General features: G+C 38.7%; 3 protein-coding genes across 5 annotated transcripts; 1 reads left to right on the forward strand and 2 right to left on the reverse strand.

Annotated features, from left to right (window-relative positions):
* Positions 1-240: 240 nt before the first annotated feature.
* LOC309389251 (uncharacterized protein C1orf21) lies at positions 241-145027 on the forward strand. The gene is made up of 6 exons (XM_081947394.1): positions 241-955; positions 48961-49181; positions 68341-68435; positions 114877-114953; positions 123880-123940; positions 143977-145027. The coding sequence occupies exons 2-6, from the start codon at positions 49088-49090 to the stop codon at positions 144013-144015; spliced, it is 366 nt and encodes a 121-aa protein (XP_081803520.1). The 5' UTR covers positions 241-955; positions 48961-49087; the 3' UTR covers positions 144016-145027.
* Positions 145028-160073: 15046 nt separating this feature from the next.
* On the reverse strand, positions 160074-202796 carry EDEM3 (ER degradation enhancing alpha-mannosidase like protein 3). 3 transcript variants are annotated; one of them, XM_081946291.1, is made up of 22 exons: positions 202425-202563; positions 202030-202200; positions 199190-199235; positions 195295-195395; positions 194469-194508; positions 193792-193904; positions 193254-193407; positions 192546-192680; positions 190363-190468; positions 189998-190095; positions 181314-181439; positions 180398-180481; positions 178405-178488; positions 177442-177566; positions 176723-176888; positions 176292-176446; positions 174686-174839; positions 173918-174112; positions 169906-170071; positions 168370-168555; positions 164638-164685; positions 160074-163796 (listed from the first exon to the last, which is right to left on the reverse strand). In XM_081946291.1, the coding sequence occupies exons 3-22, from the start codon at positions 199217-199219 to the stop codon at positions 163420-163422; spliced, it is 2643 nt and encodes an 880-aa protein (XP_081802417.1). In that variant the 5' UTR covers positions 199220-199235; positions 202030-202200; positions 202425-202563; the 3' UTR covers positions 160074-163419. The 3 variants fall into 3 exon arrangements, with proteins under 3 accessions (XP_081802417.1, XP_081802415.1, XP_081802416.1); XM_081946289.1 differs by lacking the exon at positions 202030-202200 and having other exon boundaries at positions 202425-202796; XM_081946290.1 differs by lacking the exons at positions 164638-164685; positions 202030-202200 and having other exon boundaries at positions 202425-202795.
* Positions 202797-209977: 7181 nt separating this feature from the next.
* Positions 209978-265609, reverse strand: NIBAN1 (niban apoptosis regulator 1). Its single transcript, XM_081946850.1, has 14 exons — positions 265413-265609; positions 243116-243246; positions 241402-241533; positions 239950-240064; positions 239150-239317; positions 222764-222879; positions 222472-222576; positions 221210-221372; positions 217398-217585; positions 216540-216701; positions 215866-215976; positions 215100-215207; positions 213856-213967; positions 209978-213460 (listed from the first exon to the last, which is right to left on the reverse strand). The coding sequence occupies exons 1-14, from the start codon at positions 265465-265467 to the stop codon at positions 211968-211970; spliced, it is 3159 nt and encodes a 1052-aa protein (XP_081802976.1). The 5' UTR covers positions 265468-265609; the 3' UTR covers positions 209978-211967.
* Between the last annotated feature and the right edge of the window lie 2835 nt (positions 265610-268444).

Here is a 268444-nt window from a genome sequence, read left to right on the forward strand (position 1 = left end):
TCTACTCTGGCAATTGCTTTGTTTTGACACAGGAGACCCAAAGGGATTTTTTTTCCCACAGCGAAAAAAATAACGCAGCGATAGAAAACGTTCGGCGTCGTTCTTTCTTTTGCAGTAACTTTTTCTAAGACAAAAGCACGATATTCCCACCCCTCCCCCGCGTTGGCCATCCGAAGTGGCACAGTCCAGCCAAACACCTCGGGATTCTACCGCTTCGTTTTGACGCCTCTGTCGGTGCAGCGCCGCTATTGAAGGTGGGGCGAGGTCTCTCCTCCTGCGGGCTTCTTGAGCGGAGCCAGGTGTGCTTACCAGCTGTTTCCCACTCCCCATACTCCCCCTTCCCGCTGCAATTCTGTCAAGCGGCTGGGAGGAGGAAGGGGAAAAAAGGATGCTTTTTGCGTGGGCACCCTGGGCCGGAGGGAGGAGTTTCGCTCCGGAAGGCTGGCAGGCTCAAGTAGGACATGCGTAAAGGAAGAGCGGGTTGCAACGAGCCGCACCGCTCCCACGTCGTTCTCGTTTTTTCCATTTATTTCTTCCCGGGCCGAGTTCCTCTTTCTCCTGCTCTCCAGAGCCGTTGCTGCGCGTCCCGCCCCTTCCTCGCTTCGGTCCCGCCTCCGACTCCCCGGAGAGGCCGCCCAGCGCCCGCCTGTTTGCCTAGGCTGCTGCCGCCACCGCCGCCGCCGCCGCCTGCCAGCTCGCTCGCTCCCTCGGTCTCTTTCCCCAGCCTCGCGCTTGCTCTCCCCCTGCTGCTGCCTCGGCGGTCGCGCGGACGGACTGCAACTCGCGACCTTCTCCTGCCCCCCAATCTACCGTGCAGCAGCCGGAGCAGCCCCGCAAACTAGCAAGCCCCGCCGTCAAACCGGGACCCGAAGCCCAAGAAGGCACTTCTTGAAAGCCCGGCCGTCGGGGCTGAGAGGGGAGACGGCCAAGGCCGTTCGGCAGCGGAGCTCCTAAGGTGAGAGCGATACACAGCCAGCCTCGCAATCGCTCGGGGGTCGCCCCACTCGCGTGCATGTCAACGCGCGCCCGTCAAAGAGGAACCCCCCCCCCTCTCCCCGGGAGAGAATTAAGGATCTGCTGCTGGCGCTGGAAGGAAAGCGATGCTGCTGCTGCTGCTGCTTCTGCCTTTTCCAGATCCTGGGAGGCCTGGTTTATTCGCACTTTGGACGTTTGGCGTTAAGCTGCGACCCAGAGCTTGGCGCTGAGCAAAAGGCACCCAAGCATCCTCCCCTTCGACTAAGTTGCTGAGGGCGAGCGTCTTTCCTCATACGGGGCTTGGTTTAGATGGGTTGGCAGGTGATTTAGGCCCTCCAGGATTTGATTGACCGTCTTTCATCTTTGATTGACCGTCTTTCATCTCTCTCTCTCTTTCTTTCTCTCTCATTTAATGTTGACCTTTTTTTGTTTTGGTGCTTTTGGGTTGCTCTGCTTCCCAATACGGTATCTGAATGCCTTCTGCTAGGTGACAAGCCATGCCTTGGGTTGATGAGGGAAAAATAATCTGATTTCTCATCTCCTTCAGTTCCAGTTATTCTGGAGAAGAACCCCCCCCCCCCAAAAAAAAGATGAATGTCTCTGTTGTTTATTTTTGTATGCATGTTGTTTCCCCATAGAGGAATTCAGACATAAATACTTCTCAGTGCTATACTGGGAGCCAGACTTAATCGGAATATTCCAGTCATGTAGCTGCTGACAGTTGTTTGAAGGAGTAGCTGAAATGCACCTATTGTTTTTGTGTTTCATTTGTAAAAGTTAACTAATAATAATTGCCGCAAGTTCCTTTTGGGAATTTCTTCTTTCTTTAAAAAAAAGAAAAGGAAAAACAACCAAACGACTTAGGTCTTAAAATCCTGCTGTTATCCTCTCCAGTTAAAAGAAAATACATTTCAATGTGCAATGTCTATAAGAAAGCCAGCATTTACATTATTGCTGACTTAACTGTAGGTGTCAGACTCTGCTTTCCCTGGCATGATGATACATACATACATACATACATACATACTCATACACACACATTTATATAAATTTATATATGTTTGCGGTTTTATACTTCCTCCCAAAGAGGCCAGTGGAGGGCTTCCTGTTTATTTTCAAGCTGCATTTAGCAGTGTGAGTAGTAGTAATAAAGGCGCCTCCCTATAATATCTCCAATTAGTGCATAAAAGCTTCATTTCTTTAGGGAGTGTCAGTACTTTTGGAGGTGTTACTGTATTGCAAACTTGGAAGAGTTATTTGTTTGTTTGTTTATTTGCCATTCATTGGCTCTTATATGTATCAGTTGTATTTTTGGAAATAACTGCATTAGAGAGCCATTTTTGCACAAGGTTTTCTTTGTGTGATTTATACTGCTATGAGTTTTTCCTGTTTGTGATAGAAAGCTGCTGTTTGCTGCTTATGTATGCTAGTGAAGAATAATTCTGGAATGGTGGGATGAGTTTGCCCATTGCATGCTAAGTATTCAAAGACGTATGCATTGAAATGGCTAGGGAATTCTGGGAATTGAAGTCCACACAGTGGTCAAGGTTGGAAAGCTCTGCCCTACAGCTTCAAGATTGCAATCAGACAGTTCTCATTTATCTGACAGATGATTTCAAATGCACTGCTGTTCAGTAGAATCAAATTTCATGTTCTATTCATTTGGTGCTGTGAAGAGTTTCTATTTGCAAGAAACTACTTAGAATTCAAAAGGAATTAGTTAACCTACTGTAGCCCCTTCTCGGTTCTGAAGCTGAGATACTATGACGAAATTTTCCCAACACATGTTGATTTATCTTTTTTTTAAATCCTCTCCAGAAGGGAGGAGATTTTACAACTTAGACAGCTTATCCTAATGCTGAGAAGTTTTAACAGTTGGCATTTTCTCTAAATCTTATTTCCTTATAATATATATCATATTAACTTTTTGGATGAGCAGATTTACTTATATATTAACTTCATTGATCTCTATTTAAATATTTTGATTAAATCATGCATACCTCTCATAAAATTCTGAGTTGGTAAAAAAAAAAATGATGTCAGATTATTTAGTGATGCTGCCTTGCCTGATTGTCTAGGGAATGATTCTTGGTCATATAAGCAAGTCGGTATGAAATTTGTTTTCAGTATTCTGAACATATACAATCATATTTTAATATAAGAAAAACGACACTAGTTTTATTAACACTGAAACATTGTAGGTAAGTTACTAGATGCTAAAGTGTAACAAGGGAGCCCTAATCCTTAATTGAACCATATGAATATACCAAATGTAATAGCATGATGTAGAAAAGGGATTCAGACTAGCAATTTACTATAGTTGCACATAATTTTTACATTCTTCTTACTGGCTGTTATGTCTGAGTGTATAGGTGACTCTATTTTGATATCTTAAAAACATTTAACGGCCTCATAATTTTAATTATAACAGAAAGTTGATATATATTTTAGGCTCTGCGTTTTGTCACTGTGTGCCTCAGGAAGTTTTGCTAATTATGATTAATTTATTTGTAAAGTTTAAAGACAAGGATGGATTGTCAGAAATTTTGTGTGGTAGGGGGAAAGATTTAAGCACTGGGATTGTTCAAAGTTCTGGTTTGCAGCTATGTTGATAATACCTGTATTATATATCTTCAGAATGACAAGTCCCAAGTATTATGACTTATCTTTTCTCAATTCAGTAACGTATGCTGAAACTCCATGTCATATTCCTTTTTTGATAGCTTATGTTATAGCAGCAGCAGAACACAGCAGGGTGTGTGTTTTGTTGTGCAATAATATTGGCGGCTGAAAGCCATTTTTCACTTTCTGTCTTGCAACAGGCTTTGGGACTGGGTGTTAGTAGACAACATCTGTGCAAAGTTCCCTCTTACAACATTCAATATTCTTAAAGATTGATAGACAGAAGGTGGATGCTTTTGTCAAACAGAAATCTTTTTTTTAAAGTGAACTTTAGTCTTTCACAACACTGCAATTTTTATTTTTTTCTTCTCTCAGACTTCCATATGTGGCCTTACAACTTTTTAGGCATTTATTTCTTATCTTGTTTGACCGATATAGGATTGTATGTGGGTTTATGTATGCATGCATTTGGAAAAGTCAAAGAATGGAACATGATGTGAAAATTGTCATTTTTTGTCATTTATTCATGATTGGTTTCAGGATAGTTTTCGGGGTAAGTGAGAAAATATTTCATCAATTAAAAAGTGCCTTATATTATAATAATTGTTTTTGACTAACATTTTTGTGATGGTTTGAAAGGGAGTGATATCTGCATATTTTACTCTACAGTTCTAAGATTTGATGCAAGAGGCTTCTATTGTGATAAAATGTTTGCCATACAGTGACACTTGCTAGAGTTTAGGGTCATAGAATTGATCCCAGAGTCAGTAAGCATCATAGAAGTGAAGTAATACCTTGCTACTGAGTTTAGAAAATGGACTTTTTAAGTATGGGAGTGGAGGTCTGGAGTAAAAATAACACTGTGGTGGGCCTGTCTGTTGCTATGCCAACAGTGCTCTGTGAGCTGTTACACTGTTCCTTTGCAGGTTGCTTTATACAGCATTGGCTTGCCAAAAAGATAACAACAACCTATGTTTCCTGCTATGGCTGTTCTGTATGATACAGTTTGAGGGGGGGGGGGGTGTATAGTTGGCCAAGAGTAGATGTGCCATTTAAGGAAATTTCCTTCTTTCAGTTGTGACCGAGGAACATCCCTTTTTGCGGCTAGTGGCTTTATGGTTTGCATACTGAATGGCTCTTGTTAGACTGAGCTGAGCTATCCCTGTGAATATCCTTAATTTTGTCATATTTATATTGTGCTTTTACTTTAGGGGTTATAGTTGCCCTCACAGCAAGCAACATGAATAGATAAAGAGTGACTTCTTACACAATGGCAGACCAAGAGGATCTTGGGTTCCTGCTGTATGGGTGTATCTTCCTAACTGCTTCTTTTGGGTCAATTATGTCTGAGACAATGAATTGGACTATGTCTCTTTCTATAGCATATGCATCTGACAGTATTTTATATGCATTTGTTTTCTAGCCCTGTGAACTATGGGCAGAAAATGTGAAAGGATGGAAAAGAAAGGGGGAGGGAGTGCTTTTTAAAATTAAACTTTTCTACCTTTGCTTCGGGTAAATAGTATAATTTATATCAAAAGATATAGGGTTTTGGTTTTGATTTTTGTATATTTCAATAATGTTCGGATAAGGTGGACACACAAACAAGTACTCTTTACCGGAGATGCTTTTTTTTCCATTGAAAAAGGAGAATCAGACTAAACTATATGTGACTATATTTTATTGTCCTATACAACTGAAATGTTGGACTACATTCTGGAAATAGTAGAAAGTTGCTTATGCTGTTGAAGAATCTTATTCTTCAACAGCATAAGCAACTTTCTACTATTTCTACTATCACTTCTTGGCTGGAGGTGTGTACTTTTAAGAGAATCAGTGTGATACAATAATTAAAATGTTGAACTGGGTCTAAGAAGAAGCCCAATTGAAACCCTGCTTTGATGACTTGGCCAAACATTATTTTTCATCCTAAAAAGAGAGGATGAAAATTTTACCTTGATGAGATAAAATGAGGGAAGGTTTCCATTAGGGCTGCCTTTTGTTTTAGTGGAAAGACAGGATATACCTAAAATATGTACAATAATAAGAATAACAAAATAAATACACTTATAAGAGGACTGATGAACAACTTCCATAATTATTATACCTAGAATATGTAGGTGCAGGGTTATATGAAAGATGCGGTTTGAGAAAAACCTAGTCTTCCTCTTAAGAAAAATAAGTATGACTTGTTCTACTTCTTAGCATACCATCAACCTTTTAAACTTCTTATTAGTTCCTTTCAAATCTACCTGCTGGGGTGGTTATGACAATATTCTGTTCATTCTTTAAATGCAAGTAGATAATATATACCAATAGCACAATAGCAATACAGGTATTCTTTGACTTACAGCAAATTGTTTAGTGGAAGTTCAAAATTATAACAGTACTTTAAAAAATGAGTTAGGATTGTTTTTCACACTTACGACCTTTTGCAATGTCTCCATGGTCACATGATCAAAATTTGGGTGCTTGGCAACTGGCATGTATTTATGACAGTTGCAGCACCCTGAGATCATCTGCAGAAGGAAGCATGAAGTGCTCCAAAATCGTCTGGTAGACGGCTGCGTTGACCCTGTTCTTAATGAAACACAGTGGTCCAAAGTCCTCTTTTCTGATGAGAGCAACTTTTGCATCTCATTTGGAAACCAAGGACCCAGAATATGGAGGAAGAATTGAGAGGCCAATCAAGCACAGTAATCCCACAGTCATTGAACCAGTTTTTGGTGCTTTTGGCAAAAGTTGCTCTCATTGGAAAAGAGGACTTTGGACCAAGGAGCAACAGGACTTTGGACCACTGTGCTTCATTAAGACCAGGGTCAACGCAGCTGTCTACGAGGGGATTTTGAAGCACTTCATGCTTCCTTCCGCAGACGAGCTTTATGGAGATGCTGACCTCATTTTCCAGCTGCCCACACTGCCAAAAGCACCAAAACCTGGTTCAATGACTGTGGGATTACTGTGCTTGATTGGCCAGCAAACTCGCCTGACCTGAACCCCTTAGAGAATCTATGGGGCATTGCCAAGAGAAAGATGGGAGACATGAGACCGAACAATGCAGAAGAACTGAAGGCCGCTATTGAAGCATCCTGGTCTTCCACAACACCTCAGCAGTGCCACAGGCTGATAGCTTCCATGCCACGCTGTATTGAGGCAATAATTGCTGCAAAAGGGGCCCAAAACAAGTACTGAGTACATATGCATGCTTATACTGAGTACATATGCATGCTTATACACCGCCCCGAGTCCCTTGTTGGGAGAGGGGGCGGTCTAAAAATCTAAGAAATAAAAAAAAAATACTTTTCAGAGGTCCGATATTGTTCTATGTACAATCCTTGTTTTATTGATTGCATGTAATATTCTAATTTTCTGAGATGGTGGATTTGGGGTTTTCATGAGCTGTACGCCATAATCATAACAATTATGACAAATCACGGCTTGAACTGTCTTGTTTTGCATGTAATGAGTCTTATCTCATATATTAGTTTCACCTTTTAAGTTGCATTACTGAAATAAATGAACTTTTGCACAATATTCTAATTTTTTGAGTTTCACCTGTAATCTAATGTGTTGCCTGTAGCTAATCATAATCATAACTGAAGCTCTAGAAGCTGGACCCCCAAGTGAACAAATAGAACCAGGATTTTATGTTGAATATCTGCATATTTCAGCCAGACATACCCCTGGAACTACTTTCTTATTATCAGTCAGAATCATAAAGAGAAGGAAGAAAATGAAAAATAAATGGAATTTGTATTCAACACTGCAACAAAAATTATTCACTATTTTATGAATTTATGTTTGCCGTATGTTTGTAGATAGCTATGCAGATCTCAACAGTGCCTGGATGAGAGGTCATTTAGAATCTCAAGTAAATTCCTTTATGCTTAATGACAAGAAATTAAAAGAAATACTGCCATATTGTCTTCTAATCTGAGTTGAACATAGGGTTGGACAGGGATTCCTAATTCTTAGCCATAATCCAAAGCATTTTTGAAGTAATAAACACAATATATTTCTTTAAGTTTCTTGATACTATTGTATTTTCAAAAGCCGATTTCTTGATAGTTAGAAAGAATGCCTGAAGAGTCAATAAGTAACCCTTACACAAATTATTATAATGGGAGTTAAAACTTCTGCATTCACTTACTTCTCAAGTGCAGTTTAATAAAATTCATTTTGTAGAAAATACGTTCGGAATGAGCATCTAAAATTTTTTAACCAGTAGCCAAAGTGGTTAGGAATTTGGGGTGTCATGGTATCAAAATCATAGGAAACTCTAGGATAAAATGTATATGTTGCATCCAGCACAAACTGGTAAAAACAAGCGTTATGATAGTGTTAAACTAATGAACATATTGGGTATGTTCCCTATTGCTTTGTGTATTCAGAAATTCTGTTGCAAATCATTCTATTGGTAAATAAATAAAGGTAGTAAGATTGTATACATGCAGTTGAATGTAACTTTAAAACTTGCAGTAAAATATCATTAAAAGTGGCATTTTCATAAAACTATAGTGCTCGAAGCTGTTCTTTATAATCTGGAGATCCTTCAAAAGCTCATCAGAGTATCTTCAAATCAAAAATACATAGTCCTGGACCACAATTGAGCCCAAATTTTATGTTGTTAAGTAAAACATTTGTTAAGTGGGTTTTGCCTCATTTACAACTTTTCTTGCCACAGTTGTTAAGTGAATCATTGCAGTTGTTAAGTTAGTAACACGGTTGTTAAGTGAATCTGGCTTCCCTATTGATTTTGCTTGTCAGAAGGTTGCAAAAGGTGATCATATGACCATTTCTTAATAAGGTAAAATTCTATGAAAGGACCTGAAAAGGTATAGCTCATTCTTAATAAGTTAATAAGTTGGTTCAACTAGGCAGGCAGATGCATCTATTATGATGTGGTGCTGTGTGAAAACCAGACCATTGTGGATAGGACCAAAGTCAGTAAAACATAATTATTGTGGCAGTTTCCAAAAATGAAGGTTAGCAGACTTTCAGTTAGTGAAAAGACTTCTTGTCTGCGCAAACATTGCTCAGTAGCAGTAAAGACATGGATAAATGAAGTTTCATGAGTGCCTTTGTCACATTGGCCAGGAATGTTAACTGAGAGAGATCCTGATTCTAATCTATCCTTTGGCACAACCTTTTAATCTTAACTGTGGGTGGGTTTTTTTTGTATTTGCAGGCACATGTATTATATTTCATTTTTCCCTTGCTACAAGGCCTTCAGGAACACTAGTTTGTCCTGACACACACTTTGGGGATTATTGCCATTCGCTCATAGTTTATGTGATCCCTGCAGCAGTGGTTTATATTACTAAGCTATTAATGGAACAGTTACAGAACCCTTTAAAAAAAGCAGGAGCATTTGGGAGCAGAGCAGGCTAACGTGTTCATTGGCCAGATTAATTTCTGATCAAAGAGGGGACTTCTGGGGGGGGGGGGAATTCGTGGCAAAGTGGTTGTCTCTGAAGGAGAGCATTGAGGTGGAGATTGGAGGTCAAATGGTAACTTATGGCCAGCAAGGTTTCTCTGGAAAAAGGAGAGATCATGAGATCACCCACCTGTACTCTGGAGAGTTGCTCCTCATGAGTAGACTGAAGGAATTGAGGTTTTTACATTTGGCTGGTGAGTTGAGTGATTCCAACCAAGTAAACTAAAAAATGATCAAAGGTGCTAAATGATATGTTTGTTTGAAATGCCTTCAGTTCTATAAAAGGATCACAACTGGTAAATGATGTTGAATATTCATATGCAGTGGATAGGTATAAGTTGTTCCATTATGATTTTTCAAACATAAAATGAGCTCTCCAATTTGGAAATGACACATTTTTTGTAGGTTGGAAAAAACAGCATCACATTTGGTATTGCATTATTTAAGTAGCTAATCTCTTCATCAAATTGTAACTGATCATTAAAATGTTGGCTTAGCCCTATGGATTACTTTAAAGAGGTTCTTGCAACAAACCCTGTTTAGTATAAATAATGCTGTCATTTTAAACACTTATGAAACAGAAGAATGTAAAATTAAAAAAAATGATAACCCAACGTCATTAGTAAGATTGATCATTGTTTCTGACCTTATTCTAGAAAATAAAAATAAAAATAACAACATGAAAAGATAAAGGGTGTTAGGAAGACAAAGAATATTTCGCTGTCCATTTCCAAAATATGGCTGATAATTCTGTGCTGCTTTAAGTATGCCCACAGATGTGGAATACTTTTGACTATGAATAGTATTGAATTTCTACAATGAAAGACAGCTGATATAAAAACAAAAACAAATTTATATCTATTGTTCATTTTCCTATGCTGAGATTTGGTTCAACCATTACATCCCAGGTGTAAACAGACATACACGAGCTTTGCCCATGAGAGAGATGGTTCCAAATTCCAACACAGCAATGGCCTTTGGGAGTTCTGTGTATGAATATATCCTCCTTCCTTGGTTCATCTATAAACTTAGTACATCTACCATAATTCTTGTTCATATTAATGAACTTTCATATTAGCTTACAATTTCTCTATTATTTTGCTTTGTTTTTAATTTCCACCCTACCAAATACTTTTATAAAGTATGCTTAGTATGCATGCAAATTGTTTAAATTTAGATTGCTTAAACCAGGACACAAAATTGCAGATTGCATTGTTTTCTTTCTCCCTTTTTCTTTTCTAGTACTGCATGGTATTACAGGTTTCCACATTTGTACTAAGGCAGTGTTTGAATAGTTTTTAGTGATCTGGTTCACGGATAACGCCAAGCTGTACACTATTTAAAACAATATCCCCCAAAGACTGCCCTCTACAGTGCAAACATTTTCATGGATGTGAGCTTGATTTACATATTTAACAAGTGCTGATTAAGCAATTGCTGGAATGTTCTTTTTATCCCCAAGGAAGTTGTTGCTCATTATTAGTCAGTATTGGGAGTTTCCTCAGGTCGTATGCCCACAGTATTCCTGGTGATGGGCTGGTAGATATAATAAAATCCAGTAATCATCATGCAAATAATCTATTGCCTGTTTAATATGATATCTCTGCCATTAAATTAACAGCTTTCTTGCCACTTTTTAAAATCCCAAATTATTGATCATTGGAAGTTTTGTTTTTCTCTATCCCAGTGATCGGACCAGAGGCGGGTTGCTGCCAGTTCAGCCCACATCGGCCGAACCGGTAGTAGTGGCACGCGCAGAAGTGTTGTGTGCACACACAAGCGCACCCAAACCAGTAGTAAAAAGATTAGCAACCCACCTCTGTGCCAGATTACTATTTGATGATCTGACACAGAATAGTTGGTCAGGTTTGCTTCCTTGGTCTATAATGTTTCTCTCAGATAAATTTTAATTGCCTATGAATATACAAATTCACTTCAGGGTAGTTTTCCATTTTATTGCTGATGTATCACCCTTGAGCTAGTATTCTTTTTATATAACTTTTTAAAAATAAATCTCTTTGCTTGAATTGCTTGATTATTAAGAGGAATTGCCTGTGTGACTGAAACCATTTGAATGGCTTAAGTTAAATCTGTTTTTCTTAACCTACCATGTGTTCTGTTCTCTGGCATTGCTTCATAGCAAAATAAATAAATAAATCTTGGAATGTTTGCAGCTTGTTATCATTACACCATATATATCAGGTAGAGTCACCTTTTGAATCACTGGCAAGGCATCAAAGTACAGTGTACAACTTGTCTTACCTGCACTGTGTTAATGTGAAGAGACTATAGTCAGATGTACTAGATCTATTACCTAAGCCTTTACAGATTTCATTTTGGAGATGCTTGCTTATATAGTTTGTGCATGAGATGTGTGTAATTGTGTTAGTAAAGTTTTCAATATATCAGTCTTCATTTATGAATATATATGACTGCGTGTGTATAAAGTGAAAGACAATTTAACACATTATTATGAAATACATTTGTCACTGTAAAGTGCTAAGCATGCGAATTTTTGTGAAAAGAAACTACACATTAAATTAAGTGCAATACTGTATTTAAAAAAATACAAATCTTGTGTTCTCATAGCATATTATGCTCACATAAACCATATAATGGCATAAAGTGAGGATCTGGTTCACCCAGGCTGCTATGAGAATGGCTGAGTTTCACACAACAATTTAAGTCTGATCTACTCCAGTGTAGCCATATACTCAACTTATTTCAAAGAAGAGGTATAAAATAAAACAGACTTTATTTTCAAAGAGGAAAATTGCATATAACAAGAATAATAAATTTCTGTTTAGAATTCTTCCCTCGCAATATGTATTACTAATTTTCTGAATAGCAGATATTCGTAATTAAGGACAGCTCACTGATTCAGGAATAGAATTTTCTGACGTATTCCACAGTGATCCATCCTGTCACTGGATTGGCCATATTCAAAAATAAATGCTCCATATGGGAAGCAGCTTGTGGTATCCTGGTCAGTACAGTTTATCACTGAACTGTCCCGGAATGGCATAGGACATCTGAACCAATCTGGATTTTTTTTCTTTTTCCCAAACAGTACATTCCTTTTGAATCTTGAGTTTCAGAGAATATCCAGAATTCTTCCCAAAGAAGACAGTCTGTGAAACACAATTTGTGTATGTTTGATAGGAAGGGATTTCACAAAGTAGAATTAGGTCTTAATTATAAGAATCTGAAATCAAAAACAAATTCTTGTTTTTCAGTTGTGTGGTATTCTCAATTTCTCATTAAAGTAATCTAACCAGCAAATTGGTGAATTTCTTAGTGGTTCACCCCCTTGTTAAAGAAGCTAAATTTATTTATAAGAAAAACCAGATTATTTCAAGTAGATATTATTATGATAGATTTAGAGACAAAGATAATGATGCATGTAAGCTCAGATTTTTCAATGTAGTTCTAAACAAGATGTTTCAAGAAGTATTGTTAAGTTATATCCAAATATATGAAACATCTGATTATGTTTTATTGCAGTTATCAAGGTAATTAATTAGATAATAAACCAAGACTGCATTAAAGTCCAACGTTTTCCTTATGCTTATAACGTCATTTTGAAAACAGATTGTTCAAATGTTGCTGTAGCTGCATAAATGCGTCTCCTGTTTTGCTAACTAAGCCTGCAGATTCTTGTTTTATATTATGAACTGAAGGAGAATTTTGCACAGAAACATGTTTGTAATTAAAATTTGAGCAAAGTTTAAAAACAGTAAATTATAATTTCAGACAATGTTCATATTAGTGAGATTATTCAATTTTTGATATGAGAGATTATCTACAGCAATGGCTAACCTCTAAAGTATGTTTACTGAGATAATTTCACTAATTCCTTGAATAGCTGATTTAGCTCTATCAGCATCTATAAGAGGAAATGTAGCTGTGTATGTAGGGTAATCTCTGTGAGATGGGGATATGAATGAGCCTGCTTCAGGGCAAGTAAGTACTTTTAAAATACTTCTAAATGCACATCAATTTTCTGAAAGACATTAAGAACAAGATGATCACAATGTAGACTAAACAGGTCTGCGTAGTCCGGTGTTGTCAATAACACACCAATAACCAATGTAGTTTTCTGAGAGCTAGTTTTTAAGAAACCAAAATGGTACTCTGACAATAGAGTAGGACAGTATTAACCACCTCGCTGAAGAATAAGAGGCAGATTACAAAAGAACCAGTAATGACTCCTTGCAGAGATTATTAAATTAATTTGTTTGATTAGAGAAAAGACAATATCTACAATTTATGGCTGATAACTTTGTCATCATACTTGTATTTATTGCAAAGGAAATCAGAAGCTTCCCTCTGTCCCTTCTCTTTATTCTGCATTAACTTCTGTTAGTTATTATGTTATCTTTAATTTTTAAAAAAATACAAATTATATGCTAGAAGAACCTGTGAAGACTGAATAAGATAAGGGACTTCAGGATAGTGACTAATAGTTGAAAGAAAGAAATACATATCAAGTAGCAAGAGGACTGAAATGAGGCAGGGACCCATAATCATAATGAATGGAATGGACCCATTTAAAATATTGAGAGTATATTATGTTTCTTATATAGTAATATGGAAGATGGAGACTTCCTCATTAACAGAATGGCTCCTATCACAACATGGCCTGTTAGCATCAAGGTAAACGGGAATCTCCTAGCAATACATTTGCTTATAGACCATTTCAAAACCCACCCAATTATATTGGTAAAATAAGACATGATTTATCCCAATATGTTAACCCAGTGTAGATATGATTGTCTTGTTTAGTCAGATGTATTCCAATGAAATAACATGTTTGATGAGAAGATTTTAAATTTCTTGTCAATCATATTTAAGATATCTTTTGTGCATAATCTGAAATTCACTGATTTTGACTGATGCTTTTTATTTTTCTGGAATTTTTGGTAATTTTGCTGCATTTTTTGTTTGTTTGTTTCTTTCAAGAGAATATATTGTAGGTAGTACCCTATACGGCATCTGTTGATTGCTTTGCTGGCTTGAGACAATGAAAACTGTAGTGTAAAAAAAAAGATGTAATTTTAAGTGTATACATAATATGATGAGTTTTAGTTCATATTTTAGGATATTTTTCCTTTTGCAAGAAAGGGAAAAAACTATTTAGATTCTTTATTTTAATATATTCTATTATTCCAAAAAGAATTAAGAATGAAAACTTAATACTACGTTTTAGAATATAATTCTTACAAATTATGAATTTTTATATAAATCACAAAATTTGTCTGAAAATCTATTCTTTTCCAGTAGAGTGGAGGGAGGGGTCACTGAAGGGTTATTACAGCCTGATTGGTCCATTTGACTGAGAGAAAACTTCTTAGCCTTCGGCTTCTCCCGTTGGCTCCCAGTTTCCTCTCAGTCAGAAGGTCCATCAGACTATAGTTTGGTTCCCAGTGATTGTGAGTACTATCTTAGACAGTTTTTCAGACATTGGATATTTCAAATTTAAAGAAAACGTAGAGTAGAAGGAGCTGTGCCCAGTGGGACATCTTCCTCTGTCCCAATTAAGCAGGGAGAGCCGAGTAAGACTTTCTCCTCGCATTCTTAAATTGCAGTCTGGGCTTTTTCTTCCCCCCGGCTGATTCCTGGAGTCTCGGGCGTGCCGGGGGATTTACAGCTCCCAACTCCTCCCCCGACGACCCGTTAATCAGCCGCAGCGCCGGCGGCCCCTTTTTGCCGCGCGTGAAGACCGGCAAGCCCCAAATTCGGCCGCGTCGCCTCTCCCGAGTCGGCGGTGCTCTCGGCGGCGGCGCGAGCACAGACCGGAGCGCCAGCGGCCTTTGCCGGGCGTGAAGACCGGCGACAAGAGAATTAGAGCTACACAACGCTTGTGGGGTCGCTTGGCCATCTGAACGGCCGGGGAGGCAAGCGGCGGCGCGCGCGCCATTTTAGCGGCCGCCTGAAGAGAAAAAACGGCCGCAACTCAAGCCGGCGGCCATTTTGAGCACGTGGCAGGCCCTGACACAATAGCTTTAACGAAGGGGCATCGCAGGCCCAAGCTGAGCTGTTTCAACCCAGCACCGGGCTCAGAGACTACAAGGACTTTGCCTGCTTATCAGTCATTTCATCGTGCACGTGAGTGGGGCGATGGCAGCGCGTTCTGAAGTCGCTCAATCCGCAACCGCCCAGGCCCCAGAAGGGGAGTCAGGCCCCACAGTCTCAGCTAGGCCTCGAGCTTCTCGGCCTACCACTGAGGATAGACCTTCCAGGGCTAGACAAAGGGACGAGCTTAGGCGTTCCAGAGCCCTTGAAAGGGCCATTGAGAGGGCAGAAAAGAGGCAGGCTAGGGATCCCAGACCTAGATCTAGATCCCCCAGGTCGGAAGCCCCTTGCCATTCCCCCTCTGTCAACAGGGGATTCAGCCCTTCTTCTCCATCTTCCTCCTCAGCCAGATCAGTTAGGAGTGAAGCCCGAGGGGCTTCCCCCCATTCCCCAACTCCCCCTGGGACAGGGGGCTTGGATGGAGATGACCCTTTGGAGGGCCCCTCTGCATGTTCCTCGCGGGGTAGGAGGTCCCACAGGGGCCATAGTTCCCAGGATTATGATTCTGACTGGGACGAGGAGGATCTAGAACACCTCCCTGAGAATCTTAAAAGATTAGTCTCTGCAGCCATTGCCAAGGGAATAGCTCAAAGGGACAGGCCTTCCCGGCATGGCAAGATTACTCCTTTCAGTAGGAACAGGTCCAGAACTTCTTCTCCTTCCCTCATGAGCGAGGTCTCCTCCAGAGAAGAGGCCCGGCGTCAGGACGACTGGGGTTTCTCTGAGGAGGAGGATGCAGCCACTGACCAGCCCACCTCCTCCAATTTATTCATCCAGGCCATGTTTAAGCCCCTACTGAAGAAGGCCAGGAGGACCACTAAGGTAGGCACAGGGGACCCCACAGTGCCCCCGCCCAGGGATCCGGATATGGTGATGTTCTCTAACACGGCCACTAATAAAGAGGAGATCCCTGCCCCTCCGTTGTTCCTGGAAGTAGCCACTAGTCAGTGGGCTAGGCCTTCAAATTTTCCCCCCCCTGGCAGCAATGACAGGCGGGCTTATAACATGGAAAAGGCCTTCCTTCAGGCCATCCAGCTTCCGGCCATAGATCAACCTATAGCTGCCCTGGTCTCGTCTTCCCCAGTGGTCTCGGGGGATGCCGCTGATAAGCTTAAGCCGGAGGATAAAAGGGCGGAGCTCACCCTGCGGAAAAATTACAAGGCCTCCGCATGGGCAATGCGGGCGGCGGCTGCCGCCTCGTATTTCAATCGCACGACCGTTATGTGGCTCCGCCAACTCCAGGATCGTATCCCGATCCAGGATGACCGCATCCATCAGGATTTAACTAAAATCATGGCGGCCTGCCAGTACTCGGCCGACGCAACCCTGGATGCGATGCGATTCGGCTCCAGCGCCTTGGCCACCTCCGTGGCCGCTCGCCGACTCCTTTGGCTTAGAAATTGGCAGATCGATAATAAAGCCAAATGGGATTTAATAGCTGCCCCTTTCGCGGGCCCCAATCTGTTTGGGTCTGCCCTAGACCCAATCTTGGTGGAGAATAAGGATAAGAAGAAGGTGATGCCCACCTCCACCAAGAAGGCCGAAACTCGTAGTCACCCGTATCGCAGGCCTTCCTTCAGGGCTTATGACAGGGAGCAGGAGCCCCGTTTTCAGCAGTACAGACAGGATAGGCCATACAACAGACAAAGTTTTCAGGACCGCTCCAGATACCAGTCCCAGTCCAAGCGGCCCTTTCGCGGGGGGGGCGGCCGTCCCTTCCGCAGAGGGAAATGACTCAAATCCGAGTCATCCCATAGGCGGCCGCCTCGCGTTATACGCGGACAAGTGGGACCAGATCACAACAGACGGTTGGGTCCGGGCGACCATTCGCCACGGCCTAAGGTTGGAATTCCTCTCCTATCCCCCGAAGCGCTTCAAAGTTTTCTCCCCATCCCGGGATCCGGAACGCCGTCATCTCATGGACCTCGCCGTTTCACACCTTCTGGAAATCAGAGCGGTGGAGGTCGTTCCGGAACCGGAGAGGGGGCGGGGCTACTATTCAAATCTTTTTGTAGTCCCGAAGACCTCGGGGGGTTGGAGGGCGATTCTCGACCTGAAGCGTCTGAATCAGTTTCTAGTTTACAGGCGCTTCAAGATGGCCTCCCTCAAATCAATCTTGCAGGGCATTCGAAAGGGGGATTATATGGCCTCGGTAGACCTGACGGAGGCCTACCTTCACATCCCCATCCTTCGGTCTCACCGTCAATTTCTGAGATTTTCCCACAAGGGCAGACACTATCAGTACCGGGCCCTGCCATTCGGCCTGGCCTCGGCCCCTCGGACGTTCACCAAGGTCCTGGCGGCTCTGGCCGCTTACCTGAGATCCATTCCAGTCAGGCTCCAGTGTTACCTGGACGACGTCTTAGTGCAAGCAGGGTCTCTTCCCAGAGCCAGGGCAGACCTCCAGCTGACCATCCAGTGGCTCCAGACGCTAGGTTTCTCAGTGAACTTTCCCAAGAGCCATCTATCCCCATCCAGACAGATTCTGCATTTAGGGACAGTGATAGATTCCCAGTCGGGTCGGGTCCGCCTGTCCCCAGACCGCTTAAACAGTCTGACGCAGTTGATCAGGTCAATCAGGGCAAAAAGGTCCGTTTCCACCCTGACTCTATCACAACTCCTGGGGAAGATGGTATCCTGCATAGGGATAGTTCCCTGGGCCCGCCTGCATCTGCGCCCCCTTCAGTGGGCCTTAATACCGGCCCAAAGGAGAATGTTGAGCAACTCTCTACGACCGCTTCGCTTAACGTCGGAAGTGAGACGCTCGCTCAAGTGGTGGATGTCCCCAGCATTGCGACAGGGGGCCTCTATTTGGGAGCCGGAGAGAGTACAAGTCACGACGGATGCGAGCCTTTACGGCTGGGGGGCCGTGATGGGGTCCGACATGGCCCAGGGACGTTGGACTGCCTCGGACCTCAGACACAATATAAATTGGCTCGAACTCAAGGCCGCGAGACTGGCCCTCCGGACTTTCAACCGACAGCTACAGGGGCGACATGTCCTACTACTTACGGACAATGTAGCGACGAAAGCTCATGTAAACCGGCAAGGCGGGACTCATTCCCGAGCCCTCTGGCGGGAGGCACAGACATTAGGCCTATGGGCGGAGAGACACTTGGCCTCCATTGCGGCAGAACATATTGCGGGGACGTCCAATCACCAGGCAGACTGGTTGAGCCGGGCGACTCTGGACAACGGCGAGTGGCAGCTAGATCCAGAGTTGTTTCGAAAGATCTGCCTCAGGTTCGGCAACCCCCTTGTGGACCTGTTTGCCTCCCCCAGCAACACGCAGCTGCCGAGATTTTTCACCAGATTCAAGACCCCAGCTGCAGAAGGAGCGGATGCTCTCAGGACCCGGTGGCCTCCGGGTCTCCTCTACGCCTTCCCTCCCCTTCCCCTCATTCCCAGAACCATTCGGAAGGTAGTCACAGAGAGGGCATCCGTCATTCTGTTAGCCCCATATTGGCCGAGGAGACCATGGTTTGCGGACCTGGTCCAGCTCTCGGTCGTAGATCCCTGGAGAATCCCACCGGAAGAGGTAGTCTTGTATCAGGGGGTCTTAGTTCACCCAGAGCCGCAGTGGCTGCATCTGACCGCGTGGCTCTTGAGAGGGGATTGCTGAAACGGAGGAAGCTGTCATCGGGGGTCATAGCCACCTTAGAGGCAGCTAGGAAACCGTCCACAGTGAGAATCTATAACGCCACCTGGTCGGCCTTCGCGAAGTGGTGTAGCCCCAGGGGGGTGGATCCAGCCAGGGCCACGGTTCCAGACGTTCTAGAATTTCTTCAAAAAGGATTAGAGGATGGGTTGTCCCATAATACTCTCAAGCGACAGGTAGCGGCCTTATCCACTATATTAGGAGGGGAGGGTCCCTCTACCCTCTCTCGCTCTCCGTTGGTGAAGAGGTTCCTTAAAGGGGCGGCCAACATCCGTCCGCCTCCGGTCCATAGATTCCCTACATGGGACCTTACCATCGTCCTGAAGGCACTGACGGGGTCTCCCTTTGAACCGCTCAGGTCGGTCCACATGCGCCTCCTATCACTGAAGGTAGTGTTTTTAGTGGCCATTACATCGGCCAGGCGTATCTCTGAGTTGGGGGCCCTTTCTGTTAGAAGCGACCTTTGCATGATCCACCAGGACAGGGTGGTATTGCGTTTAGACCCTTCGTTCATTCCGAAGGTCAATACCCTGTTTCATAGGGCCCAGGAAATTGTCCTACCTAATTTTTGCCCAAATCCAACAAGGGAGAGAGAACAGGCGTGGCATCGATTGGATGTACGCAGGGCCCTCCGTATTTATCTGAAACGGACGGAGGGCATTCGTAAATCCGAGGCGTTGTTTGTCTCGTTTCACCCAGGTTCCCTAGGCAAGAAGGTCTCGTCTTCCACTATTGGGAGGTGGATCAGGTTGGCCATCGTTGAGGCCTATGGAGCCTCAGGTAAATCTCCCCCGTCTGGGATTACGGCCCACTCTACTCGCAGTGCGGCCTCCTCAGCGGCCTGGGCCACAAGGGCGCCCTTTGAGGACATCTGTCGCGCGGCCACCTGGGCCTCCCCTACTCCTTTTATAAAACACTATCGCCTGGACTCTTATGCCTCGGCTGAGGCATCCTTTGGGCGGAGGGTTCTCCAGCGGGTGGTGGCCGATCCTCCCCCTGAGACCCAGTCTCCCCTCCCTGGGACGTAGCGTGGGTATGTCCCTTCAGTGACCCCTCCCTCCACTCTACTGGAAAAAGAACGTTGGTCTTACCTGAACGTCTTTTTCGGGAGAGTGGAGGGAGGGGTCACTCTCCCACCCTAGTTAGATAGACAGGGTCTGGGAGGGGTAGGATCGGGTGGCCCGGGGCGGCTTTCCCTTGTCTTCTTACATCATGCAGACGCTGACCTGACATCGCGGAAACTGGGAGCCAACGGGAGAAGCCGAAGGCTAAGAAGTTTTCTCTCAGTCAAATGGACCAATCAGGCTGTAATAACCCTTCAGTGACCCCTCCCTCCACTCTCCCGAAAAAGACGTTCAGGTAAGACCAACGTTCTTTCTATGTGAACAAATATCAACTCCCTCAGTCTCTAATTTCTACAGCCACGTGCCTTAATGGTTAGGTTGCACAAAGAGAAATTGCTTTTCTATTACTTGAGGCTATATTTTGCTAAATTTTCCTAGAATCATTTTTCTATATAGAAATGATCCCTTTTCAGAGCTCTGTAGGATGAGCTGCCATTTCGATGATTGTAAAGAACATTTTGACCCTGTTGCAGCTATGCCATCAAAGACTAATAGCAGTATTGTATCCTGCTTGTTGGAAGTACTTATTTTTACACTTTTCTTTTGATATTGTCCCATACCACCATTTTTTCTCCACGATAGCTCTGTAGGATCATTTGTGTTGAAAGACAGTGACTGGTCTTAAATCATGTGCTTGTAGCGGGAGTTGAATCTGATTCTGCTCAGTGTACATTAGTAATGTTTGATGTAATTGGCGATTAGGTTAGCTCAAACTTTACTACAGTAACAGTCAACTTTAGAGCCATTTTCTTAATTTATTCTTCTGGTTTTGAAAGTATATTAATATAGGAAATGGGTGTTTTAAAAATATGTCCCGCAGTTCAGTAGTTCGAGTCTCACCAGCTCAAGGTTGACTCGCCTCCTTTCGAAGTCGTTAAAATAAGGACCCAGATTATTGGAGGCAATATGCTGACTCTGTAAACTGCTTAGAGATGGGTGTAACACACTGTGAAGCGGTATATAAGTCTTAAGTGCTATTGCTATTGTTATTCAGGCATTTTGAAGTTCAAGTTAGGTATTAATGAAAATAGTGCTTAGGGAAGTAATAGCTTGTAGTATTCCTTTTTATGAATCCAGGTGACAATATTGTTTGCAGTACAATAGGAGTGCTTAACTTCATTTCATTCATTGCCATTTGAATTAGTAAGGAATCAGAAAATGTAACTTAGTCATTAGGATCAGAGTTAACAACAACTCTACATACATTATTTAGTTTTTATCTTTGTTATGTTTATTAATAGGGTATAAACCTTTTCTGTCTGATTATTAACCTGGTTCCAGCCAGATTCCCTGCTGCATATCTTTTAAGGGAGAAGCTAGCATGCAGAGGACCAAATTCTTGAGTAATTTTTATTTTGAAAATTTCCCTGTTTGGTTGTCAGCTTTCACTTCTTTTTCACCATGAAGCATATGTTTAAAAATCCTTGATGTCAATTAATATATAATTTGGGGGCTTTAATGGAAATGGTTAGTTACTGAATTCTTTAGAAACAGAAACTCTGGTATTTCTGTTTCTTCAAATGTTTCAACCCATCTCTAAGCAAAGCAGAAATAAAATACAGTATGTTGATTTGTATTTTATGTAACATAATTAATTTTACTGTTCATAATTTGTGAACTACACAATGTATCTTTCATGCAACAGTCAAGAATGTCTCTCTGTTAACTTACATTTATTCAATTTCTCTTTAATTAGGAGATTTTGTGTTCATTGTGGAACATTTTATATGATAAAAATTTCTAAGTTACTCAAAATCTATTTCATTCTACATGAAGATTTTCAATGTTTCTGCCTTTTTAAAATATTGTGTAAGACTATATAACAGTGATGGCTAACCCTTTTGCCATTACATCCAAAAGCGGGGGAGCGCGGGGGGAGTGCGGTGGGGTATGTGCATGTGTGCCCACATCCATAATTCTGTGTGCCCCATGCATCTGTGCATGTCCTCCCGCCCTCCCCCCATTTTTGGCACATGATGGCATGGTGGACCCATTTTTTACCCTCTCCAGGCTCCAGAGGCTTTCTAGGAAAGCCATTTTTCTCCCTCTGGGCCTCTGGAGGACGAAACACAGTCCAAAGCACAAACCGGAAGTCTATTCCCAAACTTTCGGTTTGCACGTTGGGAGGTTTTTCGCCTTCCGGAGGCTTCAGGAAGCTTCCCTGAAGCCTAATATAATTAAAAAAAATATTAAGGCTCTAATGATTAGGTTATTTTTTTCAGATATATCACGGATAGGAGATAGAAGAAATATACTTTTTTTTTTACTTAGATGGCTATCGACTGTGAATAATCTGAATTCTGTAATACTTTAAGGGATATTCTCAATCCCTTAGTTATATATCAAAATATTTGCAGTTTTGTATTACAGTTAAGCAGTTCCACTGATTATTAATTATAGTTTATTTTTTATGTTTCCTGACCAAAGAATAATGAAGTATATTCCAAGTTAATGTGATTTAATTTTGCATCTCTCTCATTCATTATTATTAATTTCTCATGTTTATACAATACATTTACCAGTGGTTAATTGAACCATGGTTTAATGAATTAATTCAATTGCCCGGGTCCATAGAAAATGGAAGTATAAATTAATCATAATTACTGGATTCAGGCAATGCAAAACAATGAATGATTCCTGCAGTCACCTGCGGTGCTTAAGTAGGGATGTTGTTTTAAAGATGGTCATGGTGGATGTGATTGGACCTATGCCATGCACCTGAACAAGATCAAAGTTTCTTCTCTCTAGGTTTTGGGTTGAAATCAACTTTTTTCTTTAATGTTAAGCTTATTTTAGGAGTAAAACTGCAATGTCATGCATTTCCCATATGGATACCATGATTTGCAGCAGCTACTATGGAGGTTTTTTTTAGATCTTTTGAATGTTCTAAATCATTATTTGCTAGTTAGTTTCCCAAATACATAGTTTCCTTCCTGTGAATTACATTATGGAATTTTCTTTAAAATGTGGGATCTTTATATGTTTACATATTAGAGATAGTTGATCTTGTGGGATGAGTAGATACATTTGGATTTTTTAGAGCCATTAGAAACCATCATGAGGGTCGCATCTTATTCACAAAATAGCTGCCATGAGGGATGCAGCTACTTATAAAATTGTTTATTAGCAGTCAAGCTGTCTCTCAGTACTTTTTTTTCTGGAGAACTATTCAATATTTTTAAAAAAATGTCAGTGTGGCAATGTAGGAAGTAGAAGAATGCTTATAAATAAAATGATGTTTAAAGCTGGTACTCTGATATGCAGACGGTCAAGTTCCCTTGTTTAATTAAAAGAATTTGATAGAAAATTAAGGTCAGGAATAGCAGATATCCCAATAGCTACCAAGAGAGGTATTTGTGAACAACCCAGAGTTGGCTTTCTGCATACTCCTTAACGTGCATGTTTGAGCCAAAGTAGCTCAGAAAGACACTTCAAAATTCAGAATTCTTTTTTTAAATTAAATATTTTGATGTCATTATATATAAAATAGTTCTCACTGGTGTATTCAGAGGTATTGGTTCTACAGTATTATTATTCATTATTTTAATAAGTTAACCCAGAGGTTTAAGAATGATCTAGCTAGCTGGAATACAGGAGTTGTTAAAAGAAGAACAAAATCTTTTATGCATTTTTACGAGATCAGATTTTAAACTATGGCACCTTGTAGCTTTTGAGCTTCAGTTAAATTTATAATTAGCTTAAAACAACTTTCTCCATCTAAACATGCTAGTTTACAATTCCCATCATTGTCTCTGCTTGGTGCCCAGAAATCTAATGGTTTATAATGCTAATTTAAATAGTATCTGATTGCAGAATATTGAATTTATGGATTCCACTATTACAAGATTATTATGATAGTCACTGTCTAAATTCATAAATGATGGTGCTGTTTTTTTTAAAATGGCTTATGTAGAGTCTCCTAGATATATAAAATTATCTCTGAAAATTATACAGTAAGAAAAGTAATAATTTGGTGAAGCCTAACATTTTTATATCTGTAAGCTCCAGAAGCATATGGTCACTAGATGATAAATATCGGAGTAGATGGACTAACCTCAAGGCGATTCTTATTTTATGCTTATTTTATGCTTATTTTATGTATCCATGTGTTTATATTTTGAACTTTGAAAATATGGTAGTACAATGTGAGAAATAGTCCAAATAAAAGGTTCAGATATCATGTTTCAAAAAAGCATTGTGTTATTTTGAACACTGGGAACAGTAATTCATGTTTGAATTGGAAGTGTTTATCAATAGAAACTCACCCTCAATCTCATTGATGGCCCTTGAGTTGAGAGTTATAGTATTCCACACCATTTCCTGGAAGTTGAAGTTTTTCATAATTACCTATGAATTGGGGAGCAGGGTGTTTACAGTGAGTAGAATGAGTGTGTGTGTGTCTTTGAAAGTTCCATTTAGCTATTGCTAGCTGCCTCTGGAGTTACAGAGCTCATCAGGAGCCATGGTGGCCCAGTGGTTAGAATGCAGTATTGTGGTAAAATGAGGACCCAGATTGTTGGGGACAATATGCTAACTCTGCAAACTGCTTAGAGAGGTCTGTAAAAGCATTATGAAGTGGTATATAAATACTATTGCTATTATCTCTGTAATTTACCTGACTATATTTTTATTCCCCCCATCTTTAAAATAATGCTTAAATTGGATTATGTTCCCCCCCCCCCCCCTATCCCTATCCAGTATCCTCTTCTGTTGCTCACCACCATCCAGTTTCCTTCCGTCTTTCTTCATGCAACTACTCTATCTCCTGAAAGCATCACCATCTGGTCTATTTCTTCTTTTTTTGTTGCTTCTCCTGGAAGAAGAAAGGCATGTGTGAGTGTGTTTTGGTGTTTGCGTCTGTAATGGTGGTTTGCATGTATGTGAAAGAAAGGTTGATATATATTGGTGATCTATACTATACATTGAATGCCTTATTTTACAATTAATTTTAATGAATAAGTTAATTTTGGCTCTTCTTTAGAAGATCCTTATAGCAAATGTAAATGTTTATGTATGTGTGCCTCTATCATGCACGCATGCATTTGTTGAAAGGGGATATTTCCAGGATTGGTTTCAATTGTAGTTGGCAATCCTCTGGTTGACAAGGTAGAGAAGTGGGACAGGACATTTAATGTAGGCTGTGTGGTTTTATGTATATCTGTTTTTATGGGTCCATTGGAATTGGACAGCTGCAACACATTGGAAGGAAGAGAAGGAAGGAAGGAAGGAAGGAAGGAAGGAAGGAAGGAAGGAAGGAAGGAAGGAAGGAAGGAAGGAAGGAAGGAAGGAAGGAAGGAAGGAAGGCACACTTACACATATATACTGTATATACACATGTATACATTCATATATTAAAATAAATACATTTCAATATGTACAGAAAAATTATAGGCTAATTCACATGACTCCAGGCTATTCATAAAGTATTTGGAATTACATTATAAAGCTAATTTGTGATTAGTGTGCTCAACATAGAACTAAACAGTCTTTTCATATAGAGCTTATTCAACAGTTATCTATTTAATGTTGAGATTAAGGAAGTGTTAATCGGGATCACAAGAAATACTCAATTATGTCCTATTGTTTTTAACTAATATATATGAATATACTAGTTGCAATGATGAAACAAATGCAACTGAAACCAGAAGAGAAACATACTTGAATCCTTGGATGGCAGAGATTCCACCTGGCTCAAAAAGCACGAGCAATCCTGGTGAACATTGGTCCACTATTTCCTAATCTCCCAAGGTCTTTCCTACATTACACTTATTTCATGTTAGCTGTTTTTAATCATCTCCTAATTATAGCTGCTGATTTGGCCAATATATTCTGTATATTAGGTTTTCAAATTCTTTGAAAAATATACTTTGAAACAAAGTGGTTGTGTGTTCATACACATGTGGAGGCAGCTGAAAGAACCTTTTGAAATATCCATATGAACTAGGGAAACTATATGGCTGCTTTTGGGAGTAAAAAGAGGGGTCTTCACGTATGCATTCCCATGTGCTTCAAAGTAGTTATGTTAAAAGAGTTGCCCAATTGTACTCTGTAATATAATCAAACTCTATTTAATGAATTTGGGGAGAACAAACTCTCTGCCCGCACATACTTCTTATATAATGGGTAACTCTGTTGCATCTGAAATAGTTTGGGGCATATAAATTTATGTTGCTTTATATTTGTCACATTCGTCTCTTGTGACACTGGCTTGTATTTTATAGGATTGACAGTTGCTTCCAGACAGTGAATAGACACACAGTATTCTGCATCTCAAGTAGAGTAACATAGGTTTTGGCAAGAACACAATAAATAGATGTCATCAAATCTTTTTTTTCCCTGTTAATTAGGAAAATCAAGTTAATAGGAAACTAGCATTTAACATTTCTCCCCAGCCTCAGATTGAAATTGGGGTATAGTAAAAGCGGGATTTTCCAGGTAATAAACTGACACTAGGTAATGTCAATTCTAAGAGTCATCAATTTTTTAAAGGAATGGGAAAGTTAGTTTAGAGTTTAACTAACTTTAGTTGAGCCGCAGTGGCACAGTGATTAGAATGCAGTACTGCAGGCTACTTCTGGCTGCCTGCAATTTGGCAGTTCAAATCCCAACAGGCTCAAGGTTGACTCAGCCTTTCATCCTTCCAAGGTCGGTAAAATGACCCAGATTGTTGGGGGCAAAAATGCTGATACTGTAAAGCACTTAGAGAGGGCTGTAAAGCACTGTGAAACAGTATATAAGTCTGAGTGCGATTGCTATTATGCTAATTTTCCCCCTGTGTTATTTAAGTTTTATTGCCTCACCTCAGTCACTGTACCTTTTTGTGCAACTTAGAACTTTTTATCTCAAGAATAGCCTCTAATTAGGAGTGAACTGGCATTATCTTGTGATCTATCAAAACACGAAATCATAAAAATCAAATAAATATATAAATACATCCGGGGTCATTAAGCAAGGCCATTGTTTGCTATGAGATGTTTTTAGTAGAAACAGAAAGTAAATGCCAGGTTTTGGCAAAATAGCAATAGCATTATAAGTTAAAATAGCAACAGCAATATAAGTCTTTCACTTCACAGTACTTTACAGCCCTCTCTAAGTGGTTTACAAAATCAGCATATTGCCCCCAACAATCGGGGTCCTCATTTTATCAACCTCGGATGGATGGAAAGCTGAGTCAACTTTGAGCCAGTCAGGATCAAATCCCTGATAGAGTTAGCCTGCAATACGGATTCTAACCACTGCGCCACCACAGCTCAAAAATGCCATAAATCATGCTCATGTGATTATGGGACAAGGTCCAGAACTTCACAACCAGGTTGTACATACCTTTTTGGGATGTGTCTGTTATAACTTTGAATGGTCACTAAATGAGCATAACTTGAGGACTACCTCCATGTTTTTCTTCTGGAGGTTCTTTCAGGATTTTATGATTTTTAACAACTTTGCATTTTATCTCTTCCATCAATGAATGTTTTGCATGTAACTTGTTCACGTTAAAAAGAAATACCTTCCTTTTCTCTTCTCCCTAAAATATAAAAAATTTGATTTATTTTTAACACCAAGTGAGGTTGATCTACCTCCTAAAAGAAGGAGAGGATGATTTCTCTGGTCACCTGCTTCTATGCTACAAAGCCAGGAGGCAGTGCTATATAAATTTTATCCCTTTTTTCTCCTTTTGTTTGCTACAAAGATCAAGGTATACATAGCTTGCAGGCAACTATCCACTTTGACAGAGATCAGCTTAGGCAAGGTGAATGGTTTAAATACCTCCATTCAGCTGTCAAATAATAGAAAATATCTGCCACTGCCTTTGGCAAGAAACAGCACGAGTGTTGCTTCTAAAATGTGCATATATCAATCATTACTGATGTTTCTGTATGATTGAGAATCTTTGACCCTGCTTGAATGATTTGAAAAGCTTGAGGCTTTCCAAACACGTTGCCCATCAGGTAATCCTTGACTTATGACCACAATTGAGCCCAGCATTTCCATTGCTAAGCAAGGCAATTGTTAAATGGGTTTTGCCCTATTTTACCACTTTTCTTGCCACTGTTGGTAAGTGAATCATGCAGTTATTACATTGGTAACACAGTTGTTAAGTGAATCTGAGTTTTCCATTGATTTTCTTTCTCAGAAAGTCAACAGAGGTTACCCACATGATCCTGGGACATTGCAACCATCATAAATACATGCCAGTTGCCACGCGTCTGCATTTTGATCACATAACCATGGAGATGCTGCAATGGTCATCACTGTAGTGTAAGAAGCAGTCATATTGGTGCTGTTGTAACTTCAAATGATTACAAAACAAATGGCTGAAAGTTCAGGACTACCTGACTGAAGATTGGTGATTTCATGCTGGTACAAAATGCAAAATGAAACAATTAAAGAATGATGCTGAAAACTATCTATGGTAGCAATTAAATACAGAAGTATCAAATGCAGTGATTTAGACCCCACTGTTGAATGGCTCCCACCAACTTCCTTATCAGTTGATCTGGAAATCATGTCTTATAGTTGGAAAAGTATCAAAGTGATCAGCTCCAGAGAAAATATTTAGAAACTTAGGTTCCTCCTGATGGAAATAAAACACATATCTTACGACAAACAAAACTAGAGGAATGTGCTACAGTCTCATCTCTGTAGATCATTATCAGATATGAGCTAAGGATTTTAAATTCAAGTTTGCTTACAACTTGAGTGGAAAGATAAAGCATTCTGTGAGCCTCAATGTATAGTCATGCTGGCCATATGACCACAGAAATGTCTTGGGACAGGGGATGGACTAGAAGACGTTCAAGGTCCCTTCCAACTCTGTTATTCTATTCTAGTAATTTCATTGAGGCTGCATCAGGGCTGTCTTTGACCTCGGGGGCCAGGGTGGGCATGGCCAGCTCAACATCACTCATATCAGGGGTGCCTGTGGTGTCTCAAGCGCTCTGCCAGAGAAAACGGGCTCCTGAGCTCCGTTTTCAGCTGCGACGGCCTCCTACAACCTTCTGCCACTGAAAACAGAGCTTGAGAGGGGCTGCATGCAGCCCACCCAACCTCCGTTTTTGCTGGAAAAGGCACCGCAGGCCAGTCCTTCTCTATTTCAAGGGTGACCCTGTGGGCCAGATCTAAGCACCCTATGCGCCAGATCTGATTCCCGGGCCTTGAGTTTGACACACCTGGGTTAGGCTGTTGAATTTAGTCACAGACTGACTTTGTCCAATAATCTGCTTTAAAGGATTTTTGTGAGGAGGAGAAACTTGGTATGACATGCTGAACTCGTTGGAAGGTATTTTTCTAAAGTACAGTTCAATTTTTAAAAATTGTGTTTTTTCTAGTCTTTGTTTCCAGAGAAAAGTGAGGGAAAGTGTGTGGGCAATGAATTATGTCTCAAAAGCCAGCAGGATGGTTAAAATAAGAATTCTAGTGATCTGTTCTCAAGATTCTCACAGAAGTAGCATAAATTATGCAAAATAAAGAATAGAAGTGACAACAGAATTCAGAAAATTATGTACCATTTATTTTGCATAGGTTTTAAATGACAAGTGCCAGCTTTTTGCCGGTGGAGTATAACAACTAAATAACTACATGCATTGTCATAGAAAAAGAAAAGGGGAAAAAAGTCATAGAAAGTGTAATGAAGGAAGAAAAAACATGTATAATGTATCATTTTAGTTATAAATAGTTAGAATTCTGTATATAGTTTTCTATATTTATAATATGTTTATATAATCATATTTTAACCTGTGTTTTGTATGAATGAGTCTTATATTTCATATATGTCCAGGCAAAGTGTGCATCTGTAGGCAATCCACTCATAGGTACCAAATGTAACCAGGTTTTTATTGAGTAAAAGGGGGGTTACAATTAACTTTCCCATGCTGCATTTTTTTTGGCCATGGTAAAGGCATGGAGAATCCATTTAGAGTAGAACCTCTGGTCATGACCATAATTCATTCCATAACTTTGGTCGCAAACCGATTTGGTCAGGACCCGAACCTAATTTTGGAAATTTGGTGCTTACAAAAAAAATGGTGCGGAAGGGGAAACCGGCCGCGAAAACAAAATTGTGAACTTTTTGGTCGGAACCCGATTTGGTTGTGCTCAGAAGTGTCCGTGACCTGAGGTTCTACTCTATTGTCTGGTTGTCAGGTAGTCCTTGAATTACAACAGCTCATCTAGTGACCATTCAAAGTTACAACGGCAATGAAAAAAGTGAGCTATGACTATTTTTCACACTTAAGACAGTAACAGCATCCCCAAGGTCACGTGATTTACATTCAAATGCATAATAATAATAATAATAAACTTTAATTTATAAACCGCACACTTTCCTAAACAGGACTCGGGGCGGTGGCAACTGACTCACATTTATGACAGTTGCAGTGTCCCAGGTCATGTAATCCCTTTTTGTGACCTTCTGACAAGCAAAGTCAATGGGCAAACCATATTCACTTAACAACCATGTTATTAATTTATCAACTGCAGCGATTCACTTAATAATTGTCGTAAAATGGGGAAAACTCAACAAATTTCCCACTTAACAACATACATTTTGGGCTCAATTGTGGTTATAAGTTGAGGACTACCCATACTAGGGATGTAGTTCAAAAGAAGGTTATTGTCTGAAAATTTTAGCTTTTGTCATAGAGGTATATTTATAGTATCCAATATTTTCTGCAAAACCTTGTGTAAGACATGTTTTGCAGAAGCATTATCCTTATTATATCTCCAACAAAGCCCTCTATATAACAGAATCTAATATAATCTAAGTATTATTTTTTGTTGCATACGTTGTAATTTGAGGTCCATTGGCACTCTTGCTATAAAAGTTAAAACTGTCTCCTACTGTCGAGGTAATATAGGCAATATATAATTCTTTATTCCATTAATTTCTTAATATTGCCATATCAAATTGATTTACTGATCACAAATCTCTATAGAAACTAATAAGAGGTTATTCAGTTTTTAAAGGATTTGACAAGTTATTCTGTATCTCAGATGTAAATGAAAGTCATATTCGGGCAGATGCACCATTCCTATTAATGATTCTTCTAATGTTACAGTTGTGGATTCCTATACTGAGCCTCCCAATATGCAAGAGTTGCTTTAAATCAGGGGTGTAAAACTCAAGGCCTGGGGGTCTGGGGGGGGGGTGCTTAGATCTGGCCCTCAGGAATGCCCTAGAAACAGGAAAGGACTGGCCCACGGTGCCTCTGTCAGTGAAAATGGAGCTTGTGAGGGCCGTGGGTGGACCTCTCAAGCTCTGTTTTCACTGGCAGAGGGTTGTAAGAAGCTGAAAACTGAGCTCGGGAGCCCATGTTTGCTAGCAGAGCTCTTGGGCCACCACAGGCTCCCCGGACATGAGTGATGTCAAGCTGGCCACAACCACCCTGGTCATGCCCCCCAGGGCCAAACACAACCCTGATGAGGCCCTCAATGAATTTGAGTTTGATACCCCAGCTTTAAATTGTGTTCTCTATTTATTCAAGTACCTTGTGGATCCCATTTGTTTTAGGTACACCTAAAATGAATTTAAGAAGCCTTTTCACTCTGCACAGAAGGATGTCATTATTTTCTTTTTATTGATGTGGTAGAAACCATATGCTGTGTGCTGTTTAAAGCCAAGTCCAAGTTCAGAGGGAATTGAACAGATAATGTATTAGCCTTATTTATATCAATATTTATAATTGTATCTAGAAATGTATTTTCTAGTATCCTAATAGAAATGGAAGTATGATATTCCGCTTGGCTGTTGACATTTTTGAGATGAGTTGAAAGATTATGGTTAGGATTTCTAACCAGTAAAATAAAAAACACGTTTTTTAAATCTTTTGCTGCACAATTTAAAATATCACAATCTTTTCTTTTGTTTTAAGCATTTTTAAAAAATCTTTGTATTGGCATAGTGTATCCCTTCATTTTTTATGTATGTCCCACCATCACTGGGTTAGGAATGAATTATTGAATAATATAAGCAAAGACAGATTTAGTTGTCAAAAAACAATAAAAGGAAGAAATTACTTGATATAATTTCAGATACATGATAGGTTTTAACAGCTGAGGTAAGATTGAAATAATAATTAAACACAATTTTTGGAACAAGTTTTGAGTTTTCAATAGAACGTACACAATTAAAGTCTCTTGGCGTCATTCTGTTTCAGGAGCAAATAATGGAATTAGATGAATGGCTTCCAGATGGTCTGATAATCACATCCAACAACAAAACAAAGACAAGTATTTGACTACATCTTGCTTTAGTGAGAGATTTGCTGTGTTGCCACTTTTTACAGATTTACGGTCTATAATAATAATAATCTATCTTTCAGCTTTATTTTACCTCCCACCCCCCAAAATAGTACTCTACAATACTTAGAGATCAGCAATGGAAGTGCTGACAGAGACAATTTTCCAGGTCCCTTTCACACCTAATTTGGACTGTTTGTGCTTATGATAGCCTTGCAAACTGTAGACCCTAAAGCTGATGTCTTTTTTTCTGCTTGCATATTTATTTTCAGAGAATTCATATTCAGCTACTCAAACTCACATATTAGCTCTGTGTAAACATTTTCAGAATCTCTGCAGAGATAGAAGCCTGTCATTTTCAATTGTTGTTGTAAGACAGTATGTTTGACAAACTACAGTATGACTTTACATTTGTAGAAAAGGAATGCAATTACCTGAGCCCATGTCACTTTCTCTCAGCCCTTATCGCCAATAGGATATCTAAACATATGTATTCTTTGTTATCCTATGATTTCTTCTAGAATCTACCTTTCTCTTTAATTTTCCTTATCTAATGGACTTAATAGATATTATCAATAGATCTATTTATTATCTATAGATATAATCAATAGACCAATTTTTTCCAAATTTATAGAATGTAAGCAGTTTTGTTGGATTAGTAGAATTTGGCAGTGATTTACCACTGGACCAGTTGGTTTTGTAAGTCTTTAATAGTTAGGAATGTAAGTACATAAGTGACATTCATTTGATATTTATCTTTTTTTCAATGAACCCGTCTTGGAAATAACATGTATAAGGCCTAGGAATTTGGTTTGAGCTGATCTTAAAATTATCCCTCCGAAGAAAAGACAAAGAGCACATATTGTACAAGGTGAAAAATGTACGAGAGAATTTGCTGCATTTGGTCTGCATGCATCCCTGCCCAGCTGAGGTATTCATTAATCAGTGCTACTCTTTCAAATGTTGTGTCTCTTTGACTGATTATCAATATGAGCCATGATCAGATTTCATAGCTTCAAACCCTTCCTGCCCCTCCCTGCCAAATTATGTCTTATTTAGTCATTCGCACAATATTTGGAATGGAAGTCTGGTTATCGGTTTCTGTCGACTAGTAATATATGTGCATCATCTTAGATTAAATGGATCTATGTCACTCAGTTTTATACATTAAGATTCTACCCAGCTTGCCTTGAAAGTCTTTTGAGGGGGGTGGGCAGTCTGTCTAGACTGTTTTCAATAAAGCTCTGGGTTAAATGATGCCACTAACAACGGAATTCACTTGGCACAGCTAATGCATACAGGATTATGTATGATAATGCCTTCTTGGATCAATCTGATGCCCACTGAATCCATCTAGTACAATGCTCTTCCTCAACAGCCATCCACCAAATGAAATGCCTCTGGGAATTTATAAATTGGGTATAAAGACCCTTGTTTGGGTCCAGTATGTGATACACAGATGTTTACTGCCTCTGAAAAGAGATTGTAATCAGTTGTCATGGACTTTAATCATTCATTTACAGATCTTTGAAATGAGGAGGCACATCTGGGTGAATGGAATGGGATAATCTGAGGCCTTTCAAGGCCAGTGCCTGAACTTAGTGTTTTGATGAAAATGTATTTTGTTCTGCTCAAATGTGAGTAAAAAGCTAATTACACCCTCCATATAAGAAATGCAGCTATAAAACTAGGGGAATGGAAAGAAAGAAAAACAAGAAATGACATTAACAAATATACTGTATAATGCCTTCCAAGAAAAAAGACATTGGTAGCCTTTGGGTTAGCTGAAGGGGTATTCTGTAATGAAACTTAAGTTTTGCAAGTGTATCTCTTTAAAGAGAAACAGTTTATATCATCTACAGTGGTGCTTAAAAGTTTCTACATAAGTTCTAAAACTAGATAAAGAGAACCCAAATAAACAAACGAGTCAAAAAACATTGTTCATTGATGTATTGATAAATTATTCAAAGCTACATGTGTGTGGCAAAAATATGTAAACTTTTGCTTTCAATAACTTGGACAGCAGTAATTGCAGCTAAACATCTGTGACAGCTGTTGATCAATCATGCATATTGGCTTGGAGAAAATTGAACCGTTCCTCCTTGCAGAACAGGAGGTTGTTGGTGGGCTTCATCCCATGATCAGCCTACTTTATATCCTTAAACTATATTTATCCAGGATTAAAAATCAGGACTTTTAACATGGCCATTCCAAAACATTAACTTTCTTCTGCTTTAATCATTGATTTGTGTGTTTTGTGTTTAGATTTATAGAAGGGATAAGGCTCTTATTCTGGAATGCAGTGTCTTTTGCCAAACACAACCCTTTTCATTCAAGACCCCAAATTGCATTTTACTTTCATCCATTCATAGAATATTTTCCCCATAGCCTTCTGGTTTATCTCATGGTCTTCTGCAAATTGTAGAAAGACAGCAAGAGAGAGTAGTGTCTTATTTTCCTGCAACCCTGCCATGCATACTATTGTTGTTCAATGTTCTCCTGAAGGTGGTCCCATAAGATAAAATAAGATTGCTTTTATTGTCATTTTTTTTTACTGTGAGCACACTGGCCCACATTAAAAATGAAATTCTGTTGCCTGCTCTCAAGAGAACTTGTATATCTATCCAAACATGTACATAACACAATATGCATATGCTATAATACTTAAATAAATATATATGTACCTGCACCATATATATGTGAAGAGGATGTGTAGTGTCCCAGACAATCCTGTGGACTCTGCTCAATTATTGCTTATATGCTATGTCCTGGATAGAAGGAAGTGAACTACCAAACTGTCTGAAGCAATAATGCTTCCAAACACTGACATTTGCCAATGCAAGAGAGATCTTTAGTTCCTTATGCATTACCTTGGGTGGCTTTGAGACTTCTCTCAGTATTACGTGCTTTGCTATGGGGAGGGTACTCCTGGGGAAGGTACTAATGATGTTGAATTTCAGCTATTTATACATATTCTTCTTGACAGTGGAATGATGGAGTCTGGACTTCTTGGAAAGAATTTTGTGAACTTTTTCAGCCTGGTGAGCACCAAGGATTTTTTTTTTTTTTTAAAGAATCCTCCGAAATCTTCGTTATTCAAACCATGACACTCTTTCACATACCTCTGTTGTGAAGATCAGACTTTGATAGTGACTAGCCAGGATTCTGTTAAAATAAAGTTATTTATGCAGAAAATTTGAAAATTCCAAAGAATTCACAAACTTTTAAGCAGCACTTGATTCATATAATTATATTGATAAAGATTTTGCTCTATACCCAAGTAAAAAGAGGCAAAAATATCGAGAGTTTGGTATGATTATTACTTTACAATGGTAGCTGCAAGATCTTAACATGTATTATTCTAAATACTAAGTATGATTGGAACACATTATTTTACATCTATCTCTGGTTTCAATTCAGACACTATTACTGTCACTTATCAGGGATTGAGAAATGGAGTCTTCTTGCTTCTGTGGCTATTCTTGGCCAGCTGGATCACTTTGTCCCTGTGGCACGATATGCTAATATATTTTGGGGGAGGGGCAATGGAAAGGTATGCAGATTTTCCTCCTGTTGCCATCTCAGCAGTAGGGAGAGATGTGAGGCCCTGAAGTAAATTCACATTGCCAGCAAGAGAGAAAAAATGAGTCAGACTAGAAGCTGCTTTTACTCAGTCCAGATGATTTTCACTTGTTTGCATACCTGGTTTTCCCAGGAGAAGAAAAAAGAAACTAACGTTCTTAACTTTTTTCTTGTGTCGAGTTCACTACCTAAAGAATATAGATAGATCAGGGGTGTTTTAAACTCGATTTCATTGAGGGCCGCATCAGGGTTGTGTTTGGCTCGGGGGGGGGGGATGGGGGTGTGGCCAGAGTGGGTGTCATGTCAGGAATACTTCTGGTGGCCTGAGCGCTCTGCCAGCGAAAATAAGCTTCTGAGCTCTGTTTTCAGCTGCAACGGCCTCCTGCAACCCTCTGCCAGCAAAAATTGAGCTTTCGAGGACCTCATGCAGCCCTCCCGAGCTTCGTTTTCCCTGGCAGAGGGATTGCGGGCCAGTCTTTCGCTGTTTCCAGGGTGTCCCCACCGGCCATATCTAACTAAGCACACTATGGGCCGGATCTGGTTCCCTGGCCTTGAGTTTGACATTACTGAGATAAATTACAAACCTCTGGATGAGTGCAGAACTGGTTGATTCTTCAGATTATTTACAGACGCTACATTGTTGGAGTCTTATGAAAATGGCAACCAAAAGAAGGTCCTGATTCAGTTCTTTTCCCCTATATATGGCAGTATGAGTGAAATTTTTAATTAGATTAAAGGGTTTTTTATATACTAGTAATAAGAGGAGAAAAAGCAAAAAATATTGTATGATTTTGTGTAAAATCAGTGTTAATGCAGTGGTTATTTAAGTACAAACCAGGTTGCTTTAAACACATTTATATGTAGCTTGACAACTTATTTTGTGCCCCCCCCTTCCAATACATAAAATGTGAAAGGTGAATCTTTTGAGGTGGAAGAAGATTCATCAGTGTGACCCATTTTCACTCTTTGTGATTGTACTCCTTGGATGAAATGGAGGACCAGTTGATGAATACGAGTAACAGAAAACTGGGTTCCTTTTTTCACATTTTAAAAAACTTTTTACAAGGTTAAAATGAAGGAGGGAAAATGAGCAGCTGTGTCAATTGAAGAAGAGCTCCAGACAGGGTGGAGAAGCTGAAAAGCCCTTTTAAAGTAGAGACAATTGTAATTTGAAGTGTTTGTTTATCGTTTTTGCCTAGCTAGGCTATTTTCGGGTATTTCTTGATGAAATGTTAGTATCTTTGCTTTCTACAAGCTGGAGCTTGTTTTATGATGAATTATTGAGGAATGCTTTATAAAAACAAACTGAAGTTTTATTAGAAAACTGTTTACATAGTATGTGGTATTTCACTATTGCAGAATATTCCTTGTGTAATGAATGTATATCCAGGGTTTAATAAATTTAATTATCTCTAATATCTTTAGGGACATTTTAACTTCATCACAAATACCATTTGTTCTTAGAGCAGGCAAGAATAAACAACTTTTTCAGATACTGGCATCAATTCTTTAAGAAAAATCATGTGGGTGAATGAGTTTTGTCTAAAAATTTCCATGAACTTTGATGGGGAAGATATTGTTGATACATTTAATGCTGCTATATAACGATGCACCTATTGTTCCTTCCCTGTATAGTGGGAAAGAGAATAGCAATATAATATTGGACAATGGGATATGTGCACCCATATACTCTCACCTCTAAAACCAGTCTTACGATTTGGAAATTACAGTGGTCTTTCATAAAATATTAATAAATAATATTTATGTTTAGCCCTGAATAATTTATATATTTAGTGACTTTGCTTTGTTTGAGTACCTATTGACCAAATATCAAATAATGTCTTATGTAAACAAGCCCTGATTTCAATAAACTTTAGTTTAATGAATTCAACTGCATTAGAAGTGCAGGTAACAAATTATTTGTTTGCCAAGAGTATGTTTACCTGCCAGCAAATAAATAATGCACAGTTGTCCTCTGGAGCATACTGTTATTATTTATTTAATATTTATTTCACTTTTCTGCCAAACATCGACTTCTATCAAGCCCCAACCAACATCACATAGGATTATGTTGGCAGGGTCATGATCCAGATTGCAGTCCAATATATTTGGAGGAAACCAAATTGGGGAAAGATAAATTAGCAAGTATTTCTGTAGTTGTGCCATCATTTTACTGAGCCCTTGAAGTTAAAAGATAACATGAACACTGTAAATGTAATAGCATTGGAACATGTTCCTATATGAAGTTCTTAACTGAACCTGTCCCTGACCTTTCCCATGACTTGAAGAAATGTGGTAGGATGGAAATATTTGAAAAAATGTGCTGTTCGATTCAAGCCAAATGATTTCTTGAACCACTACACTAGACTTGAAGGAATTGCTTTAATAGCATATTCCAAGAAAGAGCTCCAGAAGCAGATTTCAGCTAGCAAGACCAGTTCATTTTCTACAAATTTGTAATAGCAGCTGGAAAGTAGGTATTAATTCAGTGAAGTTCAAAGTTGAAAAACGTCCAAGCAAGCTCTGTTGATCCGTCAATTAGTTCTTTAACATAGGAAGTTTTAAAAGCCGGTTTTTATCAGAAGTGTCGACAATGTTTTAAAAAATGAGTAGCATAAAGTGGTAGATTTTAAACTGTTTTAAAGGCTGCCTTTGCTACCTATTGGGGATTGTTGTTGTTGTAAAACACAATTAATGCATAAAATTATTTTGCTACAGTGGTATCTGTGGTGTTGACTAAATATTATTAACACTAATTTTTAAATAACTTAGATAACTGAATATTAAAAAGACAAGTATTATATCAGTATTAACTATGATTTAAAATGTCAGTATGCATAAGACTGTTTAGTTTTTTGGTTCAAAATTGAATGTAACATTATAAAACCTCTGCAGATTACATCAAAATATTTGTTGTATAATAAGGGTTTCTATCTAAGCTCACTGCTTAAATATTACAGTCTCTGCTGTATTGTTATTTATTATTTGTGCATATTGAAAAAAAGATTAAGAAAATGTTATTATTTTAGTACAGAAGACTCTAATGATTTCAGCATTTCTGGAAGCCATGGGTCATGCTTTCAGTTCAAGTAAGATAAAGGGGAGGGGAAAAAAATCAATGTCTGTTACTTTACAATTATGCTTTGTAAACATAGACAATGCGCAAGAGATACAAGACCGTTATCTAGAGTTTTTTACGAAAATTAACATTGAAAACAATTCTGAACTCAGGAAGTTTGAAAGCCCTATTATAAAATATACTACCTAGATTTTATCATAGGTAGTAGGGATGAGTTTATTGTCATCTTTAATTTATTTCCTGTATGATAATTTAAAATAAAAGGTGGGGTTTATGCATATACCATCACAATTTATAATTGTATATGTAGCTTTGTGTCATCTTTGGTATTTGTAAGTAAGATTTCTGTGTGAGCATCAGAAACATCACCTGTTAAGGTAGAAGCTATTTAACCCTCCTCCCTCAAGTAATCATAAGTGATTGCATCAGCAGAATAAGATGATCTGGGGGGCATATAGGTTTTACTCAGTATTTCTTTTACTGTTTTCCCTATTGAGAATTTTATGGGGCACATTGAATTGGAGGAAGTTAGAATCAGGCACTGAGCAAGAATGGAACAGAGGTAGCACAGCACTGGCTGCCTGATCACTGGTGCTGTTTGTTGACATTTTAATTCAGAATAAGACAAATAACTGAACATGTTGACTTTTTCATAGAATTCACAACCAGATAGCAGTACCCACGCAGCCTAAGGGGCAGCTTCTTGCTGATCTTGACGGATCTCATTAAATTAATCAGGATCAGCCTAATTAAGATTTGGGAGGATTGGTTGTTTTAAATCAAGTCAGTCATTTTACTAATGGACATTTATGTTTGCCAATTTATCTCTGTTAAGTGGGGTTGGTTTAAATAGACATTTTGAAATAAAACTACTTTGGAGATATTTAAGTATGAAGTAGTAATTTCAATAAAAACTTACTCCTGGATCTATATGTTTTATTTGAAGTATAAAAACTACTAATAGTCCTGAGAAGCTGTGCTGTGTAAATTACAGATTGTTGCCTTCTTAAAGTTCCATTGGATTATCTGGATTTGATATAGCAAACAAATTTCACAATCTCTTCTAGAGTTCCCTTTTTACTGCTAGCTTGGAAATATAGTGACATTGTCTGTTCTCTACTACCTTTACTGTAGATCAGGGCTGTCAAACTCCGGCCTGTGGCCAAATGCGTCACACACTGGCCACGTCCACACCCGGTTTAGCAAAGGAGGAAAAAGTCCCGATATGTCACATGATGCTGCCATGATGATGGGAGTTTGACACCCCTGCTGTAGTTGTTTCATCATTGGTAGCACCTTGCTTTTCTACAGATAGTCCTCATTTAGCAACTACCTTGTATAACAACTGTTCACAGCTATGATGATGATGAAAAAGTAACTGCATGACTGACCAATCCTAACATTTATGACCTTTGCAGATCTGAAAAACAAAGAAAATGTGACAAAAAATAATAAGCACAGTTGTGGTTTTACTTAATATAGAGTTGCCCTTTGCAGTTGTTACTAAAAGAGGACTACTACTACATGGATTAAAAGCAGATTTTTACAAAGATAAGAGTATAATGATGCAGCAAATCAGAACACATAAGGAAAGCATAGCTCCACTGATATCCTTCTTTTCAATTGTGACATCAACACATCCATCTGTTAGCACTTGAACATCTTACAATTTTAAAAATGTTGTTTGTTTTATTCCCTTAATTTCTAACTCTACTTTTTCATTCCTTAAATGAATAATTGGTAGTTAGGACAGTTTGTAATCTTTGCAAGCTAAATGCCCTAGGATTGTCTAGTATCTGTGGCAAAATGCCATCACTTTTTATGAGAGAGTGGGAGACAATATGACCCCATTTTTATCTAATTTACTCAAGGATACAGGCAGATAATCATGTCTTTCAGGCGGGAGCAGCAATATTCACTAAGAAAGATTTATGCATAGCTTCTCTCAGAGACTACTCAGACTTCTCATATCTACTCAAGTGTGGTGTCCTGTATCACCCTTCATTGCCTTTTTTGGCTCTGCTCTCCTAGACTGACATTGGAGGCCATATCAAGAATACAAGTATCAATGTCACCCTGCATGAGGCTCAAAAGCTGTGCACAATAGTGTGCCAATGAGGACTACAGGAACCTACTTTTTTTCTTTATAGCAACCAGTTGCCCCTTTCTACTTCCATTCCCAACTTCTGCATCTGAACTTTTAAAGTGTTTGAACTGAATCCTGCACCCAAAGACTCCCATTGTTGCTGACACTGCCTCTTTAAATATTTTCTTTTCTGTCAGTTTCTCTAGAGTTCTTCTGAAGATTAGTAGGAATTGTCTCAACTACATCCTCATAACACAATTGGAGCCTTAGTAGATTTGAATTGTTCCTCTAATATATGGATGTCAAACTCACCGCCTCATGTTGCCATCATGTTGATGTTTCACAATGGTTTTCACATTTGTGTAGCTGGGGTGGGCGTGGCCTGCATGTGACACATCTGGCCCATGGGCCGCCAGTTTGACACCCCTGCCAGTCTAATATGTCTTCCTCTCAGAAAATATATTTGACTTCCAAACACTTGCCCTTCATCAGTTATGGAGAGGTAGATTCAGACCTAGATTCATGTATTGCTTGGAAGACTGGGTGCTGCTGCTACAAAGCAGAAGCAGTTGACTTAGCTACCCAGAAGCCATCCACTAGGGCAGTGATGGCGAACTTTTTTTGCCTCGGGTGCCAAAAGCATGTGCACTTGCTATCATGCGTACTCATGTGCCCAACCCCTTAATTTAATGCCCCCCACCATGCCCCCGGCGCATGCACACGTGACCCTCCCACCGCTGCCCCACACATGTGCACACCGCTTTCTTGGAGCTGAGGAGGGCAAAAACAGCCCCCCGGCCCCCCAGGAGGCCCTCTGGAGGCCAGGAACAGCCCATATTCCAACTTCCATTGGGTAGGTCCGTTTTTCACCCTCCACAGGCTCCAGAGGCTTTCTAGGAGCCTGGGGTGGGTGAAAAACAGCCCAACACACAAACCGGAAGTCCAGGTTGCCCATTGGACCATTTCTCTCCCTCCAGAAGCTTCAGGAGGCTTCCCTGAAGTCTTCGGAGGGCGAAAAACATCCCAACGCGCAAACTGGAAGTCCTTTTCCGAACTTCTGGTTTGCACGTTGGGTGGTTTTTCCCCTTCTGGGGGTTTCAGGAAAGGCTCCAGAGGGCGAAAAGTGGCCAAAAATCAAGCCCAAAAATCAGCTGGCCAGCGCAGACACGCGCACTGGAGCTGACAGAGCAACACCTCACGTGCACTCAGAAATGGCTCCGTGTGCCATAGGTTCGCCATTATGGCACTAGGGTTCTTGCACAATCAAATGGAAATTATGCTGGCTGGAGAATACTGCAAGGTAAGATCCACATGTTTTAAAATTGGTAACACTGCACTAGGGTGTCTTATGGAGCCAAGTGGAAATCCCTTGAAGAGTTTGCTCAGAAGGAAGATGTAAACCCTTGCAGAATAGTATCCACTGTATCTTTCTGTTGTATCTGAAACATGGCTTGGAGCTCCCTTTGCAATCTTCTCTGTCTTATCTTAAGCAATACTTACTTTTTTCCTAAAACATTGGTAAAGCTTTACTGTTGATCCTTAGTATGGATTTTGTCTTAAACACAGCTGTCTACAAATTGTTTTTCCTGGATGATTAGGATCAGCATCCTAGATGCTTCTGCAAACTTAGCCAGCTCATGTTTACTTCTTAATTAAGATACTTTATGATCAAGTTAAAAAGCAGCGATCATAACCTAGATCCTTGAGAGAGTGTACTTTTTACTGTATTCCTTTGAGAAAAATGCCTGTTTGCTTTATGTTTTTTAATTTATTAGTAATCCTTAAAAGGATAACCATTCTTATTCTGTGACTCCTGATTTACTTTGATGAGGAACTTTGTGAAAGGCATTTTGAAACTCCCACTGTACGGTATGACCTTCATTCACTCCCTCAAAAACTTTAGAAGTTTAGTGAAGCAGGACTTTGCAGAATTTTCTGTGCTTTGATTATAGTTTCTACCTCTTTTTCCTGGATACATGTTAAGTATACTGACGTATAATTTCCTGGATTGCCTTTTTTATTTTCTAAAAGTATTGCACTAGTTATTAGTTATGCTGGATCCCCAGTCTGACGGGGGAATTCTGGAAGATGAACTCCACACATTTTTAAGTTGGCAAGGTTGAGAAATACCAGCCCATATCGTGGGATAAAAGTAAAAGGTTGTATCCTTGCAACTTCCTGGAATATCTCCAACAAAGCACTTTGATAAAAGTAGGCTGCTAGTGCTGCCATCATAGATGGTAAAATGAGCCCAGATCCCAAGATCTGTATTGTATCTCTTAGCAGAGTTTAGAGCTTAGTGATTGCTGTTATCTATTTACCTAAATAATAGAGCAGGGGGAGGGCAAATTAAATTAATTAAATTAATCAAAAATGAATATTAACCCTTTCCAAAAGATACTGTATGGTCCAAATAGAAAGGAAGTACTCCTTAGACCAGGGGTGTCCAAACTTGGGAACTTTAAGACTTGTGGACTTCAACTTCCAGAATTCTTAAAGTTCCCAAGTTTGGACACCCCTGCCTTAGACACTCTAAGATTGGAGTTGTATTTCTGCTAGTTGTTAAGAATTTGCCAAAAAGAAAAAGGCAATGTAATAACTACGTAGTTAAGGTGTTTAAAATTGTGCTTTGCATGGTGAGATATGGACAAGACAGAGTCCCCGCCCCCCCCGATTTCTCAAAGCACCATAGTAGGATTATAAAAATAGTTGCTCAGAAGAAGATCTAGAACAACCAAAAGAAAGTAGTCTTTCACATAGCAAAACATTTACGATATAATTCATTATAAGACATGTTGGTGGCTATTAACTTGAATGTTTTTGAGGGAGGACTAAATGTACTCACTGGGGTTAGGTCTATGAAGGGCTATTATAGTACAATAACTTGGGAGGGGGACATGTCTCCATCTCCAGCCTGCAAGAGGCCATTGTAAGGAACAAAATCCTTGTTTGACATAGACCTTGTGCTAATCGAGCAAGGATATTCTTATATTCTTCTTAACCAATTAAATTAATTGTGATGATCTCCTCCCAGCCATTTTCTAAGAGTTAAAGCATGCTCTGTTTTGGTGTAGGATTCAGGGAAAAGAGAAATTTAATGAAAAATAGAATTATATTTTCTATGAATTCTAATTTCTATTACTTTTTTATTCATTCAGCAAATTAATAAACATTGTAATAAATACAAAAATCAATAAAATACTAATAAATGCATTCCATCATGTAAGTCAGTATTGTAGCACATCTTGTTTTATTTTATGGTGGTTGGTAACTCCTTGCCTTTAAATCCATAATTACTTAAATATGTATTTGCATTATTAAATGCAGGTTTAAAACTTCCTACTTTCTATGTATGTGTTTTTTTTTATTTGACAATGCATGCATTTCTGTTTTTTTCATTTCTCTGTCATTATTTTAAAAGCAGTAAAAATGAATTTAAAAAGATAAAAATGTCAGTGTTCCAAGTATCATGCAGAATTAAATCAGAGTCCAAGGCAAACCTTTCCTTAAAGTTCCAATTTAATAAGTCAGACATGTCGGTACATCTGTGGAAATCCCAATTCTGGAAGTTACCTACGATTCCCACCCAGTTGAAAGTTCATGATCTTGTCCCCACACCCACTAATCCATCATATGCTCCAATCTTCTTCTTCTTCCACACTGTCATCTCCACCCCGCTGGTTCCGGTCAGTTGCCAAAGTGCGGAGACAAAGAATAACCTTGAGCTTCTAGAAAGGAATTTTTTATTTTGAAAACAACACATTTCTACCCATTGCTATCCCCCCCCCCCCCAATGAATATGCATACTAAAGATGAATCTAGAAGAGATAGTGTGGCAGGCCAAAGATTCTTAAAGGAACTGCTGCAGGTCTGACAAAGACTTCACTCTATTTATAGGCTAAAAGGGGTAAATTGGATATCAGATAACAGCTGAGAGGTAAGCAATGATTTGGAAAGGAGAGTTGATTACTGCAATAATGACCTAGTTACCAAATACATTGCTTATGTTTCTGCACTATTAAAAAAATGTGTCACTACTCTCCAGAATGCCTGTCTTGCATAGTGTGTTTCTGTTACTACAGAATATCCACCCTCAAGGATTTCTTTCTCTCAAGTCTTCCAAGCACTATTGTGCTTCCCCTGCCACCAGATGTTCTGCAGTACTTATTAATTAGGGAACGTAATTTCCATATGGATGTTTTCCAGAAAAATATTGCACCCATGCCATAGAGACCCGTGCAATATACTTGATAATGGTCTGCTGGATATACACTGTATACCACTTTGTGTAAACCAGCATCAAGTCACACATATTAATTGTGTAATGCTGAGTTAATTCTGCTGTTTATCTAGCCTTATTAAAAAATAAATAAACACTGTTATATGGATTTGAGTGCTTAAATCTTTCTTTCTTGGGAACTTGGTTTTGAATGGATGCAAATGGATGTTTAACTCTCTCCAAACTGACTTGAAGCAGCTTGAAGAGATGATGGATTAAACCACTCAAAACAATGTATGGTGTTTCTGATCTGAATGCGGGACTCTCCACATTGCAACCCTGCACATTGAAGAATTTTGTGGCAAATCACTAGATGAGACATCAAGAAAAGATGATGTGCTCTTAATGAGCGGCTGGAATGCAAAAATTGTATATCCAGAGGTACAGTACATAGAATTAGAAAGATGAAGATTGGGTATGTGACTGATAGGCTAATAGACTTTTGCAGAGAGATTTCTTTGTGTACTTCCAGCATTTGTTCAAGCCATATAAACAGACTCTAGATATAGACATCACCATATGGACAATACTGAAATTAAATAGACTAAATAATGAGAAACAGACGCTGGAGAAATATAATCTAGTCAGACAGGACAGGCTAGGTACAGATTGTGGAGCAAACTATAAATTATTGGTGTCAGATATACAGATTAAATTTAGAGCATTAAGTGAGTAGGTGTGCCAGCAAGCTTTCACTTGAAGGTCAGTCAGAATATAAGATCAATGTAAGGGACAGATTCAGTGTAATAACTCACTCAATAGCAAACTAGGAACTGTGAGAAGAGCTACGAGAGATCATGAAAGTTGAAGTGGAAAAAGTATTCTCAGAGTATCAAAGAAGAAAGGAGCCAAGTGCTTTCAGAATAAGCAACAAAGCCATACAATGACTGAACTAACTTTCACTAGAAGAGTGAAAGGACAAGAAAAGATGTAGCAGTGAAAAATGTTGAGAGATAAAGGAAACGAACAAGAACATTTACTAAAAAATATTTATGCATTCAAAATCAAAAGGATTGCAAGAAAATTTAGGCCTAAGGGGAATACCTAAAAATATTATTAAAGAGATTTGATGTGGTTAAAGGGAGATTAAAAGACCATGCTGACAACTTTTACAAATAAAGTGAAGCATTTACAGGGCAAAAATACATTTTAGAATTAGTCGTGTAGAAAAGGAGGAATAGAGGCAGTGGACCAGCAGTCAGGTCGGACCGTGCCAGGCACAGAACTCCCTGAGCTATTTCAAACTGGAGAATAGGAACTTAAAATACTAACATTTTATTGGTGGCTGGGGGTGGTTATTGTTTATTTTCATTTTTTCTATAATACGTTTTTATTGCTTGTAAGCCACCTAGAGTCACTGTGAGCGAGTAGATTGCTATATAAATTTTCTAAATAAATAAAACATGTCAACAAATATGGAACGAGAGAGTGAGATAGATTGATGTATATACCTATACTGAAGAAGAAGGAATCAAAAGAAGCTATAAATTACACAATGTTTCTTCACATAAGCAGAATTTTGCTTAAGATCATGCTTGCAGAGACAAATGCTGCTATAAAAGAAGATTTTTGACAAGGCAGAGACAAATGAGGTCAAATAACCAGCAGACGATGAATATGGAGAAAGCAAAAACATTTTGAGAAGTTGATCTTTGCTTCCTTGACTACAGTTAGACCTTTAACTGTGTATATTGGGTCAGAAGGTTGAACACTCCAAGATTAATGGGAGTACTTGAATACATGATTATAGATAGATGCCTATCATTCCCATATCTCTTTTCTTCCATGAATATAAGAGTGGCTGATTGAAAGAAGTACTGGTGGCCCTACTTTGCTGAATGAAGGCAAAAAGATGCAGAAAACTCATTGAAATCACAGTTAAATGGCAACCAAAATGTTATGGGAACTGTGCTATCTGAGGGACCACCTCTCCCTAGTTAAATTGGCTTGCTCTGTTAAATCTGATAGAGAAGACATGCTGAAAGGTGCTATCAACTAGGGATCTACATCTGTTGAGTCCCAAGAGATGTACTTTTGCTTCCAAAGTGCCTGCCTTGAAATTAGATTAGCTCATCCAACTTTCACTTCCACCAAATGTTGCAGGGAATTGTCTGCACAACTCTGTCCTTGGAGGTAAACACCCATCCTGGCATTTGAATATTTTTTAAGGTCTATCACAGTGATGGCAAACCAAGTGCCCAAACCAGAACGTGATGGCCAGCTGGTCTTCCGGTTTCTGGCAGGTGCAGGCATGCTGTCCAGCTGGAAACTCGAAGACCAGTTGGCTGGCATGCATGCGCCCACCGGAAACCAGAAGACCAGCTGGTGATGGCCCGCATACCCACAGAGAGGGCTCTGTGCAGCAATTCTGGCACGTGTGCCATACGTTCGCCATCAGGGGTCTATCAGTTCTGCCAAGTGATAGTCGATAGCATATTTCTTGTGTCTACAATTCATCCTAAATGGCAAAAGCTATCCACCACTTCATTATTTTCATTGTCAGTTCTAAGGCTGGTTGCTGTGCCTTTTGTTAAGTTTGGTCGTCTTTATATTTAAACTTAGTCCCATATTAGTGTTATGTAAATAAGCATGATAAGCAATAAATATAATTAGTGCCTCATGGTTTCATCTATATGTTATATATTATAATATAGTGTAATATTTAGTCACAGCAGTCTATGGGATTGGTGTCACCCATCTTATCCAAGCATAACTGTAAGGAGGAGATTAGAAGTTACAGTCTTTCATCAAATCCAAACAGCTTGGTTAATTTTAAACATTTTGGTAATGAACCAGTGTCAGACCTTGCTTTATGAGGCTTCATGTTTTTACAAGGGTGTTTAAGTAAAACTGAACACTTGATTTGTGTGTGTGTGGCTATTTTACACAAGGGAAGCTTGTTCTTTAATGATATATAACATTGTTTATTGTATTCCAACATAACCAATATTGATTATAATGGCAAGGAATTTTATAGAAATATACCTAGCTTTTCTCTTCGGACTTTTATAGAACCAGATATAGGAATAACAAACCAAGTAAACTCTGAAGAATTTGTTATATATGTTCAAGAATTGCAAAAAACTCTCAAGCGTAGAGCAGGAGACCTGGAATAATAATAATAATAGTATCCACAGGTCTATGGACTATTTTACATTATGCATAGGTATTCTCTTGAAGGAGCATATCTCATAAATTTACATCTAAGGGATTCTTTAAAATACTCATGCAATTTAAAATAATATCCATATACTGGCTATGATTAGCTGAAGTTCAGTCCATTATGTGGATTGATTCAGCAAGTTAGTGATAGAGTAGAAATTTGATGCTGAGGTCTGATTTATTGAGGTATATGGGGAAATTGAACTTATTCAATTATTCATGAACCTTCTGAACAACTATTTACTCAACAATCTTTATCAATAATTGACCCGTTTCCTAAAGTTGACATACATGATAGCTGTGTGTTAGAAATGGAACTACTTTGTCACTAAATCATCATTTGTATGAAAATTCTACAGATTTATCTCCTTGAAACACACATTGTACATGATGAAGGAATTGTTTAAGTGAAATGACTCCTTTATTTTGTGTGTTGTGATGAAGTTTGCTGATGAAAAGAAAGCTTTAGCCATTAAAACAAAAATATAAAGTACTTTTTCTATAGTTAAGAATTTATGTAATAAGGAAAAGGACCATTAAGGAACATCCTTCTTTTAAAATATTTTAGTGTGGAACACATTAGTAATAGCCATTTAGCTCGTACACCCATTGATTTTTTTCTTATTCCTCTTTTTTTTATATCACAGATTTTTAAAGTGTCTGGACTACAAAGCTGGAAGGTGGATTATTTTTCCAAAAAACACAAAGACCATGGGCGCTTACCTGTAGAAATGGTTTGCGGCTTAGTCAAGCTGGAGTTGACTAAATGAAACTATGGGCTGTGCATCAGCCAAGCATGTTTCTGCTGTACAAAATGAAGAGGAAGCTCAGAAGGGGAAAAACTACCAGAATGGAGATGTATTTGGTGGTGAGTTTTATTTATGTGGATCTATATTTGTCTTCATCCTTCTTACTTTCCTGTCTATCTATTTGTTCAGTGTTTCTCAACATTCAATTTCAAAGGATTTATTTTTGGAATGCAAGTGGTAGTACTGATGAAAGAGGTAATCTCCCTGAAAATCTCTGCTGCTTTCTAGGTCCAGCTTCTCATTACAAAGTTTGTAAAAGTGTGTTCAAACTATATGAACGGTATCTGCTGATACCTATTATAGCAACCTTTTTTTCTCTTTTGAGATATTTCTAGTTATTTGGGTTGGGACTTTTACTGCTTCTTTTGTTCCCATAAGCCCTTTGTCTTCTTGAGAAGTAGAATAATAATACAAAAATAAGAATATTCTTGTAAGTTTTCATATAATATTCTAGATAGTACTTTTTTCCCTTTTAAAATGTATGTTATATTGGCCCAAAAGTTTGTGTGTGTGTGTTGTTTTGTGATGCACAGTATAGAACATATACATTCCTGGTGATCTTGTTGAAGTGCAAATATTTAAGATATATTTTCAATGAAATTGTTGAAGTTGATAATCTTTCTCAAAGTTACATGAAAAAGGGATAAATATTACAAATAGGGATTAATGATTATTCTATATTAATAAACACATATTTTCAAAGTTTCAGTATATATTCTTGTTTAGAGATACTTGACAGGATTCCTGTCATCCACTGAAGGGAAGATGGTGATTGATACATTACTATATGGATTGAAATATTACTGTAACTGCTACTAAAAGTGACTATTACTAAGAGTAATTTCAATAAATACATAGCATAAGGGATATTAAACTAAAATTGGTCACAAATAGCAGTATCAAAAGCCTGGGAAATATGAAGCAATGAGGGGAAATTCTGATCCAGGAACATACATATGTGATACTTCTTTTTATAACCATTTACTTAGAAATAAATAAACACTTCTGCTGATGTCCATTACATTTCTACTGGCTTTAAGGTTATTAAGAGCTAGAGCTGCAATTCAGCTTCAAATGTATCTCTCCAGATATTGCAGAACATATTAGATACTCAATAATGATGGGTTATAACCAGGAAAAATTACTTTTTCAATATTATCTGTCCAGTGTATTGTACAGCTTTTGCTTTAACCGACTTTAATGCTCTCTGTGATATTGGATGAAAGGTATAAAAGTATTTATTTTGCAGAGCAAAAAGTGTCCTGGAGAAATGTAAGATACTAGCAGTACATATTCCTTCAGTGTCCTTTCTACAACAAACTGAGTCTTAATTTTATAACCTCACTTTCTGACAGAAGTTCAGTCTGTTTGAGAATAATCTCATTTGCTTTTTATTTTTAGATGGGGACCTTACCATCTCTAGGATAAATGCAAAAAATTGTTTCAGCTGTCATTGCTTTATGCAGAAAATTGGCCTCCTATTTTAGACCTCATAAATATGTATTTTAACACATTCTATGCTGTTTTATGTTTTCCGCTGTGTCTCATTTGTTCCTGGTCACAAAACGATGCACACTTTTAACAGTTTTGTCTTTAATGTGTTACAATTTCAACACTTTAATCATAAAGTAGTTTTTAAATTTAGTTTTAAATATTTAGATTTTTTTGTATTCTATTTTTGTCTACAGCGTTTAGAAAACCACTGTATTTATTTCTGTTGATCTAGAATTTTTTTATCTTAACTTGAGCTTTGTAACTTCTTATATAAAAATCATATAAATACTTATTAGTCACACTAATAAGGTGCTATCACACTCCTGATGCTTTAATTTTAAAACCTAATAAACAGTGGGAACAAATTTGTGAATCGCTGAAAAGTAAACAAAGAAGCAACACCATGTACAATAAATACTCTATCTCTCCTTGACTTATGAAAATGCCAGTGTTCCTGGAAGAACACTTTGTAGCAGGATAGGAAAATGGGAAAAACAGAGTTTGCTTTCATTTATTTTCTCCATGTTCTTCCCATCTTTCTTTAATACCAATGTTTTCCTGTACAGATAATTCTTAATTTATGACTGCAATCAGACTGGAATTTTGGTTCTCGGTCTTCCTGATCATAAGTTGAAGCACCCATATTACCAGACCCAATTTTATTATCCTTTATGGAGATTGTTAAGTGAATGATGTGGTCATAAATGCAAACCCATTCTCTCAAATAGATTTTTTTTCCCCAGAAACAAACCAACCAACAACAAACAATGACAGAAAGTTATTTTAAAAACCATTGTAAACGGATCATTTTGTTGTGGGATGCTGCAACCAGTCATAAATGTGAGCTTCCTGAAATATGGCCATGTGATCCCAGGGGAGGATATGGCAGCAGACATTTTACGATGTCCAGAAGTGTTTTATGGGCCATATAGCACTCTTCCTGTGGCTGTTGTAACTTGAAACAGTTATTAAATTACTGGTCATAAATTGACGACTTCTTGTATAGATATCACTATATGGCATCAAATATTGAGGGTACCTTATAAATCAGTACTTAGAAAGTTCACACTTACAGGATTTTAATGACCAAAAGTCTTACGAGTTCATCAAATATTGCACAATGTTGGTAATTTCTACTCACCTATTCAGTATTCTATATTTGGACAAAGGTGGAAAAAAATAGAAATATGACAAATAAACCTGCTGAATCTATCATCTATTGATTTAGGACAACACTCCTTTAGCTTCCCCTAAACTTTAATAATGAGATTATTTCTCTGAAGCCATGAAGAGTTGAGAGAAAAATATACTCACCTTTGTCTGTTGCTAGCTTTTATTTATGTTGAACAATAATGTAATAAGTGGCTTTCTCCTCCAGGGCATTAGTATATTGCCAGATAAGCACCACTTAGTGTTATTCCCTCCATAAACCAGGAACATCTTACTGAGTGTGTGTATATAACTCAATACCTAATGTTTCAATGTGTATACTTATTGACTGGATCAAGTTCACTGGCAGAGCAATTCTAGTAGTGAGGTTGTAAGATCCAAAGTTAGAGAGTCTCTTATTCAAACCCTTGCTGGCAGGAAAGATAAAAGGGTGGATTTCTATGGAGATTTTCAGTCATCCAGGTCATGGTTGTCCCAAAGATGCTTTTTCAAAAGAAAACTGCACTATTTTTTGTTTTTCCTTGAAAACGTTTCGCTTCTCATTCAAGAAGCTTCTTCAGAAGCAATGCCTTTTGAAAAAGCATCTTTGAGACATAAAAGGATGAAGTGATGTGTTATTCTCTTTCTTTTAAAATTATTGTCTTTGGTGGCATTAAAGCCATTTTTCACCTATTACCTATTAATACAAATAGGAGAAAATAATCTCTTTCAGTCTGTAAGGCTAATATAGTTCTCCATCTTCTGACTCCAAGACTCTGTTGTTACATCCTCAAACCCCTATAACATTAACCTTAAACTGTCTACTGTTGACCTCACCCCATTCCTAAGAGGTCAGTAGGGGCGTGCATAAGTGCACCAGTCCTTGTCCTACTGTCCCCATTTATTTGAACCCATTTCCTGTGTTCTTATTCATGTTTATTCTTATTCCTGTTATCTTGTACATGAGTGACTAAATAAATAAATAAATAAATAATAAGAAAGAAAGAAAGAAAGAAAGAAAGAAAGAAAGAAAGAAAGAAAGAAAGAAAGAAAGAAGGAAAAACTCTGAAACAATATATGCTGTCAGACCACTTCCTTTTGGTGATCTCTGTTGAAATTATAATACTGGAAAAGCATTGGATGCAGAACTTTCCATTGCATCATGGAAAGAACTTGAAAAGAAAGAGATCTGAAATATCCTATCACACTTAGAGTGCCTTCCAAGGACCAAAGAACAGAATACTTGCTGTTAAAAATATAAGGGTAGTATTAGTTGTACAGGTGAAACTCGAAAAATTAGAATATCGTGCAAAAGTTCATTTATCTCAGTAATGCAACTTAAAAGGTAAAACTAATACTGTATATGAGATAGACTCATTACGTGCAAAGCAAGATAGTTCAAGCCGTGATTTGTCGTAATTGTGATGATTATGGCTTACAGCTCATGAAAACCCTAAATCCACAATCTCAGAAAATTAAAATATTACATGCAATCAATAAAACAAGGATTGTACACAGTACAATATTGGACCTCTGAAAAGTATAAGCATATGTACTCAGTATTTGGTTTGGGCCCCTTTTGCAGCAATTACTGCCTCAATGCGGAGTGGCATGGAAGCTATCAGCCTGTGGCACTGCTGAGGTGTTATGGAAGACCAGGATGCTTCAATAGCGGCCTTCAGCTCTTCTACATTGTTCGGTCTCATGTCTCTCATCTTTCTCTTGGCAATGCCCCATAGATTCTCTATGGGGTTCAGGTCAGGCGAGTTTGGCCAATCAAGCACAGTAATCCCACGGTCATTGAACCAGGTTTTGGTGCTTTTGGCAGTGTGGGCAGGTGCCAGGTCCTGCTGGAAAATGAAGTCAGCATCCCCATACAGCTCGTCTGTGGAAGGAAGCATGAAGTGCTCCAAAATCTTCTGGTAGATGGCTGTGTTGAGCCTGGACTTAATGAAGCACAGTGGACCAACACCAGCAGATAACATGGCTCCTCAAATCAACACAGACTGTGGAAACTTCACACTGGACTTCAAGCATCTTGCAGTGTGTGCCTCTCCATTCTTCCTCCATACTCTGGGTCCATGCAAAAGCTCTCATCAGAAAAGAGGACTTTGGACCACTGAGCAACAGACCAGGTCTGTTTTTCTTTAGCCCAGGTAAGACACTTCTGACGTTGTTTGTTGTTCAGGAGCGGCTTGACAAGAGGAATGCAACATTTGAAGCCCATGTCCAGGATCCCGTCTGTGTATGGTGGCTCTTGATGCACTGACTCCAGCCTCAGTCCACTACTTGTGAAAGTCCCCAACACTTTTGAATGGCCTTTTCCTGACAATCCTCTCCAGGCTGCGGTCATCTCTGCTGCTTGTGCACCTTTTTCTTCCACACTTTTCCCCTTCCACATAATGTTCTATTGATGTGCTTTGATACAGCACTTTGGGAACATCTGACTTCTTTTGCAATTACCTTTTGAGGCTTTCCCTCCTTATGGAGGGTGTCAATGATGGTTTTCTGCACAACTGTCAGATCAGCAGTCTTTCCCATGATTATGATTCCTACTGAATCAGACTGAGAGATCATTTAAAGGCTCAGGAACCTCTTGCAGATGTTATGGCTTAATTAGCTGATTAGAGTGGGACACTTTGAGCCTAGAATATTGCACCATTTCACAATATTCTAATTTTCTGAGATTGTGGATTTGGGGTTTTCATGAGCTGTAAGCCATAATCATCACAATTATGACAAATCACAGTTTGAACTATCTTGCTTTGCATGTAATGAGTCTATCTCATATATTAGTTTCACCTTTTAAGTTGCATTATTGAAATAAATGAACTTTTGCACATTCTAATTTTTCGAGTTTCACCTGTATGTAAATGTGGGTAGCTTTCTGAAAGGTGAAACCTGTATAAAGTTTTGTTTTTAAGCATAAGAAATCTTTGAAATCAGTTTGCAATTTTCCATGAAAGATAGAGTTTTAAAATCTACAAAGAATTCTATATTACTCTATAAGGTTTTTGATGAACAAATAAAATAGAAAACAGACTGCGAATACTTTTGGTGGTAATTGGGGGTGGTGAGGTAGAAACATCTTTTATTTTTATGCAAGGAAATGGATAAAGTTCAGTTTCTCTCAAGTAGAATTTTAAAATACTAAGTATTTCATCTATTTAAAACCATTCATTCTTGGGCATTATAAATATACTGGAAAAATCATTTAAAAATGTGAATATATTTCCATAAAGATAATGTTAATGCATAAACTAATTTTTTCTCTGAAGTAGCACTTATAGCAGTTGAGTTTGAAGAGTGCTACTTATATATTTCAGTTGAATAAATAATTGATTCTATTTCTCATATAATAATTCATTAATTGTGATTAAGAGATGTTGTATAACCTTGACCTAGAAGGGCATAGTCATTTTTATAATTCCAGAGAGCTAATCTTATATTTTCCAAACTATTGAACTTTCCCTCTGAAATTCCCAGTTTGTACTGCCTCTCATTCTAATTGACATCTCTGGCCAGAAGCACTTTGGGCAAGGCCACAGAATATTTTTAGTTCCTTGGCATGCATGTCTCTCTTATTTTTCCAATCATCTATTTAATTGTTTGGTATTAATATTTAACTCTATTTAAATGAGCAATAATTATATTTAACACCTTTCCAACTCTTGTTAACAAACTTTTTGGTACCCTGCTGGAGTATCATGGTTGATATCTGATTCATAAACATTCTAAGATGTTTGGAATAATCAGATAGGAATCAAGCAAAAGCAGGCATAGGCATATTTCTTGAAAGAAAACATACTCATTCTGAAAAATTGAGAATATTGTTTGAAATGTATTGCATTTCACATTCTATTAAAGTCACATTCTGACTTTAATTAAAATACAATTTTTTTATTAGTTTGGGGAACATTGGACAAAACATAATTATTGCTTTATTAACATCATCTATCTTCTAACAAAGGCAGTTTACCCTTGGGAAAAATATTTGGGTACAACTTAATGCAACAACAGACTTTTGTATGTTTGAAATTAAGTAAGAGATTTCTGTCTCTGAAAATGTTCAGATTCTCTTTGTATAGCAATCAATTTTATTTAACCATGGAATCATTTCAGTTAAAACCATATTGTCCCATTAAAACAGATCCAAACAATGCAAGACATGAACATGGAAGAATGTTGTCAGTGGAAAGCAAATACATTAAATGTCTCATTCCTGTTCCTTTAAAAAATTAGTGAAATTCTTTTTTTCCCTAAAGATGTTCTAAGACAGTGATGACTAACCTTTTTGTTGTTGTGTGCTGAAAGCATGCAGGTGCATGTGTGACAGTGCCCCCCCGCACCCATAATGCAATGCATGCGTGACCAGCCCCTTGGTCCCCCCCTGCACATGCATGTGTGACCTCCCTGGCCACCCTGTACATGCGCACATGATCTCCCTGCACTCCCCCATCCCCCCACATGCATGTGACCCCCCCACCCCAATTTGGGCCTAGTAGGCCTCCCTGCAGCCTCTTGGGACCAACAACGGGTTGCGGGGTGGGGATGCCATATCCTCCCGCACCCCATTTTAGGCCTAGTAAGCATCCCTGCAGCTTCCTGGGACCGAAAACAGGCCACAGGGGGGTGCTCCACACTCCCTCCACCCCCTTGCATGGGAGCGTGACCCACTGCCCTCTTGCACATGAGTGCATATCTCCCACATGTGTGGCAGAGACTCGAAAGTCATCTGGCCGGTAGGAGGCACGTGCACATGAATGGTGGAGCTGAGCTGGGGCAACGGCTTACATGCCAGGCAACATGGCTCTGTGTGGCACTTCAGGCACGCATGCCATAGGTTCGCCATCACAGCTCTAAGGCATTATTTGATGTAATCCAGGGAAAAGAAATTTGTTGTGACTATACAAAGGAAAACATAATTGTCTGTAGGACAGAGAAACTTTATGAATAGAGGTCTGGAAAATAGAAACCACTTTTACAACATTCCTACATTGATTTGTTTTCATCAAAGCACTTTTCCTGGGTCCAGACATAGCTCTCAAAATGAGATGTAGAAAAGACGGTATTAGGACAATTATGTAAGATCCCAACTGTTACTTAGCTTACATCTGGCCTAGAACACCAGAATACTAAGTAACGATAGCTGTCATTCTTCTCTTAGGTTTGTTACAATTTAACCTTGGAAAACTATCCTGTCACAATAAAAATTAGAATGGCAATTGTGTAAAGCTCCCCAAAAGAAAGTATTATAAACATAGGGGTCTTTATGTTTGTCTGATTCACAGCATGAAGAGAGGAAATCTATTCTCGTTCAGAGATAATACTACCCAAACCATGCTGATTTAGGATTTTCAGGCAATTATATTCAGGCAATCTGAACCATCTGGTTGATCTCAGAAAATTATTGATTTAAAATGGAAAGCCTATTTGTTTGTTTCGTTTTGTTTTGATCTTGGTTGGCTAGATTAAAAAAGTGCCAGATGTCTGTAATATTTTTGGAAAAATTGAGATTTAATTAATTTATAACAAGCTCTTTAACCATTAAAATTTCTGTTCTACATATCCCAATGGTTTTATACAACTTCCCTTTGAAAAAAAGTATCTAGCTGATGTAAGCTATTACGTATTTGAAGATAATAACTACTTCTCTGACAATATCATTTTAATTTTTCAAATTTCTAATCCCTACAATTCCAAAACAATGCTTTGAGTGTTTCATGATATTAAATGAAGAAATGAAACATCATTTCTTAAAAGAGTTTAAGAAAAGAGGATAGTCATCCTGAGGAAACAAAGTAAAAAAAAACCAAAACCCTATATCAGGGGTGTCCGAACTTGGGAACTTTAAGACTTGTGGACTTCAACTCTCAGAATTCCCCAGCCAGCATGCTGGCTGGGGAATTCTGGGAGTTGAAGTCCACAAGTCTTAAAGTTCCCAAGTTTGGGCACCCCTGCCCTATATCATACCCAGCTTAATCCAAGACATGGAGAAAGGGCCAAGATTTTAGGGCTCAGTTGAAAGTGGGTAAGATAGAGGCCAACACAAACCTCTTTTTTCCATTGCACCTTTAAGCTCTGTTCTTTTTCAGATATGTGGCTTTAGTGCAGTTCAGCTTACTCCAGAAGCCAACACCATGAATTAAACAGGCATTTTGTCATTATTCTAAATCATGGAACAATGATGTTTCTATTTACCTACATAAATAATAACAGTATTATTTATGTTATGGCTTGTTTCACATTAGACTTAGATTTGTACTGGCATTAAAAAGAGGAAGCGTGAAATGGTAAACTCCTAAATATAGGATGCTCAATATTTAGGGGCATTGTTTGCCAAAGGCTGCTATAATTGTGTAGTGCAGCTTCTTTGCTTTTGGTAAAGTTTGTAAAATGCTTGGCTAAATATAGACAGCAAAGCTAATGTTGTATCACATCTTTCATTATTTTGTACATGACTAATATGTCAATGCGTGCAACAATGTGTGCTGCTTTCCATAAATAAGAATTAATGAAGTAACACTAAAGTTGCATTTATTTGGCACTAATAAAAACAGTGCAAGTGGCTACACGAAGCATGTATTTCAATTTTAAATATCAAGCAAAATATCCCCATATGTTATTTCCAGTTTCGCAACATAAGTTGTTTGCTCGCTTGCTTGCTTTATGTAGAAGGGGAATTATTGATGCTTTAAAACCAAAGAAAGAAATTGTCATTAAAGATGCCAGTGGATCACAGAACCTCAGTGTATTTACTATCAGTGGATCAGCAAAGTATTATTAGTAAAACTAATGGATCTTGTCTCTCAAATATTGTATTCCACAATGTTAAACAATAAGATGTATGATTAACAACTCACCTTTCAAATTAGATTCATTTGATAACAAAGAACTCATTTTCCTGTCTTGTTAGTATTAGGATTTTACATAAGGAGATACAATACCATTTATTTAAGGTCATGCATTCGTGTCATGTATCCATAGGTGGGTTCCTAGCAGTTCGGCCCAGTTCAGCCGAGTAGGTAGTAACTCGGCCCGCCACGCCCCTGAACTGGTTCTCTCGCTGGTGCCATAAGCGCCGCCATTTTGTTTTTTTCTTCTGCGCATGCAGAAAAAACCCACCCCTGCCTGTATCATTGAATTAATTTTCACAAGTCTCAGATTTTATTTTATTTTTGTATGCTATTTTCTGGCCAGACCATAAGGAGATCAGATTAATTTGCTTTCATTTCAACTGGCCACCACTGCATTTAGTATTTGTCAATCTCCAGATGGTTAACTTCAGATAAAGCTGGGTATATTTAGTTTTTCTGTGCAGTGAAAGTCTACTAATCCATATATTTTAAAGACACAGTTTCCATATATAATCTATATGTAGATTGATAAGGATATCTCTGAATGAGGCAAAACATAATATTTATGTTTTAAGCCAGCGGTCACCACCCTTTGTGGCACCAGGGACCAGTTTTGTGGAAGACAATTTTTTTCATGGACCTGGGAGGAAGGACAGCACACAACCTAGATCTTTGCATATGCGGTTACTGTAGGATTTGCGCTCCTACGAGAATCTAATGCCTGATGATCTGAGGTGTGGTGATGCTAGCATTGGGGAGAGAATGCAAATACAGATGAAGCTTTGCTCACCCGCTGCTCACCTCCAGCTGTATGCCTTGGTTCCTAAGAGGCCAGAACTGGCCTGGGGTTGTGGACCCCTGTTTTAAACTGATTTTAAAAGATTTTTCTGTTGTGTAGTTCACAGGATCCCCACATTGTGAAACATCTATGAAAGTTTGTCTGTATACATCTGGACTAGAAATATCTGATTGTTAAAAGTCTGAATTTGTGAAAACTATGTTTCATTCAGATGCATTTGATCTTATTTGTGAGGTGTGGTTTTCATTTTGTTGGACACATCTCATAGAATACCTCTTTGTGTTGGGGCTGCATTTCATATTGCTTAATTTATCAGGTTTTTCTGTACTTTGTAATTGATTCAGTAGTACTTGGTGATGTACTCATTTATCACTAAGACTGATATTAATGGATGTCATGCTACTTCATTATGTTGCTATGGTAGCATTGTATGGTGAATTTTTTTTTGTCTCCACATGGAATTCTTTAGTTATTTGTGTATAAATAATTTTATTATGGGTAAATGTGGTTATTTCTCTAAACACTCATTGTTACTTTACATTTATTTTATCTTTGTGTCATGTTGTGTTTCAATTTTAATTTTAAAAAATTGTTTCATTAAAAAAGTGAAGATGGCTTTGAATTGAATATGCAGGTGGCAGTATTGCAGACGTAATTTGCCATAACCTCTTTTCCAGATTGCTATTCCAAGCACTCAGTTTAGCTAAAAGCCCTTAAATTCCCAGTTGATCTCCTACATAAGAATTAACTGTGACAGACCCTGGTAAGCATTTAATCAGGCAAATTCTGCATTTTTGTTTACTTTCTTTTGCAGATTTAGAGAAATATATGTATGCCAATCTTTCTCAGATTGCAGTTCTTTAAATATGTTCTATATATATGTTAAATATGTTGGTACTGTAATTCTCATCCATAGAGCATTCAGATGTTTGTGGTTCTCACACTTCTGGGCAAAGCTGGTCTACACATGCAATTGTACTAAGTCTAGCTTTTTCCTACAATTTTGTATAGTAAATCTGTCCTTTTATCTCTTCTGTATCTTCACAATTCACTGAATAGTGGCAGATTCGTTAGATAAATAGGTTGCTATTTCTGTTTCATCTGTTGTCAAAATATATTCCATAGAAAATCCAAAGGTGTTTTTAGTGTCCTGTTTTTATATTTCTATTAAAACATTTTAAATAATCATCTCCTTCTCCAATAAGTTGGATTTAAGTAGATCAGAAAATAGCTTCTTATATTGATTTTCTCATTACAGTAACATGCTTTTTTGGCTTATTTATTCATTTAAAAAAATAGCTGTCCATCTTAAAGTCAAACCCTGAGTGGTTTAAAACCAACAAGTAAAAAAATGTAGTCAGAAACAAAAGAAATGGTAAAACAAAATACCAAAAAATACCAAATACCCAAAAACCAGATGCCACAACCACACTTTCCTGATGCAGTTCCAACATTCTCATCCCACTTTAATCTCATTATATCCCAATACTGGGAGGTGGGGAAGTCAATGCTCTCTGGAAGGTTAAGAGAGTGGGGGTGGGGTCTATCATATCTCAAGGGAGGATATTCTATTCCGTAGGTATTGCATTGGACAAGTCATACACACAAAATGGCAATGTGGAGTGTGCCTACCTTGTCTACTCTGTTGGGATGGATAGATACCCTCAGAGAAAGGTGGTCCTGCAACATGTAAGGCTTTGAAGGTGATGACTAGCACCTTGAAATGTAGAGATAGTTCTTGACTTATGACCACTATTGAGCCCCAAAATTATGTTGCTAAGCGAGATGGTTGTTAAGTAACTTTTGCCCCAATTTACCACCTTTCTTGCCCCAGTGGTTAAGTTCGTAACACAGTTGTTAGTCAGTAAATTACACAAGGGGATCACCTGATTCTGAAACACTCCAATAGTGATAAATGTTACCCAGTTGACAAGCATCTGGAGTTTAATCACGTGACCATGGATAAGCTGTAATGGTCATAAGTGGTGAAAAATTATTATAAATCACTTTTTTCAGTGCTGTTGTAACTTTGGTCACTAAATGAAAGGTTGTAAGAAAGGTTGTAAGCCAGTGTAGCTTATGCAATAGGTGGGAGAATAATATGAGAGAATCTAGGGGTTTTTGTATAAAGGTTGCCATAAGCAGAATGAGATGTTCTGGGTAACAGGCGCAAGTAACCAGGAACAGGAGCTAAGTTTTAAAGCAGTAAAACTTTTGTTACATGCTACTTATATGCAAGAATCTGATCTACTAACAGTCAAGTCAAATTGGCACTAGATAAGAGTCAAGGGAATTCATAGGGGGCTTGATTTTGGTCTCTTGTAACCTGATGCTGTATTTGATCCCAATTTTGGCTTCTGCCTGGTCATCTCCTATATCAGGATTCCCATTTTTAAAAACACATTACATAGCTTGACATAATCAAAATAAAGTTTATTGTTGTGGGAAAACTAAATAACCAAAGCATTTGGAAATAGATGAGATGAGGCTGTGTAGTTGCATCCTAATTGGTCGTCACGTTTATTCATACCTCCCGCCTACCAGACATCTGGAAACCAGCCCTAGTCAACAAACGAACCCACCCACCACCCAGGTCGTTACAACACAAAAGAACAACGGACACACTGCCAGCACCTCAGCCACACAGGATGATACGAAACAACCGACCAATCTACAAACATCAACTCCACCAATCAGAATGCAACTACACAGCCAATCATCCCACCTACAGCAACAAAGCCAGTACTCCACCCCCCCCCCAAGATTTATAGAAAGACAACAGCTCCAACCATGCCTTACTTGCACAAGCATGAAGCCGAAAACACCAGCCTGAAGATGGCGAGTGGGACCTCGCCGAAACGTTGCCAAGACAATCTCAACCTTACATGGGAAAAGACCCGAATACAACAAGACCAAAAAGAACACGGAATAATCCAAAGCCCGCATGGTTACTGATTGTATCCCTTCTGAAATTACATACGGGACATACAGAAGCAGAATAAATTATAGCTTCATCGAAAGAAGGCAGAATCTGATAATAACATGAGTTAGCCTCATTATGGGTTGGCCTCTACATTCTGTTCTTATAATGAGGCTCCAAGTCCACCCATTCTATTGAGATTGCACCTTCTAACATAAATAATGTCCTTTATTGTACCAATGTATCAACTTCCTTCACACCACAGAAAAAAGCAACAACCTGATTATTGTTATCAGTTCTTTCCTTTCAGGATCATTAAGCAATTTCAGTTTTATGGCTCTGTCTACCATGCACTTTAGAATCATGTATGAAAGGATAAAATATTATTTGTACTCCACACTTTCTATAATCAGTGAAGCATATACTGATTTATTTTTGATATTCTTTGGCTTTCTCACTTACCCAACATGCATCAGCAATACGATTGATTGCTTCCAGAGGGCCAAAGGAGGCCACTTTCGCCCTCCCCAGGCTTCAAGAAAGCCTCCGGAGCTTGGGGAGGGCAAAAAGCAGGCCCAACCGGACCCATTGGGCCTGTTTTTCACCCTGCCCAAGCTCCGGAGGCTTTCCTGAAACCTGGGGAGGGTGAAAACTCCCTCCTGTGCGGGATACGGGAGGGTCGTGTGCATATGTGCAAATGGGTGGGCATGTATGCGCATGCGATAGCGCACACTCACCCAATTTTGGCACCTTTAGAAAAAGATTATCACTGTTCTATCAGATCTCTGAAATACTTTGTTGAAAATTCTTTCCTGACATTTTTGGAGTTGGCTTCTGTTTGCTTTCTTTTGCTTCTTTTTCTTTGGCAGACTCTACACATTGGTCTTTAATTTATCTTTAAGTTCATTCCAGAGTTCCTCTGGGTTCTTTATCAATAAGGTTCAAGAGTTCAGGGTGATTCCCAATGTACTCATTGAAAATGGTGGGTCAAGATCATATCTGCTAAACTGTTTTTTTTAAACTTCATTTCCTTAATTTGGAAGTTGTACATAAATAGTTATGAACTGTTCTGCAGTCAGCATCAGGCCATGTATTTGATGCTCTACTTCCTTTTACCAATAATAAAATGGGAATTGTTTTGTTTGTTTGAAGACAGTATTAGTAATAAGAAATCATTGGAGTACAAAAAATTAATAGGTCATTCTCCTATTCCAAAGTCAAATAGTCTCACTATGTTTTCATCTTTAATGTTTCCAACTTTGGCATTCTAGTAACCAACACAAGGACCATATCTTTCTGGCATCTTCTATTCACCAGTCTCCTCTTTCTCTTTATGATTGGAGCATAAACTCAAGATAATCATATTAAGGATTGTCCATCAAATCTGACTGATATTATTCAAGAACTGGGTCGGTCACCAGGAGGAGAGATTTAGTCTTCCGAGCTTTAGAATTCAAAAAACTAAACCTCTTCTGGGTCCTGTATACTTTCCTTTATTTGTGATATTATTCAGTCATTATTGTATTGTAGCTAAGCACTGTTTTTGTATATGCTCTCTAACTATAAAATAGCACCATTCCTTCTTTGTTTTTAAAGTCCTGAGAAATAAAATATGGAAATATAAGGGAATTTCCTTTTGTATAATTGGGGAAGAGAGATATGAAAAAACAGAAATGCAAGTTATTGAGCAAAGGTGTATCAATGTTAAAAATGGATATTAAAAAAGTCATAGTGATAATCAGTGAAAAGCCACAGTGAGAGTTATGACTTTAAACGATGTTTCTTAACCTTAGCAATTTTAAGATGTATGGACTTCAACTCCCAGAATCCCCCAGCCAGCATATTAAAGTTGCTAAATTTGAAAAACATGGCTTTAAAGTAACAACACCAATTAAAGTTGCCATTATGTTTTTTTCTCTGCTCCTATGGGTCAGTTGACCAAATGTTTTCAAAAAGGTACAAATTATTTGAAACCACTAGTAAAATTATGGTAACTTTGGATTTGTAGAATTATTATAAAGTCTGTTCCTAAATCCCTAGATAATCAAATTTCAAATCATCTTTAAAATATTGTAAAACAAAATCAGTTAAATGTAGAACAAGATGTCTACATGATTGTGATTAAAATATGGAGAATTCCAGGCCCCTGAGTAAATATGCATGTGTATCTAGATTCCTATAATACTGCATGAAAATGCAGCCTTCCTACGTTCCTTAGAATCTATTCTAAGGTTCATGCAATTTATAGGATGCTCCCTCTGCAAGGTTGTTCTTGGCCAGGGGTGTCCAAACTTGGGAACTTTAAGACTTGTGGACTTCAACTCCCAGAATTCCCCAGCCAGCATGGCTGGCTGGGGAATTCTGGGAGTTGAAGTCCACAAATCTTAAAATTCCCAAGTTTGGACAGCCCTGTTCTTGGCTCTGCAGAACATTAGATAGTAACCAATGGTGGGTTGCCAATTTTTTTACTACTGGTTCGGGTGCGCTCATGTGATGCTTCTGCGCATGCGCAGAAGCGTCTGGGTGGATGGGCGGAGCCTTCCACTGCCGCTACTACCAGTTCCCCTGATCCAGGCCGAACCGGGAGCAACCCACCTCTGATAGTAACCCTATGGTTTCAATGACAAGCTGTATGATGATTTTGCTTAACCTTGTTTGCCTGTATCCCGGCTGTCATTCTGGTAACAATTCCTAGTTTGTGTTATCAGAATTGCTTCCAAATGCTTGGGAGAAATAAATGTAGTGTCTTCTCGTATATTCCTATAGGGATTCTATTTTCATTAGTACCAACGTCACGGGGAAATATTTGTGAAATTGAATAATTGCAACAGTTACCAGTTGTGAATGTTGACATTTGAATTAAAATAATACTTTTCAGACTCACGGAAATCCAGTTCTTGAATTCAAAGTGCATTGGGTCAATTCCAGGACAGATATATTTATACTTGCTGTGATTCATATTATACTGCTGTAGGTCATAATTAGTCATATTTCTCTTTAACGTTGACAGTTAAGTTACCTAGGAGACACTTCTGTTTTCTCAGCAAGGAACTAAGACTTTTTAAATTACCTCTGGTGGTAATTCTTCATTTTGACAACATACATTTTAATTGTACTTTTCTTAGTGGGGTAGAAACAAATCTTTCTAAAATAACAGAGATCTCTTGAACTTGTAAAATGCCATTTTTCAAAAAATATTCTGAAATGAAAGAAGACAACACTAATGTTTGTTGGTATGCTGACCACGAATTCTAGGACTGTGGTGTTCTCTGAGTTTGCTTGTATTCTTGCAGATGTTTCATTACCTTAACTAGGTAACATCATCAGGGCTAGTGATGACTAATCATGCTAGCACTGATGATGTTACCCAGTCAGGTAATGAAATGTCTGCAAGAAAACAAGCAAGCTCAGAGAGCACCAAGGACCCCACATTTCAACCCTGAACTAAAAACATTCTCCTTCATTCTAGAACTAGATATATCACCAAATTTGGAGGGCACTAGATTGAGGAAGGCTGTTTTACAGAGGTACAACAATCTATGATGAGGAAATAAAAATTGGCAATCTTTAGTAACTATTTAAGAGCCCATAAAATGCAGCCTACTAAGACTGAACAGTTTGACTCTTGTGCATTTTAATTTGGAATTTCTTGATTATGTAATGTGAATTTAATAGATGGACTAAGGCTATGTTTTGTTTTAGGTGTACTTCAAATTTGCACTTGTTCCCATAATGGCAACATTAGTATTATAAGTGGATATAGTAATACTTCAATCTCAAAAACTTCTGAAAGGCCCAGGTTGGGGAAGTGTATAGAACACAAGCTGTAGTCAAGAAACTTTTTATTCTAGCACCATCAACCTGTAATGGTTAGGATGCTGTACAACAACAGGGGAGTTCGATTACTGTTATATCCTCTGTTGAAACTCACTTGGTAGGTTTTGGGGAGGCCAGTAACTTTCAGTCAGAACTATCTCACAGGGTTGTTGCTATGGAAATTGAAGGAAGGAAAATCTCCAAGTAAGCTATCTCTAATTCCTGGAAAAAAAGGGATATTGAATTAATGATATGAATGAAGTAAGTAAGTAAAGTAAATATACTATTTCCACAGTCCCCAACTCAATATTTGTGAAAACCCAATGACAGAATATGAGCACCTGAGAATTATTCCATTATTGCTGTTATCCAGCAAGTTTCCTTTGGCAGTGGTAAGGATTTTTGATAGAAAAAAATGGCAAAAGAAAGGGTGGGGGGAGATTTGGAGAAAAATAGGGGTGTTACAAAAAAATAAAGAAGCCAATTAAGTGACTGTGAGCAGGGAAGAACTGAGATATGTAACAATCAGATACAGGTAGTTCTTGACTTATATGACTATAATTGAGCCAGAATTATGATTGTAGGTTTTGCTGATCATTAAACAGGTCTTCATATGACTGACCCATTTGTATGACTTTTTTAACAGCAGCTGTAAAGCAAACTCATTCTCTGCAGCGGCATTTATTTTTGCTGGAAACTGGAAGTAAACACCACTTTTTATCAAAAGATATCATAAATGAATGCTTCCTGAATGCTCAAGATGTGATCACATGACCTTTGGAAGCAGCTGCTATAATTTTGAATCTGGGTCATAAGTGTCTTTTTGGGGATCCATCATACTTTCATGCAGTCACTAAGCAACTAATGATAAGTTGAGAACTACCTGTACTGGAATCAGTCACAAGATGGCAAGGTCAGGGGCTCTGGAGAATCACTTCAGCTTCTTTCATTGTTCCATCAGTAGCACCACAGAGGGCATCATGAAAGTTTAGTCAATGTGTGAAGTATTTCCTTTTATGAATTATGCATCTCTTCATGGACAGCTTCATTAATAACACTGAGATTTAGTTTTGTGAGAAAAATGGTCAGTGGTCAGTCATTGCTATCTCCGACTACTGATATTACTATCTTGGTTTAAAATAAATTGCGTTTGATATTTCTCTTCCATCCCTTTTGGTTGGAGACGGCCTTTTTTCAGACTGCATTTTCTTCTTGATTATGTATCATTATTAATAAACTTACAAATGTATTGCTTACTTTTTACTTTGGCTTCAGATTATTTGAAAGTAAAGTTTAAAAGCATCATTCTTAATATTTGAGACGGGCACTATTTCCTATTCTTCCTTTCTGATGACTATTCATGAACCTCTATTCTGTTTCCTTTTCTTTTAACTCATTACCACTCCTTGTACCCCAGCATACAACATCAGGGAGGTGCACGTTGCTCAATTCTCTGGTGTGCTTTTCAATTGCATATGCTAGGTATGTATGCTCAGAATGATATTAAAGGCACACATTTGACCATTCAATTATATTTTGAATGCTCATTGGGGTCATTGATCAAAATACTCTTAACATATTGATATAATTCAAGTTTTTTTTTAAATGTTCATTCTATTTTCTTACATATCTAGAAATTGCTATTTCTAATACTCAAGGATAGTACTGTACAGTACTATTGTTAAGCTGCTAAATGACATTATGAAAAATACATAGCTTGTTCTCTGTAAACCATTATATATGGTTTACAGACAAATGTATGGTTATACTATGACAGAAGTTTACACCCCTGGCTTATAGCAAATGAAACGAATATATATATATATATATATATATATGTATGTATGTATGTATGTATGTATGTATGTATGTATATATATATATATATATATATATATTTCATTTGCTATACACACACACACACACACACACACACACACACACACAGCGACTTTTCCCGCTTCGCTAAAACGGGGATGGGTGTGTGTGTGTGTGTGTGTGTGCATATATGTGTGTGTGTGTGTATACACACACACACACACATCTCCGTTTTAGTGAAGGGGAAAAAGTCGTGACACGTCACATGACGACGAGACACCACGAGTTTGACACCCCTGCTGTAAGCCCTATAGTTTCTATTACTACTTTTGTGTGTGACTTTTTCTTCTTCTTTAAATTTCCAGATGAGTATAGGATCAAACCTGTGGAGGAAGTCAAATACATGAAAAATGGGGGAGAAGATGATCAGAAAGTAGCTGCCAGAAACCAAGAAAACTTGGTATGTGTTGAATATTATTATTTAACAAGTTGGATGCTATTCTATGTCTGCAATGAAAGGTGAAGTATGTAGAACACTTAAAGCTCTGAAGAAGAACTTTCTTGAAAATGCCATCACTATTTATAGCTTAGAGGCAAAGTGTGAAATGCTACCTTCACTGCTTGTCTTTATGAATTATCCCATTTTTAATACTGTGAAGTGTGCTCCAATACAGCAGGCATTTATATTCAATCCTTTGCAAGAGGCAATACTGCTTGGCTCATGATAAATGTGTTTTGCATGCAAAGGAGCTGTTACCAACACAGAATTTACTGCCTGTTGAAGAAGGAAGCTACCTGTTCTTAAGATGATGTCTATCATTATTTACTCTGTGGGATCCCATCCTGAATTTTAAAGAGTTGGACATATAAATATACATAATATGATCATAACAGAATTTGCAAGAATATTTTTAGTAATATGTTATAATGTATACTCTTGTTTCTAGCTTTATACTTTTGTAATATTCTTGTTTTATCCTGAGTTGCATATTGCCAGGGTCTGTGTGCTTTGCAGTTCTGTGGGTAAGGAGGAATTAAACTTCGTAGTAAAGTAAAATTTAAAACACTATTCTTTATAGCAGGGTTGTCAAACTCAAGGCCCGGGGGCTGAATCTGGCCCACCGAGTGCTTAGATCTGGCCCACGGGCCCACCCTGGAAACAGCGAAGAACCAGCCCAGGGTGCCTCTGCCAGTGAAAACAGAGCTCAGGAAGGCTGCACAAGACCCACCTGGGCTCTGGTTTTGGCTGCAATGGCCTCCTGCAGCCTTCTGCCAGTGAAAATGGAGGCCCGGGGAGGCCATGTGCTCTGTTTTTGCTGGCAGAGGGCTGCAGGAGGCCATCACGGTCAACAACAGAGCCTCAACAAGTGACATCGAGTTGGCCATACCCACCTTGGCCACGCCCTAACCACCACCACCAAGCCCCTGAGATCAAACATAATCCTGAGGCAGCCCTCAATGAAATCGAGTTTGACATCCCTGCTTTATAGCCTCAGAAATTTGATTGAAATTAATAATTGAAATTGATTGGTTGGCAAATGACTAGAATATGCTGGGAGAATTTACATTTTTAGATTGGACTTCTGAACTCCCAATATTTGAAAAACTCTTGAATCCTATCTATATATACCAGACGAAACAATATGAAGTCCTCACCATCTTACTTTTGATCTGTTAAATTTCATATACTCTGTTTTTGGGGGAATCCGTTTCTATCAACTTTAACCTGCCAGAGAAACACTGCAAGGTGTAGAGGAGTTTAAGATACGTTTTCAGTTATGCTTTCAGCTTTATCATCATCTCCATTCCTGGAAGAATTGCTGACTATTTTTAAGGGAAAGGGATTGGGGAGCAGAGGCTGTTTGCGATCAAAAGAAAAGAAAAGAAAGAAAGAAAAAAAGAAAAATGAGTATTCTAGCTTGTCATCTGCAAATCCTAATTCATTTTTCATTTCCAGGTAAAAAGTACAAGATAAGATAATTTTTTGTTTGGCAAATATTATGGCTATTTGTATTAACAAGTATAAGAAAAGTTGGGCATTATTAAAAATGTTTTTGCTTTCATTTTTAATTCTGATGATGAAATCAATCAGTGGCTTTCAAGTTGAAGCAAATATAACAACTTCTTGGAAGATTTCAGATACCAGTAGAAGTTTGATGTTTTTATTTCTATGCGAATAGTGAATACATATATTAAAACTCAGCTTATTTATTTTCCTGACTAAATCAGTTTTTTTAATACAGACTATTTAATAATGAACAAAATGTTTATCAATGAGAATCTTTTTTTCTTTTTAATCAGAAGGAAATAGTAAGCACTTTTCTGCCAACATGCTGGATAAAATTTTCTAGGTTTACTTAAAGATCGCTATCAGGGAGGAGCAAATAAAGATAGAATACATTGAATTCATTGTGTTTACAATATCAACATTCTCTGGGATCTTACCTTATAATTCCCATTCATTTTTAAATGTAAAAACTAGATTACTGATTAATCAGTTTACAAGTGTAATTATGTTTAATTTGGAGTACATCTTCTCTGTCAAATTAGGATCTGACAGCATTATGTTGTGCTATATATAAATCAGATATTCATAGTCTGAATATCCTCCAGATTTATTGACTTCAATTCCCAGATTTCTCAGTAATTGCCATGCTAAGGAATATTTGGTTTTGAGATTTTTAAAACTTACTTTAAAGGTGGTTCAGATTGGTCTTGCCCAAGTATTTAAAAAATTTCTCTGTAGGTAGTCCTCAACTTTAGACCATAATTGAGCCCAAAATTTATGTTGCTAAGCGAGACAAGTGAATTTTGACCCATTTTATGACCTTTCTTGTCACAGTTGTTAAGTGAATCACTTTTCACAGTTGTTAAGTTAGTAACCCTGTTCTTAATCAAATCTGGCTTCCTCATTGACTTTATTTGTCAGAGGGTTCACATGACCCCAGGACACTACACTGGTCATAAATATGAGTCAGTTGTTAAACATCTGAATTTTGATCAAATGACCATGTGAATGCTGCAAAAGTTGTAAGTATGAAAAATGGTCATAGGCTTCAGTGCTGTTGTAACTTTGGTCACTAAATGAATTGTTGTAAGTTACCTGTATAAGAATTGCAACTATATTGTTTGAAATCTGCGTCCTAGCTTGGGAAGGAAGTAACATTAATGCAAACTGTATCAAGAGAAAATAAAACAATATGTCCAAAATTTAGAAAGATCTGAATCTGGCGGATATTATTTATACTTATTTTAAGGCCAGTAGAAAAGTTGTTTCAGTGGCCCTTTAGTTTGGAATGGGGTGAGGTAGAAAGCACTAGTTTTGAAAACGAAATTGTTTCTATACAGTATTTGATCTACTTTTCTGTTACATTAAAGGATTGTGCTCACTGTTGTAAAATACTTTTTATTTTGTTTGGAGCAAAGATAGAGGGAAATTTCTACTGTTCTTTCTGAAGAAACCTAAAAATTATTTTTGATTTGAAGCCTTGAGGGTACTTGGAAGTTGTAACTATTCATATTATTAGTACATATTCTTTATTTATAGATTCCATTTTTTTTATCAGAGGATCAGAGTTGACAAAATAAAGCAACAGAGCTGATTACCAAACATTAAAAGCAATGCTTACATTCAAAACAGCAGGAACAAGCACATTAAGAGGATTCAAAAGCCTACGGCAAGAGATGTATCTTAAGCAGTCAGCTAAATTGAACTAATGGTAATTGCAAATACATTGCCAAGGGTAGGAAATTCCATAATGAGGGTTCCTTAATGAAGATTATGCTTTTAGAAGCATCTGGGGGCTTAAGACAATGGAAAGGTTTTACCCTTTTCATTAAAGGAGACCAGACCCTTCTACAGTTTTGTTGGGTCAATCTTAATCTAATGCAGATAGACTTCCTCTGAAAAAAGATGCAGGATTATCTGGAAAATGTGGTTTTAGTTGGTTAACAAGGATGTTTTGACGACTTCTGGTATTAGCAGTTTTTCTCATCCTGGCCCTTCCAGATGTTCTGGATTTCATCTTTCAGAATTTCCATCTAACTGAAAACCATGTGATTTGGGAGTTCTGAATTTTAAAATGTAAAATGTTTTGATGGATAGAAAAATAGGGAAAATTGTATTATAATATTTTTATTACAGATGAAAAAGATAAAAAAACATTCCAGTTATAGAGTTAAGTAACTATAAAGAAAATTATTGCTGAAGAATGAAAAAAAATCTTTTTATAAATATTTAGGTATGAGATCTGTGTAAATAAGGTGATGGTCCAGTTAAAGAGATATGTTTATCTTTACTCTTGAAAGTACTCAGTGCTTTATCTGAACAGCAGCACATCCAGTTCATAAAAAAGCCATAACAACATCTCAGTTTAACATTCAAAATAATATTGGCATAATTGCACTACTGATGATATTTCTGTGTAAAATATTACCTCTAAGGAAGGTAAAATGAGATTGATAGTGTATTCCTTTCATTCAGCATTAGTCTCATTGAGGCACAAATTGTTAGTCACATGCTCTTTGTATTTTCGTACAGATTTTAAAAATGTAATTAGGCTTTGTTTGAAAGTTGATCAACTGATCAGAACAACATGCAACATAAATCTGTAATTTGGATTTTAAAAAATATAAAATAATCAGAAGTTAAACCCAAGAACATACATGGTAAGCCTCCTTATGGTTGCCAGGAATCAAACATTCCAAAAACTCAGTTAAAATTAAGTACTTATCCAAAGGGACAAAAATTTATTTCATAAATAGTTTGTAGTTTGACAGTGTAGAAAAGTAATGTCACCCCCAGTTCAGTCTGTTCAGTTTAATGAAAAAGGTAACTGGGGTCAGTGGGGTGAGTGGTTAGCTAAACAGTTAACTCTGTCTTATATAAAGCTTACAAACTATGACTGCCTTCAGCACAGCGAAGTGCTCAAAACAGCATAAGACATGTTCCACTCAAAGTAATTTTTAAAGGTCTATAAAAAGTTATTAATGCCTGTTAGTCTAGTTTCCAAGTCTCTAAGCTGCACCATCCACAGTTACAGTCACAGTCTCTTGCAATAGAAAAGACTTTGGACAGTAGTAAATCTCCCCAACTGCAGTTGACCTATCAAAAGAACTCCAATCAGTCTGGGAAGTCACAAATAAGAACAATATATAATGAACTATGAGTTTGTCTCACCTTTAAGTATTCTTAACCCCACTATCAAAAAAAGAACTGGGTAAAAATCGAATTCATAGAAGAGTATCAAGGCAGATTCTATTGCTGATTGAGAAAAATAACTATGCTAGTCTCAAGTTTACAAAAAAAGAATAGTATCCTGAACATGCAGCTGCCAAAAAAGCCAACACAGTTCTAGGCTGCATCAACAGAGGGATAGAATCAAGATCATGTGAAGTGTTAATACCACTTTATAGTGCCTTGGTAAGGCCACATTTGGAATACTGCATTCAGTTTTGGTCACCACGATGTAGAAAAGATGTGGAGACTCTAGAAAGAGTGCAGAGAAGAGCAACAAAGATGCTTAGGGGACTGGAGACTAAAACATATGAAGAACGGTTGCAGGAACTGGGTATGTCTAGCTTAAGAGAAAGAAGGACTAGTGGAGACATGATAGCAGTGTTCCAATATCTCAAGGGTTGCCATAAAGAAGAGGGAGTCAAACTATTCTTTAAGGCACCTGAGGGTAGAACAAGAAGCAATGGGTGGAAACTAATCAAGGAGAGAAGCAATTTAGAACTGAGGAGAAATTTCCTGACAGTTAGAACAATTAATCAGTGGAACAGCTTGCCTCCAGAAGTTGTGAATGCCCCAACACTGGAAGTCTTTAAGAAGATGTTGGATAGCCATTTGTCCGGAACAGTATAGGGTTTCCTGCTTAGGCAGGGGGTTGGACTAGAAGACCTCCAAGGTCCCTTCCAACTCTGCTATTGTATTGTATTGTATTATTGTATTTTCTGAGGAAATTTTATATATTTTCTTGCTGCTGCAGAAGAGATTTTTAGTGAATGGATATTTGCAATTTATGTCTAGGCATGATTTATGAATCTCTGTTATTTATAAGCATCATTTATAATCCTGTGGCAAGCTGAAGTTCTTACTTGATAATGTTCATTTTACATATGTTTGTATCTGTTCCTGTTTGCTGTGTAGACATATAATACAGATGAGGTTAGAGAAAGTTATATCAGAATAATTTGCTGTGTAATAGCTCGACTATTTAATTTTTACTGTTTAGCAAAGCATTTTGCTTCTTCCATTGTTGGAAATGTAGTGAGAAGACAAAAAAAATCTGTTCCAGGATTAAAAGGCTGTTAGGTATTAATTATGAATGAAAAGATACTAATGGTAATAAGTAAACATCACATATCATAGATAAAAACTGTATTGAATTAACAAATGTTGACAGAAATTGTCAGAATCATTTCCTCCACTGTTTGTTCTTGGACAATATTTTATAGTGCAATGTGTAGCCTTTTGATAATGTATGTTTGTTATGATGTTGGGTTGAATTAGTTTCTTCTCTAAATTGTAATTATTGTTCTATTTTCATTGCATTTGCTTAACTGTAGGGTTTTCAAATGAAATATAAAGTAAAGGCCTTTAATAATAATCAGTAATGTCAAAAGGTGGTTTTATGAAAACAATACTTTAAAGTTCCTGACCATTGATTTTTTTTTTATTGATGCAAGCAAGCTACATTTGCAAGTATTATAAACATATTTTATACTTCCATACATCATCATTAGTTTCCCAAACAGGCCTCACAGTGGAAAAACCGCTGTGCTAGAAAATTGTAGATGTTCAAATTTAACAAAGAATCATTTGTGCTATGAAGTGGGGGGGGGGGGGGGTCCAATAAGGGAAATTTATTTAGGTTCATTATACAAAAAGGTTTATTTTAAGGTAAATATTTTAATATGTTCAGCTGATTTAAGTGAAATCAGTGAACAGGTATTTCTTTTGACTGAACAAATTTGAACAGTAGCTGATGAAATATTTAATTTTTAATCTGAATTTCAAAATCATTTGTTATTAGAGGAGATATGATTTTACAAATTAGATTCTGATGTCAGACTTTGCATCCTTGTTTAATTATGGCATTATGTATGTACCCAGCCTTTGAGGATTTCCAATATTTAATTTTTACCATTGTGTATGTGTGAAGCAGGTGGCCCCTCTCATTTGTCCATCAAATAATATATCACTTGTTCACAAAATCCTACTTTCTGTACACATTCTCTGAATTACCACATTGATTCACATTTGGCCAAATTTCCTAGGTCTGGAAAGTGGACTGCATTATAAGAATGAAAAGTTATTCAAAAGCTTCATGAGATGAAGTTATTTTCATTTTTCCCTATATTAAAGCTGAAATAACAGCTATGAAATCATTATAAAAGGGAGACAAATTATAAACCACTTTATATATTCCTTTTCTTAACCTTTTCTTGTCTTTGGAATGAATTTCACTTTCTTTTCTTAACCATGGTTAACTATCGGTATGTAGTCCTTCCCCAGTATTAACAATTAAAAATAATCATAGTACAGCTTCTGTTTAATTAGAATATGAAAATTTGGCTGAAAGTTGATTTCAAATCCTGTTAAAAGAGGAATTTCAATCAGCCTTAATAATTATTTATTTGATTATTTGTTTCTTTCATATTTTTGTATATAGTCAACAATCGCAGGACTCTGGTGTATAATTGTGACACAATAACACAAAGACCGTACTATAAAACAATCTTTAAACTAAGGTAAAGATAAAAGTTTCCCCTGTCCAGTTGCGCCTGACTCTAAGGGGCAGTGATCATCTCTGTTTCCTAGCCGAGGGACCCAGCATTGTCCAAAGATGCTTCCATGGTTCTGTGGCTGGCATGACTGTATGATGGGATGCATGGAACGCTGTTACCTTCCCACTACGAAAGTGGTGCCTATTTAACTACTTGCATTTTCAAGCTTTCAAACTACTAGGTTGACAAGAGCTGGGGCAAAAATGGGAGCTCACCCATCACATGATACTGCTAAGCCACTGCATATTCTTAACCTAATCTTTAAAATAATAGACAGTAATTGTCAAATAGTCATACTGTAGGCCAAATGAAGTTCCTAAATGAAAGAGCAAGCGATGCTGGCTGTACTTTTGGAAACACTATTTCTAGACTATGTTTACTGCTATTCCTGAAAAAAGCATCTCATTCCAATTGCATGGAACTTTCAATAGGGAGCTGGGCTCATAATATGCCCTCTCTTGATGACCAGCTTGAGTAGTCAGAATCCTACTTATTAAGATGGTATATATATATATCCTGATATCCTGGTGCCACACAATAAAGGGTTTTCTAGGCCGTGGCCAGCATTTTGAACTGGGCCTAGAACTCAACTGGTAATCAGCACAGTAACCTTATGGCAAGTATTATTCTGAAATAGTTGGTTTCCCCAACTAGCAGCTGCATTGTTATGCCTGGGGGAAAGTGGTAGCTTTTGAATCATCGTCAAGAATGTATTGGAATAGTCCAGTCAGTACTAATCAGAGCATAAGCTGCTGTCATCAGTGTCCTGGTCCAAATAGGACGATGCAGTAATTGGGACACCAGCTGCAGCAAGGTAAAGTTCTCCTGGGCATAACTTCCATCTGCTGCTCCAGCAGGAACTATGAATCCAGGGTAATGCAAGTCATGGATTAGCTACTTCAAAGGAGGATCTCTAACCCTAACCAACCCTTAGCTGACAATTCTAGATAATATTGCAACTACTATGTATTGCAAATACTATTTCTAAAGCAACTTTAGGAACCTCAATACATTCATGTAAGCATTGTATAAAAGTCTTGATATTTATAACCTGTTTCATTATTCTTGACCATATAGAAAATAAATATCAAAAGTTCCATTTTAGTACTAAAAGCTTAAGAATTGATTGAACTAATGTGACCATGAAATAGCAGTAGGATCCTTTAGGATCAGGCAGGAACACCTATGAAGTTATTTAATATTTATTTGATTTAGCTGATTATTTTGGATGCCCGTTGCAGATTGCCTGCTGTCAGATTTCTCTGGTTGCTAGTGTCTTTGAGACAAAGCCATGGCAGGCAATCTACTGTAGTCTTAGGCATCGCCAGGTTTTATCAAATAGCAAAATGGCAGGTGTGTGTTTGTGTGTGTGTGTGTGTGTGACACACCAAATATCTCATCTGCTGATGGACATTATGTGGTGCTGCCCACTTATTTGTCACTGCCCATTTAATGCTGTCCTCCACTTCAGTGTGTGATTCCTAGCTTCCAAAAAAACTAGCTGTGCTCTCCTGCAGAATGGGAAATAGGTAGAAATTTATCTTGGAATGGATTTTTAGGTAAAAATGTAATATGGCTAAAATAAAGATCCTGCCTTTAGAGACATGCAGTCATGGAAATGCAGTTCAGGAAATGGCACCTGCTAGACAACCTTGTCTGGACTTGAAAATTAAGCAAAGTCAGGACTAGTTAGGCTAGACCTGAAAGCCAAAAAAAGGGGGCACTTAAGTATTGCTGCCAAGTAAATTGCATGGCAGAGTCTAAACCAAGACTTGAGTTTAGCTTACGTCTGCCTCTATCTTTTCATCATACATGTAGCCAAGTCTTGCACAACCTATTAATTTGAGATTTCGTTACTCTCAAAAGCAGCAACCTTGTATCATGTTTCTTTTCCTATCCTCCTACAATGCCATTAAGCTTATGTGACATCTAATTCATGACATAATGTTAAAATTTCTATTTCCGTAACTATTCATTATAGAAAGTAAAGTGGAAATGTTTCAAAGGGTTGCAGTTTTAGATGCCAACAGGCAGCCTATTTTTGAAAAAAATATATTTTTAAGACATGTTTATTAAAGTCAGAAATCTGTGTAGGCGTGAGTTCTGTTATGAATGCCCGTCTATTAAAAGAGAGCTTGTCTATCAACAGTATGGAAATACATTCTTTATCTTACTAATTTCATGCCTACATCTGTTTGCTGTATATTTCCTGCTTTAAGGAAGTATTTAAAAATAAGCAAAACATTGATTTGAAACATTTTAACTCCTTCATGTAAGATTTTAATGAAGTTGTTCTGGGAACTTGCCAGCAGTGAATAGACCAATCCAAAATGAAGTTGATAAACTAAATGTTAAAAAGTGCCTCGCTTATGGCAAGCATATGCTAGAAAATAATTATGTATTTTATAAAGTATTTATATTGTGTGTCTCATTCTGTTCGATTATATGATACCCAAAGTGTACCAAAGGGCTCCAACAAACCAATTGTAAAATATATCACAACGAAATCCACACAGTTCATTTACAATAATAGTGCTAATGAAACCACTACCCTCTAAAGTTTCCTAATTAAACCGATGCAGCCATCCAAAGCAAAATAAAACCTGTAGAAAAAGCTTTTTTTGGACAAGTCGAGTTTTTTTGAAATCTACCTGGGAAAAAGCCCCAAACTGTACAGATTTGCAAAGAACATTCCCCAGCCAGATTAATATTATGAGGAAATTTATCTCTGCAAACTAGTCTTTCTGTCCAGATTTCAGTACTTCCAGAGATGAGTCCTCAATTAAATCTTTATAATGTTAAGAAAGCCGTTGATCCTCAGCTACTTGAAGCATACTATAAGGTTAAAGAGCACCACTCAACATCTGTCAAACAAAGATAAATTTTGAAAAACTTTAGCAGAAACCACAGATACTAAATATGCAATAAATCAGGATTTCCATAAACCCAACATTCACTGGGAGATTTTAAGACTTTTTTTCTTTAGCTCTAATCTGATTTTCTTTTTTAAAAGAGAGAGAGGGGGGGGGGAATGCATTTGTATTATTTGATCTCCCCTTTGTTTTCCTGATGATTAAATACAGAATTTGTTCAGAAATTTAATTTGAAGCATAGTGTTTTATCTTGTGATAAAAGAGATATGACATATTATTGAGATATGTTTTTTGGCAAGCTGGTGTATAGTGATACATAGATAAATTGTCTTTAGTGATAGCAGCAAGTCATGTTTTGCTTCTAATAATGGAGATGTAACACTGATCCTTCTCATTCTGAGTAGTGAAATATAGTACATGGTCTTATATAGCCAAGAAATTAAAAGACACTTGCTCCTGGGGAGGAAAGCTATGGCAAATCTAGACAGGATACTAAAAAGCAGAAACATCACCCTGCTTACAAAAGTGTGTATAGTCAAAGCTATGGTTTTCCTAGTTGCAATATATGGTTGTGAAAGTTGGACCATAAGAAAGGCTGAGTGCCAAAGAATTGAGGCCTTTGAACTATGGTGCTGGAGAAGACTCCTATGAGTCCCTTGGACTGCAAGGTGATCAAACCAGTCAGTCCTAGAGGAGATCAAGCCTGACTCCTCTTTAGAAGGCCAGATCCTCAAGATGAAACTCAAATAATTTGGCCATGAGAAGGACTCACTGGAGAAGAGCCTAATGTTGGGAAAGATTGAGAGCAAAAGAAAAAGGGAACGACAAAGAATGAGGTGGCTGGATGGAGTCATCGAAGCAGTAGGAGTGAACTTAAATGGACTCCAGAGGATGGTAGTGGACAGGAAGGGGGAATGTTGTCCATGGGTCGGACATGACTTCGCAACTAACAACAATAACATGGTCTTTCTTCCTCCCATGCTATAAACAGTGCAGTCCACTAATTGCTTGATACATCTCATGTGAGGCTAGAAGAGTATGATCTAGTCTATGACTTTGACTGCCTTTCTTATGCTGTGTTAAATTTACATTTACCAACAAAGATATAAAGGGTAAATAGAAATTTAACACAAAAATAGTTTGTTGTGAAAGCAACTGCCTGCGAAGGTTCCTGGATTGGGGCTGAAAGGTGAAAGCGGAAGCAGTATGCTCTGTCCCATATTTGGGTAGACCAGGTTGCCCTGATAAAAAAACACTTTTTCTTTTGCAGTGCTGCCACAGAGGCCAGAAAATACTTGTGTGTTAAATGTAAATGTTGCATAAAATCCATGCGTGGATTGAATGCCCAGCGGTCCATTCTGTATTCTCGTTCTCAGTTCTGTGTAGGATAATTACTATGCATTTGAGCTTACGTATATCTAGCTATGTGTGCCTAACTCATATGCAAATGTTGACACTGTGTGCATTGTGTGGGTGGCTGCAGTCCTGCGCCTTCTGTATGCCTAGGCATCTGTAGACTTGGAAGTATTCCAAATTGGTCCTCAAGATTGTTTCATGGGCTTTAACAGTACTGGTGTGTTGGGATAAGTTAAATGCCCCCTGAATGAAACTTTCCCATTTCCAGTGACTCTTAAGACAGTACCATATGTGTCTTTGTATCCTTATAATTTTATCTGTAATGCCTTGCCATCTGGTGTCTCTCAGGCCTCATTACTGCCAGCTTTCCAGGAAGCTCTGAAGATTTATTTGTTTACCTGGACTTTTCCTTGAATAAGTCCTACAGTATTGCTCTGCACGGGGCTGCAACTGAGGTTGGTTTCACTTCTCTTAATGTTACTGTAACATTTGTACCACATCGGCTTGAATTTCTTAAAGACATTTTACAAATAATGTAATCATTATAATTATTACAATTGTATTGTAATTTGTAAAGGAACGTGGTGGCTCAGTGGCTAAGACGCTGAGCTTGTCAATCAGAAAGGTCGGCATTTCAGCGGTTCAAATCCCTAGCGTTGCGTAATGGAGTGAGCTCCATTACTTGTCCCAGCTTCTGCCAATCTAGCAGTTGGAAAGCATGTAAAAATGCAAGTAGAAAAATAGGAACCATCTTTGGTGGGAAAATAACAGCGTTCCATGCACCTTTGGTGTTTAGTCATGCCGGCCACATGATACAGAGACGTCTTTGGACAGTGCTGGCTCTTCGGCTTTGAAATGGAGATGAGCACTGCCCCCTAGAGTCGGGAACGACTAGGACATATGTGCGAGGGGAACCTTTACTTTTATCTTACTGTGATTTAATGTATTATCTGTAGTCCTGGCATAATAGGCAAAAAGAACGATAAAAACAGTGAATACAAATATAAAAACCATAGTAATAAATATTGTAAAAAACCACATAAGTAACAGCTGATCATAACTTTGGTTTCAAATTTATAAAAACGATGCAAGATCTTTCTTTAAACCTCAGTGCAAAATGAAACGTATTAGCAACAAAAGACTTTTAATACTTTGGGAAAGCAAAGTATTCCCAATTATCCCTTTTCATAAGATGAAAATCAACTAGCCATTTCCTAGGCAGCGTTACAGAAGTGGCTTGCCAATGCCTTGTTCAAGGGTGTTAAAAAAAAAAAAATTTCCAAGTGAGTATATGGATCTATACATTCCACAAACAGCCAAAGTTGGCTAGGTGCTGCCACCTGCTGACATCTATAGGATGTACAGTTTCCTTTGGAGGAAACTGGAGATTCTTAGTCTTCAGTAGTAGTAGTAGGCATGAGTTTAAATGGACTAGAAGCAGTAGGCGTGAGCTTAAATGGACTCCAGAGGATGTAGAGGACATGGAGCCCTGGAGGAACCCTGTCCATGGGGTCGCAATGGGTCAGACACAACTTCGCAACCAACAACAACATGGAGATTCTTAGTCTTCTGGGTCACGGTTGTCCCAAAAGGGCCTTTTCAAAAGGCAACAGGTCTTTCTTTGTTTTTCCTTGAAGACACTTCACTTCTCATCCTAGAAGTTTCTTCACTTCTGATTGAATGATGGAGAATGGAAGGATTTTATCTAACAAATTACTTTGTTGCTGTTCTTTTCCTCTTGGGAACAGCTGCTTCAGATATTATCTTACTTCTGTTAGCTTGAAAGTTCATTACAAAGCAATACATATTGTGCATCATTTGTTTAAAATAAATGTGGGGCAGATAAATGTCATACTTTGCAATTCAACATTTTCATGTCATTTAAAATTCACATGGAAAGGTTCTGTGGCATAACCTTGACTGGTTTTAGGCTTATCAGATCCATATAAAGAATGTGTGGGTTTTAAAAGTCAGAATTTGTGTATTGCCCAGTTCAGTGAAACAGGCACATTCTATATATTTTTCTTTGTGTTTCTTAGATTGCTGTTTACAGCTGTAATTGTTGCTACAGAAAGCCTCTTTAGTATCTTTCTAGCCTTAAGTGCCAGGTTAAGTGATCAAGGGCTTTCTTCAGAAGTATAAACAGTATGCATGTTATTCTATCATTCATGTTTCATCCTTCAGAAATCTTGGACATAGAAAAGGAAAAGCAAGCAGTTCTTCTCATTTTCCTGTAGTAAGCAGCTCATGGCCTGCTCTTCTTAGATGCTCATTAGATCACTGTTACCCACTAGGATATGAAGGAATAAGCCCATTTTTTTTGCTGGCCTGCTGTGAGGTCAAAGCAATCCACAACTGGATAAGAGTTAAGTGGGCTCCTTGTAACACAACATGTCACAATTGTTTTTGCAGGCTGAAGATTACATGGTTATCCATCATACACTTTGCATAAACTGTTCAGAAAGCAATGGCCCAGGAAGCAGTGCTGAAAACACAGGATTACTTTTAGGTATATAGCAACCATACTGTAAAATAAGGCAGAACCTAAATCCCATTTATGAAAATTGAATGAGGGCTCTACAGAGTTAGCGGTTCCCTCCTCCCTTTAGTATTGTGTAGCATAGAAAGGAAAATTGAAAAGGGAATAGAATCAGTAGCTTTTATTTTCCTCAAGGGTAGAAGCTTTGTTTTAGTAAGTTCACTCAGCTGAGCTAATCACCATAAACTAGAGACACCTAATAGTCCTGGAGAAAGTTTGAAGATCAGCTGTTCTGAAAAATAATTTTTTAAAACCCTATATTATTTGCAAGTTGGCTAACTACAATCATATGAAGACTTATGCTGAACAAAAAAGATGAGAGAGAGACCAATTCCTGATCATTGATACTTGGCCTTTTTATCATATATCTATATTTATTTTAAGAAAAACAAGGCACACCAAGCCTGAAGAAGAATGGTTTTAAAATGAACTTTGCTATGAATTAAGTGGATAATTTGTATCCTCAGAAATCCAATTGTTGCTTTGTAATTATGGACAGTTTGACAGTCTGTACTAGCAAATGAGAAGCCATAAATTCTTAATTATCAACCTCTAATCTTGTCAGCCTAACAATGGAATGATGATCTAGAGATCATTTAGCAAGAGTGTCTTTTCATGATTGTTTAAAATGAATCTTTCACTCTTCTGCGGGATTTAATGTAATAAAAAGTAGTAATTGTAATTTTGAGAGAGCATCCCACAATTTTTCAGTGATCTGGTAGCTTAAAAATGCAAAGAACTATACAATAATTATCCTAGCTGGAGTGTGCTGCAAATGGGGTAAATAGGCTATGGTTTCCAAGAATAGAAATGGGAAATTATGAAAGATTTATAATGGATATTATTTCCATCCCAACCTAAATTTACAACTTTTTGTGAATTGTGTGGTATGACTAATTAATTGGAATGCATAATATATTACCATGCTAACAGCAGTGTTTAGTTAACTTTGGCTGATCTTGAAAAAGTTAAGTAATGTTGGTACTTGTATAAGACACTACAAGGAAATCCCAAAGCTGTAGGCTAAACTGGAAAGTTTAGAAAATTATTCCAGAATAAGGCATTGGCAAACCCATTAGATACTATTGCCAAGAAAACTAAAATCTAAAAGCTTGACCTCAAGAAGCTTATTTACTGTATATATTTGTATATATAAGCCAAAAATGCTAGGTGGCAAAAAAACACCACCAAAATTGCATTCAACATATTTGTGAGTCTGTATAGATCTATGCATTAATGTATGAATTCTTATTTAAAGTACCCAAATATCCCATATACACTCATCCACATATAAGGAAACTCAAATTTTAAATCAAAATACCGCCTTGAAAAATGCATTAGTCTCATATAAGCCAATTTTGAAAATTAAAACATAAGAAAATTTCAAACATCTATTTATTAGTAGATAGACTTATGATACAAGAATATATGGTACTTTCTGCAATGGCTTGTGTGTTATTCAGTTCCTACAGTTGGAAGAGGTTTATATCAGGCAACAAGAACATTAAAATAGAATCACAATAATCAAAACTATATTACTTAATTGCATTGATCAACAGTCCTAGAACAGTCCTTGTTGTCTCCTCTTGTGGTCCTGAACAGCTGTCTCTTCAATGCTTCTCAGAAGCCCAACAAGGAGAGGATGGTCCTCAAAACAATAGATAAATTTATGTCTACATCATAGCTTTGAATTTATAGCGAATAGTCCCTGAATTGTGCTTTCATTTGTGCAGCTGAAAACTGAATTTGAAAGAAAGTGAGCTCACTCAATATGTTTCTGGACTGTAAACATTTATTTCATTCTAGATACATATAAAACTGGTCTTTACTCAAATATTTGTAAATGAATTGTCTGAAATTCAGTAGTTTTGCCTATAGGAAAGGAGATAAGAGGTGAGCTATGAGTTTTGCTTCTAGAGAAATATATGTGGCTTTAGGAAAACATATAGATTGTACTTCATGGTTTATTGATCACAACAGTACAATATACATACATACATACCTACATACACACACGTAGTAAATTTATTTTACTGCTTTGCACAACTCATTGTACTTAATTGTACTTCGTTAAAATACTAAAATTAAAGAATCAACAATACAGTTTTATTTTTACATTGATTTGATTATTGAATCTCTTGGAGGTGTCAAAAGATCTCCAATCCAAATCCTACTGTAAAGGTGAACCTGGTATCTGATTATTTCACTAAGCCTTGTTAACGTTAAACCCAATTTGTAGGTAAAAATAGAAGCCAGTTCCTTCATAGTGAGTCCACTATAGTTAATTCATCCACATCACTATACATATAATTCTTTACCAAGAATTTGCTCCATGTATGAAAGAGAGAAAGAAGTTGTCAATGACAGAAAAGTCTGAGTGTGACTAAAATATTCTAGATAACTTAAAGGATATTGCATATATTTTTTCCTAGCTTATACAGTATGCATGGACTTTCTTGGTGCATAATTTCATAAAGCACCTAATCTTAGTTATCAGAAGACCACTGCATGTTGTCAACCCAAGGTAGCATCAATGGATTTCAGCCCTTTGCTAAAGTGAAGGAAAGGTAATGAATCCCTGACTGAGCTGAGATTGAAATTGCCCAGATTCTAGAAGCACCATCTTCTCAATTCCACCCTGTGTGGAACTTGCAATTTTTCATAATTCTCACTGCAGTGTCACAACTATTTTACTCAACTTTCTTTTCTTAGTAAAAAGCTTGAACCATTTTTAATGGCAACTTCTGCAGTCTTTCTTTATTCACATAGCTTTGATGGTTAGCAATGCTGCACAGTATGTGGCAAGTACAGGCACTTATTTTCCATGGGAGAAAACACTTTATTCCTGGAAGACAGGAACATGAACAGGCAAGAACTAGAGGATCAGAACAGATGCCCTCTGCTGACCTTAGCCATGCTTGTTATAGTTTGGTTCTTTTATACTAGACACAGAACCCAATATTTAAGGGTGTGCCTTGAATGGGAAAACTGCACACCAGTCAGAATACATATTAGTCAGAAACAACTGGTATTTTCATATATTTATAAGGGTAGGTTCAACTTTGCTGATTATTGGGGGATACATACTGGCTGGTGAATTCTAGGAGTTGAAGTTCACACCTGCATGTATTGAATGGAATTCTGAACCAGGGATACATTTTTAGGATGTTTCCCCCCTACCCTAGCGAATGGTTTCAAGCTAAGGTTTCTCTTGGGTTCAAATCCTTTTCCATCTCTCACATTTTACTTCCATCACAAGTCTACCTGGGCTTCAAATTGGATATGTAAAACCTCTTTAAAAAGTTGTGGTAATAATAGAAAAAATATTTCCCCCATTTTTCTAGGAAATAAATTCAAAATATAAATTTTGGGGAGACTAGAAATGTGTGCAAAACATATTTATAAATATGTGTGTGTGCAACTACGTACATTCTTTTTTGTTTTACAGCTTATATGCTTATAAAAGCATGTTTAAGGTATAAAATAGACATGTATAACTTATTCAGAGTATAATAAATGCCTTGTCTGAATTTATTTTAAATTATTATTTTAATTATAGGGCCACACTTGGAATACTGCATTCAGTTCTGGTCGCCACGATGTAAAAAAGATGTGGAGACTCTAGAAAGAGTGCAGAGAAGAGCAACAAAGATGATTAGGGGACTGGAGACTAAAACATATGAAGAACGGTTGCAGGAACTGGGTATGTTTAGTTTAAGAGAAAGAAGGACTAGGCGAGACATGATAGCAGTGTTCCAATATCTCAGAGGTTGCCACAAAGAAGAGGGAGTCAAACTATTCTCCAAGGCACCTGAGGGTCGAACAAGAAGCAATGGGTGGAAACTAATCAAGGAGAGAAGCAACTTAGAACTGAGGAGAAAATTCCTGACAGTGAGAACAATTAATCAGTGGAACAGCTTGCCTCCAGAAGTTGTGAATGCCCCAACACTGGAAGTCTTTAAGAAGATGTTGGATAGCTATTTGTCTGAAACGGTATAGGGTTTCCTGCCTAGGCAGGGGGTTGGACTAGAAGACCTCCAAGGTCCCTTCCAACTCTACTATTGTATTGTATTGTAATTATAAATGGACCCACAAGCTGATGAAATCTAGACTGTAGGGTCTCTTCATTTTTGCCTATTTAGAAAAAAGCAGAGTAACAAAGTTAACTGTGAAAACAGAACAATCCACACTTCATTAGAAGAAAAGAAATTATGTATTTGTCCATATCACTATGGGGGGGGGGACACCAAATCTACGAGTTTTTTCCTATGTGTATTTTATTACATTATCCCATCTCATCAATCTCATGAAATAATATTACTTTCAACAATTCTGTTTCTTTTAATTTCTTTTTATAATATTTCCATAGAAATCTGGAAACCAAGGTTCTATGTATGCTGAGAAAAAATTCTATTTAGATTTTAATGTATTTTATGTATGTTAAAATACAGTAAATTGGTTGGAACACACAGAAGGAGAGCATCATAAATTAAATATTTATGTATACTATTTTAGCAGTTTTTTATTTTATTTTTAAAATATTTTTATATAATAGTGGACATCTTTAGCATCAGAAATGTACAGTAATTTTTCATATCATAAATACAAGTAAATGTACTTTAATTTCTCTCTAATGTTATACTGAGTATCAATTTTCTAACTTCAGTATTTTTTCTTGTCCACTTTTTTGAAGCTATGTCCTTATGAATAAACAAATAAATACCAGAAAAGCATATTTCTTGGTTTGGTGTGGGTATTTTTTGAGACCATTTTCTTCAATACCTTAACTATTACATGTATTGTTAAAGAAACAATTAGATAATACTTCATAATCTATATGTTACTAATATACTGCTAATATCTTATGTGTGTTTGATTGTTTGTAACCTTAAATTAGCTTAAACATTGTACACATTTTAAATTACCTCAAAATATGTGCCCAAAATCCAGGACCTGTAACTCTTGTGGGATTGAAATCTGACAAAGTTGTAGCTACTTCATTGCTGAAGCTCTGAACACTGCTGCCGTCAGTTACGGTCACATGATTGTCATTTCCAATGTGCCTTGCCAATTTCCTGCAAGGAAAGTCAGTGGGGAACCAGCAGGAAGTTGGAAGTTACTCCCGCTCACTCTACTTTTTTGCCCTTCCTTGGCCATTCTGTTTCTCTGTTTAGGCAAAAAAATATCTGTGAAATGATAACCCAATGAGTCACAGGTTGTCATGTGAAGGGTGTGTGTCTGTGTGTGTACGTGCTGATATTTTGAATAGTCTTTGAAAAAGATGAAAAAATAAAAACCTTCATGTATTTATATCATATCCTAAAATGTGCTTTTAAAAATGGCATTGGAATATTGGATGTCTCTTCCTCTATAGATAAGCTATGATATACAGGTTTTTTTTCTTTGTTTTAGATGTTCACATATCTTTACCAAATACCTAATTGCATGCTTGTGATATATATATATATATATATATATATATATATATATATATATATATATATATATATATATATATATATATATATATATATATATATATATATATATATGCTGGTTTTGTTGTATTCGGGTCTTTTCCCGTGTAAGGTTGAGATTGTCTTTGCAACGTTTCGGCAGGATCACACCTGCCATCTTCAAGCTGTGGGCTTAAAAGCTTGAAGATGGCAGGTGTGATCCTGCCGAAACGTTGCAAAGACAATCTCAACCTTACACGGGAAAAGACCCGAATACAACAAAACCAGCATACCTACACCCGTGAAAATCTACAAAAACAAATATATATATATATATATATATATATATATATATATATATATATATATTTACATTGCACACAGTCACTTTCTATATAAATATACAGAAGTCTGAACATAAGTCACCACGTGTTAATGTGAGCATGGTTTTAAACAGTCATTTTCTAAATGCATTCATTTTATCAAACTGTAGCATGATCAGGAACTAATACAGAAATATACAGTATTGGGATATCAAAGTTGCTGCTAGTCCTGTTGTCAGTGACTTTCACTGAATTAAATTGAAGTAAGAAAGTTCAACCTGGTTATAACCATAAAGAGGGCATAAACTTGTCCCACACATTCTCCTGAACATTAGTGTCAAGATTCCTGTAATGCATAGGTCCTTCGTTTTCTAAACCCATTAGCTAGTAATAGCAGTATTTGCACTTGAGGGGAGAAATCATCCATCTCTGTAAGCTGTGTCATTTCTATAATCTCAGTGGTATTACCTTTGGTTGATGGATGAAATGGAATAGAATTTAGATATCTGAAGCCGAATATGAATTTAAAGACTAATGTAGACTAATCTAGATCAGGCTTCCGAAAGCTGAAATCTCTATAACAAGACTATGACAAAGATAATGTTGGATGTTGCCTTGAAATTCTTGGGATGGTAGACTGACATAACTAGCGGCCACCAAAGTAGGAAAAAATGAATCTAAAGTAAAACTGTTCCTAAAAAGTCACTGTGGTATTTGATAAATATTTCTCCATTTTTGGTACTAGTTGGAAAAAATGAGTGAAGAGGAAATGACCATTAGGGAATTACATTCTACATGTTGGGGAAAAAAAACAGTCCTCATGAACAAAATATTTTAGAACCATGAGGACATTTTTGAGATAATTCTCAGCTGCAGAACAGCATGTCCTATTTGGAGCTTTCTCACAACATTGTGTTAGGGTCAATGATTTTTAGGTCACTAGCATTTAACAGCTCAAACCTTTTTGGAGCCTAACTGAATTTATGCTCATGCATAAACCATGGTCAGCTTCTTCAGACTCTCCCTTTTATGGTTGTTTATGTTTATCTCAAGCAAAACTCATCATAGCAACTGTGTTTTGATCTATACTTGGTATAGATATTCAAACAGATATTTTAAATCCATGTGCTTCATTTCTATGTAGTTGCCTTTTCTCTGGGCATCCTTCAGGTCGGAAGTTACTCACAGGGATTGGGACCTCAGAAACTAGGAAACTCAACAACCAGAACAGGAGGATAGATTCGTTTTTGTAATTTTTTTTAATGAATATCTTGCAATGTCCCAAAGCATCCTCCGGGCAAAAAGTAATTGCTTTGTTTAAATTAGCAGTTCCCATTTCAAAAGAGAGGCAAGATATCCCTCTAGGATTGCTTGGCATCATATGGGAAGGGGATCAAAACAAAGGCATAAATACTTCAATTGAGTTAGAATGAGGTGGAATTGTGATTTCCATTTGTTCAACACAGAATCTCTGTTGGTGGTGCTAGTTTGTAGTTAGTTATTTTTAGTATTGTAACTCTGCCTCTTTAATAATGATAGCTTTCTGCTAAAAAATCAGTCTTTCAGCAATGAGCCCCCATGGTCTTTAGATCTGTTTTTCTCTAGCAGTATTGTCTCATCTTGCTCCAAGACAGAACCTAGGCAAAGATATTAAAGAAAAATAGGGTGCAAAATAAGTAGGCATACTTATCTTGAAAAGAAAAGAGATACCTTTTTCTACATTGGACTTAATTTATCAGTAGCCTTACTTAAAATATTGACATTTCCTTATGTTTCTTTCCACTATTTTTACAGTCTATATTGGTCCATATCTGAGTCTTTAAAAGGATTTCCTTGATTATTCTTAGAGTGGGAGGTGGATTTATTAAGATACAAAGTAAAATGAAGCAGTTGAAATATGCTTAAATGCAACAGTGCTCACATCATGGTTTTTCATTGTAACATATCTAAAGGAACTGCTATTGCCTGTGTAATACTGATTTTTATTTTGAGATTTAGTCAAGAGCTAAGAATGTTTTGCTGGTTTAAAAAAGAGATCAATTCTAGCAGCGAAGTTAAATATGATCATTATTGTTGTATACAGAAAGAGAAATGAACTAGTGTGGTAGAAATAAAACACGAAGTACATTGTTATTATATCTCTAAGGGCTTTGCAGATCTCATAGAATTTGCTCCAGGAATCTTCTAGGATTGAGTTTCAGATTCAAACCAGGAAAAGTGCTTCTTGAGTGCTGAGGTACTCCCAAACATTTGTAAATCCTTAAAGCAGCTGGATCTTTTCCTAGGAAAGTGTGACTGCCCTCTGGAACAGTGAATGCAGCCTTTGCAAATGTAAATATGTACATCATCTACTAGACAAATAATGTAAGTGTCTTGACATTCATAGGTAATATACAAACCATAATATTGAATAATACAATTCAAATAATAAAATAAATATCAAATTTTCATTTCTGTATTTAGATTTAGATGTTAGATATTTATATAAATTATAAATTAAATTCTTTTATTCAAGAAATATTCATTATGCCATGTATTTGTAAATTCCTTTTTACTGCCTTCTGCTACAGCTTGTTCTGAATTCCATTTATTTAAACTATTTGTAAACTATTTTTGCAATGTTTAACGTATTTTAGGCTATCCAAACTATTTTTCATATTATTATGAGTCTTACATCTTCTAACATGTCTTTTTATAATTGCAGAAGTCATCTAAGGCATAATTTAGAAGCTCATAAATATGCTGTTGGTTTAAAATTGCACTCTACTAGTTTCCTCTATTCACTTTGAATCAGGAAATTTGAATTAGGATAGTGTTCAAACCAGAGCTGGCAAATGGCCTGTCAAAAATTTTCCACCAAATTTGGGGTGTAGACATTGTATGACTAAATTTTCTGAACTTTCCAGAAGAAATTTTCCAGGTAGTGCCTGCATGGTCCTTGGTGTGAAACTGTGTGGGACTCATATCTGATTATACTCAATTGTGAAATGTTAATAGGTATAAAGGCTGTCCTACTAACGAAAAAAATTCAAAGCTTTGTCTCAACAATTTGCATGTGATTTCTTGGGATGGCAACTTATTATGATTTGTAAATAAAAAACAAAACTTATTAAATATGAACTGCAGTTCTGAAAGGAAACAAAAGGCTTGCTGTGTCACATAATGATATATACAGACAGGTATATCCACATGGCAAGATTTGAAATTCATTGCCAAATGCAGATACACAATAGAACATTTATTGGAGTTCTCTCCATTTTTCCTGTTGTATTATTTAGAATAAGTCTCTATTTGTCTTTCTATCATACCTACCTGTCTTCCTCAAGAAGTTAACAAATTCCAACTGCCTTTTTAGTTTGGGGCAGAGCCATAGAAAAAAGGAGTAATTGTCTGTTAATCTTCTACTCAGGATATAAAAGAGGTAATACTTGTTTTGCATTTTTGGGAGTATGAAAACAAGATTTGCAAGGATCCACAGCCACTCCAGCTATCAATATGGTTTATTTAGTTTTGATTTTGCGCAATGTGAGAACAAGGCCATTGACTTTGTAAAACCCAATTTATGACTTAATATTAAACATGAATTGGACAATTATAGTTTCAGCATGGCTTAGTTTTACTAGCTACAGTGTTCATGAGACACAAATTGGTTATGCTCACAGATGCACATTATACAGCACCACACATTATAAAACTTTAAAAAAAAAATAACCCAAGAGATCTTGTTCCAATAAATCCATATCAAAGATAATCTAAGTTGGATATTGTTTAGTATTTTATTTATTTCTTGTACTAAATATCACAAATTGCTAGAAGATAATTCTTACGGTTTAGAACTTCAATTAGTATTTACTCTCATTGATGAATAATTAGAACTTAAATCTTCTTCCAATTTAAAAACTCAATTTGTTACTGTTTGAAAGTTCCTCTGAGACTATTAAAAGAAAATGTGCTAATGAAATGTACCGCATAAATGTTGTGGAACACAAGCAGTTCATGTCTCGTTCAAGGGAATGCCCTGTGGAGCATCATTATATTTGGATTTTTTTTTCTAGCTGAAGAAAAAGTGGTCCAGAAAAACAAATGATTTGACTCCCCTGATCCAAGAATACAAATAACTTGGCCTTCCATCTATTATTTATCAAAAGTTTCTAATAAATCTTAAGTGGCTTTAAAAAGCTATATGGAAGATACAAGTTTTAAATAAAGTGTTGCAGACTGCAAATAATAGCAAAGGTAACCCTTTTAAAAGCAGAGGGGGAAAATGATATTCTAGAGTTTTTCTGAATTTTAATTTTAATTCAGACACATTCTATTTTTGCAGTGGTTTCCCTTTCAGGCATTCTGATACTTTAGGTGCGTAAAAGAGGCACACGACTTCAGTCTCACAAAGATTACCAATCTGTTTCCTGTTTTTGAAACCTATAAGCAGTTCTTTGTTTGGCTTGTAATAGAACCCTTAGTCTGGTGCAAAAGGAAGGGAGCTGGACAATTGTTTGTTCTCCAAAGTATAAAGTGGTTGCATAAAGGATATTTTAAAGTGCTTTTTGTGTTGCTGAACAGAGCTGCTCCTGGCAATAGCTGTACAAAACCTACTACTGAAAAATGAAGAGGCTTTATTTTTGCCTGAAGTGCATCAGTTATGGGGTATCCTTTTTTCTTTAAACAAAAACTCACTGTAACAGCAAATTGTGAAGCGTATTTTCTAAGAGCCCAGGGCAAAATGCACATCAATGTTGGAACTGTGCCAAGGTCTATCAACTCATGTCATGGTTGTGTATACAGGCGTCGACATGACGCCAATCATACTATAAAATAACTAGAATGATTGCATAGAAAACTAATAATGATATTTTTTCTAGAATGCTGTGCTTTTTCAGTGGCTTTGTTGACAAAAGGACATTAGTCTTGGCTCTGCTTGTGGTCCTGGGCATCTCTGTGCTGGACCTGCCAATTCGGGAAATTATGTGCAATTCTGGCACTAAGCACCATGTGATAACCTGAATGTATTCTCATAAGTCTCTAAACACCGCTTTGTTGTAAGTTTATAATGTAATCAATACTCTCCAGTTGTTTTGAGCTGCCTGTGATTGTAGGAAATGAAGGATATGGCCCTGTATAACAATATATAATATTGTTCTGGCAGACTGACACCTTAATTACTAGAACAAAATAATTGTTCATGTAAACACCAAGAGAAGGAAGTAGGAAAGGAATCTAACAGGAGCACAGATTTATATTTAGATCATCCTGTTATCACTGGTTTTTATGTAAGAACAAAATTGCAAAGAAAAAGACTATAAAACTGGCATTTGTCTGTGAATAATTTTTCTATTCCATGTGAATGAAAGAGTTCAACAAAGTAATATGAGCTTTACGGGCAGGAGATACCAACTTAGTCTCCATACTTTAGAGGGAACAATCCTTTCTTGAGCCTTGAGAGTCCTGACTTAGCATTGCATACCTTTGCAACTAACCAATAGCTCACCTTTGTAAATAAAATGTAAACAGAATTATATGTATGTTGTCTCTGTGGCTAAGCATCCTCTAGTGCCGTGATGGCGAACCTATGGCACGCGTGCCAAAAGTGGCACGCAGAGCCATTTCCGCGTGAGGCGAGCGCTGCCAGGGAGAGATCAGGGGGAGAGGTGGGGAGAAGGCATTCCTAGCAGAAGTTTGTGTTCTTCTCCCCCTCCTCCTGAAAGCCTCCGGAGACTGGAGAGGACAAAAAACAGCCCCAAAGGATCTGTTTCTGGCTTCCAGAGGGCATCTAGGAGGGTGGGGGAAGCCATTTTTGCCCTCCCCAGGCTTTAGGAAAGCCTCCGGAGCATGGGGGAGGGGTTGCATGCAGTGTGTGTGTGTGTGTGTGTGTGTGACGTGCGCAGTTGGGTGGGGAATTGAGTGGGCACGCGGAGGGGGTACAGTAGTGAGCGTGCGCGCAATTCTGGCACGCCGTAAAAAAATGGTTCGCCATCACTGCCCTAGTGTAATGCTCGTTTGAAGAATCCTCCCATTGCTTATGCACAAGTTATTAGCAATAATTGTATAACTTGAAATATTTATAAAAGATATTTGACAGATCACTCTTTTGAGAAGACTAGTAAGAATACAACTAAGACTGATGTATTGGGTTAAATATTGGCATTGTTATCCAAACTGTCTGCGATCTAAAATGTATCTAGTATTGTACAATTGTCGGGTTATAAGGAAAAGATCTGTAGGAAGTGAGCAGCATTTTCTTTAGATTTTCCTAGTATTAGTTTTGGGTACAATAAAGAAAACCTAGGAATGCATTGCACATGAATTTCTCATGTATAATGTCAGATGGTTTTCACAATATAAAAAATTGTCTCACTTTGGTCCCTTCCATGTGGATTATTCTTCAAACTTCTGTAACTCCTCAGGTAGCATACAAAGGCTGGAAAGATACATCATATAGTTGGAGTCTCCTATAGTATCATTTAAAATTTGACAATTTAAGGAAGAGCTTTCTCTAATATTAAGGAAACTTTTAATGTTGTAGAAAACTAGGGAAGTGGATATGGTTCATTCAGATAATGTTATTAAGAATGAATGGGTCCATTGTGTAAAATTAGAGCAGAGAAAATTCCAAGGTGGTTCTAGAGAAAGAATTATTCAGAGTGAGATGATACATATTTTTAAAAAGTAAAATGATTAGGAAGCATTTAATCATAGTGATGTTTCTCTGCTAATAGCATTTGCTATCCAGTTACTATTATTTTCTAATATTCTTGCATATGATAAAGATACACAAATGCAGCAAAAGACATCTAGTAAGTAGTTTCTTTGATCATTGTTACAGCCTACAGAGGAACAAATAAATAATACTGGCATGTGTGTTTTTCTGTGTGGTAAAATATTTAACAATTCTAAAAGAAAAAAATGTTCAATCAATAGCAAGTGGCATTTGATCTTCCCTTAATCATCATTCCATCTGAATTTACCTACATTATTTTGAAACTGCATTGAAAGATATTTAAAGCAGATATCAGAAATATTTGCTTTAAAGAATCTTGCATTAGTTGTTGGAAGTTGTCAGAGAGATCAGATGAAACAGTCAGTTTATGAAATTCAGTACCATGGTTTATTATGGAACTTTTATTTCATCTAGTGCGACAAAACCCTAACACCTCTCTTTCGTGAATATTCCCAGCAGCATTAAAAGTCAGTTTAGCAATTTATCAGTGCCTATCTTACAACTGCTCTCTTCTGCAGGAGGCATTCCTCTCAGTCCAAACATTTCATTTAGTTTCAGCGCTGTTGGAATGTAGCTAAATCTGGTTGAATGTATGTTATCTTACAACAGTGTTCCCACTAAGTGGTTGCTGTTTGAGGATGTGGTTAGTGAAGTGATATCCTAGAAGAGATGGGCACTATCTAGCTCAGCTATGGCGAACCTTTTTTGGCTCGTGTGCCATAAGTGGGGGGACCGCAGGGCGGTCATGTGCGGGCATGCTGTACTCATAATGCAATGTGCGACCCCCCAGTGCGCATGCACGCACTACAGGCGTGACTCCCCATTTTTACATGCTTTTTTCGCCCTCCCCAGGCTCCAGAGGCTTTATAGGAGCCTGGGAGGGTGAAAACAGCCTCCCCCACCCCCCCAGATGTCCTCCGGAGGCGTCAGGAAAGCCTTTGGACGGTCCCTGAAGCCTTCGGAGCGCTCAAAACGACCCTCCGAGCAAACCGGAAGTCAAATTCAATAAAGTTGAATTACAGGCCTTCTTAGGCCTCCTCAACTTTTACTCCTCTTTCATTCCCCATAAGGCTTCTCTTGCAGAGCCTCTCCACCGGTTGCTGGACAGCTCCACTCCGTGGACCTGGACAAGCCGCAAAGCGCATGCGCTCACGGCTGTCAAGCGCTCCTTAACTGCCCCCCCCGTATTGGCTCAATATGATGAACGATTTCCTCTTGTCCTTGCCTGTGACACTTCCCCCTTCGGCGTCGGGGCCGTCCTTAGCCACTCCTACCCTGACGGTTCTGAGGCCCCTATTGCGTTTTACTCTCGCACCTTATCCAAACCTAAGCGCAACTACAGCCAGTTGGATAAGGAGGCTCTGGCCGCCGTTGCAGGAGTGAAACGCTTCCATCACTATTTGTACGGCCGCCCTTTCTCTCTAGTCACTGATCACAAGCCCCTCCTGGGTATCCTTGCCGGGGACCGTCCTATCCCACCATCCTCTCCCCCAGGATGTCCCGCTGGGCAGAGTTCCTCGCTTCTTACACTTACTCCCTGATCTATAAACCGGGTGGCCATATAGGCCATGCTGATGCCTTGAGCCGCTGCCCTCTGCCCATTGACGCTTCCGATCCTGCCCCCACTAACTCTCTCTGCCTCATTGATGACCTCCACCTTCCCATGTCCACATCGGACATAGCCCACTCCTCTCTTACTGACCCCATCCTTTCCTATGTCATCAACGCTATCCACAGGGGCTGGCCCTCCACCTCCAGAGAGGCCCAATTTCTTCCCTACTTCCGCCTCCGCACTGAGCTGTCTGTCCTTCAGGGCTGCCTTCTGTGGGGTACTTGTGTCGTAATTCCTACCTCCAAATAAACCAAACCAAACCTTTGCCATGCTGTTCTGACCCGCCTCCATGAAGGGCACCCGGGCATTGTTCGGATGAAAAGTCTAGGCCGTGGCTATGTCTGGTGGCCCTCCATGGATGCTGACATCACTGCCTGGTTGCAGCGCTGTATGCCATGCCAACACGTAAGGCCGGCACCTCCCACCGCGCCTTCCAGGGACTGGGAACGGCCCATGGCGCCTTGGAGTCACCTTCACGTCGACTTCATGGGACCTATGGCCGGTCTCACCTTCTTCATTGTAGTCAACGCCTGGTCTAAATGGGTCGAGCTCTTCCACATGAAAAGCACTACCTCAGGGGCCACCATTCAAGTGCTAGACTCCCTGTTCACAACCCACGGTATTCCTGACATGCTTGTCTCTGACAACGGCCCACAGTTTACCTCTGCAGAGTTCCAACGCTACCTGGCAGACTTGGGCATTCGCCATGCCCCAGTTGCTCCTTTCCACCCGGCGGGGAACGGTTTGGCTGAACGCGCTGTCCGCTCAGCCAAAGAGGCCCTCAGCCGTATGGCTCCTCTTCCCTGGCCTACCAGACTCTCTACCTACCTGAGATCGCAACACACCACACCTTACCCTCTTACAGGAAAGAGCTGAATTACTAATGGGCACCACCTTAGACCGTCTTCACTCGCTCTACACCTCGACCTCTTTCCACAATCCTCTTCCCCCTAGGACCTTTCTAGTGGGGGAGGGGGTTTTCACCCGTAATTTGCGGGCGACCCAAAGAGGTTACCCAGTCACGTTGCAGAGATAACAGGGCCCTGTTCCTACAGGGTCCTCCTCGACGATGGAAGACATTGGCGGCGGCATGTAGATCAGCTGCGTCAGCGACCCACGGAGAAGTCTGCAGACAGACCAACTGCTCCAGAACAAACAGGCCCTACCAACGCCACCTTCCGGCCAGACACACACAAAAACACTAGCTCTGAGTCCGCGATACCCGTTACGTTCTCGCCGGCCGCCTTACCTTTGAAAGCTGGCACCATGCTCGGGGCTGGGCCTTCAGTGTGTTCCTCACTGCCAATTCACAGGTTGAAATGAGGATTCCTTGATGCTCTCTGAGCTTGCTTGTTTTCCTGTACACCGCTTGGAGAGTCCAAGCAATGGGTTAATTCAGTCTGCTTGCCCTTAGGACTGAGGAACTATTTTTCCTTTAGCCACACCTCCTCCTGGTGTGATCAATCCCCCAGAATTCTTCCTCAGTCAGCCCGTTTGGACGTAATTAGCTAGAGCTCTGAGCTGAATTAATCCTTTTTTGGCTTGGACTCTCTATTTGCGTTTTATTTCTCTTTCCTAACAATTCCCCAACCTTGTGAGACGTTTTTCTTCTCATCGCTGTGTTTTTCTCCAGCAGAATCTACATTTGAAGGCCAGGAGGTAAGCTGGAAGGTGGTGGGGGGTGCCCCTCAGCCGATCCTTATGGGATGGCTTCGGAGGCCTGCCGCTTGTCGTTTAAAACGGCGCGGCTGCAGCGGTGAGGTTCCTACGTTCCCAGGCCCCTCGTTTGTTGTTTTAGACGAAGTTTTTTTCGTTCCCCGGCCTGCTAGAGGACCTCTGCCGCAGGGAGGAGTGAGCGATCGTCGCCATTCGAGGCGCGTTCGCTCCTCGCTCTCCCTTAGCCCCACGCTGTTGCGGCGGCCATTTTAGGCGCGAAAAAAAGCGCGCCCAGCCATGGCCGCCATTTTGCATCAGCCTCGTTATCAGGAGACCGCTGGAGGTGGCAGGGCCTAGCAAGGGTTTCTCAGGCTGGGATCACCACCTTCGTCCTTTTGCCTATTTTTGCGAGCAGTGCTGGTTCCTGGGCCATACCAACGGTCATTATACCGGCTCAGGGAGGAGGCCTAAGTAAGCGCAGGCCAAAGCATTTTTCTAGTCATTCTCCTCCCTGCTTCTCCTGCGGAGCCTTGCGCCTCGGTGCAGGCCCCAATCCTACCCCTGGGCCTCTGACTGGTATTAAGCATGGGACATTTTCATACGTATTTACTAAATTACTGTGCATATAGCAATTTGACAAATCTTTTTGTTTTGTTCCCCTTGCAGCAACCAGTCTCTCTCTCTAACTTCTGCCTTGTCATAGCCTTGCTCCATCTTGTGTGGTCATTGACTATGGACCTGCCTAGTCCCCCCGATTCCCAAGATACTAGGCCGAGCCTCTCTCAGGCCCCTAGCAAGGGTTCCTCCTCATCGGGGAGTGGGGGTGCGGGCAAGAGTGGTGGGGGTAGTTCTGGGAAACAGCGTTCCAGAACCCCTTCTGTGGCTGAGGCCAAGGATGCTGAAAGGCCCCAGCGGGCCCTTGACAAGCAGTTTGAGAAGGCCAGACGCCAGGCAGACAGGGAGCAGTCCCACTCAGGAATCCCTCCCTCCCGGGAGGATCTCCAAATGGTACTTGCCGAGGAGGTGGAGTCCCAGGACCTATCCCCAAATAGGTCATTTGCAGAGCCGGCTTCCCCGGCACCCTCTTGGGCCTGTGAGCAGGCTCCTCCCCCTGGAGATGCTAGCATAGATGATATGCAGGGTGAGGCCTCACCCCCCCCTAGAGGAGGGTTTGGATTCTGATTCTGACTCAGAGGAATTATCTCCCCGCATGCAGGAACTGATGGCCCGTGCCATTGCCAAGGGCATCACGGAGGCCATGAAATTTAAGAATCCCACTGCAGTGGCCCCAAAGGGTCCCAAACCTGCTCAGGCTGCTCCCCCTCCAAGCAAGCGTGCTCGCCATCCTTCCCTGGAATCCTCGGTGGTCAGCGAGGCCTCTGCCATTGAGGACCCTGACCCGGAGGTGCTAGGTCTCTCGGACGACGAGAACCTTCCCCCTGAAGCGCCCGCCTTTGCGGGTCTGTTCATGCCCAGCCTTTTCAAATCTGTCCTTCACAAGGTCAAGGCTGCCACCAGGGTGGGGATCAAGCCCAAACCGGCCGCGCCGGCGGCAGATGCCACTCCGGCTAATCCCAATGCGGTCATGTTTGATGCCCCAGCACCCCAACAAGAGCTGGTTCCGGTCCCGGGGCTGTTTCTCGACCTAATCCAGCGCCAGTGGGCTCAACCAGCCACGCAGTCCTCTCCCAGTGGGGTAGATAGGAAGCTTTATACTATGGAGCCAGTGCTGGAGGACCTTCTGGCCCTTCCCACTGTCGACCCGCACATCGCTGCACTCATTTCTAACTCCTCCCTACCGGCCGACCTTCTGGAAGGCCTTAAGGCGGAGGACAAGAAGGCGGAAAAGGCGTGCCACAAGACCCACCTGGCAGCTGCCTGGGCCATTAGGGCCTCTTCATCCGCCTCCTTTTTCAATAGGGCTTCTGTGATCTGGCTGCGCGAGCTCCTAACCAAGCTCCCGGCGGGAGACGTCCGCCTCCACCAGGACGTGTCTAAAATAATCGCGGCTTCCCAATATGCCGCTGACGCTTCACTTAACGCCACTAAATTCGCCTCCAGGGCACTCGGCTCTAATATCACTTCTCGCCGGCTGATCTGGCTCCGCCATTGGCAAGCGGACCAGAAAAACAAGTGGAAACTGGCTTCCGCCCCCTTTAAGGGGTCCAAATTATTTGGCGAGTCCCTGGATCCTCTCCTCATCGAGTCCAAGGACAAGAGGAAGATCCTCCCTTCTCTAAACAAGAAGCAGGAACGTAAGACCGCTCCCTACTCTAGGAGGCAGTCCTTTCGTGCCTCCGAGCCTTCCACCTCTGCCTCTTCCTTCTCTCCCTCCAATAGGTCCTTCGGTCAGCAGGGCGACAGGTCCCAGGACAGGGCGCCCTTTCGGGACAGAGGCAGGTAGCAGTTCGGCTTCCGCAAGTATAACCGCGGTGGGGCCTCCAACAGGCCGTTCCGTAAGTCAAAGTGACTGCCCGGGCTCGGCGCCCATCGGGGGTCGCCTCTAGCTGTTTGCCTCCCATTGGGCCCAGACAACCGAGGTTGCTTGGGTTCTGCAGATAGTCAGGGAAGGCCTCTCCCTGGAGTTCCTGTCCCTCCCCCCCCCCGGACCTTCATCCAGTGCCCAGTCCCGTCCTGCCCTCAAAAGAGGGAGCGTATGGACCAGGAAGTCAGACATCTCCTAGACATCAGGGCCGTGGAACCAGTTCCCCAGGGCGAAGAGGGGAGGGGGTTTTACTCCATCCTCTTCCTGGTGCCAAAGAACTCGGGGGGGGGGGTGGAGAGCCATCTTGGACTTCAAAAACCTCAACAGGCACATCGCCTACCGGAGGTTCAAGATGCAGTCACTGCAGACCATCCTGGCGGGGATTCGACAGGGAGATCTACTCACATCTATAGATCTCAAAGAGGCATACCTCCACATTCCCATCCGTCCTCAGCACAGGAAGTTCCTGCGCTTCTATTATGCAGGTCGCCACTTCCAGTACAAAGCTCTCCCATTCGGCCTTTCGTCCGCTCCTCGGACGTTTACCAAAGTTCTGGCAGTAGTGGCGGCCCAGCTAAGACGCAGGCCCATAAGGCTCCAGTGCTACCTGGATGACATCCTTATCCAGTCGTCGTCCAGGCAGCAGGCATTGTGGGATCTCCAAACCACTATGAGATCCCTCAGAAATCACGGCTTCACTCTAAACATAGAGAAGAGCCATCTCACTCCATCAAACAGACTTGTACACCTGGGGGCGGTGATAGATACCAACTTGTGCAGGGTTTTCCTCTCCCAAGACAGGTTGGACGGTCTAAGGTCCATGACCCACAAGGTGATGAGCTTGAGGCAGGCTCCAGTGGTCCTTCTGTCGCAGCTGCTGGGAAAAATGATCTCCTGCATTTCCATCGTGCCGTGGGCCCGCCTGCATTCCAGAGCGCTTCAGTGGCTGCTGCTGCCGCACCAGAGGGCATCCAGGAGCAACTCTCCCAGGCCAATTCGAGTTCCGCCGGAAGTGAAGAGGTCTCTCCGCTGGTGGGTGTCTCCGGCCGTCCTCAAGGGCCACCTATTCAAGGAGCCCGAGAGGTTGATCATCACCACAGACGCCAGCCTCTCCGGCTGGGGAGCCCACATGGGTTCCCTGGTTGTCCAGGGCAAGTGGTCCCAAGTGGAAACCAGTTACAGCATCAACCTACTGGAACTGAGAGCTGCTCGCCTGGCCCTGCGCCATTTCAACCGGTCCATCCATCGTCAACATGTGCTTCTGATGACGGACAATGTGGCCACCAAGGCCCACATCAACCGCCAGGGCGGCACCAGGTCCAGAGCACTGATGAGAGAGGCGGAGTCCCTGGGCCGTTGGGCGGAGCGCCATCTGGAATCCCTCCGCTCCGACCACATCTCCGGAGTGGACAACACACAGGCAGACTGGTTGAGCAGGACAACCATAGATCCTGCGGAGTGGAAACTGGACCCTCGCCTGTTCCACCAGATGTCCAACAGGTTCGGAAATCCGACCGTAGACCTGTTTGCGTCCAGGGACAACAAGCAGATCGACCGCTTCTACTCCCGGTTCTTCACCCCGGGGGTGGAGGGGACAGATGCACTGCGTTGCAAGTGGCCCCGCGAGCTACTGTATGCCTTCCCTCCACTGCCTATCCTTCCTCAATTCATCTCCAAAGTCATCGCAGAGGGAGCGGAAGTTCTCCTCGTGGCCCCACACTGGCCCCGCAGGTCGTGGTTCGCCGACCTTGTTCACCTGTCGGTGTCTCCTCCGTGGCGCATCCCTCCGGACCAGATCTCCCTCAGCCAGGGGGCCGTGGTTCATCCAGAGCCCCAGTGGCTCCAGTTGGCCGTCTGGCACTTGAGGGGGACCAACTAAAAGGCCAAGGCCTGTCGGAGGAGGTAGTGAACACCATTCAGGCGGCAAGACGCCCTTCAACCACCAGAATTTATGATGCGTCTTGGGCCGCCTTCGCAAAGTGGTGTGAGGAGCTGCTCATCGAGCCGACGACCGCGCCTGTTCCCAGAGTCCTTGACTTCCTTCAAGCGGGACTCAACAAGGGCCTGGCCCCGAACACCCTTCGACGCCAAGTGGCGGCCTTGTCCACCGTCTGGTCGGGCGACCATCTTTTGCCTCTCAGCAAAATCCCGTAAGTGCGCCTCTTCCTCAAGGGCGCCTCCAACCTTCGCCCTCCCACCGTTCATCGCTACCCCACTTGGCAGCTGTCCGTGGTCCTATGGGCCCTCTCCGGCCCTCCATTCGAGCCTCTACGCACTACTTCTCTTCGATTCCTGACGCTGAAGACGGCCTTCTTGATTGCCATCACATCCGCTCGCCGGATTTCGGAGCTGGCGGCTCTGTCTGTTCGTCAGGACCTGTGCGTCATACATCCTGACAGGGTCATTTTGAGGCTGGACCCGACCTTTACACCCAAAGTAAACTCATGGTTCCATAGAGCGCAAGACATTGTGTTGCCAAATTTTTGTCCTCATCCGTCGCATCCCAGAGAGCGTTCCTGGCATAATCTAGATGTCAGGAGGGCCCTGAAGATTTACATCGCTCGTACTGCGGAGTTCAGGAAGTCAGAGGCTCTCTTCCTCTCCTTCCAGCCTGGTTCTCTAGGGAAGAAGGTCTCTTCCTCCACGATTGGCAGGTGGCTTCGTGCCTGCATTGCGACAGCCTATGAAAGCCAATCCAAAGCCGTTCCGTGCGGCATCACCGCACACTCCACACGAAATGCTGCTACCTCGGCGGCCTGGGCCACCCAGGCCTCGATCCTGGACATCTGCAGGGCCGCTACGTGGTCCTCTCCTTCTCCTTTTGTGCGACACTATAAATTGGACATTTTCACCTCGGCTGAGGCGTACTTCGGCAGGCGTGTGCTCCAGGCGGTTGTGTCAGAGTCCGAATCCCGGGAGCCTTCTTCTGCCCACCCAGATGGACAATAACTTGGGTATGTCCCATTGCTTGGACTCTCCAAGCGGTGTACAGGAAAATGACCATTGGCTTACCTGAAGGGTCCTTTTCTGTACACCGCGGGAGAGTCCAACCCACCCTGGCTCACAAGGCCGGGATTCGGGTTCTTCGTGTCAACAGTACATCATCTTGGACGCTTCGCTCCGTCCGCACGAACTGACTCCTTCTAAGTATTCTGGGGGATTGATCACACCAGGAGGAGGTGTGGCTAAAGGAAAAATAGTTCCTCAGTCCTAAGGGCAAGCAGACTGAATTAACCCATTGCTTGGACTCTCCCGCGGTGTACAGAAAAGGACCCTTCAGGTAAGCCAATGGTCATTTTCTTGAAGATGTTTCATTACTCTAACTAGGTAAGATCATCAGTGCTAGTCTAGTACTGATGGTGTTACCTAGTTAGGATAATAAAACATCTGCAAGAAAGCTCAGAGAGCATCAAGGACCTCTCATTGTGATATGTCTTTGTTGTAGACAATTGTTGCTTTTTAAAAACAGTACAGAACAATATGGTATTATTGCTGCTTCTCCCTGGATAAACTTGATGATTAGCTGTACCCATTTACTTCTGTCAACCCCCCAACCTTCTCTGATCTACTTAAAAAGACAAATTGGTATCAATTCCTAGTCTTTAAGGTACATTAGGATGAGAAATTGCAACTTGCTTAATGCCGTCTAATAATCTTTATCTGGAATAAGATTTTATCTTCGGCCCCTTGTGTCCAATACTAATATATTGCACAATTTATTGCACCCAGCACAGTTAGTTATTTAGGGCTGTTGTCAGCACATAATACATATAGTAGTAGTGTGTGCCAAACTGAAAAAATAGCTAGGGATATTTGCAAAGCACATATACTTGCTCTAAATTTTAGACACTTTAATGTTGGGAGTTATCATCAACAAGGTTTATTCTTTTTAAAAATCATGTTAGTAGGGTTGCGGGAATTGGATATGTCTAGTGTAACGAAGAAAAGGACTAGGGTTGACATGATAGCAGTCTTCCAATATTTGAGGGGCTGTCACAGGGAAGAAGTGATCAACCTATTTTGCGGAGCGAGGATGTAGATAATCTGCCAAGAGGGCTGCAAAATCTCATCAAAAGAGCAATTACTTCTGGAATTGCGCATGGATTGCAGCAACAGACTGCTCGGTCCCTAGCACCAGATCAAGGTGGAACTCCTAGGGCCAGCTCATCCCAGGCTCGGCCCCCATCTGATCCCATGAGCCGCCCTGCCTCCCCTTCCCTGATTAGTGAAGGCTCAATAGCAGGGAACAGACCCCAGAGAGATCCTGACCTATCTGAGGATGAGGAGGATGACAAGCCGGAGCCTCCGGCATTTACTGCACTATTCCCCCCAAATTTATTCCGGTCTCTTCTATGCAAAGCGCCTGCTACTGCACAGGTAGAAGAGGGGGGGGATAGATGGAGCTAGGGAGGCGGCTAAGGAGGACGCTTCAGATGGGCCTGCAGATAAAAAGCCTCAGGGCCCAGTTTTTTCTGAACCCATGGTAGTGAAGGAGGAGACTCCTGCCCCTCACCTCTTCCTGGAAGTCGTGAAGAAACAATGGGAAAAGCCCACTGCCTTCCCAAACCCTTGCAGTAATGACAGACATTTTTATAATATTGAGCCAGATTTCTCCCAAGCATTGCAGCTACCTGCCGTGGACCCATCTGTGGTGGCCCTGACGTCTCCTGCATCTCTGGTGGCCAAAGACGTAGCAGACAGCCTTAAGGCAGATGACAGGAAGGCGGAGATGACCCTGAGGAAGACATTCCAGCCTGCGGCCTAGGCCATCAAGGCAGCAGTATCAGCCTCATTCTTCAAACGCACGGCTATCCTGTGGATGGAGAAAATCCAGGAACACATTCCCCCAGAAGATGTGCGACTGCATCAGGATTTAAACAAGTTAGTGGCAGTAGTGCAGTTTTCGGCTGATGCCACACTAAACACGATGAAGTTTGCCTCCAGGGCTATGGCGTCATCTGTGATCTCCCGTCACCTCCTCTAGCTCAGGGGGGTGGCAGGCAGACAGCAAGTCCAAATGGCAGCTGGCGTCGGCCAACTACACGGTGGGCTCCCTCTTCAGCGCAGCCCTGGAACCGGTCCTCATGGAGGACAAAAATAAGAAAAAAATCTTATCCACCTCAGTGAAGAAGGCGGAGCAAAGGTCAACCCCATTTTACCGCAAGCCCTTATACCGACCCCCCGGAACAGGAGGCTCAGCAGAGCAGATACTTTTTTCCCAGGTCAGAGAGGCCATCTGACCGCAACTTCAGTAGGGACAAATCCCGCTTCCAGTCTCAGAGTAAGCAGCCCTTTTAAGCGGGAGGTGGGTGCCCCGACCGCTGGGGCAAATAGGTTGAACCCAACCCCACCCATTAGCAGTCGCCTGGCTCTCTTTTCTGAGGCCTGGGCGAGGATTTCCCCTGACGCCTGGGTAATCAGCACTGTCTCACATGGGCTTTGACTAGAGTTCCTCTCCATTCCTCTGAACTACTTTCGAAGGAGCTCCGACACAACATCAACTGGCTGGAACTCCGGGCAATCCATCTCAAGCTTCGACATTTCTGGACCGCCGTCGAGGGTCATCACGTCCTGGTCCTCACCGACAACATGGCGGCCAAGGCCCACATCAATCGGCAGGGCACTGCACATCAAAGCAATGTCACTGGGCAGAGAGACAACTGTGGTCGATCCGTGCAGAGCACAACATGGGGATCGACAAACATCAGGCCAACTGGCTCAGTCGAGAGACAGTGGACAACAGAGAGTGGAGCCTGTCCCAGGAGCTGTTCCAGAACATCTGCCGGAGGTTCAGATGGCCAGTAGTGGACCTCTTCACCACTCCGGCCAATGCCCAGCTTCCCTGATTCTTCTCTCGGTTCCCAGGTCGTGGAACAGAAGGGGTCAATGCCCTTCGCACAAAGTGGCCAAGGGGGCTACTGTACGTTTTTCCTCCCCTCCCCCTCATTCCCGGGGTAGTTCAGAAGCTAGTCATGGAGCAGGCAGAGCTGATCCTGGTGGCTCCTCACTGGCCGAGGAGACCCTGATTCGTGGACCTCAAGATCCTATCAGTCCAGCCTCCATGGCGGATTCTGGAGGGGGGGAAAAGCTGCACCAAAGGAAGCTAATGCACCCGGAGCCACACTGGCTGCAACTAGCCATGTGGAGATTGAGCGGGAGCTCCTAAAAGGAGCTCAATTTTCTCTGTGGGTGATTAGAACCATAGAGGCCTCATGCAGAAATTCTACCTCAAGGTCCTTCGTTTCCTGGTGTCAGGCAAAATGGGTTGAGCCCACTAGGGCCTCAGTCCCGCAAGTCCTGGAATTCATCCAAGATGCTTTAGACAAGGGACTTGCCGGGGTACTGTGCGCAGGCAACTAGCTGCCCTTGCCACGATCCTCCCAGGCGAGGGCCCGGTCCCTCTCACTACCCATTGTGAAGAGGTTTCTTCAGGGGGTCTCCAACCTGCACCCCCCAGTTGTGCATAGATTCCCCACGTAGAATCTTCCCACCGTGCTGTTATGGACTCTCATGGAGGAGCCCTTTGAGCAGTTGAGAACAGTTAGCTTGAAGTAACTAACCCTTAAGGTGGTATTCCTAGTCGCTATCACGTCGGATAGAAGGGTGTCAGACTAGGAGCACTTTCCTCCAGGGAGGACTTGTGCATGTTTCACAACAGCAGGGTAGCGTTGAGGTTAGACCCAGCCTTCCTTTCTAAGGTGAATTCCATCTTCCACCGTTCCCAGGAACTTGTTCTCCCAGATTTCTGCCCAAATCCGGCTAGGCAACGGGAAGAGCAGTGTAACCGGTTGGACGATGGGCCCTGCGTATTTACTTGAAGTGGACGGGCTCCTTCTGGAGGTTAGAGGCACTCTTCCTATCCTTTCAACCTTCGTCTCTGGGTAAGAGGGTAACACCTTCCACCATTAGCCGGTGGATTTGCTTAGCCATCTCCCTAGCATACGAATCCCAGAGGTTGCTGGTGCCAGCCGGCATCACGGCACACTTGACAAGGAGTGCTGCCACCTCAGCGGCTTGGGCCTCCCAGGCCCCGATAGACGACATTTGCAGAGTGGCTACATGGGCATCCCCATCGCCGTTTATCCGACATTACAGGTTGGACGCGTTCGCATCGGCTGATGCTGCGTTTGGGCGCAGGGTGCTACAGCAGGTTATTGCAGAGCATGAGTTCCCCGCCCATGGGACTTAGCTTTGGTAGGTCCCATCCACTGGAGCCTCCTGACCCTCGCTCCGGAAAATGGCAGTTGGTCTTACCTGAACTGCTATTTTCAGGCAGTTCCCGCCCTAGGTAGTAGGATAGCTGGGGTGGTGGGAGTTCTCCTTTGTGCCTTGTTTTCAGGTCTGGGGGGAGCTCACTTCGATGAACTGGAGAAGAAAGAGTGGAGCACAGAGGCGTGTCTTCAGCTTCATCCCAGTCTTGTGGCCAAATGGGCATGTCAATACCATCCACTGGAGCCTCCTGTCCAAGCCCCAAAAATAGCAGTTCTGATAACACCAACTGCCATTCTCCAAAGCACCTAAGGCAACAATAAGAAGTAACAGATGGAAGCTTACCAAAGAGAGGTCCAGTTTAGAATTAAGAGAAATTTCCTGTCAATAGAATGGTTAAACAGTGGGCTGGCTTGCCTCCAGAAATTATGGATGCTCCATCACTGGAGGTTTTTAAGAAGAGGTTATCCAGAATGGTCTAGGGCTGTGATGGCAAACCTACGGCACGCATGCCAAAGGAGGCACACAGAGCCCTCTCTGCGGGCATGCCATCCGTCACCCCAGCCCAGCTCCACTGTGCATGCGTGCACGCCTCCCGCCTGCCAGCTGGTCTTTGGGTCTCTGCTGTGCATGCAAGAGGGCAGGGTGCATGCGGGGGATGTGGCATGCATGCATGGGGGATGGGGGCATGTGAGGAGCATGCACAGGGGATCTTGCATTGCATTTTGGGACCTCCATGAGGCCCCATGACCCTTTTTGGCTTCCAGGTTGGTGCAGGAGGCCTTCCAGGCCCAAAACGGGGCCCGGGAGGGCGCATTGGCACTACACAAGGCCCCTGTGTCCCGTTTTGGGCCTGGAAAGCCGCCTGCACCAAGCTGAAAGCCAAATATGGGTATGGGGCTTGTGTGTGCATGCACGGGGTCATGTGCACATGCGCAGGGAGTTGCATTCGCGGGATACGGGTGTGCACAGGGACATTATGGGTGTGGGTGCGCGCATGTGAAAACAAAAAGGTTAGTCATCACTGGTATAGAGTTAGGGTAGGACATTGGACTAGAAGACCCCCAACTCTGGTATTCTGTATTCTAAAAAATATTCTAAAAAAGCCTATGTTACTCAATAGCAGTAACATTCCCTATAATATTCAAAACTTTAAAAAGCATTTTGCCACAAAGAGGGAGTCAAGGGTAGGACAAGAAGCAATGGGTGGGAACTAATCAAGGAGAGAAGCAACTTAGAACTATAGAAATTTCCTGACATTTAGAACAATTAATCAGTAGAACAACATGTGTTCAGAAGTTGTGAACACTCCAACACTGGAAGTTTTTAAGAAGATGTTGGATAACCATTTGTCTGAAGTGGTGTAGGGTTTCCTACCTAAGCAGAGCTTGGACTAGAAGAGCTCCAAGGTCCCTTCCAACTCTGTTATTCTATATTCTAAAATTGCTTGCCTCCACTAGATGTATGTGAGCATTAATTCTGATGCCTCAGTTTTTCCCAACTTTTGTTTCATTAATTATATACAGTGGGCTTAATGAACAGGAATTTTGTACAATATCTATGGCAGCCTGTGTGAAAGCAGAAAGGGAACTTCTCCAAAGTAAATGTACCTTCTTTCTTAATTCTTCTATACATTTATTCCTTCATTCACTATGGCATAATCAGGCTGAAGAACTGGCTCTCCAACATGATATGAAGGGAAGCCACTCTTCTCACACTCCTGCTTTTTTCTTACTTTTTTTATTGTTTCATTTTTTTAAAAAAAATTAAAGGAAAGCACTGGCCTTCTGCATTATCTTTACAACTAAGACTGCCTTTGGGACCCACATGAGGCTCATAATTGTTTCTCAGAAAATAAAAATAATTGGTAACTACAGCATGTTGCTTTGTTTGGAAAAATGCCTACCTGTACAGAAAAAGATCAAAGGTAAGGAGAGGCTGGGGAACTAGGAAAGATGATAGAAAGCATTCTGTAAAATCGCAGCTTTATAAATAGTTGTGTCCTTCACGGCTGCCCTTAGTGAATGAGAAAACCACCCAGCGGTCATTATGAAGAAGGGTCGACAACATCTGCCCGCAAGCACAAAGGAATGGGGAAACTGCTTAATGCAGGGGTGTCCAAACTTGGGAACTTTAAGACTTGTGGACTTCAACTCCCAGCATGGCTGGCTGGGGAATTCTGGGAGTTGAAGTCCACAAGTCTTAAAGTTCCCAAGTTTGGACACCCCTGGCTTAATGAATCTCACTTTATGGTATTGTAATTAAAGAGAAAATGACTATTTTAGAGTAACTCAGAGATTATATTGTGTAGACGAAATGTAATATACTCTGCAGCAGCATGTTTATCCTCCCTACATGGCATAAAATCCAATGCCATCTTAACCAGGGGACAAAAATGCCTTTCCGTGCTGCCTGGTGAAGATGAGAGGGTAGGCAGATTGCCCAATGCTTTGGTTCTTAAAGAAAAGCAAAGGTTAGCTATGCTGGTTCTAAGCAAAGCCCGAAGGCAGATCTGTTCAAAGAGTCATTTGTTTCAAACCATTTCAGGGGGATTTCAAAATAGATTATAGAATATACTGCACATTACTTGACCTCTGGGCAAGTTCCAGGCAGTCTGTGTACTTTACCAAAGTATCAAGAAAATACTTTTACTAGGAAGAAAGGAAAAAGCACTTGCTTGAAAACTCTCAAGTTCCATGATTTTATTTCCAGAAAATATTGGCCAGAGATTATGTTATTCCTGTGATAGTGTAGAACAATAGATAGTTGGCAAAATCCCAGTGAGTCTGCAAAGAAAGAATTTACAAATATCAAATCAGGAAAGGATATGTCACTATATAGCTTGAGAGAAGAACAGTGTATTGTCAATCTCTGTTAGTTCACTAAATCTTTTCAGAAAGGAAAAGCCCTCAGTACTGAGAGGAGTAGACTTAATGTATACATGCCTAGCATACCCAATATTTCAAATGATGGTTTAGAGATGTCACAAAAATTAAACTGATCAGGTCAAGTAAGGCCAGTGGGGCTCATGTTTGTTACAATGCCAGGTCTGAACCTCTCTGGCCTGTCCTGATGCAAAAACTTTGTTACAGACTTAGCACTGACATTCTCTTCTATCTCTTTTGTAAAGGTACAATAAATATTTTAAGCCTTTCCTAACCTATCAGATTCAGATCCTTTCGTTTTGTGGCTCCTGGGGTTTCCTTGTTGTATTCGGGTCTTTTCCCGTGTAAGATTGAGATTGTCTTGGCAACGTTTCAGCGAGGTCTCACTCGCCATCTTCAGGCTGGGTTTTGGGCTTAAAGTGTGATCGTAGTTGCCGTCTTTCTATAAATCTTGGTGGGGGTGTGTGGAGTGCTAGCTTTGTTTCAGGAAGTGGAATGATTGGTTGTTTGGTTGTATCATGATTGGTAGATTAGTGCTGATTGGTGATGGCTGTGTGTCCATTGTTGTTTCATATTGTAACAGCCTGGGTGGTGGGTGGGGCTTGTTTGTTGACTAGGGTTGGTTTCCAGATGTCTGGTAGGCGGAGGTATCGTCACGTTTATTCATGTTGTGGGGGTGTTTCTCTATTTCAATAGCTTCCATAATTATTCTCTTGTTGAAGTGTTCAGTTTTGGAGATTAACCTGGTTCCTTCAAAATTAATTTCATGTCCTGTAGCTTTAAGGTGCTGGAAAAGGGAGGAAGTTTTTTCTTTTTTTCTTACTGTGTTCTTGTGTTCTGCGATGCATGCATTTATTCTTCTGTTCGTTTGTCCTATGTATGTTGCAGGGCAGATTTTGCATGGTATTTCGTAGAGTCCTTGGTTTTCTAGCTGGATTTTGTCTTTGGGGTTTCTTAAGATGTTGATGAAGATAGTGAGTGAGACCTCGCTGAAACGTTGCCAAGACAATCTCAATCTTACACGGGAAAAGACTCAAATACAACAAGACCAGCATACCTACACCTGTGAAAATCTACGAGATATATGTGTGTGGGTGTGTGTGTGTGTGGGGGGGTGTTTTGTATTTGTGCTGATAAATAAATAAAGGGAGACTAGTATAGATCTATTTCAAGCTATTTAGCTCTCATCAGCTAGCCATACCCTTACTGGGATTCGAACCTGATGTGGCTAGCTGATGAGAGCTAAATAGCTTGAAATAGATCTATACTAGTCTCCCTTTATTTATTTATCAGCACAAATACAACACAAATATTAAAAGGCAACATTAAAAATATGGTTTTCTGCCTGGATGGTTTTCTGCAGTGAGCCGATAGACAGAAAGGTGGAGTTCCCTCCCATATTTGGGCATACTAGGGGTTGTAACACACATACACACACACACACACACACACACACACACACACTTTTTGTAAATCCAACATACAGTAGAAGAATTATCCAGATCACTCCTCGGGTTAGCTATTCCAATATTTCGTTTAATTATTAAGACATCAGCTGGTTTCATTTGTTTATCCAGCTAACTTATTTTTTAAGAATTCCATATAACAGCATGTTTCAACTGGAAATATTCTTATAATCATTTTTTTTTCAGATCCATCTGGACACTTAGCCCGTTTGTAACTTTCCAAAATCAACCTTCTAGACACCCTCTTGCTGTTTACTCCCCAATGCCATGTTTTTCTCTCTTTAAATGTAAAATGTATTTTGCTAAGAGCTGGAGGAAGCTCACTATTCTGAAGATTCCTAAGTGTAGTTAACAAGCAGTTTTCAACGGTGATTTAAAAAAGGAGGTATACAAACCTTGTGTCCATAAAGGAACTGAACCGTGAGTTGGACTACTATGGCATTCCCTCATGTGATGAGTTCTAAATCTACTGGGGGTTGCTAGTTTGTGGTCTCCTCATGAGGAGCAACTATCCAGACCACTTGTAGGCAATCCAATTCCTTGTTCGGAGAGGACCAGTCCTGATGAAAGGACTGACTCTTCCCAATTCCTCTCTGAAAGAGGAATTGGGAAGAGTCAGTCCTTTCATCAGCTCTTCATAATGCCTGGTCCATTCTGCTCCACTCTCAGCAGAGTTGTCTCCAGTTTACTATTTTTTCACTGGAATCCATAACTCCTGGGATTTGCAATTGATCTGGGGAGCACCCAATGTGGTCTCATTTTATTCATGCTGCCAAAGATCTTTCCTGACATATATTAATCATACTGAACTCAAGATAGAAAATAAAGACTTGGATCTTTACTGCTAAATCCACAGTTTAAATTTACTGACCTGCTTTTGTTAAGTCTGTCTGTTGAATCCTCTTGAACAAGGGACTGCAAATGACAGTTATAAGCATGAAGGTTTAATTTAAGTATCACACTAGACCATACTAGTCATAGTTTAGCATGAAAACCACAGATTTCTGTCTCAGAAATAAAAAGAGAATATAAATTATATGTCAATTCAGACATTGCATTAAATAATAGAACCCATGCATTGTGATATTAGATCTAGCCAGTTTTTCTGTTTAACTCAGGATTTGAAATGATGATCTAATTTTAAAGCAGTGAATTCTGATGAGGGGACTGATGTTCTCCGCCCTGAGTTCATTAGTATCAATCTAGCAGTGCTATCCCAGTTATGGAATCATCCCAATACAGTCATAGTCAAATTGATATGTGTTTGTTCCATTTTGTTCATATTTTCTGTCAGCTATAACTCCACATGAGGATGGCAGTACGAAATGGTATGGATCATATGAGATAATGAATCACAAACAAGCATTATCGGCTTGTGGAACTAGATGCTGATTTTAAAACCCCAGTTTTGCAAACTCATGTCATAGTGCCCCTTGTTCAATTTCATTAGCACTCACTCCCCACCTCTGTTGACTTGAGATTTCTGTCTGCCTCTCATGTTTGTAAGCAAAAGAAAGCCTGCCCAGGAATGACAATCCCAAGTGCCCTGGGATCAAAATAACATAAAAGAGGGGTTGCATTTGGCATCTTTTATTCTGAGGCTTTACATTGTGCTGCTGAAGAATTCAGTGGAAAGGTCTGGCAAGACAGATAAGCTTTGAATGAAAATCCATTCATGTATCGTTGCTTATCTCTCCGTCAGTCTCTTCTTTGCAGTATATGATTCTGCAACCCTAAGAAATATCAGGTATTAACAGAGAGCTTACCCATAGAATTATCTCACCAGCTACAAAATAATTTATTAATGGCTTCCCTATTCAGCTTCTATCTCCTGGTAGTCAAGATGCTTTGGGGCTTGAAAAATCTGTGGGATGAAAAGTAGTAACAATGGATGACAGATCCATCTGGTGCTTACTGAGTGGTTAATCAGTATGCTAGTATGAGATTCATTGATTGGATGCAACAGCAGAAAGTATATATGTGTTTTGATATTTTAAAAAAATAGATTATGGAAATAAGAGTTTATGGCTCCCAGATACTCTAGGTCTGTTTTATTAAATATTGTGCTTTTGTTTTCACGAGGAATCACTGCATTATTCAAGCTTCTGTGTCGTTTTGGATAATTTGGATAATTCAAATTGTTTAGATTCTATGAAAAAGGAATTGGCTTAACACAATACTTTGAATTGGGTGTTCATATAGGACAGGGGTGTCCAAACTTGGGAACTTTAAGACTTGTGGACTTCAACTCCCAGAATTCCCCAGCCAGCATGCTGGCTGGGGAATTCTGGGAGTTGAAGTCCACAAGTCTTAAAGTTCCCAAGTTTGGACACCCCTGATATAGGAGGTTGATCTATGACTGGTTTGTCATAGATTATCATTGTAAAACTTGACTGCCTTTTCATTCTTAAACTCTCATATTTATACATGAATTCTTCATTGGTCAGTTGACTGTGATGGCAAATATTCCCTAATATCAAAAAAAAAACTCTCATCAACTTGTGAATATGTGTCTGTGTTTTTTTTTTCCAGGAAAAAAGTGCCAGTTCACATGTAAAACTTAAGGCTAATAAAGAGCTGCCAGGATTAGTACATCAACCTAGAGCAAAGTAAGTCCTATTCCATTTTGTTGCACTTAATTTCCATTCCTTGCCCCTTTCCCCAAACTAAGATATTTTTCATATTCTTCATTATTGACTTGAATAATGGAATATTGTACCTGCTAATCAATTTATTTTATATTACTGGCTTTTTGCTGCTTCAAAACGACTATTTTGTTTTATTGTCAAGCTATAATTTATAGTGGCCACCTTTATAAAAAGATAAATACAAAAATAAAGCAAAAATATTTGAAATCCATAATTGTCAAACTGAACCTATGCTGCAAAATAGATATAAATTGTGGTTTTTGGTCTCTGTGGATTGGGAACACTGTACTTACCCAAAGAGAAGATTATTCTGAATGTAATAGAATCAAGATCATGAGAAGTGTTACTACCACTTTATAATCCCTTGGCAAGACCACACTTGGAATACTGCATCCAATTTTGGTCACCACAATATAAAAAGATGTTGAGACTCTGGAAAGAATGCAGAGAAGAGTGGCAAAGATGATTGGGGGAGGGGGGGCTGAAGTCTAAACATATGAAGAATAGTTGCAGGAATTGGGTCTGTCTAGTCTAAAGAAGAATTAGGGGTGACATGATATTAGCATTACAATATTTGAGGTGCTGCCATAAAAAATAGGGGGTCCACCTATTCTCCAAAGTGCCAGAAGGCAAGACACGAAGCAATGGATAGAAACTGAACAAAGAGAAAAGCAACCTAGAACTAAGAGAAATTTTCTGACAGTAAAAACAATCCATCAGTGGAACAATTTGCCTTGAGAAATTCTGGCTACTCTACCACTGGAGGCTTTTAAGAAGGGACTGGAGAACCATTTGACTAAAATGGTATAGGGTCTCCTGTGTGAGCAGGGGTTTGGGCTAAAAGATCTCCAAGACCCCTTCCAATTCTGTTATTCTGTAAGAAGATGACCCTTATAAAAAAGAGGGTGAATACACACATACATAACCAAACATCTTATGTAATATTCAGCTTCCTTGCCATATGAATCTAGGATTCCCAATTTCCAGTTAAAACTAATCCTGAAAATTCCCCTCCCCAAAATCAAATCTGTGAAGGTGACATACTTGTAAATTTGTATGCATTAGTATGTAAATATATAAATCTGCAGAAGCCATACCTCAAAATGGGATAGGCCATTGCAAAAAATAAATGTATGTGAATTGAAATATCTACCTAAGTTTTAAATGGGTGCAAAATAGGGTGCCCTATTTATAAAATTATCCCAATTACCTTTACCATTCTCTTTCGCACACAATACACTCTTTGAAAACATAGAAAAATGCAGGTACACATGTGCTCCATCAAAAAGAGCAAAGATGATGAAGAAAAATACTAAATAAGATGGAGGAAAGAGGAATATGTTGCTATACCAGAAAGATAAGGGAAAGGTGGAAAATGAATCTGGACAGAGAAGGTGGGTTGTACTTAATAAGGGATGCTTATATTGATTCAGCTTTAGAAGATACTATAACTAGAGAGTGAAGTGCCAAGGAGGTGGAAAACAAGATGAAATCAGCTCCAAATCCAGACTTACATTAGAAAGTTTAGACTATGGTTGTATTCTAAACTATGATTCATATTAGTGCATAGTAAATGCTGTGACTGAATTAAACCATAGTGTTCAGACTTAAAGTTTGCTTGAAAGGGTGATTTTTCAAATTCCCAGTATTAAATATATATCATGGACAGAAGCTTGATTAATCAAATACATTGTCATAACTTCTAAAAAGTTCAAAAGACATTCCAGTGTATTTAGAATGACTAGAAAGATATTCTACCTGTTCAGTTTCAACAAATCCTACTGCTGTGCTTAGATATAGATTTACATATTCATTAAAAAAAACCTAGGTTTTAGTAATGATGTTCCCTAGACTATCATCAACACAAGAATCTTAACTATAATCCCTATTGATGTATTGAACTTCTATGTCTAGTCTACATGACCAAAGCCTGGGAATTATGGGAATCCAAATTTAAGACATTTGGAAAATACTAATTTGGAGAAAAGTTTGTCCATGGCTCAAGTCAGACCATCTTTAATTAATGTTTCAAAAATCCTCTGCATCAATCAGGTATTTATATCTGCTTTGTATTAGAATAGAAGTAAAAGGTTTTAGAGGAAGCAACACTTAGTACTGAAACAGTAACTGGAAAGTTGGTGTTACTTTCTAAGAAACTTATTTTCCCTTTAGATTTTCTCAGATTTTCTGTGTGCAAAGCATATTGTTACAATTCACTGATTTTAAATTTTGGAAAGATTATTTTAGGTTATCCCAGTCCTAAAGAAGAATAGAGTAAACTGAAAAAATCAGCCTTTATTTTTTTCTCATTTTCAGGCTTTGTTCTTGAAAGAAAAGAATAGAATAGCATAACAAAGCTGGATAGAAGTATATATAAATACAGACAGAACTATATTCATCACTAGATATATCTATTTTACTTTAGGAGATACCAAAGGTTTGCACTAATACATGATGTTTGCATTGTGCTTTCATACATAATCTCTAACATGCTTCAATTTAGATAACAATTTATATATTAGCTTGTTGCTAAAAAGTCTAGGCCACTCTACTCCCGATGATTCAGAGCTGCATATACAGGAAAAAGTTATTGCACAATCAGTAATCTCCACATAATTGCTTGGGGCATGGGTGTCTTGTGCAGTTTTTATGCTTACACATAGTTGTCAGTGCACCTGACTGAGAGAAAGCTAATTTGGATCAATTAGTTGTTCAGTTTAACAGGATGGTAAAATGTATGTTTTAAAAACTCACAAAACCACCCAAATTGACTAATTCATTGACTTTTTGTTCTTCATTTTAAGAAGTATGGGGTTACTTGAGAATATCACCAAACCCTTTAAAAATTCCACCTCATGAAAAGTCAAATCAAGAGAGAGAAAAAAGACCAATATTCTCAGTTTGTAGAGGAATTTAAGGCAAAATGGGTATCTTAAGCCCCTGCAGGGTTTATATATAAAGGGGTCCAGAAATGACTCCCTATCCTGAAATCCCAATGTGATTAGTTTTATGGGGCAGGAAGTTATTTGAAGTCCCTAGACCAAAAAAGCTTCCTTACTTTTTAAAAAAGTGTTTGTATCATATAGAATTCTTGTTTGGTTCCATCACTTTAAAAAAGTGTTTTCGAATTCTGCTGCCTAATCATGTCTTGGAAGCATGGCAGAAAATGTTTGCAAGCATTGTTTTCTTGTCCTCGGGGTTAATTCTTTCTCTAAGAAGTTTATTTAAGGCAAATGTCACATTCAAGTTACAACCTGCTATAATCATCATCCCCACTCGGTTTACATTCAGGATTTTCCTACTTCTATGAGCCATAGGAGCTGCTCCGTCATTTTGTTGGAGCTTGTAATAATTACTCTAAACCTGATTATTATACCCCTGATGCTTCCTCAGTTTGACATGACCACCTGGGTACTAATCCATGTACCAAATCTCTCCTTTGGAAGACATCCACGCCTTCAATGAACAGATTTATTGGATGGCCAAGAGTCCTACTGTGGAGAGAATTTCCAGGCAGTAGAGGACTAAAGATATCAATTCATTCAAAATACTACTGATACACAAGTTCTTATTGAAATGTTTAAGACAGCAAGTTCTCCTGAGCCAGCCTTCAACTTCCTACCACAATGAGAATATTTATAAGATAAAACAAGAAGGGTTCCATTTCTTATTCCAACATCCTCCTCTGGCATCACAGTCAGACTCCCATGACCAACAATATTCTGTACCCATAGATCAGGCAGAAAATTGGATTGTTATGGGCACAAGGTATACTCTGTGAAGATACTCCTTCCATACTAGCAACTGTCAAGCTTGCATGGCAATGTGTCATTTCTTGCTGCCAAAGATAACACATTCCTGTCTCACTTGCCAGAAGACCAGAGGTAAATACTTCCATTTTTTTTTCAGAAGTAGCACAATTTGTAAAACAGCCATTAAACATTTGGCAGTTTATGTCGTCATCCAGTATTCCCCTACCTGGCTCATCTCCACTGAACTGACACTGGAGGCTGTTTAAAATTGTGGGTCTTCCCTTCAATAAAAATAGAACATTCAGTAACAAGATTTACTGAATGCAATTCCTAAGTTTGTTAAAATACACCACAGATGCAGGCAGCATCAATTCTACTTCTACCCCATTACATTACTGATCTTGATTCAACCAAAGAGCAGCATCTTTAGTACTTCTTTTCTTTAGTACTCTAATGTACCTAAAGAGGGTGAACAGGCTTAGACTTTTGCTCTTTCATGTTGTTGTTTTTAAGGCAATGCATATTTTTCCTCTCTTGCAGAAGGAAAGCAGATGCACATATTTTCATGTATCCATAGTTTCCCATGATCTCTCCTTTCATTCAATAGCAGATGGAACCATTTGTCAATACTACATGTTGCCATTCTGCCTCTCTACAAATCCCAAAAGGGTTTCCCCCACTTAAATTGATAATACTTCTTGTTGTATTCTTCTGCCTTCCATGTACCATTTCTGCCTTCCAAGTACACTTTACTCAGACAACTGACTCCATGTATTTGTGTTCTGGGTGATCTTACTGCATAGCTCGTTAAGTCGTTTTGTTCAGTGAAGTCACTTTGATACCCTTGCAATGGCGCTATGTGCTTTGGGGTGTTGTATGCAAACTTTTCTTCATAGCAAAACTCAAATACAGTTGTTTGTTGGAGGAGCAACACTAACAGGATGGTGCTTCTTTCCCTTATGACCTCCTCTTATATAGTTCTACCCTATATTAAAGAATTCACCCTTTGGGAACTGATTTCAGTCAAACGTATTGGAAGTTTTCCCTTTATGAGTCCTTTCCCAATGCATGTACATGTCCTTAATACTAGTTCTTCTGTGACTAGAAAGGAAGTTCAGTTCCAATTCCTTTTCATTCAAGATGCCTGATCTAGTATGAAGCCTCATGAAGCATTCATGAACTCTTCACAATTTGGAAGGTACTCACAGGCTACCATGGCAGTTTCCATGGCTTATCTAGCTTATATTGGGCAGTTGTACAGTAGTCTAGTTCATGATAAAGGTGATATGAAACCTGTCCCACTTTGATACTATTTCAGTCTGTAAGGGGTGAGATTTTGTTTCTATATAGCCTTTGTTGTTTTAGGAATATATGTATTTTAATGCTTTTATTTATTTATTTCCCTTCACATTGTTGCAAAATAGAATAATGGTGGAAATAGTAGCAGCACTGAGTAAATATTTAGCATCATAAATTTATTGCTTAATTTTTTCAGACACATAACCCTTGTTAGTGATTACATAAATAATCTTCCTAAATCAAAGCCTTTGCTTTGTATAGAAATCTTAATTGGGATTGACATCTAGAGAGCTCAACAGCAGTTCTGAATTTCAAATGCTAGGTTGATGTTGCCTCAAATAACAATGGAGGATGAGCAAGCTGTCTCATCAGCATTCTGGCTGCATCTCTCATACTTGGTATGTCAAACAGGGCATCAGCTGCTATTGAAATTGCCACATCACCATTTATAAATGGCATAGTATAATCATTTCTCCATTACTTTGTATGTGGCTTCATCAGACATACAAGGGGAGATGCTGGGCATACATCTGCATGACTGAATTGGTTACCTAAGTTATTATGTTCCTAAAAGATGATCTCGGAACTAATTTAAAATACTACTAATAATAATAATAATAATTTAAATTTATTAGCCGCTCCCTTTCCGAATAGGACTCGGGGCGGCGTACAATGGAGTAAAAAACATATAACATTTACATAAATCCATGACATACATAAGTACATAGACACACATGTTCGGAGGAGGTTAACAGATACAATACATAGACAATTAAAAACCATTAAAATACCCTAATTATAAAACCCCATGTACAATCCAAATTCAAAATGTTAAAAACAGACAGTCAGGAGGGATACGAGAAAATTACGGTTGAGCCAGGCCAGATAGTTGGAAGTAGTACTGCCGAACTTTTCTGCAATGATCTCTCTTGAAGAAAACTGGAAAGCAAATGGCAGAGATACTGTAAAGATGACAGAGAAAAGCTGCTGGATGTCAGCCTCATTCACAATTCTTCATTGTGATCTCTCTACTCAAAATATTCAGAATTTTTTTTTAGCTGAGATTTTTGGTGAGAGAGGTCCACTTAATCCTTATGGATGTTTAAAGCAGCATTTAGAATTTAGCAGCCTTTTTGATCATTGTTGCGGATGCCTCTTCCTCAGTCTTTCATATTTCTTCACTTTCCTGTTCCCCATGACCATTTCTGTATTGCACGCATAGGGTTATTGGCTCATGGGCTCCTTTTCACTAACTATTCTCTACAGAGATGATGACTGATGCACATTAAATTTTGAGAAGGAAGCTGAAGTTGGTTTACCTTCTATAATCAACCATCTTTCTTCCTGGATAATCTTGAAAATGAAGTCTTATCTTTTGTTTTTGAAATGTGTTCTACCATACCACTGGATAAAATTCTGAAATCTGCAGTTATTACTTTTGAGAACTTTTGATAAAAAAAAGAATAACTAAAATAGGCAAGCAAATTTGGCCTTGGCATCACATGTAGGGTTTTTCTCCCTATGTTTTTAAAAGCATTTATCCTTTTCTACATAGTTGTTTATCTTGTTTTTTTATACGTAATTCCCTTTAAAAAAAGAAGAAGCTCTATTTCCAGTGTATTTGACATGTTGTTGCCTGGCTTTAAAAATCTTGGTTTCTCCATTTTCTGTTTCACAGAATACAATCTCACTCTGAATGCTTATACATCAACAGAAGATGCCTTTAGGAAAAGGACTATATACATCAGGGTTATTTAACTTTAACTTTATTCAATTTCTAGACCGCCCCTCTCTCAGAAGGGACTCGGGGCGGTGTACAGTCATATTAAAACAATAAAACAATAAATATACATAGTATACATAGAGTATACATAAACAATAAATATACATACATACATAGAGTCCCTTTCGGGAGAAGGGGCGGTCTATAAATATGAATAATAAATAAATAAATAAATAAATAAATAAATAAATAAATAAATAAATAATAAAGTATAGACATAAAATAAATATGGGCTGGAGGAGGTAGCAATAATTCACTGTACAAATTTAGTTTAAGTTAGAATAAAATTTTAAAAGTTTAAAATACATTAACCCTAAAAACTATCCCAGATAAAAATATCCGCCAGGAGGTAAGAATGGAACTATAGATGGGCCAGGCCGGCTAATTGGAACAGGTGAGTCTTAAGTTTTTGTCGGAAGGAGCGGAAGTCGGTAGTAGTTCTAATATCGGGGGGGAGGTCATTCCAGAGGGTTGGGCCCATCACAGAGAAGGCTCTACTCCTAGGCGCCGCCCGTTGGCATTGCTTGGTGGACGGCACCCAGAGGAGCCCCTCCCTGTGAGAGCGGATTTGTTAATCACTCCCATATTATATATGGGAATTGGGTTCTGGATATCATGAATTGTCGAGACCAAATTTACCATAATTTTATTCTGTATTGCTACTAGTATTTCCATTAGAAATCTCGATTCACGTCTGCCAATAGAATTGTAGTAAAAATGGAAGCCACTGAGTCATAAGAAATAATACAAGCAAAAAAACAAACAAAACACAAGCAATACAATACAATACAATACAATACAATACAATAGTAGAGTTGGAAGGGACCTTAGAGGTCTTCTAGTCCAACCCCCTGCCTAGGCAGGAAACCCTATACCGTTTCAGACAAATAGCTATCCAACATCTTCTTAAAGACTTCCAGTGTTGGGGCATTCACAACTTCTGGAGGCAAGCTGTTCCACTGATTAATTGTTCTAACTGTCAGGAAACCTCAAGTAGGTCACTTCTACTTTCTGAGTGGTCCTCTGGAATCTATATCTGAATATTTTGATCTGAGTTCATTTTTCCCAGAACCAAAAATGCCAGACTCTGTTTTACAAAAATACATCTTAAAATTCAGCAGTGAATGTAGTAATGCAATGTTCAAAACATAGCCTTTGAATCCTCTGTGTATCCCGGCTTTGTACAGTGAAATTATCTGACCTTATTCTGTATATTTTTATGATGTCTTGGGTCCTGAACTTTTCAAATGCACTGCCACACTTTAATAGTACAGTTCTATTACAGCTCTGTACTATAGTATTATCAATACTATATTTCCAGCCCTTCCTACTTCTGAGAACTGAAGTCTGCCCAATTTGGCAGCACTGGATTGTTACTGGAAGTAGATTATTTGACTTTGTGGGTGGTGGTAAAAAAAAATCTTGTTCAGGAAATGTCAGTATATGTTAGAGTATACAGTAAATTAGAGGCTTCTGTTGAATTCAATGTAAAGAATTATTGTGCTATGTTTAACTCTATAAAAGGACTTGTGAGGGTAAAACTAAATTGTGCCAACTTTGCTCTCCCAAGCATGCAGTTGGTTCTGTGTCTTTGAGAAATCTTTGTTTTCAACACAGACTTTTTTAATAACTAAATTATTCTGAATTGGGAGAGGCTATCCTAAATTAAATTCATAGTTCCAGCTCTTGTTTCATTGAAATTATGACTCTCCTGACTGTTTTCTAAAAAGCAGGTCAAGGTAGTAAACTTCTTCTAATCTCCTGTAATTCAAATATTGGAAACTTTTCCATTGGGAATCATTCCCTCTGTTGTCATATATGTGAGATACATAATCTGTTTCCATAATCTGATTAGACCTTGTTGCATGTGCTGAAATATGCAAAGGCATCCCCACTAAAACAAATTTCCTTCTTCTGAGTCTTTTGCTCAATCAGGGTTGATGACTTCTCTTCTTCTGAAAGTGGCAGTTTAGAGACTGCCGTAAAATGACTAACTGTCCCAGTAAACAACATCACTTGAAAATCCCTTTGAAATGATTCTTTCTGTTTTCAGCATGCACATTTCTGAAAGCCAACAAGAATTCTTCCGAATGCTGGATGAGAAAATTGAAAAGGTAAGAGGAACAAAGAAAATGATTTATACATTATTGTACTTGAGTTGTAATATAGTTGCTTGTGTATCATCCTGAAATGCAAAGAGACACAGAAATATCTAAAATGTACAACTATGACTATGGAATCATTTAAAAGGTGAGAATCAATTTGGGACTTATCATTGACTAAGCAAGTTTCCATTTTATAACAAGTTCCTAATGCTAACCTATTATACTTTCATTCACTGATTGATTTTATTGGAATGTAAAACTTAAACCCTAAAAAAAAAACCTTCCTTTGGGGACAGTGTCCATTTTCACTAGAGGCAACTCCCAAGGCCAAGACAATACAGAGAGTCTGTAGCAGTGGTGGGTTCCTGCCGGATCGCACCGGATCGCGCGCTCCCTTTCGGCGCTGAACCTGGAAGTACGTTCTTGCCGACGGGACGATGCTTGCCTGCGCTCCACCAGCTCAGCTGGGACCGGAGACGTTTCTCTGCTCAGCAATGTCTTCAGTGGAGCGGTGGCAGCCTGGCAGGCTGAGCCTGCGTCCCTTTCAGGCGCTCTGCTCCGCTGAGGAAACGTCTCCGGTCCCAGCCGAGCTGGTGGAGCGCAGGCAAGCGTCGTCCCGTCGCCAGGGGCGGGGCAAGAACGTACTTCCGGGTTCAGCGCCGAAAGGGAGCGCGCGATCCGGTGCGATCCGGCAGGAACCCACCACTGGTCTGTAGGTAGGTATGGATACATTTCTTAGGGGCCATGAATGGTTTTTTTTTTCAGACTAGGGTGAAGAAGGATTTAAATGAGTTCCTCAGGACTGAGGGGAAAGAAAACTCTTTGCAACCTTTTCAACCAAGGATCAATTCTAAATTGATGCTAAATAAGACTCAACAGAATTCAAGAGGGGTTGGAAATTAGATCATTTGTAGGAACATAATGATTCTAAGCTTATGACTTGTTTAACTCAGCCCCACCCCAGCACTGCTTGCTCTTCTTCTAAAAGGGCTTCTTAAATGACATTTAGAACTTTCACCCTCTAGATCAGGTATTACAGATTTTTTTAAAGCAGATTTGGCACTCTGAAAAAGTTTGAAAAACCATGAAATCTCTAGAATAGTAAGCTAGTCTGATCCATGAGCTTTTACGGGAATATAAGAATTATTGTTTATCATGCCCTGACATAACAGCATATAGAAGGTTGTGGCGTTTTTTCATAGCTCTGATATTTCATCTTATACCTGATAATGGTTCAACAACTGCAATTTTCCCTTCTTCTTTTCTTTTGATGATTTTTTTGGTCTTTAACTAAAATGAAGATTTTAAAAAAATCAGAGAACATTTTATCTTCATCCTTGATAGAGGTGTTACCTTAGGTACCAAAACTACTGTTCTCCATAAGAAAAACTGAAAATTATTCTCTGACATCAGCAAGTACAAATTACCATAATTTTTGCTCCATAAGACACACACACACCCGCCCCCATAAGTGGGTGGAAATGTCTGTTCATCTTATGGAGCAAATATTGCGTCACAGACCATGAAGTGAATTATCTCAGGGGTCCCCAGCAGTGAACCGGTGCCGGTCCTTTGGTGAATAGCACCTGGGCTGTGGTGGCGGGGTCCTTTTACAGTGCTGAACCTACTTCTTCTGTCTTTGTCATTGCCCGTCTCTTCTGTCTCTTTTCCGCATTACAGAAGTCAATAGGCAGAGCTGGCATATGAGAGGACACCTATCTGTGGTCCTCCTAGGCTCATCCTGATTTTTTTTTCCTCCTCTAAACCTAGGTCAGGTGTGAAAAATATGTTAACTTCTACCCTCAAAACTGAAATGTTGGTTAAATGCACTAGGGGGAGGTGGAAAATTTGGTCATTCATTTGATCACCATAGTTCAACTGTTTGAATGTAAATGTAGGTTTCTGCATGATCCTTCCTCCAACACAACTGCAGGTGTTTGGAACAGGAATCTCTTTTCTGATTAAGCATATTTTAGTATATAGTTTGACTTTTCAATTGAAATTTATCCAGGCTGAAGTTAATGAAGACAAATCTCAGGATTTTTTCCCCTCCCGGCTTTAGAATAAATAGCAGCAAAATTAAATGTCTTCTAATGCAGGAATAAAATGCGTGCAGTTAAACACAGTTACTATAGGTTTATGTCAATACTGAATAACTAGCCACGGATTTCAGTAGATGCTTCTATTAATCCAAACAACTTCATTGCAGATTCCTGTACTATTCATCAACGCATTGGTTACATGAAACACCTGGATACACTGCTTTTATTTCATGTGTATTGTAACAATGAAATGTGAAAATACATGAAAGGTTTGTGTAATAATAAGTGATTCCCCAATCAGCAATTACTTAACTTGTCTAGACAACACAAAAATAATAAACGATGGAAAGAATTTGGCTGCCACTGGACGGACTGCATTAGTTCTACATAGCCTGCCCTGGGGAAAGAGGAATATGAGGGCTTGAGAAAGATACAGGAAAATTGATGTGGGAAAATGAAAGGTTTTCATCTGGCCCAGAAATGAAGGACCCTGGAAATGCACACTTAAAAAAAAAGCTGGCGGCCTTTTTGTTCTAGACTTGTATTTATGGCAAATCTGCAAATGTGCTCCTTTAGTGGAGAGGATGGCATGCAAATGGACTAAGCAAGCATTTTCAAGTTAATATCTGATACCACATATTTTAAAAGATATTGGCTACATGGGAACAGAATATCAGTCTTTGTGTCTGGTCTCTGATTTCAGTAGTCTTAAATGACCTAATACTGTCGGATTGGCATTATTATGTTTAAATAATTATAGCTGCTGCCCTTATGTATATTCTCAAAAGCTATAATGTAAATGACCAAAAAAAGGAAGGCAATCAATTCCTGTTTTCCAGTATGTTAAGAAGGAATGAGTTATTAATATTAAATTAATAACCACTAATAAAAAAAATCCCCATATAAATTAGAGTTGCTCCCACTTGAGCAATAACATGTTTGTGCCATTGGAATTTTTAGACTTTGCTTTGAGTCTCTACATTGGTGTGTAAAGTACCTATTGGGAGCAGGGAGTGACTTTTTCTTGGCACAATATATAAATCATCCTTTACGTTCACAAAGTAAATGAGAGTGCTATCCATTTCCTAGAATTGTTTCAAAGAAAAGGTTTATTAGCAGAGGAATCATAAAAGGAGCCCAATCTTTTGTTTTCACTTCTTGGCCAAATATAATCATGTTGACCATTTCTAGTGCATTTAAGATTATTTCCTCCCCAGGGTTAAGAACTCACTGATCAAGGCATTATTTTTCCATTTAATCTGCCACAAGCCAGGATACCTGTCTCCTAGATTTCAAGTTGTCATGACCCAAAGAGATTAATAGAGGATAACTTGCAAGTGATTCTATTCTTTGTTTGTTTTCTTAGAAAAGCTCCAGACCCCTCAATTTTAGTTCAAAGGTAATGGTTGTTTTTGTCCATAATTCTTTCATTTTCCTAAAACTTGTCAACAGAAAAGAATACTTGGAGTTCCCTAAGAATTTGAAATAACAATAATGTGTGTAGGATAGAGCCACAAAACTGGTCTTCTTTCATGAACTTAGCTTGAAGGGCAGATTCACAATTGGAACGGTAAGACAGGAGTGATAAAATATTAGCTTAATATTGGTTATTGCTAGTGCTTTTGCAGAACTACATAATGAGGTTTTGCAATGAGAAGGGTCATGCTGGTGTCAGCAAACACTACTTAAACAGCCTATTTAGCCAACATAGTTGGATTTTTTTTCCAGAAGGCTTCTGTAACTCCTATTAAATGTTTCTTCAGTAAAATGTTGAAGGGATTGTTTCGATCCTGCTCCTGATGAAGTCAAAGCATTCAAAATATTTGAACCACTTAATTCACAAATAAGCCACAGAAGATGCTGTGGGTTTCTTCCACTATAAATCAATGTTATCTTGTGATGCAAATGAAATGTTGTAACAATTCAACTTTTGTCTCATATGCTATAAGAATAAAGACACTGCTGGAACTATGTGTTTCATATGCTGAGCCCAAATGGCACTGAACTAACTTCCATAAAAGTATGATCAAACTTCTTTAGTCCTACACTTAAACAGAATTGCCCATCTAAATTCCAAATTAAATGCCTAGTTCACATGCCTGCTTGTTAACATCCTTATAAGTAATGTGACTTATTGAGTTTGAAAACAAAGTACCGGTATATGTGTTTGGAGAGAGAGACACAGACTTATGAGATTCGGTGCTTGTAGGTGAGAACTGTCTAACCAGGATATGTTGAAGCAAGTCAGTGTGGTAGCATGCGTTTTACAAACCCCAGGTTCATGTAGTCTGTCCTTTCATTTCATTTCAATTCATTTTCATTTTTTATTGTAGTTCGCTACTGTCACATGTAGATAATTCTTCAGATTGCTTTACTTTTCTCTTTTCTGTAGCAAAGAAATTTAGATACAGTATTATGGCTAAATAGTTGGGATAATCATCTATAACGATAATCAAGGAAATTAGTAAGGTATTAGGGAACATTTTCACACACACGCAGAGCTTAAAGATTTATTTTTTTATTTAAAAAATGTATTTTTAGACATACAAAGACATAGACTTTCACTTACATTTCACATTTTTTAGCCTTCTTATTTCATTATCTTTTATCTATTTAATATTTTGGCTGTTTACCTCTGGTAAGTTTTGTTCCTCTTAAGTATATATCACATTTATTCTTAGCTTGTGATTTTTATCATTTTATCGTTCTTATCATTAATCTTTGTTTCTTTCCTCCAACCACCTATACCAGTGATGGCAAACCTTTTTTGGCTGCCGTGCCAAAAGCGGGGGAAGCACAGGGCGGTCGTGCACCGGTGTGCCACACCCATAATGCTATGCACGCGTGCGCCCCCAACACATGCACATGCGCACAATCAACGATACCCACCCACCCCTGCTTTTGCTGCAGTTTTTTCGCCTTTCCCAGGCTCCAGAGGCTTTCTAGGAGCCTGGGGAGGACAAAAACAGCCCCCTCGGACAGCCTCCGGATGCCTCAGGAGCTTCCCTGAAGGTTCCGGAGGGCGAAAAACGGACCTACAGACAAACCAGAAGTCACCATTCCTGAACTTCTGGGTTCCCTACAGGGTCAATTTTTGACCTCCGGAGCCTTCAGGGGCCTTTAGGAGGCTTCCATGAAGGCTCCAGAGGGCAAAAAAACAGCCCTACGAGCAAACCGGAAGTCTGTTCCCTTCAGGGAAGCCTCTGAAGGGCAAAAAACAGCCTCAAGGCTGAAGTCAGCTGGCCAGCATGCACATGTGCCCTGGCCAGCTGACGGCAACGCCTAGCATGCCCTGACAAATGGCTCAGTGTGCCACCTGTGGCACGCATGCCATAGGTTCACCATCACGGTCCTATACCATTGTTCCCATATCAGATAATATTCTGTCTCTTCCTTTCCCTGAATTTTTTTGTTAGCTTGTCCATCTCTGCACAGTCCAGAAACTTTCTTATTATTTCGTCTTCATTTGATTTGCAAGTAGGTTAGCCAGTCTAGTTTCATGCCTTGTTCTGCCGGTTCCTGCATTGTTTTCAGATTTCGCTGCCCATTTATTAAATCTTTGTATCTTATCAATTTGTTTATATCTGTAAAATTGGGATGTGTCGTCATTTCTGTCGGGTTAGCCAGTTTGGAATTTTCGTGTAATGATTTTTTCTAATTTTGTGCCAATTTTGGAGTAACGCATTTCTAATTAAATGCTTTTGAAAGTATTTATGAGTTTTGGTTTTACCATCCCATAGAAATGAATGCCATCCTACTTGCAAATCATGGCCGTCTAAAGTCAAGATTCTTTTGTTTTTTAACTCCATCCAATCTCTCAGCCATGTTAGTGTTGTCGCTTGTGAGTATAGCTCCCAATCCAGTAGTGCTAGGCCTCCCCTCTCCTTGCTGTCTTGCATTAACTTTAGTTTGTGCTCACTTTTCTCCCTTGCCATATGAACCTGGATGTTAATTTGTTTAATTCTTGGAAGAATGTTTTGCCAGGGTTAATTGGCGCGGCTTGTAACAGAAATAAGATTCTTGGAAGAATATTCATTTTTACTGTGGCAATACGTCCCATTAGTGATAGCTGTATATTCTTCCAGCTTTCTAGATCTTTCTTTATTTGCATCATTAATTTATTGTAGTTGTCCTCTTTGATTGTAGAGCACTTTGCCGACACCCAGATCTCCAAATATTTCTTTATTATTTGCATTTTGGTCACTGATTCTAATTCTTCCTCTTATTTTTTCATCACACTTTTAGTTATCATTTTTGTTTTGCTTTTGTTAATTTTTAATCCTGCCACCTCCCCGAATTCTTCTAATTTTTGAATTAGTTTGGGGCCAGATTTCAGTGGATCTTCCAGTATAAATACTAGGTCATCAGCGTAGGCTTGGGTCTTGTATTCTTCATTTTCGATTCTTAATCCTTTTATTTCCTGGTCTTTTCTGATTTCATTTAACAGTATTTCCAAAGTCAATATAAACAACAAGGGTGAGAGGGGCATCCCTGTCTAACTTCCTTCTTTATTTCAATCTTATCCATTAGGTTTCCGTTCATAAGAACTTTGGCTATTTGAGTATTGCATAATTTTCCTATCATTTTTGTAAATTTCTCTCCAAATTTCATCATCTCTAATTGTAATATTATAAATTTCCAAACTAAATTATCAAATGCTTTCTGTGCATCAAGGAAAACCAGTACAGATTGCTTTTCCGGATGTACCTCATAATATTCAAGTGTGTCCAGAATGATTCTCGTATTGTTTTTGATGTATCTGTGGGGTAAAAAGCTGTTCTTCTCTGGATGAATTCGTGCATTTAGCACTTGTTTGATTCTTTCCACCATAATTGCTGCAAATAATTTATAATCAGAATTTAATAGTGAGATTGGTCTGTAGTTTTGAATTTCTTGTGTGTTATCTTCTTTAGGGATGAGCAATATTACTGCTTCCGTCCATGAATCAGGAACCTTGGCTTCTCCTAGAACTTCATTAAACATTTCTAGTCCCAGTTCCTCCAGTATTATTTGGTTATATTTATATAGCTCTACCGGAATTCAATCTTATCCTGGAGGTTTATTGTTCTTCTGCTTCTTCATAACTGATTCTACTTCCACTGTCGTTATTGACCTATTTCACCTCCCTCTGTTCTTTCGAGATTGGATTCACCTTTCCTGGGTTTAGGTATTATTTTATCTTAGTTTCCGCCATGGCATCCTACGAGTATAATTTTGTGAAGTATCTTTGTATAATTTGCTTCTTTTCTTCCGATCTATGTTGAATAATTCCTTCTTCATCCTTTAGTTGGTATATCATTCTTTTTCTCTTTTGTTTTTTAGTAATGGCGAACCTATGGCACGTGTGCCACAGGTGGCACACCGAGCCATTTGTCAGGGCACGCAAGGCACTGCCCTGGTAGCTGGCCAGCGTGCATGCGCGCGCTGGCCAGCTGATTTCACCCTTTTTTAAAGCCATTTTTTGCCCTCCCCAGGCTCCAGAGGCTTTATAGGCCCTCCGGAGGCTTCAGGGACCGTCCCTGAATGGTATATCATTCTTTTTTCTCTTTTGTTTTTTAGTGATGGCGAACCTATGGCACACGTGCCACAGGTGGCACGCCAAGCCATTTCTCAGGGCACGCAAGGAACTGTGACTTCCGGTTTGCTCGGAGGGTCGTTTTAAGCGCTCCGAAGGCTTTAGGGAAGCCTCCGGACGGTCCCTGAAGCCTCCGGAGGGCCTATAAAGCCTCTGGAGCCTGGGGAGGGCAAAAAAAGCATGTAAAAATGGGGGGTCGCGCCTGTTGTGCACGCATGCACACTGGGGGGTCACACATTGCATTATGGGTGTGGCACACCCGCACATGACCCCCCCTGCGCTCCCCCTACTTGTGGCATGCGAGCCAAAAAAGGTTCACCATCGCTGGCCTATATGCTAGCCACCATCTGGGTTTGTTGGCATATTCAAAATAATTCTGTTTGGCCACTTTAATTTTCTGCGCTAATTCATATTTGGGTTATTAAATTGATCTTATGTTTTATCATCTCTTTTTTCTTTTTTGGATTTATTCTTTGGGTCTTAATGTAATTCTGCCTCCACTTCACTGAGCTCTCTTTGCATACATTCTTGTTGGTTTTGTTGTTTTCTATTTTTCTTGCTATATAAGCAATTGTGAGTCCTCTTATGTATGCTTTCGTGGTGTCCCAAAGATTTTGCAGAGAAATGTGTTCTTTTTTATTCACCCTAAGGAATAGTTTTAATTCTTTCTCTAACATTTGGGTGTATTCTGTCTCCTTTACCAAATTTTGGTTCATCATCCATCTTTTTTTTTTTTTGCCTTTCCATTTTAATTTTATCAGATTATGATCCGCCCATTCATTGGTTTCTATTTCAGTTTCTTCTAGCTGGTTTCATAAACCCGATGATGTCTAAGCCATTTTTATTCTTGACCAGGACTGGTGGGAGTTCAAATAAAAAGTATATTGTTTTCATGATTTGTGCATCTCTCTCCATATATCATGGAGTTTATATTCCATTGCCACATCAAAAAAGGACTTAGGTAGTTTGTTTTTCTTAGTCTTTTTTTTATTTTCGTAATCCATCTTTTTATCCGCTATTGTGTTGTAGTCCCCAATTAGACAGATACTTTTATAGTCCAATTTATTTATTTTATTATGTAGTTTCCTTCAAAAATCCTCTTGATTCTGGTTTGGGGCATATATTACTATTAATAAAATCGGTTTTTGTGTTGTTTCTAAATTAATCATTAAAATCCTGCCCTCTTTGTTGGCAAAGACTAATTTGCAGTTTATTTTTTCTTTAATATACATTGCTATTCATCTTTTTTTCTTGTCTGCCAATGAAATATATAATTTTCCTAATTTTGCATTTTCAAGTAAGTTAATATGTTCCTTTTTAATGTGTACTTTCTGCAAACATGTTATGTCTGCCGTCAGTTTCCGGAGTTTGGTGAAAATCTGTGCTCTTTTTTTTTTTTTTTTTGATGCATTCAGACCGTTAATATTTATCGAAATGATTGTTGTTTCCTGTTCCATAATTAATTGGGATGTTTTTTGTTACTTCTAGTTTGTATCTGACTTTTCCCTCTCGCGCCTTCCGTTTCTGCTCTCGTTCTCTCTTGCTTCTGTTCCTCTTCCCTGTTTCTTTCCTTTTCCTTGGTTGATTCTTCTTCTTGACTTCTACTTTCTAGCTCTTCTCTGTTTCCTTGTTCTTCTTCCATTGTAAAATATTTTTTTAAAAATTCTTGGGCTTTTTCTATGCTGTCAATTTTGTAGTTTTTTTCTTGCCATGAAACAAGTATCCCTCCCGTACCAACCATCTGTACATTACTCTACTTTTGTTTAATTGATTACTTAGTAATTGGTACTGCCTTCATTGTTCTCTGACTCTTCGTGGTATGTTTAACTGTGATTAACATTTTTTCCTTGTATGTTATTGTCCCCTCTCTGGTTTTCCTATACATTTTGTCCCTGGTTGTTCTTTTTGCAAATCTTATGTGAACTTCCTTCGGCAGTCTATGTCCTCTTGTGTAATTGGTGTGCACCCGGTACACCTCATCGATATCTCCTCTTATCTCTTGCTTATTTCTCTGTACGGTTTCTGCAAAAAAATTCATCATTTTTCCTTTCAGGTCCTCCTCCATTTCTTCAATTATGTTTTGAAATTTTAAATAATATGATGCTCTTTCCATCTCCAGGAAGATTATTGATTCTTCTAATTCTTTATTTGCTTATGCATATTTCAGGTCTATTTTTTCCATCTTCTGATCCATATGTTATATCTTTGTTTCAATGGTCTGTATTTTCTGTTCATTAACTGTTATAGCATTCTGTATTTTTCCAATTTTATTGTCCATATTTTTAATGTCCCCTTTCAATTCTCCCATTTCATTTTTAATTTCCTCATGGTGCCTTCTCATCTCTTCATGGTTGGTAGCTATTGCTTCCTGGGTTTACGTCATTGCCTCTGGACCATCAGGAGCATTGCTTGCATATTTTGTATCGTTTGAGCCGATCCCAATGTTCCTGCCATTGTTCCACCTTTCTCCAACCCCAGTGCACTCTCAATTGTTCTTTGATTTTATGGTGAGGATGATGCTGATGTAGGGTTTGATGTTGTCTCTTCTTAGTTAAGATGGTAAAAGTTCCATCTTTATCCCTCTATTAATACTCACCCACAAATTTGCATACAAATTCATAGTTTCACCGGGATAAAATACCCTGTAAAATACACTTCAGCTGCTCCCTGTTTCAGATTTTATCTCCAAAACTCCCTAATTTCCAGACTCTCCTTCCCAATATAGTCTTCTCAATAATTCTATTTTACAGTAGATAAATATCAGTAGATAGATAAATCAATAAATATCAATAGTTAACAATAGTTAATTATGACCAGAGAATATTCAAAATGTCCTATAAATTACTATATTTTTGAATTTTAAATATTATATATCACAGTATATATAAGTAAGTGTATGTATGTATGTATGTATGTATGTGTATACACACACACACATACATACATACATACATACATATATGTAAGTACCTATAATCAATTATACAAATATACAGTTCTAATAGCCTAACTCTATATAATTTTCCCCTAAATAGCTAGCTAACATCCACTTTCCTGTTTCTAAAGCCTCATTCCTTCCCCTCTTTCAATTTATTCTGATTTTTATTATTACTTATCAGTCCTATATTTTATTATTTTATTTTTTCCTTTATATTATTCTTCTATAATCCTATGTATAAAAATATATACTTTCAGTGATAACAATAGTTCCCCTTTCATTTAGTATTCAATTGTTTGTTTGTTTTGTTTGTTTGTTTGTTTGTTTTATTGGATCTATATGCCGCCCTTCTCCCAAAGGACTCAGGGCGGCGTACAACATTAAAAAAACACATATCACAAAAGTTAAAAGGAAATTAGATACATATCCAAAAAAAACAAACCCAATTAATAGGACAATAACATTTTAAAAATTAGATAAAATTAACAGGCCAATTAACGGTCTTTATCAGTCGTGATTCTACTTCTATTTCCCCCAAAGCTTTTTTTCCCCTTTATGTCACTGTCACTTGTTCTTGCATCAGCCTTTACAGTTCAAAATTATAATCCACTAGATGGCACCTTTGTCTTAATGTCACTATCCATATGTTCAGCAAAAGAAACAAGAAAATTCTCCGGTTACTCCAAAAACGCTGTTCCAGCTGTCCCCCAGCCAATTCCAACTCCCAATAATGTTTATAGTTATAGTCCCAAGAGTTAAATTCTTCGTTATCTGTATTTGTTGCTTGTGATTGTTACACTGTTCAATATCCGCCTGCTCTCCGAGGAACACTGTATCCAGTTCTGGTTCGATCCTCTGTGTGGTCCAGCTGTTCCTGTCTACAGCCAATATCTCCCAATCTAGTCTCTTTCTACTTTCTCTTCAATCTCCTGTCGGGTTTCTCTCCATGTTCACTCCTCTTACCCTTATTTGCGTTATCACTTTCCACTCTTGAGTGGAAGATACTTGCAAACAAAGAGAAAAAATATTGAGGGAATATTTTTGGAGAATCATCATAGGCAAAAGTTTTCTAAAATGAATGAATTAGATCCAAAAGAAGCAAACAATAGCCTGCTGGTTGGTACAGAAGACAGGCTACTCCACTGTGTGGAAAAGCCAGATAATACAAATTGAGTGCTTTTCAGAAGAATGGAATAAGGAGTAAACCTGACTCTCATGAATCTTACTTCCAGTTTACATTAATAAACTTTCAGATTGGTTGTCCTCCATGTTAATCAGAGAGATTGTATATGGATTTTCTACCTCCATATTCCATTGAAATATTTCAGATGTAAATGGATGTAAATTGAATAGTGAGAATGTTTGAAATTCAATTTTCTCTTGGGACAGTCACAATTTAGATTTAACAGAAGGGTTAAATTGACCCCTGTATAACCCCAGAGCTGAGTGTCAGATTAAAACCTTGGTATTTTCCCTTGTATGAATAGTGGAAGAGGGTTTGCCAGAGATGTTCCTTGAACCCAGTTGTCTTCAAGTGTCACCTGGCTGCGTGAGAACTACAATTCCCGGGCTTCCCGAGAGCTAACATGTCAGGGCAACAATGATCTGTTGAAGCACATAATGAAGAAGGTGTTAATCTTGACTCAAAATGTTTGTGTAACTAGATGTGATAGTGGTACAACCCTCTTTGGATTCTACTGATCGTTCTACTGATTCTACTGATCAATGACACTTGGGAGATTAAAGCAGGAGTCGTGATAGCACAGTGATTAGAATCCAGTATTGCAGGCTAACTCTGCCCGTAGCCTGGAGTTCAATCCTGACTAGCTCAAGATTGTCTCAGCTTTCCATCCTTCTGAGATAGATAAAATGAGGACCCAGATTGTTGGGGGCAAGATGCTGACATTTAAACCACACATTGATTGCTGTAAAGCACTATGGGGAGTTATACAAGCCTAAGTGCTATTGCTAAAACAGCATGTTTTGGAGATAGAAGCTTGATTTTTTTTTTCCTCTTTCCCCATGACTTTCTTTGTGATTTCAGAGCTTAGTTCTGGTAGGCTGCAAAGCCGTTTTCACTCATGTGGGTGGACTCTTCATGGCTCTGTTTGTTTCTTTTCAAGAAACGAAAAATTATGCTCTGAATATGTGCTTGCATGTGCATTCATTGACATTCTTCTAAAGAGCATCATGAAAACAGAAGACCAACTGAAGCTTAGAGTTTCTGTGTTGGGAACCACTTTAATCCCTTGGAGAACCATTCATCAGAAAAGCTGCAGTGTCTTTGCAGTTCCCTTTACTATCGTTAAAGCAAAAATATTTGACACAATTATTTTCACCATACCATACCAGGCCACCCAGCCTCTTCCATTGCTTCCTTTGAATGGCAATTAGAAAAAGGAGTTAAAGGCTGGAGCAGTAGAAGGCACTGTGCTTTTCTGGTTTCTGAACCTCATACTGTGGAACTATAATAGAGCTACACAAGAGAATAATTTATCTTACTGATTTTCTATATTCCTGTGGCTTCAGTTTGTTTATGAATGCATCATTTTAAAACAATAAAGCAGCTAATAAAAGGATATGGTGCAGAACAGGTAGAATGTTGCCAGAATATGAGCATGATTATCATTGATTGTTAAAAAATGAGAAAGAGGAGAAGAAGCAAAAACAAGAACATGCTGCATTAAAAACTCAAATTCATCCTTATCTGTATTTGTGTTGTGGGGCTATATTTGCTGTAATCGTGCTTCTGTTTACATGCACGTAACCTTTGCTTATTTTTATTTTAAAAGGCATAATTTAGAATTAGTTAAAGGTAACAGGACTCAGAATATCCGTGTCAGAAATTGCCTGGATTTTGTGTTTTTTTAAAAAAAATAAAAATAAATTTTAAAATAAGTATCTGGTGCCTCAAGCACAGAGACAGAAGCTTTAGGACCTTCAAAGTTTAATGGTTTAGAACAGCATGTCCCAAAGGTGCTTTTTCAAGAGGCAATTGGACTCCTTGTTTTTCTTTGAAGATGTTTCGCTTCTCATCCAAGTGGCCTCAACGACTCTTTAAACAGTGGTTCTCAACCTGTGGGTCGGGACCCTTTTGGGAGTCGAACGACCCTTCCACAGGGGTCGCCTAAGACCATCGGAAAACACATATTTTCGATGGTCTTAGGAACCGAGACACCAATTTTATGGTTGGGGGTCACCACAACATGGGGAACTGTATTAAAGGGTCGCGGCATTGGGAAGGTTGAGAACCACTGCTTTAAAAGAATGCAAATGACCAGCTGTCTGCAAGGAATATAAATCTTTCCATTCCCCACCATCCAGTCAGAGCTGAAGAAGCTTCTTGGATGAGAAGCGAAACGTCTTCAGAGAAACAGTCCAGTGCCACTTGAAAAAGAACCTTTAAGACAACCATGACCTGGATGAGCAACATGTTTGGAACAGCAGTTCTCAAATATTTTGGTCTCCAGACTATTTTAAATTTTTAAAAAATGATTGATATTTACTAAATTAGAAGTTAAAACTGGGAAATCTAAAAAAAAAAAAAAGATTTTGCAGACTCCTTGAAAAGGTCTTGATGACCTGAAAACCCCATTTTGAGAACCAATGGTTTTAGACAAATTTGAACTGACTTGGTTAATTTGTTTCTATTTTATACCCATCTTTTATAGAGTTCGGATTGCAGATACATAGTATTCTCTTCCATTTTATTTTCATATCAACATTATTAGGTTGAGAAAATGTGAATGGTCTACAGTCACTTAGTGAATCGATGGATGAATGGGATTTGAATTTAAATTTACATGAAGATAACCCAATACCCTTAACTGTACAACATAACATTGGATACAAATGTGTGTTTGTGGTAGAAATGATGAAGATGCAGGATAGAATCAAGTATTTAAAAGTAGAACTAATGTTGAAATATTAAATGCAAGATGGTATTTATTTATTCACTGTTCTCAGAAGAGTTTAAATATATAGAAATTAATACCGCAGTAATCTCAAAGATACCTGATAGCTATCTGAGTTCCATCACATCAGTCATGCCATTTAGAAACTACACAATGATTTGCATGTAGCTAAAAAGCTTAATCTTATTTGCATTTCAACCTAAAACAATTGACAGAATGTGCACATCCCTTTCCATGGGCCTGGCCAGAATTTAGAAATATTTCATGACTCATCTATAATTTATTCTACAATGTTCCTATCTTTATGTGATTCTCTTCAATGACAAATAGGCCCAATTCTTAGTCTTTATTCCAAAAGAGAGAGAGAAAGAAGCCTGAAATGAATTGCTTTTGGCCACATACCACATTGTTTTCTTGTTTTTAAATAACAATAATCTCCACTTCTTATGTCACCATCATTTCATTCTCTTGTGTTGATTACAACTTTTCCTCTTTCAATTGTATTTAGGGTTATAATGCTAAGGAATATAATGCTACCCTGCCAAAATAAAATCATCAAGTTGATTAAAACACACAGCATGAACTTAACTGAATTTCAAAACTAAAACAAGTATTGAGTTTTAGCAGGGATGATTACTTGTGTGGCATACAACAATATCAGCCTTGTTTCCCTATTCATGCCTTTTAAGAATATAGACCTTTTTGCCTAGACATAGATAGATTTTCTCACAAAAACTTCCTTCTCTCCCACTCTATTTCCATCTCCTGATTTCAGCCCTTTCCAAAGGAAGATTTTACTCACTTAATTTGCTCTCCCGATTTTTTTTAATCTTCTCCCAGTCTGGTAATTTGGTTAAAATATTTTTTTTCTCTTGCTTATATTGTGAACTAAAGTTGAAGACTGAATCCAAATTGCAACACAGAAAAGGCATCACTTAAGCAAACTAATATTAACGCTATATGGCAGTGACCTATATTCAAGTACAGATTTTTAAATTGAATTAATAAGTTCAGCCATGATCTCTTTTTTCCATGGCAATTACCCTGAGAAAGGAGCTATGCCGAAGAGCTGCATGCCATTCTTCAGGAAGACGTGGGTTGTATCCCTGATTTTTTAACCAATGTTTGCATGTTCTCTTCCATTCCTTTCCCTTTTTCAAGTCTGTTGCTGCCTACATAGAGTCATCATGAAGCTGATAAGATGCTTAAAAGTAAAGCAAGAGGTTGAGCTGAATTTCAAGTTAATAATTATAATTATCTTAGGTGCAAAACCTTTTAATGACAGACTGAAGAAGGAAAGATTCTCATCCTCCCTCACTGGAGCTGCAGGCTCACTGGATGGATGCATGGATGCATGGAGCAAACACATATGGCCACCTGACTTAATCAAATTGTTCTGGGCAGCTAACTACGCACACACACATACACACACACACACATAACTCCAATTGTAATAACAACAACACAGGGAAAAGCACACAGTCTGGGTCTGATTGACATACTGGCCCCAAAGCCTGTGAGATCTGGATATTGCTACTTTTTCTTCAAATTTCCATTCCAAATGATGCTCTCTAGATGACAGCCCGTGGTTGCTTTCTTGGTTAAGAATAATGGAATGTATAGTCCTTTGGGAAACACAAGTTTGATAATATTTATTTGTCAAATCCTTAAAGGAAATAAGTATATGGTGCTTCTTAACCATATATGCATCAGTAATTTCAGTCTGGGATTGACACCAAAATTGCTTTGGTGCCTTAAAGGATGAACTGTGCTGAGAATAGGCAAGAAGGCCCTTTGAGCCATGACCACTGTCCTTAAGATCTTTCTGGATTAATTGACTTTTGATAGGAAAGGAATTCAATGAATGTTTCCCGCATCATGGGACTATTCCACTAAGTCTTATATTGTGCTCTGCAATAGAGCTGTATCATCCCCACTGCAGTGATGGGTTCTAATTTTTTTTACTACTGGTTCTGTGTGCTTGGCTAGGTGGGGTGGCATGTGACTGAGTGAGCGTGGTCAACTTGACATCACTCTCACAAACTCAGTCACATGATCCCCCCACCAAGCCACAGCCATGGAAACGGTGAAAGTTTTTGGGACTCCGACAGAGGGAAGAGGTGGAGCAGCTCGGCTTCATCAAATTCCTGCAATGAGTAAGTTGAGTGGTGGCAACAGGAGGCACCCAGGCAAGCTGCGGAGCGCAGAGCCAGGATGCTGCGCAGGCCCGTTTCCCTTCACCCAAAGGCACTAAAACGGAACACAAAAGGAGAAACCCAGGGTGGGGTGGGGGCGCCATGCATGACTGCAGGGCACAAGCACACATGTGCAATCTGGGCTCTGTGATTTCCCATGGCCCCCACCACATCTGGGGTTGTTTTTGGGGGTGGCAGCTGGTTCCTCCTCCTCCCCCCCTTGTCCCGTGCCAGGATCAGGTGAAAGTGAACTTTCCTCCCTCTCTCCCACCCTGCTTGCACAGTCCAGTGCCTCTGCCTGCATTTTTTCCTATCTCCCACCCTTTCCTTCCCAATGTTCTCTTCCCTCCCCACTCAGCCGCCGGATTTATAAACACAGGCATGGCCTCCAGGCTGCAAAGTTGAATGCTTTGATTCCTTCCAGGAAACTTATGGCTTTTCCTGGCTCTGCACTCCACAGCCCACCCAGGCCCTGCTTGGCTGGGCGCCTCCCGTCACCACCGCTCAACTTACCCATTGCAGGAATTTGATGAAGCCAAGCGGATCCTTGGTAGGCCCCAGATCCAAACTAAAGGAGCTCCCAGTGGAGAGCGAGCGGAGCACAAGGGAGGCATCTCTTTTGGTTTCTTGTTCTGGGACTTGGGATGCCACCCTCTCCTCCCGCAGCCACTGCCCTCTCCTGCCGCTGTCCTCTCCTCCTGCCCCCACTGCCCTCTCCTCCCACCACCTTCTCCTGCCGTTGCCCTCTCCTCCCGCCACCACTGTCCTCTCCTCCCGCTACCCTCTCCAGAATGCTGCCCCATTCCCATCGTGTCTGCAACGGTGACGGCTTCGGGAGATGCTTGCCAGTAGGAAGGGGGGCTAGGCTAGTGCAAATGCTTACCTGTGTGTAGGCAGGAGGAGGGAGTTGTGTGGATGCACTTTGCGAAGGTGAGGCAGGGCAAGCATTGGAACAGGCCAGTGTGGGGGCGTGGCCAGCCAGCCATCACTACCAGTTTGGCGACTCAGGCCCAATTACCACTACTGGTTTGCCCGAACCGGGAGCAACTCACCTCTGCCCTACTGCCTTTCCTTTTAAATGCAGACAGACAACCAAGCAAAGTCATTCCAAATTGTTAAAAATATGGAATGAGTCATCCGTAAGTTGATAACCTTGACCTCATTTTCTGCTTTTAAAGTGAGTCTGATGAAACCAGAAATGGTTGGCTCAAGCATATAAACTGCATTTTAATCTGAAAAAGTAAACTTTGTTGATGATGGTTATTGTATCTGATTTAGAAGGTAATGTTAAGAGTTTTCTGGATAGAATAGATCACGTTCTCAGCTTATGGAGTGTTCTTATATCTTAATTTCTCTGTGGAGTTTTAAATTACTTCCACAACAGATTGCAATTTTCCATATTCATGGGGGTCTCGTGTCAAAACTTTGAAAATGTGAAATTCAGTGAAAATGTATACTCTTGCCCAGTTACCCCCAGATGTTGTCCATGCATGCATAAACATATAGGCCTAAAGTCAAGCTGGAGTAGCTTAATGCAGATACACAAATCACACCAAGATCACAACATAAATCTTGTGAATATGGAGACTCAACTGTTTACCTTCTACTGGTTTAAATGATGGTCCTGCTATGACCCTTCTTTAACATGAGATTGCCATGCCATGGTTAATTATACTCAAATTTTTATAATACTGCAAATGGAATTGCTTTGGAAGATTACTCAAACTCTTATATTGTCACCATATAATCAATGTGGGCTGGGCTTGTGAGATAACAATTATGTAAACTCTGTAATTATACACTCCTAGCCTTTAAGTTGCAGGAGTTCTCATGTAGATTTGCAATAATTTTTAGACCATCAAGTTCATGAAGTTGAGATTGGATTAAGTAGGAAATAAGAGCTTCCAAATAAGTTTACGGAAACATATAGATTCCATTCTGATGTGCAGCAATCTGGCTTATGAAAGGCATGCATATGTAATATATGGTATCTGAGTTTAGCAAATATCCACTTTTATAGATTGGCATTAGGAGACCTAAATTGATAGCTGAAAACATGAATGTAAAGAGCAAAAATCCAAAAATCAAACCAACCATTTATCAGTCTTATTTGTTTACAATCTACCATATTTTTCAGAGTATAAGACACACTAGAGTGTAAGATTCAGCAAGATTTTGAAGAGAAAAATTAAAAAAAAAGTTTTTGCACTCTGCAAACCTCCCCAAAACAGCCCATTTTTTTGTGAAAATAGGCCTGTTTTTTTTTCTCCAAAAAAAAAAGGCATGAATAGCCTTAGGAGGCTTGTAGAGTGATCCAGGGGAAGGGGGGGGGGGATCAAAAAAGTTTTTTTGTCAAAAAAAAGGGCATGGATAGCCTTTAGGAAGTTTATAGAGTGCTGATGGGGGCTGGGGGGGGCAAAGAACGGGCTGTATTTTGCTGATTTCTGCCCTCCCCGGCCCCGAGGAGCTCTCTGAAAGCCTTCTAAAAGCTATGCACGGACATTTTTGTGAAGGGGGCAGAGTTTTGGGAGGAAAAAAATGCTGTATTCAGTGTATAAGACCCACCCAGATTTTCAGCCTCTTTTTTTAAGGGAAAAAGATGAGACATACTCCAAAAATGCGATATATTATCTATATATAGATATGTACATACATATAAAATACTAGAATATTATGTCTGGATCTGCACACGCACACACAGTCAAAAACGTTTATTCCAGGATGCTGTATTTTCCCAAAGCTTCATTTTTAATTTTAAAGAGCTGAGATCTAGATAAGGGATGTATAAAGACCTCCCTGCAACTTCTAACCTGTTCTGTGATACTAAGCTTTTTCTTTATTTGAGAATCGGTGCACATCAGCAATATAATGTACTATAAGTTATTGAAAGACACACTAATATAGCCTTTAAGCCCTTGATGATTACTGGCAGTACAAAGAAAAGAAGTATGTTGAAGTATATACTGTTGCAGTTCTTAATTGCTGCAGGTAGAAGTTACACGCAGCATTTTAAAATTGTTGCCTCATTAAGGGAGTGCAGCCTCAACGTGGTAACTGGTACCTGACCATTCCGTTTTCTTGAACAACAGGAGATTATTGCCAATTACTGAAAGACTGTAGAGGGGTTTACAGTTCTCAGACATACCCAGTTCACAAAGTTATTGTAGAACAAACAGAATGGGAACTAGCTAATGTAATTTTCCTCTGTTGAGTTTTGTGGAATAGAAATATTCAAAAAACAACAACCCGTATATATGACTCAGATATCTATACATCAAAATGATGATAGGGCTGTTGACCTATGTCTTTGATGTGCTATATTTTTGTATAGTTTTAGTGTAATTATTTTTTTAAAAAAAATCTCTTTATTTTCTTCTAAAGGGTCGTGATTATTGTTCAGAAGAAGAGGATATCACATAGTGCCAGTTCTGCTGATCAAAACAGGAGTGCTCCTGTGTAAATAGATTACGGTTCAATCCAGATCTTTTGGAGGAGTCTTCTCAAGTGAACAGCACTACATAACAAACAGTTATTTCCACATTGTATGCTCCATTCAGTTACAGTGTTTTCTTAATGACCATACAATGAGCATGGCTCAAAGGAAGAAGAACAGCTACTATGGAACTGCCTTTGCTGCTGCTAATTGAGACCAGTTGCCAGTTTTCATTTCCTCGTGCCCAGGAACACCACAGAAGTTTGACTTTAAACATCTAAAAGACACTGTAGCTTTCACTTGGGCTGTTGGCCTGTTTTCTATTGGCTGAGGTGGCGTTGTACAAAATCTTCCATAACCAAGCAGCTGAATCTTCCAGTTCACCCTACTCATCAGCCCAGGGGCATGGAGTTCTTGTTATACTGACAGTTCAGAGCTTTGGAAAATGGGATGCTTTGCCATGATGAACTTCGTTTTCTGCTAGGAAGAAGTTAGCAATTAAAAAGCATGTTGTCATACAGATACTGAATATGATGATGCAGGAGCAGAAAATCTGTATTTTTTTTTAAAGCCACCCATTTCTTTTATTAACTATTTCAATCAAGGAATATACTTGCAGTATTGGCTTTGCTGACCGCAGATGGAAATTATGATCACAATCAGTTTGAATCCCTCTCTCCCTTTCTCTCTCTCTCTCTCACACACACACTTTTTTTAAAGAAATAAACATTTTACTGTTTTTAGGTATTCTTGTCTTATACCCATTCATACATCCCAGTGTGTTAAGAATAATTGGGAAAAGGGAGGTGATAAAGGAGACCTTTAGAAAGATGATTTGAAAGGATATTATTTTCAAATGCTGTGTGCCAATTTGAGATGTCTGTAGAGTTTATTTTTCCATAATATAAAAAGTTGATACTCTCTCTTCTCAAAGGCAGATGTAATATTTTTAACAAATATTGTCATGAGTAAAAATGATCCTAAGGTTAAAAAAAAAAACTTTTGCATTTATTTTTTTAAAACACGTTATAACTTAAATATTTTATATTCTGTCCTGTGACTTTGAGGAACATGATCATAAAGGAAAATGCAGCTTGCAGCAATGGAGCTGCATTTGCCCAATTAGGATCTCATGATGTCAATCCATCAATAAAGAAATCACATTGTCAATGGGATTTGTAAAATAATTAACATTTTATCCCATGGGAATGTACAAATGTCCAACTAATTGAAGGAGCTTACTAAAGGGGCTTTCGTATTTTCTCTTAAAATATAAGTGGTTCTCTATTTGCCATTAACTCAGTTACAGCAAATGAAGAATATCAAGATTTTGACCTAACAGCTGATTATTCACAGGTATGTAGAATTTGACTCATCCAACTTCAAGTAAACACAACAATGAAACATTGACTCTCAAAGATTGAGGATAATAACTTCTTGGGTATTAATCTGTTGAATGATTCTGCAAGTATTTGGTGAGAGAAGGCAACAACATTGTCTGTTTCAAATCATTTATCTCTGCTATAAAAACAGATACTTATGGTAAAATTGGTTCATTCCTTATCTTCTTGCTTCCTCTTTTCCCTTTATAATTTTCAGTTTTCTTGATTTAATTGGCTATTCTTTGTAGTGTGTATGAATATACTGTTTGGAAAGGATGGTTTGGATTTTTATAGTCCACCCTCCACTCCCGTAAGCTTTCCTTAGCTGAACTGGAATTACTAAAAGCCCTTCCCACTCCCACTTACATAGTTTCAGCTCATTGTTTCTCGGTTCCTCTTCTAACTGATATACACAGCACGTATAGCAATGGTGGGTTCCGGATCCCGTTCCAGTGGACACGTGCGGCATATGCATGGAAGCGCGGAAGCCTTAAAAGACAGGTAAGGAGCTCGGGTGGGCGCTCCGGAGTACCATACCAGAATGGTATCTGGTGTTCTGGGCAGGCTCCAGTATGCCCATACCAGGGCGTACCGCCTGCAACCCACCACTGATGTATAGTGTGTTTTTTCATAACCCACTTGAAGGGCTTCTCTTAGGGTTTTTGCTACAAGTCCTCATCAATTTCCTGAGCCCATAGTCACTGAATTATGGATTTTTTTCTGAAATTGATCCAGTGGTGGGATCCCAAAATCCCTTCCCCAAGACATCCCAAATGTGTCTTTTGCTCAGGCGAAGGTCGTTGAATGGGCTCGGGTGTCAATTGTCAAAACTTTGTACAATAGTTGCATTAGAACTGATTGGGTTTGACTTCAAAATTCTCTCACTCCATCTGATATCATTGTGCTTCACAAAACACTTGATGTCCAGATTTCACAGATTGAGGTAGGAGCAGTATCAGTTACAGTTATAGGTAGGCACTTTCACTGCAATACCAGTGCCTAAAGAAAATAAATCAGAAGTGTTCCTAAAACAAGACAGTTTGGAACATTGTCACCTTACAGGAAGATAGGCAGCATAAACAATAAATAATTCTGGGAAGAAACTACCTAAACAACATTCAGCTTCATAATGAATGCTGCCATAGAGGCTGACCAGATGGTATGTATGACCAGGATTGACGTAGTTAGACTGGTGACTTCATGTCTGATGCATAATTTATTGCAAATTATTGTAATATTTTTACTTGCATTTCTCTCAATGCAATGTTATGCAAAAGTCTTAGCTTCACATGATTCTAGCCTTCCAACCACTGATTAGTAGTGTATATGGGAATGTCACTCTCCTCAATACTTTTGTTCTTGCTGCCTGCCAAATTGAAGATGATATAGGTATAATTGACTACTTTAAACTCAATAGTATCACTATGAGTACAATCCAGCCTGAACATACTTCACTTATTTACTTAAAAATGAAAGTACTTGGAAGAACTATTTTGTAATTTAGGTTAGCACAATATTTATGCTATTCCTTAAAACAAAACAAAAAGGTTTCCAGAAAAAGACTTACCTGCTTTAATGAATTGACTCAGTAAAATAAGTAGATTGTTAAAGGAACAATGGCTTCAAGTTGGTGAGGAATGACTGCTTTAATGAGTAGCAGAGAAGGGCTGTGTTTATGCAAGTTTTTGTAAAACATTTCTGAAGCATTTTCAAACTCTGCACAAACTAATTCTTGGGGCAAATTTTGGCACTGGTTCATGTCCTATGATTTTTATAATATCTTCACCACATAGTTCCTACTCTTAGTTAAGCAACACTGATTCATACTTGCTAGCAAGCTGCGTATACATAAATGTTCGTTTGTCAACTACCTGGGGAACTGTCACTTTAGCTTCCAGCAAAGGTCCTGGATTTAAAGGACTATGTTTCTGATTATGAAATACATACATTTTCTCTTATTATATCTAACCATCAGGTATCCTCCTTTGTTTCTGAGAATTAACAGTTTCATCCACAACCCCATGTGACTAAGATTCCTGGTTTCACTGTGAAGCAACATGGACTCAAATTTTGAATCTAAATCTGATCCTAAGGAAGCTGTTCCAATTGAGTCTGGAATGTCAGTCTGAAAGGACAAAGCCAGGAATCCTATGGGGTTGATCAAACACAAGTACCATCTGAACGGCTGCAAAAGTCAGGTGAAGATGACATAAGGCTGCCCAGTCCCTACACCAGATAAGTAGAGAAGAGAGCAGAACATTGAAGATCTAATTGACTCCTTTCCAAGCCAAGAAGTAAACCTGATTATTGACAACTGGCTGCAACCTTATTTAAGAAACACCTCTGAGTTGACGCTCTTGCTGGAAATAATATCTGACCTCAGCTCATGTATGATATTTGTGTGGATTCTACTTTTGAACCTCTGACCTTTGGACTGGCAATAACAGGACAATAAATTGCCCTGGCTCTCTAAAACCTGGACGGACTTCAGACAAGTCTTCTATACATTCAAAATAAATTCTTCAGGCAAGCAAAGGGTAGAGACATTTTTTTCCAGGCATTTTCTGTGTTCATGATAAATTTTCATATTTCATAGGATATTGTCTTATTTGTTCCCTTCTCAAAACAGGTCAGTGAGTTGGTGTCTTTTATGTGCTACCATCTAGTCTTTACTATTATTTTACAACTTATGAATAAGGACCACGACAAATTAATGATAATAGTTAATACTGTGGAATTGGGAGAGAGGAAGATTCCACCTTTCAAGAGAACACAAAATAATAATTTTCAGTTTAGATATAGCAATGGAATTTGGCCAAGAGAAATGTGCTGCAGTAGAAACAAATCATGGTAAAATTACAAACAAATGGAATTGAAATGCCAAATGACCAAACAATCAGGAGCCATTTGGGTGATGCCTACAAGTAAATGGGCATTTTATAGTTGAATAACATCAAACATGGGTGGATTAAAAATGTGATTAGTAAGGAATGAATCCAAAGAGTGAAAAAAGGGCTAAAGACAAAATTGAATGGGAGAAACATCCAAACCATCAATACCTATGCCATACCTGTGACATGATTTTAGGGTGTATCAAATTTTTCAACTTTCAATTTCCAAACATTAGGGGTGCTCAAAAGTTCTGACATGCCTTTGTGATTGTAAAAAATACTTTTGTTACTTTAATATAATTTATATATGCTTGGTAAGTAACTATATAAATAGAACTTTTTAACATTTTGTTTCATTTGATACATTGCTGAAATTATTAACTGGACACAGGCTGAATTAAACAGTTTGGACTGAAAAATAAGGAAGTTAATGACTTCACTATGCATTATAGTGGAATGGAGATAGAAGTTTACTTCAGGTCAAACAAACTGTCAAAGAAGAAAAACATGCATTGGCTGATTATGTGAAAGACAGCCAAAACAAGCATTTATGAAAGTTAAAAATTGGAACTTACTGATTATGTAGAAAACAAAACATGGGTATCAATATAGTGTAATAAAACAACAGAATGCTGGCAAGAAAAATTACAAGGTCAATTTCTACAAAAGATTGAGTGGGAAGTGTTTAAAAATAAAACCTAAGAATGGTTTACAACTAGAACATTAAAAAAGAAAAACTGAAGGCATGATTTGGGCTGCTCAAGAAAAGGCTATTAGAACTAATGCAATCCAGGCTACAACTGAAAAATCTTCAAATGATTCAAGTGCTGATTGTACAAAAGGCAGAAGAAATAGTAGATCATATACTCCGCTTTTGCAAGAAGATCACACAAATTGATTGCAGGATAGAAAACAAAAAATCGGCGATCACAAAGATCTGGAAACAAAAGGCTACAATGCTTTGATCTCCATATTTACATCGAAGGTTCTTGAGAAGAACTTGAGGCATATGAAGGCCAACAACAGCTAAAGAACTGGCAGTTGTAATTTCACTTTGTTGAGTACATAATGACCACTAATCCGGCAGACCAACTATAATAATACCTTTATTGTTACTAAACAGCATCTACCTATTCCAAGTCCAGGGGTTAGGGTTAGAGTTAGAGTTAGGTGGACAAAAGTGCCAATCCCATTTAAATATCTGGCTGACAGTGTGATCGATCATAATATATTAAATTTAATGCTTCCCAACCCTCAGTCATGTTGGGCTGCTTGCAACAATAAAAGAAAAAGCACAGATGACCACTGAAATTATCAATTGCAAATAAGCATCAAGCGGTCTCATCTTTGCATGTTGGCTCTAAAAATCCAAAGCTTATTTAAATATGAATGTCACCTGAATTGTCAGTAATTGAACAGAAAAAGGAAGCGATAAAAGAATATAACTGAATAAAGCACGTGCATTTGTTTGCTTTTTTTAAAAAAATGACAAAAATAAAACTGCCAATATAGAAATGCCATCCTATAAATCTATGACCGAACCGCACTTGGAATGCTAGGCTGTATCAAAAAGTGTATTGCAGGTTTAAAAAAGGTGTGGAAAGAGGGCAGTGAAAATGAAAAGCGACCATTGCAGCTTCTCTACAGGGAACAACTGCAATAGTGGGAAGATCGGTATATATAAAATAAACTCACACATGATAGAGGTATATAAAAGTAGGCATAGTAAACAATGAGGATCGAAAAAATTTTCCCACAACATTAGAAATCTAGACCACCTAATGATAATACAGAAAACTTAGGGTGAATGAAAGGATTTTTTTTAAAAAAATGTTTAACTAAACTTCAGTTTGCTGCCATTACTATAATAATTATAGTATAGTATAGTATAGTATAGTATAGTATAGTATAGTATAGTATAATCATCAGATTAGAAAGTTTTCAAAGATTAGACATATCCAGGGGTGGGCTTAGAAATGATAAAGTTGGTTTTTAAAAAATGTGGACTGATTTAGCACCCTGGGGAATATCGTGTCAGATGAATAAATTCTCTGAACCCCAGAGGGCTGTAGGCTTGATGCCAGAAATCATTTTTTGCATGAGCTTACATTCTCAGTAAAATGCACTGGGGAAAAAAAACACCCAAGGATTTGTCATAAATAAAGGCAGCTTCTTTACTCCCATAGAGGAATGTAGAACACAGAATCAGGGGTGAAAGAGATCTTGGAGGTCTTCTGATCCAACCCTCTGCTCAAGGCAGGAGACCTTGTACCATCCTGGTTCAATGATTAGTCAGTCTAATTTTTAAAAGCCTCCAGGTATGGAGCACCCACAATTCCAGGAAGCAAGCTATTCATTCCATTGATTAATTGCTCTCACTGTCAGAAAATTTCTCCTTAATCTATCTAGATCTGTCTAACAATCCATTAGCAGCAGGGGATAGAAATCTTGCAGAGTTTTAGAGGGCTTGGGGAAGGAGAAGATTTTTCAGAAAGCAGAGGAACAAAAAGAACTTTCCTCTTATATTATTCTGAAAATTATCCCTTTCTATATTAAAAATACCAGACATAGCTTTGGGACTGATGGACAAACTTTAACCGAATTACTAACATGACCTTTTTTAGAATGCTGGTAGAAATGTTTTTTTTCTAACTTCTTATCTAAATCCTTTTATATTTCAAGATCATATTAAAGTTCCTACTGTGTTTCATTCCTCAGCCCTTACAAACTTTTTTTAAAGATTTTTTTTAAATTTTTGAATAAACACAAACAGACAAAACACACACACACAAAATCACAAAACCATCTTCCATTACAAATTGTAGAAAGTGTGTCAATTGGTTACAAAAACTTCCATGCATCCCTTTGTGGAAAGTCATAAAAATTAACTCTCCCTGATCTGACCAATTTTAATCTTTTGTCAAGAACATGTGCATTCCACTCATTGTGTGTAATTAAAAAAAAAACTAAATAGCCTGGATTGCACACTAGCTAAACTCAATTTGGCCTCACTAAAATAAGAGTTAGGGCAGTTTCAAGAACCATCCCTTGGAAATGGGCAGCCTGTAGTTTTTTAAAAGACAAAACCATAGCTGCGAAGAATTTGGGGGTTTCTGCTTGCTTGAAACCTGTCTGAAAGCTCACAGAAAGTGATATCTGATACTAATTGGCATGGAAAATTGGATACTGTAAATTTCTTTCCAGAAATTGTGCCCTGGCTGCTAGACCGTCATGGCTGAAAGCTCTCTGGGAGCCACTGAAGGGATCCCTCTGCTGTCTCTCTCAATGCCTTTCCATCAGAAAAATTAAGTCTCCCTGATCTGACCAATTTTAATCTTTTGTCAAGAGCATGTTCGTTCCACTCACATGTTTTCAAAAAAAAGGAGGGATTGTGGAAAGTTATCACCCAGCCCTCTCCCAGAAAAATGAAATATCCTAGGAAATATTGAAAAGGCAGAATATTATATTTCCCTGCATGTGAAAAGGAAGACTTGAGAATAGCTCCCTGTAGCTTCCTGCCTCCACCCACTTTGTCAATGGGCCATTAAGAAGGCCAAGCCAGTCCCTTTACATAATAAAGAGTTCTCCCCTTCAGCTCCAGGGGGATGGGATTAAGGCAGGATAATATTGCCTTTTACTCAACTGACCACACGGCATCTGAGAATTCAACCAAACCTGGACTCAGCCTAGAGAGTTGCCCCTGCATGGGCCCATGTGAGTCTGACAACCAATCAGAATACAAGCTCAAAATCAAAGGCCAGACAGGGCATAAAAACTAGGGACTCAGCATCTCAGCCCTTCCTTCTCTTCTTCTCCCCAACATTGAAGCATGTGATCACCTTTTCTGTTCAGGACTCAAGCCATGTAGTCCTGTCCACCAATAAACCATCTTTCCAAGCAGCTTCCATGTCTCCAGTGTCTTTTTCCCCACTTGGAGCCGAACCCAGAAGGACACCTTCCACAGTCATCATCTACAATTCATATCAAATCATATATCTTAAATCATATATATATAGATAGATGATAGATAGATAGATAGATAGATAGATAGATAGATAGATAGATAGATAGATAGATAGATAGATAGATGATAGATAGATAGATAGATAGATAGATAGATAGATAGATAGATATAGATAGATAGATAGATAGATAGATAGATAGATAGATAGATATAGATAGATGATAGATAGATAGATGATAGAGATAGAGATAGAGATATATAGGTATATAGATATTACTATCATCATACCTCAACCTTCATTTGACTATAATTGTTTTTACGTCCTTTTATATAAAATATTCCAGATTTAATCCATAGGTATAAAAAAAGTATATAAAAAGTAGAAGAAAAATTAATCGCTTCAAATTAAAGAATAGGAAACATTTGCAAATGTTTGTATAGACACTCCTAAATTTACCTGTCCAGATCTCAGAACTTTTTGAAAATCCATTTGGCAAAATCTGACTGTGGCATGTCTCTAATTTCTAAATAACCTTAAGGTGAACATTAGGATGGAGGATGTGTATTTTTCTACAAATAATGATTTTGCTAGGAAGAAATTTAAGGAAGAATCATCCAAACATTTAGGCCAATTTTCTCAACTTTGGCAAATTTAAGATGTGTGGACTGCAGCCCCCAGAATTCGATAGCCAGCATGAGGTTGAGAAACACTTTAGATAACTATTAGACCCCAGTTAAAATGGTCAGAATACCACGCTCTGCACAATGGAAATTGATGCTTCAGGATAGGCCAGATTTCAAATAGTGGGGGAGGGAAGAAGCTTTTTCAAAGAACCTGGACAAAAGATCATTCAAACGCATAAAATAAGGACATGTACTACTGGAGAAAAATTCCACTCACTCCATGCTTGCTATTATAGTTAACAGCTAAAGTCACTCTTACAAAACTGAAAAACATAAGAATATTAAACAAATATTTGTGACATATTCCCCTGGGTTGCCTGTCTCGGTTCTGCATTTTTAATAGGCTTCTTCCAAGGTGGACGAGATAACAAATTTGCACAGTAAATGGAGGAAATGTAACAACTCAGCGAAGCAAAGGTGCGAAAGTAACTTGAATCACTTATGATCTATTTATAATCAAGGATTCAGATGTTCATTGGTCAGATAGGTTTCCACAATAGATTTTTATTTTACAAGGAAAATCATCGGTCCAAACCTATAATCAGCAACTCCAGGTTGTTGACAGATGCTGTTGTCCAGACTGCTTCTTCACCATCCACATCTTCTATCTAATAATGTGTTGTGTTCAGCATTGTTATAAATAACACTTTCTGCTTGGTTCTTTTTTCGCTCCCAATTTTCTCTAGATTTTTTTTTTGGGCCAGGGACAGGAGGAGACAATCTTGCTTCCAAGATTGCTTGCTTCAGTCTTCCAAGATTTAACCTTTCTACAAAGGGAGTCATCATCCTGACGTGAAATATGCTCATCTGGCAGGACTCATAGAATTTATATATAAATAAAAAATTGTATTAAGGACATTTCTGTTTTCTTTGGTCCTGAGCAAGCAGAGATGCATGTTCTGACTTTATGAGGCAAATGGGACAATAAACAAAATAAACGTTTTGCAGCTATAAAACAGGCAGAGATTTAGGTGTACAAACATGAAAATGATGCATTCAATCAGGCAATAGATAAATTACTAACTTCTTTTTAAAAAAGCAATATGCACGTTCCACTAAAGTCCACTAAAAACGATTCTGCTACTTTTCATTATACTTCATTATTTACTTAACTAAAATTCAGAAGGTCTTCAAACAGCCTTCACTTTATTACAATTATTTGTAGAAATAGAAGATTGTAGTCCTACAAGTCCTATAATACCCAGCCAGCATAATCAAAAGGATATGGTCATTATAAACATTTATGGGACAAAACCTAGCTATAAACATCTGTAAACAGGAAGAGACTAAGAGCCAAATGTCTCCCAAGAGTTCCAGCATAAAGCAAAGCCAGGAGCAGTTTCCATATCCTAATCTGATTCTTGCAAAGGCATATAATCTATACACTAAAGTGAAAAAAGTTTTCTAAACTCGGATTTTCTACATGAGGGAAAGAAGAGGGCTTCTTTGGACTCCTGTCTGTGGACTTTTTAGATACATCTGGCAGGTCACTGTGTGACGACTGCTGACCAGATGTGCCTAGACTTGACACAGCATGGCTGTTCCCATATTCTACCAACTCAAAGCAATTCCTTTTTGCCTAAAGTGTTCATTCTAGAATGCAATGAAAGTTTCAATGATTTCCTAGAGCTTGAATAGAAAGGAGAAATCATATGAGTTATTTTTCTTTTTTCAATACCCTAATATGCATTATTCTACATGGACTGAGGAACAGAATATGTGTGTTTCATTAATCTACTGCTAAAATATCTCCTCTTGAAACTCATCACACATAAACATATGTTTTATGTTACCCTTTTAAAGCTTTCATATTTCTGCATAAATATATGAGATTTTTCCACACAAGTTAAAGATAAAGAAAACCAAATTCAATCAAGTCAAGTCAAAAAATTGTACTTGCTCACTTATTCTTTGAAGGAAATGATCCAAAGCTAAAATACTTTTAATTTCATAGAAGGGGAAAAAATTTGTCCAGGATCCAAACAAGTTTTTCTTTGATGATTAATGCAAGCAATTATGTAACAGCCACCTCCTGATCTTACAGGAAATAAGCTACAATTCTTAAAACTACCCAAATATCCAACATAATTTAGCCTCTGTAGCATGAATCTAAGGATAACTGATCAAAGAATACTTCAAAATCTTAAATCTATTGAAGAAAGGAGGAACAAATATCCTGTTTACTACCTTTTCATGAACTTCCATAAATAATTAGGTGGAAATTCTAGACTAGGGGAATTGGGTCTTATCCAAGTCTAAATATGAATCAAATTCCTGCTTTTGGTCTTAATCTTTAGTGCCATCTATTGCTACTTTGTAGAAACTTCATCAACCAGAAAAGTCATTGATTAAAATGTTTTGCTTGCCTAACTCATAGCTGCTATGGTAGTTTGTTAAAATGTACCTGATCTTCAGCTTATTAAAACAAGCTCCAAAAGCCAAGAAATACATTGAATGGCACAAAAAAAGGCTGCATAACTGTCTAGTTAAAGACCAGACAGTTTTATTGGAACTGTTTTTATAATACAGACTAATTTATAGTCTAGACCAGTGATTCCCAAAGTTTGCGCCGCGGCTCCCTGGGGAGCCGCGCTATCGTCATAAGGGCGCCACGAAATATTCAATTAATACCTGCGCCCGCTGGGTCTAATGCTGACGTCCCTCTCGGGCTTTGGAGGGAAGCTTCTGCAAAAGCCCGGGCATGACAAGTCTCCCAGGCTGAAATTTGCCGAGCTGTATGCGCGCGCCTGTTTTCCACGGTGTGGAGCAGTGGCGAGATTCTGGGCGGCGAGCGATGATTCCGGGGGGCATCAGTGGGGGGGGGGCAGGGTCCCCTCGCATTCATCTTCCCGGATGGCCCCGCAGAATCTCGCCGCTGCTCCACGCCGTGGAAAACAGGCGCATGCGCACAGCTCGGCAAATTAAAGCCTGGGAGACTTGTTGCCACTCGCCTTTGCAGAAGCTTCCCTCCGAAGCATTCCGAGGGAGGGCTGTAAACTTCCCTCCGAAGTCTTGGGAAGTTCTGAGGAGCCCCCCAAGGCAAAACGCCACTGCCAGGTAGCTAAAAGTACGTCTCTGATTCGTCTCTGTCAGTCTCTCTCTGATTCCCTCTCTCACTCCCTCTCTCTGTTCCTCTCTCTGTCTGTCTGTCTCACTCACACACACACACACTGTGGTGACCACAGTGTGTTTATTTTATTTTATTTATTTATTTATTTTATTATTCATGCTTCTAGACCGCCCCCTCTCCCAAAAAGGGACTCGGGGCGGTGTACAGTCCATGCCAAATATATCAAAATACAATAAAATTGAATATGTACAGTTAGAATGGAGGAGGTTAAAAATGGAATTAAAAGAACTGTACAAAGCAATATATATAAATATAGGATTTTGAACCCCTAAAACACACACAATAAGTTAAAAACAATACCCCTAAAATAACCAGTTAATACATTTGCCAGGAGGGACAGTTGTAATTATGCCAGGCCTGCTAATCAGAACAGGTGAGTCTTCAATTTTTGCCGGAAGGAGCGGAGGTCAGTAGTGGTTCTAATGTCGGGGGGGAGGTCATTCCAGAGGGTTGGGCCCATCACAGAGAAGGCCCTACTCCTTGGTGTCGCCCGTTGGCATTGCCTAGTGGACGGCACCAGGAGAAGTCCCTCTCTGTGTGAGCGAATTGGCCGCAGGGATGTATGTGGGAGGATGCGATCCCGCAAGTAACTAGGTCCCGTGCCATGGAGCGCTTTAAAGATGGTAATCAGCACCTTGAAACGCACCCGAAAAACCACAGGCAGCCAGTGCAGCTCGCGCAGGAGAGGTGTTACGTGGGAGTACCTCGTACTCCCCATCACAGCCCGCGCGGCTGCGTTCTGAATGTGTGTGTGTGTGTGAGTGAGACAGACAGACAGAGAGAGGAACAGAGAGAGGGAGTGAGGGAGGGAATCAGAGAGAGACTGACAGACAGACACACACACACACACACACAGAGGGGGAGGGAGGGAGAGAAAGATAGACAGACAGAGAGAGAGACACACACAGAGTGAGTGATTAAGTGAATGAGTGAGAGACAGACACACCCACATACACAGAGTGACAGAGAGAGAGGAAGGGAGGGGAGAGAGACAGAGGGAGAGACAGACACACACACACACACACAGAGTGACAGAGATGGGGGAAGGAGGAGAGAGAGACAGAGATACAGAGAGAGAGAGAGACAGATAGACACCCAGAGAAAATGACAGAGGGAGACAGAGAGGGAGGGAGGGAGAGAGAGACAAAGAGCCAGAGAGAGAGAGAGAAAGAAAAAGAAAAAAAGAAAGAAAGTGGGAGAGAGAGATGAAAGAAAGAAAGAAAAACAACATATGACCACAATTGAGCCCAAAATTTTGGTTGCTAAGCAAGAGCGGCTCTCCAAATAAATTTCAATCGTGGTTTTGGCGAGATTTGGCTCAGTTGAAAAAAAAGGTTGCCCACCACTGGGCTAGTGTGGTGGTTAAGTTACTTTTCAAAAGCTATTTTTCTGATCCAAGATTTGAGAAGTTGTGCAGCGAACAACAAGCCCATCCATCCCATTAATAATTTTAAATCATTAAACGATGTTCAATAAATTGTGAATTTAAAGCTCGTGTTTAATTTATTTTTCAATTAACCTAACCTTAACGAACTAAAAAGTAGATTTCCAAATCCTTAAAAAGTCAAAAATTAAAAAAAAAATCGGATGTACCTATTAAGGGAGCCGCGGAAAAAATCCGAAGTGTTATGGGAGCCGCAAACCAAAAAAGATTGGGAACCTCTGGTCTAGACCATGGATGGTGGAGATTTAGACTCCTATTCACAGAAATATTTTTCCTGTAGAAGGGGTAGTTTTCTTTGAAAAGGTAGTGTTTAGTGTAAATGCATTCTACCTCAAATTTGCAAATTCCTGAAGGACTTAGTAGTTGCTTTTCCTGGGAAAGAGATTATTATCATTATTATTTTAAAGATTCATAGTGGATATACAGTAGAGGAGGTATCAGAAGGTATTCAGGTCCAACCACCCAACAAAATATACTGTTACCAAGGTAGCAGACTATAGATATGACACCAGAACTAGACAATAAAATTACAAAAATCAGAGTACTGTTGTTTTTAATGAGGGCAAGAAGCCAAGTTTGTTGTATGTTTCCTGTTGCCAGAATTCATTGGCTCCTGCTAATTTTTATGAAGATAGTGATTCATAGCACTTTTAGGAGAAAATATCAAGTGTGTTATGTAGGTTGATGGATTGGATGCCTTTCATTGGGGGCTCTCTTCGCTGCGGGAGTTCCCTCATCCAACTAAAGTAGCTTGAGCTGCTGCAGGACTTCAGTTGTTCATTGGTATCACTTTCATTGTTCTATTCCACCAGGATATTAAAAGCCAGGTGTCAGCCTCTGTTTTGCTTGCTATGCTTGCTTGCTATCCGCTGCCATAGGAACGGGGGTGGGTGGGGGTGCATAATAATGGGGAAGAGAATTATATTGTACTGGAGAGTCTTGTTCTCACCATCTTCTGTGCATGCTGGTGTCTGATGTTTGGACTTGGTCAAGGCCAACCGTTTCGCATACCAACTTGATGAGGCTGCTTGAAGATGCACCCCACCTTAGGGAGTTGCAGATTGGACACTGGGATGGGGGAATTAGGGGGAGGGTGCTAGGTAAATGTTTGATATGTATTTGTTCCCGCCTTTCTGGCTCAGATCTTGCTTTCCTTTTGCTGTTTTCACTTCATATCTAGTAAAAGTACTTTATCTCTATTAAAATGGAGTTGAGGTTTTCCTTTCTTGGATATTGAAGGAGGCATGCTTGACATGAAACAAGATCTCATTTTGCACCCATCCCGGAGCTAAAAGCTTCCATGGGGGGAGCACCCAAATGTCAAACCCCTGCAACCAGCAGAAGACAATGGCAAGGGTCACAACCAGCCGAAAACCAGAGGATGACTGGCAGGCAGCTGAGAGGATCTCATGATGACCCATGCTTTACACCTTTTTCAGGAGGCTTGGGAACGACGGCGCATCCGTGTAAGTGTCACTGAAAGGGAGAGTGTATTAGCCGAGCAGGCGGAGGGGGGAGCAGGAGACCTGATTAGTCCTGAAATGACCCTGGGAACAGCTGCCGGAGCTGAGCAAGAGGGAGAGCCCCCAGCCACAGCAGCAACAGTATGAGCTCCCCAGAGGAGGGGGGGAAACCCCCAAAGGCACCAAATGCCTCAGATTCCTCCACTTGGAGTGATTTACGGAGGAGATCCCAAACAACTGGTTTTTTTTTTTACTACAAGTTTGGGATTACATGCAAGAGTATGGGGAAGTTTTCTCATCGGAAGTTGCCAAAGTGAGAAGTGTTGCTGTGGCTTCGGGAGGCAAAGCAGCTGCCTAGATGATAGCCTTGCGTAAAGAAGGAGATATTGAAGGAGGCATGCTTGACACCAGGCCAAAGGAAAATGGCTTTCTCTTTCTGCTGATATAAAGAACACCTTTAGGTCCAGTGTTTGGTAATCAATCTGGGCGACCCTAAATTTGTTACCAGATTACATCTTCCAAAGAGAGAAATTAGATCCCAAAACATCTACTGCACCTTTAAAGAATGAAGGGTTTATTAGTTCAAGTAAAACAAGGATTCAAAACAGGAAATTATAGCAGAGAAGTGCTGGACTGGGCCACAAGATGTTGATAGTTCCTCTAAGAAAATTAGCTTTGAAGGAAGCCTTGAGCACCTGCAAAAATAAAATCTTAATTGTGTTTATTTCATCCTAGATTCCAATTGGAATACCTGATGCTTATGTTGATTCAATACAGGGAGCCCATAGTTATGCATAGATGGGGACATACTTGCACTGGAGAATATATGACTTAATTCCTTCAGTAGGAAGCTTCTACAGACCTTAGTGCATTCCGTGATTGCTAGGAATCCTTCCAAAGTATTGTCAATCTGGTCTTAGCATATTGCTCTTCACTCCTCTCAGAGATATGTCTTTTAAAATAAGCATGTGCATGTGTAATTTGGATTAATGTGTATGCACTTAATGGAATATACATGTACTTATGAAGAGCAGAGATTATTTTGAGGAGCATCAACTTTGTTTAAATCATTAAGTCTCAATGAACAATTCATTTCAGCACTTTGACCAGGTATATATTTACATGTTTTATTAAATCTTTACAATCAGCAATTATAATCAAGTAGACAATTTTATATACAAAGATTATGTACACTTTGAGCTCAGACTTTTACATCACAGTACACGTTTGCCCTTAGGGATATTGTATACGCTTAAAATCGCCAGACTGAAAAATCCAACAGTAGTGTTAACAAGCACCCCTTTAGACTTTTTCATAAATTACATCATAAGAAAATATATGGCTGTAAATTGGGCTGGTAAAAAGTCTTACAAAAATGTGGATGTATGGTATGCATTCATAGAATGTTCTCTCTTTATTGTACTGACGGGTGGGTATAATATCATCCCTTGGATCTCTTTGTACCTGCACTAAGTAACCACATGGGAAAAAAGATGGGAGACAAAACAAGCAGGTTAAGGAAGAGCCCAATGAGAGATGAACTAGTATTATGCCAACTTCTGCAAGACTTCCCTTTAGATTAGATGCATGCAAGTGGCTGACCTTCGTGCGTCTCATAAAACGTGCCAGAATAATAGTCTAAAAGGGCTAATATGAAGATCTTAAATTAGGTAACTTCTCTCCAAAAAGCCGTTAATATAATTAATATGTAAACCTTTTTACTGTTGAGCAGGCTTATGGCTGTGATGAAGAACTAGATATATAAAAAGGACAAGCTATATCTGAGGTAGACTACCACCTTTCAGATGCTCCTTTATAATGGCAAGCAAATATCTCAATAATCCCTGAATCAATGAGGAAAACTCAAAGCATTTGCAGATATTTAATGGCAGGCATAATCTAACATTCATGGTATGACCTAGGCATTGGAAACAGCAGGTGTGCAAACTCTTAATAAAGAGCTGCATTAATTAAAAGTTAATGTAAGAGGTGGTAAAAATTTAGTGGTTGTTGTGCAAAAAGAATCTGTCCAAAATGCTTTGTGAAGACACGACTAAATGATCTTATCAGAAATAAAATGAGCAAGTCCTGCTACAGGATTAAAGAAAATAGCAGCTTGGTAAATTTTTCTAAATCAGAAGAAATATTTTAAAAGCCTTTTACTAAAGGTGTTCCTATTCTGGACCTGCAATACATTCCAGGTGTTTTTAATGTATTTTGTCAGCTCAAAACTCGTTCTCTACCAAAGGGCTCTAAACTATCAAAGGGCACATTAAAGAAACCGGTACTGACGTTCTCTGAAGGAATATCTTAGTGGGTAAAAACCAAATTTCACATCTAAACACAATTTGGGGTTCATTATATGCAAATAAATTTTTTTAAAAAGTTAAAGGACACTTGTTTTATTAATTCACTAAAACTCATGACAATTTGCATCCAATTCACCTAGGTATCACATTCCTAAAAACATTCTGATCTGTACATTTAAAAGGCTGCTTTACACACTGTAATATTTTTTGCAGAAGAACCTTTCAGCAGTCTGCCCTACCCACCTACTGTACATACATAACTGCAATGTGGTTTTAATCGTTTAGTGTGTATCAATCTTTTGTGACCAAGAAATAACTCCGACATACGAGAGCAAAAGAATAATTCATTCCATCTTCAGTTCCCAATTCAATTGGAATATAACAGAGCTAGTTTAACTCTCATGCCTTTGCAGTTGACCTTTTCCTGATACAGAAACCCACTCTTATCACTCAGTTCTATGGGGAAATAAAATGCTGTGTTAGAGGGAAGCCATTGGTTCCTCCAGAAATCTGCTATCCAATGCAATATTGGATAGTCAGGTTTCAGTAATAAAGGAGCCTGCAGGGAGATGCAATGTAAGCGTCTTTGCAATATGATAAGCCTTCCCATACTACGTATTGCATTTGATCGTATGATCTTTGTCAATTTTTGCAACAAAACAGCTATACACGAAAAGGCCAAGTATAGGGCGCAGTGCAATATGGCTGTGTCAAATAATTTGACTTTTTGCTTCCTAAAAGTAAAAAAAAATGAAAACAAAGAACCTATGTTAGACAGTATTATTTGCTTTGTTTGCTACACTGTTTTTTTAAGGAAACTAAATATAAACTTAAGACATCTGTGAAACATGATTGCTGTGAAATATTTCTGCTACAATTGAAAAAAAAATCTATACTAGTGACATGGCAAATGTTCTGAATTCAAAACATGCTGAATTCAAACTGCTCTGTTCCAAGTTTGAACAGGTCTTTTCCAGAAGTGCAACGCACAAAATACCTACCTGCCTGATCAGGAAGGCATCTGTGCCAATAAGCACAGTTCCACCCAATTTGAAGTCGAAAGATTTCAAATTCAACATATTTTGCATACCTCTCAATTATACATGATACTAGTTTTTGCTTGGCTTTCTATTATGCTAAGGATGCATTATTTCTTGTTGAGATACTGACCACTTTTTATAGAAGGAAAACACACAGATTTTAAGATACACACAGAATAGGATGGTTTTGATGTAAGGCCCACTTAATTATAAAAAATGCAGAATAAAATAAATTAAATCTAATACAAGTTGATTTCGTACCTTTTCCGGAGATTGGGAAGGATACTAAGTTTGGCTCATTTTGAACTTGCCATTTAATGCACAACATTCAAAACCAAAGTGATGGGAGTGTAGAGAGCTTTTGTCCCATTATCCATAAACCACTTTAAGAATTATCCAGTTTTTCTTCTTCATTTTTTGTTAACAGAACACATTGCCTTTGGTTTATAAACTATCTTGTCTTGAATTAAGAACAAAGAATAACATCCAAGTGAATCGGTCATTCTCCAAAGTGATAAAATGGAAAAAGTGATAAGGAGGTACAGCACACTTACTACATTAAGTGGCACAAAACAATCACAGCTACCCACTGCTTCGCCTTCATCATAAAGGCACAACAAACTATTTTCCACCAAGTCTCCAAAAAGACTTTGAGATACAATATTTACTCTCAAAAACAGCATTGTCACACCTGCCATTCGTGGCCTTTATGGGCCAAGATGTAAAGCTACAGCTGGCCATTCAGGCTCACTGGTGCATTAATCCCACTGCAGTCATTTCTTTGCCTCCCAAAGATTATGCTAAACTAACCCACAACAATCTGGAACACAGGAAGAATTCATATCATTCCCTGAATGAACCTTCTGTATTACGGCACCATGCAAAGGAACTCTGCAAATGGGTCGATTGCACATTCCCATTTTTAAAAACAAGGTAAACAAAAAAAAAAAGTTCAAATTATAACACATGCTGGCTTTTGCCAATAAAAACCTGGCTACTTGTCGCAATACTGAACAATTCTTTTTGAATTTCAGATATCAGGGCCATTATCTCCTTGGTAAGTTCACAGGCAAAGTATTTGAAGTTATAGTTCATCTTTTTCCATCATTTCAAATGCTTCTATGTCTTCATTCCAATCAGCTAATATTGATTCCATAGATTGGTCTTTATTACTCCAGTTATTACTGGGACTGGAATCTGTCTCAATCTTTGACTGTTCCTCAGGATGATTATCCTGTTCTGCTGCTTGACTGCTACTGCTAGTTTGCTGGAATTCAGGGGTACAAGAATCTTGGTTTGTCTGAGAAAAACTATTGCTGTCTGACTCTGCAAATGAGCTCATCTCAACTTCTCCTTCAGATTCTTGAGAGACCAAGTTCAAATCTGCTGAAATCTCTTCCGTTTTCTGATTGTGAGAATCATTATCAGCTGACATCTGATCCACGGTTTCCATTTCCAAATCTTCGAAGTAAAGAGGGGGGAAAAAACAATTCTTTAAAACATTTCTAGTTTACTTCCAGCTAGAAGAACCCTATGACCACAAGCAATATCAATTGGCTTTTTCTTAACTATGATTAATAGTGTCAAAGTTAAACTCCCACTGACACACCTTTGAGGTTCTTCAGATTTACATCTGTTAGATAAGTATTATAAAGAAATCGGTATAAATTACTTACTTGATTGCTAAAACAAGGATAATGTTCTCCTCAAGAAACTGATCAACCTAGGTTTCCATGGGACCAAATTTTTCCCCTTATCCCAAGCAACTGTTTTTATCATATAAGCATTAAAATAAACAGCCTAGCAGAATATGCCTAAAACCATGTTTATCTATTTTGAATCTAAATTTTCAAAGCATTCTAATATTAGGATGTACTTAGAATCCTAATCTCCAGCATTATTTGAAAAGAAATCTTTCATCACTACACTAGATTCCTAAAGTTGGAATTAATAAACTAGTCACTGCCTCTCATAATTTATGTGCATCTAAAATATTCATCAAATTTTCGAGCTGTGGTGATTTTTTGACAAAGCAGTGAGGATACCGTAGAAAATACCTCAACTTTCTTAATGAGAGCACCCAACATAGTAGCCGTATTTCTACAACTAGATTTTGTACATTTCTTGTTGGATCAACATGTCAGCAGCATCCCAATAACTTCTAGACATAAACTAATTAAGGTCTAGGTCTTGCTGACTAATTTACATTTTACTTAGTTGTAGTATAAGGAAACATCTCAAAATATCTTTTATCTCTCGCTCTCTCTTGGTAAAGTATGTACAGATATTTTTTAATACTTACTGCTATCAATAATGTAGTTTGGAATCGTTTTATCTTTAAATATAGTTGCTGACATTCCAAAGGTAGCACAAGGAGAAGAGAAAAAGTACATGTGCATAAATCCACAAACCCACCAACTTTCAATTAAGTTCATTTATTTACTTAGCAGCTGCTTTAGAAAAAAACCTCTCTAAATAAGATCTCAACAGGATTCAAACAACTATTTATATGGATGTCTTTATTTGTGAGATTTATAAAGCCATCCAACTCAAATAGTGTGATTCTGAGAAGCAAAAAGCATGAAAACAAACAACATCCTCTTCCATCATGTAACATAAAAAAATACAGTATATAAATATAAAATACAAAATATAGAAATGGCAATGAACCATAACGGAAAAACCAAAAGGGGACTCCGCTCAACTGGCCTCTAATGACAGGGGGAGGTGAGGGAGCCAGTTCTTAATGGCTTTCCTAAAAACTAGAGTTGGGCCAGTTGTATATGGGTGGGATGAGGAATAACAATGTTCCAAAGAGGAGCAACCACAGAAAAGACATGCTTCAGACATCCCATGACAAGATTTAAAAGAAAGGGCTTGGGGCGTATCCTCCCTGTGGGAACATGTGGGGTGGGGAGATGTTCTTTGGTAGTCCCTCAAGTAACCTAAGTCTAAGCCATACTGGGTTTTTAAACTGACAACCATCACTTTGAATCATATCCAGAAGCCAATGAAAGCCAGTCCAGTTCGCACAGTAGCAGTATTACATAGCATAATGAGATGCACTCATAACTACCCACATGCTGCATTCTGGACTAACTGAAGCTTCTGGATGGTCTCCATACACTCTAACTGAAGCTCCTGTAGTAGTCCACTTGGAAGGTGTCTAAGGAGTGATTGATCGTGAGCAGAGCATCTCAGTCCAGGAATAGGTGCAACTAGCACACAAAATGCTTTGGGCAAAGGCCTCACTTGCCAAAGCTGCCACCTGTTGAGTAGGAGCTATGAATTCAGGAGAATCCCCAGATTGTGCACTTAGTCTGAATAGGATAGTGCACTCTATTCAAAATTATGGAAACCCTCCAACTTCCGAATGAATGGGTCCCCAAGCCATAACTATTCCATTTTGGCAGAATTGAGGGCAACTTGTTCTTCTGTATCCAGGCCCTCACAAACTCCATACATGGGAAAGAAGCTCAACAGCTTCACTTGGTCAGCCAGGGTCAGAGATGTATCACTGGATATCATCTGCATATTGATGACACCTCATTCCAAATCACAAATGACCTTTCCGAGTGGCCTCATGTAGACTTATACAAGGAGGGTGGAGATTATAGAGTACCGAGGCACTCCACAAGTAGCAGACTAGGGCTCAACTACTCCCTTCCACCAACACTGACTTGAACTGGCTGTGGAGCAAGAAAAACCACTTCAAAATACTGTCACACACTTCTTATACTCTAATCCTGAAATGGAGGTGACAATCTGATAGCAAACATATTCCCCATAGAATACAGGGAAAGTTAGGATCATACTTAACATTTACACACACAGAGAGAATTCAAAGTAACTGAATTTAGTTTGTCAGAATTTATTTTATTCTTAACAATTAACTATGACACTTCCTACTGTCTTCGCTTAAATAGGAATTCGGGTGAAGTTTCTTCCGAGTCTGTTTTATTGTTACTTCTGATTAAATGCCTGTTATATACCCACATAATCAAAACGCATAGCCCCAATTGTCAGAAATGTTCATTGCTCTTGTGATATTGTGATAACCACTCTTCTATGTGATCAATACTCAGAACCTTAAATGTTGCAAAATTTATATTGAGAATTATGGTTTTAGAAAGTGGTGCTTTTTTCCACATTATTATTTTTCCTATATTCACTATATTTGCTATACTTTGCTTTTATGACTTCTCTCTGATTGTAAATAATTTTTTTCAGGCAAAAAGGGCTTTTTGACGGTAAAAGTAACTTGGATGAGATTAAACCATGGCAACTGGACCAAAGTTTGTTAAACTGAGACATTTGGTCCAGCTGCCATTGTTTATTCTTTTTAGATACTTGGTCTGACAGAAATTACGATTTGAAATAGCAGTCATTTCCAGGAAACAGGATGAATGCCTAATAGAGACAACTCTTGGTAGTTTATACAAACAAAACATAAGGTGAAATTTGGAGTTTGACCTATAAATTTGCTATAATCTCCAAAACCCCATTTTCTATTATACATAGTTCAGAATTTTCTCTAAAAACCAAAGGTAGACCAAAGTCTTTCAATAAAAATGGTTGGGTTAAACTTGTATTTATTTAATAATTAAAAATAATTCAACCCAAATCTCCAGACAGGGGAAAAAAAACAATGAAATTATGCTGTTTCTGGATACTTCCACACTAACCTAAAAGTTCGGCATTGCAATACTTTGCATAAAATGTTCTTTAAAAAAATAACAAAACGTTTAGGTTGAAAAAGAAAAACAGTCTTCACGAACTTGCAGTTGGTTAATTCAGACTTCAAAATCCACAGGAGTTTTGATGAGAATTTGCTACAAGACAAACTGTTTGGTCCTAAAGCACTGAAAATTTTAGTCTGTTACATGATATCAGCAAAGGTACATTTGCAGCAACAGAGCTTGTTTGCATTACAAGTTATGATCATCTGATCTTTCTAGTATGCTTAAAAATGTATAGATTTATTTTGCTGTGTAGGACAGTGGCACACTACATGAATTAATCTTTACTATTTAACATTGTTTTAAAAGTGCTATTTTCAAGATTATGGAATGAACATTCACTGATAAACTTTACAAGGTTCACATTCATATCAAGACACAGCAATACATTTTTCTTCTCTAAATCTGTATTATGGGCTTGAACTGGCAAGCAGAAAAGTTGATTGCTGTATTTCAAGTATTATCATGGAGGACCATAAAATCAGAAGACAGTTCATTTTATCCTTACATATACAGCTTAGGAATTACTGATTTAATATCCCTGGAGTTGCAAAGGTAAACCTACAACATTTCCTTAATAAACTACTACGAGTCCCTTTCGGGAGAGGGGGCGGTCTATAAATATGAATAATAATAATAAATATGAATAATACAATGGTAAGGCACTGCGCCTCACACATTTTTTTTTCTAAAATGTTTTGTTTAAAAAATACATTTATTTTGTTGTGCAAAGTAAGGATTCATTTAAAGAAATTCAGTCGGAGTATTTAATAAATAATGCTATTTCAGAAAATTCTGGAATAGATTCTCATTTATTAACTTTAATAGCTTAACTTTCAATCTGATTACATTTTCCTTCTCATTTTCTCTTTCTATATTCTCCACAATTGTAACTACAGACTACAGGTAGTCCTCAATTAATGATGGGGACTGGAATTGCCATTGCTAAGCGATGTAGACATAAATCGTGTCATGTGACTATGCTGATTAACAATGGCAACATTGAGGACTGCACAGGTTGTTAAGTAAGGATCTCCCGTTACTACAACTCTGACTTTCTGCCAGTTTTCCCATTGACTTTGCTTGTGAAAAGCCACCAGGAAAATCACATGACCAATAGCGGGAACTCCGAGGCCCAGTTGTAACTACCACTCATTCACATAACTGTAAATGTGAACAGCCACTGATCATTAAGTTAAGTACTACTGTATGGCTCATTGGGACTGCTTTTAATCTTAACAAAGATGTACTCTTACCTCCCTTTCTTTATCAGAAAGCAGCAATTTTGTCCTTACCTCTGTCTTTTGCTTTATCGGAAAGCAGCACTTCTACACCTTCATACGACTGAATGGCATCAAGAATAATATTTCCTTCCTTGTTGAAGAGAAACAGCATGGGGATAGTGATATCATCTGTATTCTTGCCATCACCCGCCATTTGAAAAAGGGGAGCTGTATCACTGCTACTTCCTTCATTATCATCTAGATACAGCAAACATAATTTTTTCCATTAAAATTTTCAATGAAAATTTCCATCATTTCTACCACACCCACATTTTTATTGAGCATTTTATATGTGCAGATTGACCCAAGTGATGTATTTCTTTTTGTGGCAGCAATAATTTTTGGAAAATTACTTTAACAGAAATAGGGACAGCGTATCTTGTGTAATCTATGAAATAAAAATACTCATAAGGTTTTTAAAGGCATTTTAAATATATCTTTCAAGATGTTATGGATAGGTGCTGATTTTATATAATGGGTAATATCAACTGCTTAATACAGCAAGCTGTCATGAAGAGAATCCAAATCCCGGATGCACAATTAAAAATTACAGTGAGCGTGATAAAGAACTTCTATTGATATACTTTGAGCACACATACTGTATGTGTATATCTGCGTGCATCTCTAAGCAACAAGATCTAAAATAATGTAGGTGTTTTATCTCTGTTTCTCTAGTCTACAGCTTCTGTCCCACTACCCAAATCATACTACATGCTTAGAAAGGGAATACAATGACGTATTGAAATATCCCACTCTAAAAAAGAAAAGCCAAGATCACTAAGCTAGCACAAGTCACCAGAAAGAACCTACTAGGCAACTGTTTGGACTGTCTTTCTTACATCTACTTATTGCCACTTGTCCTTTGGCTTTGTCAACAGATAGTGAGCAAAATAAATTTGTGGCTGGCCAATCTATTTCTCTAGTCCGCTTGGCGTACAGTTCAGATATCAATACAGGCAGTCCTCGACTTACAACAGTTCATTTAAGGACCAATCAAAGTTATAACAGCACTGAAAAAAGTGACTTCTGACCATTTTTCAGAGTTACAAACTTTGCAGTATCCCCCCATGATCATGTGATCAAAATTCAGATGCTTAGCAAGTGGTTCATAGTTATGACCCTTGCTGTGTCTCAAGGTCACGTGATCACTTATTGCAACCTCTTGACAAGCAAAATCAATGGGGAAGCCAGTCACTTAACAGATGTATTACTAATTTAACAACTGCAATTATTTACTTAACAACTGTGGCGAGAAAAGTCTAAAATGGGGGCAAAATTCACTTAACAAATATCTCACTTAACAGCAGAAATTCTGGACTCCATCGTGGTCATAAGTCGAAGACTACCTGTACAAGCTTAAGACACTGAAGTCTTAAGACAGCAAGTGCTGAAGCTGTTCAAGGAATTCTATTTGTTTTGCTGTTATACATGGGTCATTATATAACCCATTCAGATAATATCCTAGATTGCAAGTTTCATACCTGCCTGTGACAATTCAGAAAATCTACACTGAATTATAGTACATTTGCATAATTTTGAATAATTTACCAATAACGATGCCGCCTATAGCCCCAGCTTTTTGGATGTTCCGGGCCTTTTCAGCAAACATGCACTGCCCTCTTTGCATCAGAGCAATTTTTTCCTTCAGTGCTTCCGGATTGGTAATCTCAGAGCATCCATTATATGGTTTACTGACTGCAACAAATCCTCTTGTCTGTGGAAGAGATTAAAAGCTTTAGTATACAATATTCAAGTCTGTAGAACATTTGCATTCCACCAGCAAAACATAAGAATAGCTTCCTAGCAAATAAATCTATCAAGTCTAATACAAAATTCAATATGTATAAATCCACTGAAATTAATTCACTTAAACGGCACTGGAACACAGTCAGTAATTTTAAAACTCAGACATTTAATACAAAATGTTTTTCTTCATTTATATTTGTTATGCTAAATAACAATAAGATTCTTAGGCTAAATAAGAATAATGATATCAACCTTAGGAACATTTTGAAGCTGCTTTATTAATTTATCATATGACAAAAGGGGGTATTAAATATTTTTAATATATTAAATTGAGCATCTGATATGGGATTGCATAACCTTGCAGGGCTGGTCCAAAATGGTACATTTTTAAATTTCTTTTAGTTCCTACATGAATTTTAAATAAAAAAAATCTGCTTCTCATGATAGATTAACACTTGTCTAGTTCATTATGGAACTGAGATAATCATATTCAGCATAAGATGTCTTCTAAGAAATGGAAGGCACGATTATAATCATTTGCTGAATATCTCCATTGTGTTTTGTATAAAATATGAATAGACTGTAGCCCCCATATGTTGGATTTTCAGCCAATATGGGCAGTGGTGGAAGATATTGAGATTTGTAGCTTAACAGCAAGGTGACCATCTCTGCTAAATACAGTTGAACATGATATTCTTCTGGAAAAGAACACTCTTGCATTGAAATAAGCTTCCAACGTATTTTACATATTAGCTAACAACACATAACTGAGAAAGTGCAACATAAATGCAATGTACATCTTTATATAAAAATATGTACACAGCCAAAAGGTAAGGACCATATTGATCAAATTTGGTCCGAAGTCTTTTGTAGCATCTGGTAATTTAGAATGCAAAGGTTTGAATCAGATGACACCAAAATTAACCCATAATTTTCATTAACGCAAGTCTTAATAGGAAAGCATGTAAGACAAGCCCACAGTTAAACTATTCCAACCCAAAAAGTTGCATGCTAAGTTTTAAATTGTATGCATATTCAAGTTGTATATCTTGCTATAGTTGATCGGGTATTTTAATTTTGTGATTTTATTTAGGGGATTTTAAACTGTGATTTTAATTGTTTCCATCTGTCTGTCTACCTCCTCCACGTATATGTCTATTTTGTGTATGTATTGTCCATATTTGTATTTTATATGTTTTTATTGTACGCCGCCCCGAGTCCTTCGGGAGAGGGTGCGGCTAACAAATAAAATTTTATTATTATTATTATTATCACTGAACCACTTGTTGAAGTTGAAAACATTTTTAAAATATTTATATTGTAAATCAGATTGAATTTTCTATGTGCATCAGCGCTACAATGAGGGTTTTCTTAGTCCAATCTGATCTCTGGAGTTGCAAAGCCAAACATAAGACAGAATTGTTGCCAAGCAATTATTCAACTGGGACTGGTAAGCTATTCTATTCCTCGAATTCGATACTATAAAATCACGCTACGATTCAAAGGTTATAATCAAATTAATTAAGTTATAATCAAATTAATTCAAAAAGGCAAATAGTAAATATTTGGAGCATTTATTATATTGCATATCAACCAAATGCGCTTGATCAACAACATAACTGTGGGAATTGTTTCAAGCTTAAAGTGTGTTGTTCTGGCTTCACAGGAGGTGTTCTAAACTGAAAACAAAGGAATTTCAATACCCCATTGCAAGCTAGAAATATTTTGCAAACTTCTAACAGCAAATGAGATTCCAAAGAGTATCTCTAAGAAATTGCCAGCAGAGAAGAGGGAGAACAATAACAAAAAAAAGGTGTTCTTGCATTTAACAGAGGCAAGGATTTCAAGTAGCTTGGACAAACCTTTTTTTATGATACTATTTTCCAAACTTTTGGATTCCTTATAGATGTGCCATATTTTGGTTATACTAATTCAAATCATCTTGTTTAATACTTGTATAATATGAAAAGAAGAATCTTAGGGAGGGGATTCCATTATCTCACTAATTTGGGGGGTGGGGATGTCATACCCCATACATCCCTGCGACCAATCCGCTCGCACAGAGAGGGCCTCCTCCAGGTGCCGTCCACTAGACAGTGTCGGGGGGCGGCGCCTAGGAGTAGAGCCTTCTCTGTGGCGGGCCCAGCCCTGTGGAATGACCTCCCTCTGGATATTAGGAATACCTCTGACCTCCGCTCCTTTCGTATTAAGCTTAAGACCCACCTATTCCAAGTAGCTGGCCTGGCTCAACTTTGATCTAACCATATCGCTCCTGACGGGTTTTTAATTGGGTATTTTAATTATATTTAATTATTTAGGGGTTTTTTAATCACTGTATTCTAATTGTTTTTTATTCATCAGCCGACCTCCTCCTTGTGTATGTCTCGGTATATGTCTCTGTTATATGTTTGTTTTGTCCACATATTTATTTCATATGTTTCATTGTACGCCGCCCCGAGTCCTTCGGGAGAGGGTGCGGCTAAGAAATAAATATTTATTTATTTATTTATACTACAAGCATGTGTCATCTCTGCTTCATGAGCTGTACTGGTTGCACTTTGCTTCCAATTACAATTCAGGGTGTTGATTATGACATACAATATTAATGGGGCAAACCCGCCATCCTGGGCCCAACGTTTGGGAAGCCAGGCTCTGCCTGTCACAAGCCAGGACAAAGGATGAATGATTGAGGAGTAACACCTCCTTAAAAAACCTTGGTCCAGCTGGCCCGGCTGGTAGCACCTCGTAAGGGCCCCTTTCCAGGGTTACAGGAGAAGACGATCAACGGTTTTGAAGGTGAAGAGGGCTCTATGCCCCAACAGCAGATAAAGCAGCAGAACCATCTTCTAGGAGAAGGGAAACCCTGATTACAAACCTCCACTGCCTTGTAGCTATATCCACTACCGGAAAAGGCTTCAGGAGTCAACCTCGAGGCAAAATCCGGAGCCAGAGTCCTGGAAGCAGTTCGTGACTGTGTACAACCATGTTCTGGTAACTCCTGTGATGCAGCTGGAACCAATCGTATCGACTCAGACGTTCCATTGGACTATTTCAGTGACATGGAGAGGGGGAAATCTGCTGCTTGGGTAACAGTCTATCCTCCATATTAATCTACCCAGGCCTCGTGCTTTGGAGAGGACATTCTAGCTTTACCTCTTTCCAGAGCACGATACCATAATCTTTTGAGACTGATGGATGCCAATGCAATTAATGGGGCCCAGTTATCCAAGAGACTGTCTATCTTCAATAGTTTCCGCCTGCCTGGCAAGATTAAGCAGAATGGTCATCAATGAAAGAATGTGATATATTGATGCCTGCCTAGTGTGCCTCCTCTATCATGGTACTTGCCCCTGGAACAGCATCTCTCTGTAGTTTCATGAGTCTCACCTTAAAGCTGTTTCTAAATTGTCAAAAATCCAGATGAGGTTTGATTAGATACCAAGTCTTTTGTTAGTTTTTTAACTGGTTTCAGGCCAATTTGGTCATTCAACTTTTCTGGAGATACTTTTTTATTCTTTAGGTTTTTTTGTGTGAATTGTAAGCTTCTCAGAGCCTTTTTGAAGTCGGGTGATCTCCAAATCAAATAAATAAATAAGAGGTCCTTTTTTCATTAACTGATTATTTGCTAGCTACTAAAAATGGAATATCATTTAGGCTCTTTTTATGCAAGTTAATAAGCCTCTTTCCTAAATAAAACATTTCATAGCAAACTTTAAGATATTCTGAATACATGTCAATAACTTCACATTCTGCATTTACACATACCACAAAATATAAGATGTAGGTTAAGTAAAATTTCAAAGACAACACATACCCCAGATTGGTGCTTAGACAGATCCATTCCAAACTGTGCAGGCCCTGCTGTCAAAACTACCCGGCCAAAGTATGGATGGGAAATAATTTGAACTGCACGTGGAGGTAGCTGCTGCTCTTTTTGTTGTTGGCTGGATAACTCAATCATTTCTTGCATGAACCTTAAGCCATCTTCAGCATCTAATGAACTTGCTGCCTAACAAAAGTAAAAAAGTCAATATTTTAATTAGCATTTTCCAAAGCCTTCTACTAAATCCAAAATAACGAAGAGATATTTGGAGAGAGATCTTTATAACTGAATCGGTCTAATTGTTGGTTCAAAGAGTTTTAGAACAATTATCCTTTAAGAAGGAATTCCAAAGTCATTGGTGCCACCATAAAGATCAGGGGTGTCCAAACTTGGGAACTTTAAGACTTGTGGACTTCAACTCCCAGAATTCCCTAGCCAGCTGGTTGGGGAATTCTGGGAGTTGAAGTCCACAAGTCTTAAAGTTCCCAAGTTTGGACACCCCTGATAAAGATGATTCAGGTCCTGGACTTTTATAGATACATATCTATAATTTTCCTATGATTTTAACCTGTCTCTCATGAAACTATCAGCACCATGATAGCCAAGCATGAATAAGTAATTATACCTATTATCTCTAGGATAAATAGCATGAAGAAATATGTATTGTCCAAATAGTTCAGAGAGGTTAGAGCAAGCATTTCAAAAAAGTATTTTATTGTACATAAATGAAAAGAAGGTTAAGACAAAGTGAGACCTTACTTGGATAGCATGCTGCACCAATTGTACTCGTCCATCTTTGAGATGAATCAAGCTGACTCCCATCTTTTTCAGTATCTCTAAATGTTCAGGATTACTAGCCATGAAATCCCTGGCTCTCAGCGGAGGCTTTGGTCCACTGCCTAAGCCCTCTTCCCTGAAAAAAAGGCAAGCAAAGCAGCATTATCAACGTTTTAAGATACGAATGGATTGGGTCCCAATATAAAGCAGACATGCATGCCTTGAGAGTGTTATGGATTTCTGTTAATGAGTATGAGTAGTAAAGTACTTAAAAGTTTCCTGAGTGGGTGATTTTGGCTTAGTCATGCCTCTAGCTTAGAAAGAAGGCAAAAAAATAACTACCAAAAATGTTTATAAGATTGTGTCAATCTTAACTTAAAAGCACGCAACACCCACCCCCCCCGAAAAAACACCACAGCTTCGCGGAAGCTGAAAGGTTAAAAAAGCACTTGAGAAATTGTCAGCGTCTTCCAGACAGCTTTAAAATCTCATTACTTACTTTGATGCTATTATATAAACAAGGTTTTTTTTCAGTCTGTTTTGTCCTACCATTCCTTGTTCTGGGGCTGGCTCCTTCCCCAAAAGAATGGAAGGGAAACTTTTTCCAAGCCTGCAGAGGGTGTGACATGCCTGCTAATGTCCATATGCATGGACTTCACTCCCTATAATCCTATCCTTATGCCACTGCAAATACATTGGAAAAGACATGCCAAGGAAGACCTGAGCACACTTGCTAATCACACGGCAAATGGCCAGTAAATTGTCAAAAGCCCAACTGCACAGGAGATGTCCAAAGTCATTTTTTGTCTCATTCCCTAAATAACAGCAGCATCAGCAGGCAGGAAGGGAGGGAGAAGCAGCATGCACAACTATTGTAAGTTGTTCCACTATTATTTCTTTTTTGCCCTTTTTATTTTCTGGTTTCTTTCCACTTCTCACTCTGTTGAATAGTTAATTTGTGCATATATTTCAAGGTTATGTACTGAAAAAGATTATAAGGATTTGGCAAAACATTTCAATAAAAATTCTGCTTGTGAAAATTAGATCTTAAGGAAGCAACCTCCACAAGATAATTATATTTACATAATTGCGTTTATACAATTTGTTAGCCTAGCAACATTTTTATTAATAAAATATTAATAGCAGGACTTAATTTAGCAAAACCAACATGTGGATTAACATAATCATTTTTCTGTTTATCTTCCTTTAAAACTCCAATGGAAAATAGAAACAACTCTTAAGAGAAATTTATATCATGATTTATATATGTTCAATTAACTTAGAAGATGGGATTAATGGGCTATTGCTACTCTAAGAGAAACTTATATTATGACTGTTGGGAGGTGAGGGGGTACAATATCTGAATGAGTAATTTACCTTAAGACGGGGGGAGGGGAGGGGGGTACAGTATTTGGTACAATATTTGAATGAGAATTTTTTTTTAAGTTGGGGGGAGGGGAGGGGGTATAGTATTTGTATGGGATTTACATTATATGGTGGGGGGGTAAAAAGGGGGGAAAATGTGTTTGTATAAAAAATTTTCAATAAAAAAGAAAAAGAAAAAAAAGAAAATAGAAACAACTCTTACATTCTTGAAATACTCCTCGGGCAGCTCTTATCCACCACGTTTTTCAGGGGCTCCCTTATACTCTGAGCATACATTGGGTCATTGGGAAACAGAATTTGGGTGTTAGGACAAGTCCAATCAAAATTACTATCATCCAGCTCCATGTATTCTGTAGTCTGTAGGAAAAAAAGGACATACACACCCCGCTAGGTTTAGAGCTACATTTTAATGCCTATAAATCATCATATTATTTTACGAAATAGACCAATCGAGTGCATAAAAATGATATGTGGACAGAGGCAGACTCTTCTTCCAACCGATCAAGATTTTATGTCCAATTTTCATAATCATATTCTGCGTACTCTCTGCACACAGAGAATACGAACAGAATGAATACTTAAGAAAAAGTGATTAATTTAATTAGATTGAAAGATTTGCAATGCAGAACTCACAATATTTTTTATCAGGGTTGTTTGGTTTGCAGTAGATAGCCAAAGAGGTAGCAAATGAGCCTCTGTAGTAAAAATGTAGTCTTCAATATCAAAGGGTAGGTCTTCTTTATCAGCAAACAGCAGGTATAAATATTTGAACATTTCAGCTAGGAAGAAAGAATCCATCCTACAAAAAGAAGAAAGAGAACATGCATTTGCGTATATATTACTTCTTTTTTGATGCTTTCATTTTCCTATACTTCTAACAAATCTTTCTTTAATAAAGTAGCTAAAGAACAATTACTAATCACAGCTTTAGCATCTAGATTGTGTTAGCCACAATTTCAAAATTGTACATACGGTTATATTTAATTGAGCAATGCAATAGTTAAACAAAGTATATAGTGCAAAAAACTGTCGAGCCTGCAAAATGTTTACAGAATTGCACATGCATTTCCTCTCTGGGTGTTATGGACCCTAGCTATGGAGTTATTTTTCCAGTTACTATTATAAAGTCTTAATTATGTTTATTTTAAAATTTTAATTAGCTGCCTTGGAGGTTCCTCTATGCAAAAATTTTCCCAAGATATTAATTGAATGTTATTTTACAAAAGCTTAAATAACAAAATAGTAACATTAAAAAGAAAAAAAATCCTACTAGTATCAAATGTTCTTTGACAGGCAAATGAGCATCAACATTTTTAAATTGAATTGTACAGACTTTTGAAAAATTCAGTTACCTGTCCTCATGGCTTCCAGTGCGAACATCCTTCATAGCAGCAAATCCACAAGGTACTCGTGCATATTTATTTAAGTTTTCAATGAGAGTTTTCCCTACTTCTAGATAATAGGGGTCACCGGTAGCCTATTTTCAGGGAAATAATTTGGATTAATATATTACATTTATTTAAACCCTGACTGTATTACTCTGATATTTGATCTCTGATGCATTTTAAGATTTTGATCTGAAGTCATAATGTCTAAAACATACTAGGAATTTTAGCCTGTTAATAACCATAGTTAGAGGCTGCTTCTGTATCTTTAAAGAAAATTCTCAAGTATTTTTGTTGTGGAAGTATCACAAAATCTCAACAGAACTGCATGCTAATTATCATAATTCCAATATGCTTTAAAATATAGTCTTCCAATAAAAACAAAGTACACTCCAGAATTATTTTCTGCATTCAGTTAAATCAAATCAAATCAATTTAAATTTTATTTTAATAGCAGGTTGATTACAAATGTCTCGACTTTCTCAGACTCAAATCATAATCTGCCACCTATAGGCTAAAATTAAAGATTCCAGAAATCCAGGACTTCCATCAAAACAGTCACCCCAGTGCTTAAGTTATGCTGAAATAAAGATAACCACCCCTCCTGCTGTCCTAGCATCTGCTAAAATTAGGGAAGGTTTTGTTTTCCAATGTAGCAATTACACTTAACTAGCACACCTCCTAATAACCAAATAAGCTGTTTTTCCCCCAACCATCTAGCTACTGCCATCTCTCAGCATAACCAATTTCACAGAAATATTTTTCATCAGTCAGACTTGAACAATCAAGCATATCTAGCTTTCCTAGATAAGAAGAGGCAAAATGAGTTCTGCAAAGAGAAGATACTCCATATATTTCACTTCATTTTTAATGTGATTCCTGCTATTTTCTAGAATGTAGCACATCTTGAATTTGAAGAACCTTACTTACTTTATACAAGAAGTATGTGCTTTCTGCAAATTCTGGCCGTAAAGGATGCTGAGCCCAATGAACCCGGAAGTCTGTTGTAAATGCCTGAACAAGACAAGTGGAAAGGTAAAAATACTGAATTATTCTTCTTTGAAGGAATAACTTCTAGCATACTGGGATTCCTGCAAAAAATTAATTAAAAATTAAAAATGTCCCAAAATTTATATATTGTCCTGTAAAGAAAAAGAAATCTTCTGAAACTTAGCTTATCTTTTAAACCTCTAATCACTAAATATCTAAATATCAAACAGATGCCATCAAGTAATACAGATGTTACAATGATGACGCCTTAAGTCTGCTTCTACCGGACCAACTCTCAAATGAATGAAACAGAATGCACAGACATTTTTGGCACAACACATTAAAAGAGGCTCCAAAGACATTTGCAACATGTACAGCAAAATTCAGAATGGACAATTTACTAATGGACAGAATAACAAGTTCACATTTTCATTCAAAAATCTCTTCCAATTTAAATGTAATAAATACACAATAATCCGCAAACATTAAGAAAAGCAATGATTTTAATCATTGAATAAGTTTACTTTTATCATTCATGATAATTCATTGCTTGAAGGTTTTTTAAATATATCTATGGTAAGCCATCCAAATATTCTATTATCAACTTCAAAATAAGACAATCAATGGTAAAAATCTTATAGAAATAGACAAAGCAACCAAAATAACCAAATACCATATTAAATATTATATATATAAATATAATTTATTCACATACATCCATGCATGTTTTAAGGGTTTATTTTTAGTCAAAATTAGAAGCTTCTTTTTTTTTTTAGGAGAGTCAGTATATAATTGACCGTTTGAAAAGTGACAGGGTTGCTAATACAAAATCTCAAAAAGTAAAAATTGAAGAATACATATGGAAAGGAAGAATTGGGAAAATATATAGAATATTAACTGAATTAGAAGAGCAGGCATAAGGTTTAAAATTAATCTGGGAATCAGATTTGGAAGAAATAAATGATAATGATTGGAAAAATATTTGGAATAGAAGAGTATATAAGAATATGTCAATTAGAGTTAAGGAAAGTGGATATAAAGTGATATGGAGGTGGTACCTAACACCACATAAATTAAATCAAATAGATGGTAAATATACAAATATTTGTTGGAGGTGCAAGAAAGAGGTTGGAACATATAAACATATGTGGTGGGATTGTGGTAGTGCAGAAAAATATGGGACATGGCGTTTAGAGAAATTAGAGCACTGTTGAATGTAAATTTGGATATGTCACCGAGGATTGCATTACTGTTGCTGGGGGGAAAATGGGATATAAATGAAACAAAAAAGAATTGATTTTAAATTTGATAATGGCAGCTAGATTAGTGATGGCTAAATATTGGGGACAAAATTGGGATATTCAAAGAAATGAGTGGTATAATGAAATCTGGAGTATGGCAACAAATGATAAATTAACAACAGAAATTAAATTTAAAAAAAGGATGATTAAAGCAAATAATTATCATGAAATATGGGGAGATTTTATAAAATCAGTGTTGGTGGAAGGCAAAAGGACTGAACCTACTCAAGAATATATGTTGTTTTGGAGAAGATAAGGGCACAATTGGAATATATTGTATATCTTTTAGTTGTTATAGATGAAGAAATATAAGTGGTGGTGGTGGGGAAGGTCTCCAGGGGATGGGAGTACACTGTAATATGTTTTTACCTTTTTCTTTCTTTTTTTTGGATTCAGATGTATATGTACTGTTTGTCTCATTTATGTTTAAAAATAATATTTTTTTTTTAAAAAAAGTAAAAATTGACTAAACAAACTAGGTGGATACAGTTAAATATGCCTAACACTCATGGACTCACTATTAGGCTAAATTCTCCATGTCTGAAATATTATTTTCTCCAAATACCTGAAATTTATACTCGATATTTACACTCCCTGAATATTGAATTTTTAAGACATGATCATTGCCTTACCTCAGGAAGGAAATTATGCTTTTTTATGACCTGATATAGCATTTCATGAGTTTCTATAGCAGGTCGAATATCACCTTTCAGTACCTAGAATTCAAGGGAAAAAGGTACATCCCATTATATTTAAATAAAAGAGTATATTATTTTCCAATCCATAGCACAGGGCATTACAGTAAGACTGCAAGTTAACAATAATATAATGAAAACAATTTTACATTTTAAAATGGTAAGTTGTTCATTAAAAGCAATGGACTTGATAACACCACTATTTATGTCCTCTAACTAAAAACATACATTTGCTTTGAGAATGTAGTGGTTAGTGATACATGGAGAGTATCAAATGTGAACTATTTTAAATTTAGAATAGTCTGTAGCAAGTTTGAAATATTGTTCTGGGTTTGCCACAGTTTTTTTTTTAATTTGATTTAGGCTGTTTTGAACATTTTGGAAGTATTTCAGGTTTGAAAAAGTGAAAATGGGACATTTCGAATTTGCTTGTCCTTTGTGGCAATCTTTTAACAGAATATAAAATAGCCTGTCTATAAAATTATTCTTTATGATAAATTCAGATTATTAAATGATGCTGAAGTACATTAGTTGAAATTGCTTAAGAAATACAATGTTAACAAGTACATGTGGAATATCTAATAATTTAACACACATTCTTAATGACTAACACATTTATAATTTAGGAAGAAAGATGACCCTCTGCGTAGATAAAGAATCCTGTGAAAATTAATTATATTGTTTGCGGCCTAAAATTAATTGAGGGGATGTGGTTAGAGATTATGTTGTCTCCTGAATATTGGTTGTTTTTTGTATATTGTTGCCCTTCTACCTTGTGAAGCCACCTAGAATTGCTTTGGAATTGAGTACCTTTAATATCATTGGATGCAAATGTTTTGCACGTGCAACTTACTTGCAAACCAGGAAAAAATGCTAGTAGCGAGTCCATCCATGTGCGAGCATTGAGCATTGGCTTGTGTATGTGCACATCAAGCAAGAGAGGTGGCTGGCTGATGTATCTCATTATGGCATCGTAATGCTAGAAAATATAAACATTTGATGTATTTATTATTCACTTTGAACACTGAACCTGTTTGCAAAAACTGACTAAAAGCAGATAAGCACACTAAACAATAACGCTTAGATTCAGAGGCTGTAAGCCAAATATCAGCCAGCTACAGCTTTTATTTAAAAATGAAATCAGCCACACTCTTCAACTACTTTACTTAAGGCATAAATAATACAGTCAGAAATACATTTTACATAATTATTGTCTTACTTACTTTAATTGCAGAATATGCAATTAAAAGATTACCTTCTGTCCCAAGGATCCGTTTTTCTTTCCCTACTTACAGGTAATCTTCAACTTATAACCATTCATTTAGTAACCATTTCAATTTATAATGGCGTTGAAAAAATGACCTACAACCAGTCTTTATGATTACAAGTGTCACAGCAACTCCATGGTCATGTAATCAAGATTTGGTGCTTGGCAACTGGCATCTATTTATAACAGTTGCAGCATCCCAGGATCATGTGATGATCATCTGTGACCTTCCTAGACAGCTTCCCAGAAGCAATGTTGGTAGGGGAAACCAGATTAATAATCACATGATTAGCATAACAACTATGGCAAAATGACCGTTGGCTTACCTGAACGGTTGTTCTCTGGGCGCTGCGGGAGAGTCCAAGCATGGGGTTAAATACAGTCTATCTGCCCTAGGACTGAGTAGATTTTTCTTTGACCACGCCTCCTTTGCCTCATTGAGGGCAGTTTAAAAACAAAATCTTATCCACTATAGGACGCCCTTCAGGTATCTTGATCGTGATGCAGAATCTTGGACACAGCAATAAACCCTGGGCGGGTTTGGACTCTCCTGCAGTGCCCAGAGAACAACCATTCAGGTAAGCCAACAGTCATTCTCCTGTGCACTGCTTGGAGAGTCCAAGCATGGGACATACCCAAGCTATTGTGTCCCAGGGAGGGAAGAATTCGTGTCCAGATTGTCCGGAGCCGAGGCAACTTGCTGTAAAACACGTCTTCCAAAGGAGGCTTTGGCTGAGGCAAAGGTGTCAATTTTGTAATTTCTGATGAATGCTGTGGGAGACGCCCATGTAGCAGCTCTGCAAATGTCAATAATAGAAGCTTGGGTCGCCCAGGCAGCTGTAGTGGCGGCACTCCTTGTAGAGTGTTCTGTCACTCGGCCTGGCACGGTCCTGCCTTGATGTTCATAAACCATTTCTATACAGGCCCGCAGCCAACGTCCAATGGTTGAGGAAGAGACCTTACGGCCCAATGAGCCAGGCTGAAATGACACAAAGAATGACTCTGAACATCTAAAGTTCTTGGTCCTTTTAATATATATGCGCACCACTCGTCGAACGTCTAGCTTGTACCAGGAACGTTCCTTAGGATGCTTAGGTCTGGGGCAAAAGTTCGGGAGGATCACCTCCTGGGCCCTATGAACGTGAGTATTCACTTTTGGTATGAAGGAAGGATCGAGTCACAGGATGACCCGGTCGTGATACACAGTTCCTCCCTGACAGAAAGCGCTGCAATCTCTGATACCCTCCTAGCAGAAGTAACTGTTACTAAGAAGGCAGTTTTAAAGGTCAAATGCCGAAGACTGGCAATTTGAATCGGTTCGAAGGGTGCGTTCGTCAGGGCTCGCAGAACATAAGGTAAATTCCAGGAAGGGTACCTGTGTATAGCCTGACGACGGATGTTGAATGAGCCCTTCAGGAAATTCCTGACATGAGGGTGTTGACTCAGGGACTGATCAGTGTCTCTAGCAAGTATAGTGGACAAAGCTGCAACCTGGCGACTGAGAGTGTTGGGCACCAACCCTTTGTCCAACCCCTCTTGAAGGAAGTCCAGAAGTTGGGGTATGGATGCTGAAACGTCTACAATATCACGTCCCTTGCACCAGGTGGAGAACACGGCCCAGGTCGCGTCGTATATGCATGTTGTGGATGGTCTTCTGGCTTGAATGGCCTAGATGACTTTGTCAGAAAGATTTTGTTTCCTCAGGAGCTCCCTCTCAAGTGCCATATGGCTAGTTGAAGCCAATGGGTGTCCGGATGACTGATGACCCCCTGGCTGAGGGAGATCTGCTTCTGAGGAATCCTCCACAGTTTCTGGATGGATAGATCGACCAGATCCACGTACCAAGACCTCCAGGGCCAATGAGGAGCTACCAGTATAATCTTCGCCTCCTCCACAAGGATAATAATAATAATTTATTAAATTTCTAGACCGCCCCCTCTCCCCGGAGGGACTCGGGGCGGTGTACAGGAAAAAATGAAAAACATAAGAACAATCAAACACATAGGTAAAAATCCAATTAAACAACCCCTGTACAATTTATAAGAATTAAAAAACAGACCTTAAAACCAATCTTAAAAATTTAAAAATAGGACTGAGGTGGGATAGGTGGAAATTAGGCCAAGCCGGCTAGCTGGAATAGGTGGGTTTTAAGTTTCTGAGCGGAGATCCGTAGTCATTCTAATGTCGGGGGGGAGGTCATTCCAGAGGGTCGGGCCCATCACAGAGAAGGCCCGTCCCCTAGGCGTCGCCCGCTGGCAAAGCCTAGTGGACGGAACCTGGAGGAGTCACTCTCTGTGTGAGCGAATCGGCCGGAGGGATGTATGGGGCAGGATACGATCCCGCAAATAACTAGGTCCTGTGCCATGGAGCGCCTTAAAAATGATGGTCAACACCTTGAAGCGCACCCGAAAAGCCACAGGTAGCCAGTGTAGCCTGCGCAGGAGAGGTGTTACGTGGGAGTAGCTAGAGACTCCCGAGACTGCCCGCGCGGCCGCATTCTGAACCAGCTGCAGCCTTCGGGTGCATCTCAAGGAGAGCCCCATGTAGAGAGCGTTACAGTAGTCTAGCCGGGACGTCACAAGCATATGAGTGACTGTGCGGAGGGCGCTCCGGTCCAATAGGGGACGCAATTGGCGCACCAGGCGAACCTGGTGGAACGCCCCCCTGGCCACGGCTGTCACATGGTCATCCATGGACAGCCGGGTATCCAGAAGGACGCCCAAATTGCGTACCCAATCCACGGGGGCCAGACGTTCACCCCCAATGGCCAGTGATGGAGTGAGCTGGTTGAACCGGGGCGCCGGTAGCCACAGCCACTCAGTCTTGGACGGGTTGAACTTGAGTCTGTTACTTCCCATCCAGATCCGTACGGCTTCCAGACACCGGGACATCACTTCGATGGCATCGTTGGGGTGGTTTGGGGTAGAAATGTACAGCTGGGTATCATCCGCGTACAGATGGTAGTCTACCCCAAACCCACGAATGATCTCGGCCAGTGGCTTCATATATGTATTGAACAGGAGAGGCGAGAGGACCGACCCTTGTGGCACCCCACAAGAGAGCGGCCTCGAGGTCGACCTCTGCCCCCCTGCCAATACAAATTGCACTCGGCCAGAGAGGTAGGAGGAGAACCACCGCAAAACGGTGCCCCTCACCCCCAACCCCTCCAGTTGATGCAGTAGTATACCATAGTCGATGGTATCGAAAGCCCCCGAGAGATCTAATAGGACCAGGATAAAGGAGCAACCCCCATCTCTGGCCCTCCAGAGATCATCCACCAACGCGACCAATGCCGTCTCCGTGCTGTGGCCGGGCCGGAAACCGGACTGGCGCGGATCTTAGTGACTACCTGCATAATGAGCGGTAGGGGCGGGAAAGCGTAGAGGAGGCCTGGAGGCCAGTTGGATCTCAGCGCATTCGTCCCTTGGGTGAGTGGTAATGTGAAAAGAATCTCGGCAGTTGCATGTTGACTTGAATTGCGAACAGGTTGACTTGTGGTTGACCGAACCGCCGCACTATCTGCCAGAACAGAGCTGGATGTAGACGCCACTCAGAGTTGTCGATCGTCTGTCGGCTCAGCCAGTCTGCCCTGACATTGCTGGCCCCGGATATGTGATCCGCTCTGATTGATGCTAGGTGGTGTTCTGCCCAATGGCCCAGAGACACCGCTTCTGCCATGAGTCCCTTGGAATGGGTGCCGCCCTGCCGGTTTATGTGAGCCTTTGCTGCAATGTTGTCTGTGAGCAACAGTACATGGCGACCCACAAGTTGGGCTGAAAACCATCTAAGGGCGAGCCTGGCTGCTCTCAGCTCCAGCCAATTTATGCCTCGAGCTGCCTCTGTCTGCAACCATCTGCCTTGTGTCAGTTGACCCTGGCAATGTGCCCCCCAGCTGTAGAGACTGGCGTCCGAGGTGACCACGAGTCTTTTGGGTTCCTTGAACTGGCAACCTTTCTCTACTGCTGTCGACTGCCATTATCTGAGGAAGTGAATCACCTTCAGTGGAAGCCAAACCTTTCTGGGCGAGTTGCTGGTCTTCGATCTCTGCATCGGCAGTAAGAACAACTGTAGTTCCCTGGCATGAAGCTGCGCCCAGGGAACTATTTTTAGGCAAGATATCATGATGCCAAGAAGCTGAGAGAGTTGGACAATTGGTAGGAATCTGACCCGGTGGCACTGGTGGATTCTGCTCCTGAGTCTATTATGGTGCCAAGGTGCTGAATGCGAGTTACTGGTTTGAGATGACTTTTCTTTCGATTCATCGAAAAGCCATGGTTCTGTAGGGCGCTTATGGTGACTTGCACATCTCTTATGGCCTGGTGATGGCTCGAAGGCTGAATGATGAAGTCGTCTAGGTACCACTCCAGGCAAACAAGCTGGGCATGAAGGTGGGCTGCCACAGTCGCCAGAAGCTTGGTGAAAGTCCTGGGCGCGGATGAGAGGCCAAAGGGAAGAGCCCTGCTTTGATAATGCCTCCCATCGTAGTGAAACTGTAGGAACTTCCTGTGCGATGCATGGATGGGCACATGCAGGTAAGCTTCTTTCAGATCGATGGACGTGAGCAGGTCCCCCTTCTTATACAGTTCAGGATGGATTGGAGGGACTGCATCTTGAAGCACTTGTAGGCCACATGCTGATTCAGGCGCTTCAAGTCCAAGATGGCCCTCCACCCCCAAGCTCTTTGGGACCAGGGAGAGAATGGAATAGAATCCTTTGCCCTCCTGGTCCAATGGAACTGGCTCTATGGCGTTTATTTACAGAAGGTGACAGATCTCTGCCTGCGTGTGGGACCTTTTGAGGGGGCTTTTGGGCAGGGGGCAACGAATTAACATTCGTGGAGGGAACGTCAGAAGCTCTAGGACCAGACCTCTCCTGATAGTGTTGAGGATCCATGTGTCCGTGGTAATCTCATCCCATCGGTCTGCATAAAGTTGCAGGCGGCCCCCGATGGGAGGATCGCTCTGGGGGTCACTTACCGCGCCTGAACTGGTGGTGGTTGGAACCGCCACGAAAGGGCTTCCGAAAGGAGCCCTGGTGTTGTTACCTGCCCCGGGACCCACAGGCGTTCCTGTCTTCGCCCCTATTGCTCGTTTGATTGTAGGAGCTCTGATAGGAAAAGGAGGTAGAAGCATGAGCATTATCCTGGCCCCGAAAGGTCTGTTTCCTGAAGGAACCAGAGCCCTTCCTCTCATACTTTTTGTGAGTAGAGGGAAGGATTTTCCGTTTATCCTTTTGTCTCTATCACAAATTTTTCTAAGGAATCTCCGAAGAGATGCCCCCCCTTTGTATGGGGCTGAGGCCAGCTTCCACTTAGCTTTCATGTCCCCCTGCCAGTTGCGGAGCCATAGCAGGCGACATGAGGTCACATTGGAAGCCAGCGCTCTAGAGGTGAACTTCACCGCATTCAATGAGGCATCTGGGGAATATTCCACAGCTGTAATGATCTTATTGAGATCATGACGCCACCGAGATCCCTCCGAGGGAGGCTTAGATCTCAATTGACGTAACCAGAGTAAGGATGTCCTTGTGAAGAAGGAAATGGAAGTTGATGCCTTAATGTCCCAGGGCACCGCCTGGTGTGTTTTATGGCAGGCTCTTTCGGCCCTTTTGTCCTCCGCTTTAAGACCATCTAAAAGATCTGCCGGAAGGGCAGAGTTGGATGTCAAGGAGACCACCGGGGCATCCACCTCTGGCAATTTCAAAATGTCCTCCATTTTAGATTCTAAGGAGTATAAATTTTTGTCTCCCACACTGGGATTGGCCAATGTTCGTGGCTGCACCCACTGGCGCTGCACGACATCCATTAACAGGTCAGGGACCAGAATGAGCTCCAGATCCGGAGCGTTCTCCTTAAATAGTCCCTCCTTGGGGTCCTGGGAAGTAGAGGGGAAGCCTTATCCTTAGGTTTAGCTGGGCCTAGCTCCGTGGAAGCTCTGGCCTTATGCAGAATAGCTTTAAACAAAGACGGTTTGAAGAGGCCAGTGAAGGCAGGCTTATCTGGGGGCATATCCTCATCCTTCAATAATTCAAACTCGTCTGCAGCCTCCTCCTCCCAGGCTGACACCTCCGTTATAAAGGAGGTACCAGGAGAATCGGAGTTGCGATCTTAGGACCCCTGCCACCTCTGGCTTCCTTTTGTCGCATTGCTTCGACAATGTCCTGGGAGATGTCCTGGGAGATAACCTCTCTCATCTCAGCTGACAGAGCAGGGCCTTTGTCTTCTGCAGGCCTGGACCTGGAGGAAACCAGGCAATGGTCTAACAGGGACTGAGGAGTCCTCTTCAGGTAAGATGCATTGAAAAGGCTCCAATTCTTCCCTCATGGAAGAGCTGGGGAAATCTGGATACCCCAGGGAAGCTGCAGGGTACCCAATTTGAGATTTCCTACCACTTAGGGATAGTGACAGATCCCCTTGATTCGAGGGAACTTCCACTTCCTCAGATCTGGGTGGAGGTGAGCCTGGGAGAGTGTCACACTCCTGGGAGAAGGTGTGGCCCAGGGGCTTGTCAGATCTCTCCCTTAAGGCCTCCTGTCCTTTGGCCGCCTGTTTCTTGGGCCCCTTGCTCCCTGAGGAACTATGGGTTGGTTTCCCCCCCCCCATGCCCTTACGCCCTTTCCCCCCTTGGTTTGGAGGATCTGGCCTACTGCGCTTTGAAGAGGGCCCTGCCAGCTCCTCCCGTGCCACCAAACCTTCATCTGCCATGCCCACTGCTGCTGAATTTTGAATGAGGGTGGCTGAGTCGTGGCTTGAAGGACGAAGCTGCAGTAAGGAAGAGCACTATACGCTGGCCAGCCAGCTTTAAAGCACCTGCAGATCCATTTAATAGCTGGAGGCTGGCTAGGTGGCCAGGACACTCCAATGCTGCCTTCCTGTGACAGGAAAACCTCTGGAAGGGGAGGGAGGCCCTGCCAGCGTCCCGGACAGGACCAGGCACTCCCTGGCAGCGATCTGTGCTGAGGTGATAAGGTGTGAGGTTCCGATCTCCACAATCGTCCGAGGCGAAGAGGAGTCAATTTGCTGATCTAAAATGGCCACAGCAACTTTGCACTGCCAAGAAAAGGTCCTCCGATGCTTATCAACGTCTCAATTAGCGGCCGTTAAAAAGCACTGAAAGCGTCGCTTCCAAAATGGTCACCGCGCTTGTTGGACTGTCAGAATTGCCGCTGCAAATACCAGACTCTTCTGAAGTTCCCAACGCTGGCAAACGGCCGGAAACGCACGGGAATGCTCCTGCCACCCCTGCACTCGCCGGCAGCCGCCGGACAAGTGACCTCTGCTATCCCGACTGCTGCATGCGACCAGCAGCAGTTCGAGTTACCGACAGTCACCTCAGCAATCCGTTAAAGTAAGTAATTATTCTGAACAGTTCTACTGAAATCTACACTGAATACACTACACTAAGGGAAAAAAATAAAAAAAAACCTCTGAAATCTACCATGAATTGCTTGGAGAGTTCCAGTCTATCTGTCAAAGGACTGAAGAGTTCTCCAAAACTAGTCCTAACAGGCGGACTGAGTTTTTAAACTGCCCTCAATGAGGCAAAGGAGGCATGGTCAAAGAAAAATCTACTCAGTCCTAGGGCAGATAGACTGTATTTAACCCCATGCTTGGACTCTCAAAGCAGCGCACAGGAGAAAGGTTTGTAAAATCTGGCACGATTCGCTTAACAACCACCTTACTTGGCAATGGAAATTCTGGTCACAATTGTGCTGGTAGGTCAAAGACTATCTGTATTTTCCTCAACTGTACTTTAATCGCAATTAAGCTCTAGTCTTGGATAGATAGCATTGGCATAAACTTGCTTCAGGACAGAAGATGCTACATTCAAGATGCTATAGTGAACATTTTAGCTGCCAATTATTATTATTATTTTGGTCAACATGATAGACCGACCTCTAAATCCAACAACATACAAACATTAGCAAATATTTTGATCCACTTATTTATTGTCCATTTTACTTCCAAAACTTAAGAATTCTAAACGTAGATAATGCCTCAATAATAGGCATCTTTAAAATCAGCTCTATGATTAATTTGAGTATATTTATTACAGATATACCAATATTTGGAAGTAGATGAATTTTATACTAAATGGAACAATGGAAAAAAGATAACGTGCAGGAGTGGAAGAAACATCATATAATTATTTCTGGCAGTGTAATAACCCACTAATTTTAGAAGAGCAGATCCACAATATCTAACATAATACATCACAAGCATAGTACAACGTTCTATAGTTCAAGGAGAGAGAAATTCTATCTGTACTTACAGTGTTGAATCTTTCTAAAAAACTGTCATCTCCAAGCAAGACATAGGCCTTTAATAAATACTCATAATACGAATCTATTCCTGCTCCAACTCCGCTATCTAGAATACGATAAAAACATTAATACAATTAATTTCATTACTAGTTTTCATTTCCATGAAGTAAGTTCTTATTACTATAAAACAATTAAGTACAACCAAAAAACAGATAAAAAGGACCATGGAATGAAAGTAAGCATAATGCAATATCTTTTTTTTAGTCCAAAGTAAGGCACAATTTTCTGACATACAGTTTAAGTTCTCTACATAAACACCTCTAACCTCCAATCTCATTCTTATCTGTAATTAAGAGGGAACATAGATTCATACCTTTACGGACCCAGTCACCCGTATGAATGTTAATAGTAACTCCTACTAAATTGCTGCTGCGTTGCCTTTTCTCCCAAAGGAAATCAAGTGCCTTCCGGGCATATTCCTATAGAAAATAAAATTAACATTTTCTAATTAAATACAGCTTTACATGCAGTGAAGTAGTCAGAAAATTGATGCAAGCAATAAATTTATTCTGTGGTTCTACTTTTAAACTTACACAAGGTGGTGCAACAGTAAATCCTATTTTGTATGTACTGGACAGCTCAGGGAAGGCTTTAAAAAAGTTGGATGCAAATGCGGTGCTGCCAAAAATGCATCATAAAAATTGGAAATAACTCATATAGTTTGGATTTGTCATATTATTGCTGCAGTTTGGACATCGACAGATCATTAATACAACCTTATATTGATCAGAGTTGCTAAGAATATAAATTACCTGTTTGGCTTTAAGCCTCAGGTATTTAAAATGTAAGATCAATAATTAATTATACATGGAAAATATTCCTTAAGAATTGTCATACAATATTGGAAGGATAACTCTACACTGGACTCACACCAACAGATGGCAAATGTGAACTTCTGGTGTTTTTTTTTAAGAAACAGGGGACAAAAAGGACTTTTGAGTATTTGGGAAGCTGTTTTGTAGATGAGATGTATTTCTAGAGTCTTTTTTGCCCCTTTTGGGGGGGAGAAGTAGAATTAATATAATTTTGTAGTAAATCTCCACTTAATGGACTAAAAAAGAAAGAAATGTATATTAAAGCTAGTTGCCCATTAAATAACAAATGGTATTCTTCAGACCCCCAAACATATTGATATATCAAAAAACTCTCACTAATAATGCCTATTTTGAGGAGACACAACAAATACTGTTCAGACTGATTCAGACATGAACCAGCATTTGGGGCAAAGCTTCATTGCCTGAAATTCAAACAAAAGAATTCAGATCCAATGAACATTGTATCTTAAATCCAAATCCAAAGTCTGTCAAAATAAATCCCTCAAATCAAATATTTGTCATTTTTTTTTCATTTTCATTAGACACAATAAAAAAATCAGGAAACAGTATTATGTACCAATATTAAGGTCTAGAAGGAGTTATGAATACCATAACAATAAAATACGATTTTTAATAAACAAAAATACTAGTTCATTCATTTAAAAACCCCACCCTATTCTTTGCTTCAAGTAATAGATGTTTGGTAATTTAGGACACTATATAGTAAAATTCAATTTCCAAAAGCCTCAAGTAGCATGGCCAAGTTTTAAATGGACAGAGCTTCTTTAAACTTTGTAATTAAGGATTAACTGCTGGCTCCACTTCTATCTGTAAAGTTTCTAAAAACTATTTTAAATAATATTGCAGATTAATGGATTAGTAAAGGAAAATGTTGCCCATTAAAACTGAAACTGAAGGTTTATTGTATACAATGATTTTGATGCAGTATTCTCTATGGCTTATTGCAAGAATTCTAAATATAACTTCAAGAAAAGATAATGACTAAAATGCAGTTATTGTAAAAATTGAAGTATCTGGAATTATAGGAAGAGTCAGACTGATAAGATGCAATGATGCAAAAATGAATTTAAAGGTTTTTAAAGAAAATAATTCTTTTTTATTGACAATCCCTAATATAAATGCAGACTTCATCTAGATGTCACTAAAATGCAGCCCCAAAATCAAATTGAACTACTTAATTTATTGAGGAAATATCATCTGAATGTTTATGTTGTTCTAAGTTGCTCTTTTAAATTTTTGTAGTAACACAATATTTAATTCAATATTGTATAATTATACAGGGTTTTTTCATGTTCACATATTTTATAATAATTTTTATTTATTAAACAATTATACCACCCAACTCTCAGCATCTCTGAATCAAAGAAATTACAATAAAATCCATTTAAAAAATAAAGATAAAAGATACAGCATTATGTCATAAAAAGTCTCACTCTCCCAAACACAGCACAGCGTTCAGTCCCTGGGACAGAACACTGACAGATATTTTAAGCAGTACCTCATAATATAAATAGAAAAGCAATTTCTGGTATGAGAGATTCAGTGACCAGTTCAGCAACAGAACGTAGATAAAATTAACACTATGAAGTAATTTTTTTTTTAAAAAAATCAAAAGTTAGCAGTTGCACAAAAATAATCCATCACTTATTATTAAACAAACCTCAAATATTGATGCCCCTGTGAAACGACTCAGAGCAGCAAACTCTAAAATCAATGTTCCTGCACAAGCTGTACAAGTTTCAGTCTCTGTTCCTGTCCGGGCTTCTGGACTTCTTAGACCAAATTTTAAATTAATCTAGAAGAAAAAGAAATGTTATTGTGATAATGCTATTTCTTAAAAACTTACGAAAATAAATTTGTTTTTTCAAACAAGATACAATAAGTAGACACTAAGTTTGTGTACTATATTGCAGAAAAGCTGGAATAATTAAGTAAGCTGAGTAGTTAGAAGCAGAGAATGTTCAGCACCATAAAAAAATGCTCAACAACATTTGAGTGTGGCAAACCTATGCAAACTGACTTAGTACATAAGTTTAAATGTCAATGCTGAAGTCACTGGTGCTTTAACTTTAAATGAAGCTATCTCTGAGTATATCACCTGCTACAGAGAGAACAGTCCTCATTTTCATAATCAAAACCTTTGGTTTTTTAAAATCTATTGCATTTGAAAATGTAGTAAATATAGTTAAACATATAAATATCTTCATAAATCATGCTATTAGCTGAAAAGTTAAGATTCTAAGAGTTATAAAAATCAGATGTTTCCCGATATCACTAATAACTCTCTCTGACTCAACATGGAATTTTATCATACTGGAAAAGCAAATAATACATGGCATATATTAGTCTTAGCTCACAATTTACTTACTCTTGGATATGGGAGACCACTTGTAGTGTTAAAAGCTGGCAACAGTTTGTAGCCTAACTGTTTTGCCATGTGCAGAAGTTCTCCATTGTACCACTGCATGACTTCACCTTTCTCTTTCAGCATGATTGCTACTGAGTGCCCACCTAAAAGACCTCTAGATAAAATGAAAGGGAGAAGTCAGTAAGTTTATCAACTTAGTGAATGATGATCTAGCAGAGAACCAAAGACTGGGGAAGCAGAGGAGAAGAGAACGTTATTCTCCAAAGTGCTTCCAATCCCTAATGATATTTAGTAATTAGTTATACTAGCCTTAAGCATAGCATAAGTGCTGAAAAACTGAAAATCGTTTGTAGAACATTTAAATACTACTTACTTCTAAAAAGTGTTTATAAATGAAGATGTATAAACCCTTTTGAAAGTAATGCAGAAAATGCAATTTACCAACAATAGATTTACAAACTATGAACTATGAATTCTATTATGCTTAAAATTTTTAAAAATAAGTGCATTTAATTTGAGACCACAGTATAAATCTTACCCAAGCACTCTTATGTTTGTTTCAAACACTGATACCACAATGTCGTTGTCTAAATTAACATCTCTAATTACTTTTTTAACAGCATCTTCAAACTCTTTGGTTTTATTTAACACCTGCAAAACAAGAGTAAACAGGCTGATTATCTCTTAAGAAACTAAGTTTTGTTAAGGAGAAACTTGAAGTTTCATTTTAAATAAAAAATAAAGAATATCAGACTCTGTCATCTTTGGTCAGCAACAAGCTAAAAATCCTATTACAAAGACAAACTTTGAATGAAGGTTGTCAGGTTTGTTTAATTTATCCTGTCTCAAAAAAGGTAAATGAGGTTTAGTTGAGCAATACTGAAGAAATCTGGAATCTCATTACATTCTCAAGCCACTTAAGATACAAGTGCTGGTCTAGGAGCAGGGAGAGCCAGGTGTTAGTACACTCTCAAAAGCTCCTGGATGATTTTGGAGTAATCACAATCTCTCAGCCCAATCTATGTACTCCACTGGGTTGTTGCTGTGAGAAAAATGGGATAGGGGAGAACTATGTATGCCACTTTATATCATTTTGTAATGATAGATTATAATTTAAGTAAATCAAGTATTTGGTTAAGGACAATTATTAAGTTCTAGGCAATATTGTAAAATGAGAATTTAGATTTAATACATGGTAGAAGAAATCAAACCTACCACAAGAGTGTCCAAAGTATCTATTAGTGTCAGTGAAAACCTGGGTGAGAAAGGAGGAGAGATGAAAAATAGGATTTAATGAAATGCAATAATTTATTATTAAATGTTCATGTAAGAACTTGTTACAGGCTGCCTATTACTAAAAATGGTGGACTGTGTTCTCCTTCCTCAAGTTGATGAACTGTTGAAGACACACAATGCTTTCATGAACCATTGAAGACTTCTGAAAACAGACTGTACATTAAAAATATGCAGCTTCAGCAATTAATAAAAACAATGAACGACTTCGGCACTTTGTCAGCTTGAGAAAAGTTCAACACCATCTGCCATGGCAACCAACACCTGTTTGCAATGGTTGTAGCATTCCCAGAGTCACATGATCACCATTTGCTACCTTCCTAGGAGGGCTTCTAACAAGCGAAGTCAACAGGAGAAGTGAAATTCACTTATCAACCACAGCAAAAAAGAAAGCTAAATTGGACACGAATCATTTAACAACCATATCACTTTACAAAATACTATAATATTTATTTTACTTACCATAGTTTAACTGTTTTATATTATTAAAACACTGTAACCTGCTACAATATTCTCCAGCTAATGCACAAACTAAAAATAATTGAATGAAATTAATAATATTCATCTATGATGCAATTATTAGTCAGATATTATTTTTGTTTTTCTCAATTTTGGTAAATATTCCTGTTGTTTTTGGCTATTTATTCAGAATTTAGGTTCAGTTTTATTGGATTTATAATAATGGATCCACAGAATTTCAATTAAAAGTAAATACTGAATCTTCAAATAATTATTTCAAAATACTAACTTTCCCAAGGCATCATCCACATCTCCACGACTTGGTTCTTGACCCCGAATTCTTCCACGGCAAGTTAAAGGCATGAGCTCATCAGCTGGGTAAGCATGTTCCTATTGGGGGAAAAGTAAAGAAAAACAAAGCAGAATAATAATCTAATGAAGTTGAAATGCATGGTACAATAGGAGTTAGAGCAAGTTTCACCGTTTACTCTTACAAATGCAGGAAATAAAAAGGAACACTATTTCTATATTTATAGGAGTATGCTTTTACAAAATTAAACAATGCAGAAAGCACCCACAAGTTTCTTACACTGGATTAAATCAATATTTTTCATGAACTGCAGTAAGGTTAGTCCTCAACTTATGACTATAATGGAGCCCAGAATTGTAGCTATAAGTCATGTGATCATATGCGGAGTCAGCATGCGACTGAATTTAAAAAAAATAATGACCATTTTTATAGTAGTCATAAAGGGAGTCACCATGGTTGCCAAGCAAATCCAGTATATCCAATGGGTGGTTTCTCCTGGAAAATGGCAAAAAAGTGGCAAACATGATTATGTAACTATGCAATGCTGCAACTAGTCATAAATGTGAATCAGTTGACAAGTGCCCAAAATATGATAACATCACTGCAGAGGAGAGGGAAGGCAGCAGTCATAACTTTGAGGGCAGGTTGTAAGTAAGTTTATTAAGTCATAACTTCAAACAGTTGGTAAATAACTAGTCGTAAGTCAAGTACTACCTGTAATACTTTTGGATTGGATTGGATTGGATTTATTAGATTTATATGCCGCCCTTCTCCCAAGGACTCAGGGCGGCGTACAGCATTAAAAAACACATAGTACAAAAGTTAAAAGGAATGCATTCAGTTAGTACCATAGTAAAGAAGCAGATTGCAAGACAAAAGCCATAATTACTCTAATGTTTTCTGAACTGTAGAAAGTAAGTGGGTTTTTTTTTGGTTTTTTTTATGGTTCTGGGTCTTATTTACTCACCATACAGCCTGGAACAATATTTTGTGGTTCAGAAATTATTTCTCAGAATAAGATGCATCATAAACATAATCAGCTCTCTACCCTCAAGTTGGCTTTTCACAGAAATCTTTATTAAGCCCTGAAAAATGTACCTTATTTGCTTCTCCTAAATTGGCTGAAACAATAAGTCCAACTTAATGTCCTCAAAAAACTTTCAACACTATACATTTCTTTTTTCAACTTTCAAGAGTCAAAAGGTGAATGGTTACATATTGGTGGAACACTAATTTTTGTATTTGAAAGATTGGTTTTGAAATGTTTCTTATTCAGTACATCTCAAGTTGCTAAACTAAGAATTCATTGCACCATTATTGCACATAAATAGGGATTCTTTGTCAGCAGCTTGTTTTGAATTAATTCAAATTGTTTTAAAGAGCTAATTAATGCAATTCAGGAATGTAAATAAAATATTCACAATGGTTTTGCCACCTAGAACTAGTTACACCTGAAAGTCTCATGCACTGTTTTCATTTAAAGAAAATTGGGACGATATCTGAACACTGCCCCTTCTGCCTCCATCCTTAGAAAAGCAAAATAATGTATTTAAGAAGATCACTACATTGACAAGTAGTGATCTGAAGGTTTTTCAAACCAAGTTCCTTCAAATGGTATGTTACATTCTCACTAATGTCCCTAAAAGGGATGTGTAAAATGTATAAAATTTAAGGATTTTGGAAACACTTCAATTTCAAAAACTGCTTGATACAGGCTATGCCAACCATTTCAGGAATATCCAGTCTGAAACAGAAATTATGAGCTTGACATAAGGTCTGTTTAAGTTCAGAACACTTCCAGAATAGCTAAAATAGATTCTATAAGGATTTAAACCTTTTAAATGCAGAACAAAATATCTAACTCAGTATATTTCAGAATATATTGATATATACCACTAGTTCTTAATAGAAATATACACCATAATAAGATGGCAGAATTTCATTTCCAAACCAAATTCAAACTTTGCCTTCAGAAAAAGTGCTAGCAGATAGATGTTCATCTTTGTGTATATGTATACAAAGCATCTTGTACCATTTTTTGCTCTATGTACGTCCATATACAAATAAAATCAAATGACTTATTACTTTAACTATTCCAAAATAAGGAAAATGCACTCTACAAGATACCTTTTAATGTCAACATTTGCTTTGTTAAATGGTAAATTTAGCAATAACCTTTAAAAAACACACATTTAATCTCACGTGGCACATGGGACGACCATATTCTCGCATTTATAAAGATGATTCTGCTCTTTTACTAGCTCTAAAGATAATCCTTATAATTCTTTGACCTTTAGTCACTTATTATTTTCAACGCTGATGGAAAGAACATAAATGACAATAAGGATTCTATATCTCTTTGAAATGTCAGTAGCCTCAAGACAAGAAGTTGCACTAGATGCCACTTAAAAAGATTTTACAAAATATGCAGGACTGCAGATTTTTCAACAAATTATCTGGTACAGAAGTGTCACACTAGGCTTTTATGGATATACAAGAGGATGTAGGGCAAATCATCAACTGGATTGTATTTTTAAATCCATCTAACATCCTTCTCTCCTTATCACTAAGTGAGCAACATCAAAACTGAAGGAGTAGAATTTGTAATTATGAGCACTATGCAATTCTTTACAAAAATCAGTGAAGAAATGGAACTTTTCATTGAAGAAATGTATGATATATAAAGCAAGATTTAATGAACATTCCCTTTTTAAAAGTAGAAAAGCACATTTTCAAGTAACTGTAAATAGTAATAAAATCTATTTCTAGAATAGAATTTTGCTACATTACTGTGACAAAAAATCAAGTAAAAAAGTCTTACAAGATTGGAAAATGAGGAAAGAACTGATGCATAGAATCAAGATTAGCATCATCCAAAAAAAAAGTTTAAATCTTTGATCTTGTCTGCCAAATTCAATATACTCACAAATTCTATTTGCTTTAGGACCCATACTAAATAAATATCCTTTTGACATATAAGCTTCCAGGATGTGCCAAATCTCATACTTCCTTAAGTATAATACAAATAATTCATGCTACAAGTATAGAAATTCTTTGCCACCTCACAAATGATAAAAAGCCTTTTCACAACATAGTGTAAAAGAATGACCACATGCCCTAGGTTCTCCCCAGCACAAAAAATATATACAATTTTATGCATATTTTATTTGCAGTTACATGTACCATACTTAAAAATACAGTTGGGCATAAATGTGCCAGTTCTGTCCTATGAAATACATAAAACAGATTGAAAACCAAGGAAACAGTGAGTCCCAGTTGAATATTTTAGCATTCAAAATTAGTAAAATTTAAATTTCAACACATAAACAGCCTAACAATTAAACAAGTAAGAACTGCAGTGTAATTCACTGTAAATAATACATCAGGCCAAACCATACATTAACACAATCCACTGTGAACCAGTTTTCAGTTGCTGATACCATGATTCAGCATATTACATCAAACAATAATTATGACCCTTGATTGTATTTTAGTACAAGAATGAGCATCCAATAGTTTGCCAATCATCTGTGGACCCCAAATTCCTTTTTGGAGACTTGCCACTGAATTTTGTTAATTAAACTATGAAGGAATGAAAATATGATCTCTCCCCATTGTTTGCAGGGAAAAAATATTAGGATGTCTGAGGTTTCTCTTAAGCTTAATACACTAAGGAAAGAAACAAAAACCAGATTCCAAAAACAGTATCAGTATGAAAGTAGAGCACTGCTTGTCTATTACTATTCAGGTGATGGGCTGGCCAACCTTGCATTAAATCATGATTAATTAAAAATATACTAGCAAGAGTTCATCATGTATAGTTTATGTAAAAAACTGTTATTTAACATTAAAATAATGTAAACATTGCACTTACCATGTAATTACTATAGGCATGATCAAACATTTCCTGTACTTGATTTCTGAAAAAGAGATAAAACCAGAATAATCAATTGTGCTCAAGATTTACTAGCAACATTTTTCTTAATCTGCAGAGCCTTTCCAAACATTTTGATGAACTGTTGGGAATTTTACAATAAGATGCAACAAACAGTACAACTGAGCACTTATATAAAACCAAAATCTACACACGATTTCAATTTTATAAACATTTACTTTAATAATCCTAAACTACAGTATGTAGCCACTTGTTATTATAAGAGAGCAATGATTCTTTATGAAATTATTTTTAAAAACACATGGCTTTTTTTAACTTAATAGGCATTCAAAATAATACAATACAATAGTAGAGTTGGAAGGGACCTTGGAGGTCTTCTAGTCCAACCCCCTGCCTAGGCAGGAAACCCTATACCATTTCAGACAAATGGCTATCCAACATCTTCTTAAAGACTTCCAGTGTTGGGGCATTCACAACTTCTGGAGGCAAGCTGTTCCACTGATTAATTGTTCTAAATGTCAGGAAGTTTCTCCTCAGTTCTAAGTTGCTTCTCTCCTTGATTAGTTTCCACCCATTGCTTCTTGTTCTACCCTCAGGTGCCTTGGAGAATAGTTTGACTCCCTCTTCTTTGTGGCAACCCCTGAGATATTGGAACAATGCTATCATGTCTCCCCTAGTCCTTCTTTCTCTTAAGCGAAACATACCCAGTTCCTGCAACCGTTCTTCATATGTTTTAGTCTCCAGTCCCCTAATCATCTTTGTTGCTCTTCTCTGCACTCTTTCTAGAGTCTCCACATCTTTTTTACATCGTGGCGACCAGAACTGAATGCAGTATTCCAAGTGTGGCCTTACCAAGGCATTATAAAGTGGTATTAACACTTCACGTGATCTTGATTCTATCCCTCTGTTGATGCAGCCTAGGACTGTGTTGGCTTTTTTTGGCAGCTGCTGCACACTGCTGGCTCATATTTAAATGATTATATGAATGTAGATGTTCCAAAAAGTGATCCATGTACAGTATCTATTGGGCTTTCCAAGCAGATAAGATTCAATGCTAATGTGATTTTTTAAATGCTCAGTTAGGTGACAGTACTTTAGCTAGCTGCTCTCAAAAAAGCAAAAGAAAAAAAGTCAAACATAGTTAGCATTTAGAAGGAAGATTACAGTAAAAGGAGATTTCAGGATAGTATGCTAGATTGAGAATTCAAAAGTATCCTGGAAGGGGGCAATCAATTCTGTACAGTTGCTAAGAAAATTACATGGCCATTTTCATGAAATAATGAGTTCAGATTCAAATGTGCATTGTTAACTCTGCTTAATTTTTAAAAATGTGCCAACTGAATACCGTTGTCGCTGAGGTTGTCCTAAGACTCACTGAACCTATATGGGTATAACAATATATCAATCAATTTATATTCTATGATTATTCAAGAAAACATCAGACTGTAATCTTAAATACTTACATATGTATCTCAACAAAAAATGAAACACCTGCTTTTAAGTAAATATGTACAAAATTGTAAATTGTTAAATAGTCCCTCAAAGAGGAAGTAGCATTAAATAAGTTTATTTAAATCTTATGATGAAATCAGATACATTTTCATATCATTTAAAACCTTATAATGAACACAGATGTATTTGCATAGCAAAGACAGACTTTATCAGAATACTGCAGTTAATAAAGCAACCAAGCCACGAATCATGAAATCCTTAATTTAGAGCCCCAGAATTAATCTAAGTTCTATTTTTCTAAGGGCCAGAGGACTCCAGAAAATCTGATGTTCTCCTAATGCTCCCAAAAATGAAATTGTTTTCTGCCATAGGTTAAATTAATATTATGACAGTTTTAAAAAAGTGAAATGTGCAAATATTATAAATGTAATGTGTAGATGCATCCTTGATTATTAGTAGGCATTGACACTGAAGATATTTGCTATAGTCAGTTTCCAGAGATGCACATTTCTGTCGAACGTGTAATCTATGAAAAATGAGGGTCTGATTTGCCTTATAAGTGAGCTCACTATTTGCAATCATTTTAAAGTATCTGATCTTTCAAAACAAAACCATGTTTGTACAGCTAACAAGATTATCCCTTAACAGTGAATCTTTATAAGTAATTATATTATCCACATAGCATTACAGTTTACAGGTCCTTCAACTGTCAACAGCGAAGAAATAAATGTATTTCTTTGAGAAGTCCCAAAATTACTTTCAACTGTGGGATTCACTCCTCTTTGCCAGTATATGCTACATCACATATTATGTACAAAATTCTATATTAAGTACACTTGTGCCTTCTTATTGAAATATTAGAACCACCATCATACTTCCATACATGATAAACACACATGGAAAAAACATGTTGATCAGCAAAACTCGCAATAGCAAAAATTATTGTAACCTAACTATAAAAAGCAACAACATAGAGATAAGAAGAAAAGTTCAGTGAACTTACATAACTGAGCTTTCCATGGTACAAGCATCATTTTATAGAATGACATCCATGCGTTTACGATCCCGGTAGCATGCTTTAAATTTGGGGAACTGCATCTTTCAGGTTTTTTTAAAAAAAGCCCCCTCCTATCTTTCTATTCTCTTTCAATGACAGCATTTGTTTTGACCTGTTATTACACACTTTTAACTAACATTTCTCACTTTGACTAACCGAAGTTCTTACATCCCTTGCTATGACACTCATCATTTCTAGACAGGGAAGTTTCGCAAAAAATAATGGTGGGTAGAGAAACAATTTCCGAGGGCATGGAGGTAAAAAATACCCAATAATCTAATGATATACAACTTAGATTTTGAAAACCTACCCAGTAATATATTTACTGTCCAGCTTTACATAGAAAAGCTGAAATAAACAATGAGCTGGGGTATCCTTCTCGGTTTGCCTTGGGGACAAGCTTGAAATCAGCCTGTGTCAGTCCGGTTAAAGAAGACTTCAATGTAACTTGCTCGGTTCTCCTCAGGCAGCCAAATGCAACCTACAAAAGGAGCGGGGCTTCAATCAGAACAGTGCCAGAAGGTAACCTTAGAGGTCTTCTAGTCCAACCATCGCACCTTTCCTCAGGCTACGACACAATATGCTCCACCCTCGGCTTCACAAAACCATGGTTCGCAACCGGGCCAACGGAGGCATCCTCGCCAAAGGAGGCTCGGCTGCGGCACACGAAGAAAAAGAAGCGGGCGAGGGAAAAAGCTCTCTTACCCGAGATGACGCTTCTCCTCCCGGCTCATCGCCTGCACAGCCGGCGCTGCTGCCAACATCGAAGAAGCGGAGAGGAGGCCCAAAGCCAGCAGTTTCCAGCCGGACCAACGGCCTGCCAGGCGGTTGCCGCTCCTTCCCTCGCCCCCAGCTGCTGCTCCGCTCATAGCGGCAGCTGCCCCGCTAGGCCCGGTTCTGTCCCATCCCTTCAAACAGCGCGGCCGCCACCACAAGACGAGGGACCAGCCCTTCGCTCGTCTTCTCTCGCTCTCTCGCACCCCCTTTCTCTGGCGTAGCCAAGGAAACCGGAATCTTGCCGCTAGGTTGCTTCCGGGTTCCCTTCCGATCGCGCGACACGCCGCTGCCCGCGGCCCAATGAGACCCAAGGTTTGTATCACCTGACTGTGCGTTACTCCTCCCCACCACCACCACCTCCCTCCCGGATGCAGTGATACGTGGAACAAACGGGCGGACTACCTCCTAACCTGGACGTGGCTGTCGCACTCTTACAAAGATAAGAATTTGCTCTAGCGACCGCTCTCTCTCCTCTTTTCTCTCTCTCTCCCCCCCCTGTCGAAATACGTAATTTCCGCCTTCATGTCGGGCCGATCCACGTTTGAAAAATGATGGCCAAGGGCTTAATTTAGAACGCCCCCCCCCCATACATTGAACGTAGAAGGGAATCTTCCTGCCCCGAGATGTCATATCAGACGCGTTCGTAATGCCCTGATCAGGCAGGGAAAGAAGGGAGGCTTAAGGAGGTCGGAATCGCGGTGATGTCACGTTGATGCTCGGAGCAACGACGGCTCGATGGACGCTACTCGGGCTCGGAATAGCGAATGCGATCGCGGAGAACCTGCGCGGCTCGGAGTTGGCCTTTTAGAAGCTTCCCCGAGCGGACGTTCTGCCGGTCACCTGCGTCGCAATACCAGGGCTGCGATCTTGAGAACGGCCCGTTTCAGGATCATATACAGCAGCACTGAAGTTGTCGCCCAGGCGTAGTGGCACATCTGCCTATTTGTTTATTTTTAAACCAAGTTTTTTAAAAATTGCGTCAAACCGAATTGTTCGCTTTCTGCATTTTCTTTGGGGCATCAAATTGTCGTGTGCCCCCCCGCCCGGTCCTCTATATCTACCTGCAGCTGAACCTGACGCTTTGACAATCGGATAAAGAGACATCTCTTAAGCTAATGCCGAGATGGTAGTAAAGAACGTATCCTAAGCATCTTCGCTATATTTGCTGCAGCCAGCAGGCATAACCTCCACCAGAAATCAGTGGGAAAATGGTTATTTCCTGTTCTCACTCAAATCTTTAATATTGCTTTTTATTTTTAAAGAGAGCTTCGGTTTTTGCCATAGTCTCTCAATTTGCATATTTATTTATTTGTATCCCATCTTTATTTTATTTTTTTACAAAAAACTCAAGGCAACGAACATATTCAACACAACTTTCTCCTCCTATTTTCCCCATAACAACAACCCTGAGAAGTGTTGAGAGTGACTGGCTCAAAGTCATCCAGCTGTCTTTCATGGCTAAGGCATGAATTCATGGTCTCTCACTTTCTAGTGCCTTCACCACTACACTAAACTGGCTCATATTGGAAGTTGCAAGATTACAATTAGAGTGGATAGAAAAGAGAGTTGATAGGAGTTGACAGATATTTCTATCAACCCCATCATTTCAAATCACTGAATTCCTGGGATTGGAGAACAACATATTTTAATAGTCACAACATTGCTATTGTTCTAGTCTTTTCTTTGGCAGTTTGTTATCACCATTCAGAAAATGTATCTGTCTGTCTGTCTGCCTACCTATCCTCCTTCCTTCCCCCCTCCCCACCTGTCATCAGTTCTTGCTATGTCACCAGCCCATTTCCATTTCAATTCTTTCTCTTGATTATATCGAATACTTTCATTTGTTCTCTTATCCTTGTGCAGGTCTTTCTATCTTGTCTTGTAATGCTGAGCATGTATCTTTCCATGTATTTATGACCAAGGCAGTTGTAGAATGGATCCTACTTGATAAAAAGCATCCACTAAAGAGACCTAAAACAAGATGGATCGATTACATCAGCAAGTATTCTGGGCCAAATTGGCAAAAAAAAAACCTCAGGATCTTATTGGTTGGAAAAATGCGGAATAGGCTTTCATCCTGCAGTGGATAGACTATAGCTAAAATGATATCACATATGTCTAGTGAAACACCAATCATGTTCTAGAATTTTAAATATATACCCATAGAGATTACAGGTCATAAAAATAAACTGTTGTATTAGCTACTGCTCTTGTATCCAAGGTTTAATCACATTAAATAATTGAAATGCAAGTTCTGCCGGTCTTCTGCAAGCAGAAGGAAATATGTTTTGTGTTTCTGAGACTGCCAGGATTCTAGTATAAACAGGGCAACTTTTAGACAAATGCATGATGTAAGAGTCTTCAGTTTGAAGAGTGCCGACATCACAGTAACAATTTCTGTTGTAAAACAGGACCATGGAAACTTGGGAATCAACAAGACTTAGGCAGAGTCTCTTGAAAATCTCTTATCGTTTTCATTGTTAAAAAAAACAAATATAAAAAACCTAAATGAGCGTGGTTGGAAATGGCAAGAGTGGAAATGGAAAGGGGAGATTGACGGATTGGAACTCTATCTCAGACCTCAAAATATAGAAGAAGAAAAGGGAAAAGGGAGAAAATTTGATTGAAGTAATGAGAGAAATTTTGGCAGACGTACAGTGATAACCAAAGGCAAGTTGAGGGAAGGAACAAATGGAGGGTTTCGAGTTTTTGCAAGATACGTAATGAGCAACAAGTTGCTAAGAGAAGTCCATATAAGACTTAACAAGAAAGCAATTAGAACACATACTACAAATGGCAAGAGATATAAATTGCACTACTACTGGAAGGACACAGGATGATGTAATGAAAGGTCATAATAAAAATCAAGTTAAATTTAGTTAAATTTAGAGTATTATATATAAAATCGAGTGATAATAGTTATAGTCAAATAAATGAATAATAATGATAATAATGCATATATATACACCAGGTTGATAATATGAAACTTTATACAAATTGTAAGTGAGTACTATGCAGAGGATGTTTAAAAACCTTGTTATTAAATATAAACAATTTTTATATAGAATATGGTATAAAGATGTAATATTATTGGATGATTTTAGGGAGATGTAATGAAATGCCATAATATAGATTTACTTTAAATTTAGAATATTTTATAAAGATGTGTGTATAGATAGATAGATAGATAGATAGATAGATAGATGATAGATAGATATAGAGATAGATAGATAGATGATAGATAGATAGATAGATAGATAGATAGATAGATAGATAGATAGATGATAGATAGATAGCAAGCGGGGACTATTATGAGGAAGCACAAAGCTTTGTAACCAATTGACATACTGTATGTAACTGGAGGATGATTTTTATGTATTGTGTGTGTCTATGTTTGTTTTATGTTTGTTTAAAAATATTTTTTTTAAAAACCAAATATATGATGGAATACTCTTATTAGGTAATTTTTAATTAAATAGAAATAAAATCTAATTTAGATTTTTATCTCTGCTATCCATGTGTCCTGTTTCTTGTGGTGTTTTGGACAAAACAGACCTGTTCTAGAACCAAGCAGTTTCTAATTTTGAGGATTAACCCTGGAAAACCAGCAAACCACTTGCATAATGTATGGAATCATAATGTCTCAATACTTCAGGCATGCCAGTTAAAGGCATCTTCGCCATGCCAGCTATCTAGAAATACAACAAAGATAACCAAAGGAAAATTGACTTTGACTAGGGGCTTTAACTCCATGGTGGCGCAGTGGTTAGAATGCAATATTGCAGGCTAATTCTGCCGACCTGACTGGCTCAAGATTGACTCAACTTTCCATCCTTCCAAGATCGGTAAAATGAGGACCCAGATTGTTGGGATCAATTTACTGACTCTGGAAACTGCTTAGAGAGGGCTGTGAAGTACTATGAAGTGGTATATAAATCTAAGTGCTATTGCTATTTTGAGTGGGAGGGGAGAGCAAAGGAATGAAAAAAAACCAAGAAAGTAATAGTCGTTTTCTCAGATTTATCTCCAGGATCATCTGGACTTGATTCTCCTTAGGGTTATCCAGGCTTTGGAGAGACAAAGGAACTATTGGCAAAACATGCAAATGTATTCAGAAATTTATTTTTTAGATTTTAAAAAGAAAATATATTTATCAACTTCAACATCACTTGAAAAGTTAGAAAAATTGTTTTCATTTCCATACAGATGTTATTGGAGCCCAGGTACAGTAAAGAAAAAACCCAGGTACTCTGATCAAAATTGGAAAGGTGGTAATTCTGTTTAAAAGCCAGGCGCTGCCTCTGACACACCAATGTAGTATTTGATTTGAGGAATAAAGCTTATATTTAACCTAATTATCAGTTAATTACAGCAGTCTTTAACATGCTTTTGCAACAACATGCTACAGAAAGTGTGAAAACTGGCTAATTCATATATTGTTTCATCTATGTTCCCACGTACATCATAAGACTTGGTTACATGTGTGAATTGCAAATCCTAAAAAGTCTGTTTATTTATTTGAGTAAAGCACACTACTTGATAAATTACAGAACGGCCAATTCAAGTATTAGATTGTCAAAAGATGTACAAAGCAACACAATCCCCCTAGCTACACATTTTTGGCATGGCACAATGAAGCAAATCTTTTTTTTTTTTGCTTTGTTCCCATGTTGTTTCTTTACCTCAGCAATTCAGAAAGGAGGCAACCTTAACCCACCCTTAGCGATGCTGGTATAAAGTCAATTTCCCTCCCCTCCCCCAATATGCTAATGTAGGAAACCCCCAGAAATTGAAATATTTTAGGGAATATTGAACAATGTAGAATATTCCCCAAAGGACAAATGGAAAAAAAATCTTAACAAAGTCAGAATGCAGCCCCAACAGCCTTCAGCAGATACCAGAAGACTTTAGAGATCAATATTTTGTGCCCATTAAGAAAGACTGGGCTAATCTATTCACAAACAAAACACCTTCAGATCCAGTTGATGGGATTAAGGAGGACAGGACATGACTATTGGGACGTAATAGGATTAACCCACCACCATTAGAATAGCAAAAGCTCACTACATTGCACAACCCCCTGGATCATCTCAAACACAAAACCCTAAAGAATGTATAAACGCCCACCTATCACAATCCCATTTTGTCTGCTGTCCCAGAACTACATGTTGGTTCTACTCATCAATAAACAGAGTCCTTTCCAATCAGCCTCTATTTTATTTCCAGTGTCTTTCTCCCAGATTGCAACCGCACTAACATCATCCAGGACGAGTCAGGATACAAGTTCTCTTATGCTTCATTAGCCATTATCTTGAAGCTAAATCAGATAACCACACCAGGAAGATGTGTTGTTTTAATGTTAGGAAGCATGGGTGTACCTCCTATCATATTACTATCCAGCATCCATTCTAGTCATCATTTTTAAGCAACGTAAGAGATTGCTGAATAAATAGGAATCCCTCAACTTTTAAAGCTTTAAAGCTTTAAAACAGTTTAAAAGCTAAAAGATTACATTTGTACATGGGATACATTTCCTAAATAGTTATTTTCCCTTTTTGTTTTCCAAATATTTCCACCATTTACTTTCATAGCTTCAGTCCTGCACTGTATTCATTATCTCAAAATTAGGTGTTTGTATTTATAATCTGTATATTTGTTCTTATTATGCAATGGGTTGCCACTGTAATAGGCAAATATGATATTCACTGGGATTTTGTACATACCTAGCAATCCCTCCCCTAATAAGTCCCAAATCTCTTTTGAAAAAATGCACAATGTGAGAGATTAATATTTTATTTGTAAACATGCAGTTGAGAAAAGTTAACAACATTACATTGTGTTTTGTAGGTTCTTTTAGTCAAGTTGATTATTCAAATAAAATATGTACACATAAAGAATGTTAAATGATACCTGGAAAGTTCTATGCATAGGAAAGAAATCATCTACATATGAAATTAGAGTATATTGGATTTTAAAAAGTCTCAAGAGAAGAAACTTTCTAAAATGATTATTTCCTATTAAATACTCAAATCTTCAAAATGATAATAAAGGAATTTGCTTATTTTAAGACTATAATCCTAAATATATTCTCTTAAGGCTCAATTGCAAGCAATTGGAGCTATTTCAGATTTAATTATAAGTAAATATTTAGATCCCTTGAGGAAACAAATATGTATTATCAATCATAAGCATGATAGTCAATTTTTGAATAAAAATGGTAGACTTGCATTAATTTTATCTCCCTTTTATGAAGTCTTCTAGAATCTAGATGCTTTGAAAATAATGCAGAAAAGATATTTTGGTAGATAGGAGAGCATAATCACAGCATTGCTCTAGAACAGCTAAATTATTTTTCAGTCTCCTATGGAAACCTGAAAAAAGTTTGCTGCTTGAAAGAGATGTTATGCCTGTGCATGCTCCATTGCACTTGTATCAAGTCATTCTTTTAAAATATAAAGATCCAACACATCTTTCTTAAGATCTCATGTTATATTCAATAAACAAAGACCTGCTTTCATATCAAATACTATAGAATGGAGGTTAGGAAACATTATGAAAGCATTTTGTGAGAATAGGAGCACGATATAGATTATTATTTTCAGTATCAATGCCAAGTTTCTCAGAACATCAGAAAGATGCTCTACTTCTGAAATGATATTCACCACTGCTTTAAGAGTCATGCAAGTTGACTCATCAAAGCAGCTGCATCTTTTTTTAGGCTCACCTATGAGCTTGAAAAAATGAATGGTAGCGTAATTAATAGTGGAAGAGCCTTTTCTGAAATCTCAGGATGCTAAATACTGGTTTATTATGAACAGGCTATGGCTATGCAAACTTAGTAAACAATTCAGAAGGAATGTTCATAGTACTGAATTACCCGGTTTCCCTGAAAATAAGGCCTCCCCGGATAATAAGCCTAATCAGGCTTTTGAGCGTATGCACTAAAATAAGCCCTCCCCTAAAAATAACCCTCCCTGAAAATATTGCAACACAGCAGCAGCCATGAGGTGACCATGCTTGCCGCCTCCTGCACCTCAAAAATAATAATACCTCCCCCAAAATAAGGCCAAGCTCTTATTTCAGGGGTCAAAAGAAAATAAGACCCTGTCTTATTTTTGAGAAAACACGGTATTAATTACTATTAATAATGCACGCTCACATTTGCGAACTGGTAACGAAGGTAAGTTGATTTCACCCCTGAATTAAATATTTAAAATCTCAAATTAATTCATATTGTAATATAACTATGACAAAGAATAGCAACTGGAGTCTTTAGGGCTAAATCTGCCCACTTTGCCTTTTTCCAATTGTCAAAAATGAGAAATCAGTTAAGAGTGGTAAGTGCTGCCTGTAACAAGTGTAGAACTAATTGGTGACTAATAGTTTCTATTATTTTGCTAATCTGCCATTATTCAATTTCCCCATCCCCTGCATGCACAGTGAAGCTCTATTGTTGTACAAGTCAAAACCTAAGTGTGTCATCTGTTGTATGACTAACAGCAAGGGGACATATTTTACTGTTCTGGATCTATAGGAAATGGAGAAATGTAGCCATAAATATTTTCAGTATATAACACCTCTAGAATATAGGATGCTAAATGCATAACTGACATAGCATGCTATCAATTATTCAAACATATTAAAAAAGAGATATGTCATTATGCAAAAAAAAAATTTAAATTTCATGCACTGAACTAAAATAGTAAATGATGGCTTATCATCAAAATAATCTGACCGCCTATGCAATTAAAAGGTACTTGTGCAGTTTAGAGTTCAAAGAATTATAATCTAAAAGTATTTTAGTTCTCGGGGTTGTGAACAGGAAGTTAAAAAAACAGTATGAGCAATAAGTTAGTAAATTTAAATAGTAATTTTGTGGGAACATTTTCAATTAGTCAAAAGCATAGTTGTTGTTCTCTGCTCTAGTTGGAGAGTTCTCTTCCTGCCCAAAATGAGTGCCAAATTTCTTATTTTGTGGTTAATACTATCTGCAGCTGCTCTGGAATCTGCTAATGCAATTAATTACAAACTGTTAAAATTGTTTTACAGTGTGTGATTAGTTATTCAGCTTGACTACATTTGCGGCATTTGCTTTTAATAAATGAATTAACTTATCTGCCCTTGCTAACAATTTTAAAACACCCCTATTATGTGGCCATCAACCAGTTGTACTGCAATGGATGTCCCTTAATCCTGTTCAAGGACAGGAGTCAGAAAAAAATCATTCTAGTCAGGCAAACAAAAGTTAGCCTTAGCCCTTAGAATGCTCTTTTCAAGTTGAGAGTCAGAGGAGTGGAGTTATAAATGCCCTGCCCTACTCTGGAAGAGTCATTGAATATCTGAAGCCCTCTTATTTATAGACATAAAAAGGAAAAACAGACAGGCATTATTCAACTACACTGCACATGAACAATTAAAGACATGCTGGTTTCCAGACTTCTAGCCAAATTAGTTCACAGGCTCTGGACTGATCCAATGGCCTACTACTACTTCTTGTCTCCTTAATTAGCACAATCAGAATAAATGGTCTCAAATAAATATCAAAGAAACTGTCTTGCAGATGCAGAACGTATGCAGGAATAGGATTGAATATTAGGAAAATGGACTGCCACGATCCTGAGATGTGGATTATTAATTATTGGCTGGCTGGCTTCTGTTTCACTTTTGTGCATGGCACAGATTACAGTAAAAATTTGTCATTCCCTTTGGAAAAAAAGCAGGTATAAAGTGCTCCACAGAAGATATAGAAAAATAGGATAGAAAAATCTGTTCCAATTATTCTGGTAAATTTTAAATATAGCAACAATAACAATGGTAAAAGAAGAGGAATTAGTTCTCTCCATTCTCAAAATATCTGCCAAAGCTTTTAAGTACAAAAACAACAATATACCTATGAAAATTCAAAACACTATATACAATTATCTTCCATAAGATTCCAGTAAGGAAATTTTATTATTACTTCTGTTAAAGATTTGCCTTCCTTTTTTCTTTATTATATATCACGTAATATTTTCCTCTCACTTGCAACACGTGATTTTAGCACTCCCTTCTAAATTCTACTGAGAGTCACTGAGGTCTCATCCACAAATAGATTGTTCATTGTCAACAGGGCAATCAATATTCCCAATGAACTGTGTTTTCAAAAAATAGGAAAGGCTAAACATTCGGTCAGGTTATAACTGGTAGTTTGCAAAATTATTCACTACTTGAGTGATGATTCTTTCATGATTCATTTCTGAATGAGTAAGTGACAAGAAGAAGCAAGTGGCATAAGAGTATTATTCAAACAGTGCAAATTTTCAGAAAGCCACGGGTTCAAATTAAAAGATGGCTCTCAAGTAGGTTGTGAATTTTGAATAAGTCTCTCCATTCTAGTTTTAAGGAAAGTAATCATAATTTGGGCTCAGGCTTTAAATTTACAAAATTCTGTTTTGTAAGTGGTGAATCAGAACAGTTGTCCTCAGTATTTTTTCAACTTTTATCACTTTTAATTATATCTGCAGCATCCGTTTGCAGCAAGGACTCACCTGCTTGTCCAGGATCACCCCCTTGATCAAAAGTGAAATTTTCTGAGTCCATGCTTTCCATATTGTTAGCCTCAATTTCTTTTACTTCTAAGGAAACTAGCAGAGGGGGTGAGTCGATACTTAAAGATTCTGTATGCAACATGCTTTCTTGAGTTTCAACAGAACAGCACAAGAAGGGTGATATCTCTGTTTCCCTCAGGACAGATTGCAGAAGGGACAATTCTGCTTCCTGAGAATCTGCTTTAATACATTGCCCCATTTGGGAATGATCTTCCTTTGGAAAAGAATGGAGAGAGGAAAGTCCTTCTCTTATCTGGTCAGGTATACCTTCAGCATACTCAGTTTGTGACTTCTGTTCTTCAGACACAATATTATGAGGTAAAGGGCCTATTTTACTCTGGTCAGATTGTCCGCTTTCAGTAGATGGCTCTGTTTGAGACTGGCCATAGGTACCATCATTCTTTTCATCTGGATGTGCAATGTTTGGTTCTGTGTTCAACTCTTCCCTTGAGATATCACTGGGACTTTGTTTATCACACTTCTCAGGAGCATCCTGATGAATTATGGTGCTTGTTTCCCCAGAGTTATTTACAATATTTGTATCATCTGCCTTTACAGTGGGAGAACAGGGTTTCTGCAAACCACCTGTTTGATAGTCCTCTTTACTCTTTCCTTCTGCTTCTTGCTTTGGGTTTGACATTCTACACTCCTGTAAATCTTGTTCTTTGTTCGTAGACTGTTCATATTCTTTCAGTTCTTCCCTTGAGATATCACTGGGACTCTGTTCTTCAGACTTCTCAGAAGCATCCTGATGACTTATGATGCTTGTTTCCCCAGAGCTACTTAGAATATTTGTATCATCTGCCTTTACAGTGGGAGAACAGGGTTTCTGCAAATCACCTGTTTGATAGTCCTCTTTACTCTTTTCTTCTGCTTCTTCCTTTGGGTTTGACATTCTACACTCTTGTTCTTTGTTTATAGACTGTTCATATTCTTTCAGTTCAACAGTCAAGGTCAACAAATTTCTAATTTCATTCACATCACCATGAACTGGAGGCTCTTCTTCTGCTGTTCCTTTATTTTGTTTTATTGTGATTTCACTGACATTTGTGATTGGAAGGGCTCCCTCTACAAGAGTAAGTATTTTTCCAGAAGATTCACTGCCATTGAAAACTGAAATTATTACCCCCTCTTCTTTTGTCTTCCTAGCCTCATCACATTCCTCTTCTTGATGGAGTTTTTCTGTTAAGAAAACTTCATTACTTCCAAGGCCAGCATCTGAGTCATCCATCAAATTGGGAGCTGGCTCTCTAACTGGGCTAGCCTGTGCTGATTCTACAGGAGTTTTTAGATCACTCAAACTGGATACACTTTCAGAAGGCAGGTTTATTTCCTCATAAAGGTTATGTTTCTTCAGATGGACTGCTTCTTTTATCACTAAGCAGGAGATGGATACAAACAAACAGAGAAAAGATATTCAGCCATAGAAGAAGAGCACAAAAACATGCTGAGAACAAGGCAATATTATCTTGGAAGAACTAAATGGAGGGAAGTGTCTCTTCTCAAATCATCCATAAAGTCAATAAAGCACCTTCCTCAATCCTGTACCCCCAGATGTATTAATCTTCAACTCTGACAATGCCCAGGGAAGGTATAGATAATAATATATTTTGATTTTTCAACCCTGTTTTAAACCTATTGGTTTTTTGGAAGAATCCAAAGACTGCTGAATGAAAAAGATCAAGGTAAAACTTAAAACTCCTTGAATTAATCAGTCCATTTTTATACTTGCCAAGACAAATCAATATGCATCTCACAAGAAGCAAAGTTACCTTTTAAGGATTCATCAAGCAATGTCTGAAACAGAATATCTTCATAGACATTTTCAACTTGTATCAAACTGTTATATTCAGCAAAGATGTACTGTTCATACTCCTGAAGCATCTACAGTAAAAGATATAATTTAAAGTAATAATGGCTAATTGGAAAATAACACATTTACTGAAAAAAATAATAACCTCTAATACAGGTGAGGTTTATTAGAATATCTGAGAGTGAAGGTGTCTTAATCTATCTCTGCAACAAAATGAATTTCACCGGGAACTGCCACAAGTAAGCACAGTAAAGTCCTCAGGCACTGGAAAGACAATGTGGTTTGCAAAAATATTATGAGTACAGAATATCGGCACATTCTTCATTTACTAGGAAAACAGATAGATTTCTTTATTCTTTTGCCAATCACTCTTTGATGCATCAGGAATGTGGCTATCAATTTTCTAAATGGGTAAAATATTTTTTCTAATATACAATATCTATATTGATTAAAAAAATCATGTAGCCTTTTGCAAACTGCCCTCCTCTTTCTCAAACTCTGAAAACCCATTGCAAGAAGATGCCAAAAATACTATGTACATGTTTATGTCTTTCCATCTGTTTTTAAAATATCTCACTCTTACATATATCTGTTTCTTAACAGAATGTCCATAAGAAGAACTGCATGAATTAGTTTTTCAAGTAAACATAACACATGCTTTATTAACAGGATTATATAAATTCTAACTCATTTTTATTAGAATATGCAAGGGGTTCTTTGCAACATCTTATCATTTTGCCCTTTTAATTATCTTTTCATATTTCAGAAGAATACAGATCCTCTCCAAGGTCCCCTTCAATTCTTATATTTTATGATTTGTTCTAACATGAGGAACTAACGATATCCTGCGCCCAATATATTCCTTTGGCTTTCAAGGAAAAAAAAGAAAAGACTAGCTTTTTTACAACAACCTTGGAGTTTTAGGAAGAGAGATAGGTTTAAGAAAAACCTGTCATATGTAATCTAGATCAGTGAAAATCAACAGGATTTAAATTAACCATAAATCCTACCAGTTTGATCCATAAATCAATGGATTGGCCCTAAGAATAACTAAGGCCAACTCCAACTCACTGTTGCTGTCTTGTCTATCATTTCATTTTGACAGACTTTAAAACTAAAGAACTATTGTCTGCTGACATTATTAGAATTTTAGTTTTGATTTGCAAATACCTTTGAGTCATATATGTCAGTATATTAACCTACCGGTTTACATGTTGAAGCCAATGTCCGCTGCAGTGTGGGCAGAGTGATCTGGATCAATGTATCCTGAAATATCCTCTTCCGGATAGTACTGCTGTCATAATCATATTGCTGCCATATAAGTTGTGTAAAAAGAAGAATCAGGTATGAGATTTTGGAAAGCCAAACACCTACTTCCCAACTTCCTTCCCTGCTAATGTACACTAAAATCAAGCATAAAGCCAATAACTATCTCTAAATATACAGATATTTATCTGTAGGACCAGAGAAAACTCGATGTTATCTTTTTTATAAATATATAATTTTTTACTAAGGAAGTTTTCAACAGAATAAAAACAGTACTGCAATTTGAAAATTGAAAGAAAATAGAAAAATAATAATTAAAGAAGTAATGAGAAAAGTAGAAAAGAAAGAAAAAGAAAAAGAAAGGAAAGTTACAAAGATCTTAAGAATATAGCAAGTTACTTCCTTGTAGCAAACCTGGAATAAACTTATTTATTCCTAGTGTTTTTATTTGTTAATTTATTCATTCATTTATTCTTAATATTAGATCCAACTAGGTATATGGCATTGTATAAACAATAAAATGCACACATGCCTTTTACGTCATCTTTCTAAAATGTGCCTCTATGGGTATCTGGGTTGCGGTTCCCAGAATTCCCAGCACGTCTAAATACATCAGGTTGGCGAACTGTCAACCCTACAAGGCAATAACATTACAACCCAACATTCCTAGTTTGAGAACAAGCAAAAGAAATAAATACTTCACCTTAAGAACACGAAGTTTGACTTTTTCTATGGCTGTTGCCGTTTTGGTTATGTCTTTGGAGTGATTTAAACCCAGTAGCTGCTCAAATGTATATACTGCATTTTCCAGAATCTAAAAACAGATTAAAAAATAGTTGCCTTATTTATTTTCTTAGTGCAGTCCATCTGTCACTCAGATCTGTCTCTTTGTCAACATCTGGCTGTACGTAGAAATATTTATCTATAAGGCATGTTGGCAATGTTTTTTCTTCTTATTGCAAATAACTTTGTCTTTATTAATTATTCCATGAATTTGTTTGTACACAAAGTTATAATGCACAGGTTTTTTTGTTTATGTTAGTACATTATATGAACTCATGTATGAGATTTTAAATCATGCTCAAAAAAATGTGGCTTAGCATAATCCACAAAACAGTTATGGTTTATATAATCAGAACCTTGCCAGATGGAAGTGAATCTACCTTCATGACTACGTGATTGAGAGATTTGATTTAAGGAGTATTGGTTATATATCTAAAGGGAATTCTAACTTGCATTTAGAAACCCAAATCATTACAAATCAAGAAAAGAAGTAACCAAGTATTGGTTGGCAAATAATCCAAACCTATATTAAACTCCTCAGAAGATCAGCCTGCATATTGCTGATGATCAAAGTATATATAAATCCTATCATACCTCCTGCATTACATTATGTGTCCTCTGGATAACTAAGTCAATGTTGTGGAATTTGAAGCGGGTCTTGAGATCCTGGAGTTCCTCTTGAAGAAAATTGACTTTTAGATAGGAAGGCTCCATTTTGACAGAGTCGTATGGCAGGTTCATCAGGTGATTCACATTCTGTCAGAAACACAGATTGGGAAGGAAGTAGATTTTCCAGTAGAGGTACATTTAGTGTCCATTCAAAAATTAGAAGGTTGTGTAACCTGGTAGTTACACAATTACAGCAGCCTTTAGTGTCATATGGTAAATGAGAAAGATTTCTGGAGTTTCTGCTGGCACTCCTCAGTAAAAAGGAATGATTAAGCTACCATGGAAGGAAAGGGAAAGGAAAGAAAGCAATTCCTGAATGGTATCCTCATGTTACATGGTTGACTTGTATCTTCTGTTGTGCTGCAGTTTATCTATATTGTCTATATATTATTTACATCTAAACATTACCTATATTTTTGTAGGCTATTTTGTACAGCATTTTCTTTCCTTTCAATCATGTTGTTTCTGAGATTTTCATGAGAATTTGATTGTTTAACAATAAACAAAAATATGACAAGTCCAGGTTATGGAATGTAGTTTACCAACTTTTATAATCCTGCTCTCTACATTTCGGGTGAGACAGGTTCTTCTTATTTTTAATGTACAGATAGAAACTAAGAGATAGTTATTTGCCAAAGGCAAGAGTATGGGATCTCACTCAGATTTGAAAACATCTGACCAAGATAAAACTATTATGCCTCAGAGGATAAACTGAAAGCTGATGACCCCAAGTGACTCCCATCCATGCAGAAGGCAAACAATTTAGTAACATGGCTTCCTTACCTCATTTAGTGTTGCAACATCATTTGTTGCTTGAAAGGTTTGGCTGATTGCGTTGACTTCCTTTTCAAACAGCAAACAGATTTCAGTGAATCCAGAGCTCACTGGCCCCATGAGCTCCTCTAGTACAGAAGCTAAAAAGGGCTGAATACTTTCACTGCAACAGATCTGGATAGGTTCAGTTATGCTCCCTGAAGATTTAAGATAAACCTGAGTTGAACTCTAAGAAAGAAGACTTTAAACAAAAATGGCCATCTTATATAATTTATTATACGTACTTTACTTACTTTACTTTTATTTAATTTATAAACCACACCCTCTCCCCGAAGGGACTCGGGGCGGTGTACAGTCATATTACACCGCCCCGAGTCCTCCCTTATTGTCCAATACTGCAATCATTCAGCAAACATTTGAATTTACAACAGCACTGAAAAGGTAGATTTAGAACCAGTCTTCAAACTTTTAGCATCCCTGCTAAACACCTATTGCCAGTTGGATTGCAGGACTGGGACTACTTATGTATGCATGTAGACATCATATTGTAGAAATGCAAACTTTATGAGTTGGTACATTTACATACTAGCATACCATTTAATTGAAAAACATAATAATGGGATTATTTCACTGTTAGACAATACAAGTATAATATAAAACCACCAGCTTAAATATGATTAATGCAATGATGCTGTCCTACTATGCAATTACATTTCAGAATGAAGAAAATACAAGATACTTTCTCTAGAAAGCTGAATGTAGCTGGTCACTTCAACAGATTCCCGATACAGAATAATTTGCACCAGGCTGAGCCCACCTTGCATGTCATATTAGAATACAGTATTGGAAAATCTGATAGTATCAGAATCTAACCAGTTCTATCACTGTGCAAGCTTTGTTTACTTGAATTAGAAATAATTAATTTTTGATTGATTGATTGATTGATTAAGTGTCATCGTTTTCAACTCCCAGTGACCACATAGAGAGTTTTTCTCCATGGTGATCTACTCTTAATCTGCTCTTTCAGGTTTCCAACCAGTATGCTCTTTGCTACTGTGTCAATCCACATAGCTAATATTCTTCCCTTTTCTTCTACCTTTTCCAGGATTAGAGACTTTTCTAGAATCTGGGTCTTTGCATAATGTGTCCAAAATATAATAATCAAAGTCTTGTTTTTTGTACTCAAATGACAACTTTGAGTCGATTTGTTCAGATGTCCTTTGGTTTGTTTTCTTGGTTGTCCACAGTATTCTCAGGAATCTTTTCCAATACAAAAGTTCAAAAGCATGTATACTCTTCCATCCTTCTTCTTTAAAGTCCAACTTTCATTTTCATAGAGAAGAGGTCCCCAACCTCCGGTCCATGGACTGGCACCGGTCCGCAGCATACCAGCAACCAGGCCACACAAACAAGTGAAGCCCCATTCATGGGATGCAGACAGCACACAAAACCACGTCCCCTCCAGTCCGCAGAAAAACCTCTCTCCATGGAACCAGTCCTTGATGCCCAAAAGGTTGGGGCCACTGCCATAGAATATCACAGGGAGTATCGCAGATTCTGATCTTTACAGTATAGACCAGTTTTTCTCAACTTTGGGAGCTCGCATCATGTGTGGGCTCCAAATCCCAAAATTCCCCAAGTAGCTTGGGAGTTGGAATCTACCCAAATGAAAGCTACCAAGGTTGAAAAAAACTGGTATATAGACACATCCAGGGACGTGCGGTCAGGGGAGGCAGGGGAGGCAGAGCCTCACCACTCTCATCATGAAAATTTAAAAAAAAGGGGAAAAGCGAAAAGGCGCTGAGAAGCCTTCTGCACACGTGGTCGGGAATGGGAGCATGTTCATGTTGACTCAGGAGTCAGGAAGGAGGGGAATGGGACCACATGTGCAGGAGGCTCCTCTAGCCTCAGCCTCCCTCCTGCGCACGTCCCATTCCCCGCCTTCCTAAGTCAACATGAAGGGGATCACGGAGCGTGAGCCGCAGTCCCGTGGAGCGCGCTCCGCGGTCCCCTTCATGTTGACTCAGGAGTCAGGAAGGAGGGGAATTCCCCTCCTTCCTGACTCCTGAGTCAACATGAAGGGGATCGCGGAGCATGAGCTGCGGTCCCGCGGAGCGCGCTCCGTGGTCCCCTTCATGTTGACTTAGGAAGGCGGGGAATGGGACGTGCGCAGGAGGGAGGCTGACATGGTCCCATTCCCCTCCTTCCTGAGTCAACATGAAGGGGACCGCGGGTCACGCTGATGACGTCACCAGCCTCACCAGTCATAAACCTCACCGCACGTCACTGGACACATCCCAGTATTTGACATTTTTTCCAAGGCCTTCATGACTGCTCCACCAAGTGTTAGTCTGTGGTAAATTTCTTGACCATATTGTAATATCATTAAAACAGCTATAAATGTTGGGGTTCACTCATCGTAGAGATACTCCATAGCAGGTAGCTAACACCCTTCTTAATGATATTACAATATGATAATTAATTATTTCTAACTCAAGCTAATAAAGTTTGCTCAGTGATGGAACTGATTTGCAGATTCTGCTACTATGAAATTTTCCAATATTCTGACAAGACATGCAACCAGGGTGGATTTGATTTAAATCATGATTTAAATCACTAGTAAAAAGGCTTGATTTAAACCAACTCGATTTAGATCATAATTTTTAAAGAGCAACTGTCACCTCTGTCCCGCAGCAGCTCCTTCTCTGACCTGCTGTTGACTCAGCAACAGTCCCAATATTGCAGAATATACAGCCTCATGCTACATAACTAAGTTACATTTCATGCTGAATAAACTAAATTATTAATGTACCTTAAATAGAAAACTATCTTTAGATCTATTTTAACTCAAAAAGCATTTTATTAAAATAAATTTGATAAAAATAAAAAAAAAATGATCTAAATAAAAAAACATCAATTTTTATCCACCCTCTATGCAACCCAGTTTATACTTTTTAAAGGAAAAAAAAAGCCCTAATTATTCAATGAGGCTAGTTCTGATAAATGTGCACAGAAATGCAGGCCAAAACTGGAAGTGCTATTGATCATCTTCATTTGTACTATATTGTTTATAGGTTTTGGTTTTTTTTTTTTGCTTTTTAACAAAATAGAATTAGATCATTTATAACAGTGATGGCTAACCTTTTTGTTGTCGTGTGCCGAAAGTGTGCATGTACGTGTGACAGCATGTGCGCATGTTCCCACACCCATAATGCAATATCCGTGACAGCCCTCCCATGTGCCCCCCTTCACATGCACCCGTGACCCCCTCATGCATGTGCGTGCATCCCGCCCGTGCCCCATTTTGGCCTTAGCAGGCCTCCCTGCAGCCTCCTGGGACCAAAAATAGGCAGTGGGAGGGCGTGCTGCACCCCCCACACTCCCCCTCCCCCTGCTCATGCGTGGCAGAAACCCAATAATCAGCTGGCTGGCGGGAGGCATGGGTACATGCACAGTGGAGCTGAGCTGGGGCAACAGCTCACGTGCCCACAGAGAGGGCTCCGCGTGCCACTTGTGGCACGCGTGCCATAGGTTCGCCATCATGGATCTACAATATTAATCATGCATTTGTTGCATTCACTTAAACAGGGATTTCCAATTGTTCTTTCCATCTCAAAAGAAACAACATGCAGTGTGAACATATTATGAAATAAGCTTAGGCCCATGACATATAAATGTAGATATGCTCAAAAGGGGCAAATGTAAAAAAGTCTGACAGAACTTTCTCATCGCCATAGGGAAATTAGTATTGTCAACTGATACTGTGATTAATAGATGTAAAAAGGAAATATACAAATGCTAATTTGTGACATTCAATTTACCTTTTATTTTCGTAGCCAGAAAGTCTTTTGAAGTCACAATCTGGTCTATATTTGAACGAATAGTTCCCTCAAGTCCTCGAGTGGCCTCTTTGCATTCTTCTTTCAGAGCACGTAAACCATCTGATACCTGATCATGTACCAAATGGTATGTTTCTTCTAGAATCTATAACAAAAAGCATGAATGAAATCATTTGCCAGCCATGCAAACCAGCTCCAAACCAGCTTCATAAATTAACCATGAGGGTAATGATTGCTCTTGTAATTAATATATGTATGTATGTATGTATGTATGTGTGTGTGTTACAACCCCTGGTATGCCCAAATATGGGAGGGAGCTCACTACTCCCCCTTTCTGTCATTCGGCTCATTACAGAAGACCATCCAGGCAGAAAACCATATTTTTATTTTTATCAGCACAAATACAACACACACACACACACACACACACACACACACACACACACACACGAAAGTATAAAGTAGAATCACATATTTTGTTAATACAGGAAGTCTTCAACTTTTGACCATAATTGAGTCCATTTCTGTTGCTATGTGAGACATTTGTTAAGTGAATTTTGCCCCATTTTACAACCTTTTTTGCCACAGTTGTTAATTGAATCAGGCAGTTATTCAGTTAGTAACATGGTTGTTCAGTGAATCTGGCTTCTCCATTGACTTTGCTCGACAGAAGATTGCAAAAGGTGATCACATGACCCTGGGACGCCGCCTAGCATGTGAATTTTGATCATGTGACCATGGGGATGCTGCAACGGTTGTAGGTCATAACAGTCATAAGTCACTTTTTCAGTCCTGTTACAATTTTGAATTGTAACTAAATGAACTGTTGTAAGTTGAGGACTACCTGTAATCTTTGTCTCTCGGGGGGCTATTTCCAGCTGCAACATCTCTTGATAGATACTAGTCTCCAGATTAAAGAAAGAACAAATGGTTTGGAAATATTTAGTGAAAAGAAGTCTGAGTTTTGCCATTTGCTAGCAAGGAACATCTTAGAGGAGTGATGGTTTTAATGTTTTCAGCTAATTATATTTATAAATAAGCTGCTTAAATTTGAAATACTTTTTTTTTTTTAAACGGTAACATCAATCTTTAAAATATTCTACTTTTCAAAAATGTGAAAACAGACTCCTTTTTTTCAGCTCAAGTCTTATTGCCTTCATATACACATGAAAAGAAGTAGTTGTTATCAACATGTTTTTTTTAAAAAGGAACTTTCTGATCAGGAAATACAATATAGTACTTACACCAAACCATGCTCGCTTTCGGTCATTTCTTTTTCCTTTCATCTTAGGGAGGACCATGCTCTGAAGGCTAGATAGGAGTTCCTCCATCACAAGGTTGCTAAGAATCTGAAAAGAGATAACATTTAATAATTTTTTCTTTAGCCTCAAAAGCACAGAAATTGGTTTGACCTGAGAATGGTTGACAGGAACATCCTTTTCATAAAAATCTTTCCATAAAGAATGGAGTTCTGTCAAAAAGAATGGAAGACTTTTCATAACAGTTTTCTATACCCACACTTCCCAATGTAAGTACCTGATTTTCATTTCCTATAATTATTTCTGACAGCCCATAATGGCCTTTCTCCTGACGGAAAAACTGGACAGCTTCTAAAAATGCTTGGCTTTCAAAGGAAGGCTGCTTGAAATGAGCTGAAAGACACAAGAAACAACCGATTTGGATAAATAAATGTGATGTTGATTTTCTTTCTCATAGTGTTTTAAAGAAAATAAAAACCTTGAATGCTTCTTTAGCTATTCATTCTGGATAGCAATAGCACTTAGATTTATATACCACTTTACAGTGTTTTACAGCCCTGTCTAAGCGGTCAGCATATTGCCCCCCAACAACCTGGGTCCTCATTTTACCAACCTCAGAAGAGTGGAAGGCTGAATCAACCTTGAGTCGGTCATGTTCGAACTCCAAACTGTGGGCAGAGTCAGCCTGCAATACTGCATTCTAACCACTGCACCATCAGGGCTGCTATTTGGAGGATTTTTTTTTTTTTGTAGTTACAGTACTTGTTTTTTCAGTTGCTAAATATGAAATAATTTTGATAGGCAAAGTCTATCATGAAACTAACCAGACAAGTAATGTACCATGCCATATGAAAGCTCAGGCTTGGCATCTTGCACCCATGTTTAACTTGTCATTTGTGTATGAGAGCATCTCTCTAGCATTTTCTCTAAGACATTTTTTGTTCTAGGAAAGCTTTAGGAGCAAAAGCCTCACAGCAGCCCACATTAAAAAGATGCTAATATTAATATATCATTTGATCAACTTTTATTAGATTTGAAATTTATTGTTTTAATTGCACTAAGATGAATTGTCCTGATAAAGTATATAAGGCTTGAGACAACCAGACAGATAAAAAAAATACCTTTCTGACTACCTGGACCAGAAATCAACATAGGTATCTTTAATTTGACCACTATATAGCTGTAAACTTCCAAAAAGTCCTCAACAAAGTAATGGAATAATTCTAATAATACAAGAAGAAGAATGCATTCTAGGAAGCAAGTACATTTCTGTGTAAACAAGTATAAATTGATACAGGTTGGCACAGAAATCCAAAATTTCATTTATTTATGGCATCTATTTATGGCAGTGACAAGGAGCTTTTCCACACTGTTTGAATCCTGCACATAAACTGGTTGTAAATGAAATAAATTGAACAAATGCCTTTCTGGATTTCCTCTATTTTAATGATATTCACGTGAGGGCTTGTTATTGCCAGTTTGTACTTCAACCAGGAAGGTTCTAATTCTTTCTGGAACTAGAATGGGAAACTTGAGAAAACTCTGGTCAGTTTCATCCAGTGTGTTTTTTAAATGAAACCATCCTTTCTCTGCTGACCTCTTTAAAAAAATTCATAAAAGTGATTTCTCTGATCTGCTACTAAACCTATAAAAAGAAAGGAGAAAGGAATTCTGCCTTTCACAGCAAGTAATCCAGCACAAATGGCCATCAAATGCAGAGAATGGGTTGTGGAAAGCATGCCTGCTAGAGTACACATCAGTCAATTTGATAGGAGGCCTTTTTTGAGGATGGAATGAGGTTGAGCAAGTGGACTGGATTGTCCCACTTGAATCGTAGAGGAGGAGAAGTGTTACTTTTGTTGCAGCAGAACCAGAAAATTCAGATGAGTATCACCTTCCCAGAAGAATAGGGGCAGGCAGAAGATGACATCATCATCCATCCCTTTGCTCCCCAAACAGTAATGGAGCTCATGCTGAGGCAAGCAAGAAGTACAGATCAGCCTCCAGAACAATGTTTCTCAACCTTGGCAACTTTAAGTCCTGTGGACTTCAACTCCCAGAATCCCCCAGCCAGCTGGCTGGGGAATTCTGGGAGTTGAAGTCCACAGGACCTAAAGTCACCAAAGTTAAGAAACACTGCTCTAGAAAAAGATCTTAGGGTCAAAGTGGACAACTCAATCATTTCATGTTTGCAAGCCTTAAGAAAACGAGTGAAAATATAATAGTCAATACTGCACAAATCTATGATAAGAACACATTTCAGAGTGTTGTGTAGCTGCACTTAAAATAAATTCTGTAAAATACGGTATATCTGCACGTATACATGAAAGGGCAATCAAAATGGTTAAGGAGTTTCAGCTCCCTACAAAGAAAGATTATTTCCCTTAGCATGAAGGAAGATAAGGGAAGATCTGATAAAGGCATATAATATCATGAAAAAGAGAGAAAATGTAGCTAAAGAACATTGGATATTCTTTGACAGTGCTAGGACTCCGGTTCATGCATTGAAACTTATTGCAGGAACATTTAGAACTAGCAGAAGAAACTACTTTTTCCTAAAGTGCACAGTTAAACTGCAGAATTTGATACTGACCATTGGGATAATAGAAATTTGGATCATTTTAAAAAGGCACTGGACACATTTGTGAAGAATGAGACTATGGTGGTTACTAATTCTGATACTGGTTATTTGTTGCCTCTTCTGTCATAGGTAGTGTGCCATGAACACTATAAACAGAATGTAGGAGAAGACTATCACATCCATTGTTAAATCCTGCGAGGCAGACACACTCATGAAAAAGAATCGCATGGATTTCTGAAAAGGGTAAAAAACAGAACCTTGACAGCCAGCTTTAGAAATTCTCAGATTAATGTACACGTAGCATAAATAATCTCACGTTTCTTTGTCACATTTCTCTTCTTCCTGGGTTGAAATGTCTTTTTTTGCAATGATGCATTTGCCACTCCCAATTAGCTATGGGAAAGAACAGGGATGTCCCACATGGCTCCCACTGCATTGCCAGTGGAACTGGTAAGCAAACGTGAGATTTAAGTCTTATTTCTGGACTCTGCATCTCCACAAACATATAGCAAACACTCGATGTTTGATGCTGAAGAGGAGAATGGAATAGAATGGATACACATATGTACCTGTATACATATAGGTAGTCCTTGTCTTACGACCACAATTGAGCCCAAAATATCTGTGCTTAAGTGAGCCTGTTAAATGAATTTTATCCCATTTTATGACTTTTCTTCCCATAGTTGTTAAGTGAATCATTGCAGTTGATGTTAGTAACCTAGTTGTTAAGTGAATCTGGCTTCCCCATTGACGTTACTTGTCAGAAAGTCGCAAAAGGTGATCACATGACCTGGGACATTGCAACTGTCAAACATACAAGTCACCCAAATTTAGATCATGTGATCATGAGGATGCTGCAAAGGTTGTAACTATAGAAAATGGTCATAAGTCACATAAGTTTACTAAGTAAACTGTTGTAAGTCAAGGACTATCTGTATTAGGTTTGGGAGGGACGGGGCAGGAATGACTGGAAATTTCCACCAAAAACAGAAAAGAAATCAGATGAAGAGCCAGAAGCTTTAATCATTGCAGTGGTAGGACCTATTTTCAAATTGAACTGTGATTCCTAACCAGGACCATTTGTGGAGTGCTGATATCTGAACGAAAGAAGATACAACATGCTCATCCCTTCTGCTTTAGTCATTGTCATTGGTAATGGGTCTTCTCGTGCAACCACGTTCTTTCAGAGATAGGAGTAGCACCCTTCCTGAATCCTAAAATGGTAGTGGACCTGGGTTAAAGAAAAGTAGCTTAGTTAGAGGATATCATTTTTCACTCTCTGGGTTTTATGGCAGATTCTCAAACACTAGCAGAGCCAAAGACTCTTTTTACTTTCTAAAGGTTCCAAAGGAAACAGACTGATTTGAAAAGTTATGAGGCTCATAGCCTCAAAGGCTAAAAATATCAATTTTGTCAAGGCCAATAGAATCATCAAATACTACATTCACTTGATAGTGTAACTTTGGGTAATCAGAATGAATAAAGGTATTCAAAATGACTAACAAGCATTTGACAATATAGTACTTTTGGAATAATCCTTACCAATTGGGAATTAATTTTGTCACCACTGAATTTAATCCAAACAATCTTCTGTAACATTATTCTCTACCTCTTCTGAAAATTGGAATAATATCCCAAAACTAATCTTTGGAATAACAAACATGATTTATTGTTTCATTAGTTGATTCTAATAACCAGGGAACTATTAAAATGTATTAGATAGCTTTGCCTGCTATATAGCACAACATAATGACATCATCATTCCACAGGAATGAGACAATTATATTTTTTTCTTTTTTGGGAACAAACTATTAGCTTGATATAGTACAATGCTAGCAAACATGAGATTATTTTGTGGATTGTGGCATCTGAACCAGAATTAAGGATATTATCTACACAAAATACTTTTCTGTTCTAAATAGGAAGTTAATGAAATAGAAATATAGCTTCTTAAGAACTTATTTTTGCAAAACTTTTTGTTAATTAATTTTACTCCTCTATTCAATTTAAATCTGGGATGGAGGAATAGCAATGGCAATTATTAATGAAAAAAATTAGCCACTGTAGAAGAAAAGAAGGAAACTGGTATCAGAGTTTGTTTCAACTTATGGTTTGAGAGACACTATGATCCTAAGCTTCTATACCATGATCCTAGTTTGTTCACCCATGATGACTCTTTATCTTGTTATAATTAAGTGATAATTCTGCTGCATATTTGAAAGTGTCTATTGAAAAGCAAGAACTTTTAGTCAACCTAAAAGTTCCCAAGGAGATTTTCTTAGGATGGCCCATCAAGCAAAGTAATCAACTGATATGGTACATTAATGAGATTTCTCTCAGAGACACTGAACATCTTCTATTTGTTTTTGGTAGTAAAATAGTATTTTTCCTGTACAAAATCCATATGGATAAGCAAGGGATCTTTATTTATAATGAAAGTGAAGTATTCATGAAGTTTTCTTTGCACTAATACAGAAGGGGTTTGCTTTTATTTCTATAATTATTGTTGCTCCACTTTCCAGTCTAGTCTAGAATCCCAGCATTTTTTGGTGATATTTCAAGTACTAAGCAGACCCTGCTTAAGATATTTTTAGTATCAGCCAAAGTTGTCTAGAGGCTGCCATTGCTGTAACAAACATAAAGATGCCCTTGAATCAAGCTTAATGTTGGTAACTGCATTTATGAACTTTTCTTGCCAGTTTTGTGGAAGTAATTGCCACTGGATTCTTCAGGATATTTTTGAGTTTCCAGTCTAGCCCACAAGCTCTGGAATTCCTGGACAACTGAATGTCTACATTCAAACATGCATGAATATATCCCAGGTATCCAAAATAAATCAAATTCTCTCACAGATATGTGAGAAGTGATTATTGTAATATATAAGACTATGAACAATGCTTTTATGTTGTGAAACTTTTCTTGGAGACCATTTTCACAATGTAAATAGACAGATGAGCAGGAGAATCATGAGGTCTGGTCTTCAGCATGCAGCCAAACTCCCAAGAAATAATAGATAAATAATGCAAACTTAAGAAAATTTTCATTTGGTTTCATTCCGCTTTGGTTTCTTTCCAGCTAGGAAAGACAATAGATTTGAAGATGAAAGTAAAAGTCTGAAACTTGAATCCAATGTTATTGTAGCTTTCATGGTAGTTACCTTAGAAACCTTCTAAATTGCACATATCAGGGAAGTTTTTTGAAGCAACTTTGTTACCGTCCTTTTCAGAGGGAGACCAAAATTTCAAAACAATCACCTGCAGAGATGACTGCAAATTCACCCAAAATTATTTTTTAATAATCCTTCAGATGTAGTCAATCTATTAATATCATGCATTTCAGTAAATTTCAGCAGATCCAAGCCATGCCAGTTACAGATCCTATCTACAGTATATCCAAGTCTTTGCTCTACCATTTATTATAAAAACCATATCAGCATGCACACCGCTGAAGAGTAGAATCAGATAGCAAATAGGACAATACATCGCAAATAGATTTAATTCTCTCCAATGACAAAAAGCCAGGAGAATCCCTTCACTATGCCCAAGATCACTCTGGCTAGTTCAGGAAGGGAAGTATTTGTTTGTGAAAAAAGAAGATCAACAAAGATGATTAGGGGACTGGAGACTAAAACATATGAATAGAATAGAATAGAATAGAATAGAATAGAATAGAATAGAATAGAATAGAATAGAATAGAATAGAATAGAATAGAATTCTTTATTGGCCAAGTGTGATTGGACACACAAGGAATTTGTCTTTGGTGCATATGAAGAACGATTGCAGGAGTGGGTAGGATTAGGGATGACATATTAGCAGTGTCCCAATATCTAAGGGGCTGCCACAAAGAAAAGGCAGCCAACCTATTCTCCAAAGCACCTGAATGCACGCAAGAAGCAATGGGTGGAAACTAATCAAGGAGAGAACAAACCTAAAACTAAGGAGAAATTCCCTGACCATAAGAACAATTAAACAGTGCAATGACGCCTTCAGAAATTGTGGGTGCTCCAACACTGGAGGTTTTCAAGAGCAACTACTTGTCTAAAATGATATCGGGTTTCCTGCTTGAGCAGGAGTTTGGACTAGGAGACCTCTAAGGTCCCTTCCAATTCTGTTATTCTGTTTTTCTGTGAAGTCCAGTACCCTCCCGATTTTATCTTGAATAGAGACTGATTGGGGACCCAAACAAGATCACCCATTGCAATATCAGTTCCTCTCCAAAATCCTGCTCTTCTCTTCCACTTTCTTTCTTCTGATTTACAGAACATTCGAAAAATTAGAACTTTCTTTTGGTCTGTGTTTCATCTTAGCTCAGTATGATGTAGTCACGTTTACTTTCTTATGTCTTTTCTGGTAACTAATTAATCTTTCAGAGGCTGGGTTTCATTTTAAGCACTTGATCAGCCAACACTAAAAGCATTAACCTTAAAAATAAATGGCAAAACAGCCATGAAATGCTTTCCAGCTTTACAAATGTCAAAACACAATACGAACATCACAGAGGAAGCAGTGGTGCAACCTGTTGGGGAACTTTCAAATAAGAAGGAAAACTTTAATCCACGTCTGTGTAACCTAAACCCAGATGCTTAGACAAATAGAAATAGAAAACACTGGGCTTTCTGTCTAGGTCTCTCCTCCATAAATGAACCACTGTGTGAAATAATAAGTCCGGGTTTAAAAAAAATAAGCCTTGCTCGGTTCTGCTGTTTATTTATCACATGGAAATCTGGATGACAGGTCTGTGGCTGTGCAGATCCATTTTTCCTGCTCTTCAACCTCTCATCTTCCAAAATGCTACAAGAGGAGAAACGACTAGGTTATCCAATAGATGGGAGTGTCCAATTACTACACTCCTGCAGTAGTGAGAACATTATTTCCTCCATTGTATATAGAAAGACTATTGCAAAACTCAGAGCTTCCCGAAACAGAAGAGGCAATGTTTTTGGGTTCATGAAGCTACTCCCATAATTCTGGAGAAATGAGAGCTATGAGCTGGCATTTAAACATACAACTGTCTATTAATCTTTGCTTCTCAGCAGACCATGCCAATGTTGCAAATATTGACCGAAAAAGTAGTGTTTACTCCTGTTCTTCATTCTGTCTGCCCTCCCCTTTTTATTACTAGTTCTCTCTGAATAAGAATCATGATGTCCAGCAAAAATATATTAAATTTCTATATTCTTGGCTCCAGGAAATCTAGAGTAATAGGATAGTTAACTAGTTATCACTTTTAATATAATAGTCTAAGGGGTCATAGCAATAATTAGAGATAATCTATTGATTTATGTTGGAGCAGATTTGGAAATTTTCAGATGGTAGGAGTGATGATAAAATGGCTTCTGTGTGAATCTTATCAAGTCATGAAATTGCTACTCCAGTCAGTTCCAGAAAACAAATCAGTTTCTTATCTCGAGCCCCAAAGGCTTGTGCTTTGCTTCACAGTATCCAATTTAATTTTATGATTAAAGAATACTTTTAAAAAGGTAGTCAAGGACATAGATTCTGACTGGCACCAACAAGCCATATATTCACAAGTTGCCTGTTCAGGATGAAGAAGACTGTATCAGGCCACTTTCAACCTGGGCAACACAAACTGTGCTAGTTGCTCTGAAATCAAGGGAAGAAGTGACAAAATACAAATAAACTCAGTTAAAAGAGACATAGATGATGAATCACCAAACCTATGCACTGCGGTGTTTTCAGATAACACAGTTCATCTTTGGAGGAACTATTAATCGGATTGTGAACTATCCATGCACCTCTCACATAGCAAAAAGGAGATGAAGTGCCTCAACTATACAATAGAACAACCATTCCTTTCTCTCTTAGTCAACGTGCTTGCAGTAGTATCAATGCCCTCCAAATATTAAACAATGTATTATCTTTTAAATACTATTTTATAAGGGCCAATGCATTTCCCACGGACTATCTAGTGATATTTGCAAGAGTCACTTAGAATGTATGTTATGGTTTCCATACTGTAGATAAAAAGTGGTAACAGATTTAGCTGCTTCACAGCACTTAGTAAGTTAATAGCACAGGCAAAATTTGAATTTCTAATTTGGCGCTTAGTCTCCATGCTATACTAGCTCCTTAAACAGCACCCCCCTTTTTTTTAAAATTCAAACTTTGGTAGTCAGCTCATTTCCGTGCTTAAATCATGTAAACTAGATAAGCTATAAAAGAGGAAACAAGAAGACTAATTGTATTTCATAGCTCTGGCCTACAGGCTTTGTTGCTTCCATGTATGATGCCATGAACTTTTCTTGTACCTCTTGGAGCTCAGGCTATAGCATGGTATCCTTGTAGTTAAACTTTGTAAGTTAAAGACATCGTCTGCCTTTCCCCCAAAAAAATTAGAAGCCTAATTTGTCCTATGCAATTAGATTGGGAAGGGAGCACGGTGGCTCAAGGGGTTAGGATGTAGGGTTGGAGATTAGCAAACCCACATTTGAAATTTGAGTGCTGCTGCAATGGTGGAGTGAGCTCCCAACATTCGCTGCAGCTCCTTGCACGGACATGAAAGGAGTCCCCACAGGTGTCTCTCGGGAAATGGTAATGTCATTGGTTAATCTTTCAACCTGCAAGCATGTTGAGCAGTCCTTCTGACATAAATAGGATGGGTGATTAGGGAGAACAATTCGAAATTTTAAGATTTTGTACTCTAAGGAGTCCTGTTAGGAAAACTGAGAATCAAGAATATTGTTTTTTTTTTTTAAATCAATGTTTTACTCTTGTAGAGGGAAGTTTGAAAAAAATAGTAGGAGAAACTATGGAGTATTTGGCAAAGGATGCAAACTCCAGTTATGTACAGTCTCATACATTTACAAAAGATTATTGTAGTTGAGGATCCAGCTGCATTATAGAAAGTCTTTGCTGCAATCATTTCTCCTGCAATCATTACTTTTTTAAGGGTAGTGTTCTGAGGTTTAATTTTGAATAGCAGCTTTGTAGTTCAGCATTTGACTACAGTTTGTTAACCTGGAAGGTTGATTAAGAGCAGATTTTTGGAGAGCTTGACTTTTTTTTTTTACATAAGCTTCACTGAGTATCATCTATTGTTAAGAAGAGTTGACTTGCTTAAGAATGCAAAGAACCAATACTCAGAGGTTTCCTTAGCCACATCATGTGATAGAAAAGCTGCTAACCACAAACAGAAATTAGATGAGGTCACTTCCAAACAGGATACAGGCCTGTATTCATATGCTGTATTTATAGCCACTTAAAAACTGCATACTTCATATGCAGAGTTACACATTATTGAATACAAATGTTACAGGTTTTGATATTTGTATGAACACTTCCTAATAATTTTCAATAAGTGCTGCCTAATTTCTTTCCTGGAATTTTCCAAAACCTGGTGCCCAAAGCACAAGGACTAAAATGAGGTAGTAAATATGAATGCATTTTAGGAATTAAATCTTTTTGTTCTACAATTTCAAGAGCCCAAGGATGATAATGACCAAATGTACTACAGAAATCTCTCCAAGAATAAATCCCGAAGTGAATATTTCACTGTTTCCTCTTCAGATAAACATCTGAAGAATTTTAGTGAAGATGAAAGAGAAGTTTAGCAAAATTTATCAAGAGAAAAAAAAACCAATCCCGTTAATAGCTTTTACGTCTGGTGATTTGGTACAGTATCTTTAAAACGCTCTAGAAATTCTAATGTTAACCTAGCTAACACATTATTTAATTTTAGATTTATATCCTGTCTGTCTTCAACCACTCAAGGTGATAATACCGAACACTTTCAGTTTTTACTCAAAACTGTCTGGTGTCAGTTGGTCTGAGAGAAAGCACCAGTCTACAGTCAGCCAATGATCTCTCAGGGCTGAAATTGGACTTGGATTTTGGTCTCTCTAATCTTAATTCAACGGCACCACACTAATTCTCAAATCAATGCTCACAAAAAGTCAGTAGGTGGTGCAGTATGTGGTGCTCTACAGTATGTGATGCTACACATACAGGTATGTTTAGCACCACATGCTATAGTATTTGGAAGAATTACTTGAACCAAAAGTCAACTGAATTCATCAAGTAAATAGAAAGTCCACGCTAAAATAATGCATACTTACAGAACACATACAAAATCTACTTCTTTTGCATATGCAATAAATGAACTTTTATGCCTCCAATACAGGTAGTCCTCAATTTATGATCAAAATTGACTCCAAAATATCTGCTGCTAAGAGAAACATTTGTTAAGTGAATTTTGCCCCATTTTACGATCTTTCTTGCCGCCGTGGTGAAATGAATCACTGCAGTTGTTACATTAGTAAGCCAGTTGTTAAGTGAATCTGGCTTCCCTAGTGACTTAGCTGGTCAGAAAGTTGCAAAAGGGGATCACATGACCCCAGGACGCTGCAACTATCATAAATATGGTGTCAATGCCTAAGGCGTTTCCATGACTACTATCACCTTGAGACGGGGAGGGAAATTCCATGCATACCTTTGGCCAGAGTAAAAGTCTCATATTTCTGTGCTGGGATGTGAATGTGCATGTCCAGAACCCTGCCATAACGTCCTGTTGGAGAATGTGATTGATGACCTCAGCCAGAGGGGCGGGGGCACAGGGGTAAGGTCAGACGCCATTAAATGTGATTTAGTTTCAGCTACACAGAAGTCCGTGCTAAGATGTTAGTCCTAATAAACGAATGGTTTTACTCTGAATTTCGTTCCGGGGCTCGTAAATTAATTAGGGCAACTCTTGGAACCTTCACATATGGATCAAAAATCAAAAATGTCTGAATCTTGATCATATGACCATGGGGATGCTGCAACAGTCATGTGAAAAACGGTCATAAATCACTTTTTTTCAATACCATCCATTGTAGCTTTGAATGGTCACTAAACAAACTGTTGTAAATTGAGGACTACCTGTATTATTTTGCAGATAAGAAGTATGCATGAAGAATGATAGCCATGGGTGCTGGAAATTTCAATCGACATTAGCTATTCTTCTTTATTATTAAATTTGTATGCCGCCCATCTAGCTGTCCATTTTGTTCACTCTTGCACATAATATAAGGATTTATATCCCAACCTGATCTATTGTGAATATGCTACTACACATGATCTGTTTATTCTCACTTTGTTCTTCCATTCATGCAAGTGGACAAAATTAGATAAAAATGGAGACATTATTTGGAGATCTGACCTTAGAGATCTTAACTTTTTGCTTATGTGTAACCTTAATCTGTTTAGGAACAAAAACTACATGCCAAATATAGATGCCACATTGAACCTTCATTTTCACATTATGCCATCTGAAGTCCATTGATTCCAGATATGACCAATCCATGCCATGCTATATGCACCTCCAATTTTTCTGGCAAAATAATATCACATAATCTTGGCATTACTAGATTCTAGTTACAATTTCAAATATTTCAGCCAATACGCTAATAAGAAGTAGGTCTGAGAGGAAATGTAATATTCTGCTATTGAGAAGGTCTTTTTCACCTTTCACTTTCAAAAACACTACAATATTTATATGCAACATGACTGAGCTATAATGGGAGTGTTTTGAGCAAAAGCAGAGCTGACCTTCAGCCTAATTATTTCCCAGAGTCTTAACATGTTCTTATCAAATCGTATTAAATTTAACTTGCTTAGAATTATCAGACTGGCATATAAAACTACAATGTCTCTCAAGGGAACACAAGCTATAACAGGCTGCATCTCTTTGCCTTGTCTCCCAAGGGCCACCTCATACATAGCCATCCTGAGGTGTTAGTTGCAGTGTGTCTATACTTGCTACTGATAACTGTTTAGCTTTTAAATAGACTTAAGATTTTATTGGTGCTAGTTTTTTTCCTGAGGTAGTATATCAGCCTTATTAGGCTCACGAGACAGGAAACGCAACCAGATGAGCAAATTCTACTTTATTGTTGAGTTACATTAGCAGAATTTTGCAAATCTGAAATACAATTCTCTATCTCAAGCTCCCAAGCTCTTTTACAAAACTAAGTTCCTTTACAAGCTCCCCCAAGCTCCTTTACAAAACTAGGGAGGGTGTCTTCTAAATTTCTTGCCCCATCCACATTCTTGCTGTAGGCTCAATTGATGTCTCCCCTGGCTGCATCTCTTTGCCTTGTCTCCCAAGGGCTACCTCATACATAACCATCCTGAGGTAATTGATGCCAGAAAAGGAAATCAGTCAAGGCACCACCATCTTGTTGCTAGATTCCATACTAATCTTCAGTTAAAAACATATTGCAATGAACTTCCTTCCTCAAAACAAGATCACATGATTAGGCATGCTGAAATGCCACTTTGTGCAACAAGTATATCATAAAAAGCAAAACAAAAGGCACCTAGAAGCATATAGCCCAGAAAATCTTTAATTCAATGTATCCAAATGTTTAATAAGTGAGAGAACTTTCTAGACTCTAGAGTATGGTAGTTCCACCCTTCTGACAAAAAGAAGTAAGAGGAGGAAGAGAAGGGGCAAACATTTCAGGAAAGAAATCCAAAACTGTTCAAAGATTAAAAACACCGCGGTCATTTTGCAAATATCCTATTGTCCTCCAAAGTGACGGTTTGAAATTCAATTTAAAACAGAAACTACTAAGACGATTGCACGTCTGGAAATAGTTCTGTCTTTTGAGCAAACTAAAGCATTACTGAAGATCTAGATTCTAGAGTCACAGAAGATTCACAGTGTGCCAGGAAAAAGTGAGCCCTTCTATTACTTTCCCAGGACAAAACAAAAGGTAGTAGACTCCACACAGATGATCTTATTACTGAGGTTTTCAGAAATGAATAAGGGAATTATAAGCCATGAAATGGAAAACTTTCACTTTAAGAATGCTTTACAGGAAATTGACTTCAGCTGACTGCTTTACCAAATATGTTCCCTGAAGCTTACAGATTCAATGGTTTGTAAAATACCAGATCATGTGTTCCTCCTGTGGGATTTGCAGCACCATATGTAGGCTTGGACTTAATCTTCCTTAACCTTTCAGTGCCAAATACACTGTATATTTTACAGTTCTGCTTACAGAACTATAGCTTGGAAGGAATGGGCCTCATTCATGAAGAGGGAAGATAAAAGTGGTAAAGGAAAATATTCTGGTTACCATTCCTGAATTTCAAGCCTCAGGGTTTTTAAAGCATGTTTTGGCCTGCCATGGCAATTTACATCTTAACATTGACCATAGAATGAGGGTTACTCCTTACACCACCAGTTCCTTCCACCAATTCCACTAGAATTGTGATGATTTGAAAATCAGTCAATAGGATAGACATTTCAAAATACATATGAAATCATCTACTTGGTTTGGTTTCATTGGACTTATATGCTGCCCTTCTCCCAAAGGACTCAGGGCTGCATACAACATAAAAACACATATGACAAAAGTTAAAAAAAGATTAAATAGAAAATCCAATAACCTTCAATTGATAATTTACATCAAATTCAGGTAAATTAAAATTGACAATTTAAAATTAACAATTTATTTTATTCTATTCAGGCTAGGCCAGCTTGCTGAAAAAGCCAACTTTTTAGGGTGCACCGGAAGGATCGAAGGTCGGGGTTATGCAAAACTCTGGGGGCAGGTCATTCCAAAGGGAAGGCGCTCCCACAGAGAATGCTCTTCCCCTGGAGATCGCCAGTCGACACTGCCTGGCTGACAGCACTCTGAGGAAGCCAACTCTGTGGGATCGTACTGGACGGTGGGAGGCTACCGGTGGCAGTAGGCGGTCTCGCAAGTACCCTGGGCCTAAGCCATGGAGCGCTTTAAAGATCATAATTAACACCTTGAATCACACATGGAAAACAACCGGCAACCAGTGTAGGCCGCCTAAAAGGGGTGTAACATGGAAGCACCTAGGTACCCCCATGACAATCCGCGCTGCCACATTCTGGACCAGCTGGAGCCTCCCGGTGCTCTTCAAGGGCAGCCCCATGTAGAGAGCATTACAGTAGTCCAGACGAGAAAGGACCAGGGTGTTAGTGACTGTGCACAGGGCATGCCGATCCAGGAAGGGGTGCAACTGGCGTACCAGGTGAACCTGGTAAAAGGCCCCCCTGGTCATGGCCGTAAGATGTTCTTCTAAACTAAGCCGCGTATCCAAGAGGAATCCCAGATTGTGGGCCCTCCCTGAGGGGGCTAAAATTTCCCCCCCAATCATCAAAGATAATGCACGTAATGCACAAATAGGGATGATGGGAACCACAACCACTCCGTCTTGGAGGGATTAAGCTTGCGCCTGTTCGTCCCCACCCAGATCCGCACAGCCTCCAGGCACCGGAACATCACGTCGAGGGCATTGTTGGGGTGGTTTGGGGTAGAGATGAAAAGTTAGGTACCATCAGCGTATTGATGATACTGTACCCCGAAACCACGGATGATCTCGCCTAGCAGTTCCATATATATGTTGAACAGGAGGGGTGAGAGAACCGACCCCTGGGGCACCCCACAAGTGAGGCGCCTCGGGGTCGATCTCTGCCCTCCAGTCAACACGAACTGTGATCAATCCGAGAGGTAGGAGGAGAACCACCGCAAAACGGTGCCCCCCACTTCCAACCCCCCGAGTCGTCGCAATAGGATACCATGGTCGATGATATCGAAAGTCTGAAAATGAATCTACTTAATATGAAATCATCTCAACACTGAAAGTTGAGTCTGTTACACTTTTGTCATATGTTGATGACAAAACACACTTTGATTGAGATCATCCCAGTTTTATGTTCTAGTCTGGGTTACCCAGTTGGTTTTAAAAAGGGCTCAGAAAGGACAGTGTTTAGCTATTTGCCACCACTTATTCCCCATTTGCCTGTACAAACGAAGAGGCTTCTGCAATCCAAAAAGAAAGAAGTTGAAACAGTTAAATACATATTTTCCCTTTCCTTGGAGAAGTGTAAGTTTAGCCATTTCAACTTGCTCCCTTTTTTCCTACACTGGCAAAATGGGAGAAATTTAATCAAATTGCTTAATGCACACTGAAGTTTATTCTGCAAATCCTCCTGGATTGAAAAAAGATGGAAAAAACTTTCTTAAGAGCAGAATGATCAGGGAACAAATCAATCCAGGTGTTTTTTGGAGAGATATGGCCAATATCTCTGCATGAGAAAACAGGAATTCACATATTCTCTATGTCAATAAGTACAACAGGCTTTTTTCGGGGAATCTTAACATAACTGTTAGACAAATTTGAAATGCATATGAAAATTGTTAAAGGACAATAGTTGGATTTCTTTTCTCATTTCTGCTCTTTTGTGATATGCAGTATATCTGTATGTAATTTAGGAAATTAAAAGCATATTGGGCTTTCTGAATAAGAGTATTCTATATTTCAACAGTATGTTCAGATGTAGCCACAGCATTTGGAGGTCTCATCAGCATGACAAACCATTGTGATGTCACAGTGCAAACTTCACTGCTTCTCCAATATCACCTCTTTCTGGCAAATCTTATGCTCTGAAGAGCCAAAAAGTAAGAAATGAGAAAACATTTTCTCTAATGTTAATGAAATTAGTGTAATTCACTTTGTCAGATTGGACTTTTGAAGCTGCAAACTACACTCCCATAGCAACTCTACAACTCTCTTTCCTGTATGGCTAGGCAAAATGACAGGACAAGGAAATAAATTATAGGATTCCCAACCCAACTTTTGCTTTCTTCATGTCTGACTGAATTACCAGCCAGGTTCTTCCCACAATATATAGGATGATTTTGCTACTGTCAACACTGTTGGTTTCCCCATCCAGTACCCACTAGCTCAGGGGTGTCCAAACTTGGGAACTTTAAGACTTGTGGACTTCAACTCCCAGAATTCCCCAGCCAGCTGGGGAATTCTGGGAGTTGAAGTCCACAAGTCTTAAAGTTCCCAAGTTTGGACACCCCTGCACTAGCTGATGCTTAAAGAGATAAGAGTGTATATAACATGAAATCATATTTCTCTCATTTAGAAGTTGTTGGGTCTACTCTAAGCAAGTCATTACTTACCAGGGTAATGCAAGAGAAAGATAGATTTTAATTTTGCTACATGGATTGGTTAGCAACCAATGGTCAAACTGATTTTTTCCTGAAAGGCAGAACAATAACAAAGTTATCAGATTACGTCTGCTAGACTCACCGTGGTTTAAATGCCTAATGCAATCATTCAACGTAGTGCTGAATTTTTTCTGGGCTTCTGAATCCGGAAAACAGTAATAACTATGTCTAAGGAAAGGCTGCCACAGGTAGACTGGAAATTCCTTTGGAGGGACAACAAAGGCCTGGGTATTCTCCTTTTCACTGGAACCTTAAAAATATGCATACATTTATGTTTTTAGTCATTCCATCAAGTTTACATATAATTATAGACAAATTCCCAGTAGATAGGTGATCTTCCCTTAACATTGTGTCACCAATGCTTAGTTTTCATTGTAACTCTATGTGCTCTAGACACCACCCAGGTTGTAGCATCTGCCTATCTGAGCATTCAGTGAACAGATTCCTTAGTCTGGACTCACAATTACCCAGATTCAGAACGTATAAGATTTGTACATCAGATAAATTTAATACATGCATGCATGCATACATACATACATACCATCCCTAATCTAAGTAATTTGTCTCTGGTATCAGGATTGTGCCTCTGTGCCTGTTTTCTTGAATATTAATGTTTACTTGACTTTGATTATGACTCTATCTCTTACTTTCTTTGCTTCTATTTGGCTTCCATTGTTGCTCTGGGTTTTGAATTTGATATGACTCAAACTATATTTCAGGACAATCACAGGGTAACAATTTATACTGTAAGATAGGCAAGCTTATTAAATCTATGCTTTTAAACTATGTAACTCTTTATAAAGACAATGCAATACTTGAAAGAGAACATCAATTAATATGCAAAGTAGTATAAAATATAACAAGGGCTGGGCTGTACCTTACCATTTGGTTCTGGAAAATGCTTATCAGATAGTGTGTTATATTCTTCCCCTGTAATTAGCACTTTGCCTCCAACAGGGAGAATGCAAGATTTTGAACTTACTCCTTTCTGAAATGCCTAGAATTAAAAAAAATTAATAAAGATTTTCTTTAAAACAAAACAAAACAAAAAAGCACCCTCAACTTATAAAGTAGATGCTAAAATGAATGAGAAAATGTGAACAACACTTAAACTTCAAAACCCAGAATAGGACTTAAATAAACTATCCGAAGAACCAGAAAGCAAGACACAAAACAATGGATGGAAACTAATAAGGAGAGAAGCTTATTATTATTAGCTTGAAGAAGACATTGTCAGTAAATGAGGCTGATTGTCTCTTTAGCCTCTCTAGGGAAAGTGAATCATTAATTATATCTTTCATTCACTAAATGAAATTTCTATTGCTGTCACCCCCCCTCCCCTCTAGCCCATAAACAAATCTCCATTCTTCAACATGCTAACGTTGTCACATTATTGGCCTCCCAGATTGATGTCCTATCCTGGCTTCTGCAACATGCTGTACACGGAGCTACCCTTGAAGAGTGTTCAGAAGCTTCGGGTGATGCAAAATGCATTGGTACAGGCAGTCATGGGTGTCTGTCATACAGAACATGTACCATCTCTGGTCTGCAAAGTGCATTGGTGGCCAGTATGCTTCCAGATTTAATGCAAGGTGTTGGTCTTCATGGCTTGGACTAGGTTACTTATAGGACTTTCTGCCCCTGGTTGTATCAACCTGTCTTATAGATCTGACAGGAGATGAATGCTCCTGGTCCCATCAGGGAATGTCATCTGAAGAGTCTTTTCTGTTGTGGCCCCTGTCCTCTGGAACATCATTCCCATAGAGATCAGACTTACTCTAATCCTACTCACTTTTTGTAAAGCTTTGAAGACTTAGTTTTATCATGAGCCTGGGGCCCTGATGATGCAAGTGAAGCCATTTTTTGGTTGTATTTACTGCTTTGAATTCACTATTGTTAATGGTTGTTTTTCCTCACTGCTATTCATAGTTTTCTTACATTGTTTTTATTGTTTTAAGTATCATTAGTTGCCCAGATTTATGTAGGCTTGAGGTGGAGCCCATGTGCATTAGTATCTTATTTTCAAGATGTGAAGTTGGAAAATAACCATTCCAAAATTAAGATATTGTATTCATCATCAAATTAATTATGGAAACAACTGAATAATCAAATCAAGTATTTTAAATATCTAAGCATTTACTTGGAAGATTCCACCACAGAAATTAGTGTTAAATTTTACACATCTGCCTATAATTTGCTCTAAGGGTTACAAATGTGCCCAGTGGCTCAGAAAGTATAGTCATTCACTAGTTTTGCATTTCAGAATAGAACCCAACAGATCAGCAGTGCTAAATATCATGATTGCCCTCAGCACTTTATGAATCAACTGTTTACCTCTTTGCTTTCAAAGCTTTCCACAGTGTAATTATTTTTAATTACTATGTATCTCTCTTTCCATTTCTTCAGGTCTTCAGCAAAATGTGACACCTCTCCTTCATAAAGGACCATGCTGGATGATCCAGGTGGCTATAAAAAAATGACACCAAGAAACAGAATGAGTTTCTTGCAAGCATTATGTTCCTTTTCTTTTGTAAAATAAGGAAAAGGATCTAGAACCTTGGAAAGAATGGTGCAGAACTTCAAAGCACTGATATGAACATATGAGATTTTTCATGCTACTACAAGAAGATTACAGTATACTGTGTCTGAGGCCTGTATCCTCAAATTCAGCTTTTAAATGAACCCTGAATATTCTGCTTTCAATATTCACTTGAGAGGAAAAGGATTTAGAAACAAAACCAATTTATAGTGTTTATTTATTTATTTATTTACTTACTGGTAGCTAGTTAGTTAAGTCATTAAATTTATTAGCCATCCAAATCCAATGAACTCTTGGCTTGATTCACAATGAAGCCTATTTTTAAATGTTTTCATTTTCTCCACCCTACCCATACTGATACTTTTTGCTCAGGAATCTGGGTATTTTCATCTACTGTGGTTCAACAGAATTCTTGGGAAGCATGTGTTTCTATTTGTGTGGAATAGAATAAATATTGTATTTTAGGCTATTGTGAAATAGCTGCAACTCAAAGAAGATAACTGTACTCATACATTAAGCCATGGTTTACGCAATACTGGTTGATTAAATAAACCAAAACTAGATAAATTGGCATCCTGACTAAGGCATAAATTATCATTCATGCATCGAAATCATTTTTGCGAAATGTACAAAAGTGAAACTAAATGAAATCTCATTCTGGCTTATCTTGATGTGTGAACTAGACCACAAATGAGGGCATGATCAGCCAATAACCCTCACAGCCAACTGGAACCTTCAAACACAGTTTGACAGATTGTGATATAACAACAACTACAAAGAGTCTGAATTATGAAGGATAGGAAGCAGTGGTGGGTTGTAGGCAGTACGCCCTGGTATGGGCGTACCAGAGCCTGCCCGGAGCACCGGATACCATTCCAGTACGGTACTCCGGAGGGCCCACCCGCGCTCCTTACCTGTCTTTTAAGGCTTCCACGCTTTCGCACATGGCGCATACAGCACCTGCGGGACGCTCCACGGAGCAGCTGGAATGTTGCAGAGGCTTGTGGAAGTGCTAAGATGCATGCATGTGCTGTGCGCATCCATGTGGACACTGCCGGGCCCATTCCAACCGTACTGGTTGGAACGGGATCTGGAACCCACCACTGATAGAAAGGAACTAGTGCATCTGAATAATTGGAACATGCACAACAAATATACAGCCAATGGTAATAGTATGTTCAGATTATCTTGGGAGACTGAGCAAAGAGTTGACGTCAAAGAAAGGGTCAGATAAAAAACAGCTTAGCCTGCAGCAGGAATGTAGCTGGGGCAAGTAGTTCAGAAGGCTCTCCTGAGTTTCATAGGCTGTAAAGAGGGACAGGGCAAGAAATAGTTTGTATATTTTGTACTTTGAGATTTATGAGACTTTGTTTATGTAACTTTACAATAGAGTAGCATTAGCTCATCTGGCTGTGTTTCCTGTTTAGTCCACTTTGCAAGACTGACACCAACCGCCTAAAACATAGGGTAGAAACATCAAAAGGTAGTAATAATAAAAATACTTGTTACCTTTATTTTTAAGAATTGAGACTGCAGATCTCTGTTTTGTTCCAGCTCATTCTGGATGTACTTGCAAAAAGATACAGCATATTGGCGCTTATAGTGTGGGCTGAAGTTTCTGATCACCGCTTCAGTCTTTCCTGAAAAGACATGTTAAATATATCACATTTAGCATCCATTTTTCTTAGACTTCACAAGGGCATGAGTCCCATCCCCAAACTATTTTAGAAAACATTTTCTTCAAAAGGACTATAGAACTACATACAGTGGTACCTCGGTACTCATCATTAATGGGTTCTGGGAGGTGCAATGAATACCAAAAATGATGGGTATTCAACATTTTTTTCCCTTGAGGAACAAGGTAGCAAGTCACAAGGCAGCTGACACTGACAAGTTTTAACTTGTGTGTTGAGTATCAAACTATGATTACTGGGAGAAAATCTTTACTCAAAATGTGTTCAGTACCAAATTAAATAAGTTTCAAAGCGGCTGAGTATCAAAGTACCACTTTACATGTATCTGTATTGAGAAGCAATATAAGATTCTATTATGAATGCTAATATTGCCTGAACCAAATAGCCTTTTGTTTTATCTCACTTAATCCTGATTCTGGCCTTAAAAACATAATGACAGGATATTTCATCACTTAAAGAGATCTCCTTGTTCTTCTACCAGTGTAGCTGATTAGTTGTAGAGGCAGATAACAGTCCTCAAGCATAACATTTTTACTTATCTGATTCCAGGTGACACACAGAGTTACAAATCAATTTCCCTCCTGCTTCTAAAAAGAGCGGTATTATAGCTACAAAAAATCTGTGTGGTATAGAACTTAATTTGGGACTCAAACAGGGAAAACCCTGGTGACAGAAGCCCCATGAGGAGCTTTGACCAATCATGTTCTCTCTCAGTCCTGCCTGCTCACATTATTGATTTATTTCAAGCATGCATATAGTTGCCCCACTCAAACAATGCAACTCTGAATAGCATGCAGTTAATTGGTAAACAAAATACCCCCAGAACAAAATATCATCAATCACAAATAAATATAACAAGTAATTAACAATCAGAGATTCAAATTTATCATACCCTTCAGTGTACAAACTCTATTCATCTTGACCCAAAAGAAACAGCCAACTTTTCATTGTTTTTCTAAAGGTTTTGTGCCATATGTTTAATCTGAGCTTACAGTAGTAGGAAATCAGATTTAGGAGAGGAATATCATATATGTAACTCTATACAGAAGTGGTATTCAGCCAGTTCTGACAGGTTCTGGAGAACTGGTAGCAGAAATTTTGAGTAGTTCGGAGAACCGGCAAATAGGCTGGCCCCGCCCCCACTGCCAGCCAATCTACTTTTGTTGCCTGAACAGGAGAACGGAGCTGGAAAACAGGTTAGTGGGGTGGGGAGGGAATGGGGATTTTGCAGTAATCTTCCCCAGGAGTGGGGAGGGAATGAGGATTTTGCAGTATCCTTTGTTAGATCGGTGAGAAGCAGCAGGCGAGAGGCGCGAGTGAGTTTCAGCATTTTTTATTTCAAGAGTAAGTGACTGCGCTCTGCCGGCTGGGCTGCCGGAGCTCACCTTTGAAGGAGTTCCGGCAGACCAGCTGGCCAATGACAGTTGTTTAAACCTCCCAGGGTTTGGCCAACCAATCCCCGGTGAGCATGTGAAAACATGTAAATTAAGGATCTCCGGCAGTCCAGATGGCCAATGACAGTTGTTTAAACTTCCCAGGGTTTGGGCAACCAATCCCCGGTGAGCATGTGAAAACATGTAAATTTAACAATGTACGTCTGTATGTTACATCCTTCCACTGCCACGCCCACAAAGCCATGCCCACAAAGCCACACCACGCCCCAAGAGCTGGTAGTGAAAAATTTTGAATCCTATCACTGACTCTATATATCTCTCTCTATTAAAAAATGTGTCATCTTGTTGGGACATGAAGTTTGTACAATGAGTGGAGACATCCATATGATTGACCTTCCCTGTTGCAGTTGAAATATTTCCTACTACTGCATCTCTCATATTTGATTTCCTACTATTATAATCTCTCAGATTTTTAAACAATAAACACCAAAGAAAACATTATGAGAACTCTTCATGTCTTAAAAATAGGTGCATTTCTGTGCATGGACTAACTGTACTTGATCTGCACAAACACAACAGGACACAATAGCCAATTAAAATTTTGTTACACCAGAATGATATCTCATGTCAAAAATGTCTGAGAAGCAAACTTCTATAGAAACAATCGATAGAAGCAATCTTTTAAAGTCCGTATATATTTCAAAAGATTGGAGAAATGAACTCTCCCCCCCCATATCCCCAACCCCCTGTGCCCCCTTACTAGATCATTTCCAAATTTGGTCTTGAATCTCTGGCATGCATATTGCAGTTGTTTAAGGTGAACTGCAGCCAAGTTTTTTTCAATTAATGTGCTTGACTTCTGTGCTTGTCCCCAGCTGGGGAGGGAAAGGAAAGCCAAGAACTAAAGGAGGCAAAGATCTCCTTGGAAATCCTGGGAGAGGCATGACAAGGTTCCCAAAGACAAGGTCCAGATTGTCATCTCCAGATGCAACTGAATTACACATGCTATGGTTTTTAAGCTCTCAAACAAGAACCTTCCCAAATGGTAGAGCAATTATTCTTTTACAAAGCACACACCTATGGAATTCTTTTCCTCATATTGCTCAAGAAGCATCCCAAATACATGTTATGGTATCCCTGAGCGCTGCAAAATACCAAGAGGGTAAAGGCCTAAAATGCAGACAGACTTTTATTGCTTGTGGTCAAGGATCAGCTTGTCTCTCCACTTCTGCACATCAGAGCAGTCGTGCTGGTTTTGGCTGCAGTCCAGTCAGCTGAGCATTCGATATCAATCAGTGGCCAGAAAAAGGTAGTCAGAAAGTTTCCAAACTTAGAGAAGAGAGGACTGTAAAGGATTATTGCACTGGGACCGTGATACTGCAGTGATTTCTTGCCACAGTTAATAATGTGGCACGAAAGGTCATAAAATGGGGCAAAATTCACTTTAATGTTTGGCTTAGCAACAGAAATTTGGGGCTCAACTGTGGTCATAAATCAAGGACTATCTGAAGTCTGTACATCAGGATTCAAATGCAGTAACCCTTGTTCATTTTCAGAACCAGAGAAAAGTTATCAAGTTCAACTATAACTGGTGCAAATCTTCTGTGAGACCTCATCAAGATATAAAAGCCTATATATAGTCATATGCATACACAAAGTGTCTATTAAATATCTTGTCGTCTGTTCACTGTGAGGCCCTTCCTAGGGTTTACATTTGAACATTTCCATTCCTTGGAAGTATCCTAAAGCTAATCCAATTGTTTCCTGATATTTCCCCCTCTTAATCTTAAAACAATGCATATAAACTGAGATACATACATCCTGTACTTTTCTGGGACTGAATGAAACCAATCCGCTGCCCTGGAATAAAACACCCTGCTCCTTCAAACCTATTTTCTTACCTCTTAAAAAAAAGTTTATTCGAATGTAAAGCAACACTGTAGCTGCATTTATGCTTTGTGTTCCTAAATTAAGCTTTGTTAGCTTTTTGTGAAACAAGTTATAAAATAAATTACAACCATTGGAGTTTATTAGGTGAATCGTGGTTAAACAAGCAACAGCTTCAGAGATGGGTTACCAATTTCTTTACCACTGGTTCAGGCGCGCTCCCCTGCACGCTCCCCGCTGTGAGTGATACTTCTGCGCACAGGGCAGATGGGCAGAGCTTCCTGCCACCCCTACTACCAGTTCGGCTGATCTGGGCCGAACTGGCAGTAACCCATCTCTGGACAGCTTAGTAGGTCAGTCATTTAAAACAAGAAGTTGCAGTTGCTTGCTAAGTTCAGAACTTCGTACTGCACTGAAATTCTAAACTGATTTCCCATTCCCCACTGACTCACTAGGATATGCATAAAACACACATCTGGGCTCTGATTTCTATTAAATGCAAACTCATCACCCTTTCTTTTTTGTCATGCACACTAGACTGGAAATGCTCCATGTTTAGCAATAGCTCACAAGACTAAAAAATGTTGCTTCTCTGAGAAAAGCAAATTTTGCAGCCATGGGTTCAGTGAAAACAGTAAATCTAAACGTCCTCCCTTTTTTCAAGGCTTTTAAGCAGCAAACCCCAAAATTATAGTCTTCAGAAAACCCATAGACTATTCCAACAATATTGGAGGGTGAAGGAGTTCTTTGAACAATTAAAACAGTAGTACTCAAGCCTAGAAGTTTTCTGCAGTTTGGAATGTTAGAGTCTTACTACATTTTTAGGGACTTGGAACCTTTGGGAAAACCAGATAATAATTTTGTTTGCTAGAGAGAAAACCTGGGTCCTTGAACTTAAATATTTGCATGGCAATTATTTACTCTACTGCTAAATTTAAGTCTTTGCAACATTCACAATGATTTTTATTGTTGCAGCAACCGTTCACCTACAGCATTATTCGCACATGGCATAACAATACTGCATTAATTCACCAACACACATATGATGGCCATTATATGAAAATCACTTTCAAACAACTCCCTTTGATGGCCATCATCAATCCAGGGTCCATAGAAGTCACAGTGATTCTTATGTGATTCTTAATAGGGTTCTGCTTTTAATTTTAATTTAATTTTTGATTTTTAAATTTTCAAAACTTTATTTTTAATTATGTTTTATACAATTAAATTTATCTGCTCTAGGCTTTGCTCTCTGCTGCAGTTTTTCCGGACTTGCACAAAGCAGGAACTAATTTTGACAGTGTTCCTACTTTGTTTTTCAAAGTTTACCATTGGTAGTTATCCTAACAGAATTATTAGTTTTATGCATGGGATGGACATATCAACACTCCATTTATCACTTTATATGTCATAAAAGTTAGAGAACAGTACAAAAAAAAAGTATGATCTGTTTAGGTGCTCCCAATGTCCACTTTTAAAAATGTTTGGCATGAAACTTATTCTCAGTCTTGTTAGTAAGGAGGAAGACTACTCCTGCAATCAGTTAAACATTAAAATGTTTAATTCATATCTCAGATCTTGGTTGAAGACCATAGTAATAGTAAACCTAAACAGAACTATGAAACTGGAATGGACATTGTGCAAACAGCTGTATAGATAAGCTTTCCGTAATTTATTTCTTATTAGATCAATTGCAATTATTTGCATTTGTAAAGACATCTGTTTTCTGTTTATGTGTTTATAGTTCCGTATTTCCACACTTTACACCTTTTCAACCAAAACCTAAATGTCAAAAATCTTAAATTTCTTCAGTTCTTTGCAAAAATGGAGAAACCAGTTGAAAGTAAATGGAGTTCTATGTCTGGCAAATTGTGAACCAATGTTATGATTAAAATGGGATCTTGGTCTTCAGCCAGTACAAATAAAGATAAGGGAAGAAATTACATGTTGCCTGTTTAGCTCATGTTAACTTCTACTATCTTTTTATTTTTATTTTTTAGAACGTTAGTTCTCTCTTCACCCTTTGTAATGGTTGAGCAGCCGTTGATGGATATTTAATTTTGAGCAAGTTGCATTAAAATTGCACTGTAAATTTCTCAATTTGCTTTGCCCTCTTAGAGAAAGTTCTTATGTTTGGCTGCAGAAAGTAGACCTTAACTCTGATGGTTTAACTCTGATAAGCAGTACTGAGGCAGCATGCATATTTTGCTGGCTAATGACATGAGGACTGCCCATCTCTGATTTGCTTAGTGTGATACATAAACTTGGTTTCCTAATTTGTTTATTTTATTTACGTATTTGTTCAATTTCTATGGGCGCCCATCTCAGTCAATGACACTTGTTCTTGCATTTAGTATCTGTTAGCTCCTTTGTTCTCAGCTCTTGATAGGTTTCAACTTGAAGGATATGTCTGGAGTTATTAAGTAGCATTTAATTTTATATCGGCCTAGGTATTATTACAGTCTTAAGGATTCTGAGTGAAGCTTGTTTTAGAGTTGCCTGTAACTGCATATAAGTGTTGTTGCATACCTAAATTGTGAAGGGGTTGATGGATTAGCATAAGTTACAGATGGCTGCAGATGGGCTGACATGCACACCTCCCAAATCCCAACTGTAGGCTGCGCAGAAGAATGCATCGTGCATGCTGATTGGTTGATCCAACTTCCCTTCTGTTTGAGTGTACCCTAACCAGAAAGTTACATTTGCAGAAATATGAATGGAACAGCTATTTAACTGTCCTCCAATGACAGACCTATGTTCCCTGATGTGCCAAGGAATTACCAAGGAATTCTGCTTGACCTTTTACTGTCACATACTCCAAAAGTGACCAATTGAGTTGAAAAAGAGCAGCAGCAACAAACAATGCTAAAATCTATCACACGAAAGCCAGAAATAGGGCTTAATAAATCTTATTATATAAATTATGTCTCATGGCACCACTGGAGGAAATTTCCGATGGCCTATTTTCTTAGGCTGTTATTTCCAACATTCTGGATATTTAACATTAACAAAACGTACTAAAGAAAAAAAATCTAATAACCATAATGATAGAGCTTTAGACTTTTTGCATTCCGCTGTTATTGTAACAGGAAAACAGCCTTAGCCACAACAGCTGGAAAAGTCATTGGGTTGGGGGGATGTTTTGTTTTGAGGGAGAAACAGACTGGCTTGCGTATGTCCATTCTCATATAGTAAATTAAAATAGTGATTGCAGATAGAGTTCTAACCCATTTCTAAAAACATGTCAGGCAAAGCATCTGAGGAATTCGAAACTAGATCTAAGTTGATATATCAACTAAAGAGTTGTTCGCTCTTGTTTTCATGTCTACAACAGAAACTGAAAACTAGCCATTCACTAGTCCATCTGAAATTTAAATAATATTGTGTCAGGAAAATGAAGGCCAATACACAATTGTAAGTTCCATTATCATTTTTGTCCTCTGACATTTCTTTTAACAATTATAACCTGATTTTTTTTCTTAATTACATAGAAATAAAACTATCCTAATAGCAATTCAATGTATCATTTTTGGAATATCACAATATTCTAAGAGAGTATAACGTGGGGGATTTTTAAAGCATAGCACTACCAGATTGAAAGAGGGACGCAGTGGCTCAGTGACTAAGAAGTTAAGCTTGTCGATCAGAAAGCTCGGCAGTTCGAATCCCTAGCGCCGCATAACATAGTGAGTTCCTATTACTTGTCCCAGCTTCTGCCAGCCTAACAGTTTGAAAACATTAGTGGGAAGGTAACAGCATTCCCTGCGCCTTCGGCATTTAGTCATGCCGGTCACATGACCACAGAGATGTCTTTGGACAATGTTGGCTCTTCGGCTTTGAAACAGAGACTAGCACCGCCCCCTAAAGTCAGGAACGACTAGCACATATGTGTGAGGGGAACCTTTAGCTTTACCTTACCAGATTGAAGGATCTGCTAAACTGCTCTGTCAGGTTCCTCCAGTCATTCTTTCTTTCAGGAGCATCTCCATTTGCTTTGACACAAATACTTCCAGTGGTTCCAATGGCTTATTCTAATTATCACACTGACCAATATTGCTGCTTTTAAAATTTCAATATTAAATCAAAGGATGCATTACACATCATAACTAGTTTAGCTCTTATTGTTGTCGTTCAGTCACTAAATCATATCCGATTCTATGGACCATAGCATGCCAGGATCCCCTATTATCCACTGTTTCTTAGCTTTCGTACTGCTATACAACAACGTAAGTCTCCAAAACTTTAGTGGGCTGGCCACACTACGCATGGATTTATTTTGGATTTAGCACTAAGAATATGTACATGCACATTCCTTTCATTTTGCAAATACAGGATTGATGCTTCCTACATTTTCTAGAATAACTAATTGAGATTGATTCTTATATTGGTGAAATAGAATGGATGACTTTCATTTGGATGCTCTATAATAAATTTCAATGCAAAAAAAAATGGGATCAAAAGTTCTTTTGAATCTGAAAATACTACAACTAATACCATTTCCTAGGACATAGCCCTTGTTAAGCAGTTGGATGCTTTTCTATCAATGCAACTAACACCTGCTAATGTTGAATCTTACAGGAAAAACAGAGCATTTCAGTTGGCCACATTTCCTGTTACTTAAATATAAGGCACGCAAAGAGGAAAGCAAGACCTTAATCCTTTTTAGGCTGCAAGACCTTACTTGAGTTATCAAATAATAATTTTAACTCATAAGGGTGTATTTAGCTTGTTTACAACCAACTTGTATCCAAGCACAGTTTTTGAAATGATTCATGGTCGAGATGGTTAGGGCATATATGAAAACACATCCCATTTCCCTTTATACAGCTAGGCAACCAAAAGAAACAGGAAGAAAACAACAGTATAAAAGGAATATATATCTATAAAACAAATTAGTGACCTCCACACTTTCTTTCTTCTTTTTTAAGTTTTTTGTTAAACATGTATGTTGGACACAGTGTAACCGTCCTGGCAATGTCTTTGCCATACATACTAAAATATAAAGTTAAATATCATAACCACCATGCTTATGTACAATTGGTCTATTCAGTATTTACAAATATAAAGATACTGTATCATACTTCCATCCATGTTACTTTGTTCTTGTCTTATACATTTTTACTGTTATAATTTCATACATAATTCTAAAGTCCAGTCTATAAATCTTAGTCATTAGCTCTGCCCCCATGACTTCCACACTTTCTGAAGCCATTCTGGACACTCCTAGACAATGTCCACTAAGATTTCAGGATAAATAAAAATTAATTTAAAATTAAAAAGCTAAAATCTTAATTTGATAAATCACCTAAAACTTCATCATGCTTGCATGCCAATTCATGTTAGAATGGCACTTTGTAAAGTTCCGGAAACAGAAGGACTAAAAACCCAAAGACACTCAATCTTGCCAGGGTTCAATTTAATCCTGTGGTTTCCCATGTTCATAGCTTCTAGATACTATTATAGGATGTCTATAGGGTCACTTAATTCAGCAGGGGCACAGATGTACAAATAAGTATAATCAGCATAATGATGTTGCCTCACCCCATGGCAATGGATGAGCTTACCCAGTGCCTTGCGTAGCTGTTGTATAAGACAAGGAAGAACACTAACCCCTGTGGCACCTCATATAGTAGACAGAGGTGGGAACTCTCCTTCCCAATCACCACTGACTGGAACCGACCCTGTAGAAAGGAGGTGAACAATCACAATGTTCTTCTAGCCACCTCCAGTCCTCTAAATCAGTCCAGAAGGATACTGTGCTATTAAAAGCTTCCAAAGGTCAAGTAAAGGAAAGATGGATACCACTATGCCAGAGCCACTATCTTGTTCATACCATAGACCAGGGGTGTCCAAACTTGGCAACTTTAAGACTTGTGGATTTAACTCCCAGAATTCCCCAGCCAGCAGAGCTGGCTGGGAAATTCTAGGAGTTGAAGTCCACAAGTCTTAAAGTTGCCAAGTTTGGACACCCCTGCCATAGACCATCCAAAAACATGACCAATGTCATTTTCATGTCATATTCAGGTCTACATCCTAACTGAAAAAAATCCAGTTAATCTGCTTCATGCAAGGCCCTCTGAAGTTGCTGCACAACCACCTTCTCAATCAGCTTGTCCGAAAAGAGGAGGTCAGATACTGGATGAAACTTCTCCAGAATCATGGGGTCACCAATTGCTTCTTGAGGAGCGGGCGAGCCAAATCTCCTTAAGAAGTGAAGGAACAACCTCTCACTTAGAGAAGAAACCACGACTGCTAGAACTTATCCTCATGAAATTCCCTGGCTGCCTTCAAAAGCCAAGAGGATCATGGATCAAGCGCCCCAGTGAGTTTGGATCTTTACGGCTGCATGTTTCTTACTTATATTGCACGAGTAGGAACAGAGTGTAGAAACACTGAGTTTAACAGATCTGCTCTGTTAAAATCAATTGTCTATTCCCCAATGTTTGCTATAGAAAATATTCATGTGCCACAACAAACAGGAGTGGTATGTAAGGGATGTGCCCTCTAGGGTTTCCAAAGGCCAGGAGAAAGAGTACCAGGTCTCAGATGACATGCACATCTTCAGACTTTCTGTATCTGCACAATGGGAAACTCTTAAGAGAGTGAGCTTAATTTAAGGGTTTTCCAACACATATTGTGGCTTACAGTAAAATGTAAACTCAACCACTTTGACTTATTTACTGAATGGTTGCTTAGCATGATGTGTTAGTTCCTAATTGTGTGGATTTTGAATGCAACGTATGAATTTTCTGTTGTCCTCCACCTAAAATAAAGGACAAATCTGTTCCTCCTCAAACAGTCTAGCACAATAGTTAGATTTACCATAATTTTACAGATCTGTTATCTTTATAACATTCCCCAGCAATCTATGTACCCTGTAAAATGACATCATTTAATTACAGTCGACATTATTAAAGGAACTGGTTAAAATCAGGCTATCATAACTATGTGTTGCATTCAACCACAATTCTCAAAATGTTTATTGTATCAATTCAATGTTTACAGTTTTCACCAGATGTTTATTCACAAGTTGTATTGTATGTAAGAGATTCCAATGAAATCAGTAGAGTGAATTTCATCTAATTTGATTTCTAATGGATAGGCATGCCCAATAAATACGTTATATGAACTTCTATGACTTTCTGGAATTGTTCCTGTAATATTATCATATTGAATGATGACAGGCAGACACCAATCACCATGGAAGTGTATATTTATTTGTTAAAGATCCCATCTTACTCCAGGAACTCAAGGCAGTTTATACCGAGAGTTTCCCTTTTTTTCAGTCCTCACAAAAATAATCCTATAAAATAGGTTGTGATGAGAGTGACTGGCCCCATTAAGTTTCTGTGACTGAACACAATATTAAAGTTGGGTCTACCTATTTTTAATCAAAGTTCTTAATCATTACTCCTTACACTCTCTGATTTATTAAGACATTAATAAAAAGACACCATGCTTCTGCAGGATAAGTAATCCTATTCACTTAAAACAAAATAGTTTGGCATATGCAAATGTCTGCAAGCATAATACTGTCTTCTCCATCCTAATCAAATGCATCTACTAAAGCTCACTCCAAATCAGTAGACTAAGTAAGTAAACCATGTCTTCTATAATTAGTCCTGCACACTATTTTGCAAATCTGGATATAATTGTAGGAAACAATATTGTGTGTGGCTTTTTAAAAATGCCATATTCTACACGGGAGATGGGAAACTTCTGGCCTATAAGGTAATTTTCTTACCTTCTGACCATGTGCTGATTTTGATTAAGACAAGATATCTATTTGGTTGAGAGGGAAGAAAACAACCTATAGGAGACAGATAGATTCCCCATCTAAACAAGTTTACATCCTGTTTTCTGTTTTGCCACTAATATCCTGGCCATAACCATTAATACTTTGCAAATAATTCTGAAGATACCAAATGCAACTGTGAGGCGCACAAGGGACTCCACGATATCAACTTCAAATGCCAACTCTGAGACCCATTTGAGTGAATGGATTAACATGTTGCATCCTTAGAACCAACGTTTCAAAAGAACCAACCAATTCGAAGCCAGTTATTCCTCTATGTTTGCATGGGCTGGGTCTTCCCATGCCGTTATTATTTGCCAACAACTGGAGTCATCACATATAGTGGGAAATCAAAACACAAGCAATGGAAACACTGCTGCAGAAACAGACTCTCTTGGGGTTGTCTTTGCCTTTGGGAGCAGGACTAGTAGATGCAAAGTTACATGAACCTTTGTTTGGGTTAGGATGACATGCTAACCATAGTTAAAATAACCAGACTTGTAATCACCACCACCTCCATTTTATCAATTCTGCCCCAGGTGCTCCTCCTTAAACATCATTTGATGCATGGCTTGAGGGCAGGTTTTACAGTAAACAAACTATATAAAATGGCTTACTTTGGGATGCAGATAAACAAGAAGTCAGTTATTCCTGAACCTCTAGGTTTAGGACTTGGGTGTTAATAGACTGTCCTCAATGCAACTATCATTTAATGGTTAATCTGCTATTTGTAGTTCAATCAATCAGAATAGAGCAAGAAGTGACTTTCAGGATCTTCTAGACCAGCCCCTTACTCAAACAGGAGACCTTACCATTTCAGACAAATGACTGTCCAGTCTCTTCTTAAAAACCTCCAGTGATGAAGCACCCACAACTTCTAAAGTGTTCCACTGGTTAATTGTCCTCACTGTTAGGAAGTTTCTCCTTAATTCCAGGTTGCTTCAAGGGAACAATGGATGGATTAGTTTCCATCCATTGTTTCTTGTCCTACTCTCTGGTGGTTTGGAACTCCTCTTTGTGGCAGCCTCTCAAATACTGGAATACTGCTATCATGTCCCCCTAGTCCTTTTTCTCTAGACTAGCCAAACCCAAATCCTGCAAACATTTTTCATGTTTTAGTCTCCAGGCCTTTAATCATCTTAGTTGCTCTTCTTTGCACTTTTCCCAAAATCTCAACATCGTTTTTGTAATGTGGCAAACAAAACTGGATGCAGTATTCTAGATGTGGTCTTAGTAAGGCTTTATAAAGCAGTACTAATGTTTCACGTGATTTTCATTCTATGTCTCTGTTTATACAACCAAGAATTGTATTAGCTTTCTTGGTTGGTGCCACAAACTGCTGACTCATGTTTAAGTGATCCTCCATTAGAACTCCAAGGTCCATCTCACAGTTTCTGTTTTTGAGCCAGGTTTCACCTAATCCGTACTTGTACCCTTGCTTTTCTCCACATTACATTACATTTTGTTGCAGAGGGCCCATTGTTCAAGTCTGTCAATAACTTTTTGGATCCTGAGCTTATCTTCTGGGGTGTTGGCTATTCCTGCCAGCTTAGTGTCATCTGCAAATTTGATGACTTCTCTTTTTATTCATCATTTATGAAGATATTGAAGAATACTGGGTGTCAGCGTTCCAAATATCATGCAGAAGGCAGAGCTATCCTTAAAGTTCCAATTTAATAAGACAGACATGTTGGCACATCTGTGGAAATCCCAAATCTAAAGCTTACTGGGATTCCACCCAGTTGAAAGTTGATGATCTTATACCCACACCCATAAATCCATCACATAGTCCAATCTTCTTGGCCCACACTGGCAGTTCCACCCATCTAGTTCCGGTCAAATGCAGAGGTGCGGAGACAAAAGATGACCTTGAGCTTCTAGAAAGGAATGACAACAACGCATTCAACAATTCTACTCCTTACTATTCCCCCTCCCAATTACTACACTAATGAAACAGCACAGGAAAATAAAAGAGAGTGTGGCAGGCCAAAGATCCTAAAAAGGAAATTGACTGCAGGCCTGACACTGGGCCTAAGATAGAAACTTGTGGTACCCCACTGCTTACTTCCCTCCATGTAGATGTAGTACCACTAAGGGCTTACTACTCATTGAATACGGTTTGTCAGTCAGTTACAAATCCATCTGGTGGTGATGCTATCTATCCCACATTTTTCTAGCTTACCAAGAAGTACGTAAGTTGTGGTCTGCTTGTCAAATGCCTTGCTGAAGTCTAAATATTCTATGTCCATAGCATTTTGCTGGTCTACTAATTTAGTTACTTTGTCAAAGAATGAAATAAGATAGTTTAAGTTCATAGCTTCAGCCCAATTCCAGCAAAGACTGAATTATCAGCAGAATGATTTTGATCATAATTCACAGAGTTACCTAAACTGAACAGCCTTGAAATGAGAATAGATCATTTCTAAATACATTTTTAGTGATGGGCTTGTGAGGCTGCATAATTCAGACCAACCTCTCAATCCAAAACACCCGCACATATTAACATTAAGTATTCTTGTAAATTGAATCACTTTTCCACTTCTACCAATGCACAGTATGATTTCGTAAAACTTTAACATATAGCATGTTTTAAGCTGCAATAATGTTATTCTGTTTTCTCCCAAAAAATTGCCATTGTTGCATTAACATTTCGGAGCCAATCAACCCCGCAGCACGTATAAGTCGATTTTGAATTTCTTTTGACTTCTTCAGAGTAAGTTAATTATTATTTATTTACTTCTTTAGGATTATAGGCGATTTCAATGAACAGTTGATAATCTCAAGGAGAGCCTTAAAAGTATGATTTCTAAAATAAATAATGCAAGTTAAAATTCCTCACATGAAAAAAAACTTTGGTTTGCAGGGTTTCTCCTCATCCCAGATGCATCCTATAACCCTTGATTTTCAAACTGCATTTTAAAAAATGCCTTTGCTTTGCAAATCTTATTTAAAAATCCCTGCGAAGTTTACTTTTTTCACAAAACATTGTGGATAGCAACAATTAAAAGAGAAGTTGAAAATCTTTGCTTCTGCTTCTTATCCAATATTTATCCAGAAAAGGAACTTTCTGCTTAAATTTGGCAGCAGAAGATCAAGCAGAATAAAGACAGTTCATTTCTGCTAGATTTATTTAATTTCTTTTGAGAATTTTCTGCAGATACATTCAGGAGAGAGGCATCTTAAAAGAGTGGAAAATTGCTTCTCCCTACCCTAGCATTTTATCTGCTGTTATAATTTAAGGATTATGGTTTCCTCCGAAGTCTAAATTACAGGAGAGTTACAGCTTGCCCCAAGTTTTCTGATAATACATGAATAAGATCAGATGCACTGGGTTTTTTTTCTGTCAGCAAACAAACAGCTCCTTTCTGTAATTTAGAATGCGTCTAGTGTACTTTTTTAAAAACAGAATACTCATCATTGTGATGGGGCACTCGACTTGGAGACCAAGTCAGCCTTTGTGTTTCACACAGATACACATTACTGTACAATCAGAAATCCCAGATTTCAATCAGAGCAGAGACAGGTACAGATAGGTACAATCCTGAAACAGGATTGATTTTTCTGTTCAGGAGAGGAAGACATCAAATATTTTAAAAACAAAATAAAGCTGTTAAAGACAGCACATTGTGATTTCTCCAAATTCCCTGTTGAATCCCTGTTGATTAAATGAAAACCAATCACTTCTGCAATGCAAGTCTATGAATAGTTTCAGCCGCAGACCCAAAGATGCTTTGTTCAGGAGGCAACTGGACTTTCTTGTTTTTTTCTTTGAAGACATTTCGCTTTTCATCCAAGAAGCTTCTTCAGCTCTGACAGATAGTGGGGAATGGAAGGAGCTCCTGTCAGAGCTGAAGAAGCTTCTTGGATGAGAAGTGAAACGTCTTCAAAGAAAAAGCAAGAAAGTCCAGTTGCCTCCTGAACAAAGCACCTTTGGGACAACCGTGACCTGGATGACTGAGAATCTCTACAGACTTTCAGCAGCAGAGTGAAACTCATTGCTGTCCAGAGAAATCGTCCTAGACCTTTGTAATGTGATCTGTCATGATGTGATCTGTCCAGTTTGGGTTTAAGATTCTGTACAAATCCAGGCAGTGTGGTCCAGTGGTGGGTTCCAGATCCCATTGCAACCGGTACGGTTGCAATGGGGCCTGGCATGCACCACATGAACGCACATGCATATTTACCTCTTGCAACGCCTCCGCGAGCCTCTGCAACGTTCCAGCGGCTCAGTGGAGCGTCACACAGGCGCTGTGCGCTCCTTGCGTGTGCATGGAAGCGCCAAACAGCTCAAATACAGGTAAGGAGCTCAGGTGGGCAGGTGGGCCCTCCAGCGCCCGGTACTCCAGGCAGGCACCTGTATGCCCATACTGGGGTTTACCGCCTGCAACTCACCATTGATGTGATCTGTAAAACAATCCAGTTTAACATGCTGTGCAAAGCTGTCAGTTATAGGTTAATGATGGTTAAACAATGGCTTAGCTCCATGCGTGAACCCTACGTAACAGGATTTCAGACACCAGCTGCTCAGACATGACTTTTGACACTGCCTATGGATGTATCCCTCACTTTCCTTTCAAGTAAATAGAAGCAGCACATAGTAAGGAAGGACTGACTAAAGAAGAAATGAGCTTAAAAGTATTAATCTAGGAAAGCTGAATTGGAATGGGGAAGGGGGGAGACCTGAAAGGTGCCTAAATGTACAAGAATCAGTCTGGTATTAGACAGATGTGGAGTAAAAACTATATTTCCACCAGTATGTGATAATGGGACATGTCTACCATTTTTATTGTTCTGGTTTTGTAAATATTTGAGGACTTCATATTATACATTATTCTTCACTATCATATATACTGATCTCTGAAATTCAGCATACCAAGACAAACTCAGCTCTCAATCAAAGCTGAAAAAGCACAATGTGTTACATACATTAGAAGGCAAAAAATGTGATCAACATGTTTTCCACTGCAGAGCTTTGCTTCTTAAAAGCTAGAATGAATTAGACAACTGATTGAAAATGTTTTCTTTTCCTCAGGAGTGCTCTGCATGGATTTTTACTATTGGAATCATACAACAAGAGATCCAACAGGTGTATTAAGAGATAATTTACCAAACCTGGTGTCCTGGGAAAATATTATTTCTTAAAAGGTAAAGGGTCCTCTCGCACATATGTGCTAGTCATTCCTGACTCTAGGGGGCGGTGCTGATCTTTGTTTCAAAGCCAAAGAGCCAGCGCTGTCCAAAGACGTCTCCATGGTCATGTGGCTGACATGATTAAATGCCGAAGGCGCATAGAATGCTATTACCTTCTCACCAAAGGTGGTCCCTATTTTTCTACTTCCATTTTTACATGCTTTCAAACTGCTAGGTTGGCAGAAGCTGGGACAAGTAATGGAGCTCACTCTGTTATGCAGCACTAGGGATTCGAACCACCAAACTGCCGACTTTTCGTATCGACAAATAAATAAATGGATTTACTTAGAATGAATTTCAGATCCTATTCTAAGCACCCATTTAAAAGCAAGCACAAATTGTGTTTATTTGATTTCTGTACATACAGTAGATTATAAAGATTGGCACCTTCTCCAGGTTTCAGATAAGCCTCTTCACCATCTTGAGTCCACAGACAACAGAGCTCTGTTTTTGTTGGCCAAAATACTATACATTTCTTTCATTCAATGTTCAGCTTTGTACCTTGCCAAAATTATGCAGTAACACATCCCTTTGCTTACAGGCAAAATAACCTGGAATTCATCTGAACAGTGCTATAGACATTTTAAAGAAATGGATCACATAATCTGGTGACAATTTAGTAGTCCTGGAGGTCATAATAAGGGCTCTCCATTATTTTCTTAGTCACAGCATATGAAGCTTAGATGTGTAAAGTGAAAAATATATCTAAGTGTTCTTTGCATTGTGGGGTATGGGTATATGCAAGGCATGAGTATCTCCACAAATGCCTTCACTAGTATTTTGTACTCTTCAATGACTATTGACTGAATTGGCATGCTTTGATCACAAATTGTTGAAACGCCCAATGACTCAGGAGGAGGACTCAAATGGGCATTAGCCTTGAATCTCTGAGCAGCCACAAGAGATCTGGACTGACACCCCCAAAGCTGACAATACAAGGACATTGTCAGCTTAAACTGTGGATCTGGTTGCTTGCTCCTGAAAACAAATCTATCCCTATATTACAGATTCCATTCAGTACAAGTTACATCTGAGGAAAAACTAAATGTAAATTTAAATTTATTTATTACAGCCCTGAGGACAGATAGAAATAAGGTATTGAATAGAAGTACTACATTCCTCAATATATACAGTATGTACATTATACAGTATGTGTATAAATATTTGTACATATGTATAAAAGGGAAAAACTATTCTCACTATGACTTCACTGTATTTCTTATGAACTAACTGAGGTTCAGCTACATCGGCCAATTAGTTGCTGTAAACATCTATTTTCCTACACTGTAAGCCAAAGTCAGTTAGAGTACAAGTATCATTGTCCATTAATTTAATAATGGCTAGCAAGTAGAAAGACACAATTTAGAAAAATTAAGCAGTTTTGAGCTGGGAGAAACGTGGGATAATAATACTATTTAAATCCAATGAATATAAAGCAGGGGTGTCCAAACTTTTTGCAAGGAGGGCCAGATTTGGTGAGGTGAAAATGTGTGGGGCCGATCATTCAGCCTGACATTCTTTGAACCCTTAACATTAAATGCGAATGCACTCTCCCAAAAATGGCCCATTTTTCACGAAAATGGGCCTTTTTTTTAAAAGGGCATGAATAGCCTTTAAGAGGCTTCTAGAGTGCTCCTGGGGGCTAGGGGGGCAAAGTTGAGCAAAAAATGGGCCATTTTTTGCTCATTTATGCCCTCCACAGCCCCCAGGAGCACTCTGAAAACCTCCTAAAGGCTATGCGCAGCCATTTTGGTGAAGGGGGAAGTTTTGGGAGGCAAAAAATGCTGTATTCAATGTATAAGATGCACCCAGATTTTTAGCCTCTTTTTTGAGGGGAAAAAGATGCATCTTTATACTTCGAAAAATATGGTATTTTATGAAAGACTAAACAAATAACTCCAGTGGGGAGAAGAGGTTGCGGGCCGCTTGAAAATTGAAAAAGGGCCACATTTGGTCCCCGGGGCGCACTTTGGACATGCCTGATATAAAGAGATTACTGTGGAATGAAGTTAATTCAATGGGGCCTAAATTTAAAGATTTAAATAGCTGTAAAATTACCCCTAAGATGGACTGGTTATCACATTTAATCTATTAAATGTGATTTGTACAAAAGTTTATCTTTCTCCTGTCCTGATCTCTTTCCCTACACATTTGTATCATTACCCTACCAACTTATTGTGCTGAATAGGTACACTCCCTTATAATGACTCCTCCAAAGCAGTGTATATATATATAATCATATCTGTGCAAAATAAGTTATTCAAATCTCCCCTTTTTACGTAATTGATATAAGTGGCATAATTTATATAATAGAGGTATGCAAAAAAAGATGAGAAGTCCTATTGTACTTAGCTGTCTTCCAGAGTCTTCAGCAAGGTATTTCTATTATGGTGAATACAGTAGCTTGTTGGGTTCTTGGAGTTTCTGAACTTGGTTCTTTTCTTGCAAACATTACATTACTAACCTATGAAACATCTTTAGTGCCTCATCAGATGTCCCTACCCTGATCATAAAACATCTGCAAAAAAAGCAAACTCAGATAACACCAATAACTGAGCAAACTCAGATAACACCAATTATTTAGGAGCCTAAATAATATTCTAATGAACTAAGGAGACATTTCCTGACAGTTAGAACAATTAATCAGCGGAATGTGCCTCCAGAAGTTGTGGGTGCTCCAACACTGAAGGTTTTTAAGAAGAGATTGGACAACCATTTGTCTGAAATGGTTTGGGGTTTCTTGCTTGAGCAGGGGGTTGGTCTAGAAGACCTCCAAAATCCCTTCCAACTCTGTTATTCTATTATTCTTAGGATATTATTAGGATTTTAGCCTTGCAATTTGCATCATTTCTTTTTTTTTATTGTAAAATTTTTATTGGTTTTTTACAAATGTTTTAGGGGAAAAGGTAAATAGGTGTAGAAAATTTTTGACAGCTTTAACCAAAAAGAAAAGAAAAAACATCAAAATTTGAATAAACATTGGCAGCCTTTTGCTTTTACATTCAATCATCAATATATTCAATCATCTTTTGTATCACTTCCGAGAGTTACATTATAACAACAATTGCAAAAATGTTTCAACTCATTTCAATTTGCATCATTTCTTGTCTGCATTAAATAATTGATCCCCCCCCTTTTAAAATCTCACTCCAAATCCTTTGACAATTTTTAAGCGAGGATCACTATCATTCACAAGCCTGACCACACTGTTTATCCACAAGTTAATTAATTATGAGAAATGAAATAACGTAACATTTTATTTTGTCTGCTTCCCTATGTGTTTTCAGTGCAGTCCCTGGTTAATCACCCCCAAACCAGATGCAATAGCCATGACATTGATCCCTTTGGTACTCTTAAGAAGACATAACTTACCTCCAGACTGGTCAAATTTAAAGGACTGCTGTAATTAGGTTTTTCAAATAATGTGTGCACTGAATTTATAATATAGGTAGTCCTCAATATTTCATTTAATGACTGTTTGAAGTTCTAACGGCATTGAAAAAAGTGACTTATGACCCTTTTTCACACTTATGACCTTTGCAGCATCCACATGGTCGTGAGATCAGAATTCAAACGCTTGGCAACTGACTCGCATTTTTGACAGTTGCAGTTTCTGGGATCATGTGATCAACTTTTGTGATCTTCTGACAAACAATGGTGAAGCCAGATTCACTTAACAGCCATGTTGCTAGCTTAACAACTGCAGTGACTCAGGTAACAACTGTAGAAATAAAGGCCATAAAATTTTTGGGGCTCAACTGTAGTCATAAGTCAAGGATTACCTGTAATTCTAAAATGTAAGAATAAAAGGAGTGTTATTTTCACATATGCATCTCCATATATACAAAGATCTCTTTCAGCAACTAGGCAGGGAACCAACATAAACTTCTGTCTGTTGTTTGGTAACAGCTATTTCATGAAAGCCTTGCCAAAGGAGGTCTTCCAGACTCAGTCAATAATCTTAGAAAATTAGTTTGGTATCCCTATCTAGAATTAATTGTGCAATAATAGTTTTGAATGCTTTTTTTTAGCATGCTCTGCTGGAATTGTAGCAGAATTTATTGGGTGGAGGTTATACCTCTAAGTTCTTTATGGACCTGAAATAATTTATGAGAATGTCAGTTTTTTAAAACGATCTGAGTTTCGGCAAATCTCTCAGAGGGATTCATTCAGTTCACCTGTCTTTTAGTAACAGAGACTCCAACTCTGACATTATGTTACAGAATAATTTATAGTAATATGCACCATCCTTATTTGAACTCCTGGACTAGAGATATAAAGCTATATCTTATCTTATTAGATTCATCTAACGCAATAATCATGGAAGAGACTCCATGTTTCTACTCTGTGGGTTTACACAATACTTATAAAGCTAGCTGCATTGTATTGCGTAAAAAGCATAGTGACATACAAATTCAATTGTATAAAGCACAGTGACTACAAGTTCAATTCCCAATAGAACAATCTGAACCACATAAAATCTAATACTAAGTATAATGGCTGCATGTACTTGCTCGTCTCAATAAAATCATGGGATACAAATCAAGAAGAAATGGCCTTTCTGCTACTCCTGTTTTTTCTTCTTCTAACGTTATCAGTTTGCTCAAACTCTTTGACTAATTAGGAGGATCTCCGAAGGTTTTGGTGATATTCCTGCATTCAGAGCCACTTAAGATCTTTCTCTCTTTTTTGCTTCTCCCAATGTGTTTATGTTTATGTTATGAGCCTGTGGGATACTTTTTCAAATGATATCAACCTAAGGAGCAGATTCATCTTAAGTCAATAATCAACAAAAGAGTCCTGTAGATTTGGAATCTAGACAAACGTTTCTAAAATCACCTTTGAAAAGTTCAGGAACTTTTTTATATGACTGACTGACATCCCTTTCTTCTCTCAGGAAATCACAAGCAAATTGTTCATCCCAGCTGAAGAAGCTTCTTGGATGAGAAGAGAAACTTCTTCAAAGAAAAACTAGAAAATCCAGTTGAAAAAAAAAAGCACTTCTGGGACAACCATGACCTGGACATGAAGCAATTGCTTCCTTCATGGGGAGAATATGACAAATGAGAGCTATATTTCCCCCATAACAAGCACAATTCCCATTCTCCTGTTTTCCCCCAGCTGTTGCATCCCCTAAATATTATTTCCCAATTTATCAGCTTCCAGTAAAAACAGCAGCCCTCTTCCCAGTTAACCAGCTGTACTTTCTATTGTTCTGTCCGAGCAAATCTTTAAAATACAACGTGTGACCCATTCGTTAACTACCAGTACAGAACTCCCTAACGCTTTAGCAGTGCATAGGACTGCGCTACACGTGGCTCGCCTCCGTTGGGCAGTCAACGCTCAGCCTTTCAGTCACATGTCCGGGGTGACTTGAAGCAAAACCCCAACAAGTTCAAAGAGAAATTACCCGCACGTTTACGCGCCTCAGCCGCCACGTATGCTGTAGCGGATTTCAGTTGCCGTGCCCTTCGCGTAAGAAAACGAGGGGCGACAGCTGTTCGGTTGAGTGGCAAGTGGTTTATCTCGCGGCGAACGACCGTAGCGGCCGTGCGGGAAAAAGCGCGTTCTTCTCGGCGCGCAGCATTGAAAGCGCTTCGCAAGTTTGCAGGCGACTCCTGTCAGCGCCCAGCCGCCCAAGGCCCGTTGTTCCCAAACACAGAGCGAGACAGCTTCGCAAACTTTTCCCGCGCGTCGCTCCTTGTTAGCCAAAACAGTCCCGTCCGCCACACGACCGTTCCCGACCGCTTGGCCAAGCTCCTTCTCCCCCCCCCCCCCACCTCGACTTTGGCATCGGACTCGCCCGCGCAAACGCGCGCCGAGTGAAGGGACGCTCGGCGCCGTACCTCGGATGTAGGTGCACTTGCTGTCGTCCAGCAAACTGGAGCTCGATCCGCCCATCCTGCCGGCGATCGGGGCGGCTGAAGGGAAGGAACTGATGCGCGGCTGAGTGAAGGGAGCTGGAAGCAGGATGGGTTACAACCCAACCTTTCCTCTCCGCGCTCCACTCTCTCTCTCGCCCTCAGGCGCTCCACTCTGTCACCCCCTCTGCAGCCCAAGTGCAAAACTTCCTCCAGCCCCAGGCACCGCCCGATCAGGCGCCTCCTTCCCCGTCCTCCTGGCAGAGGATCAGGCCGCCGAAGGCGCCTCGGTTCCGGGAGAAGAATCCTCGCTCCGAGCAAACGAAGAGCAGAAACCGGCTTTCTTCTGGATTCCTAACTCCAGCTCCCTCTTCTCTGCCTTTTTCTGCAAACTGCTGAACCAAATTCTGGGGCCTCTTGATAGATACCGAAGGAGCGGCAAGAGGTCTTGTGTTACTTCCATCGCCAGCCAGCGAGAGAAATAGAAAAGGCTTGTCTTGACTGCACATTAAAAGAACACCGGTTGGTGTTGGAGCGTCGAGGGAGCACCTGAGCTCTCTGCAGGAACATCAACTCTTTCAAACTTCACATCTAACCTGCATGAGAAAGATCTTTCTCTCGTGGCTTTTCTGCTTAAAGCAACGGTCTTTTGGCCTAAGATAAGGTAAAGGTTCCCCTCATTTGTGCTGGTTGGTCATGACTAAACACATGGAACGCTGTACCTCCCCACCAAGGTGGTCCCTATTTTTCTACTTGCATTTTTACATGTTTCCAAACTGCTAGGTTGGCAGAACTTGGGACATGTAACATAGAAGCGCTGAACTGCCAACCTTTCTGATCGACAAGCTCACTACCCTTAGCCTAAGACAGTGCTTCTCAATTATTTTCTGTCATGCCCCCCCTAGGAAGAAGAAAACATTTCGCGCCCCCCCCCCCGCACGACTGTAAATAGTATCATTTGTCTATAAAATTGTTATAAGTACACCTCTGCATAACACTGTATCCTTATTAACGTATAAGAGAATAAAAAAAGAAAGAAATGTGGATCAATTTACAACAAAGAATAGCTTTATTAACTGTAGCAGAAAAGATTTAAAGGAGCACAGGATTTAAAGGAACACAATATTAAAAAAAACTTTAACCTGCAAAACAAAAATATATAAAATAATTTGAGCTGAGCCCCCCTTTACGGAGCCTCGCGCCCCCCTTGGGGGGCCCGCCCCACTATTTGAGAAGCACTGGCCTAAGATAACTTGGACCATATTCTACTAAGAATGGAGATTGTTGGGTTGGGGTCAGGTCTGAATGGCTAAATAACTGATGTTATTTAGTTTGGCTAATGAAAGAAAACCACCAAACTCAGAGAGCACCAAGAATCCATGATTAGCAATCTAGAATTTTACCTTCATAAATTTGAAGGAACCCCTGAGACTATCTAGCCTAACCGCTCCTCTCTGCCAGAACCCCAGTTTTTCTGACTGATGGCTGTCTTTGCATTAGGACAGTGGTGGGCAACCTTTTTTTTCAACTGAGCCAAATCTCGCCAAAACCACGATTGAAATTTACTTTGAGAGCCACATTTTTAAAACCGAAAATACATAGGATGGTACACTGTTTTTAGTTTCAATAAGTTTTTATTGAGAATATTCTGCATGCAAGTATCCACATAGGTCGAGAGGATACAAATAACACAACTAATAAAACAAAAACTTTAGAACGATATTATTTATCGATAACATTAAATTCCGTAAAATTTGCCTTACAATGTAGAGAAAATTACATCCTGACATTGACTGACAAAGTCACAACCACTAATGTGAACATTGGCCTTGCATTTCCTTGGATAGTTTGAGTAAGTCAGGTTTGTATGTTGTTGTTTTTAATTTCATCTCTCTCTCCCACTTTCTTTCTTTTTCTCTTTTTCTTTCTCTCTCTGGCTCTTTGTCTCTCTCTCCCTCCCTCCCTCTCTGTCTCCCTCTGTCATTTTCTCTGGGTGTCTATCTGTCTGTCTCTCTCTCTGTATCTCTGTCTCTCTCTTCTCCCTCCCCCATCTCTGTCACTCTGTGTGTGTGTGTGTCTGTCTGTCTCTCACTCACTCTGTGTGTGTGTGTGTCTGTCTCTGTCTCTCCCTCTGTCTCTCTCCCCTCCCTTCCTCTCTCTCTGTCACTCTGTGTATGTGGGTGTGTCTGTCTCTCACTCATTCACTTAATCACTCACTCTGTGTGTGTCTCTCTCTCTGTCTGTCTATCTTTCTCTCCCTCCCTCCCCCTCTCTGTCTCTCTCTGTCTGTGTGTGTGTCTGTGTGTCTGTCTGTCAGTCTCTCTCTGATTCCCTCCCTCACTCCCTCTCTCTGTTCCTCTCTCTGTCTGTCTGTCTCACTCACACACACACACACACACACACACTGTGGTCACCTTGTTGAGTGTTCCAATCACATTTGAAACACTCAACAACTGGCCTGCATTTATGGTATTTTGCAGCATTCTGCAGTCATAGGACCAAAATTGGTTGTCACTCGCCCGGGCTTTTGCAGAAGCTTCCCTCCGAAGCCCGAGAGGAGGGAGGGGAGCGGGCACCCGGCACACAGAAGAGCCGCATTAAAGGGTGTAAAGAGCCGCATGTGGCTCGCAAGCCGCGGGTTGCCCACCACTGCATTAGGACAATCAGTGAAATGGAGACTGAACTCTCACTTACTGGCTCAGCTCTAAAACTGCTCCTCTTTTTAGGATGTTTCTTCTTGTTCAGCCAGAATCTCCTCTCCTGTAACTGAATTGATTTTTCTATGTTAGATACTCTGGAATAAGAGTGACCATATCCTAAGCTTAGGATCTGAGTAACATCTTTCAGTGCTGCATCCTGCCCTCCTTCCAACTAAGAAATTGTGTTACTTGGAAAAGGTGCTCCCAGACTCTTTCTGATTTTCGGCTCTTCTCCTTGTTGTCTTTCATCAGGGCTAAGAGCAGCCGCTTTGATCTCTTTTTTGGCTTCATTACCCTTCCCTAAACTTGATGCAGAGT

The sequence above is a fragment of the Natrix helvetica genome (assembly GCF_964273705.1).
Source record: "Natrix helvetica genome assembly, chromosome: 3".
Taxonomy (NCBI): Eukaryota; Metazoa; Chordata; class Lepidosauria; order Squamata; family Natricidae; genus Natrix; species Natrix helvetica.

Excerpts from the sequence above, each read along its gene's own strand:
- LOC309389251 (XM_081947394.1), top strand. The coding sequence starts at position 49,088 with ATGGGCTGTGCATCAGCCAAGCATGTTTCTGCTGTACAAAATGAAGAG. Across the intron at positions 68,436-114,876 it reads CCAGAAACCAAGAAAACTTG|GAAAAAAGTGCCAGTTCACA; the intron begins GTATGTGTTGAA and ends TTTTTTTTCCAG. Across the intron at positions 114,954-123,879 it reads GTACATCAACCTAGAGCAAA|CATGCACATTTCTGAAAGCC; the intron begins GTAAGTCCTATT and ends TTCTGTTTTCAG.
- EDEM3 (XM_081946289.1), bottom strand. The coding sequence starts at position 202,588 with ATGAGCGGAGCAGCAGCTGGGGGCGAGGGAAGGAGCGGCAACCGCCTG. Across the intron at positions 193,905-194,468 it reads ATACTTTGGACACTCTTGTG|GTGTTAAATAAAACCAAAGA; the intron begins GTAGGTTTGATT and ends CTTGTTTTGCAG. Across the intron at positions 176,889-177,441 it reads ACTGGAAGCCATGAGGACAG|GATGGATTCTTTCTTCCTAG; the intron begins GTAACTGAATTT and ends TTCTTTTTGTAG.
- NIBAN1 (XM_081946850.1), bottom strand. The coding sequence starts at position 265,467 with ATGGGCGGATCGAGCTCCAGTTTGCTGGACGACAGCAAGTGCACCTAC. Across the intron at positions 221,373-222,471 it reads GAAAGCGAGCATGGTTTGGT|ATTCTAGAAGAAACATACCA; the intron begins GTAAGTACTATA and ends TTTTTGTTATAG. Across the intron at positions 215,977-216,539 it reads CACATAATGTAATGCAGGAG|ATTCTGGAAAATGCAGTATA; the intron begins GTATGATAGGAT and ends ATCTGTTTTTAG.